Source organism: Cynocephalus volans, chromosome 2 (assembly GCF_027409185.1).
Source record: "Cynocephalus volans isolate mCynVol1 chromosome 2, mCynVol1.pri, whole genome shotgun sequence".
Lineage (NCBI taxonomy): Eukaryota > Metazoa > Chordata > Mammalia > Dermoptera > Cynocephalidae > Cynocephalus > Cynocephalus volans.
The window spans coordinates 108,017,770-108,281,836 of NC_084461.1; the positions used below are offsets into that span (position 1 = coordinate 108,017,770).

General features: G+C 39.0%; 3 protein-coding genes across 6 annotated transcripts; 2 read left to right on the forward strand and 1 right to left on the reverse strand.

The window, feature by feature from the left end:
* Positions 1–10,799: 10,799 nt before the first annotated feature.
* Positions 10,800–164,550, forward strand: SNX24 (sorting nexin 24). Of its 4 annotated transcripts, XR_010022629.1 has the most exons (8): positions 10,800–11,068; positions 92,881–92,964; positions 103,260–103,364; positions 155,154–155,248; positions 156,789–156,821; positions 157,348–157,412; positions 160,538–160,625; positions 163,071–164,550. XR_010022629.1 is itself a non-coding variant. In XM_063086291.1 (7 exons), exons 1-7 carry the CDS (start codon positions 11,009–11,011, stop codon positions 163,136–163,138), a joined length of 510 nt encoding a protein of 169 aa, XP_062942361.1. In that variant the 5' UTR covers positions 10,802–11,008; the 3' UTR covers positions 163,139–164,550. The 4 variants fall into 4 exon arrangements, 3 of the variants coding, with proteins under 3 accessions (XP_062942363.1, XP_062942361.1, XP_062942362.1); XM_063086291.1 differs by lacking the exon at positions 160,538–160,625 and having other exon boundaries at positions 10,802–11,068; XM_063086292.1 differs by lacking the exons at positions 10,800–11,068; positions 160,538–160,625 and adding an exon at positions 83,138–83,225.
* On the forward strand, positions 41,094–41,437 carry LOC134370978 (small ribosomal subunit protein eS21). Its single transcript, XM_063087932.1, has one exon. It carries the CDS (start codon positions 41,127–41,129, stop codon positions 41,376–41,378), a length of 252 nt encoding a protein of 83 aa, XP_062944002.1. The 5' UTR covers positions 41,094–41,126; the 3' UTR covers positions 41,379–41,437.
* Positions 164,551–190,756: 26,206 nt separating the features above from the next.
* Positions 190,757–202,577, reverse strand: PPIC (peptidylprolyl isomerase C). The gene is made up of 5 exons (XM_063086612.1): positions 202,426–202,577; positions 196,103–196,216; positions 195,581–195,674; positions 193,107–193,291; positions 190,757–191,342 (listed from the first exon to the last, which is right to left on the reverse strand). Exons 1-5 carry the CDS (start codon positions 202,540–202,542, stop codon positions 191,214–191,216), a joined length of 639 nt encoding a protein of 212 aa, XP_062942682.1. The 5' UTR covers positions 202,543–202,577; the 3' UTR covers positions 190,757–191,213.
* Between the last annotated feature and the right edge of the window lie 61,490 nt (positions 202,578–264,067).

Sequence of the window (264,067 nt, forward strand, 5' to 3'; positions counted from 1 at the left end):
TGTGCACTGGTCCCTTGCAATGACTCACCAGCCTCTGAGTGGCTCCTTTTTTTCAGTTTCTGTGGCTCCCTGCTCCTATGTGGGTCCACGTGAACCCTATTAGTGGTCTTGCTGCCCTGGGGGCCATCAAGGCCCTCTTCTCCCCTGCCACCTCCAAGTAACTCCATCTGAAGGGCACAGCTGTGGCTTTTTCTGTCTCCTGCTCCATACACTCAGCAGCTCCAGTCTTAAAGCAGCCACAGCATGCAATGCTCGTAGTGGTTTTTTCTTTCTTTCATTGTGGCTTCTCCCACCTTCATGCACTCTTCCCCTGTGCTCTAGAGGCCTCAGCTTGGCTGTTGTTGCTTTTTATAGCTTTAATTCAGTTGATTTGTGGAAGAGAATGACACTGGGGACTGTCTATTCTACCTTCTTGACCAGAAACCTCGAGGTTGGTGCTCTGATCTGAATTATTTTTTTCTGTCTACTACCTTTATGATTGCATTGTTGTTGTTTTTCAAGTTCTTTGAGGCATAGTGTTAGGTGGTTTATTTGAAGTCTTTCCATTCTATTGATGTGTTTATTGCAATAAATTTGCCTTTTAGTACTGCTTTTGCAGTATCCCCAGGTTTTAGTATGATGTATCTTTATTTTCATTAGTTTCAAGAAATTTTCTGATTTCCTGTTTAATTTTTTCTTGGACCCATAGGTCATTCAGGAGCCTATTGTTTAGTTTCCATGTATTTGTATAGTCTCCAGGGTTGTGCTTGTTATTGATTTCCAGTTTTAGTCCATTAAGGTCTAAAAAGTTACTTGGAAAGATTTCAATTTTTTTAAAATTTGCTGAGACTAGATTTGTGACCTAATATGTGATCTATCCTGGAGAATGTTCCATGTGCTGATGAGAAGAAAGTATATTCTTTAGTTGTTGGGTGAAATGTTCTGTACATATCTGCCAGGTCGAGCTGGTCTACATATCTGCCAGGTCAAGCTGGTTTAAATCCTGTGTCTCTTTGTTGATTTGTTACGTGGAAGATCTGTCCCGTACTGAGAGAGGGGTGTTTGGGTCACCCACTATTGATGTATTGGGGCCTATTTCTTTCTTTAGGTCTAAGTGTATGCTTTATATATCTGGGTGCTCCAGTACTGGGTTCATATATATTTATGACTTTTATGTCTTCTAGCTGGATAGATCCTTTTATCATATAGTGGTCTTCCTTGTCTATTTTTATGTTTTTTGGTTTAAAGTCTATTTTACCTGATATAAGAATAGCTACTTCTGCTCATTTTTGCTTTACATTTGCAGGGTATATCTTTTTCCATCTCTTCACTTTTTTATCTGTGTTTGTCTCTTTATGTGAGATAGGTCTCTTGAAGGCAGCATATACTTGGGTCTTGCTTTTTAATCCAATCAGTCAATCTGTGCCTTTTTTTTTTTTTTTTTCCTGACCGGTAAGGGGATCGCAACCGTTGGCATGGTGTTGCCTGCACCACGCTCAGCCAATGAGCACACTGGCTATCCCTATATAGGATCCAAACCCACGTCCTCAGCACTACCAGTGCCGCACTCTCCCGCGTGAGCCATGGGGCCAGCCCAATCTGTGCCTTTTGAATGGGGAGTTTAATCCATTCACATTTAGGGTAGTTACTGACAGATATTGTTCAATTCTTGTCATTTACTTGCTTTTTGTTTAGATGTTTTAAATATCTTTTGATCCTTACTTCCCCTTTTATTTCTCTTCTTCAATGTTAGTTGGATATTTGAGGTGGCATGATTTAGCTTCTTGCTCTTTCTCACTGGCATTTTTGTTTTAACGCCAAGTTTTACTCTTTCTTGTGTATCTGTGGTAGTGACATTCATTATTCAGATTCCAGATGCAGGACTCCCTTGAGAATTTCTTGTGGTGAACTCCCATAATTTTTGTTTGTCTGGGAAATACACTATTTCTCCCTCATTTCTAAAGAAGAGGCTTGCTGGGTAAAGAATTCTTGGCTGAGGGCCAGCCCGTGGCTCACTTGGGTGAGTGTGGGGCTGTTAACACCAAGGCCATGGGTTCAGATCCCTATATATGGATGGCTGGTTAGCTCAATTGGGAGAGCGTGGTGCCGACAACACCAAGTCAAGGGTTAAGATCTTCTTACTGGTCATCTTTTCAAATTAAAAAAAAAAAAAATTCTTGCCTGGGAGGTTTTTTCTTTTAGAGTCTTGAATATATCATTCCCCTTTCTTCTGGCCTGTAGGCTTCAGTTGAGAAGTCTGCTGTTAGTCTAACAGTGGTTCTCTTATAGGTGACTTGATGCTTTTCTCTTGCTGCTTTAAGAATTCTCTCTTTGTCTTTGAGCTTTGCAAATTTGACTACAATATGTCTTAGAGAGGATCTTTTTGGATTGAATCTGTTTGGGGACCTTTGAGCTTCCTGGATCTGAAGTCTGCATCTCTCCCTTCCCCTGGGAAGTTTTCTGTCATTATTTCCTTGAACAGGATTCCAATACCTTTTCCTTTCTCCTCCCCTTCTGGAATACCCACAATTCAGATGTTAGAGCGCTTGAGGTTGTTTGCTATCTCTCTTAGATTTTCCTCATTATTTAATTTTTTTTTTCCTTTTGTTCTGTCTGCCTGTGTTATTTAGGAAAGACCGTCTTTGAGATCTTTCTTCTACTTGCTGTAGCCTGCTGCTTAAGCTCTCTGTTGTGTTTTTTATTTCAATGAGTGAATCTTTCATTTCTAGGAGTTCTGCTACATTCTTTTTTAAGGTATTAATCTCTTTGTAAATTTCCTCCTTCATATTCTGGATATTTTTTCTTGTTTCCTTCTGTTCTGTAATTGAGTCTTCTTTTATTTCTTCAAGCTTTCTTACGATCATTGCTCAGACTTCTTTTTCAGACATTTCAAGGATTCCCTGTTCTATGGGGTCTGGAATTTGAGCATTACTGTATTCATTTGGTGTTGTCATATCTTCTTGTTTGTTTGTAGTTCTAGTATTTTTTCATTGATGTTTGGTCATCTGGTAGAGGACTTGCTTCTTCTGTTATTCTGGTGTTGGCTATGAGGATAAAGACTTCCTCCTCTATTTGCCATCTCTACTGGTGACTCTTATATCAATGTAGTCAAGTGAATTGCATGTTGCCTTTAGAGTGGCCTTGACTGCTACTGTGGTGGTGAACTGTCCTTGTGGTGACAGAAGGTGTGGAGGTATCTATTTTACACCACCTTGGCTCCTATTCTAGCTTTCCACGGCTGTAGACTGAGCTGCTGGTGCTGTGCAGGTCTCAGCTCACCTTGGTGCCTACTGGGCTGTGTGCTCTTCCCTTCCCCTCCAGGGCCTTAGACTGGACCCGGGTGCCACAAGGGTATGGTCTCAGCTTGCCTCCATGGCTGCTGGGCTGTGTGCTCTTCCCTTCCCCCCAGGGCCTTAGACTGAGCCCCGGTGCCACGTGGGTCTTGTTTCACCTTGGAGTTGCTGGGGTATGGGCACTTCCCTCTAGCCCTTAGACTGGGCCCCAGTGCCACAGGGGTCTCTGAGTAATAGGACTATTGATTAGTTTTGATTTCCAAGTGAATTTGTAAATAGTGATATTACAATGAAGCCAACCAGCATCCATTTCTTAGCCATCAGAAAGCAGGACCTAAAACAGATTGTTGGGTTTATTCAGTATTGGGGATCATTGGTGGTAATGAGAGAATGTCAAGGGGGATGGGATTTTGATTTTGAGATAATTTAAAATATTGAGGTTACATTGAGAGAAATAAAGGCAAAAGAAAGGTGTCAGGTATAAATTGGCAGATTTAGATGTGGAGATGAGGTCAAAGAGCAGATTTTTTAGTAGTGAGGGAATAGCAGAGGAGAAAGGAGAAATGGCCTGTAAAGTAAGGCAAATCATAACTAAAGCCAAAATGTTTCGTTATTTTAGTTATTATTTTAGTTATACTAAGTTTCCATTTATATTGTCAGAGCTAGGGCTCAGACCCTCCAAACCCATTGTACAGACTGGGTCCCCAGACCCCTCACACACAGGTCCGTGATAGGTAATTGGGAAAGATTCCAGGAGAACATTGGCAGATGACATGAGCTCAGTCCTCAGCTTCCTCAGTAGCAGCAGCTTACAGGCCCAGCAGTGGCAGTGGCCTTGCAGAGGGTCCCAGGGGCACTAGCAGCAGCCTCGAGCAGCAGCAGTGGCCTCCCCATGCCCCCCCCATGGGGGGTATCCCAGGGATGAGAGGCGCCATGGATCAGAGCCACCCATCCTTATACTTAAGTCCATAACCCAGGACACCTGGGTGCACATGCAAAACTACACTAGATGATAACCAAGGAACACCTGAGTGCACATGCTTATTTACATCAAATGCTCCGCAACATTCTGAACATCTGGGGGGCCCTGACCATTTTTCCTGTATTTTCCCAACATGGCCAAAGAATGAAACTTTTAGAAATGGTGACATATTGCAGTTTTTAAAAAAGAATAACTTCATTATAGCAAGCAACTGTGTAGGCCTCTTAGGAAATGCCATTAGTTTTATATCTGTGGCATTCCTATAATTTGCTTTTTGATTTGCCAATGTCTTGAAAGCTTTTGCTTGTCAGTACATAAAAATTGACTTCAGTCTTCTGATTTTTTAATGAGTGTTTATTTTATCAAGTTCATATAGGTGCATAATCTGAAAACTAAATTAGCATTGAAAAGGCTAAATAAAATACAGTGATTCTGTGCCTCACCTGTACGCAGTTTCCCCAATCCTTTTGCTCAGAGGCAATGTCTTTCTACTCTCACCTGTTTCTTCTGCCATTATATACCTTCACATTTCTAAATAACAGGCATGTACTGCTATCAATCATCAATTTCAGACCTCATCTACTTACCTGCCATCTCTTTGCACATTTGTCCCCTACCCTTCCAATACAGTTGTTATAATATGTGGTTAAATCAGTACTCAATATTTGCATTATTGTGCCTACATGAATACTATTCACACCTGAAAGTTGTAGTATATTTAATCATGATTTTCTTCCTTTTTTAAGAAATGAACTTTATTTTTTAGAACTGTTTTAGGTTTTCAGAAAAATTATGAAGGTAGTACATAGAGAATTCCCATATACTCTGCATCCAGTTTCCCCTATTAACATCTTACATTAGTATATTACATTTGTTACAATTAATGAACCAATAACGATACATTATTATTAACTAAAGACATGGTTTATACAGATTTCCTTAGATTTTTGCCTCCTGTCCTTTTTTTGCTCCAGGATCTGTTCCAGGGTATCTCATGATACATTTAGTTGTTGTATCTCCCTCTGCCCCTCTAGGTGTGACAGTTTCTCAGACGTTCTGTGTTTTCCATGGCCTTCCTATTTTTTTCCAGAGGTAAAATATGCTTATTTTTTTTCATCTGGTTGGAGCTTTTTCTTTTCAATCTACTGCTAATTTTCCCATAATTTCCCATAGTGTCTCAGTACATTTTTCCACAAGATCACTTATATCTGGTAATCCAGCCATTCCAGTTTTCTTTAGAACCCTCTCTCCTGAGGACTTCTATTCTCTCTGAGCTGTGCTCCCTGGGCAGGCTGTAGTGTTATCCTTGGACTTCCCCTGCTTTCAACTTTGGAAGTGCCTTTGCTGTTCTCCTGGGATGTATTCCCTGTATCCTGGGTCTCATGCTTTTCTCTTTCTTAGCTTATTTTCTTGTGTTGGTGAAGAAACTTCTCCAGTAGTTTCTTTAGGTTAAAAAGAAGGTAAGGAAAAAAGCATTGTGAAAACAGACCTCAAAACATCTGCTTCTTGAGTTGCTCTAGTCTGGACTGGCTACCTTTTTATACCTGTTGCACAGGTATGAAGATTCCCTTTGCTTCTTCCCTGGGTTGTATTTTCTGCTTTCTGTACCCCATGTTTTCTTTCTTGATTTATTCCCTCATTTTGGTGCATATACAGAATAGGTTCCTGAGAATGAATGCATAGAAAATATATTTTTTGAAACTTTATTTTACCCTAACCCTTGGGAGATAATTTGACTGGTAGAGGTTGGAAATAATATTCTCCCAGAATTTTGCAGACATTGCTCCAGGGTCTTCTAGTCTCCAGTGTTGCTACTGAGAATTCCAAAGCCATTCTGATTTCCATCTGGCCTCTGTATACGAGCTGTTATCCCCACTCTCTTTGGAGACTTTTAGGATATTCTTTTATTCCCAGTGTTTTGAAATCTCATAGGGATTCGATGTAGTGTATGTCTGTTTTCATCCTATGTGGGGCCGTTCAATCTGGAAACATGACATTCAGTTCTGGAAATAAGTTTCTTGAGTTATTTCACTGATGATTTCTTCCCTTCTGTGTTCTCTGTCTTCCCTTTCTGGAAGTCCTATTATTTGGATACTGGATGTCCCGGACTTATTTTTCACTCCTATTTTTCATCTCTGTCATTTTGCTCTACTTTTTGAGAGTTCTTTTTCTGTTTTCTGATTGTTCCTATTTTTTATTAGCTTCCTGTTCTTGTTTCCTAGATGCAATGTCTTGCTGTATCTTTCTGAGAATATTAGTAATAGTTCACTTTTAAGTTTTGTTTTTGTTTTTTTTCCTCTCTGTTTCTCTTTCCTCCAAATTATTTTTCTATTTTGGTCTCTCTTTCATGTTAGATGTGCTCCTCTGATATCTGTTAATCCTTGGATGTCTCCTCATGATTAACAGAAGGAATTGAAAGCTGATTGGAAGCTCTGAGTGTAGTTATGGGGCCTGTCAACTTTGAGCATCACTGAAGAATGATCTCTTTGGGTCATTTGTAGGGGACTTCCCATGTTGGTATCTCTGAGTTTTTCCTCTTTGGCTACTCAGATTCTCCAGAGAATGCTTTTCCTGTTTCCTACCTGTCAGGTAAAGGTGTGGCTGCCAGCCTGTATAGGGTTTCAGCATTCATCATTCAGTATGTATATGGTCCCTCAGCCCCAGACTTCAATTATTTTTTGGTAAGAGTATCCATGCCCTCAGCTGGGTCAACTTCTCATGCAAAGACTGCCTCTTTTATCCTCTCTAGAGAAAATATTCTCTCGAAGTAGAGGAGGCAAGAAGGGATCTTCCTGATACTTAGCTTTCCACCCAATCCTTATTTTAGCCAGATACCCTTCATTCTATAGGTACCTATTGTTGCCTATTATGGAGAGTTTTGAGTATTGTGCTATGTAAGTCAGGTTGGTTTTCAGCTTTCCCACTGCTGGTTTAAGATTTGGATTTCTCTTGTTTGCTAAAAGAGTTACTTCTCATTCATGTACTTTCTAGCTTACAAAATTCTTGCTGTTGCTCTTTCCTGTATTTTCTGTCTTTGTGGGTTAAAAAAAAAAAAGAAAAATTCCTTGTAGTTTTACTGGGGCTAGAAGAAGGGTAAACTTAGTTATGTTTGTTCAAATTGCTATTTTAGCCCAGAAATCTCTACATTAGTCTTTTAAACTACAACATAGGATTTATAGTGTATATATACCAACATGTTTTTATCCAACCCCCATTGATAGAATTTGTTTCCAAATTTTTACCATCACAAACAATGCAGTATTCTTGTACATACTTCACCTTCTCTGCACATATGGAACTGTTTCCATATGTGAAATTTATGGATTGAATATGTGCATTTAAAATGGGGGCCTGGGCCGGCCTGTGGCTCACTCGGGAGAGTGCGGTGCTGATAACACCAAGGCCACTGGTTCGGATCCCACATAGGGATGGCTGGTTAGCTCACTGGGTGAGCGTGGTGCTGACAACACCAAGTCAAGGGTTAAGATTCCCTTGCCGGTCATCTTTTAAAAAAATAAATAAAATAAAATAAAATAAAATAAAATAAAATGGTAATAGCTACTGCCAATTTGTCATTCAGAGAGGCTGTCCAGTTTACTGTCCCATCAGTAGTACCTATTTTCCCACACCCTTGCCAACACTGGAATAATCTTTGAAACTTGAAATCTTGAAATCTATGGCCACTATTAATTTTTGCCTCCTGAAACTTAGGCCATTTGCATAGTCCCCTTCCGTACTGATTAGGTTTAACCTGTATGATCAATAAGATATTGCAGAAATGATGGCATATGACTTCTGAGGCGAGGTAATAAAAGTCATCATGCTTTCTGCCCTGAGATTTTTTTGGATCTCTCAGTTTGAGGGAAGCCAACCTCCATGTCTTCAGGACATTCAAGCAGTCCTGTGGGGAGGTCCAAGTGGCCAGGAACTGAGGTCTCCTGCCAGCAACCACAATGAACCTGCCAGGCATGTGAGTAAACCACCTTAGAAGTGTATCCTGCTGCCCAGTGGAGTCTTGAGAGGGCAGCAGCCTTGGCTGACCCCTTGACAACAACTTAAGCAGCTCCCAGAATCCTGACCCACAGAAAATGTGGGAGATAATAAATATTTATTGCTTTAAGTAGCTAATTTCAGAGTAATTTATGTGTAGGTATATAGTTGTGTACAAGTAATACAGATTTTTTTTGGTCCATTTGCTTTCTTCTGCGAATCTCCTGCTCATCCTGTGTCCATTTTCCTATTGCACCATTTAAAAAAAAATTACATAGCTATTCTTTACATATAAAATATATATTTATCTATTCACCATGTCTCTGTAGAGAGTCACCTCCAAGAAAAAGGCCCTCATCAGATGCATTCCCTGGACTTTGGATTTCCCAGCCTCCAAAACTATAAGAAATAAATTCTATTTCCTTATGAATTACCCAGTTTCAGGTCCTCTGTTGTAAGCAACAGAAATGGACTAATACAGCTAGCCTGCCACAGATTGTAGATATAACAGAATAAATAGGAACAACAGGATAATACATTCACGTGTTCTCTTACTTTGGTGCTACTTTTTTGTCCCCTTCCTTAGTGACTGGAAGGCTCAACAACTTGGTTAGAAATTTAGCTCTTCCAATTATTAGCTAGTAATTTCAGTTACTTATTTTCTCTGAGCCTTAATTATGCTATCTGTAATAACTGGAATTATAACAATACCATTTATGGCTGGGGTGACAGACCCTCAAGAACACAACACCACAATGATAGCTTGTATATATTTTCAGCAAGGCAGAAGTAAATTATACACAGCTATTAGTGGAATACAGCAAATAGGTTTCATTTGAACCATGTGTCAGATCTTCATGGACTCACACATTTCTGCCTCTTAAGCCAACCAGTACATGAGTGAACTGTGCCATCACAAAAATACATATGCCAGGCTATGGCAGGCTGTAGGAGCGTATAGAAGGCATATTAAAAGCTTGATCAGCAATGTGTGGCTCAAGGATTTCGTGACTATATAATCCTGGGTTACATTACCTATTTCACCAATCTTGAAATTGTTTTGAGGGGTCGGCTGCCATCATCAAGTATTTTAAAGACAAAAAACCAGAAACACCACTCCCTAGTCCTTGAAAGTTCCATTGCCTCAGTGCACATAACACTTCCTCAGGAGTTATGAAGCTTAAATGAGACAAGGTATGTAACAGTATCTACCTGCTGCATTCCACTGGTTTTATAACGATGAGTATTTGAATGTTTATGTAAACAAGGTTTTGAAGAAAAAGGTGCAGAGTACTATACCAAGCAGAGATAACAAGAATTTTTAAAAAGATGCTGGCTGTAAAACCTAGTGGATAAGGCAGATAAATCACACCATACAGTGTGATGGTTACCAGAGGCTTAAGATAACCTACAAGCTGGACTCTGAACTCAGATGGCATAGAATCCACAGAGCTGTTTAGATACATCTGGAGGTACTGGCCGGTAGAAGAAAAGAGGAAGGGTTGCCCAGTCACAGGGCACAGCTAAAGACACGGGGTTTTGAGAGGAGGGCACATTCTGGGTTAGGAGGATGTATCTTCAGATGAGACCAATATTGAGGTGCTTGCAAGGTCCACATCAGGCACGTTTCTAAAGCAAGAAGCCCAATTATTCCTCTATCCCATGACTTAGAGTCCCATCATGAAGTCTAGAGTTTTGCAAGTTGACATGCCCCCTGCCTTCAAGGGCAAACTGAGTTAAGTGGAGCTGTTTGCCTACAGCTCAAGAATCTCACTGGCCAGTCACTTTTTTCCTGGCTGGCAGAGGTCACTTCTCAGTGACCCACAATTCTGCTCTGTGCTCTAACCTAAGGAAAAAATTCAACGTTTACTTGAGTAACTTGATAATCAAGTTCCGTCAACTGGAACACTTAATCTTTTAGTTACTTTCAGGTTATCTGGACCTGGTCTGAGGGGCAGGGTGTGGTCCTCACTTTTTTTTTTTTTCCTTTTCTTTGCATCTTCTGCTTTCTCCTGTTTAAAAAGCCCTTTAGAGTTACTTAGAGGCAACTTTTTTTTTTTTTTTTTTTTTTTTTTTTTAAGAGGCAACATTTTAGAAGTGGAGCCAGAAGTCGGAGCGTTTACCTCAGTGACGGGCGACTTTCTGGCTCCGCAGTACAATACCATTCCCAGGTTCGACGGCTAACTCAGAAGGAGATGCCAACCCTCGAATCGGAGGGAAACCCGAGAGCCTGTAAAATTAGGAGACCTCACTGCGGTCAGTGCCAGCCAAGACTAAAAACAAAGATTCAGCCCAAACAAAACACCATCAAAAAGCTCCATGCTTTTCTATTCTTTGCTGTCTTGCAATCTGTTAAGGGTGGGGTCTGGCACATTACAAACCAAGCGCCCGCCGGAGCCCTCAGGGCACAGCCGCAGGGCGCGGCCCTGTCCCCGCGCCCGGTGCGGTGGCGCGCACACCCCTTTAATGCAGACTCAGGTTCTCAGGCCCCGCCTTCCCCGGGCCCAGCTGATCTCCGCCGCCCACAAGGCCCGAAACTCAGGCGCCCGGAGCCCTACGCCCTCCATTCCAGAGTCTCCCGCTCCGGCCGGGGCACGCCCAGAGCGCGGCGGGCAGCGTGGTCGGCGCGCGGGTCTCAGGCCGGGCCGCGCAGCCTCCGGGCGCCCCGGGCGCAGGGACGGGAGGCGGGGCGGCCGGGGGCGGAGCGGCAGCCGAGGCCCTGAGCCGGGCCCCCGCTCGCCCTCCGCCGCCGGCTGGCGCGGCCATGGAGGTCTACATCCCGTCCTTTCGCTACGAGGAGAGTGATCTGGAGCGGGGATACACGGTAGGCGCGGGCCGCGGCCGGACAGGGCCCCGCAAACCGGGCCCGCGGCTGCCGCGCCCGGACCGCCGCCCCCGCCCCCGCCCCCGCCCCCGCCCCTGCCCCTGCCCCTGCGCAGGGGTCCCCTCGCTCCCTTCTCCCCTCCCCCGGCCCAGGGCGGGGGCTGCGGCCCGGTGCTGTTGCCAAGGAAACGGGAGCCCCTCCCCGGCGCGGCGGCTGCCGACGCCCCCGCCCGGCGGTGCCATCCCCTCCCCTTGGCGGCCCGCTCCCGGCCTTGGGGCTGGAGCGCCGGGACTCGAGTCCTCGGACACCGTGCTCGCCACTCTCCCCGCCGCCCGCCCTCTGGAGCCCAGGATGGGCTGCGTTCGTGTCTAGCACCGGTGTCCCCGCACTCATTCCAGGCAGAGGTGGTTTCGCGGCAGGTTCATGCTGCCTTCCAAGTTCTGTAGCATTCGTTGAGACAGAAAACATGTACCTTAAAAATAATTTTTTTGGTAGCTGTTTATTAGCGACAGTAATCACATTGTGTTGATTTTAGATGGTTTCCAAAGTTTTTGGTTTTCTTTTTTTTGCAATGTCTTGAAATGGTAAGGTCAGGGACTTATCGAGCACCTGTTCCATACCTGGGTCTGTGGTCACCAAGAAATGTGAAACAGAGCTCCCGCTCTCAGAGAGTGGAGGGGAGGGCAGGGAACAGGGCAGGGGCCCTTTCCGTAACAAGTTCAGTCAGTGAAGTGTTGGTAGTGATTGCTCAGTGAATTTGAACGTCTTTACCTAGCCAGCCTTTGCTAGTGTGAGAAATGTCTCAAGCTGGGTAGACCTTGGAAGAATTCATTTCCAGTTGTTAAGGAACAGGTCTGGGTGGGGAAAGATCGCAGAGAGTAAGTCTGAAAGGATGATTTTATTCATGGCTAATTCACCCACTTGCTAAACACCGGTTACATTCATTTGGCAGAGAAGCATTTTAACCCCTCCCCCGTCCTCTAATTTTTTTTTTTTTTCATTCATTTGGTACCCCTGTTTCTCCTCCTCTTAATATTTATCGGTATTGGGTGATAGTCTATTTGGGCCCTTGTGTTTTCATAGCGAGGAGTAAACCACCCTCTCAAAGGGCTATTTAAAATTAAGAGCGATGATTGAAAAGAACAATCTAAGAAGTATATGGGTTTTTAGAATTAAGTAGACTGCTGGGTCCAAGTGTCCCGAAACGAGTACTTAAAGTGCTTTCCATGGGGAGGAAACTGCAAGGAGAGGGACCTGTGCTCAATGGTGGCGGTTATTCACATAGATAATTCTTTCCAGTGTGTTAACATTTGGTTAGATATTCTGTAGCGTCCTTAAAAAATTTTTTTGAACTTAAACCTGAGCCTGTTCAAGGCTTTTTCCTTGAAAGTTTTATCTAATTCTCTTAAGCCTGAAACATTGGTTGTCTTTCATTCTTCCAGGTATCACCTCTCCACAAGGGCCTACCATCTTTGGGGCGTTCTTTTAGGATCTGAAGATAAAAACCCTGCTTGTTAGGGGCCTTGGTCTTCAGGGAAAAGATGAAGTTGGTCTCAGTAGTCCAATCTAAAAGTTAATTACCTGCAGAAATAAGCACTTTTAAATAGATCAAAGTTAAGCCTCATTGCCCATTATTGATTTTCTTCTGTTAGAGGATCTGTGTTTTTCTCCCCAAAGTTTTCATACATGTTTTTATTATTTGTATTTATGATCAGTCATGTGCCAGACTCCAGGTTATGAATTGAGCTGATTTGGAAGGAGTCCCTTTTTTTGGTAAACTTGGCAGAGTCTGAAGATTGCTTGTGTGCTCTTTAAAAATGTACGTTTTAGAACAGTCTTAACTCATTTAGATTGGGAGCCAAACAGTTAAGATACCTTCTGAAGTGATTTTTTTTTCCTTCGTGAGTCTGTGAAGCATCTGAGCAATGGACACAGCAGTTGATTCATTCAACAAATATTAACAGAGTGCCTGCTATTCTAGGTGCTGGAATGTAGCAGTGAATAATAATTTAGCTTAGAAAAAGCTTCCAAAATTTAAAAAATATACTCTCAGCTTTCTAAATAAGGAACTGGTAAAATAATGTATACTTTGGTATAAAAAGCACATTTTTTTCACTAAGCACTTTAGTGATTAGCTTTGTGTTTTAAATTTAAAAAACATAATATCCCATTTTAACAAATTCAGTGATAAGAAGCTTGAAGTAGAAACGGATGGTTTCTCCTCATTGCTTATCGCAGCATGTACCAGAGATAAAGCGTAGGGTGTGTTCTTAGACATTGTTTTCCCTATGCTATGGAAACAAATGTTTTTTCTTTTTAAAGATTTTTAAATGGCAAGATTTTACTAAAGCTGTTATCCTACAGCTTATGGACATCTTTCAGTGTTGATATGGATAGGTCTGCCTCCTCTTTCTAACCTCTGTTGAAGGAATCTTCCACAGCAGGTTGTACCATAATTTGTTTACTCAGGTCTGTTGATGTCCGCTGACATTTGCTTCTCATTTTTAGCAACTGTGTCTAATGTTCTTTTTTTTTTTTAAAGATGACCGGTAAGGGGATCTTAACCCTTGACTTGGTGTTGTCAGCACCATGCTCACACAGTGAGCTAACCGGCCATCCCTATATGGGATCTGAACCCATGGCCTTGGTGTTATCAGCACCACACTCTCCCGAGTGAGCCACGGGCGGCCTAACTGTGTCTAATGTTAAAATAAGACATCCTTGGACATGCTTTTTTATGCCCACTACTAGGATTTCTGTAAAATGTTAACTAGAAGTGTTGCTTCAAGGTGTTTTAAAGTTTTTATAGATATTGCTCAATTGTTACTCCAAAAGTTTATATAAATTTATACTCAATGTACAAAGTAGTTTACCTTTAAAAAGTGAATTTTTGCTCTTTAAGCATCTAAACTTGGACTGTAGGCCTGCGCTGTATTGGGTGGGCAATTACAAGATGGAAGTGTGTTGTTTCTGCCCTTAAGGCTTCTCAGCCCATCCTGGAGAGGCTCAGAGCATGGCAGACAAGGGTTAGGGTGCCATGATGTCAGCTGGAGCCCTGCACCCTGGGACTGAGGGAGGGATAGAAAGGTCAGCTCTGCTCTGTAGGATGGCATGCTGGGGTGGGGCAGGAGTACTTAGGAATGCTGACTTTGAAATCTGATTAGATTTTTGCTAGGATTGTGAATTTTAGAAAGAGGAAATGCAGAGTAAAGTGTCATCTCAGGGGAAAGGCATTTTAAAATCAGATACACCAAAACAAGGGGGTAGGGCACTTCTAAATCAGTTTAATTTACAAAGAAGTAGGAAAGGATATTGTAACAAAATGCAGATGAACTTCCTGGGGAGGTTATTCTCTTCTATACCCCCCCCCCTCATATCTTACTTGTTTAGCACCTGTTTTCCTGCTAGGCAGTAAACTCTTGGAAGCTAGGAATGGTGTCCATCTCCACTGCTGTATCCTGTAGAGAGCCTATCACATAGTAAGAATTTGATACATATCTGTTGAATAAATAATGAGTGATTCAATCTTCTAATAGGGGAAGAAAATCAGAAGAGTGATCTTGAAGCATGAAGCAGCTTAGTGGGTTAGGTGAGGGGCAGGGTACAGACGACTTTCAGGTAAGTAGGAGGGATTGTGCAAAGCAATTCCAGAAAGAGAGAGGTAGGGAGAAACGAGCTAAGTAGCTTTGAGAGCTCCTAAAGGGAGTATGGACTTTAACCTCAGACAGTATGAAGTCATTGGAGAATTTTAAGGGAGGAAGTGACATGATTAGCTTTGCATTTAAAAAGATGACTATTTTAGTCAGTTCAGGCTGCTATAACAAAATACCATAAACTGGGTAATAAACATAAATTTATGTCTTATAGTTATGGAGGCTGGAAGTGTAAGATCAAGGTGCTTGCAGATTCAGTTTCTGTTGAGGGCCCATTTCCTGGTTCATAGATGGTGCCTGCATGCTGTGTCCTCACATGGTGGAAAGGACAAAGAGCTGCTCCCATGGGGCACTTATCCCATTTATGAGGGCTCTGAAAGGGCCCCACCTCCTGATACCATTACCTTGGGGTTAGGATTTTAGCATATGCATTTGCAGGAGAAACAAACATTCCGATCATAGCAATGACATGGAGCACTCCTCATTTAATGAGACACTGCAAATGACCAGAAGGGGAGGATTAAGTCCTGAACTAAGGCTTTAGCTTTGAACATAGAAAGGAAGGGATGACTACAATGATCTCCAGTACTGGTGACCAGATATGCAGCAGCAAGGTGACTCCCGTGGATCGGTGCCAGTAACCAAAGAAGAACTGAAGCAGGAAGAATATTTCATTTGGGGATCTGCTGAGTGTTTGGTGCAGCTATTTGATTTTGGAGTTCAGGGTAGATAAAGGTCTGGGCTAGAAATATGGCTCTAAGGGGTTATTCTGCATAAAAGATGGAAAAAACACATGCAGAGTGAGGAGAAAGGGAGGGCTGAGGGTAAAGTCCTAGAACTTGCTTGGGCAAAGAAGTCCCAGCATAGCTTCCACAGGGAGAAAGAAACCACAGGTGTGAGTCTAGAGGAGAAAGGGTAATAGATACTTTATAAGAATGAAAGTGCCAGATGCTGCTGGGTGGTCTTGCAGAGGGGCAGAGGGTGAGGGTGGAGAACAATCCAGTAGACCTGAGAATGAGCAGGTTTTGGATGCCAGTTTAGGCTACTATTTTCAATTTTAAGATACATTGTTGGTAAAAACAACAAAACTTGAATTACTTCTTAGGTAACAACACAAAAGTTTGTATTAGACTTCAGTTTTCATAGCTGTAAAAATTAAAACATTGAATTAGTTTTCCAAGTCCGTTTTAACTATAAGTCTATGACTGACTGTGCTATGCTTATACAAACTTATCTTTTTCTTGGGATCTGGAATCTATCACAGATTTACTTGATAGACACTTAGAAATGTATCCTGCTGCCCAATACATAGAGCAGCTTCATAAATACATGATATTTGTGATATATGCAGGGATCAATATTGTTTTAAAGTTTTTATGGGTTAAAATACAAAAATTGAACAATATAATGAACCACCATTTACCCATTACTCAACTTCAATGTTTTATAATTTTTATTTCATTCACCATCCCTCATTCTTATTTTAAAATTCCGGAGTATTTTAAAGCAAATTCAAGACATAATTTCACCTGTAAATATTTCACTATATATGCATGACAGGTAAAGATTTTGTAAAAACATAACCAAAATGTAAATATTACTGCAAAATTAGCAGTACCTTAATATCATCCAATTCCCAGTTGTTTTTGTTGTTTTTACTGTAACTATAATTTAAATATTGCCTTAGAGTTAGGATGATTTGCACTTATTGTTATTGCCATTTTATATTTGCGAGAATGAGGCTTAGAGTTGAGTGAAGGGAGCCTGGCCACTGGAAAGAGGCCCTCCTGTCTCTAGTCTCCACCTAGGGACAAAATAGTAACGAAAGTTGCAGTGTGTGTGTGTGTGTGTGTGTGTGTGTGTGTGTGTGTACAGTATAACATCCAGAGTAAGACAGGGCATTTCTTAACACAAGGGTGCTTTTTTCCCAGAAGCCCTGAGCAAATAAATCTCTATCTCATTATCCCTAGTTGGTTTTTCAACCAGTCTTGTTTCCAAGGGAATTCTATGTGCCAGTTGGCTGAGGCTCGGGTTACCTGAACCAATCAACATGGCACGGTGGATAGGTTAACCAGATGGAGTTAAAATAGTTAGGGGACATCTCTGGAGCTGGGAGTGGGGTTAGACTATTCCTGCCACCCATCCCTGTAAGCACCACAGTGGGAGAAGGGCAGAAGGATGTCAGGGAGACCGCACTGTCCACAACAATGCCTTTCAGTCATCCATTCTAAGCATATATGATGAAGGAGGCCTTTGTGTAACAAGGACATAGCCGGCACTTTGCCTTTCATGGTAAACTCATAGCAGCAGCACAGATTAAATATTTGTTGAGTGATTAAATCCTTACCCTTAAAGAGAAGAAATACAGTTTGAAAACATTCTTTGTGAATATTAACAGGCTTGGAATGCTACATTTACTAAAAAATAAAAAATGGGTACAAAAGGATTGAATTTTGAAGTACGGTGCTTAGAAATTTGGGGACAGAAGTAAGTTTGTTTTCATTGAACTAGACATACATTTTAATCTTTTTTTAGTAATTATTATTTTCTAACTTATATATTCATTTTAAGTAAACTTTGAATTTTGAAATAAGTTTAGATTTGCAGAAGAGTTGAGAAGTTAGTACAGAGTTCTCATATACTCTTCATCTAATTACCTACATTGTTAACATAGGATTACATTACCGTGGTACATTTGTCAAAACAATGAAACTAACATTGATTGGTTCATTACTAAACTCCAGACATTATTTGGATTTCATCAAGTTTTCTACTAGACTCCTTTTTCTGTTCCAGGATCCAATCCAGGATACCACATTGCATTTACTTTAGCCTGTTTTGATCTGATACTATGTAGTCCAAATTGTAGCACTCTGTGTCTCAAAAATGAGGCAGGCATGTTATTAGAGATGAACTGTACAGATCAGATTAAATGTTGGTTGTTTCAGATGCTTCCTGAGTGATTTTGCGTTTGGCAAGAGCTTGCTTATAATATTCCATCTGTTTATGAAGGAATCTGACGTGGCCTAATGGTGAAAGAAAGGCACAGGGTGTGGACTCATGCTGTCTACATTTAAATCGTGCCTCCAGTGTTGAGCCCAAATTCTGATTTAGGACAAGCAACTTAATCTCCCTGTGCCTTATTTTCCTCATCTGTAACAGAGGATAACACTAGTACCTACTTTATAGGGCTGGTTTGAGAATTAAATGAGTTAATGCTTGCACAGTGCCAGGAATAGTGTCCTTAGCTATGTTCATGATTTGTTATTATTTCAAGTAGGTACTGCCTTGAAGTTTATATATATATATATATTTAAAGCTCTTGAATATAAATCAACACTGTAAACAAAAGTCCAGGAGAAATATTTGTGTTATAAAAAATAAACTGTTGGCGGATACTATGAAGTACTTAAGAAACAACAATTACACATAATCAATTGGTATTCTTATTACAACTTTCAAACTGTATGTTCAATTAAGGTTACATTTTCTAGCCTTATTTACTACATATGTGTTTGTTCTTCACGATCACAAAGACTAATATATTTACATAAGTGATTAGGAGACACATATATACATGTATACTAAAACAAGGTACAAAAAATATACATATATTTTGTTTTTGGTGGCTGGTGCAGGAATGAAACCCTGGATGTGTTATCAGTACCACGCTCTAACCAACTGAGATAACCCTCCAGCCCTAGGATATATTAAAGCGGTCATAGAGGTACATATTTCTGATCTTGTCCATTCTCTTTCTTCCATCTCCCACCCATTTGTCAAGCTCATACTTGCCTCCTTTTTTTTTTTTTTGGTGGCTGGCCAGTAGAGGTATGCCTTGCATTCTATGCTGGTTTTTCAGTATTCCCTCAGACTTTTAATGGAATTTTCTGTTATTTTGTTTTGTAAGTGCCTTTACTGTGTTATTTTTTGTTTTTGTCTTCTTCCCCCCCCCAACTGTTTATTATGGAAAATTTCTACATATATAGCAATAGAGAGAATAATGACGCCTTTACTCAGGTTTGAAAATGATAAATTCATGGCCAATTTTGTTTCCTATTCTTTCCCACTACTTCTTGCACATCTTCCCCCATTTCATTTTGAAGCAAATTTCAGACCTATCTGTAAATATTTTTGGATGTTTATATGTCTAAAAAACAAACATTCCCCTTTAAAATATAGCCAAAGTATCATTATCACACTCCTTAAAAATGAGCAATAATTCATCAGTATCACAAATATTGATCCATTTTTATATACAGTCATGAATTTGTGGATGTAGGGTATTTGATGTAGTTCAGTCTGTTACATTTATCATTTTTATGAACTTTTTGCCCCACCTTTGTCTGTTTTCAAGCTGGGCCGTATCAAGTGCTGTGCCCTTCACTCTACTTTAGTAGTTTCCATAGCTTCCTTGCTTTCCAGTATAAGATATTCCCAGTACGTCTTTTACATTCCCACCCCAGATCTGGAATTAGCCATTTCTCCAAAGATCCCTCATTGTTTTTCGTGGGAAATGATACTTAGAAACCATAATCTGGTCACAAGTTGTTTTGTGAAGGTTTCTAGATCTTTCCAGTGGTTAAAGTTAGGATTTCTTTTTTTTAGAAGATAAAATACATGACAAATTCAGAACAACAGGATTTTTTTCTTAATGTCTTCAGTCTTCAACTGTGTCTATTTTTTTCTCCCACACTGAGAATTTTAGTTCTTTAGTTACCAAGTCTGATAGAATATCATATGATTAATTTGCTTTATCTTATGATGCCAGTACTACCTCAACAATATGATTACTTAGTACATCTTAAAACATTTTTTTAAAAAAGTTCTTTTGCGCTTAGATCTATGCCACTAGGAATGTACAATCAAATGACTGTTTTCAAATCACTTGGATAGGTTTTTTTCTGCTTATAACACCAACTAGCTACTCAGTCTCATTTTATATTTTTAGGGATTTTTAAAAAAATTAATTTTGTTTTATGCTTGTGTAAAGTACATACATAATTCTAAATCAATTATACTTCATCAGGTTTATCCACTGAAATCCAGCTTCTGTTTATGTCTTCCTCACACTATTTCCTTCCTCTTTCAGTGATTACCATTAAAAAAAAAAGTTACATATGAGGCTGTCACCAGCACTCTACTGATATTAGGGAGTTATTTTTTCTTCTTTGTGTAGAAGGACTCATTGCTAGCAGATTTATGTGATCAAAAGATGTAATGTCAAAATAATCACTAGTGTTTCCTATGTAAGGAAAAAAAAGTTGTGATTTAGCCTTTTACTTAAAAATATATAAACAAATGCTAATATATTTGTGGCCCCACTCATTTTCTTAGATAAACAGTAGTATACCAAAAAATTTTCTTCTACTTTCTTTTTTTTTTTTTTTTTGCTTAGCAATATGTCCTGGAGACCAGCACATGGGCGTGGGGCAGGTATAAAGATGTGCCACTCTTCTATAGCTGCATTGTTGTCCATTGTTTGGCTGCATTCAGTAGCCTTGCATATATGTCTTTTTGTATTTTTGTTAGTGTATCTTTAGAATAGATTCCTAGCAGTGTGTAACTGGATCAAAAAGTAAATGCATATTTATTTTTCCAGATGTTGTCAAATTCCTGTCCACAGCAACTGTGCTACCTTAGCAGTTTATGAGAGTGTATGCTTCCTCACAAGTGTGCCAATGATTGTGTTGTTAGGCTCTTGGATTTTTGCCAATCTGATAGATGAACAGTGGTATCCCCTGTAGTTCTTAATGTTGTTCATTATTTCTTGAATTGTGAATGCAGTTGAGTATCTTTTTATATGGTTAAGAACCATTTGTATTTCTTCTTCTGTGAATAACATAGTTTATAAAATTATATTTATTATTTTAAACTTTTTACTATTTCAAATAACCTTCTAACCATCTAATTATAATTACTCAGGTTTTATTAAACCAGTATATAATGATTCATAGTAAATCAGAACATCCCATAAAAGAGAAGCAATCATTTCTTCTCTAACCACTTAAACTCAAAACAATTTCATCTTCACACATTTGTATGTGAATGGTAGATCCATAAACAAGGAAAATGGAAATAAAATGTCCTCATAAAAATGTTTTATATAAGGCTTGGCTAGTCAGCAGAGGTGGATATTTTTTCTTGTACCTAGAATATTTATCCGTAAGTTGGACTAGTGGAAGAATGCATTTCACAAGCAGAATTCCCACTATGTAGAGTTCTGTATCTGAATCCAGCTTTCACTGGGGGTCCTGAGAGAAAAGGTAAAACACAGGTCAGACCATGGGGCTGGGATAGCCTAGTGAGTTACTGATGAAGTGCCACACCCAAAATTACGTTCAGTGCTCAGGAATTCCAGCCAGCTGTGAAACATCTTGAGTCTCAGGAGTAACCTGTACGCTCACACACTCTAGCTTTGTTAGTTGGCTTGTAGTGCACAAAAAACTCTAAGAGCTGAGGGGAGACTTTTCAGAAGAGTAGTTTGTGTACTAAGCAGGTAAAAGGATCATTCTGACCCTAAAGCCTGCCTGGGGATTTTGGAGTTGTATACCTTTTGATGATAATGTCTGCAGATGAAATATAGATACGATCATATGTGACCAATAAGGTAATAATATGAGATGTACAGACTTTCACATAGTCACTAAATTTTTCAAAACATTTCTTAATTGATTGCTCTGTATTTTAGGGAAACATATGGGAAATAAAGTAATAATGAAGCAAAAATGAAGGCCAATTGTTTGTTCAGGAAAGCAAGCAAGAAAATAGGGACAAAGAGGTGTCTAACTTGTGTATAATTGTGAATTTGTGCTTTGAATGTAGGCAGTGAGGTAAATGCAGAAACAATTGGTAGTCACTGTCAGTGCCTAAATGCAGGATTATGTCTGTTTTAATACCATTTTAATACCATTGATTTCTAGGTATCATGTGCATATGGTAAACATTTGTACTTGAATAAGTGAATGAGTGCGATATCTGCTCACCTGAGTCTCACCTGAATGAGACTTAGGGGAGGGAAAAAATTAACATGAAGTGTAGACTTAACCACTTATATTCTTTACATGTGTAAGTTTCCTGAAGTACTTCCTAGCTCATTGTCCTAGTACATAGACTGTGTTTATTGTCTTTGGCATCCTCTAAATGTGGAAAGAAAAAATTTTTTAAATTATTATTTTTTTACATTCTATGATGTTGTGGAGCAGTTGGGAGGGAGGGGGAGAAGGGAGAGGGGAAGGAAATGGGATTGAAGAAGGAAGAGGGAGAAGGGGTGGGATTGAGGCCTGTGGTACCCCCCTCATTCCCACCGGAGAGACCAGGGTGGCTTGGTCATTGTCATGCTGAGAGCAGGTGTTAGAAGGGTGTGACAAAAGCCCTCGCCCCCCCACCGCCTTAGCTCAGGAACCTGGGGCACTTCTTGCTGTGGCTCAGTGGTCATTGCTGTGCTGGTTGAACATGTCAGGGAGGTGTGCCTGAGGCGCTCAGTCCCCCACCACCCCAGCTCAGGAGAGCCTGGGGCACTTCCTGTGGCAGCTAGGTGGTCGTCACTGGGGTGGTTGTGTGTGTCAGGCGGTGTGGCCGGAGGCCTTCAGCCCCCACCCTCGGGACTACTCGCAGGTGTCGGGGGGCATGGCTGAGACCCCTGGCCCTCCCCGCTTTCTGGCTTGGTAGCCCAGAGGACTTCCAGTCCTTCAAGGTGTTGTAGGTGTTCTTTGGTGAAATGAAACCTTTGCTAGTTAATATCAAACTTTGTCTCTGGTTGTGGGTACTTTGTTTTTGTTGGATTATTTGCTGTTCCCACTACTCAAACTCTGCGCTGGAACTAATTTGTTGTCCTTTGCTCCTAAAATGAGGGAACTTCCTGTGGGGACCAGCACTTGAGCTCTGTGGTTGAGCTAAATTGCTGCTTTGCTGCTCATTCCCTAGGGAAGGCTTTTTGTGCCACTCAGATTTTAATGGTTGACTTTATAGGTATTTCCATGTCTAGTGAGATCTGGTGCACCTGGGTTATGTAGAAACTCTGGTCTGGACCTGAGTCTTTTCATCAAACTGTACCCCATGCAATTCTGCATTCCTGACCAGTCTCCTCTGAGTGGCCCTATGCTGATTGAGGGCAGATCAGCTGTCCTTGCTGTGCCCAAGTGTTCTCCTGGTGGGCCCGTCTTCCCCACTGTCTGTGCTGCAAACACTTCCCCTGGGATGGGCCATGCTCCGGTCCCTTGTGATGAATCACCGGCCTCTGAGTGGCTCCTTTTTTTCAGTTGTTGTGGCTCCTTGCTTCTATGTGGGTCCACAGGAACCCTATTAGTGGTCTTGCTGGCCTGGGGGAAACCAAGGCCCTCTTCTCCCCTGCTGTGTCTGAGGAACTCCATCCGAAAGGCACAGCTGTGGCTCTTGCCAGCTCCTGCTTTTCCTTCTCTCATCGTGGCTTCTCCCACCTTCATGGACTCCGTAGGTCTCTCCTCCTCTTGCCCTGAGCTCTAGCGGCTCCAGCTTGGCTGTTGTCGCTTTTTTGTAGTTGTAAATTGGTTGATTTGTGGGAGAGAGTGACACTGGGGACCTTCTATTCTGCTGTCTTGACCGGAAGTCCCGAAAGAAATCTTACTATATGTTTTTTTCCATTCGTAGAACCAGATTAGCCCTGCAGGAGATTGAGGGGCATTATTAACTGTGAGATGTGCGTACTACATTTCCACCTTTTTAAAAAGCAAAATTATCTGTCACAGTAGGAAAAAGTTACCACATAGTAATCAGGAATTAATTTTAGTTTCACTAACGTGGGGTCTTTTTACCATTTCCCTTTATGTTGCCAATCTAATAGGTAAATGCAATTATGATTTTGGGAAACTCTGAGAGGACTTTTTTTTTGGCAGCTGGCCAGTATAGGGGACAGGATTTTTTTTTTTAATCTTTTAGAAAACTTTAGAAGGAGCAGATAACCTTCCATAAAGACAAAACATCCTCTTAGATTCCATATAATTTACTGTTACTGGCTAAATTCTGATTATCAGATTGGGCATATTTGAAACTTACTAGTGTCCTCTTGTAGTTGCTTTTTTTTCCCTTTTTTTTTCTTTTTTTCTTTTTTCTTTTTTTTTTTTTTTGGTCTTTTTCGTGACCGGCACTCAGCCAGTGAGTGCACCGGCCATTCCTATATAGGATCCGAACCCACGACGGGAGCATCGCAGCGCTCCCAGCGCCGCACTCTCCCGAGTGCGCCACGGGCTCGGCCCTTTTTTTTCTTTTTTGAGAGAGGGTGAGTAGGTATTTGAAATATGCTATTGGCCCCTTCTTGTTGATTTTTTATTCAAAGATAGATTACTCAGGTTTTCATTTTATAATTCTTGTACTAAGGAAGAACCAATACGTGACTTGAGTCTCACGAGCTGCCTTTCCCTAGTTCTTTGAATTTACTCAAATTTAGGAGTCCTGACATTGTTTTAGGAACTGTAAGCTTCTCTCTTTCTCCTACACCCTCACCCTTCTTCCCACATTGCTAATGGAAATTCATATTATTACTTAGATTACATAAGGTGGGTAGAGCAGACATTCATTTCTGTGGTTGTTTATTATGTGCCTTCTACTCCCATGTATCATATTGGTGGGTGCAGGGGTAGCTGACATGGGAGCTCATTCTGGAAGGATTGTTAACTCAGGTCCAGCTGCCTGTGTCCTTCCAAAAACAAACCACTCAAAAGTCAAATGTTGGTGACAATGGAAGTCAGCTTCTATTCAGGAATACTGGTGACCTGAGGATAGATGTTAGGCTGACCCATCTCTCCAGTAAACCTGAAGGAGAATGGTCAGACTAGAGCCATCTCAGAGATTCAGATTTACTAAAGGGCTTAATTGGGTTGAGGGAATGGAACATGAGAAAAGAAAAGCAGGAGGGAGGGGGATGTGCAAAGGGCCAGTTGCAAAGTCTCCCCAAGGCTCTGTCTGGTTTCTGCTCCCATCTTTGCTGTCATCTCAGGGTCTGGATAGTGCACGCCTCTAGGCAAGTCTGCAGCTTTAGGCTGGCTGGAAAACAACTTTACATTCATGTAAATAATGTCATCTTGCCCCATTACCAAGTTTCAAAATACCAAATAACCATAGGAAAAGAGGCAACTCAGAGAAATGAGTGCCAAAAAAAAAAAAAAAAAACCTGTGTATTTTTAAAATTCGCCTTTAGCCTGTGCAATTTTAGGTCCCAACATGGATTCAGTCCTGCTCACTCCAACAGGATGAGTGGAAGTTTGCCAGTTTGAGAAAGGGAGGGAGATCATTTCAGGTACAAGGAAGGGCATGGGGAAGGGTAAGAAGTATGGGTAGTTGGTAAGGAGAGGTAGGTAGTGGGGGTGGGATTGGGGTTTGAAGAATTAGGTTGAGTAGTGGCAGTGGGACTGTATGTACCCAGCTGAAATTATGGCCTGGAAGCAGCTGCAAGTAGGGAGTAGTTTTTTGTTTGTTTTTGATTTTTAAGACAAGAAACATCAGAGGTCCAAATAAACAAAACAAAAAAAGACAGAAAAAAAGATTGTAATTAAAGACAAAGTAAAACTCAAGAAAAGGCAAAGTAAAACAAGTTTTTGTTGTTGTTGTTGTTGTTTTTGTTTTAATAGGGAAAAAGAAAAAGATTAATAAAACCAGTAGGATGAGGATGGAGGTGAGGAGGTCCATGTTCTCTCACACACTGTTGGTGAGACTATAAATTGAGTCATCTATTTTGGAGGTCAGTTTGGCAACATTTATTAAATAAGATACATATATATATATATATATATATATATATATATATATATATACCCTTTGACTCAACCTTCCCACTTTTTGGTCTCTATCCACAAATGCTCAATGATACACACACAAAGTCGTTCATTGTAGCATTGTTTCCAATATCAAGAGAAAATGAAAACAAGTTGTTCACTTTTGTTTTTAGGTTTGCAGCCTCACATCATCTTTTCCCCTCCGTCTGTCCCTCCCTCCCTCCCTCCCTTCCTTCCTTCCTTTCTTTCTGTCATTTATTTTATTAACAAGTATTTATTTATTTATTTATTTAATTTTTTTAAAAAAGATGACTGGTAAGGGGATCTTAAACCTTGACTTGGTACTGTCAGCACCGTGCTCTCCCAAGTGAGCCACAGGCCGGCCCTAACAAATATTCATTAACTACCTGTTAAGTGGCAGGTACTAATCTGCCTGCTGGGGATACAGCAGTGAAGAAAACAATCCAGTCTCTATCCTCAAGGAGCTTGCATTCTAGTTGAGGGTGGGGGAGAGCAGAAATGAACATGATACTTAAATTAGATGTAGTATCTCATGTAGTGATAAGTGCTATGGAGAAAAATAAACAAAGGAAGGGAGATAAAGAATGTTTGATAAAGGAAAGATAAAGGAGGTGTGAGGGAGTGGGTTGTGAGGTTATCCAAGAGAAGAATGTTCTAGGTAGAGGGAACAGCTTGAGCAAAGGACATGAGGTGGGAATGAGCTCAGTGTGTTTTAGGAATAGAAAGGATTCCAGTGGGATTGGAGTTAGAGAATAGAGAACAGTAGGAGATGGGTCACAGGTAGTGGGGTGGAGGGGCATACTGTGAAGTGCAGTGGTGGGTGGGGAGGGCACAGCCAGTAGGTCTGGCAGGCAGTGATCCTCAGAGAGATGGGAAGCAGAGGGGTGATATGTTTCAGTAAGTATTTGTCAGTCACAAACTGTGTGCCAGGCACTGTTCTAGATGCTGAGGACATAATAGTGAGGAAAACAGTTGAAAATCCCTGCCCTCCTGGAGCTTACCTGTTGGTTACCTGAGTTATGTTTTAAAAGGATTGATTTCATTTTTGTGTGGAGAATAGGCTTTAGGAGCGGTGGTGTAGGCAGGAAGCTCACTTAGGAAGCTGTTGCGTTATTCCAAGTAAAAGATGGTGAGGCTTAGAATAGTTCTGTAGGTGGAAGTGATGGAAGATGGTTGGATTCTGATAACAGAGTCAATAGGATCCACTGATGGGTTGGATTTGGGGTGTGAGAAAAAGTGAGGAGTAAAGGTGACGCCAAGGTTTTTAGCCTGTGCAAACCATCTGCAGAGAACTGGAAGAAAGCGGGTAGAGCAGATTTGGAGGGAAATATCAGAAGTCTTATTTTTGGACATGCTTGATTTGAAAAGTTTGAACACATATGTGGGTACCATGTGGCCCAGTCAAGTTGACACATAACAGCAGTCATCACAAGTCCACTCCTCATCAACTTGGCACCCATACACATAACCTTAAACTGTACTTAATGTCCACATAAAGACAGTAACAAGGTCACAATTCCACCTAACATTATATGATTACCCTGTGTACAATAAAAAATGCACTAACCCCTTTTCCCAGACCAGGAGGTAGAGTCCTTGAGTGATGTTTACTCTTCTCCTTGACATCCCCTAACATAAATACTATGATGTCAAAATGAACTTAAGTACTGTGATATAAACTCAATAAAATGTGGAAGGAAAAGCACGTGCAAAGGACATGAGGTGGGAGTGAGTTCAGTGTGTTTTAGGAATAGATAGGAGTCTGGTGGGATTGTAATGAAGTTAGAGAATAGAGGACAGTGATAGGGGATAAGAGAGGGAAGAAAACAAAGATATTTGCTTAATATGTATATACACACACACAAACATTCATAACAAAATAGGGAGGAAAAACTCATGACAATTACAGTCTGCATTTCTGTGACTGCTCACATGGTTTAGCTGGTTTTTGTAACTGACTTCTTCCACTACTCAGTCAGTGTTCCCTTTGTCTTCAGTAAGCACCTCAACTGGTTGGGGTTTTTTGTTTGTTTGTTTGTTTGTTTGTTTTTTAACCTGATGAGGTGACCCAAATCTTCATTCCCAAAGGGTCTGGACCCTTAGTAGTCCTGCCTGAATTGGGTTGGTGTAGTTTTTTGTTGACTTTAATCACGGGGGGTGGTAATACTATGCCCTAACAGGTCTCCTGTGTTCCATACATACTCTTCCTTACCTCCACTGTGGAGTAGTAGTCCAATTTCCCCTTGGTAGTCAGGATCGATCACTCCAGCCAGCGCAGTTACTCGCTTCTTTGCCTGTTGGTTCAGAGACATACGGAATGTAAAGAGGCTGGGCAGCACTCTTAGCTTCCAGTTCAAGAGCATCTTTGTTGTGTCTCCTGGTGGGAGCATTTCTCCCTTTGGAATTAAGACCTCTAGGCCAGCAGAGCATAAAGTCGTGGGGACAGGAAGCAAAATCTTTGCTAGTGGGTCACTAGGGGTAATGGTGAGTGGTGCCACTCCCATTTCCACCTGTTGATTCCCAGACCTTGTAAATCCTGACCGTGGGAGAAACAGTACCATGTACTGGACTCTGATTCAGAGTGTACACAGCCTTCATGTACAGCTAATTCAGAGCATGTTCCCAGCCTTGCAAGGTATTGCCACCTAGGTAGAACTGGAACTGAATCCTCAGAGGCCGTTCTACCTTTCTATCAAGGCAAGCTGCTTGAGGATGATGGGGAACATGGTAAGAACAGTGAATTCCATGAGCATGAGTCTACTGCTGTATTTTCTCTGCTGTTGGTTGAGTACCTGGGTCAGAAGCAATGCTATGTGGAATACTATGATGGTGGAAAAGGCATCCTGTAAATCAGGATGGTAGTTTGGGCAGAAGCATTGAATACAGGGAAGGCAAATTTGTATCCAGAATAAGTATCTGTTCCAGTAAGAACAAACAATGCCGCTTTCCATGATGGAAGTTGTCTGGAGTAATTGACCTGCTTCCAGGTGGATGACTGATCACCCCAGGGAGTGGTGCCATATTGGGGGCTCAGTGTTGGTCTCTGCTACTGGTGGGCACTCAGTGGTGGTCATAGCCAGGTTGGTCTTGGTGAGTGGAAGTCCATGTTGCTGAGCACATCCATATCTCCATCTCTGCTACCATGGCCACTTTGTGCATGAGTCAATTGAGCAATGACAGGTGTGACTGAGGTAAGAGAATGACTAGTATGTATAGAACAGGTTATCCCATCCACTTGATTATTAACATCCTCCTCTGCTGAAGCCACCCTTTGGTGAACATTCACATGGGACCCAAATATCTTTACATTTTTTGGCTATTCAGAGAGGTCTTCCTCATAACTCTTCCTTAGATTTCCTTGTTACCACTTTTCAGTCATGTTCCTTCCAAGGCTCTGACCATCCAGCCAGCCCATTGGCCACAGCCCCTGAGTTGGTATGTAATCACACATCTGGCCATTTCTCCTTCCAAGCAAAGTGCACAGCCACGTACACTGCCCTAAGTTCTGCCCATTGAGATTTCCCCTTGCCACCGTCCTTCAGGGTTGTCCCAGAAAGGGGCTGCAGTGCTGCAGCTATCCACTTTCGGGTGGTGTCTGCATATTGTGCAGAACATCTGTAAAACAGGCCCAAGTCTTCCCTTCCTCTGTCAACTGATCATAGAGTGCTCCCCACGAAGCCATGGGTGCAGGGAGAGAGAAGGCAGTGTAGCTGGAGTGGGAACCATGGGCATTTGGGCCACTTCTTCATGTAACTTATTGACCTTCAGGGCCTGCTGGGGCTAATCTTATATATACCAGTTGCTTTGATGATGGAATTTTGCTGTTCATGCCCAGCTTTATGGCTTGGTAGGTCAGATGTTCATGATGGGCAGCTCTGGTCACATGGTAACTTTTTGGCCCATGGTTTAAGTATTCAGTCTCTATTGAGGCTCAGTAGCCGGCCAAGAGCTGTTTCTCAAAAGGAGAGTAGTTACTCATAGAGGATGACAGGGCTTTGCTCCAAAATTTTAAGGGCTTCCACTGCAGTTCATGTATAGCAACTTGCCTGAAGCTCCAGACAGCATCCCTATCTGCCACTGCCACTTCAGGCACCACTGTATGTGCTGGATCATATGGTCCGAGTGGCAGAGCATCTTGCATGGCAGCTAGGATCTGTTACAGAGCCTTCCCTTATTCTGGGCCCCAAGCTTTTCAGGTCACTTGGTAAGTGGGCCAGAGTAATACACCCAAATAAAGAATATAATGCCTCCAAAATTCTAAGAGACACACATTATGGAGGACATTCTGCTTTACTCAGTCTACAGATTTAAATATAAATCTCATCCAAATGCAGTCTCACAGAAACACCCAGAATAATGTTTCACCAAACATCTGAGCACTCCAAGGCCCAGTCAAGTGGACACATAAAATCAACTATCTCACCCAATTCTAAAAGTAAAATATACTCTTCATTCATAAATAAACATTGCAGTGTTTGTTTTCCTTTTGTTTTAGTTCAGAAGAACATAACATGAGAAAACAGGTTTTTATATTTTATTATCTGATATTTATTTTAAACTGTGTTTAGTCCTTGCAGTTGGAAGGTCTTTCTTCAGATGCACACCTATGGAAAGTTTGCATACCAGTTTTTCAAACATGATTATAGTGCAGGCAATAAAAGTTTCTACAAAAGGTCTGTTTTCCTTGTTTATTGTCAGTGAACAATTAGATCTCATTGTCAGTAAAAATTGATGACTGCAGCCTCCAAACTATTGAGCCTGTGCTAATAAATGCAACAGTTGTTCATAATTTGGTGGTAAATGACCTTTAAATGTGGCTGTTTATGGAGGCTGTCCTTGGGGAACAATTTAACTTCCAAATGACACCCAGGAGTACTTGTTATCATTTAAATATGCTTCCTTTTGTCAATAACAGAATAACAAATACTGGTTAGATTTCTGATGTTGATTCAGATACCAGGAAACCTGCTGAATAAATTAGTGTACATTTGATTTATATTGACCAAAATTTTTTACATTGCTGTGTTACAGGTCAAGGTGACATGCATTTAAATGCGTTGTAGAGCAGAGGTCACGCTTGACTGACATGAATGCTTATGTTGCTTTTAATTAACTTTTAAATATTATCCTAAAATTGCTTGTCAAGTACCAATTATTAGGAACAGGATTGAAATTAACTTAGGAGGTTAGTGGAGACCTTATCTTAAAAGTTAATAATCTTGATCTTTCTCATAAAAATTATTGGAGTATGTTATTGCTTCATTTTATCTCATAATTTGTATGGAAATCAGATCTGCTTTTTCTGTCATAGACTCTGTATTCATTGTTTGTGATTCTTCTATTGATAGTTTTGCAGAAATAATCTGAGATAGGATTTTTAAAAAGCTAATGAACAAAGTCTTACCCACTGTAGGAACTACTTTATCAAGCAAATGCATTTTCTTAGAGTTGTGAGCTTTTTCACTGATATTGTTGTGTGTATGAGGAAGGAGGATTATTTGCAGGGTGAGGATGTATGTTAATTTTATCAGCCATTCATTAATAGTCCAAAGTAGTATTTGTTTTAGGGAAGCTTTAATCAACACCTGCTTTGCCCTTGGGAGAATACCTTCACACTGAATGTTGCTTCTTCTGCATCTAAATATTATTAGATAAAAAGAACTTTGCTTTTCAGTGCAGAATATTTTCCATTTATGCCCCATGTAAGAATGTTTACATAATTCAGAAGATTAGAGTGGAAATATACAAAAGTTTTTATTCTTTTCAAACATGCAGATCTCCGTTGTTAATCAAAAAAGTGTGAGGGAATTCAGGATAATCACTGAGCTTTGCATTATGAGAAGCTGCACAAATCACAAGGCGGTGCAAAGCTCTGCTTTAAAACTTTTCCTTTTGAACTTTTATAGGTGTAAACACAACTACCCTCCAGAGCAAAAAAGGACAACTCTGCCCGCCTCTAGTGAATGCAGTGGTCCTGGGATGCCAGTTAAGTTCCAGCCACACTAGTGTGCCGTAGCCTTAGCTTTATGCCGAAGTTCAGTGTGTCCAGAACAGCATTAACCCTATATTGTCCATGAGGACAAAGGAAGTAAGTAATAGTGTTGAAAGTGCTAATAAGAGAGAAAGGGAAGTGGAGACAGTAAAGTTGAAAGTGGTTGGAGAATGACAGATGCTGCATGTGCACATGGGATGAGTCATTGAGTAGCAGGAATGATTCTAAAGGACAGAGGGAGAGTCATGCAGTGTTTCTGTAAGTGGACATACATATGTGTGAGGAGTTGGGGGACATGGCTGACATATGGAAAGACTTTTGGGTGTTGGCACCAACTTTTTGTGCCTCATGCTAAAGGAGAAGATGGGGAGTTTGAGAAAAAGGCTCATTGTCGATGTGATGGTGCTGCTGGTGGATGGCTCATTGGAATGACATCCAAAGGAGGGTTAGGGCTTCTAGTGCACACAACCAGCTGCTAAAACATGGTGCATGTCCTTTAACGCACATGGGAATCACCTAGAGAGCTTTACAAACTATTCGTGCCTGGGTCCCACCCTCGGAGAGTCTGATGGTTTTGCGGTATGGATTGAGCATCAGAATTTTTTTTTTTTTTTTTTTTTTTTTTTTTTTTTTAAAGATGACCGGTAAGGGGATCTTAACCCTTGACTTGGTGTCGTGAGCACCACGCTCAGCCAGTGAGCGAACCGGCCATCTGTATATGGGATCCGAACCCGGGGCCTTGGTGTTATCAGCACCGCACTCTCCCGAGTGAGCCACGGGCCGGCCCGAGCATCAGAATTTTTAAAAGTCTCTTGGTGATTCGGATAAGCAGTCAAAGGTGAGAACTGCACTGAAGATGTCCTCAAGATGCTTGTGGAGATAATGAAGGCAGGCTACTTGCCCCAACACACCTTAATAAGGTAGATCAGTGATTTGGGGGGAATGTTTAAAAATACAGATCTTCAGACTTTGTCCCCAGAGGTTCTCATGTAATTGGGGCCCCCGGTGTGGTAGTGTTTAAAAGCCCTCCAGTTGATTTTAATTTGTAGCCAAGCCTGAAAACTATGCAGTAGACAGCTTACCCTGTTGTGAAAAAGATGCCTTGTAGAGTGTATATTTAGCATGGAGATGACTTGTCAGCTTTGTTTTAAATCTTTAAAGGACTGGTCACATTCTGATTCAGCAAAAGTGCATCTAGGACTGGCTTATATACACATGACCTTAAGAAAAGCTTTTCTAACCTCAGCCTGTTTGAGGAACTTCTAAGGAGTGTCTTAACAAGCTTGGGAGCTAGACAGACTTGGTTCCACATTCTAGCATTGTGACTAGTGAGGGAACTTGTGCAAGTAAGTCATTTAACCTCCTTGGAGTCATTTCCCTAAAATGCCTGTCTCAATTTTCTCATAAGGGTCAAATGTAAGCACCAGGCACAGAGTAAGAACTTGCTCTGTGGGGTAGCTACTGTTATTTCCTACACTTCTAATTGAACTTTTGTCAGTTGGGGTTAATATATCATCATATATTTTATCTTCCTTTTGTCTAGTAGGAGAATTATTTTTCTCACCTTCAAATGATTCCATATTTAATTCATTGCTTTAAATGATTTTTTAAAAGCAATATCAAAAGATCCTTACAGTATTTTCAGATAAGAGAATGCCATCTGAAATGTCCCAGTCACTTTATGTGTAAGAACAGGTGAAGAAGGTGAAACTGTGGTTAAACAACCAGTTGTCGATAGCTACTTATTGATCACAGAATACTTAGCTAAATTTCAATTACCTTTCTTTGCTTTAGGCTCTTAAGAATATTTTCAGGTAAAACCTTGTATTGGTTTTCTACTTTCTGTAATTTTAAGATGGTCTTTTTAGAAGAGGCCAGAGAACCGATTGTAAGTGTCTTAGTATAGGCCCTAGCCTGGCTGTGGGATGGGGCCAGTTCCCATTCAAAACCATTTGTGTATGCTTTGCTCTGAGCAGAAGTAGAACTTTTGACTCCTGACTTATCAGTCTTCAGATTCCTCCAGGTTCAGAAGAGGCTAGTTCTAGTGAACATCGTTTTAACCTAGAGTTTTGTTTTTGAAGCTGTTTTTGCAGTCAGGGTTTGCTCCCTAAATGAGTTTTGGGTCTAGAAAAATTCTGTGGTGCTGAACTTTCTGTGGCCCGGAGAACTCTATATGCAGTCTGTTCAACTGGAAGTTTAGCTCAGAGTTTATATGATCTGCTGCGAGCATGTTTGCATGCTGATAGTGAGAGGCAGGCAGGAAGAAGTGCCAGGCAGGAGCCCTCAGAGGTGGCAGTGAATAAGGGCTGGGTGAAGGCACAGAGATGTGGGGTGTGAGGCACAATTTTATCAGCCCCAATATTTACTTTTATTCATTTATTCAGCCAGTGGTTCTTGAAAGTCTGTAATATATCATGCACTGTGCTGGGCTCTGGGGATGCCATCACATTGAGCAGTTTTCTTTCCAAGACACTCAAGAAATTCCAAAGGTCTCAAAGAGGTTCTTTCTTTTTGTGAACATAGTGTACCCTGGAGCAGTAGTTAAATCAGCTAAGCCTGTATTGCTCCATGGAGAGCTGAACATTTAAATAACTGTATTTAAATATGAGCAAACTAAGTTTTAATATGAGCAAACTTAAGTTTAAATATGAGCAAACTGTTGGCCTCAGTTTCTTTATCTTTAAAATGGGTTAACAATAGTACCAAACCCGAGGCTGCCACAGATTATAGCTCAGTTAGTATCAGCTGATATTACTAGGCCCATCTCTGCCTTCACAGTCCTGGCTCAATCCTTTCCTTGAAGGCCAGGTACTAAAATATGGTCAAGAAGCAATGTGCAAGATAGGAGGGTAGCTAGGTGGGATATCCTGAGAGAGAGAGGTCTCTAAGCAGATTTCCTTCTTGTCTAACCCACTGGGAAACCAGGGTGGGAGCATTAAATAGGTGAGATTGTTCAAGGAGGAAAATCGATTTGTATCCCGTGGGTGCTAACCTGTGTGCAGTATGTTTTCCTTGTTATACTTGATCTCATGGTATTGGAGCCAGCTCTTGTGGGTCAGAAAGAAGCTAGGTTTGTGTTTATTCTGTAAACTTGACCTTTTGGGGAGGCGGTTCTGTGAGAAGGGAAGTAGCCTTGCGGTTGAAGAGTGGACTTTGGAGTTGAGATCCAGTCCGACTCCTGGCCCTACCACTTCCTGACCATGTGTTGAATAGTGACAAGCTGCTTAGATGCTCTGAGCCTCGGCTCCCTTAAATGGAGACAGATGTTTCTCAACTTACGATGGGGTTACATCCCAATAAACACATCGTAAATTAAAAATGCACTTAATACCTAACCTATTGAACATCACAACTTAGTGAACCTACCTTAAATGTGCTCAGACACGTTAGCTTACCGTTGGGCAAAATCATCTACCACAGAGCCTATTTTATGATCAAGTGCTGAATGTCTCATGTAATTTATTGAATACTGTACTGAAAGTGAAAAACAGAATGGTTGTGTAAGAACTCAAGATACGGTTTCTACTGAATGCATGGCACTTTCACACTGTCATAATGTTGAACAATCCTAAGTCGAACCATTGTAAATTAGGTGCCGTCTGCAGTAGTAACTGCATAAGAACCAATAGGGATTGTTTAATCAAATGAAATAATAGATATAAAGCCCTTAACATATAATTTGTTCTATTATAACTAGTGTTTGCCCTTCTTTCTAAAAATTAAAATCTTAAAAAAAAAAAATTTTTTTTTTAAAGATGACTGGTAAGGGGATCTTAACCCTTGACTTGGTGTTATCAGCACCACGCTCTCCCAAGTGAGCCACGGGCTGGCCCTTAAAAATTAAAATCTTTATGCTGGATTTCTATAGAGAGTTTTCTGAGTTAGGCTTCTGTGGGATTTCTGATCTGAGTACAGTTAATCCCATGAACCTCTCTTCTGTTCCTTCACTTTACTACCAAAGCAAAACAAAAACATCAAAAATAATGCTTTTCAAGTTAACATTCAATAGAAATTTCAGTATGGCAAAGGGATTTGGGATTCATGAAGTTGAATTAGAATTTGATGACCTGTGTTTATTTTATACATGAACTGTTTAGAATTGTTTCTTGTATCTAGTAGAGACCCTGTATCAAAACCAATTAATGGTAAATTTCTTTCAACAAATGAAAAATATGAAGCCATGAGAAAAGATTATACAGAGCTCCACAGAGCTTGCGTAGTAAGACTTCATTTTTACAGGAAAAAAGTACATAAGTCTTATGCATAGTCTGTGCGAATATGCATTTCTTTTTTTGTTGTTTGTTTTGTTTGTGTTTTTTGGCATCTGTCTGGTAAGGGAATCCAAACTCTTGACCTTGATGATATCAGCACCACCCTCTAACCAAGTGAGCTAACCAGCCAGCAGGCAAATATGCACTTCGAAAGCAGTTGTCTTCTAATATTTTGCCCTCATTTGCCTGGGGCTTAGGCGGGTTTAGAGGGAGTGCAGCAGAGCAGAAAGTGCCTGGGCTTGAAGGGAAGCTAGATCTGGGTTCTCGCTGTGACATGCCTCCGCATCCTGCACGCTTCAAGTCTCCTCGTTTGTGTGGGGGGAGTGCTATCACTGACAGTTGTCAGAGTAAACTCATAATTGAGATAGTAAATGAAAAGCACCTAGTACAGTACAAGGCAGGTACTAAAAAATAATTATTATCCTGGGTCTAAAAAGTGGAAAGAGAGTGGTAATTTCTCTCTGTTGAAAACGGGACATGAGGAGCTCCCATTTTACCTTTTCTCTACTTCCGGCCTGGGACATCCGTTCTCCAGCTCAATGCCACCTGCTCAGGGGCCTGAAGTCTCGTGGGATTTCCAGTGCCTGGGAGGAAGGTGCAAGCAATTTAGCCTGCCAGGTAGATTACATGTGGTATACTTTCTGTTCTGGAGATTGTAAAGAAGCCTGCTGGTTTACTCATGCTGTAAGAGGACTTTCTGGCAGTTTTTCTTGACTGGACTAAGGTGCCAGCAGCCCCAGTGATTGAGATCGCACCTGAACCAGGGTCCCATGGGCTCTGGCCTTGCTGCTATCAGAGTGGTCCCAGTGGGAGGGTACTGCTAGTGTCTGATGGGGATATTCCTGAGCATGCAGGGAATTTGTAAGTCAAATTTGAAACATGCACCCAATTCATTGGGGGTTAACTCGGGCAACAAAAGTTTTCCAGTATTAGCATTAAGCACTGGAGAGGAACTTAAAACAGAAACTCAGTACTAAGGATGGTCCATGGTACAGTGAGTTTTTTATTTTTTGTTTTTTATTTTTATTTATTTTTTAAATTTTATTTTGTCGATATACATTGTGGTTGATTATTGCTCCCCATCACCAAACCTCCCTCCCTCCTCCCTCCCCCCCTCTCCCCCAACAATGTCCTTTCTGTTTGTTTGTCGTATCAATTTCAAGTAATTGTGGTTGTTATATCTTCTTCCCCCCCGCCTGGTTTTTTTTTTTTTTTTTTTTTTTTGAGTTTTGATAATTTGAGGAAGTATTTTGTAAGCTTAAATGTCCAGTAACGTGTAGAATCAGAATATAGGAAACATTTTCATGTAAAAAATGGAAACAGAACTAGAAGTGTCAGAAACTGGCTTATTAAATAATAGTATTGAAAAGTAATTTGAAATCTTGTGTGTGTTTTATGTTAGATTATCTGAAAGGTGGACTTAAATATGTTTTGTCCAGTTTTTGCATCCTTTTAGCTACCTTGGATCTATGCAAGGAGCACCTCATTGTGTAATGGAGTATTGTAGAACTGTGAAATTTCCTCCTGAGTTACTTTTGGACCATTTTGGTTTTGAGTCTTTGTAAACAGCTCTGTAGTTTTTCTTCAAGTTATATACAGACTATTCTTAAATGAATAAGGTAGGCACTAGGTTTTTGATTTGGCCACAGTACTGTCATTTTGATAATGTATATTTATTTTACAATTTTTTAGGCTTGGAGTGTTCTTTAAAAAGCAATATTTGCTTTATGAAACATATATTCATTTTCATTGACCATTTACAACATCAGTTTATAAAAGTAAGGAATATTCGTCTTTGGAAGCACCCTAACATATTTTGGACTGATCAATTGCTTAATTAATATATTTGTTAACATTGTAAGATAGTTGATTTTAAGGAATAATTTCATAAAAGATAGAAAAGGATTATTAAAGATCAGTGCCATTTAACCGCCTGTGCTCTTAGTCCCAACACGCAATGGAAGCAAAGCATTTATCTATTATAAAGTAGCATAATTAACCAACGTAACTCAGTCAGTCAAGTATTTGAGTTCCTGCTGGGTGCCAGCTACAGGCAGTTGACACCATAAGGCATAAATCTAGCTCTGAAGGAGTTTGCAGTTTAGCTCTGTACAGAATGATACCATACCCATGAAGCAATAATGAATGTTTTGTGGTAATAAATTGTCTTGAATGGAGATTTTGAGACTGAGATCAGTGAGAAGTGGAGTACCTGGAAGACTTCCTGCAAGAGATGGTGCTTAAGCTGTGTTTGGAAGGCTAGGAAGGATTTAGATAGTGGATAGAAAGGACAGGGCTTTTTGAACGAACCCACGTCCAGTAAACGTAGAAGATGTAAATGAACATTATAACACAGGGGATGGGAAGAGAGCAGTGTCCTGTGTGCAGGAGGTCAGTGGTGGGTGGAGAATGGAAATATTTGATACACGGGACAGAGCCACATTGCAGAGGACTGCCTTTGTTCTGTGTGCTCCTGGAGGGTGGGCAGTGACCAGTGTTCAAGGTGTCAGAATCCATTCCACTTTTAATGAGGGGTGGGGAGAGGAGGGTACTTTTTAGAAGGTAGAATGTATTAGTTGCTTTGGGGGAGGGGTAGAGAGGAGAGAATGTCCCATCACTGGCCCTAGTTGAGCAGTATCAGTAGGACCACCAAGCATATTTCTGAGAGCTATGCATCAGGTGAGCGTGGGACCAGAAACTCTGAAATGAGGTGGCTTTGTGCAGAAATAAACAGGGCTATTTAGAGTGTTTCTGAACAGCAAGGTGACATGAAAATGAGGAAATCACGATTAAACTTACCTTGGTGTACAGAATGTTTCCAAAGCAGGTTGCTTGGAAGCAGCTATGGGATTGGTGCTGTGGCCCAGGGTGAAGGTCTAAGCTGGGACAGTGGCATAGGATGGACATGACAGATTCTGAAGAGAATGTCAGTGGGCTTTTGAAACTGTCTGGAATTGATAGCTGAAAAAAGATAAATGAAAAATAAAATTTAGTGTCCTCTATCTCACCTCTCCTTACCTCTCCACTCAGCACTTCCTGTCCTACACTCCTGAGCTGCCCACCCCCGACTCAACCTCTGTGGCCGGAGGACTGGGGTGCTCACGCTCTGTGTCTCATGATCATCTGCCTACAGGAAGTCCGTCCCAGCCCTCACCCAAAGTTGGTTAACTTGTGTTTTCCCTTTCCAAACCAGTTCTAGTTTCAACTTCCTCCTAGTAGCCAATGGTGAAATTTTCCCTTTTGCCCCAGAGACAACTTCTTACTCCGTTGACCATGTCTTCAGGCCTCCAAGCCAATGAGTGATGATTCCCCACTGGACCCCTCTCTTGGTGGCCCTGCTCCAAGGGACAGGGACCCTCAGGCCATGCCCTGAGAGGTGGTTACTACACATGGCTGGATGCCCCCTCTGTTCACATGATGCTTGAAAGTCAACCTGATTTTGACTTTTCCTGGATAGCAAAGGCGTGAAGAGGGAGGTCAACCCACATGACAGAGTGATGGCTGACCCGGAAGGATCCATCAGTGAAGCCACATCTGTCTTGAGTGACAGAATTCCTAGATAATGAGAGAACATCCTCCTTGACACCAGGCTGGGAAAATGGGGTGGGGAGGTTGGCGCCACTTCCTTTTTCATTTACAGCACTCAATAAGTAAGTTTTTTCCTCCCTTCCAAGTGCCTGGTTGGTTCAGTTCAGTTGAGGCCCACAGTGTGGTTCTGAGGATCCAGCAGCCATCCTAGAGGGCAGGAGAACATGGTGGAGAAGGGGCCAGTGGGAGAGGAAAGTCAGATTGCAGGGGATTAAGGAAGTTGGAGAGAGAGGAGCCTACCAGATGCTTTGACTGTGAAGGGAGGGAGAGAACTCATAGCAGCAAGAAGGGAAAGCAGGGTCAGATCAAGACTTTTTCTGAATCAGACCAAAGACAGTGAGTACTTCAAGGTCAGGGGAAAGAGGCAGTGGTGAGAGTCTGTGGGTTTTGAAGGGAGAGGGAGTGTAAGTGGGAAGGAAGCTTCCCGGAAGGTGAACTGCTGTTCTTGGAGTTGCTTTTCCTGTCAGGGTTACAGATTTGTGCTGATTCAGCTGTACAAAGTGTGGGATTAAGGGATGAGTTTATAGCAGCATTTTCCAATGGCAATATAATGCCAGCCGCAAATGTGAGATACATAGGGATTTTAAATTTTCCAGGAGCCAAAAGGTAAAAGGAAATAGGTGAAATGAATTGTAATAAAAATTTTATTTAACTCAGCAAATCCAAAATGATATTTTAACATGTAATCCATATAAACACCATTAATGAGATAATTTATATTACTTTTGTAGAAATTCTTTGAAATTTGGTGGTTTTTACGTTTAACACAACATCTGCATTTGAACTAGCCATGTTTCACATGCTCAATAGCAATACGTGGTGAGTGCTACTACATTGGAAAAGGCAGATTTAGAGAATAGGAGGATGCAGTTTCCAGCAAAACATGTAGTGAGCCAGGAATAAAGGTATCCAGTTTCTGGAGCTGAAATCCCAAGCGTTAGCTTCTTTAGTTCCTGTTGAGAATGTAATCTCACTATCATTTGTCTGCCTGTCCGCGTGAGCTCTCTCCAGGCTCTTGGTTTCAGCTTAGGTGAGGTATATTGTGCTTGGGGTTGCCATGTCCTTAAGTAAATGGAGCTGTGGAACTAGGAAGCAGTATGGAAGGGGGCTCGAGTCAATGTCTTGAGGCTCAATTCCCATCTCTACCACTTACTAGCTGTCACACATGGAACAAATTACTTTACCTCTCTGTGCCTCAGTTTCCTTATCTCTAAAATGGGGATAGTCGTAATAAATTGTAATTAGATGAAATTCTACACCTGTGTTATAGGGTCATTGCAAAAATTAAATGTGGAGGGCTAAGAATAGTACCTGACCCACAGTTAAGGCTTAACAAATAAGTTAAATTTTAAAAGAAAATATTTAGACTACTTTATTTGAATCAATGTTAATCATCATTGTAGGTTGTAAAAAAGCACTTTTTTTAGTGACTAAAACTTTATGAAACGTCGAAGTCAGATTTTAAACAAAAAACTACCTCCTTCAGTCTTGCGTTTTCTTTGGAAAAATACCACAACATAGATAAAATTTTGTGTTTACTAAATTAAAATATATGCAGCAACAATCAATATATTATTCTTAGGAGGCTCATTAGAGATATACTCTTTAAAATCTTTCACAAATGGAATAGCGAACTTGATCCTGAGGCTCTGATGTTTCGGAGAAGCGTGCTACTGACGTAAGGCAGCTTTGTTCTAATTGCTTCCCAGGTTGGAAAAACTTTTTCATTAAGAATATCCGAGGGGGGTGCTCGCGCGTCGTGGTAGTAGCAGGCCCGGCCGTGACATGCAGAACGACGCCGGCGAGTTCGTGGACCTGTACGTTCCGCGGAAATGCTCCGCCAGCAACCGCATCATCGGTGCCAAGGACCACGCGTCCATCCAGATGAACGTGGCCGAGGTTGACAAGGTCACCGGCAGATTTAACGGCCAGTTTAAAACGTACGCCATCTGCGGGGCTATTCGCAGGATGGGTGAGTCAGATGACTCCATTCTGCGATTGGCGAAGGCTGATGGCATCGTTTCAAAGAACTTCTGAGTGGAGAGTCATAGATGTGGAATGTTTGTCATAAATAAAGAGTGAAACCCTAAAAAAAAAAAAAAAAAAAAAGAATATCCGAGGGGGCCGAGCCCGTGGCGCACTCGGGAGAGTGCGGCGCTGGGAGTGCGGTGACGCTCCTGCTGTGGGTTCGGATCCTATATAAGACTGGCCGCCTGCGCTCACTGGCTGAGCGTGGTGCGGGCGACACCACGCCAAGGGTTGCGGTCACAAACACACACACACACACACACACACACACACACACACACACACACACACACACACACACACACACACACACACACACACACACACACACACACACACACACACACACACACACACACACACACGAATATCCGAATGCAGAGGCTGTTAGAATGGAGCTGGGGACCACACACACACACACACACACACACACACACACACACACACACACACACACACACACACACACACACACACACACACACACACACACACACACACGAATATCCGAATGCAGAGGCTGTTAGAATGGAGCTGGGGACCAGCCTGTGGCTTACTTGGGAGAGTGTGGTGCTGATAACACCAAGGCCATGGGTTTGGAGCTCATATAGGGATGGCTAGTTGGCTCACTTGGGAGAGCGTGGTGCTGACAACACCAAGCCAAGGGTTAAGATCCCCTTACCGGTCATCTTTTAGGGTAAAAAAAAAAAATGGAGCTGGGAGTGGGGGAGAGCGGCCAAGGGAAGTAGAAGCCTTGTAAGAGCTACTGTCCATATGCCCTTTATCTGTGCATCAATGCCCTGTTTTTGCAGTGAGCTTTTACAGTAACCAGGTAGCTGGGTCACATCACAGAGTCAGGATGCATGAACCTGCCTGCCTGCTTGTGTCCAGCTCAACCGTTCTGTCTGAGCCCAGACTTGATTTTTACCTATAAAAGTGGAAAATAGACCTGATAAAAATGTTTAGTCTGCAAGGCCTCATTTTATTTATCATATCAGAAAAGAACAATGTTTTGTTGTGTTGCGGTCAAAATAGAAGCCGACCTTCCTTGTTCACAAAAGCTCAAATCCTAGAGATAAGGGGGGCAGAATAATAGAGTACAATGGAAAGAGTAGAGTGTAATTATTTGTAGCTTGTCAAGTGAAGCCCTTTCAAGCCCCAAGTGATTCAAATCTGGGAACTCTGCACAATTCCGTAAACTAACCACAACCAGCATCTGAGAAATCTCCCCTGGCCTGCAGACAGCACTGAAATTGCATCAGTTTGTCATGCACCGAGCATGCCAGCCTCACACAATACCATTTGGTTGCAAATGGGACTGCCCCCAAAGCCCTGAAACACATTCTGTGGTATCTGACTCTTGGCCTGCGATTTGTCATGTCCCTGCTGCTATCAGTGTACAGTAATTTTAATAGATTCTGATGGTTTCCTTGTAGAAACACAGGATGCATCTGCTTTGGATACAGGATATGGGAAAGACTCTTCTGGTTGAAGAAAAGAGGAGTGTGTGCCGAAAAATTGGAGATTCATTTTATTTCATTAAAAATTGATTTTAGGCTACAGAGTTGTATTTTCAGATTAAAAAAAAAATTATTGCACAGTTTAATATCTATAAAATATATTGTTTGTTTTTATCTTTAAAATAGTTGCCTTTTTAGAAATGTATTTCTGGCAGACTCAACTTTTAGAAGTCACAGCCGTAAGTATGGAGTTAGTCTAACGTAATGGCTTATTTCGGCTCCTTGCTACTCAAAATGTAGTCCCTGGTTTAGCAGCGTAGTGGGAGTGTATTAGAAATGCCGACTCCCAGGCCCCACCCCAGACCTACAGAATCAGAGTCTGTGTTTTCACCAGATACCTAGGGCATTCACGTGCACTTTTGATGTTTGGAAAGCTTGGACTTGGGCTTAGAGCACACGTTTTATAGTCATATCTGTGTTGAAATTCTTTCTTAGTATGTTTGACTTTGGGCAGTTTGGTCAGTTGTGCAAAGCTTCAGACTCCTCATCTACAGAGTGGGGATTATAATAAGCACATCGTATGGTTACTTTGAGGATTAAATAAAATTATATATACAAAGACAGATGTTATCGCTGTACCTCTGTGTTATACAGTGCCTGACATCAAGAAAGCATACAATAACTTCAAGATGTCATATAGTGGTGATTCAGTGGACTTTGCCTTAAGAGCATTAAAATTTGTCTAATTGTGAAATAACCCGAAAATAATTTTTATAATACAGAATTGTAAATTTTATAGATGAACTTTAACCACCTGAGGCTGAATTGAGTGTTAGGATCCTTCTCCTCTCTCCCACATAATCACGTCTTGTTAACCTTTGTCCTACAGCGTTGTTCTGTCATGATGTAGAGTATATGGCAGAGCTGCAGATAATGCTGGCTACCTGGAGAGGTGTAAAATGCACCTGCTGACTATTGGAGATTGGACCTGCTACCACCTCAGCATGGGCCAGGTTTAGAGCCCTGCATGGACAAAACTTCTGCCCTTGTCTCTGTGCCCTGTGTTTTGGACCCACTGTGGACATTGGGGTTTCCCCCTCTGGGTCCCTGAAAGCTCCTGATTGTCACAGGCAGGCATGCAGGCACTTCTTCCTAGTATGGACGTGTGGGAAAAAATACAGAGACAAAAATGAAGGCTAGGCATAAAATAACTCATTTTTTTTCTTGGAAAACACTATTTTTCATTCCTTTATTCTTTATCACAAGTAATCTCTCAATCTGTCTGTGTATAAATTTAAAAGTTTTTAGCTCACTGGCTTTTAAAATTATAAATATTAATGTGAAATTTAATTAGGTCACCCAAATAAATACCATTTATTTTTATATCTGGACCAGTCACAGAAATGGGAGTGGGAGAGTACAGAGGGAGAAATGGTGCTTCTCTTGCTCTCTTTTTTTTTCTTTGGCAGCTGGCCAGTATGGGGATCCGAACCCTTGACCTTGGTGTTATAACACCATGCTCTAACCAACTGAGCTAACTGGCCAGCTCTATAAAGGGAGAAACGGGAGTGGGCAGGGAATTGGGGAGAACAGGGGAGAGAGTCAGAAAAGATGGGGTATAGGAATGGATGGATCAGATCAAGGGGAAAGGGAACAAAGAAACCAAAAATGGAATACAGAACACGGGAGTGTTGAGACCAAGGGGACGAATCAATGTGGCTACAGAGTTTTGTTCAATATCAGTTGACTAGCTCATCTGTGTTTCAAAAGGTGGGAGGTAACTCTTCTTCAGCACAGGTTCCTAATCTTGAAATTGCATGCAAAATCTTGCATGTATGTGTATGTATGTATGTTTCCACAGAGATCTTCAGGTTTTCAGTCCTGTGACCCCCAAGAAAGGTTGAGAATCAGTCCACATCACTACTCCAAGTGACGTTCCTGCCAATGCCAAAACTATTCTCTATGAGTTGTACTTCTGTGTATTTAAGTACTTCCTTCTTTGTTAATCACTGTTATTAATGTAACAGTATCTTTCTGAATTTGTTCATATATGATTATATTTAGTTAAATCTCTTGATGTGTCTTGAAATGAACAAGTGGCTTATCTTTCTAAAAGTACCATCATATTTCTTTTCAAATTTTAAACTTACTTGATTAATTGGTTGTGTTAGTGATGGTTAGCTTCTGCCATAACACTGTAAACTTCTATTAATGTCTATGCATTATGTTAAGGTGTTAATACCAACTACTAAGCTTTTAAAACTGTCAGAAGTGTGTTACTCAGAATTGTGATATCATTGATTCTTGCATTAGAACTTTACATGGGTGGATTGATAAATATTTTCTGGGATAATCTTATTGGTTCCATAGAGGAAACAATTTGGTGTCAGTGTTCATGAATCCTCTTTGATTTATTTAATGGAATGCATAAATGTTCATTTTAACTTATGAATTTTGGATTTGGAAATCTCAGTTATGGAACACGTTTTCTAACTTTTCCTTGAGTTTCTGTAGGAATGAGTTGGTCTGATTTGAATTTTGGATCTTTTCTCTACTTATTGCTATATTGTATTACCCTTAGTTGTCTCTTTATCTGACAAAACATGTCAGATGATCAGTTTCTCTAAATAAAGTCTGTCCTCAATAATTATAGCCCCAACTTCAGTTGACTCACCTTGAACTTTAATAATAGAGAATAAGCAATAGAAACTGTAAAGTGTGTCAGGTGAGGATTAAGAGAAAGGTTCTGACAGAAGAGTGGGGTGTGGGTGGAATAACAGGTGTTAAGGAGAGAGGTGCTGTGTGATTGCTGAGAGTGGAGAGCACCTCTCCGTCAAGGAGTCTCTGTTCTTAGGGAAGGTGTGTAATTCCTCTGAATGGAGAGCTCAAGATTTACACACAGCTTCTCAGAAAGATGCATCCACTGCAGAAAGCAAAATACATTTGTACCAACACTTCTCCTTCTGACTATTGTAACACGTTGGCACATGTATTCTCAGAGACCCACTGGCCATTTCAGAGGCATGTTTTTGTGGAAAAGGACAAATTTGAAATGAGAGCGATATAAATAGTGTAGAAGTAAGCAGGCCAAACTTCTCAAACACAGGTAAAGGGCTGGCATTGACTGGGGGCTCCCTTACACCATGAGAATGGAAGGAAGAATGGAGGCTGGATTTGTAGGGGGTGGGCTGTGTCAGTAGCCAGTCCTGTGTTGGGGGGCTCCCCTTTTTTCTTCGATGTTGCTTCCTTCTGCTCACCTCCTTGCCTCTCTTCCTTAAGCTTATTCTTTGTGTTCCAGCTGGAGCTGGCACCTGTTGCTCCCAGCCTGGTCCGCGGTAAGTAGGGACACACTGTCCTATGCCCCAGACTCCTCCTGTTCCAGCATCTTCCCCCACTGGGTTTGGAATCCCCTGCAGCCCCTCCCACCTTCTGTGCATGCTCTGAAAACTGTGGCTTCCACCTTCACTCTCTAGTGATGCTTTATTATCCATGACAGCTTTTGGTGTACTGAGAGCACCCATTGTAATGTGGACATGAGTTTGTTGTTTAAAAATATATCTCTTATGCCATTTGTAAGAATTTGGGGCAGGAGAGAAAGCCTACAGCCAATACTCAGTCCACCAGCTTAACTCTCTACCAAGCCACCACGTCTCCTTTCCTTTACGCCCTAACTTTCATGGATTAGCAGGCAGTTAAGGAATCAGTGGGTTTTGGATAAGGACAGAAATTTGGAGGATTCTGGGTTTGGGAAGAATAAGAGCAAAGGTGCTGTAGTGGATTGAATTATGTCCCCCCAAAACTCACTGAAGCTTGAATTTTGTCCCCCAAGTTTTATGTGCTAGAAACTTAGCCCCCACTGTGACTGTTAAGAGGTTGGGAAATCCTATTATGGTAATTGAAAGGTGGAGCCTTGAAGAGGTAATTGGCTTGTAGGAACATGCAGTAGTGAATGGATTAAAAATGGTGGTCAGGGGCATGGTTCTGAGGGCTTTAAAAGGAGAGGAGAGTCTATCTTTCACTCTCCCTGCTCTTTCCGCTCTGCCATTTTGCAGTGTGATACCCTGCCATCACTGTCACCACCACCAAAGGAAGCCTTCACCAGATGTGTTCCCTGGACTTTGGACTTCCTAGCCTCTGAAACTGTAAGGAATGAATTTCATTTCCCTGTACATTACCCAGTTCCAGGTATTTTGTTGTAAACAACAGAAATGGACTAGTACGGGTGCTAAAATAGAACCATGACTTCCTAGCCTCTGAAACTGTAAGGAATGAATTTCATTTCCCTGTACATTACCCAGTTCCAGGTATTTTGTTATAAACAACAGAAATGGACTAGTACGGGTGCTAAAATAGAACCAAGTACAGTGTGTGCCAGAAGACAGGGAGGAGGTTCTGAACAACTGGTTGATCTCCGAAGTGTCAGGAGTATGGTGGCAGGTGGGGCAGAGTGTGAGGAGATGCCAGAGTTTCATGGTGATAGCTTAGACTTGACTTACAGTAGAAGACTAAAGATACCTGATTGGGTCTTGACAGAGGGGAAGCATTCATTTTTAGGAATTACTTTGCAAATACTCTACCTATGTAATATTTGCTTTATTGAAGAAAATAAATGTAAATTTTAATAAAGTCCATTTACTTTGATTACTAATTCATTTCTATCATCTTAATTTGTGTTTTCTGTTTTATGAGGCTTAATTCCTGCCTCTTTCTTTCATCTCCTGTCCTCTGTTAGATGGATAGTTTTCTCTATCTCTCCTTTCTATGTATCTCAATAGCCATTTTGGAAGCTATAAATTTTAGAATATTTCATAGTAAAATTTTAACATTTATTCTTTGCTGTGTATGTTTTTAATAACATTTGAAATTATTTATTATTTTTACCTTTTTCTGGAGTAAGGCAAGAACCTAGCACACCTCCCCTATCTCTGTCCTCCCTTATCCCATTTTCTTTTTTATGGGAGGAGTCTAGAATTTTTTGTTCAATTGTTTAAACAACAAAAAAAGTTATTTTAACAAATAATTTATCAATATCTGTACTCACTATTTTTTCCCATTTCCCATTGTTTCCCTCTGGGCTCACGTTTTATTTGCTGAAGCATAGTTTATTTAATTTAAGCAAGGATCGCTGAGTGATAAACATCAGTAAATAAAATTAATTAAATGAATAAATTAAATAAATAAGTCAGTCGTAATTTTGCCTGTACTTTTGGCTGATAGTGTAGCTCCATTCACAAGTCTGCATTGACAGTCATAATTTATCAGCACTTTGAGTGTTACTTCATCGTCCTCTGGCACCTGTTGTTGATAAGAAGTCTACGTCAGCCTAATTGTCATTTATCTGTAAGTAATCTGATTTTCTCTCTAATAGCTTTTAGGACTTTTTATCTTTGCTTTTCTGCATTTTCACTATGTCCAGGAGAGAATTTATTTTTATTTCTCCTTTTCATCACTCTGTGTGCTTTTTCAGGCAGAGGACTCATGTCTTTATTGAATTCTGGGAAATTATCAGCTCTTGAGACGCCTTTTAAATGTATGTAGAAGTTTCTCAATCTGTTCTTCATGCCCTTTTGTTACTGTTTTATATTATTTATGTCCTTATCTTTCTTGATGTATTCTGGGTAATTCTGCAAGATTTCTCTTCCACTTCACCAGTTTTCTCCTCAGTTTTGTCTAATTTGTTGTTAAACTGAACCACTGAGTTCTTGATTTCAGTGGCTATATTTTTTCATATACAAGATTTATATTTGGTTCCTTTTCATGTCTGCCTATGTGTGTTTCCTTTGACTTGCTTTTGGTTTATAATTTTTTATCCTTTCTAAGATTTTATTCTTAGGATGTTATTTCTTTCATTCTTTATCCCTTTGAGCAGATTAATTGTTCTTTAAAATTTTCAGGCTGTTCTATTATTTTTTCCTATTATTATTAGTTGACTGTTCTCATGTGGCTTAGAATTTTGGTCTGCAGGCTTGCTTTGAGTGTGAGTCTACCCTCCCTCCACCCCTTATGTCATCCTTGTCTAGTGGTTTGGTGGACTTCCAGCCCCTCTGTTCTGTCCCATCCTTCTAGTATCTAGTTCATGCCAGGCTCCTATCACTTAGAGAGAGAGAGATAGTATAGAACAGTTCTTAGGAGTGTGGGCTCTGGAACCTGACAGCCTGAGTTCAAATCCTGGTAATACTGATTACTTATGTGTTATCTGGGGCATATTATTTAACATTTTTGTGTTTCAGTTCCTCGTCTGTCAAACAAGGATAATGATTTGATGAGTTATTGCTCAGAAGTGTGTCTGGCTCATAGTAAGCATTCAATAAAATGTTTTAACATATTGAGAATATTATAGATCCACAATGAGCCAAGAGGATTTTTTGCCCAGAATCTGGTTTCTTGGCTGCATCAGCTACCTCCTGCTCTATCAGATAAGCAGCTTTAGTTAAGCCACAGTTCCAGGTTTCTGTAACAATCCCCAGTTTCAAGCAGTGGGTGATCCTGGATCCCCTAATTCTGTTCCTTCAAGTTGGACTTTTGATCCCCATTACATACCTCTGAAAATGAACTTTCAGCCCCCTCTTCCTGATAGAGGCACATGGTATCTGTTCTCCCCTAACTGGAGGTACTAATTTTGACCACTTAGTTAGGTTTTGTTGGTTTTTTCTGTTCTACATTTACTTTTTTTTTCTTTTGTAATTAATAAGTAGCATTTGGGGAGTGCTGTAGAGTGATTGAATTGTGTCCCCCAAATTTCATGTATTGAAGTTTAATCCCCACTGTAACTGTTGAGGGTGGGAAACCCTATGATAGTAATTGAAAAGTGGGGCCTTGAAGAGGCAATTGGATTGTAAGACCATGCCATAATGAATGGATTAAAAATGGTGGTCAGGAGTGTGGTTCTGAGGGCTTTAAAAGAAGAGGAGAGTCTGTCTTTCTCTCTCTGCTTTTACCATCTTGCAATGTGAGACCCCTGCGTCATTGTCGCCACCACCAGATAGACTTTGGGTTGCCCAGCCTCAGAAACTGTAAGCAATAAATTTCGTTTTTCTTTATAAATCACTCAGTTCCAGGTATTTTGTTATAAGCAACAGAAATGGAATAATAAGAGGGAGATACTCTGAGATTATATGTTCTGTTCTTCATCAGTGTTTCCTTCTTGATTCAGCAGTCATTGATGATTCTTGCCTGAATAAGTTCTTGTCTGATGTTGGCAAATGGTGACTTTCTAACTCCATCATCCCTTCTCTGTAAGGAAGTTTTCTCTTTAGAGGGGATTTTTAAAGCATGAACTTACGGTGCTGTCTCGACAATTAAGTCCCCAATATTATCCTTTCTACAACTGATTATTTTTAAGGAAGCAAACTGTAGTTGAGCAGTGCACTTAATTGTAATTCTTTTTGTACCTTTTCAGAAACATTAATTATTAATTAAAACTTTCATCCCTTCAAAGGCTTTCTACAAGGATTATAAGGTAGAAAGTAAAAGCTTCTTTTCTTCCCTGTCTCACCTCTCAGGGAGTAGTAATTTGTATATAGCCTTCCAGACAAGAGTGAAATTGTAATGTAATGGTTGTTCTGCAAATTGCTTTTTCACATTGAGGATTTACGTATCAAATATTTTTTACTTTATGAAACTTTACCTAATACTTTTTACCAAGGATTTTTTTCCCTGGTTGAGTGTTGACTTTAAAATACTTATTTCATTTATTCTGATATTAACATATTAAAAATAGGTACTTATTTTAAAAAATAAAATACAATCTATTTTTCTAAAGTATAAATTTTGTATTATTAACACAATTTTCAGTTGTCTCCTCTCACACTGCTATTGCAGCAATAGTGCATACTCTCAACGAAGGCCTCTCATTATTCTGGAGAAGAATTTCTGGATCTTCAAGTTTTATTAAAAATTAAATTGACTCTGGTCTGATTTATTTATGTATAGACTGATCTTTTTCAAACCCTTGTTGTTATGTTCAGCTGTATTATTCTTTGAGTAGACTTTTGGGGCTGGCCAAGAAAATTAATGTTTCTGTGAAGAAATGTGTTTTGATTGTTAGATATTGACTTACAAACAAACATAAAAGAAAAAAAGTGTGTGTGTAAGTTGGAGATCATCTAGTGACCAAAATAGTGCTTCTGTCACTGAAATAGGAATTATAAGTGAAAGAACATGGGAGTGTTGTAAGGTCAAAGGCTTACATCTGTAACATAGTGAGGATCTTCAAACAATTGGAGAGTTTTTGCAGCAGACTTATTTTTGTTTTTCCCACAAATGATTTAATTTTGAAAAAATTTAAACCTGTAGAAATATTGAAAGCATAATACAAGGAACACTTATAATCACTCAGATTCACCAGTTAACCTTTTGCCATGTTTGCTTTATATTCTTTTTCTCTCTTTCTATACACACACACCCTCACACACATATTCTGTTTATGTTTTTTAGATGAACTGTTTGAAAGTAAGGTGTGCTCCTACTTTCATGCCTAAATTACATTTCAACCCTTTGGCCTAACTAGAGTAATGATCATTGCCTGAATAAGCTATTACATTGGTAGTTGCAAAATTCTGATTTCGGCATTTCTTCTCCATTTATTAGATTGCATTATTCTGTAAAGAGGAGCTTCTGTCCTTTCCACTTCCCCCTTGAATATCTATAGACTAATGGCCTTTTTTTTTTTTAATGGAAAGATTTGTATTATCTTTTTTCTTTTTTAACGTATTTGCGGGGTGCAGTGTGTGGTTTCAATACATGATATACTACACAACGATTCACTTAGTGTAGATAGTGTAGTTTTGTACCTGTTAGTCCACCACTTAAAAAACTAAAAGTGGTTTCTATTATAGTCATCATTCTTTTTAATGCCCAAATTGTTCCACATTTGTCCCATGGGATCATCTTCAAGTTGACTCAGAAGTTGGTCCTTTTGACTTGACCCCATTTGTCTTTGATTACCGTTTCTTGCTTTCTGTCCAACAAGACATGCAGGTTCACCTTGCATGTTCCCAGTTTTAGATTTTCAAGGACCCATGCTTCTTTTTAGTGGGGAATGGTACATAGAAACCAAGATCTGAGTGATAGGTGTGTCATGGTTTATCATTGCTTCTAGATCCTTTCAGTAGATAGAACTCAGAAATACACTTATCTCTCATATACAAGGGTACTTGTTCGTGGAAAGGTTCGTATTATCTTTTAATTTCATTTTTCTACAAACTCTTTGAAGTACTCTTGTGTATGTATATACTATATATACATATATAATGTTCATAGTAATATATAGTTAATATAATATATGTAACTGTATGTAGTTATATATTTTAAAGTATGAACATATACACATATTTAAAATCGTGACATTTCATTTTATATTTCTTTTTTTCCTCGTACATAATAATTCCAGCATTTCAAGACCAAAACTGTTTTAACAGTAAACCTACTAAATAGAATTTAAGATTTTTATGCAGTTCTTTTTGTCTTAGAGTATATCCCACTAGGTGAGTGTAGCCAGAGTATTGTGTTCAGAAGTCACTTGAATTAATTATTTCCTCTGTATTGTTAGGTAATCAATTTAGTATACAGTTAGATTCTTTTTTAAAATTTTATATTCAATTTGTGGGTTTTCACCCCATTCTTTTATTTAAATTTATGAATATATAGAGCATTTATTTGGTTTAAAACTTTATTTGGTTTATGAATATATAGAACATTTATTTGGTTTAAAATATATAGGGCATTTGGTTTATATTAACAAGTATTTTTGGAAAAGTCTTGCTCCCCTTTCATTCTATGCCCATGTCTATAGATGACCATTTTTATTAGGTTCTATGTTTCTCTCTTTATTTTTTTTTAAAAGATGACCGCTAAGGGGATCTTAACCCTTGACTTGGTGTTGTCAGCACCACGCTCTCCCAGTGAGCAACCAGCCATCCCTATATAGGGATCTGAACCCGTGGCCTTGGTGTTATCAGCACCACACTCTCCCGAGTGAGCCACAGGCCGGCCCTATGTTTCTCTTTTGTACACACACGTGTGCACACATGCACACATACTTTATGCCTAATATGACATCTCATTATATCTGCATCCCTTATATTTCCTTTCATAAACAAATGATATCATACCATATATAATCTTTTTCCCTTATTTTTTTCAGTCAGTATATCCTAGAAAACACTCCATATGAGTTCATAAGAATCCTTCTCATTTTTGTGGCTACATGGTACTTGGTTGTGTGGCTGTACCTGGTTTATCCAACTAGTCTTCTTTGGATGGGCATTTGGGTTGTTTTCATTATTTTTCTCTTACAGATAATGTTCTCACAGCCAATTTTTTAATGAACATCTGCTATAGAAAAGGCATTGTCTTAGTACTGCTTGGTGATATAATGAAGAATGAGGCACATTTTCTGCCCCTGAAGTGCTTACAGTATAGTAGAGGGATGTTTGTAGAAGGATGTGGGCTAAGAAGAGAAGTGGCCCAGTACCTTGTGGTTAAGTATAATCTGGATATTCTCAGTAATTCTGAGTATCAACTGCACATTCTCATAAAAGCAGGATGAGGCAAATATATGGGAAGTAAACTATTATGCTGTAGTCTTGCTTCCAAGTAGAAATAAAAAGAAACCTTTTAAGTTAAAATAAATACTCTTCAGTAAATCAATGTTTAATAAATTTATTGAGCAACAAGTGCTAGGTTTTAGTAAATCACTTCCTTTTAGCTTAACAGCACTTTCTAAAGATAAAATACAGTAAGGGAAATTTTTCTCCTACTGGTATTATTTAGCAGAAATAGTAAGTCTATTTTTTATTTTATCTGTTTTCTTTTTTAAACTTCATCTCTAACTTTCATTCCTACCCAGTAAAACCAAACATGGATGCACAGCCCATTCATGGTTTTGGGTGATTCATTGCCTTCATTTTCAGGTGATTTATTTGATTTTGAAATACTGTTTTTAGGGCTACATGTTTAACACATAATACATCAAAACTCCCTTTTAGTTCCATGCATTTATTGCATAGTACTACAGAATATTTCATAGAGATATAGAAGCCCATTCTGAACATACTGACCTTACTACATTCATTGAGAATTATGTGCATTGTGTAATCCATAAATGATAATTACCGTTTTGGTTTTTGGTTTGTAGTTACACCTGGACTGTACATATTTGCTCAGGGAACTTAGACATTAGCACATGGACTCCTTATTTACAGTTCTCTAGGTTACCCTGAACAGCATTTGGCCTGTCCCTTCCTAGGTTCTCCTGTCTCACTATGTAGATTGGTTCTCCCCTTGCAGCTCTGTTCCCACCAAGACTTTCATTCTGTGATGGTAAACCCCAAAACCCTGTAGATATTAATTTCCAGAGAAAGTTTCAAGTAAGTATTCCCTGTCTCTGGACAGTCTAGTAAATCTTGTTAACTTGTTTCAAGAATAGTTTACATTTTATTGTAATTAGGCAAAAAAAAAAAAACTGAAAAGCTTAGAAATTATACAATTTTTAATAATTGTGTGCGAAATGGTGATCTTTTGTTTCATTATCTATCAATGTTTCTTCCCCCAATTGCTTTCTCATAATTCTTTTCATGTTAGTATCTTGCCTTTATGGTACTTAATTATTAATGGTTCATGTAATTGTGAATGACCTTAGCATGCTACCTGGAGGTACATACTATTTCAAAATGATGTAAATCTTATTTATTGGTTTTGAGCTTTGAGCTTTTAAATTCATTTTATGGACAATAAGTGAAAACGTGGTGGTCAAAACAATATAAACTCTAGGAATTTTTGACAGTATAAAAGTAGAGGGGCAGCTGATGGAGACGGAGCAAGGCAAGAAAAGGGACAAGAAGTTTAGAATGCTAATTAGAATTTTGCAGATAGTTGTTTAAAGTTAGAAAAGTAAGGGCTGGCCTGTGGCTCACTTGGGAAAGTGTGGTGCTGATAACACCAAGGCCACAGGTTCAGATCCCTATATAGGAATGGCCGGTTGGCTCACTTGGAAGAGCGTGGTGCTGACAACACCAAGTCAAGGGTTAAGATCCCCTTGCCAGTCATCTTTAAGAAAAAAAAAAAAGTTACAAAAGTAACCAATAGAAGAACTAGCAATAAAATAACTCTGGAACTGGGAAATTTGTAAGGAAAACAAAATCTATTGCTTATAGTTTTGGGGGCTGGGAAGTCTGAAGTCCAGAGAACAAATCTGGTGAGAGCCTTGTTGGTGAGTAGTGACTCTTCACAGCAAAGCAGGGTGTCACTGTCACATGGTGGATGGCAGAAGCAGAGAGAGAAAGAGGGAGAGAGTTTCTCACACACTCTACTTTAAAGCCATCAGAACCATATCTGTGACCACTCATCAATAGGTTAATCCATTCACGAGGACAGTCCTCACAATCTAATCATCTCTTTAAGGCCCTCCCTTTCAATTACTATGATAGGATTTCCACCCTCTTAACACTGTCAGTAGGGATTAAACCCCTAATACATGAAACTTGGGGGAGACAATTCAATATCAAGGGGTCATTAGATATTTAAGGTTGACAGATCACGAAGTAGAAAAATATGCATGTTAATCCAATTCTGGAGGTATAACTTAGAATACCAAAAAGTATAAACATTGAAAAGGAGTTGCCTTTGGGATGGGCAAGGAACTGTTGATTTAGCTTATAATGACCTGTCTACACATTTAATGTGTTGCTATGTACATGGATTACTTTAATTTAAAATAAATTTAATATGTATTTATAATAGAAAAGCTATAAGACAGAAAAATATGGAGAATATAAACCTAGGGGATAGGTTTAACCGTTCACTTATCCATGATTAACTTACCCATTTTCATTAATTTTAGGTAAAATACATCTTAATTTTAATATGATGTCAATTCTAACTAGTGGAATACATTAGAGACAGGTTTAAACGTCAAGTAATTTACTGGTGGAGAGATCATTGCTGTTCAGTTTTAGAAGTCAGCCCCCCTGAGATAATTCACACCATCTCCTATCTCAAAGCTTGGGCCAATGGAGAGGGCAACCTTGGGTCCTGGTGATCTGACACAGAGCCACACATGGGCTGTGTTCTTCTCTGGTGGAACAATGAGATTGTGTTAAAGGCCCCCAGCTTGGGGGGTCAACTGCCACGCCAGAGGAGACTTCTGCAAAGAGTGTTCCAGGAGTGCCACCAGCCACTGCCTTTGCAGGTCATCGTGCCTCACCTCAGTACTCATCCTTCCCACCCTTGCGATGTATCTCCAGCTATCCAAAGAAAATTCCCCTCCTGCTTACATGAGCCAAGGTAGGGCTGTTTTCAAAATAGATTGCACGCAGAAACAAAGGGAATGATTAAATACACAAACAAAAAATGCAGTAATATAGAAATGGGTGAGGTTTTTGTTTGTTTTTAATCTTAGGGTAATAAGGTTACAGATCTTTGGCACACATGTTGTAATTTCCTTCTTCCACACCCATGGCAGACATTGGTAATTCATCCCAGCAGTCTTTCCTGTTGACCCTGCCTTGGAAACCTCAGCAGTGCAGTGAGATTCAATCAGATTTGGCATGTGAGCCGCATATCCTAATCTTAAGGTAATTACGTTTTGCCAAGAAGCAGGCTTCACAGTCAGAACTAATGGCGCACATATTCGCGTCATTCTGTTTGTCCCAGTTTGACTGAGGCAGATTTAGTTGCTGCTGGCTAAGGCTCTCATACTGTGGTGGCTCTGTGGCAGCCACCATTCATGTCATCTTGTCTCTGGAACATTCTGTCCTGTCTAGCTACTCACCCTTCTATTTCTGTTTTAAAGTTAGACCACCTGTCGTTTGCCAGATTTCTGATGGATGCTCTACTCACTTGCCCATATTTTTTCCAGCTCCTTCATCATGAGTTTATTTTAAACCCTATGGCCCAATTCAATAATAGCATATGTACAGTCAGAAAAAGCCTTATAATCTTGCCTTGTTTCTATGATAGACCACAGCTTATTTATAATAGGCCGCAGCTTGTTTATAAGCAGCTAACTACCCCCCCAACTACTATTTTCTTGGTTTATATGATTTTTAAAAATTATCACGTTATGAGACTGCCCTCAGCCAAACCATATTGATCTTAGTGAGGTCTGAGGTTTAACCCTAACCACCAAACATAAATGCTTATGGCTTTTGGAAAATGTGAACTGAACACTGAAGTAAAGCCTCTAAACCCTCAGTGTCTCAGTCCCATGGTGCCAGTAACTTAAAATTGAGAAGCAGACGTGGGCTTTCCCCTTGCTTCTTTCTAGTATTAGATTGATACAGCATTTTAGAATATTGTACTTAAGTGTCATTCAACAGGAGACTGTGAACACACCTATTTCAGAGGCTTCTGCCTGTGCACAGATTTTCACATCTTGTCTTTATTATCTCATCAGTATACCAGTAGGTGTCACTGTGTACATTAAATGGAAATCAAAAATGTCATGAAAGTTATTTCCGAAATTAAGGGTCATTATAGTTTTTTCAAGAGCAGAGTTCCCAACAGTAACACAAATATTTATACTCCTTCCTTTTTTTTTATTTTTTAAAATTATCTTCTTAGGCTATTTTAAGAATACATGACATCATTCTTTCTCTCTTGATCCTGCTGCCTTACCACTTCATACTATTATGAGCTCTTATGTACATGTGAAAATGTTTGGGGTGCACTCATAAGAGTCAGAAGACAGGATATAGACTAACATGTTAAATTGAAGGAATGGATCATTTTGTACTTGTGTGTGTTACTCTACTGGTACAGAACTTTAATGCTCAAAACCTTTGGGCGTGGGGGATGGGTGGGGAGATTTCTTCACTCCAAATATTTGTTACAATACAAGAGTGTTTTTAAAAATCTACTTAAATGCAGTGAATAAATATGAGTGTGTGTAAGCACATGCATATTTGCCAGCTGAGGATTGTTTTAACAAGTATTTTTAGGTATTCTACATATTTATTAGGCTACTCTTCGTATTTTTTAGTTTTTTTGTAACAGAAGAAATTTCTGTCTCAGAAACTTCTGAGACAGAGGAAACCGTTTCCTATCGTATCATGTTTCATAATCCTAACTGATTGCGTTTCCTATAATATTAGTGGAACTTAATTGTTTAAATATCTGAGCTTTTTTCTTGTGGGTTCACTGTCCTGTTTACCTCTTCAAAAAAGTAAAAGTATTTGACTTCATGTTTTCTGTTGCTTTTTGGGGGGGAAATTAGGAAGATGCTCACTTATTCATTCACAAGGCTTTGATGTTAAAATCAGCAGTATTGTAGAATGCTTTCCTCAGTTTAGTAATATAAACTGAATTGTACCAGTGTTCTGGGAAACTGTGTCTGTGTGATGGTGGTGGGGTGTTGGAATTGTGATCCGTCGCCTAAATACTTATGTGTTATATTTCCATTCAGATGAATGTTGATATTACTTTCATTAAGAGTGACTTAGAGAAGGTTCATGGTGACTAAGTGTACCTGTGAGAAACGTTAGGGCATAGGTGCACTTCTACAGAGTTGGTGTTAAGTCACCTTCGGCCCTATGTTCCCTGTTGTACATAACAAAAGCAGATATGTTCTATCTGATGGCAAGAGGAATATTGGCTGCACGACATAATACAGATCACAATTAAAACACAGTGGGGCTTACTCAAAATTCCTTTCCATTCATAATTTTTAAATTAATAATACTTAGAGTAAAAACCCTTGCCCAAATCCAAGTGCCTATAGGCAGTGTGGTATAGTACAGCGAGCCATGTACTTTGGGGTCAGAGGGTCGGGGCAACAACACTATACCAGCACGCCCAGTTGTGTTGTTATGGGCAGAGCTCAGGTTTTCTCCAGCTTTGAGTTCCTTGGTCAGGCAAAGGACAGATGCTTTTGTGAAGGTTAAATATGGGGCATTAGCTGAATCAACAGTATTTTATTTCTTAAAAAGTGAAGTCAAAGTAAATGTGGAAAGATGTAAACATCCATTAAATCTTGATGGGTGAATATGGCTGTTTATATGGTTTTCTCCTCAGAGACTGAATTGGTCTGATTGAAGGCCTGAGCATTGATATTTTCAAAATATTTTGCAGGTAACTAATATACAGCCAGGATTGACAATCGTTGGTCTACAGGGCATCTTACTACTAAGCAGGCAGGCCAAATGTGGTTCATGGGGCAATTCACAAATCCGAGTTCAGGAATTGAAGTCAAAGAACCTTGTATGTGTCTCTCATCTTCTGGTGCACAGGAGGGGGCCTAGAGGCTTCCAGTGTGTATGTGTTAGTGGTGGTGGGCTGTCCTGGCCATTGTTGAAAGCTGCTTTTCCTTGATGTTGAAAGCTTTGCTCTTTGCCATTCCTGCTGGAATAGCTTTCCCCACCTGCTGACAGCTTCCACCATGAGATCTCTGCTCCAGCTGGAGGAGCCCAGTCTCCTCTCTCTGCTTGTTCACTTCTGTAGTCTTCCTCATACACCTGGCTGGGGGCAGTGGCGCCTTTGGAGCTAGAGTAGTATAGCCCTTGCTGTTGGTAAGGTTCTGGCAACAGATGTTGTAAGGGGAGGGTTGGCACTAGCAGTAACTTGAATTTATTATTTTTTCAGCTATCATGGAATCAATGGAAATTTACCATTTGCACCAGGAGAAAAAAAAAGTTTAATATATAGTCTCTCAGTAATCCTTCTGTTGAATAATATAAAGTTCCCTCAAAACTTACTTGAGCGTTGACTCTTTGCTAAGTGCTTATCCTACAATGATGAAGGAATGCAGTGAGCTCTTAATCTTCAAGGGTAGCATACGCTCTTGTGGGAATAACTCTCAAAGCAGAGTGGGGGGTAGTTTTTCTTATTAGGACTGATTAACTCACAGGTGGGAAAATCCAAGGGCCTTAGTAGAAGCAGTTTTAAAAATCTCCCCCCCCCCTTTCTATCCAGTTTTATTGAGGTATAATTGACAAATAAAAATTGTGTATATTTAAGGTGTACAATGTGATGTTTTTGATATATGTATACATTGTGTAATGAGTCCCATAATCAAGTTAGTTGACATATCCATCACCTCACATAGTTACCATTTGGGGGGGTATGTGTTTATAGAAGCAATTTTTAAAATGCAATATATAAAACCTTCTTTAACAAAATTAAAAACAGGGAATATGCAAGTCTGCATTAGAAAGTACATTCAAATTTCAGTTCTGTATGGACTTATAGAAAAACGGGTATGTTGTGGTATAGAAAACATAACTGGGAAAGGATAAAATCTTGTTCAAGATTTGACAGCTAAAATTTTATTCCTTTACCTGTAAATAATGCTCCTTTTTGAAAGAGAAAAATGATTTATTTATTTTTAAAAGGCAAAATATTGCTAGTATTTATGATGAACTATTGCATCCTACCTAAGTTTTGGATCGATTGAAATATAGCTTGTTTTCATTTAGCAAGTATTTATTGTATTCCTCCTTTGTGCTTGTACTGTGGGGGACAATAAGAAGATTTATAAAGGGCAATATCTTTCCTTTAGGAATTTACAGGCTGTTTCAAGAGATTGCAGTTAAATGACAGTGAAAACTCATATATGGCTAGGGATAATATACAAAGAGATAATAAGTGTTCTAGGAATTCAGGGACAATCAGCCTGGTCTGGAGCGGCTGGCATGTAGGAGATATTTGGGCATCCCAGCCCCATTTACTTGACCTTTTTGTTCTACTGCTGCCATCGTTCCATATTCCTGCTCGTTTCCCTGGCCTCTCACTCTTTTTTGACTGTCTCCTCTCATCACCCCTTGGACTTCACAAATCTGTCTTCCAGGATCTTAACCCTCCATCCTTTTCCTTGGATGTATCTTACACACATGTTCTTGTTCTATCTGACTTTAACCTCTGGGGGTGAATACAGTGCCCAGTAGATACCCGGTCCCAGGATCCTCCTCCATAGTAGCCCATTTGGAATCGCTCTGCCCTGTCTTGTTCTTACTGCGTGTCGGCATCTGGACATCCTGTAGATACCTAAATTCGAGATGTCTAAGAACTGATTTTGTTATCTCCATTTTATCTTTCTCCCTTTTATAAACAAACAGTATTTTTTTGTCTTCTGTATCTTTATGAGTTCAATTCTGGGGTCACCATTTACCCAGTTTCCCATCATAGAACATAAGGATGATCACTCTCTCTCCCTCATCTGGGCATTCAACTATTTACCAGAAATTTCTGTGACCTCTAGCCCCTGCTCAGAATCTCCTCCCTTGGCTGCCCACCTTCCCTGGGTATTCAAGGTGGCAGTGACACCTCAGTCTTCAGCAGTATCCCTGCTATGTCTCTCCACGCCTCTTTTGAATTTGCCTTTCTGAATATTTCTGTTGCCTCTTGGCTGCCTTACAGTCTGAAGGTTAAATTTGTATGTATGGTTAAAAAAAAGACCCTTCCCAATCTTGTCCCAACTCTACCTCTCTAACCTGCTCTTAACCAGTTCTCTTCCCTGTAACTCCCCACTCCACCCCTCCCCCACTCAACCAAGTTTCAGCTCCTACCACTTGTCAACATTGCAGAGATGAAGCATAACAATTCTGTATCTGTATCTTAGTACATATCGTTCCCTAGACCTGAAGCATCCCCAACCTCTCCGGTTTCATGTTTGTCCTATAAACAGAGAACTCAGTATCCAGCTCAGAAACTTGCTCCTCTGTGAGTCATTGCCAACTTTTGCACTTTGTTATAATGGCCAGCAAATGGGTCTGTCCCTCTACTGGTCTGCGAACTCGTACCTGCAGGTCATGCTTTATACATCCGATTATCTCCTGTGTACTGGGCACCCACCCAGTGTTCAGTTCATTTTTGTTGGATGAATGAAGGGCCATGTGGAAGAGTTTTAAAACATGGGAAGTTTTTGGCCATGTGCTTAATGTTGAGTTTTGTTTTTTAATTATCCTTAAATTTTGCTTTACCATAATGTATCTGCCCCATGCTCCTGTAATTTAAAGCATAATTACCATGTAAATCTGTTTGAGAAGGGTATGTTTCTAAATTTCTATGTTCTGATAAGCTCCTACCTTGCTACATTTATGATGTCCTTCCATTGGTGGACTATTGTTTCTAATTAAAATAATCTATTTACGGTACAGATCTAAGTTTTCTTCTTTTCCTAGGCATAGAATATTTTCTAATAACCACATTAAAAGATGTATAAATATAATGCATATTAAAATTAAAAACGTAAATTTATTAATGTTGTATCTGATTGATCCTAGAGTTAAATGGCACAGTAGGGACAGGGGACCTTATGTTTGTTTTTGCAGCCTTTGTAAATTCTTGGGTTCTATAGGTTGAATTTAACATAATTGTAAACACTAGAGCAAGAGACGATTGAGAATAATAGGTTGTGGAAGTAAAGCAGTCAACCAGTGGAATACCTAGTCTTTTAAAAAATTTATTTCTTAATTATTTTAAGTTTGTTAAATGTCTAAATGCGTTTTCTACAAATGTATAATTACATGCTCCTTGGAAAATATTAAAATATTGTCTTATAGTTACAGCTTTTTTCTGTATTTTATACATATTAGTTATTTACATAGTCATCAGATAATTTGGCTTAATGGGTTTAACCCTATTTAATGTGCTCTTTAAAATTAACTCTGTGAAGAAAAGAACATGTCAAATAAAAAAGCTAAATATTTCTCATAGATAATAAATCCAAGATTAGATTTTCTTTTGACTTTGAGTTAAACTCCATGGAGTTTAACTGGAAAAAATGCCACCGCTTCAGGTCATGTGCCCATGTGGAAGGAAGACAGGCTGGTGCTGTGGTCGTGCTGGGAGCAGCCGGCCAGTGTTTCCCCACCGTGAGACGTCACACGCAGTGAGCTTCTGGGAGGCCTGGGGTGCTGCTGGTTCCCCAGGGGTCACTTGCATAAGTGTGCAGGAGCATAGATGTTTCAGTTCAGAAAAGTCCTTCCAAGTTCTTAATGGCCTCAGTGAAAGTGTGTGTTAGAAGATATTGTGTATTTATAACCCGCACTCCAGCTGTGTAGATGTGAAACAAGAATGCAGCAGGCATATTTGACTTCAAGGGTTGTTTTTTCTTTTGGTAAGGATTTTCATTTCATCCTGAGGTTAGCAGCAAGAAGGAGACTGGGAGGTGGGAAGGGTGTGTGGGACAGTCAGTTCCTGATAGTTGGATCCAGTGCACATTGAGAAGAAGCCTGTGATTCTAGACCTTCACTGTCTTGATCTGGGTGGCTTCGCTCAGCCACCCATTCAGTAGGCTCAGTAAATACAGGCACCGCTGCTTAACTACATCCAAAAGCATATGTAATAAAGCATCATAGCCTGCTCCTAGGAACACCTGATTGGAGATCTACCCAAATTTTCTGAGCAGTAGTTTAAGGTCCTTCTCATTCTCCAACTCAGATATTACTCCTGTCTGTAAGATTGTGTTTGTAATTACCATTTTCCAATTTAGGGACATTACAGTTGTCTCCCATTATCCATGGGGGATATGTTTCAGCACCCCCAGTGAATGCCTAAAACTGTGGATAGTACCAAACCCTATATATACTATGTTTTTTCCCCATATGTACATACCTATGATAAGTTTAATTTATAAATTAGGCACAGTAAGGTTAACAAAAATAACTAACAATAAAATAGAACATTTATAAAAATATACTGTAATAAAAGTTATGTAAATGTCGTCTCTCTCTCATAATATCTTATTGTACTGTACTCACCCTTCTTCTTGTGATCTGTCCATCTGATAACCAAGATGGGCTACTAATTGACTAATAGGAGGGTAGTTTCTACAGTGTGGATGTGCTGGACAAAGGGATGATTCACATCCTGGGTGGGAAAGGGTGGGACAACACGAGATTTCATCACACTACACAGAATGGCACACAATTTAAAACTTATGAATTGTTTATTTCTGGAATTTTCCATTTAATATTTTTGGACTGCAATTAACTGCAGGTAACTGAAACTATGGAAAGTGAAACCATGGATAAGGGGAGACTGCTGTACTTAGGAATTCAAATTTAAATGAATTTCACCTGACCATTCACTACCTTCCTAGTTAAACTTAGTCTTATCAGGTATATTCTAGTCCATTGAGTTGTAAATGTCTCAGGATTAATCATTCAACCACAATTAAGTACCTACTATGTGGTAAGGTCTTAATTAGGTACTGGAGACAGAATTAGAATAACAACTAAGAGTCAGGCAGGGGATTTGTATATGAAAACAAATACATATTAGACAGTGAACCACAAACACTTCAGGTATATACAGAAAGCTCTAAAACCACAAACCTGCATGAGGTGGAGTGTTACTCTGCATTGTTAGGGTGACCATATAACTTATCATCCAAACTGACATGCTTTTGAAAGTAAAAGGTGGCCGTATTGATAATTGTCCTGGGATAACAGCGGTAAACCAGGGCTGTATGGGGACAGTTGGGGTGCACATCCCTTTTTCCACTTACCACCCCACACCTGGCTCTCCCTGGGCTCCACCACTCTGCCCTATTTTCTGTCACTGTGCACAAGATTTTATTTAATGGTTGTCATGAGTACAACCAAGTCAATTTTTTTTTTGTTTCTATATAGGCCTAGAACACAAAGTGTGTGAGGCAAAAGTATTTGGAAAATAACCTGTGGTCTGTGGTTGAGAAGCACTGTGTTTGCAAGTGCCCTAAGGCACACATTTTGGTCTGGGTGATTGAAAAATAAGACTTTATTCTAGCGATCTCAAAATATACAAAATGAAGCTGAAGCATTTTATATGGTGTGATGTATTAGTCTGTTTCTGTTGCTTATAATAAAATACCTGGAACTGGGCAATTTATAAGAAAATGAAATTTATTGCTTACAGTTTCAGAGGCTGGGAAGTCCAAAGTCCAGGGAATGCGTCTGGTGAGGGTTTTCATTGGTGGTGGCTTTACAGCAACATAGAGGAATCACATGGCGGAAAATGGTGGAGCAGAGAGAGAGAGAGAGTTCCTCGTGCACTCTCCTTTTAAAGCCGTCAGAACCACACCCATGACCACCATTATTAATCCATTCACTATGGCATGGTTCTGCAATGGTGATTACCTCTTAAAGGCCCCATCTTTCAATTACCACAATCGTATATCCTACCCTTTAATAGTTACAGTGGGAATTAAGCTTCGAACATATGAACTTTGGGGGAACACATTCAAACAACCCACAGCATGTGATTTGTGAAATGACCAAACTCATAGTATTTCTTGAACAATCTAACATGTTTGAAATAAGCACATTTATCACCTTTCTGCTTTTCTGTTACGTTTTTCATTATTCAAGCTGGTGTTGTAAGTAAAAAGTCAGAAGCCATGCCGGACAATCACTACACAGACCTCCCTGTGAGGCCTGGCCGGTGCTGGCGTGGCCTTCGGAAGGGAGAGTGATGAGGGTGTGTGTTCACATGGTCAACTCCATTCTGTGCGTGCTTGACCCGAGGACTCCGGGGGAGACATGGCCTCTGTCTTCAAGGAGCATCAGGTCTGAGCAGGAGGCTCACACATAAAGTAATTTGGAAACTGAACTTGGACAAAGGGTTGCAGGAGCCTGGAGGAGAGCTGTGATATTTATCCCAAAGAAAAGAACAGAAGTTTGGTGCAGTGCTAGACCAACAAGGAGGCTGCTGAAAGTGGGTCTGAGTTTCTTCTGTCCCTTACCTTTTCTTTTTTTTTTTTTTTAAAGAAAAACAGAAGGTCTACATAAGGAGATGGAAAGAAATGAATAATTGACTGTCATTTATTAAACATTATCTTAGTTCACATGCAAGGCTACGTACTTTACCTGCAGAATCTCATTTACTTCTTAGAGCAACTCTTTAAGGTTCATATTTCCTTTTACAGATGAGACGAAAGTGAAGCATACAGAGGTTAAATAACTTGCTGGGGATCACACAGTGAGTGGGAGGGGCAGGATTTGAACCCCAGCAGCATGACTGCAGCTCCTGCTCATTCCACGTGCTGTACCGTGTACGGTGGGCTTAGATACAGGCTACCAGTTCTACAGGAGATGATTTAAGTGGTGCCTAGACATGCAACAACATTGATTCACATGGGGGAATGTTATTCCCTTTTCCCTTACCTTTTAATTCTGTCATTTCCCCTACCCACCTAAAAAATTCGCCAAAAGCTCTAGTTGGCTTTCCTTTGCTAATCTCTCTTTCTAACGAAGACAGAGCAACTTGAGGCTCAGAACCTTCATCAAGAAACATTAATTTTAAGAAGAATATTTATTTTTATACACACCTTCTACTTAAGGCAAGTGATATTGGCTTCCCATATCTAATTGACATAAAATTTTCTTTAAATCTTATTAAAGTAAAAAGCCTATTTAAAGAAAAATATTGAGTCCAGATAGGATGCAGATGTAGCCAAGTTGTGAAGGTAATGTGGGAATTTGTAGTTTAGGGAAACGCTCCCTCCTCAGGGGAGGAATTAAGAAGTGAAGATAAAAGCCAGACAGCCGTCAGGGTAAAGTTTTAGCATTCTTTCACCTAGGAGTCAGAGGACTGGTAATTCTGTCCCATTTGCTGCCTTTTCCTTTTCTTATGTTTGAGGAGTCGCGTGGCAGAATGTTAAGAGTCTGTCTGATTTAATGATCCCTGTTCCAGATGTGTACTGATTTATAACTTACGGTCATCTATCTGCATTGGCAGTGGAAATGGGAAGTGGTTAAAATTGTTATTTTTAAAACTGAAAGGAGCAATTTATATGTAGAGGGCCTTCATCCGGTATCTTAGTTTTTAGAGACAACGAATATTTCCAGTTTATAAGTAAATTTCAGCTATGTCTCAAGTTACCAAGGTTTTGTTTTCCTGACAATGGCACAAGAAATTAAAAAAAAAAAATCCATTTAAACTTCTTTACATAGTAGTATAAAAGTTTTGAACTGAGCAGTTATAGTTCACAGAATGGTGATTCTATTTTTTTTTTTTTTAAAGGACAGCACAATTAGATTTTGGTAAGATTGAAAGTTCAGTGTCTCGGTGTATTTGTCAGGACAGATTCACAAGTAGTTTGCAAGTGTTCATGAACAAATCAGGTTAGTAATACATTGATACCAGCACAAGTAGATTGTCCTCATCACCACGTAGATAAAACAGTCAGGAGATGGGTTTGGTGCTGTAAACACAAGTGGCATGATATAATGAAGTTGTATTCCATTAAGCTCTTGTGTACGGGGAGCAAAATGTCATCACCTGAATGTGGCTGCATTTCTGTGATACAACCTCATCTGTTCCGTCAACTAGTTTTGCTCTGATCAATAAGCAGTTTTCTGTGGCCTTTCACTGCTGTCAGATGTCATTGAGTGATGTAAATGCACGTCAGAAACTAGAAACTTGACAGCTCACCCACAGTGGGAAGGGAGAGAGGAGAGGGAAATCGCTGCAAGAGACATGGTTGACAGCTGACATCTCCTCTGGGTAACTGATCCGATACTGTAGCAGCCGGCACTTTTCCCATATAAATACGAAGGAAAAAGATCCTGTTATGTGTAAAATACAGAGCAGATGTTTTAAAATAATTTAAGAGGAAAACTCTTCTGGTGAATTGTAGCGTAGTGATTGTATAGATTGTGTAATATATGCCAAAAATAGTCCCTGTTAGTTTTTGACTAAGAACAATTGAGGCAAATGAAAATATTGTGTTTCTACCCGTTTTCTCCATCACCCATGGCCAAAACTATAATTAGGAAAATTCGTCAGTGCAGAAAGAGATGTAGCCAGAAAGACCCTTATTATAACAGTGTTCATGCAATAGAATATTATGTATAATGAAATGAAGGTCTTTATGTCCTAATATGGGAATATTCTTAAGATCCACTGCTAAGTGAAAAAGTAAGAGGCAGAACAGTGTGTAATGTAGAATGCGAGGACATGAGACTCCCTCTGTTCACGTGTGCACATAGCAGGGCTGAAAGGATCTGCTATAGTGAGCACCTGAGAGGAGCAGAGCACGGGTCCTGGCTGAAGAGTGGTCAGACTTGCAAGGGAGACTTTTCACTGTATATTTTCTACCTTTTTTCTGTTGGCTTTTTAAACCATATGGATTAGAGCACAGTGTTGATAACACCAAGGTCAAGTGTTTGGATCCCCGTACTGGCCAGCTGCCAAAAAATAAATAAATAAATAAACCATATGAATGTATTATTCAAAATATGAAATTATAAAATGACGTTTGTGTATTCCACATATGGAATTGTCTTAAGTACTTGAAAAGAAATATAGTAGTTACCATATTACCAAAGGGCACATATTCTGAGAGCACTCTGGTTAGATTCTTTATTGCCAAAGCTAGAAAAGGCATTCAGATATTCTAGAATTAGGGGTTATGAAATCCCATTAAATGCCAGTTTAAATGATTTTAATGTCATTGACTAAAATTCAAGGATGCTTAGGTCATGACAATTATAATGTCTGTTATTTATTGAGTACTTACTACATGCTAGACACCATACTCTGTACTTTATAAATATTAACTTATTAAATCCCCACAGAGAAAGTATTACTATCTCTATTTAATAGATGGAAAAACTGATGCTCAGGGAGTTTAAATAACCTACTGTAGGTCATACAGCCTTGTAAGTAGGAAAGCGGGAATTCAAACCCAGGTTTTCAGTGTCAGAATAAGTCCAGGGTCTGAGTGGTCAGAGTGGAAAGAGCTGTAAACAACAGGCACAGGCACCCAAGCATGTGTACACCCCTGAGAACAGTTGCTTTTGTCTGGCCATGCTGTCCAGAGGAGAGTGCAGTGTTAAATCTCTGGGGAGGCCCTTCATTGCCAGGCTTCCCTATTAAGATGACTTTTTAGGCACCATCTGTATTTCTTCCTAGTTTCTATTTCAGTCGTAGCCATGTGCCTACAATGGGTTAATGTCTGTCTCTTCCCTGTGTTCCATGGGGGAGGTACCATGTCTCTCTTGCTGCTCGCTGTACCCCAGCGCAGAGTCTGGTCCAGAGTAGGTACTTAATAAACACAGGCTGAAGGAGTGGCTCCATTACTAGAGGCAGATCCTGAAATAATGACAAGATTACATTGCATTGGTGTGGTTATCTTCCATAAACTACCTAATGGGACAATTCTTTCTAGCACATGCTTTTCACTAATAGAGAATGCAACTTTGAGGCCAGAGTGGATTGAGAGCTTGTAGGTTCAAGGCAGAAAGATATCAGTTTATTCTATAAATAGTGAACGATCACTTTATTATCAGGAGTAACAGCTGTAAAGAGAGAAGATTAGGAAGTTAAGAAAATCATGAGAGATAAAGTTTACTTTCAGAATGGGAAACTTAATTGGAAAAAATCCAACAGAACAAAGTTGTATTACAACTTTAAACCTACCGTTGTGGTGCTCAGCGTTGGAGGCCTTGTGACTGGATGTCTTGAGACCTCCCCTCTCCTAAGCTAATCCCCTGGTCTGTAGTCCAGGCTACACAGGCTTCACTGATCACAGCCACCTCATTACTACTCTCTTGTTTTCACTTTTACTTTTAAAGTTATTTTCCTGTTCATTTCAGGACCAAGGTTATAACAATATGGGAGGGAATTCAAAACCAGGGCAATCCCTACTGCTCCTCTAAGGTGCAGCCTGAGGGAGGACAGGCTTTGATGAGCGAGTGAGTGAGTGGGGAGAAGGAATGGAGGTGGGGGTGGCTCTGTTGAGGATGGAGGCTGCAGAGTGATGGTTCCTGACCACCTTTCCTTTGATCGGGTTGATGTGGAGGTGGGAGGGAATGCTGCTAATAGATACATGGAAAACTGTGCTTTGGATATTATCAGTCTGTTCCCCACCCATCCCTCTCCTTAAGACTGGCTTTAGGTACCTTCTCTGTCCTCACACACACCTTCAAGGTGCTTCCTATAGTGCATGAGTAGGCTACAGATACATGTGCTCTTGTGTACCCTGTCTCCTTCTCCCAGTCATGTGCTGGGCTGGAAACCAGACCCCTGGTGGGTACTTCCTTCTTATACTTCAAAAATCATGTCTCCAGCTTAATCATGAGTTTTGACTGGAACCCAAAAGTTGGTCATTGTAACACATAATTGCAGTTATTAATAGAATACAATTGTTTCCTCCTGATGAACACTCACCTGGATGTTCTAGATAATGGCCCATCTTGAGGTGGACTCCTGTCGACAGGACACTTAACATGTAAAGTTAATCTGGGGACCTCAGAGTTCTTCTGCAGTATCCTTTCTTCATAGGACAACTCAAATAATCCTACTTCCCTTTCAAAATTCAATTCCCTAAGTGGTTCTAATTATTTCAGTCGTGATTCTGGTGTTCCTCTATAAGTTTACTTTTTCCATTTGACCTGAGCAGGCTGCTGACTTCACCCTTGGTCCAGCACTGGTAGGGCCCTGTGGATGCCTCTGCCTTTCACCCTTCTCCTTAGGCCCTCCTTTACAGGAGCCCCTGCCTCTCTCCTCTCCTGCCCCCCTCCCCACCCCACTCTTTCTTGATTTGTTTTGTTTCCTCTGGGAACACCTGCACACTGCTGGGGTTGCGCTGCCTCTTTGCCCTGGGGGGCTCCACTCCACAAACCACCAGTGAGGCAGAGGACCACCACCTGGCTCTCGTGCCCTCCTCGGACCAGTGCCCCACAGACCGACAGTGGTTTTCTCGCTCATCTCCCCCAGAAGAGCAGCCTTCTCTTGGTCTTGCATGGATGAGGAAGGGAGAATAGCCTTTGGTGAGAGTGTTCTTTAAAAAGGTCCTGGTGACTTCATTTTTAAAATGCAAACTATCCACTTTCTTTTTAACCTTTTAAAGGCCCAGATTTCTAACTGTTATATGCCCAAGTTCGTTTTTTAGTTGATAATGTATAATTACAAAGTGCTTAAGTGAAACATTACAAACACAAACTTTTTGAGGTGGACGGGAACTTTGGAGATGACATGAGAGAGTTCACCTCTTTGGTTTATCAGTCTTCTGTCACATGTCCCTTCTCTGTACAGCCGCCACCACACACCCAGCTTTCAAACCCCTAACTGGAGAGCCATCCTTGTCTCTTCCCATTCTGTCAACTTCCATGTCTAAATCCCAACACCAAGTCCTGTTGACTCTACCTCCTAATCATCTTTTTTTTTTTTTTTTTTTCTCGTGACCGGCGCTCAGCCAGGGAGTGCACCGGTCATTCTTATATAGGATCCGAACCCGCGGCAGGAGCATCGCTGCGCTGCTAGCGCAGCACGCTACCGAGTGCGCCACGGGCTCAGCCCCTAATCATCTTTTAATATCTGCCCACTTTCATCTCCCCCATCTCCATCATCACCCTCCCTGCCCTTTGCCCCATCATATCTCTCTGGATTACTGTAATAACCTCCAACTTGGTCTTCCCCATCCACTCTGAGCTCTCTGGAATCCAGTCCTTTGCAGTCAGAAAGATTTTTCACAGTGCACAGCTGATGTGTTGGTTCCCGCTTAGACTCGTTGCGTGGCTTCTCGTTGCACAGAAGGTAAAGGCCAGTCCTTAGTGTGGCTTGTGAGGCTCGCTGGGGTCTGGCCCCTGCCTGCCTCAGCAACTCTTCTTGACCTCTCTTCCCCCGGAGCTCCAGTCTAACAGTCTCAGTTCCTCGAGCAAATCTGTTTCTTTTAAGCTGACCTTCCTTCTTCGCCTTGTCCTGGCCTCCACCCTCAACTCTGCCTTAGGCTTCTGGCTTCTGTTTCATCACCTCCTCCTCTGACGTAGCCCTGGCGCTCCTGTTTCATGCTCTCTCTCTCTCTCTCTCTCTCTCTCTCTCAGTATCTCTTTCCCTCCATGGCACTAAGACAATTCGTTGTGCCATCAGTTCACTGTATTCCCAGCATCAACACGTTTACACATAGAAGCAATCAATAAATTTTTACTGAATAAAGTAACTAGACCCAGAGGTGAGGGTCAATGGTTTATCCAAGATAACATGCCCACGTAGTATCAGAATCAGGACAAAATCCACAGCACTTTCTGCTGTATCTGGTTTTTGTTTCTTTATTAGTAACCTGGGTCCAGACGTGTGACTTGTTTATTTGATTGCATGAGCAAAATGTGCTTCTGACCCTGTTTCCAGGGAGACCTGGCGCTCTGCTTTTTGTTTCCAGCCCCTCTGTGGAGTTGGTTCCTTCTGGTATTTTTCCTGTGCCCCTTCTGAAGGTTCATCATTGGGGGCCTGCTTTGTTCTCTTCGCATCAGAGCTAGATGTTGAATGTTTCTCACTTAATTCTTTAAAATGATTATTTCAGGCTTTGTGTTTATAATATTTCATTCTTTTATATTTTAGAAGCTTTTATTCTGTTTCTTAATCTTGGTGCATTTCTGTAAAATGGTTTATCCTTCAATAGTGGATCTGGGGCATTTATTTTTAACATTCTGTATCCCAAATTCTGTGTTAATTATTTTTATGGCTTAATAACACCACTGCTCAATTGACACACTTTAAAGAAAGAGGCTGTTTACTTAATGGTGGCATGTAGTCTATTCTCCTGAAATACAATCCCTGACCAAACACGGAGTTTAATAATAATCCTTCCTCACTTAAGCTACCTGGAAACAGTCAGTTCACCCTTATCTGGTAGGTGATTTGGGATGTGGACTCGTTAGGCTTGCATGACATCCTCTGTCATGATCTTTTTTCTCAGCTCTAGACTGTACAGAAAATTTACTAGCTGGCCTTAATTCTGTTATTGGGATCTGTAAAACCACTACAATCCCTCTACTCATTTGCTCCAAAAGTACTTGAAGACTGCTGCCTCTGTAAGCCTCTCCTTGTTGGTTTTTGGTGAGGCCTCTCTTCCTGACTTGTAGATGGTTGCCTTCTCTCTGTGTCCTCACTTGGCCTTTGTGATATATCTGCTCGGAAAGAGAGAGATCTCTGGTGTCTCTTATAAGAATAACAGTCCTATCAGATTAGGGCCCCACTCTTATGGTGTTTAACCTTTATTTAACTTTAATTACCTCCTTAAAGGTCTATCTCTAAATACATTTATATTGGGGGTTGGGGCTTCAGCATATGAGTTTTTTGGGGCACAATTCCCAGTATAGGCGAATTAGCTCCATTCACAGAGTTTGTTTGCCCAAGACCAATGTTAAATGACCATGGAATGGATACTCTCCTGTTTGCCTATAGGCAGAAAGCTAAATTATATAATTTGAATGACTGCCAAAGAATTTGCATTCCCTAAACTATTCCTTAGGAAATTTTGGAAAGATAATTTGGTTTATATTAGTAGGATAGCACTTTTATATATTATTTTATAATCAATTATATTTACTTGTCTTTTCTTTACTAAATTTTAAGCCTCTTGAAGCTGTGGATTAGAGTTTGTATAATATCTTAATCTATCCTGGTTCTAGTACAGATCCTAACATAGATTAAGAATTTGATAATATTTCATAGACTTTTAGAGCTGAAAGAGTATGTAGTGACCATCTAGTTTAATATTTTCACATTTTTATAGATAGAAGGAAAATGGAGATTTAGATGAGTTAAATAGTTTATCAAAGTCACAGAGTCCTGGAGAAAGAGCAGAGTGCGCCCTTTCTGAAATGTAGTTTCCTACTCTTTACAATGTACTGCACTGCCTTTGAATAAAGTTTAAATGAGGGTTAAAACCTGTGATTTAAGAGAGGATGCTTTATATACTGTTTTAAATATGTCTCCCCATGTACAAATTCAAGGGTGTATATGCCTAATCTATAGAAATATTTATTTTATCCTCAGTGCAATTACAACTTTTTGCTGCTTATTAAGACTTCAGAGATACAAACTGGTAGCTCAGTAATTGCTTTCTTGAATCTGCCTTTAATAATTACATTTAGTAAAGATGTATCGAAAATTAGAAAGGCAGAGACTAATGGAAAACTAGATTTTTCACTGAATTAGAAAGCAAGACAATCCATATATTGACAACATTTCAAGTTGAAACAGATCAGGAAAACTGTTTTGGACTGTTTGTGCAAAGAGGCAAACCTGGGCCTGATGGGCACTGGCATCCGCATTTTATGGAGGCAGAGAAACTCTAAGAGATTTCATGTAAATCGGCATGTTGAGAGGAGAGAGTCCAGGTCTGATTTAGATATAAGTCATTTGAATCTCTTAAAGCCTGGAATTTCTCCTTGGTACTAACAAAGAAGTAGAAAATAAAGAATTGTGTTAATGAAGTGGGAGAATATCTTTGAATAAAAAAAAAGTACAAAACTCATTTGGGGGTCATATCTTGCAATTAGAAAGAAACCTAAGAAGGAAAATGGTGGGAGGGCTTCATCTGACTTGCTTCTGTTTGGTGTAGTATTTTGACTTCATTGCCAGAAAAATTAGTCATTTTAGTTTTTCGTATTATAGAAAGCCTATTAAAGAGATCCCAATAGAGGTTAACTCAGGGTTCTTTAGATATTAGAAAAATAATTAAAACTGAGATGTAATAATTTTAATTGAAGAAACCAAAAACATTGTTATGTCTTCTTCACCTGTCAGAGGAACAGTGTATTTTTGCACATTAGCCAGGAGACAGGCCAAGCAGCCGGCTATGCATGAGCTCCTCTCCCAAACCAGACTCCAGCTGCACCATTCACAAGAATCAGGGCCCAATAAACCCTTCCCATAAGATGAGGGCACAAGGTTATAACAGCTTTAGAAAAGTGCCTTTAAAAGGTCTTGATTTAATGTGTCACATTATCACAGATATCCTGGCCAAATTTTTTTAATAGCGACATGTTGGCCAAGTTCATCCCTTCCTGAGAATGAGTGCAAGCGTTTGCTTGCAACCTTTGGCAGTGGGATGTTTTATGTGTTCCTCCAAGAGAGGAAGAAACATCTAGAAACTAGAGAACTCAGGTAGATAGTCACATGCAGGATTTATCACATTTCCTTTCAGGCCGAGGAAGAGAGAGAGGTAGGATTTTGGAAAACAAAGCCAGTGGGTTGAGAAGTGAACAGAAAGCATGCGGTCGAGCCTTTTTGAGAACCATTGTCTGGCCCAGGTTAACCTGGGGCTTATGTTTAATAGAGCTGTCTGATTTCATAACCAAAAATTGCACACAGGGTAAAGAAGTAGGCGAGGGGAGTTAGAATAGAGGATAGGGTTGTCCTGCCTTAAGAACTGAATTTGCTTTTTGGTAAGAGATACAGACTGAGACAACTCATTGAATGGAATCTGATCCTGGAAATAGCAATTTTGTACAGTAAGGTAAGCATGCATGGTTAGTTATGAATCACTTAACATTTCTTTGCTCTGTGCAGTGTGTAAAGCATGACACAGAAATGTGCATATATCACAGTGCCTGCCTTAGAACAGACATGGAAGGAAATATACATGACAAAGTAATACACAGTTGTCATACATAGGTAAAATAAGATGTTAGAAATCATTTGGTAACTCCCTTCATGTTATAGATGACAAAAAGGCATAGAGCTAAGAAGTGATTTTCCTGTCTTTATAGCTAAGTGTCAGAGAGGGACCTGGAACTCAGGATTTCTGATTTAGAGCTACTTTTTTCTCATTATAGAATGTTTTTGCACAATTAAAAAAAAAAGTTAAGTGAGATATGCATGTTCAATACAGAAAAACTAGAAGAAAACACCTAAGAAGTGGAAAGGAAAAAAAAATCCATAATCCCTCCAAAACATTTTGGCATTTTATTTCTCCCAGCTTTTTTTGGTAAATATAGTGTGTCTGTATACGCATACTCACATATGCATATATACATATACACGTACACTATTATGCACATATATTTACTAAATGAAGCAAAAGTATGCTTTTGTAGTGTGCTTTTTTAAAAACTTTTAACAAGATTAACAATATCTTTCATGTTAATAAATCTTCTGAGATATAAATGTGACATTTATTAAAATATTCATCTTTATTAAAAGATTAATAAAATATTGTTTATAATTTTTATAACTATACTTTTTCACTTTAAAAAGTCATATTTCAATTTCAGTTTGTTGCCACAATGTTAAACAAATAATTTATATCAGTACATTATATGTCCATATGTTAGTTGAGAATAATCATTCTCATATCTGTTCTTCATATGTATATTTTTCAGATAAATTTATTCTTGTGATATATCCCATGAGAAGATACATAATAAAACTGATATAACTCTTCTTTCCTACTATCAACTATATTTAAATTGAGTGTATTATTTATCCCTGAGGGCCAGGCAACTCACCTCTCTGGAAATGTTCTTGTATGCCCATATTGGACAATTATTGAGAATTTAAGTTTGAAAAAGGATAGCCTTGGCAAAGCCATGGTCAGGAGTAGAATGCTTGGACATCTAAATGTTTGGGAAATGAAGGAACTAATCATGGTTGGAGGTATTAGTTCCCTATGTTGTGAACCGTTTTTGCCTAGGAAAGGACTTCATCAAAAAGTTTCCTTTAAATCTGTGTGTCGTGGCCTTTAAGAAAATGCTTGGCAGGAGATTTACAGTTGTACTGTCTCTGTTTGTACAGAAACACTATGGAGAAAAAGAAAAAATAATTCACATCCAGGTGATATAGGTGATTTAATTGTGAATGTCTAATTCTTTAGACCTAGAGGTCAGGCTTGGAAAAAAAAGTTTATCCTTCGTACATTCAGGAGCAACATAAGAGCTTTCTGATGTTGGCTGCTTTAGATTTAGCTCAGGCTCCTGGGGGAATGGCATGAGTTAGAGCTTTGTGTTTCAGTTTCTCTTTAGAGACCACATATGTCAAATTAGTAAGGGAAAGCAACCCATACAAACAACAAAAAAACTTGCAAAATGATTATATTTTTTGCAAGTCAACACCTTTTCTTGAATCCATTGTTCTTTCTTTAGAGCAGTCAGACAAATTAAGTGATTATGATGTATCATGTAACTAGGAGAATCTCTTCGTTTGGGGTAAAAGAAATCAATACAAGAAGTTCTTGGAATGGCCTTTTTTCCCCTCTTTCTCTTTAGCAGCTTCTTATATACGGATTTAGAAATGCTGATTCTACATGAGGAACGACAGTGATTCATTTAGACACCTAACTTCTCTCTGAGAGGCTTTGACACTGTGTTGGTTATATAGGTCTGGAAGAGGTAGTAATTGGCTTAATACAGAAATCTAGTTGTACATTTTTGATTAGATAAACTTAGTATTTAAAGCTGTGTATCAGTGCATTTTTTTAAGTAGGTTAACTTAAATTTAAAATAAACAATAAATAAAGGCTATTCCTAAGTTAAGTTCTATGACACAATTTCATATTCTGCAGTTGCCATCTTCCTAATGCTTGCCTGCTCTTACCATTCTACTGAAAATTGCAACCTTTCCCCCAGCACTGCCAATTTCTTTTACCTGGCTCTGTCCCTGTCACATCCCCATCAGGTAATCACTTCCTAAAACTTTTTGTATTCTTTACTTATTTTTTATGTTTATTATTTTTTTCTCCTCTGCTAGAATATAAATCCCAAGAGGACAGAGCTCTTTGTCATCTTACTTCAGTGGTAGACTTCAGACACCTTGAAAGAGTCTAGCACATGGTAGGTGCTCAAAATATACTTGGATAAAGGAATATAATCATCATCATTTTTACAGAGCAGCAATTTTTAAACCAAGCATATCCTGGAAGAATAAAATATCTGATAAATATTTTTTCTTAAGAAGAATTAAAATTCTGAGTTTTGAAAGAAAGCAGAGTAGTCTACGATCTTTAAGAGCTTGTTCTCTTCTTGAAAGTAGGCATTTTAAAGCCATGAGTGGATGCTCTCTAGCACCTGTCTGTAGAAAAGAAGAAGCTGCTTTCCCTTTGACAGGAACAGGGTCCCTCTTCATGAGGAGGAGCCTCAATTGTGGACTTTATGGAAGGGCCTGCGTTCTTTTATGGACCCAGAATCTGGTACTGGATTGAATGGGACCATGTTGGCTGCTGTGAAATATAGATTGCTGCAGGGCAAGAGTGGAGTAGAGAGATCAGCTAGGAGGTTGTAGAGTGAGAACTTGGGCTTGGGTGAGGACACAGAAAGCAGCACTTCAGATTTGCAGGTGACACAGAGCTGGGCTCAGACACTGGCTCATGTTTTGGATGATGGAATCAATTTTCAGAAGTTTCAACAGCCTTGTATGATGAGCCAAAATTAATGATAGAATTTAACAGCAAGTTTATGCACTCTGACCTCAAGTCTGAATATCCCCTGTTCAATTTAGCTTGGAAGAAGAAGGCTTTTGAAATTAAGCAAAGGCGTCTTGTTGCTGAAATGGTAAAACCATAAACCCTAATATGATCTAAAGACCTGTAAATAAGCTTGGAGGATTTATTGACCTCAAGGGCATCATGAGTCAGCAGTGAGATATGGTTTCCAAAAACATTTGGGTGAACATAGGTTGCAGATACGGAGGCAAGTCAGGGTTCCCTTCGGCTTTGTACTGGTCAAGCTTCACCAGGAATCCAGTGTTATGAATGGGCATTGACAGAGGCAAGTGCAGAGGCCCCCTCTGTGTGTGCACTGCAGGCCCAGCCACCTCCGGAGAAAAGTACCTTCTCCCTGTAGAAGTAGATGTGTGTGGTCAGTAAGTTACTTTCATGGGATCATCTTTTTCCTTCTCCATCCACCAACAACCCTCGCACCCCACTGCTAAAGAAACAGTCATAACAATGGTTAGAAGTTAATAATGATATGAATCGGTAACATTATTTAGATTCTTGCTAAGTGCCAGAATGTGTGATAAATGATTTACATGGATAATCACATTTTGCTAGGGTCAAATGTGTTCCCCAAAAGTTCATGTGTTGGAAACTTGATCTCCAATGTGACAGTGTTAAGAAGGTAAGAAGTCCTATTATGGTAATTGAAAGGTGGGGCCTTTAAGAGGTGAATAGATTGTAAGGACTGTGCCCTTGTGAATGGGTTGATCCATTCATGGAGTAATGGGCATGGTTCTGATAGCTTTATAAGGAGAGCGAGTGAGAAGTTTAGCTCTCTCTTGCTCAGTTCATTCTCACCATGTGACACCCTGGTCAGCACAGGACCCTATAGAGAGTTCCCACCCAGAAGAAGGCCCTCACCATATGTGTTCCTTGGACCTTGGATTTCCCAGCCTCCAAACTGTAAGAAATAAATTTTGTTTCTTATAAATTACCCAGTTTCAGGTGTTCTAAGCAACAGAAACACATTTAATCCTTGCAATAAACCTATGTGATAGCTGTAAAAGCTCCATGTTACATATGACGAAGCCAAGGCTTGTAAAGGGTAACTTGCCCTAAATCATAAAGTATTAGCACTGCCCAAAGGAGAGCAATGGAAGACACAAGATTCAAACCCAGGATTTTGGATTCAAGAGCTAGAATTCTTAACTACTATGTTATACTGCAGATCTGACGAGTGAAATAATAGTATTAGTATTGTAATTTATGAATATTTTGGGCTAAATAGGATTTTTATAGGCTGGCATTAAATCTAACTATATTTTATATTGCTCGTATGAGAAAATTTTTGCTAGTTTTAAACTACCTGAAAAATGGATTTTGGGGACATGATCTGCTTATTAATTAGGGAATGCCAGTATTTCAGTGATTCTTGGATTCAATGTTTTTGGAAGAACACTGACAAACTATTTCATTCCAGAAGGTGGTCAGTAATACAAGACCTGAAAACCAGGTCATCTGAAGGACAGCTATATGAGTTACAGAAGTTTACTTTGGAAGAGGAAGGCCTTTAAAGTGAAGCAGAGGCTTCTCATTGCTGAAATGGTACAACAACCAACCCTAATATGATATAAAGGTCCCTAAGTAAATTTTTCCTTTTAGGTGACTAGATCAAGTCTTCATTCATACTCTGATGACTCCCATATTTATATCTCCAGCTAAGACCTCTCCCTTAATCCCCAGACTGGTAAATCCAGCCCTGTGCAACCTCTCCACTTATGTCTCACATGCAACTCAACCTTCACATGGCCAGACTAGACTTGAACTTCTGTCTGTCCCCACAGACTGGTTGACAGAGTCTTCCTCATCTCGGTTAATGACACTACCATCCTCCAGTTGCTCAGACCAAAAACCTCACCATTACATTTGATTCCTCTCTCTCTTTCTCTCTCATTTTATTTATTTTTACAAACCACATCTGGTCATCATCCTGTCCTGTTGGTTCTACTTTCACTCATCTCTTCCCACCTCCCCTCAGATCTTATCTCTAATTATTCTCTGTCTTGATCACTTTCAGCACAGAAACCTGCCAAGCATTCACTCTTCTCTCTGCCTGGACCACCCTCCATCCACCCCAGATAGTCTCAGGACTCACTCCCTCATGCGCTTCAGGCCTGGGGTAAATGAGATAATGGATTGCTAAGGATGTGCACACCCTAATCCCCAGAACCTGAGAATATGTTACTTTCCATGAAGAAGGGGCTTTGTAGATGTGATTAAGGTTAAAGACCTTGAGATAAGGGAGATTATTCTCCATTATCCAGGTATGCCCAACATAATCACATGAGTCCTTAAAAGTGAATGAAGAAGGCAGAAGAGTAGGTTAGAGAAATGTAATGTGAGAAGGACTTGAGCTGCTCTTGCTGGCTTTGAAGTTGGAGAAAAGGGTCCGTGAGCCAAGGAATGCAGGTGGCTGCTAGAAGCTGGGAACAGCCAGTAAGAAAACGGGGACGTCAGTCCTACACTTCAAGAATACAGGGATCTGTTCTCTCCTAGAATCCCCAGAAGAGAGCACAGGCCTATCAACACCTTGATTTTAGCCCAGTGAGACTTGAACAGGGAATACAGCCAAATGCACTGGACTTCTGATCTATAGAAGACTATGTAAGGTCTCTGCTCTAATATTACTTTGCCAGCAAGACCTTCCCTGACCACCCTGTATAATAGCCATACACTCTGTCATCCAGGCCCTCTCTATCCCCATTAACCTAGTTTATTTTTCTCTGTAACACATCAGCTAATGTGCATTAATCTGGGTGATTGTCTCTCTTCTCCCCCATTAAAATGTAAGTAAGCTTTGTTAGAGGTTTTTGTCTGTGTTCCCTGTTGTATCTCCAGTGACTTGAGCTGAGCCTGACATGTGGCAGGTAATTGATTCTTGTTGAGCAGTTGGATAAAGTTAGCCTTTGGCTCTTCCGTCCTCCTGCAGAGGGGCTCTCCTCTGCGGCTGGCTGTGCTGCACTCAGCCTGCATCCTCTCACCTGCTGCCTCTGGCCCTTGCACATGTTCTGCCTGCAGTACTTGCCCCTTCTCTGCTTTTACTGGATCCATTCTGAATCACCAGCTCTAGAGAAAACTTCTCTGATTCCTGAGAGCAAATGCTGTCCTCTCTTATGCATTCAGATAGTTTGGGTTTTTTTGTATTGTAAAATTTTTTTCTACATTTTAATTTTATTATTATTTTTATTATTTCTATTTATCATTATACATCATAGTTGATTTTTGTGGCCCTTTACCAATTCCTCCCTTACCCCTCTCCCTTTCCCACCTGCCTCAACATCATATCTGTTCTCTTAAGTTCAAAGAATTATTGTGATTGTTGTGTCTTTTTTTTTCTATTTATTTGTTTGTTTATTGATTTTTTATTAGCTCCCACATGTAAGTGAGAAAAAGGCAGTGTTTCTCTTTCTGTGCCTGGCTTATTTCATTTAACATAATTTGCTCTAAGTTCATCCATGTTGATGCAAATGGTAGTATTTCATTCTTTTCTAGTAGAGGGGTATTCCGTTGGGTAGATATACCACATTTTCCTTATCCACTCGTGCAATACTGGGCATTTAGGCTGGTTCCAATTCTTCAGATAGTTTTTAAAAAAGGAGCATTTTGGGAGTCACTTCAAACCTAGTTTGGTGCTAGTGGCTACCTGACAGAAAAATATCAAAATTAAAAATAAATAAATAAATAAATAAATAAATAAATAAATAAATAAATAAATAAACGCAAAATAAAAAGAAGCATTGTGTATGAACATAGCTCAGATAGCTTTTTATACTTCTTCTTCTAAGTAAACTCATAGTCCTTTATAGGAAACCCATAGTCTTAACCTTCATGATGCTTACAGACTAGACATTAAGAGATATTAAGATACTAATCAAAACAATCCGTAATTACACGGTGTGATGTTAGCTGCTGCTTCTGTTGTTATTAATATAGAACATAGCAGAGTGCCTGGCACATAGCTCAATAAATATCTGTGGAAATACATAAATGAATTTCACGAGAACGTGATAGTTGTAGTAAAAAATGAATAATCATCATTTATTACATTTATTCTAACTTTAGAAGGCAGAAATTTGAATCTCTTCTCCTGATTATAAGAATAACGTATACGCTATGAAAACTTTAGATTATAGAGAAAATTATAACAATTTGTAGTCTACCACTCAGGCATCATTTTGACCTATTTCCTATGTCATCTTTCTACACATATTTTATGTTGTTAACAGCATAGTGTGAATAAAATATTTTATCCTGCTTTTTCAGTTAGTACTTTATTACAAGTACTTTCTCAAAACATCATCGTAGGCTTCTCTTGATTATTTTTTTTCCTAAAAAATCCCTTCTAAAAATTACAGTTTATTTGGGGCATATACTTTAATACATATTTATATGAGATAGTCAATAGGAATATATTTGGTAATGCTGGGAATTAGAGACTGTGACTACACCTTAAATACTATGATTGTGCCATTTAGGTGCTCTGTTTAAAGGGGGGGTATAATGACTGTGATGCCTGAAGTTCCAGGAAGCTCTGGAATAGAGGTGGAATCTCACTTTAATGTGAAAGAAGGACAGGATAGGAGTCCTGCCTGTGAGCAGGAGCACTGAGGTAGGTGAGCCAGCTGTGTGCAGGTGGAGAGGACTCAGGAACTCAGGAGTTGGCTGTGCTTGGCTCCTCCAGGACAGCTGTCGAAAACATGATTGGATTGACGAGTTGGATCAGATTCTGGAGGATTTTGGTAGCAAGTGGAAGAGTTGGTCTTTTTGCAGAAGCCATGGGCTTATGATAAGGAGGTGCAATCCATAGCTAAGTAGTTTGAGAGAAGAAATATGGATTCTTTTGTTCCTCTATATGATAAGCTATTTCAACCACAAATCCTTTTCTCTAAGCAGCCTGTGAGGAAGGCTGTCCTGAAATGCCTATAAAAACCATTCTCTGCTTCCTGCTGGAGATGTTGTCAACCTCTTCATCATTAGCAACAACTATTCCTTTCATTTCAAAGCATCTTACAGAGCACCAAGACACTTGTTATCCAACAAACTTGTACAGTAGACACTGTTTTGTCATTCTTAATTTATTAATGAAGTAATTTAGAGATTTGTCCAAGTTAGTAAAGTAGTGGAGATAAATATTTATTTATCTATTTTCATTCTTTCAAAGCAGGTTGTAAAGAAGAATAATAAAGCTCCTACAGCAGCTATCTTCCAGAATGTTTCGTTGTTTAACATAATGTGTGTTTTGTTGTCACAACCACTCAGGTAAGCAAGGAACCGGCAGTATTCACATTTCATAGAAAATCCAAGTTAAAGTTAGATGATATTGAAACTAATGAAAAACTATGTAGCCAGTCAGCATGTACCACCTAATATATTTGAGTGCATTTTTTCCCCTCACGCTGAATTGATTGATTAATTGGTTTTGTGTCATATCGATGCAGCCTAAGAGGAGAAGAAAAATGAAGACTTTTCATAATCAAATAATTGGTCAAAGAACTGCAGCTAAAATTAGTCAGTACTATGGTTTAGACTGAAAACCTGGAATTCTATGCATATCTTTAACCCTGTAATCATATAACTATCAATATACTCAAGAAAATCTTTGCTTTATAACCAGAAAGACTTAAAGCATTTGGGAGGGATTACGTGATTATTAGGATGCCTCAAAGTAATATATGTGCATACAAAAATTTCTATCACTACATAAACATGTAAAGGAAAAAATAGGAACTGGTAAAGGGCCATGAAAATCAGCTACGTTGTATATTGATAAATTAGAAAATAAATAATAAATAAAGGGAAAAATGTGTCTTGAAACTTCTAGAATCAGAAGTTCATTGAAAAGTTGCTGGTCTGTTTAAAGCACCATGACAGTAAATAACATATCTATATTTTCATTTCTTGATATCTTCAAGAATCTCCATTGTCCCTCCACTCCAAAAGATGAATTTAGCTCATCCTACTCATGTATTCCCTTCCCCTCCATACTTAATTTTCACTATGTATATGATTTTAATTTCATCAATTTTTAAAAAAAAAAAATTAACATTGTAATTTTTCCTGTTGGTTATTTTGCAACTGAACTTCTTTCTTCATCCATCAACTTTTAGCAGTATCCTTTGACTACAAGTTATTTAAGATGAGAAAATTTGTATCCCGTTTACTTCCTTTCACTCAGGCCTTGCCTAGTTCATCTCCCATCTTCTGCTTGGTATGCCATTATTTTTTATACTGACAAGGTTTTAAAATATTTACAATCTGTTCTATAAAAATAATTGTCTTCTAGGCTGTATAGATTGATTTTAAAAACTGAGCACTATAATTAATGGTCTCAATATTATATATGTGTGTGTACATATATTTATAAATATTTTCACTGAGTAATCAAGTATGCTTGGAACTGTAGAGAAGGAAATGTTGCCTTAAAATTACTAAATCTGTACTGCTCAGTGAAAAATATCTTAAACATTATATCTAATGGACACCCTTCTTATTGTTCTATAAACTTCACCGAATCATGTTACATTTAGTTTGCTTTATATTTAACCTTTACACTGTATGCAGTTTTGTTTTTCTTGATATTTTTAAGCACCTTTTTCCTGAGAGAGAAAGGCAAGTGCTCGACACTATCACTAAAATCTTGTAAATTATATTTGGTATTAATCATGTCTATTTTCTCTGTGAAGACATTCTTCTTGGAGCCCTCTGGCTTCTTCTTCTAATTTAAATGCTTTTTAGGCTGCCAGACTGCCATTTTAGGATTTTTTTCCCTTCATTTTACTTCAAGGTTAGGTCCACAGTCTTGCCTTCTTTTTTGAATTCCTTTTTTTCCCCTTTTAATCTTCAAAGGAGATTCCTGAAAGTGTACATAATAAATAAAGTTTTTGTGCTCCTGCATGTCTGAAAATAGCACTTTCCTTCGCAGTTGGTGGAAGATTTGGCTGGATATGGAATTCTACGTTAAAGGTCATTCACTATCAAACTCTGAAGGCATTTGAAGCTGAAATTTTAAACCAGGTTTTCTATGGATTTCTTTTGTTTGTCTATGTGCCAAGCTCCTTCGGCCACAAATCCTTTCTTTGTAGAGAAGAGAGCAGCAGAACAGCTTGTGAGAAGACGTCTCCAAATGGCCCGCTGGGTGCTTCCTGCTGGAGACTGTCAGCCTTCTCATGATTAGCCGCCTCTTATTTTGACCCATCTTTCCACTGGCAATTCCACATCTTCAGGAATTTTCTCAAAAAGGATATGCGGGTTATTTGTTTTCTATGTTTTCCCACAAACTGAGATTGCCTTTTTGTTGTCTTTGCACATGAATAATAGTTTAGATTATTATAAAATAATAGTCTCATAAGACTCTGAAGGCATTGCTTTGCTTTTTTTGGCATTTAGTGTGGCAGAGGAAATGTTAAGGGTCATCGTGAACTTTGTTTCTGTTTTTAATCCCATCTGTGAATTGGCAGTGCTTTTAAAATTATTCTTGTAATTAAAAAAAAAATCCAGGGTAGGTAGGTGTGAATATTCTTGTCTTATTTTTCCCTAGGATATGGTAAATCCTTTTGATCTTTCCAGTTTAAGAAACTTGATTTTTTTAGTCTTGGATTTTTGCTTCTGGTCTAATTTTTTAATTCTTTCATCAGTGATTTTTCTCATTTTAGGTTGGATATCCATTCTCTGTCTCCAATCTATAATCTTCCTAATCAACATATTTTGGGGGGTCCTTTTTGGTATCATGAATTTTCTTCTGAAAGAAGAATCATATTGATACATACACAGGCATACACATATACCTAAACTTAATCATGTGCAACTTTTATGTAGATAATTCTTTTATGGCAATTATTTAGAGAATTTTTTTTTAAGCAGTGGTTTATTTTTAGCAACATGTCTTTTTCTTAAAAACATCTTAAAACTTCTGATATTGAGATATTTTTAAAAATACGAGAAAAAAGTTAGCTGCCTCTCCACCACCCAGAATAGTATAATTAAATTAATAATGTCTCTCACTTTTTAAATATGGCATATTAGAATAGAGGAAATGTGCTATAAGGTTCAGAAGAGGAACAACCAAATTTTTACACATTTTCTTTAACTGTCAATTTATGTAGTAATCAAATATCATAATACTTCTTTACAATTAGAGGGTTTCTTACCTTTGTCCCCTCATAAAAACTATGTGTATTGTGAATTAATACCTTGTTGAGAACCTGGCTCACAACAGGCACAATAATTGGCTCTTTTAGAGATTTAAAACTTTTTGGTAGTGGAATAACAACCTTCTCTTTATTTTACTTTCATTGCTGTTTCTACTCAAGAAGGAGAATGTTGATTTCTAGTCCAGACTTAATATTTGGCGCATCTTGGTCTAATTAAACAAGTATTTTATATACCCCCACCACCACACACACACACGAGTTATGTGTCACTTAACAATGGTGGTATGTTCTGGAAAATGCGTTGTTAGGCAATTTCATACTTCTGCAAACATCGTAGAGTGTACTTACACAAACCTAGATGGAGTAGCCTACTACACACCTAGGCTATATGGTATAGCCTGTGGCTCCTGGGCTACAAACATGTATCATATGTTACTGTACTGAATAGTGGAGGTAGTTGTGACATAGTGGTGTTTGTGTATTTAAACGTATCTAAACATAGAGGAAGTACAGTAAAAATGTAGCATAAAAGATAAAAAGTAGTTCACTTGTATAGGCACTTAGCATGAATGGAGCTTATAGGACTGGAAGTTGCGCTGGATGAGTCAGTGAGTGAGTGGTGAGTGAATGTGAAGGCCTAGGACATTACTGTGCACTACTGTAGACTTTATAAACACTGTACACTCAGCCTACACTAATTAAAAAAAATTGTGCTACAACGTTACAATGGCTACAACATCACTAGGTGATAGGAATTCTTTCAGCTCCATTATAATCTTATGGGACCACCATTGTGTATGCGGTCCATCATCGACTGGAACATTGTTATGCGGTGTATATGAAAGAAAAGTCATATTCTGAACAGATATTTGTCCTTCATGCCTATCTCAGATTCCCAGTATAACAGTATACCGACCTAAACTACTTGGAACACTGGACTTAAAACTTTATTTGTATATAGAACCACTGTCTATACTTGATAGGCACTTAGGTTATTTATTAGGCGCTTTTAATCTGTTATAGGGAAAACATTTTGTTTGTTTGTTTTGCTTTGATTAGAAGTGAATAATTTTGTAAGGTATAAACTTCTGAAAGAGAGAAACCATTTGACCTGTAATATAGGTTAAGTCCTTCCTCAGCTTGTTTATTTTATTTCTTAGATATGTTTCTGAAAAATTGGCTATAAACCTGTATTTTGAAATATTTTATCATTGACTTCCAGTATAATTTTAGAGATGTTATCACAAAGGAAAAAAATTGGCTCTGACATGTAATAAAAACCACACTTTTTCTTATAAAGTAGTGGTCTTTGTTTTTTCTTTCTATTTGAATTCTATTGACTTAACAATGTTTCTAGAAATGTGGCAAAATTTAGTCAGATGCACAAAACAATTTGTTTTTTAAGTGTACCTAAGTGGAAATTTTAATGTTTATTTAATTACATGCAGCTTCCCTTGCTTTATACGGTGGGATTTCTGTAACTCTCAGAAAGAAAGATGTCTCTAAGAGTAGAGAGCTAAACAGGTTGGGTGGGACTGTATGTATATTTATGTGAGATAGTTGGAATAGAAACTTATGCCACCATACGTACTTGTCAAAATATACCAAATTTATTCTCATTTAACTCATCATATTGACCAAAGTGACAATAGCCAATGTTGATCAGGATGTGCCAGATATTCCATACCCTCTTGGTGACAGTGTAACTCAATGCATTTGAAAGGGGGAATTTGGCAATATTTTTGGTAATTTATCCTATGTATGTATGTATGTATGTACATACATGCACAGATACAAGGATATTCTCTCTATAATGGCAAAAGTCTACAAATAAAATTCTAATTAAATAAATTGATACAATGATCTCATATGTGGGAATATTATGTACAGTTATACGTAGGAGTACTATGTAGCCATTAAGAACGTGGTATGTCAAAATACACTGATAAATGTAATAAATGAGGAAATAAGGTGGTGGAACTGGATGGTATAGTTCCAATTGTTTAGGAAAATAAAATAACTTCTATATGCATGTGTACATACAGAGCTTATATGTGTATAGACAATTTTTGAAAGGATATTTCCTTATACTTAAACTCAGTTTTCTGACCTGCAAAATGGGAATAACAATACCTTTCTTACAGGGTCATTGTGAGAAATAAATGCGTTGTTATCATGAGTAAAGAAGTTAGAATAGTGCCTGCATATAATAAGTGCTATAAATGTATTTGTTATTGCTTTTGTTATTATTGTTATCATTTGACTGGGAAGAATAACCTAATTACTTAAAAAATAATGATTGAAATTTTAACTGGCCTTAAATGTACATTTTTATTTTATACATGATACTTTATATAGAACATATTTCTATCAATAATTTGAAAACTAACGTAAGTACATATGTGCATTGAATTACTCTTATAAGCTTGGTTATTTATAGTAATATTAGAGAAACTTGCTATCAGACTTATCTTTGTTCTTTTTCTACACAATGTCTTTTTTTCCTCTGCCTGCTGTTCAGATTTTCTCTTTCCTACTGGTTTTAAACAATTTGACTATGATATACCTTGGAGTTTTGTTTTTTTGCAAAGTTTCGGGTGCTGGAGTCAATTGATCTTGGATCTGTGTGTTTATAGTTTCTATCAAATTGAGAAAACTTTTGGCCGTGATTTCTTCTGATACATTTATTTTTCTCTGTAACCTCTATCCCTCATCTCTCCTCTCCTTTGGGGATTCAAATTACACAGATTTTGCTTTTTAAAGTTGTCCCATCATTCAGTGATCCTTTGTTTCTTTATCTAATTTTTAGGGTTTTTTTTTTTTTTTCCTCTTTGTTTCATTATGTATAGTTTCTATTGCTGGTCTTCATCACTAATCTTTTCTTGTGCAAAGTCTAATCTGCTATTAATCTCATCCAGTATATTTTTCATCACAGACACTGATTTCATCAGTAGGACCCAGATCTGTTGTTTGGGCCTTTTTTATATCTTCCATGCCGCCACTGAACATGGTCAGCTTTTCTTCTGGGTTCTTGAATATAAGAAATTCCATCATAATAACAATTTTCATGCTTTTGTCTACTAATTTTATTGTATGTAACTTCTGAATCAGTTTCAATTGATTGTTTTTTTTTTTTTCCTCATTATGAGTTATATTTTCCTGCTTCTTTTTGACTGGATGCCATACTTTGTGAATTTTATCTTCTTAGGTGCTGGATGTTTTTATGTTCCTAAAAATATTTTCAGGTTTGTTCTGGCATGTGGTTAGGTTATTTGGAAACAGTTGTTTTTGTTTTTTTTTTGACCGGTAAGGGGATCGCAACCCTTGGCACGGTGTTGTCCCCACCACGCTCAGCCAGCGAGCGAGCGCACCGGCCATCCGCATATAGGATCTGAACCCGCGGCCTGGGCACTACCAGCGCCACACTCTCCCGAGTGAGCCACGGGCCGGCCCGGCAACAGTTTGATCTCTTCAGGTCTTGCTTTTAACTTTTGTTAAACTGGACTAAAAACAGTTTTTAGTTTACAGTTAATTTTGCCCCATTACTGAGTCAAGACCCTTCTGTGTATTCTAACTAATGCTTCATGAATTATATATGTTTTCTCTGCTGGCTTTTGGGAACAGGCATGATTGCCAGTTGTACGTGAGCTCTGAGCACTGTTCTCGCTAATCTTTTCCCTGTCCTTGGGTATTTTCCCCAATCCCATGAGCTGGTTAGTACTCACCCTGAATACTCTTGCAGCTTGCAGGAGTTCCCCAGTGTGCATCTCACTCCTTTCCAGCACCCTGCCCTGAGAACTCTAACCAGGTTGGCATCCCTTATTCCCATTCCCCTTCCTTAACTCGGGGGACTGCAGGGCTTTGCCTGGCTGGGGTCTCCTTCCCTGAGCTGAGGCCTGGAAAGTTTCTCCAGGCAGTATGCCGAGGTCATTGTAGGGCTGGCCTTGTTTGTCTCACTGTCCTTCATTTCTTGATGTCCACTGTCTTGAGAGTCATTTTTTCTCACATATTTCGTGCAGTTATTTATTTTGTCCAGTTGTTTCACATGGGAGGGTAAATCTGCTCCTTCTTACTCCATCTTGGCCAGAAGTGCCTTATGCTTTAACTTTTAAAAAAGAATTTTTTTAAAAAATAGGAGTGAAAACAGCCCTTGTCCACCTGCTGCTAGTCTGAAATTCCAGAGGCAGCCACACTCAAGCCTTGTATATACCCTTGTTCCTGGTATCCACCTCCAGGTTCTGTATCTCTTGCCACCTGCCTGCTCGGGGAGGCCTTCTGTGACCCCTCTCAAAAGATCACCCTCATCCAGCTTGGTCTCCTCACGCTGCTGTGTTGTTTTCAGAGCATTGTTATTCACAATATTTGTTCACTATATTTGTTCATTAGTATAGTCAGCCTACCTCACTGGCTAGGGTGTAAGCTCTATGAAGCCTAGGCTGTTTTGTTCTCTACGGAATCTCAGAGCCTAGAACGACCCTTGAGCACATTGTAGGCCCTCAGTGGATATCTGTTGAATAAACAAATAAATGAATGCAGGTACTGTGCTGAGTGCTTTCCAAACTCTGTCCTGTGATGCCACTACCTTATGAAATAGATAATAACTGCTAGAGCTTGCCAGGAAAGCAAAACAAGAAAAGGGTTTTCCAGGTATCAGGGACAAATAATGTCAGAAAATTGGGAAGACTTAAAAAAAAAAAAAGGTCTGCTGTGGTATTCAGGAAAATAGTGTTTATTAAATTGACTCCATTTCTTGCTTCACTTTGTCATGGAAATCTTGATTAACCAACTTCCTTTCCAAGATGTTTTCCCAGAATTTAGAAGAAAAAAATCTTGAAAGTATTAGGTATATTGTGTAATTTTCAGTGGCAACATAACAAAGTATTAGAATTGAAGTTTATCACAAACTTTCCTTTGTGTGCGTACATGCTCCATGCTCCCACCTCCCACTGTTGGATTTCGTGCTCACGAAAAGTAGCTGTGGAACTTGGTAACTGGTCAGTAGACGGGATGCGGTCCCAGGGGGCCTGTGTAAGGTGTCTTATCGCTGGCCTTCAAGAGGGGTCACTTTGAGGGGTGACCCAATAGGTGAGCCTTACTGACTCTTCACCCTTGTCCCTTTTCTATAGATTCTGCAGCAAAGGTACCAATTAAGGTGGTGGTTTTTGTGATGAAGCCTCAAGTAACGAGACTTGGAACATAACTTCATTTATTTCATACAGCTCAGCAGATGGAAACCGTTTTCATTGCTACCACATTGTCCTGATTTAAATCTGGGACCTAACACTAAAAAGGGGGTTCTGTGTTCACCAACCCACAAGTTAAACCTGTGCTTCCTGTGTTTGTGCTTCTTGGAGTGTTTTCCTGACTATTTCTGGCAGGATCTTTGAAGAAAAATTTTCTTTGGTGAATTAGTTAAACACCTTATTTTTTAGGAAAAAAAATCTATGTATATCTGAGAGTTTGAAGCAAATACATATGTTTTTGAAGAAAATATTTTTATTAATTCACCAAGGAAAAGTATATAATCAGGGGAATTTCTTTAAAAAATAAAAATTAATATAAAATATTTATTAAATTGGTAAACATTTGCCACTTATTTAATAAAAGTAGGTTTCTTAAACTGAGTCATGCAACAGAAGATTTTTTTTCTGATTCAGAGAATCAGAAAAATGCAAATAGATTTTATGTTTGATGATACAATTTCTGTATTTCTATAATAATCATATTTACATAGAAGGCAGAAATATAGAGCCATAGGGATCTATTTTCATAATGAAGATGTGTGACCTTGTAGCTCATATGCTAAATTTAAGTAGTTTGTATTTTGTGGCTCAAAGTATATGTGCTTTTAACACTCTAGTGTCATGTGACTTCAACTACAGCTTAGTTTTGTTTTTTTTTTCAGAAGGGCAATTGAAACAGAAAACTACGATTACTAAATAATTGTACAATATTCCTTCATCTTGGTGTTTACAAACTCTTACTTAGAGACCCAAATACAAACTCTTGGATTAACAGAGCACCTTCTCTTTAACGTTGTATTTTCATGAGCATTTCACAGTATTTCTCATCCCTTGTTCCCAGTCTTGACCCACTGACCCAAGAATCAAAAAATGTCATGTTAGTGCCTACTAATTAGTGCACCCAGAGAGCCTTTTCATCTGGCCTTTCAACCTTCTGGAGGTAGAAGCATAAGCTGTCACTCGCATCATGCAGGGAAAATGAGCCTTTACTGCATTTTTCCCTGTTTTGCAAACAGCAGAATAAGCCCAGCTGAGACTAGAGATGAATATGCAGGTTAGGAAGAAATTAACCTAAAATGCACTACTGTTTCCATGATTGTCTTATAGATGACACAGTGCTGCCTTCATTGAAATACCCACAACGGAGTGCTGCGTGTCTGAGATTTTTACCCGAGCATTGCTGCTGCTTCACACGTTTATTTCAATACCATCATATTCATTTGGTGAAATCATTTGGGGCAAGAAATATCCTCTGATTAAAAAATTAAGTAGCATTGTAATGCATTTAAGTTTCCCTTGTTTTTAGACATGTTTTTGGCGAATGCTGTAGTTTGTTAGTGAGCATTTGGTTTGAGTGCTCATTAATCAGTGCTGTTGGGCCAGGGTCTCCTGAGCCTTCTGGGTTTTGGGGGATCAGCTACTGTAATCAAAGGGATGAAATATATCTTGGTCACAACTTACCACATCAGACAGTTGAGGGTTTTGAACTAGTAGAATTAATCTTTTTAATTTTTTCCTTAGGTGTTTAAGATAGAAGTGCTAATGAATGGAAGAAAACATTTTGTTGAAAAAAGGTACAGCGAATTTCATGCCTTGCACAAAAAGGTAACCTTTGTTTTTTTTCCCCCTTTTCTCTATATAGCAGATGGTATAGCATTAAGTCTCCTTTCTTTGGTTCTAAGAGCATTAATATTTCTTCTGTACATACAGTTTCTTTTATCATGAAGTAAATTTCCTTTTAAAGTAGTAGGTGGGTTTTCTGTTAAGGTCATTTACGTATAAAAATCTGAGGCTGCAAACTATTTGCAATACACTGCATTGAATGTTATAGGTTCAGAAAAAATAAGACCGAGATAATATTTTATCCATGAAATATACTTAATGTTTTTTACAAAAAGGAAAAAAGCACAAATTATCAACTCAACTTATATTTACATGTACCTGGAAAAGATAATACACATGTATACGTGTTTTCAAGGACTAGGGAATGTGTGTAAATGGAGGTACTTAGCCTTCTTTTGAAATGTAAAGGTCCATTTTCTAAGACTGATATTTCAGCTCTAGGGGCCATTTCATTAAATGTTTTAGGTAAAGGAAGTAGAAATGCAAGAGGAATAGTTGAGTTTTGGGGAGAAATAATCAATAAAGAATAGAAGAGTGAATACATTTTTATTTTCTATCACATTTAATTTTTCACAGGTTATAAATTATTATTGGGGTGCTAAAATTATCTTAATAACTAGAAATAGCTCATGAAAATGCCCAGCAAAATTATCATGTATGAGTCAGTGCAATTTGACCATTTTTCCTTTCATATATATGAAATATATATGTACATGTGTATACATGCACACACATACATGACATGTGTATATGAAATATATATACAATGTATGACATAATTCAGTTTCTTCACTTTGTTAGGTGAGAAGTTAGATGGTTAGATACTATGTTAAGTATGTTACGAGAGTCTTTTCTTTTAATTTCGTTAGAGATCTCTTAAATTTTCTGAGCAATGCCAGAGTGTAAATGATGTGATAGTGTGTCAACTCCATATTAAAAGTTCCTTAACTTTTTTTTTTTTTAATTAAGTTTTCCCCCGTTTTTTAGTCAGGAGAATAGAGTAAGAACTTTAATGGGATATTACTGAGAGATTAGTGAGACTGTTTCCCTGTGTTTTCTCCTAAAGTGGAGCTCTAAGTTATCTGTGCACTTTTCTGTCAAGATGGCAAGGGATAACTCACACTTAATTTCCCATCAGAATTTTGTTAAACCCAGGTTGACTTCTGAAAGAAACAATACAGGTGAGTACAGATTCAGACCAGGTGTTGCCAGCAGAATCTCAGTCTCACTTCCTTCTCATGGAATTCTGTTTTTGTTTGCTTGGCTTTGGAGGAAACATAGGTTCTAGAGAGGTTTTTGCTGGGTATGTGATGAAATAAGTTCCTGTGGTGGTGAATTAAAACCAGAACTCCCCTCCTTCTCCCTGAGCCTCTGCTGACCGACTAGTCTGGACTAGGCAGCCTGTCATATGCAGGCCCCTTCCTAACCTCTCAGGTCAGCACCCAGCACTCCCTGGCCCTGATACAGCTCAGCTGTCCTCTCCAGATACTTGGGGACCAAGTCCACGTGAGACACAGCTGGGTGACTGCCAATTAGGCCCACCCTGAGCAAGAGGTTGTTCGTGCTTCTTGAGTGGAGGTTTGTTCGCCATGTTTTCTCTCACACGATTTATTTTCTTTTGCAGAAAAGGACCCTCTCCCCAGTGATGTAGGCAGTTCTTAGATATTCACGGTTGGAAAAAAATTCCTAGGTTTTCTAGGAATTGCTCTTCTCTCAATTTCAGCAGTTCTATTAATAATTTTAGCCAGTTTTATAATTATATAATGAAGTCTGCCAGAGATAATAGAGTAGAAATTTTCAAATCTCTCAAATTTTGCATATTTTTAGTAGCCTTGTGAAACTGTTATTTGAGACCTCCTTACAGGGACACAGAGATGAAAATAGCTTTGTGAGGCAGAGTTTTAGTTGGGATACACTATCTAATCTTATATATTATAGAGGGGATAGCAGCTGCTAGAAGTCTCTTTTACTTGCCCAATTGTGATTGTATTAGATTTGGCAAAAAAGGTAACTGTAAAAGACAATTAAATACAAGTAATGGTAGGGTGTAAAAATAAACAAATCTGAGATCTTGACTTTAAAATTGTGTGCTGAGAAGGATAAAAATTGGTAAAAAAAAAAAAAAAATTCAGAATACCCATCTTTACTAATTACTGCTGCCCCATTGTACAGCCTTATCCTTTTATTATGATTTTGGTACCCTCAATTTCCATGTTTGAATTTTGTGACATGCTTTGTTTTTTTTTTTTTTTTTTTTTTTTTTTTTTAAAAAAGATGACCGGTAAGGGGATCTTAACCCTTGACTTGGTGTTGTCAGCACCACGCTCAGGCAGTGAGCCAACCGGCCATCCCTATATAGGATCCGAACCCGTGGCCTTGGTGTTATCAGCACCGCACTCTCCCGAGTGAGCCACGAGCTGGCCCCTGTGACATGCTTTGAATGTTATATTTTTACATAAAATATTTTCCCTTTAAATGTAGTTAAGTTTATTATCATTTAATTTTCTTGAAATATTCAACTCTTTCTGCAGTGCGTGCAATTTACTGTTACCTGTTCTGATTTTTCTTACATTTTACATTATATCTGTCACTTGCTAAAAGTGTTTAGCCGGTGTCCCCAAGTTGACTCTAAAATAATATATGAGCCATTAGCAAGTGTTAGCACCTTGAGGATAATAGACATGTAGCTCCTCTTCATGTAGCAGACACACGAAAATGCCTCCTGGCTGATTGTCATGCTGATTTGGGGGCAGAAACTCAAACAAGTACCTATTTGATAATTTATCTGCTTGTCTGAAGAAAATCCTTAAAGATTATTATTAGTTCTCCCAAACTTTTGTAATTGGTAATATTAAAATATGAAAACAATATTCTAATTGTTTATACTTTTCTTATGATTTCTTTCTTTTTTTGGAAAATTCAAGAATTTTTTTCTATGTATGCATTATTTTCTTCCCCTCAAGTTGCTTTTAGATTGTAAAGCTAACTGTTGCAGAATGTTTGAGGGCAGGGGAAATAACCCGTTGTTACTCACACTATTTCCACTATCCTAATACAAATGCTATTTTCCTTTCATTTATTTTCTTGCATTTTTTAATAAAACAAATACAGCTGTGCTATGTTCCCACATTGTGGTAACTGTGGTGTAGAAGTTAAGTGTATGGGCTCTGGAAGCAGAATGTTCCTGCGCCTGCTTCTCTTCCTAGCTCTAAGTTCTTGGAGCAAGTTACATAACTTTCTGTGGCTCAGATACCTCTTTTGTAGTGTGAGAATAGAGTGCTAACTTCATAGGATTGTTTTACAGACTAAATGAGGCCATGTGCATCAAGTGATGAACTTCCAAGAATTGATAGCCTTCATGACATATAATTTTTTCTCCCATATTCAAGACTGTTTCCTTAAGTTAGATTACAAAAAGAAGCATTCCTCTGTCAAACGGTATGGCTATTTTTATACTTCTGATGTATATTGCCAAATTACTTTCCTAAATGATTATAGGAGATTAATGATGCAACCAGCATGTGTGAAAGTGTAAGGCACTCAGCATCTCATCAGCTTTGAATGTTACCCTCCAAAATTATATTTGTTTATTGAGCAAGTGTATATATTGCCTTGTTGTTTTAATTGGTATTTCTTAAGTTTCTTTTAGAGTTGTGGTTCCTCTTTTTTGAGTTGTCTGTTTATGTGCTTTCTCATTCACTTGCTGAGGCCTTGGTTGTTTTTACTTACTAGTTTGTGTGGACTGTTAATAAAATATTATGCATTTAATGAAAGTATTTTTCACCAGCGGCCTTTTGTGTGTGGGGGGTTGGGGGGGGTGAGATAGTTATGATATTTATTTTATTTCATAAATGTTTAAAATTTTTATGTTGTCTAGTGTCAATTTTTACTCTATCAGACTTTATCTAAGATTAGTCATTTCTTCCAGAGCTATGGTGTGTATTTGATTCCATTTTCTTTTAGTTTTTCTAGATTGTTATTTTATAGAGTGTGAACTTGGGATCACCTAAATGCAGACTTCTGGGCACCACCCCTGATATACTGGACTAGAATCTTTGTATGGAGCCCAGTAATCTCCATGTTATACTAGAACCATGCATCCCAAGGTTTTAAACCTTGAAGGTTATTCCTACCTTTCTCTTACCTTACATTATCCAGAATGTCACTAAGTCCTATTGATTCATTCTTTTAAATTTCTGTAATATACACCACTTAATTTTTCATTTTCTACTCCTACTGGCACAGTCCAGAGTCTTACTATTTTATGTTAGTTTTGCTTTAATTATTGTTTTTTTCTTGGCAGCTGGCCAGTATGGGGATCCAAACCCTTGACCTTGGTGTTACAACACCATGCTGACCTAACAACACCAACTGAACTAACCAGCCAGCCAAAAAAAAATTTTTTTCCCCAGGCAACTGGCCAACTGAATCCTTGACCTTCGTGTTACAAGGCAAACACTAACCAGCTGAGCTAACCGGCCAGCTGCTTTAATTACTTCAGATCCTTGTGGTCTTATCCATTCTCTGCTGCAGACCATTTTTTCTGAAGCACCTTTTTCTTCTTCATTCTCTTACCGTAATATACTGAAATGAGTCTGTATTGTCTACTTCACTGTAGACATTGTCTCTCAAGACCAACAATCTTAAACCTTATATTAATTTCCTATTGCTGTTGTAACAAATAACCAAAAACTTAGTGGTTTAAAACAATATACATTTATTATCTTACTGTAAATGGGCAGGCAGGGCTACGTTCCTCCTGGGGGCTCCAGGAGAGAACCAGTGTCCTTGCCTTTTCCAGCTTCTAGAGGCGGCCAACATCCCTTAGCTCGTGGCTCCTATGACCTTCAGAGCTAGCAATCGCATCACTCCCGTTTCTGATTCCATCCTATGAGCTCCTGTCCTCACATCTCCTCTCTCTGACTTTGACACTTCTGCCTCTGCCTTGGGATGATGTTGCACCCACCTGGATAATCCAGGATAATCTTCCTATCTCAAGATGTTTAACTTAATCACATCTGCAAAGCCCTTTTTCCCACGTAAGGGAATACATTCATAGATTCCAGGAATTAGGACTTGGACATCTTTGGGGGGACCATTATTCTGTCTACCATTAACCCCTTTACTGGCTGGCTTTATTTCTTACTGCTTCTCCTAAGAAAACTTAATGACGTCCAAGCCAGTCTTCCCCTTAACTCCAGCATGTGCCGTGAAAGCCTCCAGCTCTCTGCCTTTGCCATGCTGAGTGTCCTTCCTCTGTGTTCTGATCTGTTCAATCAGACCAAGTCACTTCAGGTTCTCCTTCATCCATGTTAGCTTCCTTTATTCCTTAATCCCTTTGTCTTGGAATTTCTGTTCCATTCAGAATAGAGATTTCAATTTAAATGTTAGAAGCATCTAACTAAAACTTATCATCTCTAAATCTTGTCTAATTAGATTTTTTTAAAGTAGGGACCATGTCTTATCTTTTGTATCTTCCACACTGTTAGAATGTCTGTTAGAGTACTGGGCATACATTAGGCATTAAAAAGTATTTGGCAAATGGGATAATTGGAGAACATTGAGCACATTTATGGATTACTGGAGGGATGTTTCAGTTGGGAAATATAGTTTCTATTGTGGAAGTTTACGTTCGCTGTAAGTTTGACCACAGATTACACTTGCCCTGATTGCTTTGTAGCTTCTATTCTGCTAGGACTAGGTAGGAAAAACACCATCACCGCACTGAAACAAAAGCATACCCCCATCCGTTCTTTCTACAGTGTGCTCCCTCTACAGCTCAGGCACAGGCTCCTGTGACAGGGTGAGTCTTTAAGCTTGTGTTTTTCCCTGTGCCACTCCTGCCCACACTCCACTATAGCCAAATAATTTACCATTTTAAATAGTGGTGCTTGAGAAAAGCTTTCCCTCCCTAAGCCCCAAATCACGTGTATGGGCCGAAAAACCTCCCCTGCATTGCAAACTGCTAAGCATATTTCACATGCCTTCCCAGCTGTTTTATGTCAGTTCCAGCCCACCCTTTTATTCACAAAGATTCAGTGAAATATGGTGCTGGCTCATTTTTAAATTAACTGTCCTCATTATTGTTATTGCCTACTTTTGCTTGAGTGAAACATCGCATTTTCTTATATTTAATTTAGTAAAGTACACATTTCAGAAGAACCAAAAAACTGCTCTAGGGGGTCACAGCAAGAATACTTCACACTATGTACTGTCTCTGAAGGGAACCCTAAGGGAATGGGGGTGACAGTAGGGGGGAAAAGATTGGATTTTACCCCCAAATGTCCCCCACTTCTTTAACTATTTTTTTTTTCTTTTTTATTCTTTTTATTCATGTGCTTGGGAAAAGTATTTCTGATCCTTTCTGTGGAAGATGGTTACTATAACCAATGTACAGGCTGGCAGGTCTGTATGGAGTAAGTTCTGTGTAAATTCTTCTAACAGTATAAAAAGGAGAAGGGAGTGATCACACCAGGAAAAGGGGATCGTGCTTGTGGTATCATGAGATCTGGTACTTTATCTGTGTGCATCAGAAAGGCTGTTTGCCTGGACGCAGCATGGCCAGGACAGTTAATCATCAGATGAGGTGGCAGAGGAGTATTTGTCTTGTAAGCAGCTGAGCCCTGCTGGAAACATATTGTCTCGGGTTTGTCTCTCATCTAAAGCAATTCATTACTCACCTACAAGTGCTGTCACAGATCCCAGCAGCTGTGATGATCGGCTTCCTCAGTACTCCTGACATAAATAAAAAGAGAAAATGTTTTCAGTGCTGTTCAAGATTTAAAAAAAAAGAAAAGGGAGAGACAGATAATAGAGTTGATTTTCTATTCTGAAATATAACATATCTTGTGATTCAGTAGTTTAAAGGAAGTTTCTTCTTGTTTAAATTGAACCTTAAAAAGCTTATTACCACAGAATAATGTAACATATTAGCCTCGTTTTTGTTGAGAAATACTTCAAATTGTGTGGAGAGGAGATACTGTTTATTCTCTTGCAGCAATCATAAATTCCTCCTCCTCCCTCTCTCTCTTTCACACTGTCAGCTTCTCCCTCAGCACCGGATCTGTCTCATCAATGAATGAACGTGTTGCAGTAGTTCTCACTTAATAAAATAAAGCCCGCCTTTGGCCCCGTGGCACCGTTGCACATCTGTCCCATTGCATTCGTCTCTTAGTAGAATTCCTTGAAAGAGGAGCCTCTACCTCCCCACTTCCCTTCTCCCTGTGCCCCGAGTCTGTGACTTCCGGTCATCACTTGGCACAGTCTGCTCGTGGCCCCTGATGGAACTGACCTTTCTCCTGCTCGTCACTGGTTGCCTGCTTCTCTTCCCTGCCTCTCTGCGTTGAATGTCTCAGGCCTTGGCCCTTGTACTCATTTTCTGTTGCAGCATAACAAACTACCACAAACCGAGCAGCTCAAAACAACACAAGTTTATTTTTCCAGAGTTTCTACAGAGCAGGAGCCTGGGCATGGGGTCTCACCTGGCAGAAAGCAAGGTGTCAGCCAAGGCTGCTTCTTTGATTGTTTCTTTTTTTATAGCAACTCGTTCTTGTTTTATAGAAGCAATATCTCCTCGAATCTCTCTGCAGATACTAAATAGAAGTTTTAAAGACCTCTGCTGTTGTCTGATATATCTGTTTCCTTTGGGATTAGTTGTTCCATTTGTTTTTCTTGTCCTTTCTCTTTCATAGTGCTAGCTTTTCTATGAAAGTGATCCTTGATTGTTCATCCAACTAGATTAATTATTCTGGCTATTTGTCATTGGTTACTCTGCCTTGAGTACATAAGTCTGGTGTCTCTATAGGGTGAGTGTAGAGGGCTTCATTATAGGGAATGAGAGGAGAGAGCCAACTATTAGGTTGGGAGCCCCATAAAAGCCAGAATGATTAGCACAGCAGGGACCCTCGTTCAACCCAGGCACTTCATTCATTCTCTTTAGGGACACTGACCCCTTTTTATGGGGCTCGGGTATGAGTGCTGGGGATATACACCAGACTGGTGGATCCTCTGCTTATGGAGGGAAGGAGTAAGGTGTCTGTTGGCACAGGGTATGTATGGCACAGGGCAGTTCCTCTTCTTGTTTCCTCCTTCTCTTATGCTAGTCCTGAGCACAAAGCCTCTGGGGTTCAGTTTGGAACCCCTTGCGATCCTCTTCCTGAGGTATTATGGGTTGGGCTTCCTCTGCTCTGTTTTCTTCATTGACATGCTCCTGCTTTCTGTCCTTTGGAAAATTGTTAATCTCTCACTTGGTGATTTCCTCCTTCCTCTCTGCCCTGTCCTTTTCATTATTCTGTGTCCTATTCTGTGTGGCTCTTTGCTTTTTTTTTTTTTTTTTAATTGTCTATCAAGACTAAATTCAAGTATATAAAACAGAAAGTCTAAATGAGAGGATTTTTTTGTTCACTAATTTAACCAAAAAAACAAGTCTAGAGATGGGCCATCCAAGGCCATTGTGGCAGCTCCAGGAGGCTGTCAGACATACTGGCTTCTTTCTTTCTGCACAGTCATTTGGAACACCTGTCTTCCATTTTCAGAACTGCCTCATGGAAGCAGATGGTTGCTGTAGCTCCAGCCATCATGGTCTTATTGTAGGCAGAAAGAAGTTAAAAGGGCAGGAGGTAGGACAGAAGGTGCAAACCAGTTGAGACTGCTGCACTTTGAAAGAGTCTTTATGGAAAGCCCTGTGCAGTAACTTCTGATTATATCTCATTGGCTTCTACTATCTGCCAGGGAGTTGGGGAAATTTAGCATTTTAGCTGAATACATTATTATTCTCAATAATATGAGAGTTCTGTTGGTGAGGAAGAAAGGAAGAATTGATTCTGGGTTTCTGCTAGTACTTTTACACTATTATTTTAATGGTACCTTAGGTCTGGAGGGAGGAGGCTAACACAGGCTCAGCCTAGTGTCTTGCACTGCAAGTGCTGTTCTTCAAAATGCACAAAGACCCTTTCTTCTAAATGATAGTAAGTTTCAGCCTAAAATGGTTAATGGCAAATATATTTTTATATATGAGAAGAACTTTTTATTATAGTTTTAGCCGCCCAGGTTTAATTGGGTACATTTTCTTATTCATTATTGTGCTGTTTCTTTATATGTCCAATGAAGGAACGACTTGGTAGGTTTTTGCAAGTTTTTAATTAGAGCATTAAGATTCTTTCCATTTTTAAAGGCAGCATATTAGTTTATTGCTGCTGTAACAAATTACCATAAACTCAGTGGCTTAAAACAGCACAAATTTATGATCTTACACTTCTTGAGATCAGAAGTCCAAAATAAGTTTCACTGGGCTAAAATCAAGGTGCCAGCAGGACTGTGTACCTTCTGGAGGTTCTAGGGAAGAATTCATTCCCCTCCCTTTCCAGCTTCTAGAGGTTGCCTGGGCTCATAGCCCCTTCTGCCATTGTCACAGTCAGCTGTGGAGTATCTTCCTGACTCTTTCTGACCCTGACCCTCCTGCCTTCCTCTTGTAAAGACCCTGTGATTACACTGAGCCTGTCCACATAATCCAGGATAATCTTACCACTTTAAGATCACTAATTTAACCAAATCTGCAAAGTCCCTTTTGCCATGTAAGGCAGCATTTACAGGTTTAGGATTTAGACGTCTTTGGGGAAGGGGGATTATTCTGCCTACCACAGGCAGCTGTAACTCGACTTCCAGTAGAATTTTCTTTATTTATATTGTCCCCTAAAACTGCTGCCCAGAAAGGCTTAGCTAAGGGCCATCATTCAGTTTTCAGGAACAGCATTTGAATTTAGTTTTTAGGAACATTGAAAAGATGAATCTCAATGTTTTTTAAGTTCATTCTTTTATAGAGTTTTCAAAAAACACTCCAAATAATGTGGTCTGGTTCATATGGCATTTCTAGGGACAGTGGTTTTAAGTAATTGTATTTTGTTTTGCTTTCTTTTGTGAAAAATATGCAGAAAGACTTTTTATCAGAAAAGTACATTGTCCAAGCAATTTTGTTGTATTAATTGATTTTTGAAACTAAATTTTTTTACCTTCTTTTTAACTCATTTATTGGACTTTTAATTTTTTAGGAAAAATAATTCCAGTATCAATAATTACCAAAACACAAAACCCTTATCATGAAATTGAACAGTTAAGACACCAAAGAAAAGAATTTTTTTTACATAATTTCAGCATAATTATATTTTCCTCTATTTTTTATTGGAGATAACAGTGGTTCATTTTCTCTTCTGGCTTTTTCCCCTGGATGGTATCATTACAATTAATAAATATCTGGTTTTTTTCTGTTTCTGTTTTCATAGCTTAAAAAATGTATAAAAACTCCAGAAATCCCTTCTAAACATGTTAGAAACTGGGTCCCAAAAGTCTTGGAACAACGACGACAAGGTTTGGAAACATATTTACAGGTAAGATATGTTTAGATCCTCAATTAATATAAGTAGCTTAAATAATCATGTGTCTATCTTTTCTCAGGACATATGGGTGTGATGCAAAAATATGTCAAGCAGCCAAAGATTTTAAAATGTTGGTTGGTTCTTTTAGCTTTGATGAGGTTCTATTTTAAATTGGTTATATGCATTGGGAAAGTGAAAATTTACTATAAAGGTAAAAATTGATATAGAGAGGACCTGTCTGTTTTTTATTCAACTCTATCAATTACTTTGTTTTTGTTTTTTGTTTTCCCCTTAAGGATTTATTGCTTCCTCATAGCAATCCCAGCCTTTAGGTTTGGTGCCGGTCGGATTAGTGAGAGACTGTATTTTCAGCAGACTTGGCTAGTATATCTGTGGAATCGAATAGAGAATGAGTATATAGAAATTGCCTGTGATGAAGTGCCAGTGTCTTTGAAAATTAGAATGTATGTGTAGAAAGCATGCATTAGGGTGCTCTTTTCTGCAGCTGAGAGGAACAAGCAAAACTACCTACATGAGATCAGACAAAGGCACTCTCTCCTCCAAGTGACAGAAAAAGCAAAAGGACAATGTAGAACAGTATCAGTTTCTCTGAGTTTTGAGACAAAAAGGTCTAGAGGCCTCAGGTGACTATTCAATGTAGTCCTCATTTAGTTCAAAGAGCACTGTGGGTGGCAGGTGCTGGGACAGACAGGCCTGTGGTCAGCGGGTATATCTGGGCCCCTGCGTTCACTTGAGAGGTGACACGTGAGAATGACTGAGGTGTACACAGCCAGGGGTGAGGAAGTCTTGGCTCTCAAGAAAGAAGAGCTGGACTTCACCTAAGTTATGAATTCATGACTGATCCACCTAAGGCAAGTTACATCAAAGAAGTCGGCAGCTGTGTCTGTGTTCTTCCTTTGATATCTTTGAGACCCCTTTAAACATTAACCCTAGGGTAGGTTCGGTTTAGGGAGGAAGCGAGGGGCTGTGTGAAGCCAGGATGCCATTTCCTCCATGAGCTTTTGTAGAGGGTTGTGCCTGAATTGCTGGAGATTAGAAGCTGAGAGGAGAGGCTGTCTCCACAGGCTTGTACTTAGTGATCAAGTCAGAGGGCTTTCTCTCAGTAGAAAGATGCCAGAGTTTGTTCCTGGCCTTCTGTAGTTTTCCTGGTCTTTGCAGTGCTAAAGTAGGAAAGCTGACCTATGGAGGCCCCGAGCATGTGTGTGGAGGGCTCTCTTTAATGTTTCTCCTCTTGTGATTTTGGGCTTGGTGGAGGGATTCTTCGCTGCCTCTCCCTGTGGTGCTTAAAGGAAACGGGGATCACAAATCACAGGAATGTGTGTGGCTGTGTTCCTTGAGACCCTTCAGAGCTATGAGACTTCCATAGCTTCAGGCAACACTGCAGAGCATAAAGCAAACCGAACAACAGAGAAAACAAGACTTAGGAAACTGTGTGCAAAGGATAAAAATGCATGCTCTCTATAATTAAATGGAATAAACAATGCATTCTTATTTGTAAGCCACATTTTCCACAGATATTGTATATCCTTAAGCTTTAGTTCTGAAGAAAGCTTTCCTCTTCCCCCACCCGCTTCGTATTTGACACATGACTTCCATTACTACTCAGTGTAAACATTTTAAGTTGTTTGTACTTGGATATAAATATGTGGATAAAATCATCTGGCACAGAGAAGAGTTTACAGTGACACTCAAATTGAGCTTAGAGTTTTCTATTCTCAGAAATAGGGCTTGAAAGATGTGGTTGAAGGGCTGAGAGGGCTTGCTTCCTGTTGTTCATTTAATATTCAATTTGTTGGCACTTAATTCCCTGAGGAGTTCAAAGGAGCTTCTCCTTCTCCCTTTTCCATCTAATTCTATTTGCAGGCAGTGGGAGCCAGAAAGAAGTTGCAAAGATGAGTGTAAACACTTTATTAATCCCAAGTGAAATGCAAACCCTAGCCTAGGCATCAGATCTTGATAATTTGGGGTGTTCAAGTCTCTTTAGAAGAAAGACAGTATCACTGTTCCTTCTGCTCGCCCATCTAACTCCATCCGCCCTCAGGCCCAGGCTGAACCCCGTAGGCATCACAGGCAAGTCTCAGCAGGCCCCATCCTGCTGCTAACCCATCTTGGCATTAGCTAGAGAGTATGGTCCTGATCTGGCCTTGAACCTAAGAAATTAGTAGTACCTCCAAGCTATAGCATCTTAAGTTCACAGAGACCCTAGACCTTGTCTAGTCCAGCTTGCCTCCTGCCCTTCAGTTGCGTTCGTGATCATTCCTCTGGCCTTAATTTCTCACCCATAAAGCAGGCAGATCAGCTCTTGAGAAGGTCAGGGAAAACAACTCTTCCTTTTATCCAAGGAGCCACTAGTACATTCTGGACCAGGAATGAGTTTAACCTTACACATTTCCTAAGGTGGCCCACAATGCTGTCTTATTTTAGAGATGGAAAAACAAAGGTCCAGTGGGATTCAGAAACTTGCTTCACCTCCTGGAGTATGTTAGGTAAAGAGCTGGGCCTGGAGTTTTAGTTGCCTAACTGCCAGTATGGGCTTTTGTCATTATGCATCATGGATTTTCTAAGTAAAGAGAACATTTTCAGCTTTGACATATAGCTTTACATAAGGATATAATAATAGGTAAAGGAAAAGAACCTTATAATCATAAAGTATTACAGTTGACTATCACCCCAAATCCCTTGATAGATTGATAGACAGATAGATAACTTTTTAAAACTATAACTTAAATGTTTAAAATCTTACGAAAAACTTATGTGTATGGGGACACTCTGAGTGTTGTGTTTAAGTAAGAGACTCTTGAAAACCAGAAAGGTCAAATCACCTATTTTCAAAATTAATTTTTTTCTGAAATTTTAAACAAAAGGAAGCACAACCTATCTTGACATCTGTGCTTTTAAAATTCTTTTTCATTTCTTTGCTATTCACCAGTGGTTTGAAAATGAGAGGCAAAGAAGGCCCACAATTATCATTTATTTGGCCATTTCTTCAATTTCAGAATAAACTCATATTAATTTTTAAGATGCAATTTATAAATAAATATTGTCTTGCTTTTATATTTTAGCATCCCTCTTCAATTAAGTAATTTAAGTTTTAAAAAAATATATTTTGGCAGAGAAGTAGGGATTAGGAACTTTTCCTAGTACATATTTTTGAGTGTAGGTTTCTTAAAAATATTTTATATTGTGTTTCAGAAAGACATTTTATTTTTAAATAGAAATTTCAGATCTTCAGGGGAGAAGAAAGAAAGTATATCAATCAATTCCAGCGTGAAATTGCCACAGTGCAAATAATAGTCTTGCAGCGTTGTGGATAATCAGTGAATTTACCTTCAAAAACTTCTGTCGGCCTAGAAATGTCCAAATGGTCATTTTCTTATATTCTAACAATGCAGCAACAGCTAATGTTATTTAGTTTTACTTGACTAGGGATTAAAAAAAAAAAAAGTAGTATGAAGGCTCCATGAGTGAGTACTTTTATGTATACATATTTCTGAACCATTATCACTTTCCTTCTTAAATTGCCAAATGATTTGGTTAGAAACAAATTCTCTTAAAAAAAAATGAAATGTCTAAGTACATACAATGTCTTAAAATCAAAATCTAGAATTAACCGAGGAGAGTTAAAAGTTACATTGACATTTGAGTAATTTGAAGTATAGCAGCCTACCTGATAAACAATGAAACTTAATTTCATTTTCTAGAATCATTTTTTATTTATTGAATAGAAAATTGAGTAGCTTTACTTGTCATTTTTTTCTTATATCTTCTCCTTAAATAATATACCCCCCAAAACTCCCTGAGGTTTAATGAATGAAGGAATCTATCGTCTGTAAAAGTAGAATTAAACAAAACAAGATATTTTTACATGAATGGAAGAAAATTAATTGGCTTTCATCCCAGCAAAAGGTCTGTGCCAAATAAAGTAAAAACCTTTTTATTTTCCATATCGACGCACAGACTAGAAATTCATCTACTTTGGGGAGTGTTTTAACTTGAAGATAAAAACAAGTTAGCTTTTGATATTAATTTACCAATTAATGTTATACACACACATGTGTGTATGTGTGTAGTTTTGCTCAATGATAAGCATTCATCAAACACCTGATGTGTTTGAGACAGAAGGATAGATCCAGCTTCAGAGAAGCCTTGAACCGTAGCGTAGCACATGTTAAGTGACTGTAGTTATATCATCCGTTTCTCTTTTCTGCTTTCCATGGTGTGAGCTTCATCTGTCCCCCCTAGTGGTACAAAAGGCTACAGCAGTTCCAGGTCTCCCCTACTCATACACCAGAGTCCAGGGGAATAGGATCTCCTCTAGTAGATATCACAGAAGAAGGAGGAAGCGTCTTTCCCTACAAATCTCTTCCCAGGTGTCATTGGCTTGTCTTTGCATACATGCCCACCTCTGAACCTCACTGTGCCCAGGGATCCCTGAGTGATTTAAGCCAGTAAAGGTCTACCCTGAAGTTGGGGGTAAGAAAGGGGTGAGTTCCCTAAGGGTATTCTTGATAAAAAGAAAGGGAATATACTGAGTGTGGGTGGAGGAGGAAAGGGCAACTAACAAATGCCCACTACAGAAAGTGATGCTGCTCAGAAAATTTGAGAGGATTGCCCAAGGTCATGAAAAGATAGGGCCATTCCTGAAACTTGAATTCAAGGCTCTTTCCTAGATAGATAAAGTTTCTAGAAAATTTAAAGTCCTGGGTATCCTTGATTTTTGATTTGAAGACCAGAGACATTCCTTCCCTTTATTAAAAAATATTTATATATAAAATAATTACCCATTATCTAATATAATTTACTTTTACATTAAGAACTTTTCTTATTACATATGAAGTTATGAGCTACAACATTAATTAATTTGGCATCTCATAGTGTTTACTCATTTCTTAGAAGAAGCAAAAAAATCTTAAATATAAGCTAATTACCGTTTCCTAAGCTGATTTGACAATCAAACACGGTTTGTGTGATAGCTTTGCCCCTGATTTGAGATGACTTCTTGACTTTCCTGAGACCCTACTGAAACAGAAGTGTAGAAACTTAAGAAGCAATAAATCTCAACACTTAAATAGTAGATGGGCAAGGAAAACAGAGGATCATCAAAGGAAGAAAAATTTTAACAGCCTTCTAGAAGGTAGGTTGTGCTGTGAGCACGTGAGTGGATGCAACAGCGAGCAAAAAGCAGCAGCCCAAACTCAGCCATGTGAGCCCGCGGTGCTGGTGAGAGGCAGCCTGTCCAAGGCAATGCTGGGGAACTCCTGGATGCAATCAGCAGGGGAGACAGAGGACAGGAGAGCAGGGAAGCTGAAAACAGGTGGATCTGTTCAGAGTGCATGCATGGAACAGGTACCCAGGCCACTTTCTCTGTATGGGATACATGCAGCCTGATGTTTATGACCAGACTTTTTTTTTAAAAGGACTTTTCTCTTAAAAATGAAACAATACAACAGCAAAACATTCAACAGAATGGAAGGGGAGAGCTAAGGCTTCTAATGTGGATATTAGGGCCTCCACATTGACAAGCTCCTCCCTACCCACTTACCACGAGGAAAAGCCACCCAGCTGTGTGCTCCCTTCACACTGTCTTTTCACTCAGGGAGGGGGCCTGTGCCCACACAGAGCCACCCAGGCTACTTTCTTCAGTGTGATCTGATAACTAGGCATTTGAAGAAAACAAGTAGCATGAAGAAAAAGACCAACGTGAACTAAAATACTGACTCTTCAGGAAAGATAATTCGGGATACAACATATATCTTAAAAATTGATTTAATAAATCCAGAGAGCTTCACAAAAGTATTGCATTTGAAAGATTACGGGAGGCGCTGTGTAAAAGGAACAATCTGAAAACACAAATTATTCTTAGAATTGGGTTGGCCGGTTAGCTCAGTTGGTTAGAGCGCAGCCTTATAACACCAAGGTCACAGGTTAGAGCACAACCTTATAACACCAAGGTCACAGGTTTGGATCCCTGTACTGCCAGCCACCAAAAAGAAAAATAAAGTTCTTAGAGTTAAATGTGTTATCCAACTGAAAACATTCAGTAGGTCCTCTCTCTAGATGGGAAACTGTTCCATAAAGTACAGATGTAAAAAGTCTCAAACAAAAGACAGAAGAGGACCAATCTAGGACTAATGTTGTACTACTTTTTGGAGTCCAAGAAGGAAGGAGGGTAAAATGCAAAAATAGGAAAGGGAATAATCAAAGAAAAAAAGAGTTGAAAATTTCCCCAAGCTGGAAATTATGAGCCTCTACGTAGGAAAGTTGCTCCAAGGCAGAGAACAAAGAGTGACAAGCTCTGTAATGCCCAGACAAGCCCAGCAAAATTTCTTTCAGTACGTTGGCAATAAGATCCATAATCTCCCAGAAAGAAAAAGAAATGGAGAGCAAGGCTGAAGTTCAGTTATATCTTTGTTTCTTCATTTGAAGCCGTTTTAATGGGCAGGTCCTTCAGTAGCAGCCTGAAATTTCAAGCTGGTGTAATTTTTAGACAAAAGCTTTTCGTGGGAGTTTTGCATATATTACTTGTTCCATTTGTCATAATAAAGTGAAATTTGTCTTTTTGAGAAAAGTACCCACATCTTACATCACTTTCTTGAGAATAACAGTTCTTTGTTTATATTTTGATCTTTTTCATAAAGAATGAACAATGAAATGTGAGTATTGGGAGCTAAACAGAAACAGATCATAGAAATCAGGACTATGAATAATCTAACAAAATATAATTTTTTGTTTTTAAAGTTTATTTGAAGAGAACAGTTTTGAAGCAGGAGTGGAGCTGGTTTGTTGCACAGTAGGAGATGCAGGTTACTGTCTTCAGAAGACCCTGTTACCTGACTGACTAGCCTGCCCTTCCTCCATTCTTTAAATTACATCATGTGGTATAATGTTGCATTGGGAAACTAGTCCACAGTGGGTCAAAGAGTATTGTATTTTTAACTTTTCCAGTAGTACATGAGCATTTACCGAAATTCACCAAATGTGCTGAAATGTTGTGTTTTCTCTAATTTTGGGGTGCAGTGAGCTATATATATAAGCAAATCAAGCTTGTTAAACATGCTGTTTAAATCTCTTCTGTCTTAACTTGGCTGCTTAATCTATAAGAAGAAAGGTGTGTTAAAAATTCCCACTTAAGTTTATTATTATCATTGGTGTAACTGGGCTTAGTTCAGCCATCTGTGCTTTCTGTCACTCCATCTTTTTCTGTGAGTTTTTTTTTTCTTGCCTGCTTTTGGACTGGTGATGGAATTTTTTTCCCTTTTTCACTTTCTATTTTTCCTGCTCTATTCTTTTAATAGTCACCTGTTATCTTTACTTTCCTCCTGAACATTACAAGGACCTTAAAATGTTTTAACTCTGGTCAACCTGGATATAGGACTCCAGGTTGACAGTTCTTTTCTTTTAGCACTTACAAAATATTGTGCCACTTCTTTCTGGCCTCCATGGTTTCAGATGAAAAAAAAAATCTACTGTCATATTAATTGTTTTTCCCCTATCTGAAAGATGTTGTTTTTAAAATGGCTGCTTTCAAGATTTTATCCTTGTTTACTAGAGGCAGGAAAAGAAAGGGGAAGGAAGATAGTGAAAGGCTGGTTAATGGACACAGAATTACAGCTAGATAGGAAAAGTAAGTTCTGTTGGTGTCCAGTCAACCCAGGAATCTATAATTAACAATGACTTACTGCACGTTATCAAATGACTAACAGAGAGGAGATCAGATGTTCACATCACAAAGAAATGATTTTTACAGTGATGAATATGCTAGTTACTCTGATTAGATCATCACACATTGTATACTGGTATTGAAATGTAACTCTGTACTTCATAAATATGTACAATCAATATGTCTCAATAAAAAAAAATTCTTTTTAAAGGTCTATCCTTGTCCTTAATTTTCAGAAGTTTAATTACAATGTGTCTTGATGCATATGTCTTTGTGTTTTTCTCCTTTGGAGTTTTCTCAGCTTGAACTCCAGAAGTTCTTGAATCTGTAGATTTTTCCCAGATGCAGAAGTTTTTAGCCATTATTTCATTGAATACACTTTCAGTCCTTCCTTCTTTCTCCTCTCCTTCCAGAACTCCAATAACAGGAATGTTAGATTTTTTTTGTTATAGTTCTACAGGGCCCTAAGGCGCTATTCATTTCTTTTCAGACTGTTTTCTCTCTGTTGGTCAGATTGGGCAATTTCTATTGTTCTGTCTTCTAGTTCACTGATTCTTTCCCCAGTTCCTTTCACTCTGTTGTTGAACCCATACACTGAGCTTTTCATATTGGTTATTGTATTTTTCAGTTCTAAAATTCCCAGGTGGGGGCTGGCTGGTTAGCTCAGTTGGTTAGAGTGCAGTATTACAACACTAACATCAAGGGTTCAGATCCCCATACCAGCTAGTGACCAAAACAAAACAAAGCAATTCCCATTTGGTTCATCTTGTATATTTTATTTATTTGCTGAGATTTTATATTTTTTCACTGAGTCGTTTTCTTTTTTCTTCTATTTCAAATGTGTTCATAATTACTAATTGAAAGATTTTTATCATGGCTGTCTCAAAATCATCATCCTGTAATTCTAACATCTCTGTCATCTTGGTGTTGGCATCTATTGGTTGTCTATTTCATTTGGTTCGATATCTTCCTGGTTCTTGTTATGATGAGTGCTTCTGATTGAATCTTACACATTTTTGTATTATAAGAGTCTGGATCTTATTTAAACCTTCTATTTGAGCTGGCTTTCTCTAGCAGCTCCATCAGGGGAAGGTGGGGCGTAGAGAATATCACCTTGTTACTGCCAAGTGGAGGTACAAGACCAGGTTCTCAACTTGGCCTTTGTTGACACCTGGGGGAGGTGGGGCATGCTACTCATTATGGCTAAGCTATAGAAAGTCCTCACTCTCCACCAGGCTGCATCTGATGCCACTGTAGCAGAGGGGGTGAAGAGTGCCTTGTGACCGCTGGGTGGACATGGAAGTCCAGGCTCTGCACATGGTCTCCACTGACACCATGGGAGGGGCACATTACCAGGTGGTGGTGGAAGTCATAGCCCTTACTTGGCTTGTCTGATACCACCCTGTCCAGTGCCTCATCACAGCCTCATGTGGGTGGCAATTCCAGTCTTCCCACAAACCTTTGCTGGCATGAATAGATGTGGACCACAGTGGTATTTGGTTGAAATGGAGTATAAAAGTTTTCTGTCTTGCTAGACTGCCCCTTTCTGGTCCTCTGGCTAGAGAGAACCGACTTCTTGTGGGGGACAGGGGGTGCTGGTGGGTGGGGGGAGGGATTTATGTGTCTGCATTGCTTGGCATTTCCTGGTTGCTGGCTTTTTCAGCTCCAGGTCTGGGATCAGTGAGGCAAAACAAAAATCCAGGAAAGGTGAAACTCACCACTGTATCATTCCTCAGTTCTTCAGGTCCTCATATCCCTGACAGACACTTCTTCTCTCAGCCTTTCATAATCTTAATGCTTGTTTTATATGTGGTGTTCAGGGTTTTTAGTTGAACCTGGAGGAATAAGGAAAGTTGTTACATGCATTTCATCTTGTTGAAAGTGGAAGTCCATCCATTGACTTTTTGTATGGTTCTTTTGTGTTTTTTCCCCAAATTTTAAAAATTGTTTATGCACATAACATTTACTACCTTAACCATTTTTAAGTGTACAGTTCAGTGATATTGAATGCATTCATACTGTTGTGTAACCATCAACGTCAATCCCCCAAATTCTTTTCATCTTATAAAACTGAAATTCTGTACCCATTAAACAATAACTTCCCATTTCCCCCTCCCCACGGCCCCTGGCAACCACCATTCTAATTTCTGTCTCTGTGATTCTGACTATTCCAGCACCTCATATAAGTGAAATCATACAGTATTTGTCTTTGTGACTGGGTTACTTCACTTAGCATAATGTCTTCAAGGTTCATCCACGTTGAGTACATGTCAGAATTTCTTTTTTCTTTAAGGCTGAATAGTGTTCCATTATTTGTATAGACCACGTTTTGCTTATCCATTAGTCCATCGATGGACACTTGGGTTGCTTCCACATTCTAGCTAATGTGAATAATGCTGCTATGAATGCGGGTGTACAGATATCTCTTTGAGACCTGTTTTCAGTTCTTTTGGTTGTATACCCAGAAGTGAAATTGCTGGATCAGGCGGTAACTCTATTTTTAATTTTTTGAGGAACCATCATATTGTTATCCACAGTGGCTATACTATTTTTAAGTTCCTGTCAACAGTACACAAGGGTTCCAGTTCCTCCACAACCTTGCCAACACTTGTTATTTTCTGGGTTTTTTTCATAGTAGACATCCTAATGGGTGTGAGGTAGTATCTCATTGTAGTTTTCATTTCCATTTCCCTAATGACGAATGAGGGTGAGTATCTTTTTGTATGCTTATGGGCTATTTTTATGTCTCTTTTTGAGAAATGTCTATTCAGTTCCTTTGCCATTTTATTAATTGGGTGTTTGTTTTTTCATTTTTGAGTTTTAAGAGCTTCCTGTATATTCTGGATATTAATCCCTTATGATGATTTTCAAATGTATTCTCCCATTATGTGTGTTGTCCCTTTTTTTTTGGCAGCTGACCAGTACAGGGTTCTGAACCCTTGACATTGGTGTCACCAACACCATGCTCTAACCAAGTGAGCTATCTGTGTTGCCCTTTTATGGTTATAATGTCTTTGTTGATGCAGAATCTTTTAAAGTTTTCATGAAGTCCCATTTATTTTTGTTTGTTTTTTCTTTTGTTGTCTCTATCTTCAGTGTCATATCAAAGAAATAATTTACAAATCCAGTGTCATGAAGCTTTTTCCCTATGTTTTCTTTTAAGAGTTTTACAGTTTTAGGTCTTGGAATTAGGACGTGGATCCATGCAGAGTTAATTTTTGTATGTGATGTTAGATAAGAGTTTATTAAGAGTGTGGTGTTTAATTTCCACAGATTTGTGAATTTTCCAGTTTTCCTTCTATTATTGATTTCTAACTTTATCCTGTTGTGGTTGGAGAAGATACTTTGTATGATATCTGTCTTTTTAAATTCATTGAAATTTAATGTGTGGCCTAACATATGGTCTGTCATGGAAAATACATTAGCAAAATGAAGTGGTCCAAGTTCTTTATGCAAAACAATTTGAGGTAAAATTTTTCCTCTTGAATGGGCAGCTGATTCTTTTAATTGAGAAAATTCATCTGTGATACCATCTGAAGTCTCATGACCTGAGATTTTGCAATTTTGCTGTGTATTATGGTATTCACTAGTCACATGTGACTTTTGAGCATTTAAAATGTGGCTGGTCTGAATCAATATGTACTGAAAATGTAAAATTCACACAGATTTCAAAACCTTAATACAAAAAAGAATGTAAAGTATCTCAATTTCTATATTGATTACATGTCAAAGTAGTATTTTGTGTATGTTGGGCTAAACAAAATACATTATTAAAATTAATTTTACTTGTGATGTCTCTTTGAAAGATGAGTACTTTGGGCAACACAATAAGAAAACCGAAGGGTTATGTGATAATTATGATTTATTTCATTATCCTTCTGGATGATTCTGTAATTCTTCAAATTTTTTATTATTTTAGCCTTTTCTTACCATAGTTGGGAATAATTAATGAGTAATGATGAAATTATACTTTGGATGATGAAGTAACAAAATGTTTCAAGGTATAAGAAAAATAAGATCACTAAGATTTGTAATTTTAGAAAGATTTCAATGAGTCTATATGGTAATTAAGATAGAATGAATTTTATTCTACTGTTTAAACATATGTAAATTTTCTCTTTGTTCTTAGAAGACAACTAAGAAAATAAAAATCACATCAATTTTTTCACAGAACTGCTTAATTGTCTGATTTTTGTTAGTAATCTGTTATTTTTTTCTGATTCTTTTAGTATCTTTTTATCTTTATAGTTTTACTGTAGAACTTTGCTATAGTTATTCTATATCTAGGTTTAGATTTCTGGACAGTCCACGAATCCTATCTTTGAATGCTTCTTCTTCCTCATTTTCTATTCTGTTTTTTCTTTTGAGTCTGTAATTAACTGATGTCTTCGCAGGTCTGACTCTTTCTCATTTCTTCTGGTTCTTGCTGACGGTGCTTTGTTTCCTCATTGTGTGTGTGTGTGTGTGTGATATTTTGTCTGTTTTGGTAGTTTTGATTGGGTGATCAAGTTCCTGGGATCTTTATGTTTAGGATTCTTTTATGGCCAGTGTTGAACTGAATTTTCACAGAGAGAATTTTTATTTGCTTTTGCCAATCACCTAGGAACACTATCAACTGAGACTTCTTAACTTAAGGTTATTTTGAGTTGTGTATGTGTGTTTAACCCCACTTATGTCATTAATTTGGATTACAAACCTGTGAAGGCACCAGCTTGTAGTTATGAGTTTTCAAAGGACATTTGTCTTCTCCCACCCCTTACCCCACAATGCCAAGCTCAGCACCATTCTTCACAGTGGATTTATTTCCCATTCTCCCATCCCCTGGAGATGTATCCTTTTGAGGCACCAGCTTTATTTGGAGACTGCCTTTTAGATCTTCTCCCCCACCCAACTCAAGCAAATATTAGACTTTATCTGCATTTCCTATGCAGCCCCAAAGTGGATGCTCAAAGCTACAAGGTTTACAACATGCCTGGAAGACAGGCCAGCTTTAGTACTTGCTTATCCATCAGGGTTGCTGTTTATATTCAGTTTAGGGGTGCTGCAGATTCGTTACATTCTTACAGGATCAGTAATGCATTTTCTTTTCTTTGTCTTTCTTTTTTTTTAATATCCACCATTTTTAGGATCCAAAGGATTCCTTTCCAAGAATATCTGTGCACTAGTGATAGTTCAAGTGCTAAGTCACTCTTCACGGTTAGCCAAATATTACCAGGATCTGCACTGCAGATTTCTATGAGCAATGACATACATACTTTCCTAGAATACATTCTTAAAAAATGGAGAGGTTTGGAAAACAAGTTGAATTAGTTTGCTGACTTTAAGATTTTATTTGACAATGTTTGTTTCCCAAATCAAAATTCCAGGAGATCCTTTGTTCCACCCCGTGAAATGGATTTTATATCCTGTTCATTCAGGAATAAGAATATAGGATGTGGGGTGATGATTGTACAGGAATCTCTGGGGGAGTCTACCTGTAGCAGTAAATGACTGGTCATACAGATAGTGTATTTCAAGGCCAAAATTGAGCATACACTTATGTAAATTGCAACCTGTTATACAGACATACCTTGGAAATATTGTGGGTTCAAAACCACCACAGTAAAGTGAATATCAGAAAACAGGCAAGTCTCATGAATTTTTTGGTTTTCTAGTGCATACATGAGTTTACACTATGCTGTAGTCTAGTAAGTGTTCAATAGCATTATATCCAAAAAACCAATGTACATACCTTAATTAAAAATACTTTATTGCAAAAAAATGTTAACAAATATCTGAGCCTTCAGTGAGTCATGGTCTTTTTTCTGATGAGGGTCTTGCCTCAGTGTTGATGGCTGTTGACTGATCAGGGTGGTGGTTGTTGAAGGCTGGGGTGGCTTTGACAATTTCTTAAAATAAGACAACAATGAAGTTTGATGCATCAATGAACTTTTCCTTTCATGAAAGATTTCTCTCTAGCATGCGACGAAGTTTGATAGTATTTTACCCACAGTAGAATTTCTTTCAAAACTAGAATCAGTCCTCTCAAACCCTACCACTGTTTTATCAGCTAAGTTTATGTAATAGTCTAACTCCTTTGTTGTCATTTCAACAGTATTCACAGCATCTTCACCAGGAGTAGATTCCATCTCAAAAAACCACTTTCTTTGCTCATCCATAAGAAACAACTCCTCATCCATTTAAGTTTTATCATGATATTGTAACAATTCAGTTACATCTTCAGGCTCCACTTCTAATTCTAGTTTTCTTGCTGTTTCCACCACATCTGCACTTACTTCCTCTACTGACGTCTTGAACCCCTCGAAGTCATCCATGAGGGTTGGAATCTACTTCTTCCAAACTCCTGTTAATGTTGATATTTTAACCTCTTCCCATGAATCACAAATGTTTTAATGGCATCTAGAATGGTGAATCCTTTCCAGAAGGTTTTCAATTTACTTTGCCCAGGCAAATCAGAGGAATCACTATCTATGGCAGCTATATCCTTACAGAATGTATTTCTTAAATAATAAGACGTGAAAGTCAAAATTACTCCTTGATCCATAGGCTGTAGAATGGATGTTGTGTTAGCAGGCATAAAAATAACATTAATTTTCTTGTACATCTTCATCAGAGCTCTTGGGTAACTAGGTGCATTGTTGATGAGCAGTCAGATTTTAGAAGGGATCTTTCTTCTCTGAGCAGTAGGTCTCAACATTGGGTTTAAAATATTCAGTAAACCATGCTGTAAACAGATGTGCCTTCATCCAGGCTTTGTTGTTCCATTTGTAGAGCACAGGCAGAATAGATTTAGCATAAGTCTTATGGGCCCTGGGATTTTTGGAATGGTAAGTGAGCATTGCTTCAGCTTAAAGTCATCACCTGCATTAGCCCTGACAAAAGAGTCAGCCTGTCCTTTGAAGCTTTGAAGCCAAACGGTGACTTCTCCTCTCTAGCTATGAAAGTCCTAGATGACATCTTTTTCCACCGTAAGGCTGTTTTGTCTACACTGGAAATCTGTTGTTTAGTGTAGCCACCATCATCAATGAGCTTAGCTTGATCTGGATAACGTGTTGCAGCTTCTACATTAGCAGTTGCTGCTGCATCTTGCTCTTTTGTGTTGTAGAAACAGCTTCTTTCCTTAAACTTTATGAAAAACCCTTTGCTTGCTTCAAACTCTTCTTCTGCAGCTTCCTCACCTCTCTCAGCATTCATAACATCGAAGAGTTAGAGCCTTGCTCTGGATTAGGCATTGGCTTAAGGGACTGTCGTGGCTGGTTTGGCCTTCCATGCAAACCGCTAAAACTTTCTCCAGGTCAACAATAAGGCTGTTTCACTTTATTATCATTTATTTGTTCACTGGAGTAGTACTTTTAATTGCCTCCAAGAACAACTTCTTTGCATTCACAACCGTGTGGCACAAGAAGTCTAACCTTCATCCTGTCTCGGTCTTCTACATGGCTTCCACACTACGCTTAAATCATTTCTATCTTTCGATTGAAAGTGCGAGACACGTGACTCTTCCTTTCACTTGAACACATAGAGGCCATTGTACAGTTACTGATTGGCCTAATTTCAGTATTATCATGTCTCAGGGAATGGGAAGGCCTGAGGAGAGGGAGGGAGTTGGGACAGTAGCTGGTCAGTGGAGCAGTCAGGACACACACGACGTCTGTCCGTTCAGTTTGTCGTCTTATACAGGTGTGGTTTGTGGTGCCCCCAAACAATTACAATAGTAACACTAAAGACTGCTGATGACCCATCACCGTAACAAATATAATAATGATGAAACGTTTTGAAATATTGTGTGAATTACCAAAATATGACACAGAGACACAAGGTGAGCATGTGCTGTTGCAAAAAATGGCGCCGACAGACTTCTTCAATGCAGGGTTGCCACAAACCTTCGATTTGTGAAAAACACAGTATCTGCAAAGCCCGATAAATCAAGATATGCCTGTACTCACACATGTGGTATAAAATAGACCTTCAATATTCCCACAAGATAGATCCAAAAGAGGCTGCATCATGACCTAAGCATTTTTTTACTACATAGCATATGTATAGGCTTATGCCTGGGGGTCACAGAACCGTGGAATCTGTGTCCACCTTTGACTCTGGTCAACCCCCCAGAGTGCTGAAGACATTTTCTTCCAAAGCGGGCTGCCTTTTTCTACATTAGACATATTTTCCACCTGCTTTCTTTCTTTTCCACAAGCTTTTCACGCTTCTAAAAAAATATTCTGTGGTAATTTGATCCCCTCTCCTATGATGCAGCAAAAACTGCTTCTAAAATGCTGGAATCGGTATTTTATTTTGAAAATTGTTGAGTCAGTAGCTGCTGCATTGCTTTTATCACCTGTTGCTTCATGAAAAGGCTTGAACAAGTCCTGTCTGCCTTCAGAGTTGTATGGTCATTAAGTGGCAGGCAGGGTGTGTCAGGTACCACATGCCGTTTTCTCTGAAGTGATAAGCAGTTTCTGTGCTCTTTGAAATATGCCCTTAATCTAACTTGTGAACCATAGGTTCTTAATTGCATGCTAGAGTGTATCTGTGGATTTATTTTTTATGACTTTAAATTACCTATAGATTTAATATCTTTTTCTTAAATTATTATGGAATGGACTCGACAAAGAAGCGGTCAGCACTCAGAGGGTTGGAGAGTCAGGTATTTTATTACACAGGCAGGCCCAGAGGAGCTAGTGCTCCAAGACCTGAGCCCTGAGCTTAGGTTTTACAGGGTTTATTAGGTAGACTCTTTCAGGTTTTTAAGTTTTGCTTTCTCAGCATTCAGGTAGCTAGTACAGTAATATGTTTCATTTCTCGGCATTCATGTAGCTATTGCGATAAGCAAGCACAGTTTATGGAAGCGGGAGTGCAGAGCAGTTGATTATCAGTAAAGCTAATACAATAAGCAGGTTCTGTTTTAAAGGCAAAACAAGCTGCTGAAAGAATTAATTTTGAATCTTCCCAACCAAATGACTTAAAATGTCTATTTTATGGCTAACAGCCAGTTTTTAGGTATATATTTTCATATTTTCTTCCCTTCTTTAAATAGTACTAGCAATTAGTGTTCTTTGGGAAGCCTTTTCTCCAAGTCCTGTGCAGATCCAAAAAGTGTGTGTTTGTTTAAATCACTTCATGAGAGTTGTAGAGTAGGCATAATTGAGCAGAGAACAACAGACTAAATTAAACTGAACTTAGACTCAGGTCTTTAATGTTTTCAAGTCCACTTACCAGAGACGGGGCTCCCTCTTGCTAATCTCAGCAAAATTGCAAACCACAGTGTGTCATAAACTGCTAGGATTTTGAGTAGTCAGAACTTCAGATGTTAAGTTTAGAACAGGCTTCTAATTAATATCTTAGGATTATTATTATTTCTAAGTTAGTTTTACCTCTTAAAGGAGTTTTAAATATATATGTCTATAAATAAAAATTTCTTATGTAAAATATTTTTATCCTTTCTTTTTCTCTACCTTCCACTTTTGTGGTCTTAAGGCAAATGTGTGTCTGTTCCTAGCTGTCCAACTCTGGTTGAGGATAACTTGAAAATTTCTCCTTTAATCCACCCCCCACCTCCCACCCTGACAAAAGCATTGATGAAACTCAGTAAAGTCTGGATGTGGCAGGGAGGGCTCATACTATCCTCGTTGCCACCCTAACCCTTACAGCTGGCGTTCTTAGAATTTTGACTTCAGTTCATAGATTAAGAGGTGATTTGTCAGATCCCCATACCAGCCAGCCTCCAAAAAAAAAGTGATTTGTAATGGCAGTTTCGGTTTGTTACTAAGGATTTCCTTTACTGCAACTGAAGTAAAAAATAAGACCTTATGTGGTTTTTTTGGTGCGGGGAGCTGGTAGTAAAAGAGGGATGTATGGTTTGAACTTCATAAAATCATCATAGAAGGAATAGTATCTATGAAGAGCCTGCTTATGAGACAAACTGTTATTTGTTCTTGTTCAAGATTGTGAACAGTGTGTTAAATAATATTAATGGCTGGATTGTCAGTACTTAACAGTACCTTCCTTGTACAAGTGATTTTATTGATCGATACAGACTCAATGTAACGGGGGCAGATTATTTTTACTGATTTTATCGAAACCTTAACCAAGTTTGTTAGTGCGCCACATATCTTTAAATAGATCTAGATGATGATGTAGATTAAGAAAAACAAACCACCATCCATCTTTTTTTGATCTGTTAATAACTTAAATCCATCATTGCTAGCAGGTGTTTCAGATTCTGTTGTGCATACATGTTTCTATTGTGCCTGGTTAAAAATCCTATAACCTTGTTTTGGTGCTTAGTTTTTCATACAGGAAAACCCTAACCACTTATCTAGAATTTAGCAGACAAGTTTGTCATCATACTTGTTGAAATGATTGACATAATATGGAAAAAAAAATTTAGAAGTCTTAGTTATCTAAATTTAGTTTTTATAGGCAGTGACGTACAGATTCATAAATTTTATGGTAGTTTTGGGTTTTTGTTTTTGTTTTTGTTTCTTGGTGGCTAGTCAGTACTGGAATCCTAACTCTCGACCTTGGTGTTGTAACACCACAGTCTAACCAATTTTGTTAACTGGCCAGACCCCCATTGTGGTAGTACTATAAGACTTTTCTGCTAAGCTGAAAACGCTTTATGAAAGCTACAAATAATTTCTCAGGACAATATGAGGATACTTCAAAAAAATTCATGGAAAAACAGAATTAAAAAATAATACAAACCTTTCCACAAACTTTTTGAAGTACCCTTATGTATGATTTTTCTTCTCATTATATATTTTTAAGGCTTGCATTTTAACTATGGAGAATGTGCTGCTCGATTTCAAATGCATTTTTTCCGCAGTGATTTGTGTGCTTTTCCCTTGATTTCAGAATGATATATACCTTATTTAAATAATTTTTAGCACAGAACAGTTTTTAAAATTTCTGAAAACATCTATATATTATTTTTTTAGAGGAAAACAATACATTCCCCTTTCAAGGAAGTGAACCAGTAGTTTAAAAATTCAGATAATGTATTCTTGCTCACCTTGCATGAACAGGTCTGGTGGAAGGCAAGCCTTCGGAGCTATGGGTGATGAGTCTTGAGATAACATAGGTCAGTAGGAGTGACATTAGTAGTGGCAATTTGAAAAGCTTTAGTGGTATCAAAACGTTGATGATGTCATGGAGAAGAATTTATGTGAGAGAAGGGAATGGAATGGAAATATGAACTCCAGGCCATTGTGGCCCCAAAGCTGTGATTGGACTTAAAACTTTGGGAGTTTTTACCCTATGAATTATTATTCCCTGATGATGCAGTGTGTACTGATTTAAAAAAAAATAAAAACAAAAAACCCTCTTGATAGTCATTAATTAAGGTTCAGTGCCCTAACCTATAGCCCTGTGTCAATAAGATGAATGTTTTGGGTTGAATTCTCCTGTAGAGGGATGTGCTGGTTGCTGGGCTCACAGCCACATGTTGGTTCCAGAAAGTGGTGGGGTATGTGGCAATGTGACACAGACCTGTGCATATTACTGGCAAGCTAGCTCAGAGCTCCTTCTACAAACAAGTAGCTGGGAACGCATTTCATGTCTATGGAGAGAAAGGCCACACCCTGCCTTTCTATTCAGAAAAGATTTTAGGAAGCCAGACATTATTCTTGAGATACTTTTGATTAGTATTTTATCAGATTCGTGTGTAATGGAATCACGAGTTTTAAAAGACCTAGCTTTTGTGAGGTTCACTTTTAACTTGGTTATTCCAGTTTCATCAAAGGACGATCACTACATATCTATTCATAGTCATTTATTTTCTGATATAAATAGTCCGTTTCTTCATAGATGTCAAGAGTTCTCTCCGTGCAGGTTAATAATAGCAGTATTTTTTGTTACTGTTCTGACTATACATATATGCAAATTCAGCAACTTTGAAAAACAAATAACAAAAGTAATTTTCTGTAATTCATTCATTTAGACCAATGGCTTTGAACCGGGGGCAATTTTTGCCTCACAGGAGACCTTTGGCAATATCTAGAGACATTTTTGGTTGTCATAGCTGAGGATGGGTGTATTACTAGCATCTAGTCGGTAGTGGTATGCTGCTAAACACCCTGCAGTGCACAGGGCAGCTCCCAACAATAGACAGGTATTCAGCCCAAAAAGTCAGTAGTTGGCATGGTCGAGAAACCTTGACTTAGACATCTCAAAATTGTGTTGTGCGTTCTTTGTCTTTTTCTTGTGTGTATTTATAATCATATTTTAAAATATTTATTATATCATCTATAGTGCTTTATAAACTCCTTTTGATTTAAAAATATGTGACAAACATTTACCATGTATTAAACATTCTCCTAAGACAAGGTTTTTAAAAATTTCTTAACTTTTTTACTATAGAAATTTTCAACATATAAAAAGTATAAAAATAATTTAATAAAATCCTATCTTCCCATTATCTAGCTTTAACAATGATCAACTCGGGGGAAATTTGATTATATCTGTCGTCCCCCCAATATTAGTTTGAAGAAACTCCTATCAGATATATTTTCATTTGTATTTCAGTGTATATCTCTAATAGATAGTTTTATTTTGTATAATTTTAATAAAGCCTTCTTATACTTATTCGAGATCGGCCAAGATCGGGCGTGTTCAGGGTGGTATGGCCATAGACCATTATACTTTATTTAACTATGAGCCTGCTGTTGAATTTTGGGGTTGTTTCTGGTTTTCTCTCTAGAATTTTTTGTTTTGTTTTGTGGGTTTTTTTTTTTTTTTTAAGTCTTCCTATGGCATAGTCCCCTTGTTCTGCAGGTGAAGTAGAAGGTGTGCAAACTAAGCAAGGTGAGAATGAGCACAAGACCCTTAATTTCATTAAACACTGTAACTGGTAAAGATTAATGTGCATATCTCTTGTTAATTCTTTCCAATTACTTAAGTTCATATAAATTCCCAAGCCTGGTTAATTATGCTGCAGTCAGGTAGTAATTTTGAATGGTGTTCCGACAACAAGGGAATTTTCCTGGTATAACCTTGCCCTCTCACACAGACTGTCTGCAGATTAGGCCCTCAGCCCAGAGTCCATTCATTTTCTGCTCAGGCCTAATTGCTGCCGACTGGCTGCCACAGGTACCTGGATAGCTTGCGTTTAAAGAGGCAGGGACTTCTGAGAACAAATAAGGAAAGATTAATTGTTTGTTTTGTTCCCTCCCAAGAGAAATGTGGGTGCTTAATCAAGAAAAATAATTTCTTCTGTTGATTTGGCTTATTTGGAGAAAAGATAATTGTGTAAAGGTAGGTGTAAAACAATGCCTTTTCTAAGAGGTATTGCTACTTACCCACACGAGAGACAAGGATACAGGAAATAAATGTAAGACACTGACTAAATGGATGGGAATGGCTCACATTTCTCATAGTAAGTAATCTGGCTGTTGGGCTTTTATTTGTACCAACAGTGCTAGCTAGTATTGTCATTTGTTTTGTCTGGGTCTTCGGAAATCTAATCAAGGAGACAATAGTGTAAAAAAAATCAACAACACTTTTCCAAACTGTTCTTAATTGCTAGAGTACAAAGTGAACTAAATGCTGTGATGTTTCCAATTAAAGAACCTGTTTCAAGCAAGCACTATTAAATCTATCTTTCCCAGTCTGATAAATAAGCTATCAAAGAGTGGAGCAGACTAATTGAGAGCAATTAATTCCAGATTTCTTATAATAGGGAATGTGAGCCAACATTATTAATGAATCTGGCCATTTTTGGCATGGTCACTGTGTCATTTGTACCTCTGGCTAATCAAAAAAGAAAGTTGATTAAATGTTATCATATTGCTTATGATTTTTAGTACCCAAAACTATTTGCTTTCCCAAATCTCCAGTTATGTGAAAAGGATATTTTAAATAGTCTAAATCAAAGTTGACCCTTCAGTTTGGAAAGGAGAAAGTGATTGAATAAAAAAAGAAGTGCGTATTGTCCCCCTGATAGGAGGAGATAGGCTCGCAAACACAAGAATATCTGGACTAGGCAGGAATCGACAAACTTTTTCTGTAAAGGATGAGATGGTAAATATTTTAGGCTGTATGAGCTGTATAGCTGTGTGGGAACTCTGCCATTGTAGTGTGAAAGCTGCCGTAGATGATATGTACACAAGAGAGAGAGGATGTGTTGCAATAAAACTTTATTTACAGAGGCAGCAGCAGGCCACATTTGGCCCTCAGACTATAGTTGGCCCCTGGTGGCAGGGAGAGTGGATGGGCAACAGCAAGGGCTGGAATGGAAGAGCATGGCCCGGCGTGAGGCGGATGTGGGTGCAAGGCCCTGAGCCTCTGCTCTGCTGTATAAACTAGAGTAGTCACTTACCCTCTCTGAGCACCAGTCACCTTTCCTGTAAAAGAGGGATAAAAAGATATACCTTGTTGGGTTGTAAATGATGACTAAATGAGCTAAAATACATGAAGATTCATTCAGTTCCAGAAATATAATAGTCATACGATAAAGGGTAGCTATCAGTTTCCCCTCAAATCTGGGCCATTTTTGGCACATATGTTTTGTACTCATTTTCCCAGAATATTCCTCATATCTCAGAATATCCCTAAGACTCCAAAGATGCACAGGAATTAATGCCAATATTAATTATTAAGCCATGAAAATTAAATTAGAAAAATGTTCTTTCAGGAACCATCTCACTGATTCAGCTAAAGCCACGACTAACTTAAAGCGCTGGTTGGAACCATATAAGGCAGAAATTTTAAAGATGATGCAGAATGTTGTGACTAGATAGTTCTGATGGAATCTTTTATCCATTCATTCATTTATTAATTCATAAAATAAACATCTTTTGTCCTAGAGCCCTGGAGTCAAGATCTCATCTTTTATAAGGAGAGTGAACATTTTGTAATAAACCTGTGTGGAACTAAATCAATCAATCAATGCTACTTTCTCTCGTTTTCCATCAGTATAATTAAAATTAAACAGAGAAAAATAAAGGAAGAGGCAAGAGAGAAACAGAGAGAAAACAAAGACATTAAGGAATATCCCCTCTAAACCCGGTGGGTTTTCAAAAAGATATGTAATCCAATAACAATATGAAATTCTAAGAGAGTATTCTACATTTTCCTTTTACCTAACAGATTTAATATATGTTAAGTATAACAGTTAGACCTAACAGTTGGGACAACATTAATTCTGTAGAGGGAAATTAAAAGCATGTTTAAGTGACCTGGGATTATGACATAATGGACATTATTTTCCTAAAATATGTCACATATTCAGCTTTTGGATAATTATTAGACTATCAATTTAAAAAAATAAAGAAAGAAAAAAAATAAAATAAAATAAAAAATTTTAAAAAAGTAAAAAAAATAAAAAATAAAAAATAAATAAAAAAATAAAATAAACATCTTTTAAGGACCTCATCTGGTCCTGACACTGCAAGGTGCTTTATGTTTATCAGCTCATAGTTCTCACCAGCGTGCTAGCTCAACAGTGTCATCTGCTATTTGCAATCAGTCTGCCTAAACACGAGCCATTTTGTTTAAGACATTGTACGTAAGCCTGTCTGTAAAGTACCTTGGTTTTCCTCAGTAAATAACATAGTAGCAACCAGCATTTAAGTTGTTTTGAACATCTTAAAGACCCTGATGGTCAAGGGAGCTGATTTGAAAAGTGCCTGTGTGGGTCTCTCATAACAGAAAGGCAGCACCTGCAGCCCTCTCACTAGTGCATCTCCATGGTGGAACGTGCACTGGGATCCAGTGGGTGCGGGAAGCAGCCAAGAAACTTGCAATGCTGTTTATTTTTTATCTGATACGGAAGTGACTTAAGCTTCATTAATATTACTGTTCAGACGGATACCAGTACTTTCACGAGTCCCGATGTCAGACCACCTGGAGTCACATGTGATATGGGCGTCGCGCATGATACGGGTATCCCTGCACCCAGGGGCCTGACTTGTTTTTCATTATAGCCTGTTGCAGTTTGTGGGCCTGATTAGGTAGATATATGGGCTGTGTTGACTGCATTCAGTTAAACCTCACAGAAGGCATATGTGGCTTAACAAGAGTCCTGCTATGAAACCACAAATTGAAGATGAAAAGGCAAGCACACGTGGACAGCAGCAGCACCGATGCCCCGCTGCTGCGACTCCTCCTGCAAGTCCTCTGCAGCCTTTGCCTCACCTGACTCTTCAGCACAAAGGTCCTTTGAACACTGAGTGGGAAAGTGCGTGGCTTTTGAAAGAATACAAGTCTTGGAGAGAACATTTTGAACATGGATGTTTGAAAAAATTTCTGTCATGATGGGATTTTGTTGCCAGAATGAATGCATGTGTATAACTTGTTCAAAAATCTTTCAGAGGAAGAGTTTCAGTGGGTCTTTGACCCCCCCAAATTTTTAAATGTCACATATTCCAGTTGTTCTATAAGACAACTGGCTGACATCAAGAAAGAAGGGAATTTCTTGGCCAATGGAATTGAAATAATTAGTATTATGATTTAGTAAGTATAGCTGTTGGATCTACTTGTCTGGGTGAGATATTGTTTTCAACAATGACAGTCATTAAAACCAAATATTTATGAAATAAACTAAATATTCAGTCACTCTTGAACATAGTGAGGAACTGTGTTCCAACCTGATACAGCACATTCAGTCACAGTGCTCACATGTTAAAATATCTGTTTGTCATTTTAAAATAAGAACAGCAAGGTTCTTTGTACTATTAATAGATATAATGAAATAAAATTTGTTTTAAATATTATGTCATCTTTATATTATTTTAAAATTTCCTTTTGTTTATGTTTTTTATACTACGTAATTGATGCGCTAGTACCTTTATATCAGGTATAATTAAATAAATGTGCATCTGTTAGGGTGAGGGCCAACCCTTTTTCATTTGAGAGGTGTATGATAAAAAGTTTTTGAGAAACACTGATATCAGACTGCTTCATCTTGAACAGAACCCCCTGCTCCATTCATGCCAGTGGGTTTTAAGTAAGTAAAATAGTGTAGTGACAGTGTGTTTAGAACTTTTTTTTAAAGACATTTGTCCTGTGGTACTTATTTATAATTTATTAAGCTCTATTTCCAAAAATCATTATTTTAGGAGCCCTTTAAAAGTTTGGCAAACGCTCGCTTGTGAGGTGTAAGTGGTGGGTTATGTTCAAGCTAAAGGAAGGGGCTCACTTCCACGTACCTGAACCCAGAGTGAATTTTGGTTGTGGCAATGGAATTAAGGTCTTAAGAAAGTCTAATGCTTTCTAAAGCATTCCCCAGCGTTGCCTTCTCTACATTTTTCTTGTCCTCATTGACAGAGTAGGTATTGGTTTTTTAAATTTTTTACTTTTTTCATGGAGGATGCTTACTTCCTCCATGAGAATTGTGGCTTGTATGCCATTTCCTGTTTGACCCTTGCCCTGGAAGCTCTTCGTGATTAGTCAAAGGCGTACTTTCCTTGTTTGTCATCACCATTGCCATTTTCATTGTTTCGCACTTTGTTCCTTTTCTCCAAGATCTTCACGGTAGTTTCCTCATTAGCTCTGTCTACTCTGGTTAACCTTCATAGCTTCTGGGCAGGTATTTCTTTTCAGTTTCGTCTCTGATCATGATACCTACTTGACAAAAAACTCTTTCATGGTTCCTTGTCAACTACCGCATTATTGTACGCTGAGGCCAGGTGTTCAGAATTCCATCCTTACTCAGAGTGGATCTTGTGTCAGCCACTCTAGCTTGCTAACTGTCCCCTTGCCTTGGCCTGTGTGCTTATCATATCCTGTACCTGGTACATCTCCTTTTCTCACCTCTATTTACCAGAGCACCCCACAAGGCTCATTTTTAGCACCTCCTCTTTCATGGGACCTTTCTTGATTCTTCACACCCAGATGTGATATTCTTAAACCCTAATGCACTTTAGCTGACTGTTATCCTATCACATTTTACCTGCTGTTTAGCTCTTCTCCACCCCAGGTTGCCAGTCTTGCATGTCATCCATCTGGGCTCCCCACAGTGTCTCTTAAGTTTAGCTGAACCTATCCTGATTGGTGTTCCATCGCTACCAGATAGGTAGTGGTTTTTTTTAATGATATTTTATGTTATTTTAACCTTTTGTTTGCCAGGAATGAATTTATGTATTTTTGTTGTTCTCCAATAGCTTAGAACAATCTTAGATTCAAATGAGTCGTGTTTATATGATTTTATTATTCAGTGTTTCATGGCATCATATTCTCTGAGTTGATAAGGTATTTCTGTATCACTTCCTATGTGCTACTTTTAAAATTTGGCTGCATTAAAATTTTTAAATTCTTACAGAAAAAAATGTCATTACAAATTCAAATCATAAAACAAATAGACTGAAAGACTGTGTGAATACATATGATAGAGGCCTAATTCCCATGAAATGTCAAGAGCTTTTACAAATCACTGGGAGGAAGGCAATCCAATGAGAAAATTGGCAGAATTTATTCATTAAAAAAAATTATAAGTGGTCCGTAAACAAGGGAAAAGATAATTATTAATCAGAAAATGGTAAATTTAAATAAGATAACATATTTACTTTTAGACCTGCAAAGATTAAAACAAAACATTTGTACCCGTCATTGGTAGGAGTACAATGAAGTAAGTATTCCCATATACCTTAAGGCAACAACCTTTTGGGAAAGCAATTTGGTAATTCCCTTTCCATTAATTTATCCTACAATTATTCTTACATAATTGGGCTATGTTACGTGTGTAAGGCATTTTCATTGCAATAATAAAAATTATTCATTAAGCAGGGACTGCTTAAAAATGTATTGGAATATCCAAACAGTGGAAAGATTTACAAAATGATCCATAGCAATTCAAAAGAATGCTGTAAATCTATGTATTCTGATAGAAAAAGATCTCTAACACCTATGGACTGATACAAAAAGAAATATGGGAAGTTCTTCAGAGACAATCTTTTTTAAAAATAATGCTTTATTTTCTGATCAGTAACATTCACAATTTGGAGCTCTGTGAAGACCAGAATGTAGGAAAACCTTGTAATCAGTAAGAGTCATAAAAAAACAGGCAAATAGGAGATCTTATCTTTTTATCTTTTTATAGCTGGAGCTTTGAACAGCCTTATTTAAGTGTGAGAAATCTGTACTGTTTATTCTCACAACCACAACTTTCTATTATTATTCTTACTGACAAGACAAGTCACATGGATTTAGTAATCCTGCTGTATTATCACTAGCCAAATAAGAGAATTTGCTGTAGAGGTACGAGGATGACCGTCACTCTTCCAGATTGATGCTATTTATTTTTCATTGGCGCACAAAAGGTTGCTGAGCATCCACTGGTCAGGTTCTGTCAGATCTTTAGACCAGTAATTGCATTGTTCCGTGTCTTTATTGAAGGATCCCTTGCCAGTGAGTTTTTGGGAGGGACAGTGTCAAGGAAGAGAAGCCACAATGAAGTACCCATGATTGAGCAAAGATTGCACTGCTCAGGTCATTCTACAAAAACTTGTCAGTTTGCTGCCCAAATAAATGCCTAGAGTGCGTAAAACACATAGCACAGTGACCCCAGGAAGAAAAATCAATTGCAATTCATATTTCATATGTCTATAATTGCTTGTGAAAGCATGCAGCGGTTTGTTTGCGGGGCAGCTTTTCCTCTCCTGTTGTTTCCTTTCTTTTCTCATTTCTAATGGTCATGTCTTTCACATGCTCTGATTTACAGAGAAGCAGAATTTGGACTTTTTTCCTTCTCCACATTACCATTCTTATTACTAGTGCCCTGTGCTGGATTTGATCAGTGAATCGAACTATAGACAGGCATAGACCATGCACTAGAAATGGCTGTTTTCTTTGAGATTCTTGAAGGTTTGGGGTGGTATACTTTGTTTTGCTTTAAAGTGAGAAGGGGGGGGGGTGTATAGGGAATCATCTTTAATTAGGAGTGTTATTAATTTATTAGGATTTTATATATCAAAAGTGAATTTTTATTTGTGGCTGTCATCTTAAATGCTTTTTCACCAAAAATCACCCAGTCTGTCCACCCCATCAACCCTCTCTTGCTCTAACACCTTCCCCCTGCCCCCACTCTCTCATAAGAAGCTGCTTTTGGATTCGTAGCTCTTCTGTGGACTGAGATGTCATAGGGATAGAGAAAATGCTGCTCACTTTATGGATTACTGTTAGGTCAACAAAACTTTGGCAGCATTGATTAACTTGACAGTGAGTACAGCAGTACATTTATCACTTATGGCCGTGCTGTAGAAAATCTAATAAGAGGCAAACAATTCCCTTTAGAGCAGTAACAGGTTCACTGTGGCTAACGGTGCATGCACTGGAAATTTCTGCCTTTAAATTATACCCTTGCTGCTGGTTGGGTCATTGACTCAAAGCTACGGCACTTCTGTAGTCATGCTGTTGTTCTTAGTTTCATCACAATTATTTGACTTAAATAAATATTTAAATTGTTATGTATTTAGCATTTTGAAAATCTGAGTAGATGAATTAGGTACAGTTCTAGACTGATGATTTTAAAATAATAGCTAGAAATAGGGCTCTATTGTTTGAGTTCTTATGAAGCTATGGATATCATAAGGAAATCACTTCCCACAATGATACAAAATTTAGCTTGTTTTGTAATGGAGAACATGGGGGGAATTTTAGTCCCAGCTACATACTTGTAAAGAAAAGTATGTGTAAGAGTCTTTGTGAAATGACTTACAAACATGTATTGATAGAAACTTGGTGGGATTTTTAATTGTTTTTTGGTTCATATTAAAGATATCTTGTCAAGACTATTAATGCTTATTTATTTTCCTTTCTGCTAAATAATAAACAGCATTATTTATCTTCAACAGTGCACTTTAGTATACCTGTAAAGAAAAAAAAAGGACAAAATATGTTTATTGAATAACGTAAATTATATATATCTAATGATTAGAAAAATGTTTACAAGTATGATGAATCAGGAGATCGGGGTAAAGACTAAAAAAATTAGCTTTTTAAACTGTATTGTAAGTAGTTACCTGGAAAACCAAAGAGTATTTGATTAATAGGTAACTTGTCACTTTTGTAGCACGCAAAAAAATCTGAAAAAAAAGCTAAAAGAAAAGGCATCTTCTTAGGGGCAGTTCTTATTTCACATGGCAGAGTTTTTTCTATCAAACTGCTTGTTAGACTTTGTAGAAAGATTTCTGATTTATCTTATTTTTTATTTCTTTGCTACACTAAAATTCACAATTCAGTTTGAGAGATTCAGTTAAAATGGAAAAATTTACAGCTTTTATAGTGCTCTGTATTTTGCTAGGAATCATGAGTTGAAGGCTTTCATACGGCAGCATCTGTGAGGTGATACAGTTTTCTTTGTTGGGAGAAAAGTATTCTGCCTGAATCAATTGTCAAGAGATTTAATATAATAAGGCAGCTTGTGGTATGACTGAAAGAAACACCGTGCACAAGAAATTCCCACAGCAGTTTGTTTTTAGAAGAAAAACTGAGTTCACCTGAAACATGAATACATTGAAAACCGAGACTTAATAAGGCAGAGCTGAGAGAGAGCCGAAAGGGTTGCTGTCCAGAGGTCCATGTCAGTGATCTCTTGCAATATTTGTCTTTGAGATTCTAAAAGGCATATAAACCAAAATTACTTTTTCTTGAGCTTTGGGAAGTACTGGCTTGAATCAGTAACATTCAAGCCTGTTGAAGTTAGTGTTTTGATTTAATTGTAGGTTCTTGTAACCTACAGGGTAAATGTAATGTATCTCCCTTCTAAAACAGTCTTTTCTGCAAGAGCTATGTCCACCACTCTGAATTTCGCAGATTGCAATAGGATACCCCCATCACTTGCCCTCGTGAACAGAGGCCAGGTATTGATTAACTATCACGCTGGCATCAGAACTACTCTTAGGATTCAATTTTTTTGTTGTTTTGCATATTTTATTGATCAAAGTGGTAAATGAGCATCAAGCGTGCAAGAAGACGATGAATTGTTTACTTGCATAAAATAACCTTTCAATAAGGGAAGATGCATGGCTTACACTTTGGTTCTGTTCTGCAGCCCGAAGCAGATGGCATTCAGCTGCTATTGATTTGCTTCCATAGTTAAGGAGCAGCCTGCAACCCGGCATGCCCACTGCATTGTGAAAAGGGGTGTAGAGTTGGAGACCAGGATGGAAGCCAAGAAGGACTGACTAGCCTGCCTCAAAATCTGAAGGAAAAATAATCTTATTTAGAAACCATGCATATCTACTTAAAAACTTGAATGAATGTAATCAGGTGTGATGGGGCCACTCTATGCACTGGTGCTTTTAAAGAAAGAACATTTGTGGTCATCACTTATGCAGATGGTCTCCAGTGAATAACAAATAGAGTAATATCATAGAATACTAATTTTAAGCATGGTATATTTAAAGAAAACGGAATAAAACCTTTCCTCCTGCCTTCGAGGTAGAATTAGGTAATCTTTGGATATACCATGTAATGTCCACTGTTGAGCCTTCTGGCCTTAAACAAAAATGAGTACATTGTGCTGACAGCCCAGCTCTTATTTACCAGTTGTGCCATCTCCATTTATACAACAGTCCACCCATATTCTTTGTCAGCAATCACATCTGATTTTGAAATGTCTTTACATAATAGGTAGTTGCAGATGTTGAATTGATAAACATTTTCCTTGAAGCTGTATCCAACAATGACTTGATACCTCAGAAACTAAAGATAGGTTAACATACCAATTGTGGGTTTTTCCCCCCTTTCAGGCTCATTAAATACTGAAAACTTCTTGTCAAAAACAGTATGAACCAAATAGTAAATATATTTACATAGTAAAATGTGTATTTGTTTTTCAGTAATATGCACATTAGTCATACTTAGCTAATGAACTTAAATTTTTTTTTGTAATGTATAATTTTAAATAGAAGTAAAACACTCTTCAAAAAAATTGTAATGAAGCTACTTGCCCACAGTAGCATAACTTTGAAGATCTATTTCACTAGGTTCTTTCTTGTAAACAAGCTTATAATAAATGATTGTTCCAGAAGCATTTCTGTGACTGTTACTCCTTACAATGGAAATATTTTATTGTATGCTATTTTGCTTGTTTGTGGGGAAAAAAAGGCAAGTTTACTTTGCTCAGTCCCAACTAAATCTTAGCTGTCTCTTCCCTACCGCCACCCCTACCCTGGTTTTGGGGGTGAAATTTAATTTCTTTGCTTCTATAACAAAAAGAAGTTGCACTTCATATTTCTTTCTCTTGTTCTTTACTAGAAAACCCAACTAATTTCTCAAACCATTCACACAAGAGACAAGCTTGGAGAGCAGAAGGGGTTGAAGGAGAAGGAGACATACTTGAAACAATGGTGTGTTGAGTTGGGGGTGGGGGACTTTACTAGCAATTATTGCAGTTTACTTATTCTGTGTCCCTTCCACTATCTAGTATGATGCAGAGAATACCCACTCTTTTCCCATGAAATACAAGGTCTCATTACCAAGATAGGCAGACGAGACTAGTTGGCTTCAGGTTTGACAGACTAAAAGGTAGCTGTGGGTGGGTGAGGGTGAGCCCGATGAGCATGAGAATGGGGTGTCAGGGCAGGGCCTCTGAAACAAGAGCTGTGTCCGTGACATCAAAAGGAGACCAGCAAGCTGAAGGTGCAGATGAGATTGTAGGGAAGTTATCTGAATGCTTCAAAACCAAGCTACCAGTACTCCACTTGCGTGCCAGTGGGTTGATTGTGAACAAATTAAAGGAAAATTATTAAGGTTAGGATTGGTTCATTTAGGCAGTTAGAGATTAAGTTATTGAAATTTACTTTAAATTCCTCATTTTGGACTCGTCCTAATTCAGGCAAAACTTATGTCATTTGAGCCAACTTAATATGTTTGGGGAGATAAGTAGTATTTCTGTTTTCATGTACAATTAGATATACAAAAAGTGGTACACTTAATTAGTCTTTCACCCATTCTCTTGGCAGCATCCGACACTAAGTATCAACTGTATTTAACAATCTTTTTGCTGACACGAGATAAACTTGGTCAGCATCTTCTAGTATTTATTAAGCCAAATCATCTGACAGTTAGACTCTTGAATATCAGCTACAGTAGAGTGAAAAGGTGAAAAGATGTACTTTTTTTTTATCAGCTTTACTAAGGTATAATTTACACACCATAAAATACACACATTATAAGTGTGTAGTTCAGTCAGTCATTTTTAGTAAATGTATGGAGTCATGTGACCATCAGCACATCCAATTTTTGAACATACACCCTCAAAATTTACATCATGCCCATAGGAGCTACTTTTTTGCCTGTACAGTTTGAACAATTTTCATTATGAAATTGAAATTTTAAAAATCAAATGTTTGTTAATAATTGGTGATGTCTCCCTTTTCATGTCCATTAGGATAAGGTTGCTCATCCATTTTGACTCTCTACTCGGATGTTTCCAGTTTGGAAGGTGACTTGTCATTGAAATATAGACCACATTGAAAGGTTATGGCTGTATCTTAAAATGTGGCTTTTGGAAATGGCACGCCCAGATGGATAGCCAAGTGAAAGAGATAGAAGGCAGGAAGTATCGAAAAGGAAAAGCAGGGAGAAAGTAATTTAACTTTCCTTCTATTTGTGCCTTAGTCATTTACTTTGGCACACACATTTGTTTTCCAGGGAAGAATGGCTGGTAGATAATAGAAACCTTTTCAGTGTTAATTTCGTCCCCGACTCCCCTCTAGTAGTAAATGCCAGGGGGAAATAGGAGGGGAACTTAAATTTGCTGAGCACCTGCTGTGTTTCAAGGGCTTGCCTGTGCTTCCTGCCTCTGGTCCAATCAGACTGAAGGAGGTTTTGTATCATGTGTCACTGCTACGTTTTCATCCTTTGTTTTTAGCAGCCGTTTAACACATATTCTAATCATATTCCATTTAACATGTCAAATGTAGGACATGGCATTTTGTGGCAAACTAAACAACTTTATGTGTTACAAAAATTTAGAATTATAGGCAACTTAATTAAGGGGACCTGTGGGTAATCTAAAGTGATAGCTAATACCAAAAGCATTTCTCATAGAATGAAATTTTATGGTTTTTTCAGAATACAAAACATGCTAGGAGAAACTAGGAGAAAGATGCCAATATTCAGTGGCTGTTTATTGAGAAATCTACTGTGGGAGCTGCCTGGCACAGAGCAAATTTGTTAATACGTAATCCTTGCCTTTGAAGGAATTTAGGTTGGCCATCCATATATCTAAATAATTTACTGCAATGTAATATGTATGTTTGAAAGAAATGTGTACAGTGATACACAAATACTAAAGGGGGATCAGTTCGGTTTGTTGTGTGCGTGGTTCAGAGAAGTCGCTTAGCTTTCATCAAAGCATTTTAGTAGAAGAAAAATTGACATGAAACTTAGAAGTAAGAAAAAAATTATTGCATTGTGTAATGTTGAACATACTAATTATTATCCTGATTTGAGTATCACATGTTACACACAGGTATTGATATTCAACGTGGTACCCCACAGACATGTACAATCATGTTTCAGTAAAAAAAAAATTAAAATGCAGAATTTAAGCAACGTTAAAAAAAAAAAGTAATAATAAAAGTTAAGTCCATCTATAGGAGATTTTCTTGTATTACACCAATAGATAATACATTAAGTATTGCCTAAACATTATATATTTCATTTGGAAGAATATTAATCCTTTTTAAAAAAAAGCTATTTCAATAATAATAGTAGTATTAGCGATAATGCTACTGTTAGTGATAATAATAATATAGTAGTGTATTCACGTATATAATAACAGTGTTATTGATAATAATAATAATACAGGATATCAGCAGTTATTGATCTGCTTTTCCAAATAAAATTTTGAATATTTACTTCTAAAACTTGCCTGTTTCACTGAGAAATTGAGGAAATTAGACTAAAGGTTCTGTTTTCAATAAGTAATCTTTGCTTCTCAATACTTACAAGAATAATTATAAAATTAGTCTCGAAGATAGAGCGAATGAGAACTCATCCATTCTCAAGTGAACTTTTCTGACATTGTTGGCAAGTACAACAATTTAGGTTGTATTTTGATTATTCTTTCACTTGCATTTCTTTCTTTTTTCTCTTAAATGGACTATTAGATTTTGCATATTCATGTTGACTTTTGCATAACTAAAGAGTGTCTTGTAGTTTCTCTTCTCTTTTGTTTTTTGTCTTCCTTAAAACAATTAGAACCTGTGGTTTTTAAGGATGTTTAAATATTTAGTGAAACCATATACCATCTGCATAAGATATAAACCATTTACCTTAGGCTCTGTTCATATCAAAATAAATCCATTGGAGTCGCTGATTAGGGCAGACTTTCAGGCCAAGACTAGGATTTAGTTTATAGTGTTAGAATGACTGGCTATTCACACCTTATCAAGACCTTTAAAATATAAGCAGCAAAGTAATGAGCAATTATTTTTAAATTATGATTATATGGCTTCTATTTATATTTAGAGTGAAGTTGGTATATTTGAAAAGTTGTCTTTTGGGGTTTGCAAAATATTCATATTAATTATGGTAGTCATTCATCAAATTAATAGAAGGCCACTGAAAAATCATTGCCATCCATTGGTTTGGTATAGCACCAGCATCAGTGTTTTTTACAGAGTGATTTCTATTTGTATTAATTAGTGAAGAATTGCCTCTTCTATCAAAACTGGATTTACTGGTAGAGAGTTCATGTCCAGACACAGATCTATTACTCTTCTCTCTGCTGCCTTTTCCCCATTTATGCATTGTGTGATCATCACAGCAATCTGTTGAAGTTGTAACTTGAATAGCAGTTTTTCCCCCTGAAAACATGATTACCTAATTTGCTTTTGGCACTTAAACATTTCAGAGTATATTCTTAGAGAAGCTACCAAAAAAATTGTATTTTATAGTTTTTTATTTCAGTTTATCAGATTGACCCTTCTTTTCTCTCTACACGAATGACACAGTTAGTGTAGTGGGTGATATCTAAGCTTAAAGAAGCTCCTAAAAAATGAGAGCATTAACCCCAAGTGCACTGAATTCCCTGAACATCTTACATTCTCCTGCTAAGACTTGAAGTGGGCACCTGCTGTTTAATGTAATTAGTTTCAAAGGGAATGTCAGATCAGTCCTCAGGAGTTTACTCTGACCCAGAAACTCTCATAAGGAAATATCAATGAGACAAAACAAGAAAAGTTATCACAGTTGGGAAGCTTCCTCTCACTGCGTTATTCGGAAGCATGTTTTAAAAGAGCCCAGGTTGCTGTCTGACTCAGTTATTTTCTAGTTGCAAAATTGTACTCAAGACAGATTACTCTAGCTAAATAGCTGTTTCCCTCTTCCAGAAATGAAGACATGGTGGGCTGCATTAAAAAATTAGAAAATATGTGAAAACTTGTCATTAGTTTCTAGCACTAATAAGTGATAAGATTTAAAAATTAAAGCTAGTTAATTTTCAACCTGCCTTTTATCGTGTGCATTAAAAAGTATACTGAACAAAACTGTTTCCAGGAGTTTCCCTTTTTATTATTAACGAAGTTAAGATTGTAATGAGCCATACTAAAGAGGTCAAAAGGTGACTTCTTTGAGTAGCAGGTAGGTTTGACACCAAATGAAAGCATCACTGTTCTGTTTGGTTTATACTTCCCAAGACTTAGATGAGCAATGGCTTATTTGTTGGTAACCTGTAAGCCACATCATCTAGTCACATGACTCTCTCTGTTTGTTTACCTCTGTCATTCTCCTTGGTCGAATCTTGCTCACACAGTTAGCCACAGTTTGGCTGTGCTCCAGAGCCCAAGAGAGGGCTGTGGGTCTACCTCTGGCCAGAGGGGTAAGGGGAAGTAGGTGACCATTGAAGGACCAGAGGTGGTGAAAGCAGGACCCTTCAGAGTACTTCCGGGAGAGAGTGCAAGACCTGGATCCTCAACTCTCCTCCCCTAAGAGGCAGACATTGTCCTCCTTGGAGGATCTGGGCTTGATTTTATCCAGAAGAACAGCAGTTGTTCAACATCTCAGAGTCATTTTTCTCATCCATAAAATGCTGTTGAGCTTGTCTACCTCAAAGGTGGTTGTGAGGATTAAGTGACCCAGTTATGTGAGGCCACTTAGCAAGCCATAAAACATTATACAGATATTAGATGTTGTTATTTTTTCTTAGCACATCTCTTGCTGATTTTCTGCCTGTCTATAAATCCTTGCTACGGCATTCCTATGACCTGGCCTCCAGCTGCTTTTAGTCAAATACTTGCTGCAGTGGTACTTGTTACATCTAAAAGCAGAGCATTCCATCAGAAGACTTCACTTATATAAAGTTTTTCCTTATATTAAGCCAAAATTTGTCTTCTCAGTATTTACTTTTGTTGGCCCTGATTCTGCCTCTGGAATAATGCTTATGCACTGAAAGCCCTGTCTTGAATGCAGAGGTACAGTAGTGAAGGAGCCACTCAGTCCTGCTGTCTTGGAGCTGGAACTGAGTGGATCAAAACCAAGTAAACATATCACTGAAATAACTGCAAGCGCTATAAGGGAAACAAATAAGGGAGTGAGAAAGTGGTTTTCAGAGAGTGAGAATAAATGCTTACGTTCCAGTGATTAGGAAAGGCATCTTTCAGGGGACATATAGCCTGAGACCTAAGAATGAAGAGTTTCAGCCATGTTAAGTGTGAGAAGAAGGCCAAAGAAACAGCGTTTGCAGAGGCTGTGGGTGGAAGGAGCATGTGCACATTTGTGGATCTGAAGATCACTGTGGCTGCAGCTTTATGAGTGAGTGGGGCAGGGAGTTCCAGACAATGCTGTTGGTAGACTAGATGTCCAAGGTGAGGGAAAGGAAGCTGGGTGGATGGTGCTATCATCTGCTGAGATGAGGAAGGTGATGGGGGATGAAGTGGCAGAGTTTGTCTAAGGAAATACTGAGTTCTTTACACATTTTGAATTGGAAATGTCTGTGAGAAATTCAGGTGGAAATGTTAAATAGATATTTAGTTCTATGAGTCTGGAACCCAGACGAGAAGTCCAGCCTAGAGATGTGAATTTGGACCTCAGCAACATGAAGGTTTTAAAATCCAGGGCATTTGGTATGCTTAGCTTGGGAGAGAGTGTGGGGAGGGAAGAGGACGCCAGCTAAGCCTTGAAAAATCCCAACATTTTGAGTTCAGGTAGAAAAGGAAGCAGCAGCAAAGGAGCGTGAGAATGTGATAGGATAAAAACCAGAAGAGTCACAGAAAAAAGTATTTCAGGAAGTGGTTGTCTAGTCAAGTGATAGCTACTTAGAAGGTGAGTAAGGTAAGGACAGAAGTGGCTGGCTTAGTCAGTTTTCTGTCACTTATAACAGAATACCTGAAACTGGCTAATTTGTAAAGAAATGGAATTTATTTCTCAGTTTTGGAGACTAGAATGTCCAAGGTTGAGGGGAACTATCTGGTGAGGCCTTCTTTGTGGGGACTCTCCCTAGGGCGCACAGGGTATATCACGTGGCGAGAAGGCAAGAGGGTGTTCACGTGCTCTTTTTCTCTCCTTATAAAGCCACCTCTCTACTCCCATGATAACCCATTAGTCCATTAACCCATTAATTCATTAATCCATGAGTAGTTTAATTTATTCATAAGGTCATAGCTCTCGTGATTCAATCACCTCTTAAAGGCTCCACCTTTTAAATACCATAGTCTGATTTCCTACTCTTAATACTGTTTGTTACAGTGGGAATTAAGTTTCAACATGAGATTTGGAGGCAACATTCAAAGCATAGCAATGGCATTGAATTTAGCAACATGAAAAGATGTGTGACCTTGACGAGCTGAGAATGGCAGAAACAGAAGCCAGTTTACAGAGGGTGGAGTAGTGAATGGGAAACAGCATCTGCAGGACACTTGAGAACTTTTGTTAAAAGTTAAAGATAAGAAAGAGAAATAAGATAAGAGATAAGAAAGGGATAAGACAAGGAAGATGAGAAAGGGAAATGGCCTCTGTAGAACACTTGAGAACTTTTGCCATGGAGAGCAGAGAAATGGGTTATAGCCTCTGAGGGATTTTTTTGTTTGTTTTGTTCTGTTGTTTTACTGTGAGATACTAGAGCATGTTTATATGCTGATAGGAATGATTCAGCAGAGATGCTAGAAAGATGGGTGGATAGACTGATAGATGGACTGATGTAATTAGATAGTGAATAGCCAGGAGAGAGAACAGTAACTAAGGAAATACATATTTGAGAAGGTGAAGGGGTGGGCGGAGAGCCATTGTGGGGCAACAGGAATTGGCTTCTGATGGAAGAAGGGCACGTCTTTCACTGCAGCGGAGGAAGGAGGAGACGGCTGGTGGCAGCGTGTAGTGAAGGCAGAACTGGTGGGGTGAAGATGAGAAAGATCAAGGCAGGTGGCTTCTGTGTTGTCACTGAAGTGTGAAGGGTAGTTGTCTGAGAGGGAGGGGGAGGAAAAAGTAGGGGAGGTAGAAGGAGAAGAGAAGGTACAAAAATGGGTGACTCTTCTAGATGCCTGGTTTCCAAAATCTGGTTCCTGAATCAGCCACATCAGCATCACCTGGAAACTTGAGAACTTTTTTGAAATGCAAATTCTTAGGCCCCACCAAAGATCAACTTCAATCAGAAACTCTCCATGCAGACCCAGCAAACTGTTCTAACAAGCCCTCTGGGTGATTCTGATGCTGGCTAAAGTTTGAGAACCACTGTTCAAGAGAAAACTAATAAGATTGCTAGACGATATTTTGAGGATAAGAGCTTGAATTTAAATGAAACCAGTTTGTTTGTAGTCATCTTGTGTGATTTTCTCACAGTGCTTGGCAGCTTGGGTTGAGGCACGGATGAGAGATTGCTGGGATTCAGCCAGAACTAGGGTGTCCTGAGGACAGCACGGAGAGAGGGGCTGTGGGATGGGGGGTGTTTCAGGAACTGATTCTGATGGTACATTGTGGAATCTTAAGCTGGATGAGGAGGGCAGAAAGGTCAGAGTGGGGTAATAGAAGTGAGAAAGTGCCAGGTCAGAGGTTGGAGGTCTCCCTGACAGAGAGCAACAGTTCTGCATAGAAGGGCTTCATGGAGCAGAACTAGGGCATCTCTGCACCTGCTGGCCCATAGACAGTGTGCTTTGAAGGTCTGACAAAATGAGTTCTGTGTAAAAAGTCTAGAGAACAAGTACTATCTTTGGCTTGTGTATGCATTAAAGGGTCAGGAAGTTACAACATAGTTGCGCTACATACAAACCACAAGCTTTTTAAAGAAAAGTTAATAATGATATACCTAAAACCACCCATGTAAGAAATTGTTCCCTTTCTTTAAATCAGCTATTTAAATGATCAAGCTTCTGTAATAGATTTTTTTGTTCATCTAATAATGCTAATAATAGCTTATATTTATTAGATGTACCAGACATGTATTCATTTATTATTTTAAATTTCCTTTATTTATAAATAATCTATATTTACTTGATTACTGCTATGTACCAGGCACGGTAGCATGGTCTGACAGGCATGAGTCCTACTTCATCATGATTACAGCCTCTGAGGTAGGACACTATTATTGACCCTTGTTACAGATGAGGAAATTGAAGCACAGAGGGCCTAACAAACTAGCCTAAGGTTAATTTCAAACAATTTAAGTAAATAAGTGTTCAAAAGTACATACAATTCTTGTGATCCATATCTACCTACCTATCACTTCTCAGTAACTGTAAAACAATAGATGGTGTTTTCACTTGATTGGCTGCCCCAGGCTGATCACACCTGGCCAAACCTTGGGGAAACTAACATAGAGAAATATGTTGGCAGGAAAAAGGAGCGGAGACTGTAAGGTGTTCCCAGGTATCTTCTTGGCCCCCTTTCCAGGGCACACTTGGGACAGGCTGAGGGTAGAGGGTGGTTGAGGAGACCGTTGCTTGGGCCGCCTAGAATGGTTAGTGTACAATTCAGGCCTGACAAGCTGTCTAGGTTGTCAAGTGCTGGTTTTACCTGGTGGTACCTTTGTGCCTCTCCTGACCCCTCTGCCTAACCCAGTGATGTCTGGCCCCAGTGGGCTCTGTACCCAGGGACATCCACGGGCAGTGAGGACAAATGAATCCAAAGAATGTTATCTTGAGACACCAGAGGCATGTCTTCCAGCTTTTTTTTTCTTTTCTTTTTTTTTTTTAGAATAAATTAGTGTTTCTCCCTCAAACTTATCTAAGATCTTTAAGATGTAAAACTCATGCTTGAAGATGTATATAGTTATTTTAACTTGCTAGAATATTAGTATAAATCCTTGCTATCTCCCTTTAATTACTCTTAATAGGAAGCTGTTAAAAGATCATAAAATTTGTGATTAAAAAGACCAATTGAAGTAGAGTTGTACTTTCTTCCACCAGCCAATGCTAAATTATTTCCTGTGGTTCATTCTACAGTGATTTGGACAATCCTTTGTAAAATAAGTTTAATGAAACACCCCATTTCCATAGGGATACTGTCTGCGATTTGTTTAACAAACCCAATTTGGGAGGATGTTTTTCTAGATAATCGGCTCACATTTTCTTTGTTTAGCCTCATCCCATTACTTCTATGCTTGGTTTCTCTGCCATCCTGTTATATGTGTTCTTGGCACCTGCTGAGTTAGGCATGAAAGTTTTTCATGTATTGGTCCTTCTCTTGCTTTTTGCTTCTTATAGACAGCGCAATGTATGTGTGAACCCAATTGCTTTTTTATTTTTCACATGCTATTCATTATGTCATGGCCTTTTTTAAAGTCATAGATTAAAAATAGGATATCAGGATTATTTTCTTTTCTCTTTTTGTAAAAAAGTTTTCTACCTGCTACTCTGCTCTGTGGGCCAAAAACAGGACTTTACAATCTACAGAGGCAAGAGGTCTCTTTTAGTCGGGGCACGAGTTCTACAACAGAAAATAACCCAAATAAAAGGACTTAACTAAGGTTGAGGTTGTTTTTCTCAAGCATTGAGAAGTACAGTTGTAGGTAATCATGGGTTTTGGTTCACTGGCTCAAGATTATCTGGGATGGGATCTCTTTGAGTCTTTTGGCCTTTCCCTCATAATCACAAGATGGCAAGTAAGATCAAAGATTATGCCCATGATCCAGGCAAGAGGAGGGAGGAAAGGGAAGGAGAGATGAGCAAAAAGATGAGGGCCCATGGAGCCTGACCACTCGCTTTAAGGAAGCTTTTTGATCTTTCCCGTCCAGTGATTTCCACTGACATTTTACTGGCCAGATGTGTGTTACATGCCAAAGGAGCTTAGGAAATGTTGGGGGGAAGGGAGGGGTTATGTTATTTCCATTGCTTTTGGTTATTGTTTGGTTTTTTTTTTTTTTAGCTTGGCACCTTGCCACTCCCTCCCTGCCCCCCCACCCCCCAGACAAGATTGGTGTTCCATTCCTAAGGAAGAAGGGAGAATGGATCTTGGGGAGATGACTAGCAGTCTGTGCCACAGCCTGCAGTGGCAGACAGCAGGCAGAGAGTTTGGGTGTTACTGCTCATGTGGACCAGCTTTTGTCCAGTCATTCTGTTCCTGCTTCCTGGGGACACCTAGGAGCCTATAGGAAAAAAGGCTGGTACAATCTGGAAAACTCCCTGAACAGGGTCTGTGTTCATTGTTAGGTATAGGTTCCTGAATAAATGTCTGTAATTTAACTGCAGGCTATGGGAGGATTTATTTCAGTGTTAAATTTGGGAGAAGTCCGAGTAGAAATGTTCTTTCCATGGAATCAGAGAACAGGCTCCAACTTGGACTTACTACGCAATTGTTACCAGCCATGTAGATTGTAGGCCTAATTTCTCATCTTTCTTGCTATTGAATTCTGTCTCCCTTGCTATTGTCCCTTTGGGCTACTATTAACCTACCCGTGTGTTTTATGTGAACAATTTCCCTGACTGCATTTTTTGTTGCAGCCAAGAGACCAAGCACCTCCTCCCACCTATCTTTATAGATTTGTTTTTAACTTTAGACCTATGAGCCATCTCCACAAGGTCCGGTTTTTATTCTTTGTATTGTTTCTCTGAGGACTTGCTATGAATCTTGAAGTAAGTCTCTTGTCACACTCTCTAGCCATTTCCCACTGTGTTTCCACTAAGTACCGTGCACTATGAGCTTTGCTCATCGAGGGTTCTTTAAATTTATGTAACACATTAGTTGCATAACTGCAGCGTTTGAACAGGTGACTCACGCAGTACTTATAACTGGGCAATTATTAAATGGTGTTGGAGGTCTTCATTTAAAAAAAGTGATGGTAGCACCATACACTGTGTATTAACCATAGTGCAGTAAGAGTGTGTGTACCTAGGAAGGCCTAATCGATCTAAACTGTACCACTAGAAACCCAGCTGTGCTAGAGCTCAAAGTGTACAGTATATAAAGAAAAAGTGCTAAAAAACCAGAAGAGTAAACTAAGTAATTGGGGGAATGTTTAAGAGACTTTAGAGAACAAATTGTTTTCAAGCACTTTACACACTTTAAAAATATTAATTCATCAACACACACAGGCTATGCTAATTGTAAATCTTTCATTAAAAACCAGTCTCCTGAGGCCATCTCCAGGCAACATCTTACATCCTAGTTCTGATTATGATTTCTTCTTTAAAATAATAAGATAGCACTTCCATAAGCATATTCTATCATTTGTACTTGAATTAATGCCGTACCACATTATTTGAATTACTAAATCAGTTTTGGTTTGTTTTGTAATATACTGTTTTATTCAAGTGCATTAGTCCCTTGATCTTAGTTTTGACTACAGGTAAGTAGCTGTTTATAATTTGTTTATTTGGGGTTTTTTGCTTTTGGATCATCCAAAAAAAAGGGGGGGTGGGGCTCATGAATTTTGATGTTATCTATAATGTGTAATTGAGGCACATTTTTACTTAACACACAAGTAATTTAAATGTATCAAATGTGTATAATATGTGACTTTAAAATAATTTTACCCAGTCATTTGCTGAAAAGAATTGAGCTGGTCAGAAGTTGTCAAACAGTTTTGAAATGAGGCCAGATCCTGTTGTTTTTGCTTCTGTTTTGTTTTCAGTTTTTTTAATATATGAGAGTGGTTAATGGAATTTATTGCCTTTCTTCTAGTGGAAGTCTTTATATATGTTTAAGAATTAATTGAGATGTTAAGATAAATTTAAAATTCAAGGGAAATTAGGAATGTATTTTAAGGGAACCAATTTCAATGGCTTCCTTAAATTTATCTGTGGAAGAAGTTCATAAATACAATAGAATGATTCTAATAAAATTCAGAAAGAAAAAACTAAACCATGTAGTATAGGGCTGTTGTGCATGCAGTAAATGTCAATAAATATTTGGGGGGATGAAGCAATGAGTGAATGAATGAATGACTCAGTGGATTGATACATAATTTGAACAGTAGTTTTGGAATTTGAGAGACTTGAGTTCTAATCCCAGCTGTCCCCTTACCTTCTGAGACACTTTGCACAGGTAATTTAGCCTTTCTGAGCTCCAAATTCTTCATATGTAGAATTTGGGTAATGATTATTCTCATAGTATTGTAAGAATTAAAAAAGATAAAGAGCCTGGCACAGAGTAGACATTAAATATTGTTGTAAACCACATGAAAATTGCTATATTTGGTAGACTAAAATTGTTCAAAGTTAATGACTCAACCCGGTATTAATCATCATATCACATAAAATGATTCTGTTATTTCAGAAAAAAAGGTAACTTAGCCAGACCTGAGGGTTTGGGGAACATTTCCTCAGGGAGATGACACTTGAACTGAGACTTGAGGGATAACTTGGAGTTGGCCAGTTGAAAAGAGGTAGGAAGGGCATTTCCAATAATAGAGCTGCACCGCACGTCACCTAGTTTGCCTTAGGGTAAACTAGGATAAGATAAACTGTTTCAAATACTGTTGTTTGGATAGATTGGGCCTTACTGGCTACTATAAACTCTTTACTACACTATAATCAGAGGCATGGTCTACTGGTCTCAGACTATGAATCAATAAATATCAATAAAAATGCCTGAGCATAACACTATAATATATGTGTATTTAATAGTAAATTTTATACATGTACTACTATAAATATATACATTAAAAATTAGAAAAGATAGATTTCTTTATTTTTAATTTAAAATAAGTAGAAATAAAAGTTCTGATTTTTTTTTTCTTGAATCAATATTAATAACCTTGCTTAACTCTCTACATGTCTGTAACGCACTTTTTGGAGACCACTACCTTATGGGACATCTGCTGAGCGTGGACAAAGGTTTTTCTAATGCTTACTAGCTATATTTCTGAGAGTTTAGGGTTTATATTTCCAGTACCTGCATGGTTTCAGAAGCCCCAATCTAGAAAATTAATGTAATGGTTGGCTCAAAGCTGATTCTATCCCTAATATCCCAGTCAGGGAACTGCCTGGAGCAGAAGCAAAACCACTTAGGTAGGGCATACCTTGAGCCTGGCCTGCCGTAGATTCCCGTAGACAAAGCCCTGCTGAAGATGAGCTCAGGAACCAAAACTACAAAACATAGAAGAAAATAAACACTCTGAGTTACAGTTAACAGACACAAAAAACAGCAGGATTAGAACCTAAGAACTTCAAGTAAAAGAATAATTTAATGGAAACCAAAAAATAAAAATGTTTAAAATAATCAAAGGCATAGAAAAAGATCAAGAATCTAAGAAAAAAAGAACAGGCAGATTTGGAAAAGAGCCAAATATGAAATGAAAAATATTGTTATTAAAATGAACACAATGGGTTGGTTAGGAAGTAGTTTAGAGACAGCCAAAAAGAGGATTTAATACATGGTCACTGGATCTGAGGAATGCTGCCACTGCTCCATTTGTAGTCAGCACACAAATCAGATCATGTTTGTATATCTAGATACCCCACCTACCACCCACCCACATAAGATCACTGATGGCCCCCCAATCCACAGAGAAGAAAAAACAAAATCCTTCACATGACCCAGAAACTTTACCCAACCTCTTCAGCTTGGGTTCTCCCATTTTGTTGCTTCATTATTTTCTCTGGCCTTCTTTCAGTTTTTCTGATGTCATGCTTCTGCCTTCCACAGGCCTTTGAATAAGTTGTGCTTTACGTTTGGAATATCCCACTCCCTTTACCCTAATTCAGTTATTCAGTTGCCAGCTCAAAGATCACTTCCCTGGGGAAACTTTCCTTCACCCCACAGGTTAATAAGGGTGCTCCATTACTAATGACCAAGGAAACTAGCTACTTCTGTTCAAGGTACTAATCCAGTTTGTAATTTCACAGTCTTTGTGATTATTTGACCACCTCCTGTCTTTCCCACCAGATGGTAAGCCACGGGAGGGCAGGACCGTGTTTATTTGGCTAACCATTGTCTCCCCAGCACCATGCTTGTACTTAGTAGGTGCTAAATAAATATTTTTATATAAATAAATATTCTGGAAGCACACAAAGCATAAGTTTTGATATTAAAATAGCTCAAAAGATAGTTGATTTTCCAGTTTCTATTGTTCTGTTAGTTTTGTCCTTTTAGCCACATTATCAGAATTGTTATTCCTTTCTTCAAATCTCCTTAAGCCACATTACGTTATTTCCTTGCACAGGTTCTTTGCTGTTTTTAGTAGGCCTTTTTCAGCATTCAGCTTTTAGTGCAGGTCCTTGGATTTCTTGTAAGACAGTTTGTAAAGCCCTATGAAATCATAGCAGATGTCTCTATTCTATCAGTGCAGTTTTTCCCAAGGCACGGGGTAGACACATCTTGGGAATGGTGACACACACAAAGAGAGGGATGCGTGGTGCTGTGGGTGCTCTAGAAGAGCATTTGATTTTTATTTTTTAGGTGATCAGGATCCTTTTTAGATCTGTTTACTGGCTGCCCCATTTTTTTTTTTTTAAGTGTTTCTTTGCTAACCTTACTGTGGCTCATTTTATGAAATTGTGACCAAGTACTGGGAAGTGGCTAAGTAGACTGAGGACTTCAAAGCTTCCATGAGCTAGTAAGTTTGTGTCCTGGGGGACAGTGACACTGCGGTCTCTTACTGCAGTGAAAAGGTATTGATTTTTCTCCCTCCTGTTCTTAGCCGTGCCTCTGAAGTAGGTATGGTATGAAGCATCTTTCCTGGTGAAAAGAGGAAAAACTGTCGTTGTGAACTTTGTCACCCAACAATTGGACATTTCAAACCAAACTAGATGAAATGTGGAAAAGGGCTTAAAGGACTCTTGTAAACCTCCTGACTTAGTTCAGTACCCTGGCTTTTATGACAGAGAGGTTCCCTACAGTTTGTAATAACCTTGATAGGCAATGGGAAGAAATGTGTGTGTGTGTATATATGCGTTTAATGTTTTGAAAAGAGAGTAAAAGGATCAAATCAGCGAAAACAACACAGCTTTGTGCAGTGATCTTAGAAGGTTAGCAAAGTGGTCTTGTCCAAGTTTTCAACGAGATGTTCCGTTCCTGTTATAATTGGCTGCTGGGTAGGTTTGAACCTAACTAGAATGCCAGCGTTCGATTTCACCGTGTCCTCAGTGGAGATGTGTCACCATTTATGCTCGCCTTAGTGACAATTTTCTAAAATGGAAACTCGTGGGAAATCATTACAGTGTTTATATGTCTCCCTTGTCGGGCAGCGTTATCCTGTGATATTTTACCAGTGTTTTCCGCTGCATGATGGCATCTTGCGAAGGTTAAGGCAGAACAAGTCCCTGTATAATATTGTGACTACATTTTACTTACTGAAGAAGAAAAGATAACTGACAATTAAGTATTTGGGATGTCATGGAAAGAACATGTGCAACTAATCAATGGTATCCTTTGGGAACATGATTTTATAAAGCTGATAAGGTAGAAAAATCGGGATTTTGTGATTTGTGTTACATGATGATAATTGCACCTTTTCAATAAAGAAGACATTTCTCCTAGAGTAAACACTGAACTTGCAGGGGCTGCTGGTAGCAATGCTATTGTTTTTCTGCCCCATTCAGGCAATTTTTTGTAAATATTCTTATAGAGTATGAGATTTTCTCCATTTATTTTTTAGAGTGGTATTTCTGAAGAAATATCTGGTCTCTTAAGGAAAGTCATTTATTCTTATGAAAGTGAATAATATTGTATAAAATTTTTTTTGCTTCTTACAAAGTACACTCAATTGCCCAGTTTTAATATGTATCAGAGTTGGGTGTAGTAATATCAAAGTATGTCACATAGTATATCACATACTTGTTACAGTTCTTTGGTTTAACCCCATTTCCTATGCGCATCTTAATAATAGCCTGATTTTTAGTCTACTGTATCCCTAAGTGATAAATTGGATGGAAATTTCTTTAGTGTATTTTTCTGCTAATTCTGTAGCATCTTCAATCTGCATGTGTTACAGAGCCCAGGATATTTAGATATTCTTCCATGCCTATTCTTCCCATACTTGTGCCCCTTTTGCTAGCTTTATTGCACAGGCGGCTTCAATTAGAGATAGATTTCTTCCCTGCTGGTTTTGACAGTACTTTCTTCTTGTTCCAGAAGCTTGGAAAATACCGGGTAGCCAGTGGCCGCCCTCCTTAACAGAGTGGTTAGTTAGATTAAAGATCACTATCCCTTTGGCCCTCCACTGCCTCATTCCATGGCTGCTACCCACTATTGGATGAGCTTTTTCTATGGAAACTATTTTGGAGTTTTTCAGTTATTTTCATTGCTTGCCTCCAGCCCTTCCTAGGCTTGTTCTTATTTCTCTTTCTTTGGGGGCTTGATATATGGCATTAAGTGGAGCAGGAGGATTGCTCAGCTCATTTGACACCTTGTAGAAGCAGCGCTTCCTGCTGACCTCCTGCTGGAGACCCACAGCACTTGGATGTAAACAGCTCCTCTCTCTGTCTTGCATCTGAGTAATTAATTCTGCCTCTTACAGTCTTTCACTCAGTTCTTATAACTGTAAAATGTAATGGGATTTATTTCTAGCTTTTTCTCCCACTTGTCAGGTTCATTTTGAATTCTGATGTCTTACTGCATAAATTGGTTGCTGTGGCATGCATGCCAACTTGCATCCAGGAATGGGATGAGCAGCATCAGGACATCAGAGTCACTAGGTAATTAGTTAGACAGCACTGGGCCTGGGACCCACCGTTGCCTGGAAGTTGAAAATGCCCCTCTCATAGCAGGTATAGCATCCTAGTGCTTCACCAGCTGGGCTGTGACCTAGCAGTAATGGAGGTGAAAATCATATTTTCCTTAATGTTTTGGTAACTTTGGAAACCCTCCGCCCACTGATTGCTGTGTTATAGAGTTATATACAGAAGACACGGAAGCCAGGAGTATGAACTACTTTCTAGAATCGGTGCGGCAGTAGATTTTGGTGTGTCAGAGAGAATCTTCTACCATGATAGTCTCACTGCCAAACAAATATTTTCAACTGCAGCCCAGAGCTGAAAGTATTAATGCATTCCAATGGTGGGGCAGCACATACTCTAGTGGGGTTCTAATTGACAAAAGGGTGGAAAACTGAAACAGGAAGACCGGCACGTCCTTTGGGGAGCAGGCATGCAGCACAGACCCACAGTGTCTCAGGCTCTAGGCCAAGTGAAAAGTGTGCCCAGCAGAGTCACTGCCACGTCTGAGCTAAGAGCAGGTGTCCTTGGCTGGGCAGTCAGGGGTCTGTGAACCTTCTGCCACTGAAAGCACAGTTAATATATATGTATGTGTATTTTTCAGCAATCAAGATACTCAGCTTTTATCTGATTTTCAAAAGGATCCATGAATCATAGTGGACTAAGAAGCTGTGTTCTCTAGTTGAACAGTAATCCAGACTTCCAAAACAGATAAAATAGGTTGTTGGGAATTGATACAACAAAAACACACAAGAGAAAGAGAATTAAAATGTACTGAATGCTCATTGTGTACCAAAGACTCTTGGAGACATCTCATTTAATCCTCACAACAACTCTTTAAGGTAGACAGGAGGAGGAGGGATTCGAACCCAGTTCCTGTTCTAAAGCCCACATATTTCCTACACCACACTACCCCTCTATATCATGAACATGACTAAACCATTGAAGATTAATCAAAAATAAAGATAAGCAATCTAAAACAATGGGGAGATATGCTTTGATACTCAAAATGTAGTTTTTTAAAATTAAGAGCTTATGTGTTGAATAGAGTTGGGTGATTTAAACCAGACTAGGGTCCCAAGCGTATGGGATGACCCAAGGTGTAGCTTTCAGAAGGGGTGGTTCCTCCTGAGCAAAAGCTTTCAAGAAACTGAAGAAGATGTAAATGAACAGTTGTAAGGCTCCACTTCACTGTTCAGTCCCTCATGAATGAGATCATATGTTTATGAACAGAAAGATTTGGTTGAACTAATTTAATTCCTTTTTTGCATCTCTGTGCTAATTAATGACAGTCATTTCACTTGTACGTAATATATTAAATTAGGTAAATTCTACTATATTACACTTTATCTCTGTTTGGAATTAAGATTTCTTTTCTTATAAGCTTAACTTTGCAGAGTTTAGGAAGTATTCCTGCCCACACAACCAAATTCTTAACTAACCCCCCCGAATGCTGCCTTCTTTATAATTGTAAATCCTAAAGTACATATTGGTCATTGTTTTATGGAAAATATTATTTGAGCATACTCAGTGAGCATTTAACAAAATAAATACTCACAAATTTCTGGAGTTTTTTGTATCCCTTTTTGCCAGTATATCTTACCTAAAACAATGTGATCATCTATTTGGAGAACTCTGTTGGGGAGGCTGAGCAGGATTAATTCCCATCCCTGTGTTGCAGTGTAAACAGCTTTTTGCCTGTCTTTTGTCATTAATGATCATGCTGTAGATGTAGCCAGTGCATTGTAAGCCAATCTGTCAAGGCAAATAAACAATTCACCTTGTTAAAATTCCCTAAATCTTGCATTAATAAAACCAAAGTAACCCCCTGAACACTCAAGAGATGTCTTCCTCCATACTGCGGTGATGGATGACATGTCTAAAGATCCTGGAAATTAAGTAGTTCAGGTCATTAAAAGTGTCCCACACTTGTTATTGATTTAATTTATTTTAAAAAGGTGGGGGTGGAGATAAGAATGTTACCCCCTCCCCCATTTTTTTTTTTTAATCTGAAAGCTACCACTTGTACAGATAATTAAAGCTATTGCCTGGTTGAATAGCTCTGTATTTGTTACAACAGTAAGCTTTTTTATTCAAATGGGTATTATATCATCCTCCAAAATATCTTGATAATCATTGTAAAAATCTCTTGGAGTTTCATATGTGTGATGAGTTCTAGGCACTGAAATAACTTCTGAGCACCCCAAAATTTTCTTGTGTAGGTAAAAATTTAGGTGAAGGTTAAATGATTGGAAGGAAATTAACTGAAATAGTAATGAAATTATGCCTCTGGGCAAAGGTTTCCCCCACCCCCTTTATTTTCTGAACTCTTCATTTTTCTGTTTTTATATCAGGAAAAGAGCAAGAATTATAAGCACACTCACGGATGGATGGATGGGTGGATGGGTGGGTGGATGGAAGGGTGGACAGGAAGACATTTAGAGAGCAGTACAGTATTTCCATTCTATATTACTACATTCAAAGGCAAGTTGAAGTGGTTATGTGTGTGTGTTTACTTGTTTACTGCTAGTCTTCTCCACCAGCCCACACTTCTCTGGACCCGTAGTATTCACTGCCCCATCCCAGTGCCCAACATAACAGATGCCCAGTAAATATTTGTTTAAATGAATAAAGTATAACACCTGAATACTTTTCTTTTCTTGAGCTTCAGTGGGTTTAGTGGGCTGTATAAGGAATAGTAACAGCCCCAGGCAGAGCTGTCCTTCCAGATGATCCTTGCAGGGACGGAACAGCAGGTGAGCGAGCACTGGTGTTTGTAGTGTAGGTCAGCCGGGTAGGGCTGGCAGCCTGTTAGTCGCTCACTCCATTTGTATATCCTCAACTGGGTAACAGTATTCCAAAGACTCATGAGAAAGGGGGCAATTCAGAATGTAAATTATGGCTAAAAACAAGATGCTATATAGAATTATGTGTATGCAAAAGACATATCATTTGACCTTACTTTTGTCATTTGTTATGTATCTTTTTTTGGGAGGGTGTGGCTGTGGCTGGCTGGTATGGGGATCCAAACCCTTGACCTTGGTGTTTGTTATAGATAAATAAGTTATGAAAAATGATTCTTAAGAACAGCTACCTTAATTTCAGAGATTCTTATACAATCTTTGATGCTTTTCTCCCACAATTTTTGGAAAAAAGGGGAGTGGAGAGTCAGCAAATATACAGTCAGTTCACACACTCTGGCAGACTTTGAAAATATGTAGATATGAAAATGCACTCTGTAGTACTCTATCAGATTTCTCCTGGAAATTGCATAATTTGGATTTCTGAGTACTGACATGGTTATGCCTTTATGCCAGCTATTTAACAGGAAGAATTCTATAGATTTTTTTCAGTATATACACAGATTTATACTTAGTGGTAAAGTTGTTACTGATCCTTTAAGTAGAGCTGTCCAAATGACTATAAATGGCAGTTGATCCTAATGCCAAAACAGGTGATAGCTGAGGGGTCTTGACTAAATCTTCAGTTAGAAAAACCATTTATAGGGCCGGTCCCGTGGCTCACTCGGGAGAGGGCGGCGCTGGTAGCGCCACGGCCGTGGGTTCGGATCCTACATAGGGATGGCCAGTGCGCTCACTGGCTGAGCGTGGTGCTGACCACACTGTGCCGAGGGCTGCGATCTCCTTACTGGTCCAAAAAAAAAAAAAGAAAAAGAAAAACCATTTATCGTATTTCTTAAACAGTAGTGGTCTCCTGTGGACATGTATATGTATTGAGACCACTTTATCACTCAGTAAGGAAAATTTGATTTATATATCTTAGCGGTATTATTGATGTTCCCAGGTTTTGAAATATTCACTGTGAATTAGAATCTCTGTGAAGGCAGGGACCATGTCTACCTAGTTCCCCACTGTCTTGTCCTTTAGTCGGCTACCGGAGTGTATAGTAGGTGCTCTGTAAATGCTGGTTGAATGAACAAATAGATAAAATGCAGCATTTGCTGATGCTGCACAGCATGTGTGTCAGCTTTAGTTCTTGGTGGGTGAAATGGGGACCACTCCTCAGGCTGATTGTAAGCGATGTTGCTGGTAAGAACTTTGATGGATGGTTATGACTTTTTGAAATAGTTCTCTTGATTGATCGTCTAGCAAACTTCACTTCAGTTTCTAATTGTTTCTTCTTTCACAGTCTGTCATTTTAGAAAATGAAGAACTTCCCAAACTGTTTCTTGATTTCCTCAATGTGCGACAGTTGCCCTCTCTACCAAAGGCAGAAAGTTGTGGGTAAGAACTGTTGTTTACGTAAAGGCTGTGTGTTTTAAGTTACTATTCAATAACAGATTGGCCTAACAAATATCCCAGAGTGGTGCCGAGGGCCTGCCTGGCCACACCCGTTCTTTTGGCTTGGGACGGCACGCTCTCGCTTGCCCTCTCTACCAAAGGCAGAAAGTTGTGGGTAAGAACTGTTGTTTACGTAAAGGCTGTGTGTTTTAAGTTACTATTCAATAACAGATTGGCCTAACAAATATCCCAGAGTGGTGCCGAGGGCCTGCCTGGCCACACCCGTTCTTTTGGCTTGGGACGGCACGCTCTCGCCCCCTGCGTGTAGTAGAAAAAATCCCTCCCAAGTCCTCATCCCCTTCTTGCAGCCAAATGGCCAAGGCTCAGTAACTTATGTTTAGATTTAAGGAACTGACCTTTTAGATTATGTTGATACATGGAGTGATGTTGCATGATGGGAATTATGAATCCAGATAGCCTGTTTGGGGATTAATTTGTTTATTTGTGGGTACTCGAGCAAGGTCCATATCTCCTTGGTGAACACGTTCATATAGTTTGAAAGGTATCAATGACCTTAGAGATGATTTGATTCAACTCCTCTCATTTTATGGTTGAGCAAACAGAGACTCAGGAATTAAGTGCCTTTACCAAGATCTCTCGCCTTGTAACTGGCAGAACCTGGGCCTTCCATCATACACCTTTTCCCACCACTCTCCCGCTGCTCTTCCTCAGGAATTTCTCATGGCCAGGTGGCCGATTCTAAGAGGAACAAGAGATTTCATATCACCAGCAAATGGAAAAAGATCTCCTAAAGAATTAATTCTTAAACAAGATACTTGCCTAGCTACAGGCACATGACTTGGACTGAGCTAGCCTCAGAAGGCAGTCAGCAGTGTCCCTGGCATAGTAAATCCATTTACGGAGAAACAAGTCATCACAAACTTTCTGTGAATACAAGCAGAGGAGAGGGTTTTACCCATTTTTTTTCTTTTTCTTTTTGCCGCCTCCAGACCTGCGTGAGGAAACCACACTAACTAAAGCCATGTTAAACCCTAGCCGTCTGTTGGGTGAGAGGCTGCCAGCACCTGTCACCTCTCCTCACTGGCACTGTTTACTCAAGGCCACTTGCCACTCACCCCAGAGCAAGAATGATACACTACACCTCCCGAATGAGCTGTGTTGTCAGTGTGTTCTGTTCCAACTTGTGTGTGTTTCCTGGGAGGTTAGGCTTTGTGTATGTTAATGTATTTTTAAGAAGAGACATTGCAATGACAGTGAGTAAAATCTTTTCTGCATTATACAAGCCCAAAAGCAGTAACAAAACCTTAGGATTTTTAAGTGATTTTCAGGAAAATTGAAATCCAAGAATGTTTCTTAGGATGAGGCATTCACCATGTTATGGCTCAGTGAAAACTTACACATCTTTTTTTAAAAGCATGTTTCCCAAGTCAGTGCTCTAAGAATACTGGCTATTTTTTCCTTGTCGGCACAAACATTGACCCAGCTTATAAAGTCTTTTTCTTTCCTTTTACAAAAATTTCAGATCTTTTGATGAGACAGAATCTGAAGAGTCAAGGTAAGAACTATTATTCGTCAATCAAGAGTTACACAGACCTAGAATAAGAGTATGATTTTGTTAAATGTTTAGTTACCCATGGTATAAGTGTTCAAGTCATGTTTTTCTTGAAAACCTCTGTTAGGAAACCGGTTTTAAGATGATAAATATTTGATAGGGAGTTACAGGAGTAAGCAGTTACAATTAGTAGTGAAGGAATGCACCTAAGAGCCCTACCTTGTTTCATACAAGTAATAAGAATACAGTTTTATCAATAATCATATTACAGGATTTCTGAGAAAGCACTTTTCAGCAATGATTTATTGTATAGATCGTATATCTGCTTCAAATTCCACAAAGCAGTGTTTAGGAGATGAGCGGGGCCTAGTTCGTTCCTTCTCACTGTGCTGCTATTCACTCACACCGTTAGATACATAAACCTGGAGATGTCCCCACACCGCAGTTTGATCCCCTCAAAGCTAGTTTGTAGTGTTTTCTGTTTACCGTCGTCCCCTGATGCTGACATGCCTGTTCTTGACCTTTCTAGCAAACTGTCCCACCAGCCAGTTCTGCTGTTCCTCAGGGATCCATACATCTTGCCTGCAGCCAGCGGTAATCAAACCTGTCATCTGCTAACAGCTCTGTACTGATCTGACCCTGCACCACATAAACCACGTTTTTAATACAGGTCTAACAGAGTGACATTGGTCCAGGGCTTAATAATCTGCCAATAAACCAGTGCTCTTGGTGTAAGAGACATTTAGAATTTTAATTGGGGCCGGCCTTTCAGGAGGAAATGTAATTTTTCTTTCTCTCTATCAGGTTATTTTGAATTAGAGTAATAAGGGAGAATGGTATTTATTGTCTTTAATACTTTTGGTGGTGTTCTTTTGACCTTTGCTTGTTTTTATCCAGAAGTCAGCATTTGAATTCAAGACTCTAGTCCTTTTTTAAAATTCTTCTTCCCAAAAGCTGTGTATATACATTGCAGGTATATATCTCCATTTCCATTTAGATTATAGCATCTTTGATGGTGGAATATATATTTTTTAAAGTTGTATGTTTTAAATGCAATTAATTGATTTAAGTATAACTATAATAAATATTTTAGTCTGAGTCCTTTCTCTGTGCCAAGAAATTAAAATTCCTCAGAGTCCCTCTCAAAGTGTTCTTATGCAGCTCTTTATGAGTACATTCTCAGACATTATCTCATTTAATTTTCTTAACAACCTTATGAAATAGGCAGGGCAGGTATTATCATGGGCTGAATGACCTCGGGGAGGTCCCTGATTTGCCCAGTCTCAGATGGCTGCTGGATGGATCCTTTGCTGCCTGCATTCTCTTTCTGTGCTCTTTGCATATAGTGAATTTTCAGCCTTTGTTTCTGAGAGTCACTAAATAGCAATAGATGAATGATCCGTTGAAACCATTCCTAGTTTCTGACAATAAAACCTTAGCAGCAGCAGAGAAAGGGGACTGTTTTCTGTAGCAAGGATGTGTGTACTCAGATCACCCACTTCACTATCGCTTGAAAGGAGGGCATCCGGGACACAGCCCTGCTCCACTAAGGCACCCTTCCTAGCACACTGATCAGAGAGCTGCCTTTGCTATATAAAAACATGGTCTCATAATGTTTTTCTATAAAATCCTTTAAGTGAGAAATAATTGCTTCTTTTAAGCTTTTGCTTCCCATGTCTAACAAATATGCGTGTTATGTTAGTTGTAGTCATGTTAAAATATTTAACAAATAGTTATAATGCAGCCTGTCAAACCTAGATTAAATAAATGATGTTTTGCAAAGTGTTCTTATTATCTTTAAAAATGGCTCCAAAAGGACTTTTTCCAGGTATTATGTTCAGATATTTAATGCATCTGACTGAAATTCCTGCAGAAGTGTAGAGTGGAATGATCACTATGGACCATAACAGCCAGGATACTTAATGGAAAGGGGAAGATATTTAATGACCCTTCAATCCAGTTCACCCAGCTCACTGAGCAGCACCTACTGTGTGCTGTGCATCTGGCTTGACAATGAAGAACAGGAAGGGCTTTCTGAGAAAGAACGTCAGGGTCAAATGTCTGGAGCTAGAATGAGTAAGAAGGATGTGTCACTGGTATCATGGTCGTGTGGATGAAGACTTGCCAAATATGGGAATTCCTAATTGAGAGTAAATGGAAATCACAGGTTTGATGGGTAGCATGAAACCAGGTATGGGAGGGCAGGTCAGCAGATCTGTTTTCTTGGGATTTTGGCTAATCCCGTTTTATAAATCAGATTCCTGTTGTCTTTGAATGATATACTAATGATATATTTTTGCAAATCTTCAGTATTTTAATTTAAAGAGAAACTTTTGTGTCAGGCCTCATAGCAAGGTGTTGAGGTTATTATTCTAGAGGATATTGAATATGGAAATATCTTTACACATATACTGACCCTCACAAAGTCAGAGGAGTGTCTGTCTTTAATGTCCTGACCATTAAACATTATCCTCTTATAAAATGCTAATAATCGAACATTATCTTCTTTGCTTTCAACATCAGAATTTGAGAGAATACCCTAACAGACTGAAAAGCAAGTGCTTTTTGGTCTTTGGTTTGATTTTTCTGGGAATTCAAAACAACTCTTGCCAAGTTCTCCAATGACTTCAGTGCAGCTAAACTCTACAGACATTTTTCAGTACTCATCTTTCTTGGCCTCTCATCAACTTCAGACATGCCAACCACTTTCTCCTCCTTCAAACACTGTCTCCACGTGGCTTTCCCACTTTTCTTCTGGTGTCTGGCAGCTCACTCGAAGGCTGTCACAGATGTCTCCTCTTCTCACAATGCTTTCTTTTGAATAATCTCCTTGCTGTTGGCCTTGACTACCTGGTGCCTGCAGCTGAGTCACAGCTCCATGTTTCCATCTGGCCCTATCCCGCAAGCTCCAGGCACTTGCATGAGGCCCTCCGTGGCCTGCCCTGGCTCGTGTGTCTGCCGGGACCCCTCACACATGCTGCTGCAGCCGCCCCGCAGTTCTGCGTGGGCCTCATGCAGGTGACCTCCCTCCCTCTCAGGGCACCTGCTGTTCCTTTCTCCGCACCTGGTGGGCTCGCTCCTCTTTCAGTCCCGTGTTCAGTGTTGCAGCATCAGAGGCCTTTGCTGACTCTGTAAAGCAGCCTCTACCCCATGCACTTTATTTTTAGCTTCACAAAAAATGTTTATTAAATTAATGAAAACCAGCAAAATTATCAACTACCCTACCCGGAGTCACATTCCTTCTCAGTACCTGTCAATGGGTAACAAAGGCAAGGACAGTTGCTGAGTAATTCATGCAATAATGGACATTGTTTTTTGTTTTTTTTGGGGGGGGGGATCTCACTCCTTTATTTATTTATTTTTATTTATTTATTATTTTTTAAATTTTATTTTGTCGATATACGTTGTGGCTGATTATTGTTCCCCATCACCAAAACCTTCCTCCCCCCCTCCCCTAATAGACATTGTTTTAAATCATGAATATGATAGAGCCACAGTGCAAAGTTTAAAGTGAAGTGGAACAGATGAGAAAAATGAAAAAACAACCTGTTTATCTTGTCATTGATCGTGAGTTGGTGGACCTTGTAAAATACCTCCAATGCATTCACTTTTTATCAGAGCAGCCTATTTGCTTCTTCCTTGTAATGCTCACACACTGTCTTGCCTTGGTTCTCTTTTTCTCTCTCTCCCTCTGTCATACTTACCCTCTAAATCTCCAGCATCCAGCATACGCTCAGCTCTTGGAGGATGATGAACACAAGGCCTCAGTACTTGCTGTGTCCCCCATCGGGAGTGCCCTGCTCCCAGGTACCCTCCCAGCTGGCAGCTTCGCCCCTTCATTCCTGTCTTGGCTCCAGTGGCGCCTACACCCAGGGTCTTCCCTCACTTTCCCATCTCCTGCCCCTCTCTAGCCCTGTGTCCTGCATGATTGTTTTCCTTGCCCTTAAACCTCTGCTTGATGTATTGACAGTGCTGTAGAATTACCCACAGTACTTAATATTACTTTCCTTTTCATTCTTTATTGCTCACCTTATTTAGTTGCGTCTATTTAAGCTAACTATGCTAATGATGTAATTCCACTAAACTCCAAATAGACTTTTATATTTTGGATAGTAAAGGATGAAGGCATACATGCTACTTTCATGTAATATTTCCTATTTAGGCATTTTGTTGAAGATTAATCAATAGCGCTATTTATGGCTATTGGTTTTAATATACTTCTATGTGGAAGAAATATATTTAGAATTAAAATTAACTTAGTTAAATCATTGATTTTGAGTGGGTTGTGGATATACAGGTGTAAGGCTCATTGCAAGCTTTTAAAGATATGTTTTATGAAAACTGTTACTTCATATCGGGCATACACTAACAAACCAGTGTTGTTAACCAAAAATAACTGGATCCTCATGTATTGGAGATATTTTTAAAACATATTTTATTTGTTCATTTGCTTGTCTTCCTGACTAACATATAAATTCCATGGCATGGACAGGGACTGTTATTTACTTCTGCTTCTGATAATTAGAACAGTACTTGGTACATAATAATAGCTGGTTCTTACTGTCTGCCAGGCTGATGTCTAAGCTTTGTTTCACTCATCAATTTTTACAATCTAGAAGGTAGGTACTGTTGTAAAATCCATTTCACAATTGAGCAAAGGAAGGCACAGAGACATAGATAACTCACCTAATGTCACACAGCTATGAAGTGACTGATCCAGGACACAGAGGCCTCTCAATAAACGTTTGTTGAGGTGAACTTGTCATTATACCCAGCTACTTACTGGACTTCCCCTTTAGAAAATCTCAAGGGTGACTCAAACTGAACGAGTCCAAAACTGAATTGATCATCTTCTATTTTGCTCCCATTCCAGGTCTTCTCTCACCACCTGTCTGGTTATGCAAGCTGAAAACTCAAGAGACATCCTCCCTTTCCCTCACTAGCCACATCTACTCCAGCACCAGGTCCCATCCCTCATTTCTCTAGGAACCCTCCACTCCTCTCCATCCCACCACGATCGTTCAGGCTCTTGAGCTGCTGCACTGAACTGAGCTCCTGTGTCCACTTTGAGATTGCTTTAGTCCATTCTCCAAATGGCAGCCAGAGTCACCTTTTCAAACACAATTTGTTCCTTTCTCACTCTGCTTAAAATCCTTCAATAGCTTCTCATCACATTTCCGATAAAACCAGAATGCCTGTCTGTTGTTCCCGGGTGTGGCTTGGCAGCTCTGCCCTACTGCCTCCTCACCCATTACTGCACTGGCCTCCGTTTAGTTCTCTGGACACTCTGGGCTCCTACTGCCATAGACTTTCCACCTGATTAGCAACCTCTGCCTAGTCCTTGCCTCTGAGAGCCTTTCTGCCTCCCCTGATGAGGCCCAATCCCTTTCTATGTGTTTCTACATAGTAGGTACTCTATAGAGGTTGGATTAATAAATGAACGTATTTATCTTAAAGTTTTGGATCACTTAATTTTCTTACATAGTAACTACTATATTTATTTTAGTAAATTACCAGGGACTCAGCGTTAGCATAGTCCCTGGTATAATTATGTATAGATTGAAGTTTAGAAATTAAACTTTTTGAACCACGAGAAGGATTGGTTCCCATTCAAATAATCCATTCATATTTTATCTACTCTGATAACTGGAATGTAGTACAACATACTGTGCCCTCTGGGTTTCCTTTGTATCTCCTATAAAAAGGTAGCTGATTTTTCATGTTTGTCAGGACAGCTCTTGTCAGAAAGTTGCCCATTTAAGTTAGGAACACAAGCTCTCATCTTACTGCTCTCTGGAAGGCAGTGTAATAGACCAAGTATACTCAAGACAACTTGGACTAAATGCTGCTGTAAACCACAATGGAAAAACTGCAGCAAAGTATTCCCTGTAGAAATCTTGGAATTCCTTCAAGTATATTGAGATTTTGTTAGAAATTGAATTGCCAGTGTAATCCATCTTCCTTGTGAGAAAACATTCAGATAAAGAGCTGGGGCCTAGCAGCATTAACCATTAGAACATCCCTTAAATCAATAAGCTACAAATCTGGCCATGCTTTCCTGCAGCGCTGGGCCGTGCACTAAAGCAGCTTTGGGCTGCAGCAGCATGACTGATAGCGTATCCTAAACAAGGGCAGACTGCGTGGTGGTACAGATTCCTGAGTTAGAGTGGGTCTTGCCTTGTTAAATTCTATGAAATGCAGTTATATTTTATTGATGCACATAAGAAAACCCGTTTTCCCTTTGTTTTTCAGATTTTCCAAATGTTGTTATTGAAGGAGTTCTCCATGGGATATTTTACCCTCATCTACTGCCCAGGTAGAAATCCTACGTGGCTAAAGGAAGCTGAAGCACGCTTCAAAGTCGTAGGAAATCAATATCTACCAAATTAACCTAAACTCTATGACATAACAGCTCTAGCTAGTGGTAAAATTCACCATCCTAGCTTTATTCGGGGCAGGGATCTTTCCATTAGAATGGTGCTTTTAAAAATAGAAACTGAACCAGGGTTGTGGTCAGGTTAATGCCAAGTGTTTTAAGAAACAGAATGCAGCTGCCAACTTCGAAACCCATGAAGAGATGGCCGCAGTGGATTCCTAGAAGCACTGAGTGTAACAGAACCAAGTTACTCTCTGCTTCAGGCGCACCATTTGCTAATTGAAAATCATATCCTGAATCAAACTGAGACTGATCGACTTTGATAGCTTTTTTCTTCAAATCTTATAATACACTACTTGTCTCCATGAGATTTTCTCAGCCAGTGATGTTACATTTTGAAGTGCTGGCACCAGGAGAGTGTCACAGAAATCCACCATGCTAAATGTGAGGAAGGACCTAAACTGGAAATTAAATTATACTGACAATGGGATGGTATTTTAATTTACATTACAGTGGAGTTGCATCATATCCAAGGGTTAGCTTCTAACATCAGCAGATAAGATAAAATGGGATATTAGGATAATCCTTGAAAGCCCTTTATAAAGTCACAATATTGGAAATCTCGACATTAACCACAACCAGTTTTTCCTCCAGTGTGGGAAGAAATGAGTGTTTCTTCATTTGACAAGCAAATTAAGCTGCTGGTGTGTGTTTGGGGGCCATTTTGTATAAAAAGCACATATCCGTAAACACTAGAAACACACGTAGCCCTGTGAGATACTTGCCCTGTAAGAGGAAGATGTGAATTGACAATGACTAAAGGAGCTGCAGATGAACAACGCCCTTTGGGTTTGCGTAAAGGCGTGCGTGCATTGAATAGGTGGTATTGCTGCAGGATTTTTCATATCACTGTCCTTATGGGTTCCTTTTCACTGACCTCATTACTGAGTTAATGTAAGTTAGATGTGTGTATGATATAACTCCACTGTATATCATATAGACAGTCATATTTTGAGTAGTAAAGTATAAAAGCATATATGCTACCTGTACATATGTGCTGTATGTGGACATTTCATTGAAAACTAATTAAAAGCTAGCCTATTTATGGTTATTAGTTTTAATAAGATTCTGTGTGGAAGAAAAATATTTAAAATCCCAACTAATAACTATATCATGGTTTTTGATTAGGATCTAAATATGCAGGGTTAAAGCCTGCTGCAAACTTTTAAAGATATGTTTTATGATAGATTATGTTACTACATGTTAGAAACAAGCAAGAACTAAATAATCAAGTGTCATAAACCAAAATTAACTGAATAGGCAAGTATTGGAGTTATTTTTTAAATGTTTTTGTGTTATTAGCTATTTTGAGTTAAATAAAAACAAAGAACAAGAAATATTTGAATTTGTCTTCTGCTCCTAGAATTTTATTGAGAATACAAATTGTGTCTGTCTCTTTACACACGCACACACAAATGCAAATCTTCTCACATATTCACATAGACATTTATTTCTAATCTGACTGGATAAGTTTTAAATTACCTCATCTATTTTTAAGCCTGTACACACATTAAATATTTGATGATTTATTAAGATAAAAAGAATTTTTAAAAAGTCCAAGCATCTACAGAGATATATTGATCAAGAAATCCTTTTTAAGAATTAAATTTTTTCTTAGTAATGACTTCCATTTTTAAAATTTATTTAAATTTTTAATATGTAATTTAATCAGTCAGGGTCATTGCAGGAACTAGAAACCACTGTAGGTCTTTTCAGCAGAAAGGGCTATAATATTGGAAGCTGAAAACGCTTATAGAATCGTTAGGAGGGTGAGAGGAGTGAATTCCTGGTGGGTGTTCAGGAACAACTTCCTGAACCTCCAGCATCCTCCAGGCTGACCTGCCAGGGGAAGTGCAGCCTGTGCCTTACACAGGGATTCAGGGAGTCAGGAGGCTGCTAGTGGAGTTGTTGAGGTAAGAACAACACTGTAGCTGCAATCCAGGAATCGGCAAGTAGGATCAGGAAGTAAATGTTATCACCAGAACTGCCTCATAGCAGCACCCAGGAAGCTGGTGACTGGGCACTAGAACAAAGTGTCCAGCTGCCACCACCTGTGCCACAATTATCTCTCAACACCCATGGCCTTGCTAGCCAGCAACCACAGCCTAAAGCAGCAGGAAGATGCTGTTCACCCACTTCCGTCTCATCAAAGTACATGGAGTTTGTGGAACCTTATTCTCCGTCCCCAGCTGCACTGGAGTCTGGGATGGAGCCAGTAGCTTTCTGTTTTCTGCCGCTCAGGAATGCACATCAGAAAGATGATGGAGTACATTCCCACAGTTGAAAATTTAATTTAAAAAACATGAAAGAGTATATAAAACTTCTTTCATCCATCTCCTGTGTACCCAATTCCCCTCCCACAGACAACTACTGTCCTTTTGTGTACACTTCAAGGGATATTTCATCCACATGCAAGCAAATATCGTACATTCAGTGTACATATACTCCATTTCCCCATCTTTTACAAAAACAGTAGCATATAATACTCATTTATCTGTTTTCATGTAGTGGTATGTCTTAGTAGTCTTTCCATTATCAGTACATAAAGTGCTTTCCTCTTCTTTTTACAGCTGTATGGATCTGCTATAATTAATTAACCAGTACTGTATTAATGGACATTTTCCATTTTACTATTATAAAAAGGCCATAGACAATAACTGTGTGTGTATATATGTTACATATATATGCGCATACACATCATCACATATTTTATTAATAATTTTCACAAAACAATTATAAAGTCAAAACAGCAAAAGCTTTCATTAAAAAAAACTCAGACTGTCAGATGTATAAATGCACATTTATAATATTTCATAATGTGTTACTATTGGGTTTCATTGGGCATGGCTGTCCTGTATTGCTGTGCAGGTTGCACTCTGCACAAGTCCAGGTAGTGTTCACGTGGACACAATGTGGATGGTATTCTTGAGTCATTCTTGGAACCCTGCGCTTGGGGAAATATCAAAAAACTAGATCATTCAAAGCATGGATTCATAGGTAAAGGATAGAGGGAAGAAACCAGAAGAAAGAAAAGGAAAAGAAATCCTATTACTATGTGATACAGTTTGAATGTGTTGTCCCCACCAAAACTTATGTGGAAATCTGATTCCCAATGTGGCAGTGTTGGGAGCTGTTTGAGTCATGGGGGCAGATCCCTCATAAATGGATTAATGCTCTCCCTGGGGGAGGAGGACCTAAGTGAGATCTCGCTCTATTAGTTCCTGCAAGAACTGGTTGTTTAAAAGACCCTGGCACCTCCTTTCTCTTTCTCTTGCTTCCTCTCACCATGTGATCTGCTTGTACCTGCCGGCTGCTCACTGTTTTCTGCCATGAGAAGAAGCAGCCTGAGGCCTGCAGCAGATGCAGCTGTCTCAGAATCATAAGCAAATAAACCTCTGTTCTTTATAAATTTCCCAGTCTCAGGTATTCTGTTACGGTAACACAAAACGGACTAATACACCATTTAAGCCAGGATATGGAGACTGCCTGCATTCCCCCATCCCCCTAGTTATTAGACTTGATGTTTTCCCTGGACCTGACCTCAGACTGTCTCCCAGTCCTGTTTTATGCAGAGCCTCTGTCATGCTTCGTCTCCATTGCCTGGCCATTCTGCATATAGGCAACCCTGGTGTCCTTTGTTTCTCTTGGTTTCCTGTCTTACCCACTCAACCCAGCCCCCATTTCAAATAGCCATATTTATGTACAACCCCAGTAACACCATGACCATCGCTACCTGGTAAATCCTACAGTTATAAGCTCATGTTGAAAAATACAAATCTCATAATCGCTTTAGAGAAATACAAGGGTACTTCAAAACATTCATGGAAAGATTTGTATTATATTTTAATTCTATTTTTTCATGAACGTTTTGAAGTTCCCTTGCATCATAATCACACTTTAGAAATAACAAATGACTTTTATCTCACTTGTCAGTTTTGATTAGTTAATAATAGTTGTCTGAGTGCTGTATTAAGAAGGATTCCGACACACCCACGAGGATGGCTACCATCAAAAAAGCAGGAAATACTATGTGGTGGAGATGATGTGGAGGAATTAGAACCCTTGTACATTGCTGGTGGGAATCTGAAATGGTTGCAGCCTCTGTGGAAGTGGTATGTATGATGATTCTTCAAAAAATTAAACAATTACCATTGATCCAGCAATTCCATTTCTGGGTATATACCCAAAAGAAGTGAAAGCAGGGACTCAAACAGGTATTTGTATGTTCATAGCAGCATTATTCACAATAGCCCCAAAATGAAAACAACCCAAGTGTCCATCAACGACAGTACAGATAAAAAGGAAGGAAATTCTGACAATGCTCAAAATAGATGAACCTTGAAGACATTAAGTGAAATAAGCCAGTCACAAAAAAAGGTCAAATAATGTTTGATTCCATTTATATGAGGTACCTAGAATAGTCAAATTCATAGAAACATGAAGTAGTTTCATCTAAAGAATAGAGACATAATCCTTGTTTTCTGGAATTTTTGGCCATTTACAAGGGAGAGTCTTTCCTTTTTACTGAATTAGATACAAAGTTCAGTGGTTAAGGCTGTCTTCTACAGTCTCTCTACTCTCCTTGGGAGTAATCATTTTCATCTTGGCTTTGTTTTGGTTTTCATCCTTGGTGGTAATTGTAGATATTGAATTCAGCAGCAGAAACCCAAGGAAGTAGCAGACACTAACGCAAGACTGAAATGTCTGCAGCATTTATGTTTTCTGTCCATGCCGGCACATAGTGACAGACTGGATGCTAACGAGGGTGAAGGGGCATTTACTTTTTGTGTGAAGAATGGAGGGTATGTTAACTATGTCAAGCCATTGGAGTATATGTAATTTACTAGAGAAAAATTTCATTTCATATCCTATGAGTGTGACTGTCAGTCTGACATAAAATTTGAGCCATTTTCTGTCTTCATTACTCTTAACAGCAGTTACAGTGACATCAGTGGTGTCCCTCACCATGAAAGTCTGTCATTTAGATACTTATGTACTGAGCTTCAACTGAGTGTCACATGTTGTTGGACTAGGGTTTTGTATATTTTATCCCATTAAGTTCTTTATGAAGTAGTTTTTAGTATCCTCATTTTATTGAAGAAGATATTGAAGATATCTTCATGAGGCTGTTTAGGGAGTAGCTAATGTGATTGAGCACCAATTTGGGGTCCAAGAGGCACTGGGCCTAATTCTGTTCACCGGTTACCCCACAGAAGCTTCACAGCATCTTAAATGAGGAATGAATGAATTCTTATTCCACTTCACAGTGAGAAAAATGAGACTTAGAGAGGTGAAATAGCTTGACGGAGACCACCAGTTTTTAAGGACATCAGTATTTGAGTCTTTCACCTACAAAGCTCAGGCTAATCCACTCCCTAAACAGCCTCATGTTAGAACTGTTAGTACTTATGTGCATTTTTTAACCAGGCATGAATATTCTAACCTGAAAACAGCTAGTATTATTAATAGCTGGTAACATTTTTATATTACATTATAAATTATAAAATACTTTCCCATCTCACTTGATTAAGCCAAGCTCCATGCTAGCAGTAGCCTCCTCCCAGGTCTCTGTGCTTCCAATTTTACTACAGTCCATTCTAGACGCAAGAGCCAGAGTGATCTTCGTAAAATGTCTGTCAGATCGTGTCATTCTTATTCTAAATCCTCCAATAGCTTCCATTGCTACTTAGAATAAAATTTAAGCTCCTACCGCCTTCTCCAAGTTCCTCTTGCCAGTACTCATCTCACTGGCAACTGTGGCATTTTAGTTCCCTGGTGTGCCACCTTGGTCTCATAAATATTTATTCTTCTTTACAAATAAATAAGTTAATTCAATGGTTACAAACCCTTGTTTCGTTACACGGTGGGGCAGTGGCTTTTGAAGTGTGGACCCTGGACCAGCAGCATCAGCATCACCCAATTACTTGTTAGAAACACAAATTCTTAGGCCCTAACCCAGACTTACTGAATCAGACAGTGAGGCCCAGAAATCTGACAAGCCCTCCAGTGATTCTGATGCACAATAAAGTCTGAGAACCACAATCTTAGGGCATTTCAAATTACTTCCATGTTGCACATTTTTGAAAGAGTTTTAAACTCTTTTTAATTAAAATGCACACGCATACACAAAACACAATAGCTCTAGGAGGAAGAGGCACAAAATCAAACAGAATGCCAGGACAGCTACTACAAAATGATGCCTTAAGAGAGCAGTCCAACGCTTCAGCAACTCAAGCGGACAATAGGATGATTGAACAAAACCAGTAAAGTGTTTTAAATGCAGTAAAAGACGAAAGATGTACACGCAGAAATGGTCATCTTTTACATAAACTTTTACACCTGGTTATCATGTTAATTTTTCCTCATCACAGAAGGCAACATGGTGTCTTTCTAAATTTGAATTTGAGTAAACTATAATCTTATCCCTTATGGAATAGTGTGATATTGGCTGGATAAATACCCGAACAATTTGTAATTATAAAGTGTGTTAAGTGTTATGAAAGAAAAATCAGGTTTACTCATATGCAGGGAAGGTACCTAATTAGATTTAGGCAGGTCAGGAAACTTTTCTGACGTAGTAACATTGAAGCTGAGATTCTACAGGATGCTGGAGGAATTAGCCAAACAAAGCATGGGGGAAGAGGAAGCATGTTGCAGAGACATCAGCAGGTTCCAAAGCCCCAAATCAGGAGAGAGATATATTCAAGGTCCGGAAGGAGTGCCAGGAAGTTCGGAGGATAGTGAGGGGCTGGGGTTAGTGAGGTGGGCAGGGACGGGATCCCACAAGGCCCTCTTCAAGAGGTGGTGGTCAAGAGGTTGGTATGCAAGGGGAAACCACTGTTAGGCTTTACACAGGAGGGATATGAACTGATTTATTTTTTACATGCATTTATTTTTATCAGGCATGAAAGTTTTTAAAAAATCCTCCAAATAGCTTACAGCCATCAGCAAAAAATTTGCAGTTCAGGATAATGTAAATAAGGTATCACACTTGATCTGATTTATTTTCAAAAGACCTCTTTGGGAGATGTCATCAAGATGGCAGAATAGACAGTCCCCAGCATCATTCTCCCTTACAGTCCATCAATTTACAACTATTGAAAAGCAAAGACTGCCAACCTGGGACCTCTGGAACTCAGGGCGAGAGGAGGAAAGGCTCAGGGAATTCGTGAAGGCAGGAGAAACACAGTAAGAGGAAGAAGAATCCACTCCCAACTGTTTTGAGCCCCAGCTGCATCAGGACCAGCCATGAGAGGTGGGAAGAAGCTGCAGCACACGGAGCAGGAGCCAACAAAAGCTGCAGCTGAGCCCTTTGCGTGAAATGGCCTGGAGTCTGCAAGGGAAAAGAGGGTCTTGGAGTGCACCCTACCAGCCCCCAGTCAGTGAGACCACTGACAGCGTTCCTGTGGACCCACAAAGGAGTGAGGGCACTAGCTGACCAAAGAAAGGAACCCTCCAGAGGCTAGTGAGTCTTCTCGGGGGACCTGTGCATAGCCTACTCCATGGGAAGTGTTTGGAGTGGAGAAGAGAGGCTGGCCTGCAGGGAGAACATTGGGGTGCAGACAGGGCAGCTGATCTGCCTTCTGATTGGCACAGGCTCACTCAGTGGGCACTGGACAGAGCAATGGAATTGCAGGGAGTGCAGTTTGCTGGAAAGATAGCCCCAGGCCAGAATTTCCACACAGTTGAGGTGTATATGACCCCACAAGATCCAGAAGTGATTAAAAGACCAAAAATTAAAATCTGATCTGCACGTAAAGCCTTCCTCAGAGAATCAGCAGCAAAACAGCAATTTAGTGCAACTACAGAGCTCAAGTGCTGGTCCCCCACAGAAAGTTCCCCAATTTTGGAATTAACCAAAACCAAAGACCAGAAACCAATCTCCGATATTAACCAATAAAAGTCACCACCAAAGAACATCTATAAAACCTAGAAGAGGTAGCAGTCTCCTCAAATGCCCAAGCATCAAAGTAAAAACACAAAGATCAAGAAGGAACAGAGAAATGTGACACCAACGAAGCAAACAAATGAAGCACCAGCAGTGGACCCAGAGAACATCATCAGATCCATAAAATGTCTGACAGAACTCAGAATAACCCTCTTAAGGATGTTCAGAGAGTCATAAGAAACTATAGAGAGAAAATTAAATGATATCTGGAAAAAATACAAGAGAACAATGAGAAACTTGACAAAGGAATAGAATCAATTAAAAAAAAAAAAGAAATTCTAGAAATAAAGAATACACTTACTTGAACTGAATGGAAAAACTCTATAGAAAGTTTCACCACCAGACTTAATCAAACAGAGGAAAGAATCAGTGAAATTGATGATAGAACATATGAAATTATCAAACAGAGAAGCAAAAAGAAAAAAGAATAAGAAAAAATGAAACAGAAATACAGCAAACATGGGACCCCTCAAGCAAAATAACCAGTGCATAATTGGCATACCCAAAGGAGAGGAAAAAGGAAGAGACCTAGAAAGCATATTCGGGGATATAATGGCTGAAAATTTCCCAATTATGGAGAAAGATGACAACATCCAGGTACAGGAAGTTCAGAGGTCACCAATAAAATTCAATCCAAAGAGGTAAATTCCAAGGCACATCAAAATCAAATTATAAAAAACCAAAGACAAAGGATACTGAAAGCAGCAAGAGAAAGGAAAAATATAACATTCAACAGAGCCCCAATATGTCTCTAGTGGATTTCTCAGTAGAAATCCTACAGGTCAGAAAAAAATGGGATGATATGATATATTTAGGGTGCTGAAGGAAAAAGACTGTCAGCCAAGAATTCCCTATCTTGCAAAGCTAACCTTCAAATAAGAAGGAGAAATAAAGTCTTTCTCAGACAAACAAAAGCCAAGGGAATTCATCAACAAGAGATCTGCATTACAAGAAATGCTAAAGAGAGTTCTTCAGTCTGAAAGAAGACAATGCTAAGAAGCAGCAAGAAAACATTTGAAGGTATGTAATTCATTAGTGGTGTAAGTTCACAGACAACCTCAGAATATTCCAATGTCATAAGCATGGTGAATAAACTGCTTACATCCTTAGTAGAAAGACTACAGGACAAACCTAACAAGACACTAACATACAACAACCATATAACAGGCAATATTAAAAGATGTAACTTGAAAAAACAAATTGTTAAAAACTGGGGGAGAATAATGCCAAAGCATAGAGTTGGCTTTGGTTTTTTCTTTTTTCATAGATATCAAAGTTTAGTTATTAGTATAAAATAATCTGTTATAATTATAACATGTTTTTTGTAAGCCTGATGGTAATCATATCACAAAAAGTTATAAGACATACTAAAAATAAGTAACAAGAAATCAAAATATACTGCTAGAGAAAACCACTCAATCACCAAGGAAGACAGTAAGATTGGAAAAAAGGAAAAAAGAATCAACAAAACAACCAGAAAAAAAGGAACAAAATGGCAGTAACAAGTCCCTGTATATCAATTATAGCTCTAAATGTAAATGGATTAAATGCCCCAATTAGAAGACAAAAAGTGGCTCAATGGATTATAAAACAAGAATAAATGATATGCCACCTACAAGAAACTCACTTAAGTGATGAAGATACACACTGTCTGAAAGTGAAGGGATGGCCAAAGATACTTCATGCAAATGGAAACCAGAAAACAGCATTAGCAGCTGTACTTAGATAAAATAGACTTCAAGCCAAGGAAAGTACAAAAAGATGAGGAAGGTCATTATTTAATGATAAAGGGATCAATTCAACAAGAGGATATGACATTTTTAAATATACACACACCCAACTCCAGAGCACCTAGTTACATAAAGCAATTACTAGTAGACCTAACAGGAGAAATAGACTCCAGCACAGTAATAGTTGGGGACATTAACACTCCATTTTTAGCAAAGGACACAGATCATCCAGAAAGAAAATTAATTGGAAACATCAGAATTAATTTCCACTGTAGTCCAACTTCACCTAATGGACATATACAGACATTTAAACCAATAGCTGTGGAATACACATTCTTCTCAGCAGCACATGGAACATTCTTTAGAATAGACCATATGTTAAGTCACAAAACAACTAGCAACAAATTTTAGAATATTGAAATCATATCAACTACCTTGTCTGACCACAATAGAATAAAACTAGAAATCAACAACAAAAGGGACACTAGAAGTTGTACAAATACATGGGAAATTAAACAACATGCTCCTTAACAAAAAATGGGCCAAAGAAGAAATCAAAAAGGAAACTTAAAAATTCCTGGAGATGAATGAAAATGAAAACACAGCATACCAGAACCTATGGAAGTCAGCAAAAGCAGATCTAAGAGGGAAGTTTATAGCAATAAATGCCTACATCAAAAACAAAAAAGAAAGACTTCAAGTAAACAACCTAACATTACACCTTATGGAGCTGGAAAAAGGAGAACAAACCAAATGCAAAATCAGTAGAAGGAGAGAAATAACAAAGATCAGAGCAGAAATAAATGAATTAGAGATTAGAAAAACAATACAAAAGATCGACAAAATAAAGAGGTGGTTTTTCAAAAAGATAAACAAAATTCATAAACTTTTAGCTAGGCAAAAAAAGAAGAAAAGAGAGATAAGTAAAATCAGAAATGAAAAAGGAGACATTACAACTGATACCACAGAAATACAAAGGATCATAAGAGGCTACTATGAACAATTATATGTGAACAAACTTAAAAACCTAGAAGATGTAGATAAGGTCCTGGACACATACAACTTGCAAAAGTTGAATCATGAAGAAATAGAAAACCTAAACAAACAAGATTGAAGTAGCAACAAAAAAAGTCTCCTAAGAAAGAAAACCCCAGGACCAAATATCTCACTGCCAAATTCTACCAAACATTTAAATAACTAATACCAATTTTTCTGAAACTTCAAAAAAATTGAATAGGAGGAAATACTTCCAAACTCATTCTGTGAGACCAATATTACACTCATACCAGCACAGCAACACACAAAAAACTGTAGATCAATATTCCTAATGAACACAGATGTGAAGATACAATACTAGCAAACAAAATCCAACAACATATTAAAAAGATCATTCACCATGATCAAGTGGGATTCATCCTAGGGATGCAAGAATAGTTCAACATATGCAAATCACATCAACAGAATGAAGGGAAAAAAACATGATCATTTCAATAGATGCAGAAAAAGCATTTAATAAAACACAACACCTCTTCCTGATAAAAACACTCAACAAGTTAGGTAGAGGAGGAATGTACCTCAACATGATAAACACCATATGCAATAAGTGCACAGCCAATATCATACTGAATGGACAAAAATTGGAGGCTTTTCCTCAGATTTGGAATAACACAAGAATACCCACTTTCCTTACTCTTATTCCACTTAGTACTAGAAGTTCTAGCCAGTGCAATAAGGCAAGAGAAAGCAAAAAAGGGCATCCAAATTGGAAAGGAGGAAGTCAAATGATTTCTATTTGCAGATGACATGATCCCGTACATAGAGAACCCTAAAGACCCCACCAAAAAATTACTAGAACTAATAAACGAATTCGGTATTCTGGCAGGATACAAAATCAACACACAAAAATCACTAGCCTCCCTATACATCAATAATGCAATAGCTGAAGAAGACATCAAGAAAGTAATCCCATTCACAATAGCTACCAAAAAAAAAAAAAAAGAAAGAAATATCGAGGAGTAAATTTAACCAAAGGGGTAAAAGACCTCTGCAATTTAAACTACACAACATTGGTGAAAAAAAATTGAAGAGGACATAAATAAATGTAAAGATATTCCATGTTCTTGAGTGGAAGAACTAACATCATCAAAATGTTCATATTATCCAAAGGAATCTACACATTCAGTGCAATCTCTATCAAAATACCTGTGATACTCTTCACAGAAATAGAAATAACTATCTTAAAATTGGTATGGAACCATAAAAGACCCCTATAACTAAAGCAGTCTTGAACAACAACAACAAAAAAAGTTGGAGGCATCACATTTCCTGACTTCAAAACATACTATAAAACTATAGTAACCAAAATGGCATGGTCCTGGCATAAAAATAGACAAACAGATCAATGGAACAGAATAGAGAGCCCAGAAATAAACCCACACATTTGCAGCCAACTGACTATCAACAAAGGTGCCAAGAATGTACAATGGGGAAAGGACAGATTCTTCAATTAATGGTGCTGGGAAAACTGGATATCCACATGCAGAAGATGGACATAAGACCCCTAGCTCTCACCATACACAAAAATCGACTCAAAATGGATTGAAGACCTAAATTTAAGACCCCAAACTATGAAATCACGAGAAGAAAACATAGGGGAAATGCTACACGAAATGGGAGTATGCAGGGCTTTTTTGAGAGAGACTATAAAGGCACAGGCAACTAAAGCAAAAATACACAAATGGGATCACACCAAACTGAAAAGCTTCAGCACAGCAAGGAACACTATCAACAAAGTAAAGAAACAACCTACAGAATGGGAGAAACTGCTTGCAAACTACACATCAGACAAGGGGCTTATATCCAGAATATATAAGAAAGTTAACTCAACAGCAAAAACCCAAATAACCCAATTAAAAAATGGGCAAAGGACTTGAACAGACATTTCTGAAAAGAAGACAGACAAATGGCCAATAAGCACATGAAATAGAGCTCAACATCACTAGTCAGGGAAATGCAAATTAAAATCACAATCAGATATCATCTCACTTTAATTAGAATGGCTATTATCAACCAGATAGAAAATAACAAATACTGATGAGGATGTGGAGAAAAAGGAACTCTCCAACATTGTTGTTGGGAGTGTAAATTTGTACAGTCACTGTGGAAAATGGTATGGAGGTTCCTCAGAAAACTAAAAATAGATCTACCTTATGACCTAGCTATCCCACTACTGGGTATATATCCAGAGGAAGTAAAATCAATATATCAAAAAGATACCAGTACTCCCATGTTCACTGCAGCATTATTCATAATTGCTAAGAGATGGAATCAACCTTAATTCCCATCAAGGAATGAGTGGTTAAAAAAAAACTGTGGTCTGTACAGCACAGCCACTAAAAAACTTAAACACACACACACACACACACACAAAACTGTGATATATATATACACAATGAAATTATTATTCAGCTATAAAAAGAAATGATATCCTATCATTTGCAGAAACATAGATGGGGCTGGGAACCATCATGTTAAGTGAAGTGAGTCAGGCACAGAAAAATAAATACCACATGATCTCACCCTTATATGGAATCTAAAAAAAAAAAAAAAAAGTGGTTCTTACAGAAATAGAGAGTAGAATAATGGTTATCAGGGGCCAGGAGGGGAAGGTGGTGGGGCAGAGGAGAAGTGATGGACTAATGGCTACAAAACCATGCTACCTACCCTAAGTGAATCATTATGCAGTATATGCATGCATTGAGACAACACACTGTATCACACAAATACATACAAGTAAATGTTAAAATTAAATAAGTACATAAATAAAAGATCACTCTGGCCACTTGTGGAAAAAGGACTGGACAGGTGAAGGATCTCAAGCAGAAAGACTGTCAGGAGGCTGCATGTACAGTTGAGGTGAGAGATGACCTTCTAGGTTAGGGTGGCAGCAGTGGAGAGGATGAGGTATAGATATTCAAGGTATTGCAGGACTGCCAATGAGCTTGCTGATGGACTTGGATGTGGAAGGTAAAGGGAAGGAAGAAAGAAAAGGACGGGCTTGGGCTTGAACAATGGGTGGATGGAAGTACCATTCATTGATGAGGGCTGGGAGTGGAGGGTTGATACCCCTGTCTTCAGGGAGCACCAAGTGGCTGGAAAAATCCTTCTCTAAGACTGTTCTCTCCTCCATTTCAGACACTTTGACTCCCCATTTGCTTGTATGTCTGAAACTGCTCAAAAGCAAAACTAGACGCAACAGTGACCCACCAGTAGCAGAAAATGAACCTAGATTTTTCCCATTGTGACAGATTTGTGCTGAACCATATCCAACTTTTTGCCATAGGGTCTGGAACATGCTCTGTAGCCAGAAACAAAGCAAAGCACAGAGATCAAACCTGTGACTTTCACCTAAGTCAAAATGCATCATATTGCTACCTGATTTTATGAGTGGTGAACGCTATGATTGTACACAATTTCCTCATGGAGCCCCAGGCAGGCCACATAAATCGCCTAACAAATGAGGATTCAAAGGTAAAGGTTTCCAGAGTGGATGCCATACTTCCATAGTACCTGACACTTTAGGGAGAGTGGTTCCTCATTACCACACCACCAACAGTCAGCAGCAGGCCACACTCACAACCAAGGCATGACACCAAAGCCAGCTGCCAACCATCACAGTGCAGCCATTAAGGAAAACAGTATGGAGGCTTCTCAAACAACTATAGATAGAACTGCTGTATGATCTAGCAATCCCACTACAGGGTTTATACCCAAAAGAATGGAAATCATCATGTCGAAGGGATACCTGCACTCCCATGTTTATCACAGCTCTATTTACAATAGCCAAGATATGGAACCAACATAGATGTCCATCGATGGAGCACTGGATGAGGAAAATGTGATATATATACACCATGGAATACTACTCAGTCACAAAAAAGAATGAAATTCTTCCATTTCGCAGCAGAAAAGATGAGCTTAGAGAAAATTATGTTAAGTGAAATAAGCCAGGCACAGAAAGAAAAATATCACATGTCCTCACTAATAAGTGGGAGGAAAGAAAGAAAGAAAATAAACAAACATAACAATAATATGTTGAACTTTCAAAAGGAGAGAACTTAACTATGGTTGAAAAGTTGAAAAGTTTGAAAGTTCAATATGTTGAACGTTCAAAAGGAGAGAACTTAACTTTTCCCCCAGGAAAGGGGGCAGGGGGATACCAAGAAATGGGTTAATGGACACAAAACAGCTAGTTAGGAAAAATAAGCTTTATTTATATACAGTCAAGCTAGTCACCTATAATTAACAATAATTTACTGCACGTTATTAAATGACTATAAGAGAAGAGACTGAATGTCCATAACACAAAGAAATGATTACATTTTGTAATGATGAATATGCTAATTATTCTGACTTGATCATCACACACTGTACACAGATATTGATACTCAACTCTGTATTCCACAAACATGTATAATCAAGTATGTTTCAATAATTAAAAAAAAAAGAAAGAGAGAGAGAGAGCTGTACTTCAAGGCTGACAAGGTTAAATCCAGTCTTGAATTTCTCTGCTTCAGGCTGACCAGGTCTTTCTCCTTTCCTCATGACATTCTGTCAGAGTGCAGCTGCTGGAGTCCAGAAGAGGCACCAGAAGCAAATCTGTCTTTCCAGAAGGGCTGGAAGAAAAAGATTCAAGTTTTCAAATACAGATGTCTATCTAAATGACAGGACATAATATTTACCGCCTAGGACAGATGGTGACCATAGTTTTTAATAGCACTTTAAAGACCCAGTGTGCTCCAAGAAGAAGTCCTTCTCACTTTCTGAAAAATTGATGGTGTGGAAAGTTACATGACTCCTAATAAAACTTCAAAAGTAGGTAATAGAAGTGGTTTTGGTATGTTGGGTCCTCCAAATCCTCCAGATTTATGACTCCCAAGTGTTCCAATCTTAACTATTTGTGGAATTGGAAAATGCATTTTGTTTTAACTCAATATTTGTCAGACCTTTTTATTTTCTGACATAACTTCTGTGACTAGTCACTACAATTCTACATTAATGCAGTTGTGTTTCCACTGCTCTATCAGTAACACTAGCAAATCTTGGAGTAGATTATGTTATATCACACCTAAAACTTACTTTTGGCCAAAATCTTAAATCCACAAGATGAATTACAGACTTAAGTAAAAGCCGTTATGTACTTTACAGCACCAACATTTTCCATTACAAATAATTTTTTATTCATCCTTAATTTGAAAAAAAAAGTGCCTTGAGGGGCTTTGAATTTCCCAGACTTCTAGATCAAAGATTTCTTCAGCTTTCTGAATTATAGGAATGTTGAAATCCAAAAACAAATTCTTTTCCTGCTACAAAATCCTTGCCATGTTTTTGTCTTTATGTAACTCAAAACGGCTGAAGCGAGAAATAAGGTTGGTGAGTTCTGCTCAAAACCTGAAAATTAATCAGAAAATGAAGTAATTGATAATCCCAAAGTGTCATTTAACTAATTTGACCCAAGAATAAATTTTGCTGAATTCTTATTTAATGATCCAGAAAATTGCTGAATAACACTTAGAATAAGATAGATTATGACTAAGGATACCAAAATGTTTTAAATTGTTTATTAAAGTGTTTCAGGGCTAAATTGTAATAATTTGGACTTGGAGGTGGTGTCCAGTGTAAATTTTCCTTCAGTTCCACTCCTGTCCACAGCTACATATATGTTCTTTTAGTAATGTGATCGCCCATAATAGTGAACTGTTTATTTCAAAAGCTTTTGCAGGAAACATACTATAAAAAAACAACAATTCCTATTTTCATAGTAATCAGTTTGCTGTTTTTGGTAGGAGGCCAGACCCTCAGTGTGTAAGAAATAAACTGCTGTTAGCAGGGGTGTGTCATGAGCTCACTGGTCATCTGCTGTAGTAGATAATGTGATAATTTACCACCTGTGCACTAGTGCTCTCAGAATTTCAGCACTTCCAAATGAACCACTTTTTTCTTTGTCACTAGAGAGATGTCATCTATGCTCACACTAATGAAAAAACTAGATGGCAAAGGTGGTGTAAATCGCATGTCCTTATGCATGGTGGACAGCCGTGGCTTATGTGCTCTGACACTGGAGACTTAAGGCACTTGTGCATGTATGAGAGGTCATTTGTTACTAATTTCCTCCTGTTACCTTTATTTAAAAATTTTTAAAAATTAAGTTTTCTTTTTCTAATTATTAGAAAGAAATGCAGGCTAGAGGAAAATTGAAAGACTGAAAAAAGTAAATAGTATAAAAAGTAAAAGTAAAAAAACCCCATTTGCATTTTCTTTGTGAAGTTACACTTTGCTGCATTTGCTTTATAAGAATGTATTTACATAATTGAGAGCATGTTGCTTACAGAATTTCTACTTTTTTCTTCAAAACAACCATTTTCTCTTATTACTTGAAGTTCTTTAACATCAGTCTTTATTTTCCTATTCAAAATATTTTAACATTTACTTGTACATATTTGTGGGGTATAGTATGTTATTTCAATACATGCATATGATGCACATGATTCACTTAGGGTAGATAGCATAGTTTTGTACCCATTAGTTGACCACTTTTCCTACCACAACCACCCTCCACCTCTGGTAAACATTACTTTACTCTCTACTTCTATGAGAAGCACTTTTATTTATTTATTTATTTTTCAGATAACACCTATGTGTGATATCGTGGTTGTCCTTCAGTGCCTGACTTATTTCACTTAACCTGGTGGTTTCCAGTTCCATCCATGTTGCTGCAAATGGTAGGATATCACTTCTTTTTTATAACTGAGTAGTATATATTGTGTATATGTACCACTTTTTTTTGTCCATTTATTCATTGATGGGCATTTAGGTTGATTCCATCTCTTGGCTGTTGTGAATAGCATTGCAATGAACATGGAAATGCAGGTGTCTTTTTCATATATTGATTTTCTTTCTTTTGGGTATATATATCAAGTAGTGGGATAGCTGGTTCATAAGGCAGATCTATTTTTAGTTCTCTGAGAAACCTCCATACTGTTTTCCACAATAGCTGTACCAATTTACATTCCCACCAGCAATGTGGGAGAGTTTCTTTTTCTCAGTATCCTTACCAACATTTGTGTTTTTTGGTTTTGCTTTGTTTTGTTTCATCTAGTTGATAATAGCCATTCCAACTGGAGTGAGATAATATCTCACTGTGGTTTTATTTTGCATTTCCCTGATAATTAGTGATGTTGAGTATTTTTTCATGTGCCTGTTGGTCATTTGTACATCTTCTTTTTTTTTTTTTTTTTTTTTTGTCGTTTTTTCGTGACCGGCACTCAGCCAGTGAGTGCACCGGTCATTCCTATATGGGATCCGAACCCGCGGCGGGAGCGTTGCCGCGCTCCCAGCGCAGCACTCTACCGAGTGCGCCACGGGCTCAGCCCTGTACATCTTCTTTTGAGAAATGTCTGTTCAGATCCTTTGCCCATTTTTAGTTATTATTTTTTTTATTTTTTGTTTTTGTTTTTGTTTTTGTTTGTTTGGTGGCTGGCTGGTACCCAGACCTGAACCCCTGATGTTATTAACTCCAACCAAGTAAGATAACTGGCCAGCTTCCTTTGCCAATTTCTAAATTTTTTTTTTTCGCTGTTGTTTTAGCTCCTTATATATTATGGATATTAGCCCCTTGTCTGATGCGTGGTTTGCAAACACTTTCTCCCATTCTGTAGGTTGTTTCTTCACTTTGTTGACAGTGTCCCTTGCTGTGCAGCTTTTTAGTTTGATGTAGTCCCATTTGTGTATTTTTGCTTTAGTTGTCTGTGCCTATGTAGTCTCACTCAAAAAAGCCCTGCCCATTTCTAGTTCATGTAGCATTTTTTCTCCTGTTTTCTTCTAGTAGTTTCATAGTTTTGGGTCTTTAATCCATTTTGAGTTAATTTTTGTGTATGGTGAGAGATAGGGGTCTAGTTTCCATCATCTGTGTATGTTAGTTGTCTGTAAATGTGTGGGTTTATGTTAGGCCTTCTATTCTATCCCATTGGTCAATTTTTCTGTTTTTATGTCAGTACCATGCTGTTTTTTTTACTATAGCTTTATAGTATATGTTGAAGTCAAGAAGTGTGATGCCTCCAATTTTGTTCTTTTTGTACAATATTATTTTAGCTATATGGGGTCTTTTGTGATTCCATACCAATTTTGAGATCATTTTTTTCTATTTCTGTGAAGAATGTCATTGGTATTTTGATAGGGATTGCATTGAATGTGTAGATTGCTTCAGATAATATGGACATTTTGATGATGTTAATTCTTCCACCCAATAACATTGGATATTTTTCCATTTATTTGTGTCCTCTTCAATTTTTTTTTTTTTTTAAAGATGACTGGTAAGGTGATCTTAACCTTTGACTTGGTGTTGTCAGCACCATGATCTCCCATGAGAGCTAACTGGCCATCGCTATATGGGGATCTGAACCCATGGCCGTGGTGTTATCACCACCACACTCTCTCAAGTGAGCCATGGGCTGCCCCTCTCTTCAATTTTTTTTCACCAATGTTGTATAGTTTAAATTGCAGAGGTCTTTACTTCCTTGGTTAATTACTCCTAGGTATTTCATTTTTTTGGTAGTTATTGTGAATGGGATTACTCTCTTGATTCCTTCTTCAGCTATTGCATTATTGGCTTATAGGAAGGCTATTGATTTTTTTGTGTGTTGATTTTGTATCCTGCCACAATACTGAATTCGTTTATTAGTTCCAATAATTTTTTGGTGGAGCCTTTAGGGTTTTCTATGTACGGGATCATGTCATCTGCAAATAGAAATCATTTGACTATCTCCTTTCCAATTTGGATGCCCTTTTTTGCTTTCTCTTGCCTTATTGCACTGGCTAGAACTTCTAGTACTATGTCGAATAAGAGTAAGGAAAGTGGGTATCCTTGTGTTATTCCAAATCTAAGGAAAAGCCTCCAGTTTTTGTCCATTCAGTATGATATTGGCTGTGAGTTTGTTGTATATGGCCTTCATTGTGTGAAGGTACATTCCTTCTCTACCTAATTTGTTGAGTGTTTTTATCACAAAGAGGTATTGGATTTTATCAAATGCTTTTTCTGCATCTATTGAAATGATCATATGTTTTTTTTCCCTCCATTCTGTTGATGTGATGTACCACATTTATTGATTTGCATATGTTGAACCATCCTTACATCACTGGGACAAATCCCACTTGATCATGGTACATGATCTTTTCAATGTGTTGTTGGATTCTGTTTGCTAGTATTTTGTTGAGGATCTTTGCATCTCTGTTCATTAGGGTTATTGGTCTGTAGTTTTCTTTTTTGTTGGTTTTTTTTCCAGTTTTGCTATGAGGGTGATATTGGCCTGGTAGAATGAGTTTGGAAGTATTCTCCCCTCTTCAATTTTTTGGAAGAGTTTGTGAAGAATTGGGGTTAGGTCTTTAAATATTGGTAGAATTCAGTAGTGAAGCCATTTGGTCTTGGTGTTTTCTTGTTGGAAGACTTTTTTATTACTACTTTAATATCATTACTCATTATTGGTCTGTTTAGGTTTTCTAGTTCTTCATGATTCAACTTTGGCAAGTTGTTACGTGTCCAGGAATTTATTCATTTCCTCTCGGTTTTCCAGTTTGTTTGTATATAGTTGTTCATAATAGTCTCTTGTGATCTGTGGTATCAGTTTCAATGTCTCCTTTTTCATTTCAGATTTTATTTGAATTGTCTTTTTTTCTTCATTAGCCTACCTAAGGGTTTATGGATTTTGTTTATCTTTTTGAAAAACCAACTCTTTGTTTCATTGATCTTTTGCATTGTTTTATAATCTCTAATTCATTTATTTCTGCTCTGCTCTTTGTTATTTCTCTCCTTCTACTGATTTTAGGTATGGTTTGTTGTTTTTCCAGCTCTTTAAGGTATAATGTTACATTGTTTATTTGGAGTCTTTCTGCTTTTTTGATGTAGACATTTATTGCTGTAAACATCTCTCTTAGAACTGCTTTTGCTGTATCCCATAGGTTCTGGTATGTTTTGTTTTCATTTCATGTGTCTGCAGGAATTTTTAATTTCCTTTTTGGTCCCTTCTTTGACCCATTTTTTGTTTAGGAGCATGTTGTTTAATTTCCCATGTATTTGTACAATTTCTACAGTCCCTTTTGTTCTTGATTTCTAGTTTTATTCCATTGTTATCAGACAAGGTAGTTGATATGATCTGTTTTTAAAAATTTGTTGCAACTTGTTCTTTGTCCTAACATATGGTCTATTCTAGAGAATGTTCCATGTGCTGCTGAGAAGAGTATGTGTTCTGCAGCTGTTGGATGAAGTGTTCTATAAATGTCCATTAAGTTGGCCTATAGTGGAAATTAATTCTGATGTTTCCAGTTAATTTTCTGTCTGAATGATCTGTCCTTTGCTGGTAGTGAGTTATTAATGTCCCCAATTATTATTGTGTTAGAATCTATCTCTCCCATTAGATCCAATAATAATTGCTTTATATAGCTGGGTGCTCTGGAGGTGGATCTGTATATATTTAGAATTCTTACATCCTCTTGTTGAGTTGATCCCTTTATCATTATATGACGTTCCTTATTTTTTTATACATTCCTTGGACTGAAGTCTATTTTATCTGATGTAAGTATAGCTACTCCTGCTATTTTTGGTTTCCATTTGAATGAAATATCTATCTTTTTCCATCCCTTCACTTTCAGATGGTATGTGTCTTTATTGCTTAAGTAAGTTTCTTGTGGGAAGCATATTGTTAGTTCTTGTTTTATAATCCATTTAGCCACTCTGTGTCTTTTAATTGGGGCATTTAATCCATTTACATTTAGAGTTATTATTGATATATAGGGATTTGTTGCTGCCACTTTTCTGGTTTTTTTGTTGATCCTTTTTTCCAGTCTTACTATCTTCCTTCCTGGTTGAGTAGTGATGGAGTTTGGATGTATTACCCCTCCAAAACTCATGTGGAATTTTGATCTCCAATGTGGCAGTGTTGGAAACTGATTGAGTCATGGGGGCCGATCCCTCATGAATGGATTAATGCTCTCCGTGGGGGAGGAGAGATTAATGAGTGAGTTCTTGCTCTATTAGTTCCTGCGAGAGCTCATTGCTTAAAAAGACCCTGGCACCTCCTCTCTCTCTCTTGCTTCCTCTCTTGCTTTCTCTCTCTTGCTTCCACTCGCCATGTGATCTGCTTGTACCCGCCGGCTGCCTGCCACTTTCTGCCATGAGGAGAAGCAGTCTGAGGCCCATGCCAGATGCAGCTGTCCCAGAATCGTAAGCCAAATAAACCTCTTTTCCTTATAAATTACCCAGTCTGAGGTATTTCTGTTATAGCAACACAAAACAGACTAAAACATGTAGTTTTCTCTAGCTTTACATTTTTATTTTTTGCTATTTATTTTTAGCATGTACCTTATAACTTTTTGTGTAATGGTTACCATGAAGTTTACCAAAAACATGTTATATAGTTATAACAGATTATTTTAGACTAATAACTGCTTAACTTTGATATCTAGGAGAAAACAAAAACAAAAACAAAAACAAAGCCAACTCTACGCTTTGGCATCATTTGTCACTGTTTTTTAAACATTTTCTTGTTCTAAGTTAAATCTGTTAATATTGCCTGTGTCTTCCATGGTTGCTGTATATGTTGTCTTGTTATGTTTGCCCTTTAGTCTTTATGCTAAGGATACAGGTGGTTTATTCACCACCTTTAGAACATTGGGGTATTCTGAGGTTGTCTGTATAATTACATTACTAGTGAGTTATTTTCTTTCAGATGTTTTCTTGCTACTCTTTAGCAATTCAGATTGAAGAGCACACTCTGCATTTCTTGCAGGGAAGGTCTAGTATCAGTGAATTCCCTTAGCTTTTGTTTGTCTGGGAAAGACTTTATTTCTCCTTCATATTTAAAGGCTAGTTTTGCCACATACAGACTTCTTGGTTGACAGTCATTTTCCTTAAGCATTTTGAATCCCATTCTCTTCTGGCCTGCAGGGTTTCTAATGAGAAATCCACTGAGAGCTATATTGGGGCTCCATTGAATGTTATGTGTTTCTTTTTTCTCGCTGCTTTCAGTATTCTTTCTTTGGCTTTGGTTTTTAATAATTTGATTATGAGATGTCTTGGGGTGGTCTTCTTTGGATTGAATTTGATTGGCAACCTCTGAGCTTCCTGTATCTGTATGCTGTCACCTTTCTCCATACTTGGGAAACATTCACTCACTATTTCTTTGAATACACTTTCTAGGTCTCTTCCTTTTTCTTCTCCTCAGGGTATGCAAATTATGTGAAGTTTGCTTCACGAGAGGGTGTCCCATACTTGCTGTATTTGTTTCATTTCTTCTTATTTTTTCTTTTTGCTCCTCTGATATTGGAAAATTTTATGTGTTTTACCTTCCAGCTCACTGATTGATTAAGACTACTGCTGGAGCTTTCTATTGAGTTTTTCAATTTAGATAATGTATTCCTTATTTCTAGAATTTTTTTGTTTTATTTTTTAACTGATTCTATTCCTTTGTCAAGTATCTGATTATGCTCCTGAATTTTTTTTTCTAGATATCATTTACTTTTCTATCTGTATTTTCTTATTACTCTCTGAACATTCTTAAGAGTAAGGTTATTCTGAATTCTCTGTCAGACATTTTGTAGATCTGTTGTTCCTCTGTGTCCATTGCTCATGCTTTGTTTACTTTGGTGGCAACATATTTCTCTGTACTTTCTTGATCTTTGTGTCTTTACATTTGATTTCTGGGCATTTGAGGGGACTGCTACCTCTTCTAGGTTCTATAGGTGATTATCAGAGCTTTGTTTCTCGTCTGGGTTTGGTTTTTTGTTTGTTTGTTTGTGTTTTTTTTTTTTTTGTCTTGTTTTCCCCTATCTGTGGTGGCTTAATACCTGCCACCACCACTTAAGACTCTGCATGGGAACTGATGTGCTGTTCTGTAGTTAGTTCCCAAGTTGGAGGAACTTCCTGTGGGGACAGACCTTGAGCTTTGTGCTTTATCTAAATTGCTGCTTTGCTGCTGATTCTCTGGGGAAGCTTGTGTCCAGATTGTTAATCACTTCTGGGTCTGGGCTGTGTGAAATTCTGGTTCAGGATTGAGTCTTTCCTGCAGAATGCTCCCCTGCAGTCCTATCACGCTGTTTTCCACTGAGACCTGTTACACTCATTGCACTCTATGTCCCCCCACGGGCCAGCCTTTTGCCTGCACTCCCACAGCTTCCTGTTGGGCAACCCATGTAAGTGTCCCTTGTGGTAACTCACCAGCCTCTGGACAGCTCCTTTCTCCAATCAGCTATAGTCATTTGCTCCTGTGTGGGCCCAAGAGTCCTGTCAGTGGTTTTTATGGCCTGTGGGCTGGTATAGTGCACTCTGAAGCCCTTCTCTTCCCTTGCAGACTCCAAGCAGGTTCATGCAAAGAGTTCTGCTGCAGCTTTTTCCAGCTTCAATCCAAGTCCCTATCCCCTACCAGGGTGGCTCAGAAGCAGCCAGTGCTCAGAACAGTAAGTGCCATCCCTACACTCTCTTGCTGTGACCTCTTGCAGCTTCATGGGCTCCATGTCTCTTGTCCTCTTCCCCTGGCTCCAGTGGCCAAAGGTTGGCAGTCTGCTTTTTAATAATTGTAAACTGGTTACTTGCAGGGAAGAGTGATGCTGGGAATTGCCTATTCTGTCTGACATCTTGATGACATCACTCTGTTTCATCAGTCTTAATGAATGCATAGTATTTTATTATGGTATGTATGACGTATAAGCATTTGGGGACAGTCAAGTTGCTTCCAGTATTTTGCTATCATAAATAATTCTGCAATTCACATCTTTTATACATAAAACTTTTTCAGTATTGCTATATTAGACAAAGACTTCAGATTGCAAGTCAAAGAAAATCAATTTGCCCCAGCTTAAGCAAAAAATGTACCTGCTTGCATAGCAAAAAGCTAGGGGTGGATTATCTTTATGCACGGCTGGACATAGGGGCGAAATGATGTCTTCAGTAATCCATCTTTCTATCTTCTGGAATAGCTTCCTTATATGCTGGGAAACATTCTTAGGCCTACTCCTTTACATCCTCTTCCAGAAAGACAGCTGCACTTTCCCAATAATTCCAGTAGAAGTCCAGGGATTGAGGCTCATTAACACGAGTGAATCAACCACCTATGCCTGAGCCAGTCACTGGGGCCAGGGCGAGGGAATGTTCTGGTTGGCCTACAGGACATTCCTGCTCCCTCTCCTACTCCACTCCCACCCCTGCACCTTCCACCCTACTCTGCACATCTGGCCTCTTTGCTATTTCTGGAACCCACCCAGCCTGCCGTTCACAAAGGGTCACTGCTCTGTCCCCTCTGCCTCCACACTCTTCCCCAGTGTCCTCATGGCATGCTGCTCCCTTACTCCCTGCAGCTCCCACTCCCACTCAGAGGCCTCCCCTGACCACCGCTCCACTCTCTAGCCTCTCTCCCTGCACTCTATTTTTCTTCATAGACTTGTTACTACCTGATGTTTTCTTATATATTCCTGTGGTATGATTAGTCTCCTCTATGAGAACCATGAGGGCTGACACTGTCTGCAGCTGTATCCCACACCCAGTACACATTTATCAAGCGAGTTAGTGGATGAGTTTGCCTGGCCAGATATGTACCCATTTGCAGGGGCAGCCCACACTAAGGACAAGAAATGATTGAGGGAATGGTGTGACTCCCAAAAGAAAAAATAAGAAATAGGGCAGCTATTGCCAGGACAAGGGCTGACTGAAACAATGATGTCCATTACAATTCCAAATCACCTTCTAAAGCAAATCCCCAGGAGTGGGAAATCAAAAGATATGAACATTTGAGTTTCCTGATGTGCACTGCTTCCACTTTAACCCCCCTGTAGAAATTCTCAGAGCAGACAAAATCATCTTTCTTAAGTGTAGATCACACCATGCCTTTCCCCAGCTTGAGACTGATAGTTCCCCATAGTGCTGTGAATAAAAAAACTCACCGGGCAGCCAGGCCAGAAATGCTCCTGACTAGCCACGCTGCTCCCACCTTGCCCCATCATGCTCCCCTTCCCACACCAGGTTCCAGTACAGTGGCTTTCTGTTCTGCCCTAGAATCCACGTATTCCTACCTCAGGATCCTTGTATTTTCTCTTCCTTCTGCCTGGAAGGCAGTGGAAATGCCCATTTCATCTCTGGTTGAGGAATTTTCTTAGAATACAACTCAGGGGGGCCGACCCCATGGCGCACTCGGGAGAGTGCGGCGCTGGGAGCGCAGCAGTGCTCCCGCTGCAGGTTCGGATCCTATATAGGGATGGCCGGTGCACTCACTGGCTGAGTGCGGTGCGGCCGGTCACAAAAATGACAAAAAAAAAAAAAAAGAATACAACTCAGGAGATGGATTCTTTTGGATCATCACTGCAGGAGTCCCAAAGGAGAGGCAATGGTACAGATATCCCTTCCCATCTGAACAGATATCAGGCACACTTCGTTATAGCCAGGTGTGGTACAGCAAGGCCCCAGTAGTATTTTACTTTCCTATCTAGTTTAAATACAGCCTGAATCTTAATCCCTATTATGTAAGTGACAAGATTCATTTCTATTGCAACTGGCTCAAGGGAACTTTCTAAAAATATTATATTGAGTAAAAATTAGTGAATAATCAGCTCAAGTATTTTGGATGTGAATAAGCAACTGGCTCAAGGGAACTTTCTAAAAATATTATATTGAGTAAAAATTAGTGAATAATCAGCTTAAGTATTTTGGATGTGGATAAGCATTCCCATCCCAAATTATTCAATTGTACTAGCATTTTGATTTCTAGCTCTCTAATCTGTTCATTGTTAACATTAGAATGTGTATATTTTGGGGTTTTAAAAAATTTTTATATTTATACATATTTATGGGGTAGAGTTGACTGTCAGTATTTGTGTACAGTATGTGATGATCAAATATTATTAGTACGTTCATCATTACAAATCATAACTACTTTTTATGTCCCTTATCCAATTAATCCCTATCCTTTCTCCCCATTTCCCACCTTTAGTAATTATAGGTCTGTTCTCTCCTTCTGAAAGTTCAACATTTTATTATGGTCTTTCTTTCTTTCTATTTCTTAGCTCCTATTTCTGAGTGAGGACATATGGTATTTCTCCTCCTGTACCTGGCTTATTTCACTTAACATAATTTTCTCCAAGCTCATCTATGTTGCTGCAAATGGGAGTATTTCATTCTTTTTTATGACTGAGTAGTATTCCATTGTGTATATATACCACATTCTCCTTATCCAGTCTTCCATCAATGGACATTTAGGTTGGTCCATATCCTGGCTATTGTAAATAGAGCTGTGATAAACATGGGAGTTCAGGTATCCCTTTGACATGATGATTTCCATTCCTTTGGATATATACCCAGAAATGGGATTGCTGGATCATTTGGTAGTTCTATCTGTAGTTGTTTGAGGAACCTCCATACTGTTTTCCATAATAGCTGCACTAATTTACAGTCCGACTAACAGTGTAGAAGAGTTCCCTTTTCTCCACATCCTCACCAGCATTTGTTATTCTCATTCTTTTTAATAATAGCCAGTCTAGCTGGGGTGAGATGATATCTCAATGTGGTTTTTATTTGCATTTCCCTGATGATTAGTGATGTTGAGCATTTTTTCATGCACATGTTGGCCATTTCTATGTCTTCCTTTGAAAAATGTCTATTCAGCTCCTTTGTCCATTTTTTCATTGGATTATCTGTATATCTATTTTTTAAAGAAACTTAAATTTTAAAAAAAGTCTTGCAAAAAGAGCCATATAAAAAGTATTTAATATAGAGAACAACAAAGCACCTTTTTATCAGGTAAAAATTCCCTATTACATGTATCTGATTATACTAATCAAATTTCCATTTACCTGATTTCTGTTTGAATTCAAAATAATAAACTTCACTTCCTCATCTTTTTCAGACAAATCTTCAGCATTGCCCAACATGGGAACCATAATAAATTCAGCAAAAAAAAAAAAAAAAAAAAAAAAAAGACTGTATTCTTTAAAAAAAAAAAAATAGCCAATACAAAGTTTTCTAGTTTAAAAATAGCACCATTGTAGGAAGGATGTCTTTTAAGTTCAAAGTCCCTAAGTAGGTGATTTACCAAAATTCATGCAAATGAAACATTGAGTGATTGATTATTACTTTCCTGTGATCTGGATAGAAAATTAAAGTAAAAAAGCAAAGCAAAACAATAACTTTGAAGAATAGGAGGACACACACACCCCCCGCCAGAGTGTGTTGTCTTCTGTCAGTTGTGTCACCAGTCAGCAACCTCAACCACAAAGGGTGTTTTCACATCTATCTTGCCACTGTTGACGATTGAGCAGTTGGTGAGTGGGCGGTCGTGCCCATCGGTAGGTTGCAACTCTATGGAGTGCACCACTGTCTGGTGAGAGAAAAGGAGACTCATGGTTCAGTTCTGACCAGCAGCTATGACAATCCAAAGGTGTAATCAACACCACTCCAAAGCCCAAGTGAGAAATAGTTGATTTATGATTACAAAAACTATGCAAGCTAACTGCAGAAAACTTAGAATATTCAGAAAATGCACATATCACAGAATAAAATTCACCCACTATCTTGTTATTCAGAGAGCATACTGGGCATATTTCCTCACTTATTTTTTAATAATCATTTTATATTCTAAAAAAAAATAATAATTTTGTAAACACCTAGCTCTAATGAAAGGTATTTCTATTCACCTGCTACAACCCAGTGTAAGAGTTAACATGGGGAGTTTGAGTCAGTTTCAGTTCCATCCTATAAGTAGGCCCAGAAATATAATAACATAGGCCAGAAAGCAGATTTAGAAGTAGTGGACCTACTTCTGGGTTTGCCCATTTTAAAGGTGACCCAATCCATTAACCTACAGTTGGAGTCTGATACTAATGTAAACCCAAACCCAGAGTGGTCCCTTTCTCTACCCCAGGCCCATGCACTACCTATGTTTCATGCTGAAAGAGGTTAGGACTGGCCAACAACCAGTACTGTAAACTTTTGATGGGTTTCCCAAACAGGGTTGGGTCCACCAGCTCAGTTCCTGACTTTTGTTGAGTAGAATCAGAAGTTCAGGCAGAAGTTGTGGAAGAATTGCAGTGAGTAAGATTAGTTTATTTATATTTTGATAGGGAAGCAAAACAACTCACATGAAAACAAAACAAAATGAAATATGAAAGAGGGCAAGGGAGTCAAGAATGGTCCAGGGCTGGGTTGGGCAGACTTTACAGTCGCCAGTTTAGGATTTGAGAGAGCTACTTCCAGCAGTTGCTAAGGAGAAATGTTGAGAATTCAAGAGAATGAGGATTTTAAGAAGTGTTCCTCTGGGCTATGAACTGGACTCTTTTGACATTCTTTGAGACGTAAAAGCATAGATTTGAATTCTCTTCAATAATTTTTGGCTGCGATACTGTGTGTCTTTGAATGTGACTTAGTGTCTGCACTGAATCACACTGGGTTCTTTTCAAAAATATTTTTAATTGTGGTAAGAAACACATAACAAAAAATTTGTCAACTTATCCATTTTTAAGTGCATAGTTCAGTAGTGTTAAGTATATTCACATTATTGTGCAACCAACCTCCAGAACTTTTTCATCTTGCAAAACAAACTCTATACCCATTAAATACAACTTCTCATTTACCCCTCCCCCCCAACCCCTGACAGCCACCATTCTACTTTCTGTTTTATGAACGTGTCCACTTTAATACCCCATATAAGTGGAATCATACAGTATTTGTCTTTTTATGACTGGCTTATTTCACTTAGCATAATGTCCTCAAGGTTCGCCAATGTTATAGTATGTGTCAGAATTTCCTTCCTTTTTAAGACTGAATTATATTCCATTGTGTGTATATATAGGAATTTGGTTTTATTTGGTTGCATTAAAAAAGGCTTTCTATTTACATGAAGTAGTAAAATACATTAGCTTAAGTACTTAACTTCTCCATGTCAAGTCCCTAGCTGCTGCTCCAATGCCCTGTTTTAACAATTAAAATGCCATACCATATATAATTTATTCACTTCTGAAGAGGCCAGTCAGTGTATAATAATGGATCTCTAACAAGCACATTTTAAGATTAAAATAAATCACTGTAGGTCCCGTCATTATAAATATAAAGATTTGAAAGAGAAAAAAATAATATATCAATTTACCATCCCATCAATGACTTTTCCAAATACCACATGTTTGCCATCCAACCAAGTGGGCTTGGTCAAGGTGATAAAGAACTGAGAGCCATTGGTGTCAGGACCAGCATTGGCCATGCTGACCCACCCTATGCCATAGTGCTTCAGCTTGAAGTTCTCATCTGGAAATGTTGCACCATAAATGCTCACACCTAGGTGAGACCAAACAAGGAGGAGAGTCAACAGACATCATGCAAGAGTAAACCCTTCAGATAGAAACCTAAGGCTTTAGTGAAATCAGTTAATAGATTCCTATAGGAGGTGGGGTGGGGGAAAAGACGGTCAAATATAAGAAGTGAAGGAGGGGATAAAATTAACCCCTGAAGGAAGCAGAGCACCAGAGCCTGAAACAAACAAAAAAGCCTTAAATATGGCACAGGATGCCAGGATACCCTCTGGCCTGAAACCAAGGGCCAAAACTTGATTGAGCAGGTCAATGATTTCACTCTGAAATGAGAAGCAACTGAAGAGCAGGATGACATCCTGAAGCCTGATAGAGAGGGAGTGAGCCATCACAGTGTTTCTATCTCTGTCCTGAGGCTCAGATTACTTGTCCTGGGTCACTCCTACTTCTGCGCCCAACCTGGGTGGCACCCAGCACTTAATATACACCCTTAGCTAATTCCCATAATTACTCTGTAGAATACATATTCTCATCCCCATTTTGCAATGGCAAACAAAGGTTACAAAACTTAATAGCAGAGCAGAATTTGAACATTTGACTTTCTGACTCTAAAGCCATTGCTTTTTCTTGCCTCAGCACCAAGAGTAATAGCAGCTAGTCTGGAAGTCATTAGGCACAATGACTTCAGGGTCCACCAGGACAACAGAGGGTGATGGTAACTGGGAACACCCAGTGATCAAACCCTGAACAGAGGAACCAAGGGGAGGCATGAGGTCTGGAGTTCTAGCAAAGCAGCAGGTAGAGCAGAATACATTTTCCCATCAAACAACAGTGCATGCCCCAACAACAGTCCAATATGGAGAGAGACTGCTGTGCTCATGTCACCTTCTGCAGGGTGCCTTATGGGTTGCCAACCTCAAAATCCTGGCTCAATTAGGAGGACTAGAAGAGGATATCAAAGGCAAGCAATTTATGGCTGGTTGGTCAGGGACATATGAAGTGGCCTGTTAGGAGAACTCTTCCCACAGAGGGGTCTATGCTAAATTTAAATGGTTCAAAACTCAGAGAATTTTAACTCGAGACATGCACACACACTGGGCAGGGAAGGTAGAGAGAGAAAAATAAATAGCAGAAAAGAGGGCAAAGTAAAACTCAGCCACCATTTCTGCTGGGCCCTATGGTGGGAAGGTGGATACCAATACTGAGGGGACAGGTAGCAGAGCTGAAGGGTTTTCCAGTCAGGTCTGACTCTGCAGTAGCTGGATTGCTTCCCCAGTGCTCTCTGCAAACCCCATTACCTGGAGTAACCTGACCGTGTTTCTCTGCTCTGTTTTATAGCCCATATCTTGTAGCATTTTTGCAAGAACTAAAAGTAATCTTCACTAAGTGCCTAGTAATAAAAGCATTTAATGGTAGCCATTTTAGGTATAAATAATTAATAAACCATTGGAATAAATGTAAAATTAGAAATAGTGCCTGAAAATGACCTAATAGTTTCACTAAAAAGTTAGCAACTTAATATCCACCAAAACCAGTATTTGCTAAATTAAAAATCTTAAACCTGAAGTAAACTTAAATTCTGTGTACTTACATATATACTGTGTTTTCAGGAAAAGAACTCACTACATTTCTGAGGGAAAACAGTCCATGGAGCTGGGTAGCTGTAATCCTCAATGAGAAACAGGCTGAGGGAGATTTGAAACTCTATAAATTTAATTATTTGTACTTTAACTCTGTTTATAAGAATGAGTTTATATTACAATTTTGAAAACACAGCTATTTAATTTTTTTTAGTAATTAAAAAAACTGACAATAAAATGAAAGACTTTTGAAAGAAGAGGAGAAATAGCATCGTGATCCTTCACCTAAATGCCAGTCTTGTCCTCTGGCATGACATCCCCATCCGTCCTCCTCCAGGAACTTCCACATCTGTGGCTACTGCCATCGCAGTGGACACACAGCTTTGTATTCTACCTTTACCTTCCTATGGCAGACATTTTTCTGTATCACTGCATACTAGTAGTCTAGCATCTTAATAACTGCAAAATATTCTGCCAAATAAATATATCTCCACTATGGAGAGACAATGAACACCAAAACAATACTGCCTAAAATTAGGAAGCCTTGCTCATTTGTATCTACCAAGATTTTGGTAGATGAGCTCCCCAAAACTCTATCTTCTTAAAGAATTTGTTAGAGTTGTCTTTATGACTTAGTTCCTTAAATCTGAGATTTCTATACACTGGGTGGAAATAGTGGCCTAATCTTAGGTTTCAGTTTGGTAAGTGGGCAAGGGGAAAGCGAAAGACAGTGTTACCGCCAGTGCCATCTCCAGCGGTGAAGTCCCCTCCTTGAATCATGAAGTCCTTGATGACGCGATGAAAATTGCTTCCTTTATATCCATATCCTTTCTAAAGAGATTATTTCAATTGAATACACAAGTAGATATAACCCATATTGAAAGATAAACCCCAGTGTTTATCTGGAAGTGACAAAATGAGAAAATTAAACAAAGTATCTACAGAACTTGAGTAGGTCCCAGCAATGATTTCCTAAGAGAAATTTATCATTAGCTGACTATAAAAATAAAGCATTAATGTAAGTAAAAAGAGCACAATCTGCAGTTTCACCCAATGATTGTTTTCCCCCAATTTCTAGAAGCCTAAAGGCACTGAGTGCCTGAATAATATAGGTTTTATAATGAAATATGAAAAGATTTCACAAGTTCATCTGACATACTAATTTAATACTTATTTTCCCAGAAGACATCTTTATATTGGGTTAAAAGAAAGAAGATCCAATTTTGTAGACAGTTAAAGGAAATAAAGCTGAGACATACCTCTCCTGTTGCTAGAGCAACAAAATTTTCAACAGTCTTGGGCACAACTTTTCCAAAGAGGCCAATCACAATTCTGCCAACATCTTTGTCTCCAATCCTTATATCAAAGAAGACCTGTGTGTGGTTGAAAGGCAGAACTGAAGATTAAAACGTGGAAAAGCCACAAATACAAAGTAAGTCAAAATTAAAATCTGAGAATTGATCCACATACAAAAGCCCTCCTCACCAGAATTTTATAAAGGAGTCGTGAAGGAGCATAATGTCAATTGAAGGTGCTCTAAAACCACTGTGTGGGTGCACTTCACTCACAAATACTCATTCAACAAACATTTATGGAGTACCCCCTATGGGCCAGGCACTGCAACAGGTACTGAGTTTAAAGTTTCATTCAGTACTGTCAGAGTCAGCCAGTAAAGTCTTCAAGAATTCTTCTCCCACTCACACCACAAACACTGCTGCTACTTCCCGTTCCCTGGCTTTGTGGATGGAGATTACAGTGGAAAATGATGCTCTTTTAAAAGGTAATGCTCTCTAATCTTGGCAGGAGAAAAAGACTGCTGAAGAGAGAAATAGGCTAACCATCCAGATTTTTTTTGTTGTAATTTCTAACAGTGCCAAATTCCCAGTGAGTTCTCCACAGATGTCTGTTGTCAAGGGGACTCTGAAAGATGATTAAAACAGCAGTCCTTCAAAAGGCCTGCCACAGATGCCCAAGCCCAGTAAGACACCAGGTTCCCAGCCTCGTCCAAAGGACAGCAAATGTTGCACTCTGGTCCTCACATAACCATTTACCCTGTAAACTCAGATACTCGATTCTGCTGTCATATGCCCAAAGTCTCCCAGGTAGAATTTGTTCTCTGTCACAGCATTTTAGAACAGGAAAAAGAAAATACATATCCAAAAGTGAGAATCTAATTTTGCACATTAGAACTTAAAAGTTCTCTTGGGTTTTTTTTCTTAACTGTTTCATCTGAAACTAAATTATATGCGTTTTGTTTCATAATCACCATGTGAAGACAATTCTGAGACAGAACACTTGAAATGGCCACTGAGTTGAAGGGCATTCTATTAGCGAGTTTAGATTATATAAACCAATTTACTGTTTGAATGGGTAAAAAAAGACATTCAAGAGATGGATTTTAAAAATATAAGAAGGACTGTCAAAGAAAAAAGATGTCTTACAGTTTAGAAAAATCACTAAGTAAAGACTGTCAAGCTTCAGTTCAAGACAAGGGCTTCTGATAATATATCAGTGCGTCTGTCATAGGGTGATGTGATATTTAGTGTTCCATGCGGCATTTTATAATTTTTACATGGCCAAAGCAGCAAAACTTCTAGTATTATTTATGTAGAAGAGCTTTACACAATGCCTAAAAGACCCTCCCTTGAGATGAGGCAATGGAGGAGAGGAGAGCAATTCAGCGTGGCTGCTTCAACACATGTGAGCGTGGTCAGTGCAGAGCTGGCATCAGACAGAAGCAGTGTCTCCAAGGTGTACAATGTCTTGGTGTCTTCCTTGCCAAGGTGTAAATTCAGTAACATGCAATAATGCAGCAGCACCAGGAAAAGACTCAGGGGCATAATCTTAAAGAAATATGTAAGATGCTAGAAAAGCCTTCCAGACTCTTCAAGTGAAGAGAAAATAAAGCCTGTGAATGTTAGAAAGCAAAGCGAGTAATATCTGGGAGAGCAGCATAAGAAGATGAAGAAAAAGTACCTGTCACACAGCATAATGCTTCAATAAAATCTTATTTTTTTACACACAGCCTAGTGCATACGTTAATATGATTATTTTCCAAACTGTAGTGTCCTTCACCCTCATTAGTGTAAGAAAATATACCAGTTTTCCCAACTCCAATGGAAACGATAAAATCAAATCTTACTTAGTCAACGAGTGTTTATTAAAGATCTATGTAAAAGGCAATGTGAGGACATGAGCTGTGCAAGAGACTCCCCATCCAAAAGTAGTTTAAAATAGATCTGTTAGTACACATATAGCCGCAGTGCAAGGCTGTGTGTGACATATGTCCCAAAGACACTGTACACCCAGGCCTGCAGGACAGGAAGGGCTGAGGGAGGGCAAGATGGGAGGCAGGCCTGGACGGAGGGGAGTGTTCTCCAGAAACAAGGATGGGCACAAGCCCTGCCTGACAGACTTCTTTCTGCAACCAAAGCACCATGGCAGGAAATGAGGTCTGTGCTCAGAGAAGCAGACAAGCCCCTCTGACCACAATGGGGGTGGAGGCAGGTAGGGGGGCTTGGAAGGGAGACGCCCACCAGTTCGAGAAGGCAGAGGAAGGAGGACAGCCTGAGATCTGAGTTTTGTTAAGCAACAGAGAGAAGGGAAAGAACAGGGCCCAAGCAAGGCTTTGGGAATATCAAATGGGGGAGAAAGAGAATCTGTAGGCTCTTACACCAGTTCAAGGATGGGGTCACAATGGCCTGCACTGGGGTGCTTGCTGGCTGAGGGGATGTAAGGTTGGGGAAGAGGGGAAAGGCATTTAACAAATGGGGAGAAACTGGAGGAGGAGGAGGAAGAGGGAAGGAAACAAACATGAAGTTGTTAGTGGTGTCTCAATGTGCTTTACCTACATTACCTTATATATTTCATCCTCAACACGGGGGGGGGGGGAGTGGGTGGGGGGGATGGGTGCAGGAACTATTATCACTAATTTACAAATGAGAAAAGTGGGGATTAGGGAGGTTAAGTGATTTACCAAGAATTTCAATCCTAGGCTGCCTCCAATTAAATCATGAGTTATCACTGATATGGCTCTTCCAGTCTAGGCAGGGAACCGCATACATGTAGAAACAGGGTTTTTAGTTCCCCAGTGCTTAGCACAATGTAGGCCCAAGCCAGCACTCAAAAATGTTAACTTGTAGGGTTAATCCAAGTGATACCAAATGAGGACCAGGGCGCATATACACCTAACAGGAGGTGAAGGTGGGCCCATGGTGGCTGCCGGGCAACCACTCTCACCATGAGGTTCATTTCTGACCTTGCTGAGGGCCTTTGGGAACAAAACCCAGTGATGGACAGGACATGGGACTACAAAGGTCCTACCCTCATGGACCTTACAGGACAACAGAAGAGAAAACATGAGGGAAATCAGTATAAGAAAAGAGGTCCAGATAAAAGTGTCATGGTAAGGAGTGGTGGTTATCTGTGGGGCTCCGGCTTCCTGGAAAAGGTGGTACTTGGATTCCACGTTGCACTTGAGGGGTGGGCACCTCAGTCACTTCTTTTTCCCCTTGAGGCTGCCCTTGAAAGTCATTTGAAAATTATGGGGCACTGGAGGTGAGAGGAGGTGGGGGAAAAGGGAAGGGGCCCTCACACAGCCTGGTCTAAATCCTTGTGGGGTTAATCCTGCTTCCATTTCCAAATAACTAGGGAAGACACTAAGTACACCAGCTGTGATGTCAAGGAAACTGTTCTCAAACTCAGCTCCACCACTAAACAGTCATGGGAACTTTGGCAAGTTAATTAAACTCTGAGATCCCATTCCTCATCTGTAAAACAGGTGATGATTCCTTTCAGGACTGTGCTGAGTTTCAGGATTAGGAGGAAGACAAATAACACTAATAAGTGACCTCTTAATTCAGGGACCCTGGACTAAGCACTTAAACTGCTTCATCACATCTAAAATGCAAAACCCTCCCAGGTAGTTATTATTTCTATCTCCATTTCACAGAAGAGGAACTTGAGCCTTGGATATTAAGATAATTTGCCCAAGGTCACCCAGCCATAACCCCTTGGCCACTCTGTGCTGTAGAAAATGCTTGCAAGCTGTAACGTGAGCGTGGCCAGAAAGACGGCAGTTATTGTGTACACTCTCAGTGCTGGATTCTTGCAGGGAACCTAGGGCACTGGCTGGAAAATGCAGGGCTGCAAATGCAATTCAGTGGATTCTGAGACCAATGAGCCAGAGCTCCCACCTGAGCCTGGATGGCTGGCCCAGCAGCAGGATCCTTGGACAAAGTTAGTGCCCCTAACAGTCCAGTGTGGGAGAACAGCACTTCACACTTCTCTTATTTAGATTCCTATTTTTAAATGAAATCAGAGGTAAATGAAAAGACTGCTGAGGAAAACAATACACTAGAGCAATGGCCAATTAATCTACTTTTCTGCACTCAGAGAAATTATTTTTAATGTCATTTTCCAATAGATTTAGTTGTTTAAAGAAGTTCACTGAAAAAGCAATTAATTCAGAGTTGAATCTGTTTGAGACTCACCTACACAATTAGCTTTTAGAACCTGATAAATTTGGTGGAAGAAGAAAAGGAGATATGTTAAGTGACAATTCTGAGAGGAGTGTACACAAAAACTCTCCATCAGTGACAGCATCCTGGACTAAGGAGGGTCGGGATGCTCTAACTCTTCCCCTCCTGCAGCCGCCAGCTTCCCGCTCTCCTGGCACCTTCTTCTAGTGGCTCCCCACCCTGGACTCTGCCCCTGGCTGCACAGCAGAATCAGGGAAAAGCTTTTAAAAGATAAGAGACAGGGCCCCACTCCAAGAGATTGTGATTGACTTACCATGGGGTGCCTCTCTTGATCAGGATGTTTTTAAAGCTTCCTGGGTGAAACTTGTTCCCAAAACATTGCAGGGGACATACACCAAAAAATTATTCATTGTTAACCTGAAATTCACATCCAACTGGGCTTTGGGTATTTTGTCTGGCAATCCTGCTCCCTTCCCTCACCATCTAAACTGTCAGCAACTCTTGTTAGTCATACCTCCACCACCTATTTCAAGTCCTTCCCTCGCTCCCCTTTGCCACAATTACCACCCTAATCCAAGCCACCATCTGGACTCTGGCATGGAGCTCTGAATGGCCTCCCATTTCACTCTCCATTGGGCAACCACAGTGATTTCCTAAAAGTATATATGAGATGATCTCATTCCCACACTTAAAACCCCTCACTCTGATGCACTTAGACCTCCAATTATAAGAATAATTGCTTTAATACCCACCCTCCTAACTGTGGCCTCTAAGGCCCTGCCTTATTTGCTCCCGCTCACCCTTGCAACCTCATCTCAAGCCACTCTCCTGTCTGCCCTGCGCTGAAGCCACACTGTCCTGTCTGCATCCTCTGAACATACCAATGGCTTTCCTGTCTGGAGACCTCCGCACATCCAATTCCCTTTGCCTCCTAAGTCTTTGCCAGGTTGGTTTTCCTCATCCTTCGGGTATTTTTAAATGTCACCCAGTCTATATTTGGGTTTATGTCCTGCAATATTTCATAATTGTATGAATTTAATGTTTATAGTTTTATCCCAAGAGACCCAAATCTGCAGACTGAAAGAACCTCTGTTCAGCTCTGTGGCCTTGCACAAGCCATTTCCCAAAGTTAGATATGCCTAAATGATTAAGGGGCTGAGATAAAACAGGTTGAGTTTATCAACCCCGCTCACGGCATGGCCCTTCTGTTCTCTTCAGCTACATCAGACGTTGGGCTGAACCTCCCCCCCACCCCCGTTGTCCTCCCCCCACCCCCATCCTCAGGTGGGGTCTGCAGTAGAGGATTTAAGCATTGGACGAGTTGAACAGTATCATTTCCACCGCCGAAAAACCCAGACTGATTGTTAAGACTACTTTCAGCTGCCTTCCTTCCAGATTCCAGTGGGCACCAAATTATCCCCTCCCTCCCTTCCTCTCTCCCTGCACCCTCCCATTATCTTCTAACCTTAAGTACGCTGAAAAAGAACTGAGGCAGCGGCCTGAAGACGCAGTTCCTGGCAGTGACCCCCCACCCCCACCCGCGTCCCCGTTACACAGGTGTCGCCTTCGCCGTGCCTAGCCCTGTCCCAAGACCATGGCTGGCCCACCAGCCGCTGAAGTTTGAAAGCCTCGCCCGGGGGAGGACGACGGGGGACGCCAGCCCGGACACACCCACAGCCCGGGCTGGAGCGGGGCTCTTCCAAGCCCGGTGACATCTGCGGCAGCGGCCCGTCCCCGAAGAATCCCTTCCGCATTCTTCCTGCTCTGTTCCCGAGTCCAGGCCCGTCTCCTTCCTGGAGAAAGGGCCCGCCGGGTCCGGAAGCCTCTCCCAGCCCCGGGCTGGTCATGTCGGACACCGACCCAGCAGACGAAGTGCGAGCAGCCGGCGGCGGCGGGGGGGGGGGCCCCAGAGTCTCCTCGGGGGCCCCGCCCCGCCCCTCCCCGCGCCTGCCGCCCCATCCCACCTGGCCCCTCGGCCGCCCCCTCTCCCCCTGCTCCGGGAAGCCCCCTTCTCGCCGGCCCTGACGCAGAGGTCCCAGTGCCCAAAGCACCCCCATCCCCCGGTCCGCAAGAGTGTTAGTTACGGCTCGCCGCTCGGTCACCTTGGCCGTCACCGAGGGGCCTCGCTTGGGGACGCCCGAGGTCCCCGAAGAAAGCACGAGCGCGCTGAGCCCCACGCAAAGCACGAGAGGTAGCAGCAGCCGGGGCCCCGGGCCCATGGTGAGCGGTGGCAGTGACTGTGACGGCTCCGGGACCGTTGGCGGGACTCCCGACCGCCTGCGCCTGCGCGTTCCCAGGCGTGTGTGGGAGGGAGCGGCGGTGGGGATCGGGCCGTCCGGGCAGGGCGGGGACCCGGGGCGCGCGCTCCTCCCGAGTTCCGCCCCGGGACCGAACTGGGTACTCGGAGAGACGCGCGCAGAGGCCGCTGCCCGGTCCGACCGCCGCACTTGCGGGAGGTGCGCCGGGAGCCTCTCCGGGAACTGACCGCATAGGCGCGGATTAAACCGGACGGAAAGTCGAGGGCTCTCGGGCCTCCGGGCCTGCCTGGGAACTTGCGCGCTACGGGCGGGGAGCCTGGGGGTTCGGTCCCGGGCTGTGACTGCCGCCGCCCTCGGAGCAATCTCCGTCGCGGTCCCCGGGTTCCGCTGTTCCCTCAGAACCTTCAGCTGACTCCGGCTCAGCTTTGGACGCTTCTCAGAACTTTGGCGGTCCCTGGACGGGTTGAGCTCTGCCTCACATGAGGAATGGCCTTTCATTGAGATGATTCACGTTTGAGGGAAATTGGAAATGGCTGGGCTCACAGTCTTTGTCCTGGAGAAACTTTCAACTTAGTTTTAAGTACTTTATTTGGGAGATGACTCTGGGATCTTACCCGCATTGTTTACAGGGCAGCACGAACTACGTAGGCCCCAAATTATGGCCAAAGAGAATTCTTTCCTGGGAAAACAAACTGACTTTTAGGTATATCTGTAGGGTGGAGTTTTAACAAATTTAAGGATTATGTTTAGGAAGATTATTTAACGACCTGGGGAAATTCCCATTATATTTTTATTATTATTTTTAATTACTTATTTTTATTTTTATTTTTTGTCTCCCTCGTAAAAGATAAGATTTTTTTTTTTTTAGCTCTTATTTTGTCGATATACATTGCGGTTGATTATTGTTGCTCCTTACCAAAACCTGCCTCCCTCCTCCCTCTCCTCCCTCCCCCCCAACAATGTCCTTTCTGTTTGCTTGTCGTATCAACATCAAGTAATTGTGGTTGTTCTATCTTCTTCTCCCCCCCCCGTTTTTTTCTTTTGTGTGTGTGTGTGAATTTATATATTAATTTTTAGCTCCCACCAATAAGTGAGAGCATGTGGTATTTCTCTTTCTGTGCCTGACTCGTTTCACTTAATATAATTCTCTCAAGGTCCATCCATGTTGTTGCAAATGGCAGTATTTCATTCGTTTTTATAGCTGAGTAGTATTCCATTGTGTAGATGTACCACATTTTCCGTATCCACTCATACGATGATGGACATTTGGGCTGGTTCCAACTCTTGGCTATTGTAAAGAGTGCTGCGATGAACATTGGGGAACAGGTATACCTTCGACTTGATGATTTCCATTCCTCTGGGTATATTCCCAGCAGTAGGATAGCTGGGTCATATGGTAGATCTATCTGCAATTGTTTGAGGAACCTCCATACCATTTTCCATAGAGGCTGCACCATTTTGCAGTCCCACCAACAATGTATGAGAGTTCCTTTTTCTCCACAACCTCGCCAGCATTTATCGTTCAGAGTCTTTTGGATTTTAGCCATCCTAACTGGGGTTAGATGGTATCTCAGTGTGGTTTTGATTTGCATTTCCCGGATGCTGAGTGATGTTGAGCATTTTTTCAAATGTCTGTTGGCCATTTGTATATCTTCCTTAGAGAAATGCCTGCTTAGCTCTTTTGCCCATTTTTTAATTGGGTTGCTTGTTTTCTTCTTGTAAAGTTGTTTGAGTTCCTCATATATTCTGGATATTAATCCTTTGTCAGATGTATATTTTGCAAATATTTTCTCCCACTCTGTTGGTTGTCTTTTAACTCTTTTAATTGTTTCTTTTGCTGTGCAGAAGCTTTTTAGTTTGATATAATCCCATTTGTTTATTTTTCCTTTGGTTGCCCGTGCTTTTGGGGTCGTATTCATGAAGTCTGTGTCCAGTCCTATTTCCTGAAGTGTTTCTCCTATGTTTTCTTTAAGAAGTTTGATTGTTTCAGGGTGTATGTTTAAATCCTTAATCCATTTTGAGTTGATTTTAGTATATGGTGAGAGGTATGGATCTAGTTTCATTCTCCTGCATGTGTATATCCAGTTATCCCCAGTGAATAGGCTTGGTGCCTTTGTCAAAGATCAGATGGCAGTAAGTGTGTGGGTTGATTTCTGGATTTTCTATTCTATTCCATTGGTCAGTGTGTCTGTTTTTATGCCAGTACCATACTGTTTTGGTTATTATAGCTTTGTAGTATAGCTTAAAGTCAGGTAGTGTTATGCCTCCAGCTTTATTTTTTTTGCTCAGCATTGCTTTGGCTATGCGTGGTCTTTTATTATTCCATATAAATGTCTGGATAGTTCTTTCCATTTCTGAGAAAAATGTCTTTGGAATTTTGATGGGGATTGCATTGAATTTGTATATCACTTTGGGTAGTATGGACATTTTCACTATGTTGATTCTTCCAATCCAAGAGCATGGGATATCTTTCCATCTTCTTGTATCCTCTCTAATTTCTCTCAGCAGTGGTTTGTAGTTCTCATTATAGAGATTTTTCACCTCCTTGGTTAACTCAATTCCTAAGTATTTTATTTTTTTGGTGGCTATTGTAAATGGGCAGGCTTTCTTGATTTCTCGTTCTGCATGTTCACTATTGGAGAAAAGAAATGCTACTGATTTTTGTGTGTTGATTTTATATCCTGCTACTGTGCTGAAATCATTTATCAATTCCAAGAGTTTTTTTGTGGAGGTTTTAGGCTGTTCAATATATAGGATCATGTCATCTGCAAACAGGGACAGTTTGACTTCATCTTTTCCAATATGGGTGCCCTTTATTTCCTTCTCTTCTCTGATTGCTCTGGCTAGTACTTCCAACACTATGTTGAATAGGAGTGGTGAGAGTGGGCATCCTTGTCTAGTTCCTGTTCTTAAAGGAAAAGCTTTCAGCTTTTCCCCATTCAGGATGATATTGGCAGTGGGTTTGTCATATATGGCTTTAATTATGTTGAGATACTTTCCCTCTATACCTAACTTATAGAAGGTCTTTGTCATGAATGAGTGCTGAACTTTATCAAATGCTTTTTCAGCATCTATAGAGATGATCATATGGTCCTTGTGTTTGAGTTTATTAATATGGTGTATCACATTTATTGATTTGCGTATGTTGAACCAACCTTGCATCCCTGGGATGAATCCCACTTGATCGTGGTGAATAATTTTACGTATGTGTTGCTGTATTCTGTTTGCTAGTATTTTGGTGAGGATTTTTGCATCTATATTCATCAAGGATATCGGCCTGTAGTTTTCTTTTTTGGTTATATCTTTACCTGGTTTTGGTATCAGGATGATGTTTGCTTCATAGAATGAGTTTGAGAGATTTGCGTCCGTTTCAGTCTTTTGGAATAGTTTGTAAAGAATCGGTGTCAATTCCTCTTTGAATGTTTGGTAAAATTCTGCTGTGAATCCATCTGGTCCTGGGTTTTTCTTTGTTGGGAGCCTTCTGATAACAGCTTCAATCTCCTTTATTGTTATTGGTCTGTTCAAATTTTCTACGTCTTCATGGCTCAGTTTTGGGAGCTTATGTGTGTCCAGAAATTTATCCATTTCCTCCAGATTTTCAAATTTGTTGGCGTATAGTTGTTTATAGTAGTCTCGAATGATTCCTTGTATTTCAGATGAATCAGTTGTAATATCGCCTTTTTCATTTCTAATTTTTGTTATTTGAGTCTTCTCTCTTCTTTTTTTTGTTAGCCATGCTAATGGTTTGTCAATTTTATTTATCTTTTCAAAAACCCAACTTTTTGATTCATTGATCTTTTGAATTGTTTTTTGGGTTTCAATTTCATTCAGTTCTGCTCTGATCTTAATGATTTCTTTCCATCTGCTAACTTTAGGTTTGGATTGTTCTTGTTTTTCTAGTTCTTTAAGGTGAAGTGCTAGGTTGTTCACTTGCCATCTTTCCATTCTTCTGAGGTGAGCATTTAATGCAATAAATTTCCTCCTTAATACTGCTTTTGCAGTATCCCACAAGTTTTGGTATGATGTATCATTATTTTCATTAGTTTCAATAAATTTTTTGATTTCCTGCTTGATTTCTTCTTGGACCCATATGTCATTAAGTAGAATGCTGTTTAATTTCCATGTGTTTGTATAGTTTCCAGAGTTTCGTTTGTTATTAATTTCTAGTTTTAATCCATTGTGGTCTGAGAAAATACATGGGATAATTCCAATGTTTTTGAATTTATTGAGACTTGATTTGTGACCTAATATGTGATCTATACTGGAGAATGATCCATGTGCTGATGAGAAGAATGAATATTCTGAGGTTGTTGGATGGAATGTTCTGTAGATATCTGCCAATTCCAATTGTTCTAGAGTCTTGTTTAGATCTTGTGTTTCTCTACTGATTCTTTACCTAGATGATCTGTCTAATATTGACAGTGGCCCATTATATTTTTAAATGGAAAACTCAGATTGCAAAATCACATAGAAATTCTGATTTCAACTGTGAAAAATATACAAAGGCTTTTTAAAAATTGAAGGAGATGCCCCAAAACATGTATAATAGCTATGATGATAGAATTATGGGGTTTTGTTTGTAATTTTCAGGTTTCTCAGATGTTCTTCAATGGGCATGTAAGTATTTTATAACCCAGGAAAAGTTATCTTAAAACTCATTGCTTTTTGCATTAGAATTTTAAAAGAACTTTTTAATATTAGAATAATAGCTCTAAAATTAACTAAAAATTAATAGTATTCTCTTAGGTGTTTTTAGGAGCTAGTGCTATGACTTTCAAGCCAGGATTTTTGGGATAAGCCAGTGGGATTCCTAAGTGTCGCGGGGAACCATTTATTACAGATAAAAGGAATAACTGCTACTTTTTAGGGGTGGGCAGAACACTTCTGAACTTGTTTTATGATTCAGTTCAGTGAAGGACCTTTTCTCCTCACTCCCCCTCCCCCACACCTAAAAAGAGTCCCCCTTGCATAGCAAGCTAAGGGTATTATCTCTCAGAGCACTTACTCCACTGGGTGATTGTATATATTTATCTGTGTTCATTAGTGTAATTGTTTTTGTCTGTCTTTGCTATCAGAGGTAAACCCCACTAGGGCAGAGATCATGCCTATATTTATTCCTTTTGATGACCCAGATCTAGTATAATGCCTGGTATACAGTGATTTCTCAAGTATTTGTTGAATGAATGTGTCTAATTACTTTTTATACCATCACACACACACCCCCGCAAAGAAATGAACTATATTCACCAGCTCTCTAGAAACTCATTATACCTCTTCCCAATTGCTAATGCTTTTTTCTCCCCAAATCAACTGCAATCCTGACTTTTTGCAGTATTATTTACGTTTGTTTCAACTTTGTATGAATGGAATCTTATAGTATGTATTCTTTTGCTTAAATTTATGTTTGTGAAATTCATCCATGTTTTTGCATGTAGCCATTTTGTTGCATAGCACACTGTAGGGGGCAAATTCATTTTTCTCCGTATAAGTATTCACTTGTTCCAGCAAGATTTATTGAAAGGTCACTCCTTTACTCACTGCTCTGTAGTGCTGCTTCTGTCATGGAGCAAGTGTTCATATATACATGGGTCTGTTTATGGGTACTCTGTTTTTTTACATTGGCCTATTTGTCTATCTTTGTGCCAATACCACACTGTCTTAAATAAAATAGCTTTATTATGTTTTCACATTCAGTAGTAGGTGTTCTCTCAACTTTAACAAATTCTTGATTGTTCTGTACCTTTTCCATGTCCTTATAAACTTGAGAATCAGCTTATCAGTTTCCACATACTGGGATTTTGATTGGGATTGTGTTGCATCTGTAGATCATTTGAGAACGACTTGACAGTCTTACAATATTTAGTCTTCCAATTCATAATCATAGATATTTAGGTCTTCTTTAATTTCTCTCCACAGGATTTTTTAGTTTTCTGCCCAGAGGTCTTACACATATTTTATTAGATTGATTTCCAAGTGTTTGGTTTTTTATGCTATGGTAAATTGAACCTTTGTAAACATTTATTTTCCTATTCATTGTTATTATATTGTAGTAAAATTAATTTTATATATTAACCATGTATATACCAACCTTGTTAAACTTATTTATTAATCTAATAATTTGTGAATTATTTAGAATTTTCTCCATATACAATTATATCATTAATGCATGAATAATAACATTTCTTCCTTTCTAATCTTTATGCCTTTTATTTCTTTTTCTTGCCTTATTGCACTGGCTAGGACCTGCAGTACAAAAGGAAGTGGCAACAGTGGGACTCCTTGTGTTGTGGGACAAATTGTCCCCACAAAAGATATATTGAAGTGAAACCCCAGTATTTGTGAACGTGACCTTATTTGAAAATGAGTCTTTGCAGATATAGTCAAGTTAAAGTACGGTTATACTGAAGTAGGAGTGTGCCCTACTCTAAAATGACTGGGTCCTTATAAAAAGAGGAGAAGAGACCAAAACACACAGAGGAGAGCTCCACGTGAAGATGGAGGCAGGGACAGCCAAAGAATGCCAAACATTGCTGGCAACCACCAGAAACTAGAGAATTCTACCACTGAACCACCAATACGTGGTCAACCACCAGAAACTAGAAAGAGGCAAGGAAGGATTCTCCTCTAGAGCCATCAAGGAGATCATGGAGCTACCAATACCCTGATTTTCAAACTGCTAGCCTCCAGAACTGTGAGACAATAAATATCTGCTGTTGTATTAAGTGACCCAGTTTGTGATATTTTGTTATGGCAGCCCCAGGAAACACGTATGATATTTGCTGAAGATTCTTTTGGGGGATATCCTTTTCTAGATTAAGAAAATTTCTTTCTTATTTATTTACTTTCACCTCCCCCCCCCCCAGGATAATTAGTATGTTCAACATTACACAATGTAATCATTTTTGTGGCCCTTTACCAATTTCTCACTAACCCTCTACCCCATCCCCCTTTCCCATATCCAGTAGCCTCAGTTGAAAATTTGTTTGCTAGTTCTAGTTTACTAAGGGTTTTTATAATGAATTTGATTTGAATTTTATCAACATCCTCTATTAAAATCAACTGAAATAATTATATGATTTTTCATTATTCAGTTAATGTGATGAATTACATTAGTTTTCAACTCTTAACCCAAGTTTGCATTCTGGAATATGTCCAACATGTATTGGCCTTTTTATATATTACTAGATGTGGTTTGCTAATATGTTTTTTTAACAAACTTAACCAAAAACCAAAAAAAAAAAAAAAAAAAAAGAAAGGCATTTCTCCTGAAGTTCAGGAAAAAACCATAGATAAAGTGTGTCCCTGGCTTTCCAGTTTATACCAAGTTGATCACCCATATTGCATTTTGGTGTTCGTAGGTAAATTTGCTAATCTTGTTTTCAGTATATTTGCATTTAAATTCATGAATTGACACAAGCATGAAATTTTTTTTTCCCTGGAATTACCTGTTAGATTTCATATTGGGGTTATTTTAGTCCCTTAACATTAATTGGCAAATGGTAGCTGATTTTCCTATGATCTTAAAGGGTTTGTGTAAGATTGCCATTTCTTCCTTGAATGTTTGTTAGAAGCCATCTGGGCTTCGATTTTATTTTTTGTTTATTTTTTATTGTTTATTATTTTTAGCATTTTCATTATTACAAATCATGATTTTTCTTTATGCCCTGTACCCAACCTATCCCTCCTCAAAACCGCTCCCTCCCTCCCCACCATCTCTAGTAACCTTAAGTTTGTTCTTGATGGTTCCATAAGTCATTTCACTATTGCCCTGTGAGTTGTCAAAATTTTTTTGCTATTCTGATGAACATTCTTTTTGTTTTTTGAATTTTTAAATTTTTAATTTCTTTATTGAATCATAATTGATTATACATATTTTTGGGACTCAATTTTGACATATGTTGATCAAATCAATATTACTAGTACATATATTGTTACAAGTTGTACTTATTCTTTATGCCCTTTGTCCAATCTCTCCCTATACCCCTCTCTCTACTCCTCCCCCCTCTAATTGCCCTAGATTTCTTCTTTCCTTCTGAAAGAGTAATGGTTACTCTGTTGATTTGCTGCCTAGATGATCTGTCCAATGCTGAAAGGTGTGTTCAGATCCCCCGATATTATCAGAACAGATGCTTCTTCTGTCACTCTGGAATGGGCTTTGTGGACAGAGACATCCTATTCTTTTCTTTGGTCCCTGCTGGTGGCTGTCCTTGTGTCAATGCACTCCAGTGGCTGGTGGACCATCTGCATGGTGGTTGTGACGTCTAGCCACTTTCGTGGCAGCCGTGGTTACTGTGGTGGGCGCCCCACATGTAGGCGATGTTTTTGGCATGCTCCTTGGTGCTTGGTTGTGGGTGGGTGATCCTGTCCCTGGCTCTATGCCCTGGGTCCCCAGGAGGGCCCCGAGGTGCTGGCAGTGTGCCTGGTTGTGGGTGGGGGGGTGTCTGGATTTTCTTTATTGTAGAGTTCTAAATTATATATTTAATTTCTTAAATAATTAAAAGATTATTTAAATTTTCTATTCTGTTAATTTTTATTGTTTATTTATTTTTTCTTTATTTTTATTTTTTTTAAATGTTAGGTTCCATAAATTCTTTTTTTTTTTTAAATTTTATTATGTCGATATACATTGTAGCTGATTATTGCTCCCCATCACCAAAACCTCCCTCCCTTCTCCCTCCCCCCTCCCCCCCAACAATGTCCTTTCTGTTTGCTTGTTGTATCAACTTCAAATAATTGTGGTTGTTATATCTTCTTCCCCCCCCACCCGGTTTGTGTGTGTGTGTGTGTGTGTATGTGTGTGTGTGAATTTATATATTAATTTTTAGCTCCCTCCAATAAGTGAGAACATGTGGTATTTCTCTTTCTGTGCCTGACTTGTTTCACTTAATATAATTCTCTCAAGGTCCATCCATGTTGTTGCAAATGGCAGTATTTCATTCGTTTTTATAGCTGAGTAGTATTCCATTGTGTAGATGTACCACATTTTCCGTATCCACTCATCTGATGATGGGCATTTGGGCTGGTTCCAACTCTTGGCTATTGTAAAGAGTGCTGCGATGAACATTGGGGAACAGGTATACCTTCGACTTGATGATTTCCATTCCTCTGGGTATATTCCCAACAGTGGGATGGCTGGGTCGTATGGTAGATCTATTTGCAATTGTTTAAGGAACCTCCATACCATTTTCCATAGAGGCTGCACCATTTTGCAGTCCCACCAACAATGTATGAGAGTTCCTTTTTCTCCGCAGCCTCGCCAGCATTTATCATTCATAGTCTTTTGGATTTTAGCCATCCTAACTGGGGTTAGATGGTATCTCAATGTGGTTTTGATTTGCATTTCCCGGATGCTGAGTGATGTTGAGCATTTTTTCATATGTCTGTTGGCCATTTGGATATCTTCCTTAGAGAAATGCCTACTTAGCTCTTTTGCCCATTTTTTAATTGGGTTGCTTGTTTTCTTCTTGTAAAGTTGTTTGAGTTCCTTATATATTCTGGATATTAATCCTTTGTCAGATGTATATTTTGCAAATATTTTCTCCCACTCTGTTGGTTGTCTTTTAACTCTTTTAATTGTTTCTTTTGCTGTGCAGAAGCTTTTTAGTTTGATATAATCCCATTTGTTTATTTTTCCTTTGGTTGCCCGTGCTTTTGGGGTCGTATTCATGAAGTCTGTGCCCAGTCCTATTTCCTGAAGTGTTTCTCCTATGTTTTCTTTAAGAAGTTTTATTGTCTCAGGGTGTATATTTAAATCCTTAATCCATTTTGAGTTGATTTTAGTATACGGTGAGAGGTATGGATCTAGTTTCATTCTCCTGCATATCGATATCCAGTTATCCCAGCACCACTTGCTGAAGAGGCAATCCCTTCCCCAGTGAATAGGCTTGGTGCCTTTGTCAAAGATCAGATGGCAGTAAGTGTGTGGGTTGATTTCTGGATTCTCTATTCTATTCCATTGGTCAGTGTGTCTGTTTTTATGCCAGTACCATACTGTTTTGGTTATTATAGCTTTGTAGTATAGCTTAAAGTCAGGTAGTGTTATGCCTCCAGCTTTATTTTTTTTGCTCAGCATTGCTTTGGCTATGCGTGGTCTTTTATTGTTCCATATAAATGTCTGAATAGTTTTTTCCATTTCTGAGAAAAATGTCTTTGGAATTTTGATGGGGATTGCATTGAATTTGTATATCACTTTGGGTAGTATGGACATTTTCACTATGTTGATTCTTCCAATCCAAGAGCATGGAATATCTTTCCATCTTCTTGTATCCTCTCTAATTTCTCTCAGCAGTGGTTTGTAGTTCTCATTATAGAGATTTTTCACCTCCTTGGTTAACTCAATTCCTAAGTATTTTATTTTTTTGGTGGCTATTGTAAATGGGCAGGCTTTCTTGATTTCTCGTTCTGCATGTTCACTATTGGAGAAAAGAAATGCTACTGATTTTTGTGTGTTGATTTTGTATCCTGCTACTGTGCTGAAATCATTTATCAATTCCAACAGTTTTTTTGTAGAGGTTTTAGGCTGTTCGGTATATAGGATCATGTCATCTGCAAACAGGGACAGTTTGACTTCATCTTTTCCAATCTGGATGCCCTTTATTTCCTTCTCTTCTCTGATTGCTCTGGCTAGTACTTCCAACACTATGTTGAATAGGAGTGGTGAGAGTGGGCATCCTTGTCTAGTGCCTGTTCTTAAAGGAAAAGCTTTCAGCTTTTCCCCATTCAGGATGATATTGGCAGTGGGTTTGGCATATATGGCTTTAATTATGTTGAGATCTGAGGTTGTTGGGTGGAATGTTCTGTAGATATCTGCCAATTCCAATTGGTCTAGAGTCTTGTTTAGATCTTGTGTTTCTCTACTGATTCTTTGCCTAGATGATCTGTCTAATATTGACAGTGGAGTGTTCAGGTCCCCTGCTATTATGGTATTAGTGTCTATTTCCTTCTTTAGGTCTAATAGAGTTTGTTTTATAAATCTGGCTGCTCCAACATTGGGTGCGTACATATTTATGATTGTTATGTCTTCTTGATGGATCAGTCCTTTTATCATTAAGTAGTGTCCCTCATTGTCTCTTTTTATGGTTTTTAGTTTAAAGTCTATTTTGTCAGATATAAGGATAGCCACTCCAGCTCGTTTTTCTTTTCTGTTTGCATGGTAAATCTTTTTCCATCCTTTCACTCTTAGTCTGTGTGAATCTTTATGGGTGAGGTGGGTCTCTTGTAGGCAGCATATAGTTGGGTCCTGCTTTTTGATCCAGTCAGCCAGTCTGTGTCTTTTAATTGGGGAATTTAAGCCTTTAACATGAAGAGTTGTTATTGAAAGGTGTTGATTTATTCCTAGCATTTTATTGGTTGTTTGGTTGTCTTAGGTGTCTTTTGTTCCTTGCTTTCTGATTTACTGTTTGGTTTCTTTGTTTGTTGGTTCCTTAGGTTGTAGATAGTGTTTTTGTTAGCTTGTTTTCTCTTCATGAATGCCATTTTTATTGTACTAGCGGGTTTAGATTTTTCTTAGGTTTTTATGGCAGTGGTAGTTATTTTTCAGGAACCAAACCCAGTACTCCCTTGAGGATTTCTTGTAAGGGTGGTCGTGTGGTAGTGAACTCCCGCAGTTTTTGTTTGTCTGAGAAATATACTATTTGCCCCTCATTTCGGAAGGATAGCCTTGCAGGGTAGAGTATTCTTGGCTGGCAATCTTTGTCTTTTAGTATTTTGAAAATATCATCCCATTCCTTTCTAGCTTTTAGGGTTTGTGATGAAAAGTCTGATGTTAACCTGATTGGGGCTCCCTTATAGGTGATTTGACGCTTCTCTCTTGCAGCTTTTAAGATTCTCTCTTTGTCTCTGAGTTTTGCCAATTTGACTATGACATGTCTTGGAGAAGGCCTTTTTGGGTTGAATACGTTTGGAGATCGTTGAGCTTCCTGGATCTGAAGATCTGTGATTTTTCCTATACCTGGGAAGTTTTCTGCCACTATTTTATTGAATATGTTTTCAATGGAATCTCCATTTTCCTCCCCTTCTGGAATACCCATGACTCAGATATTTGAACGCTTGAGGTTGTCTGATATCTCTCTCAGATTTTCTTCCATGTCCTTGATTCTTTTTTCTTTCTTTTTGTCTGCTTGTGTTATTTCAAACAGCCCATCTTCAAGTTCAGAGGTTCTCTCTTCAACTTCAACAAGCCTGCTGTTTAAACTCTCCGTTGTGTTTTTTATTTCGCTGAATAACTTCTTCAGTTCAGCAAGTTCTGCTACATTTTTTTTCAGGACAATGATTTCCTTGTATATTTCCTCTTTCAGATCCTGTATACTTTTCCTCATTTCATCATGATGTCTAGCTGAGTTTTCTTGTATCTCATTCAGTTTCCTTAGAATTATCACTCGAAATTCCTTGTCAGTTATTTCCAGGGCTTCTTGTTCTATAGGATCTAGAGTATGAGATTTATTAACTTTTGGTGGTGTACTTTCTTGATTTTTTGTATTTCTGGTGTCTTTTTTTTGGTGTTTATTCATTGTGGCAGGGGGTTTCACAGTCCATCGGTTTGAGACTAATGACTAACTAGGATGTTGCTGTGGTTGCCAATTTGGTATGGCTCCCGCCGTGACTGCTCAGTTGGCCTCTAGTGTCTTGTGTGTGTGGTTGCCTCGGGTCTTGGGCTTCTCCGGGGATCCACCTTTCTGGTCAGCTTGTACTCTGCTGGGCTGGTGGATCACGTACCACAGGGTGTGTGATCTCTGTTGAGCTTTCACTTTCTGTACAGGACTTCTCCCCGTTCCGTGTGCTCTGGCCCAGGCTGTTAGATCGTGCAGTGGCGACCCCACCGGGTTTGTGGTTTCTGTCGAGTCTCCGCCTCCCTGGCCGCACGTCTCCCCCCTCTGTGCACACTGTGCTGGGCTGGGGTGTGTCTTCTGCACCCCTCGTCTATCAGCTGGGCCTTCAAGACCCTGCTCAGCACCGCCTCGCCCAGGAAGTCTACCAGGTTTCTGCTAGGCACAGACGACCGGTCTCTCTGGGTGCCTTTGTAGCACTGTGTAGATCTTTCTCGGGTCTTGTTCACCTTTGTATCCCCCCGGTATAAACCGAGTCTAGTGCCCGCCTGCAGCCTGCTCTCCGGCAGGTTCAAGCGGACCTGGGAACTCTCCTGCCACACTATTCCCAACCAGAAATTCGTTAGGCTTTTTTCCAAACTGGTGGTCGCAGAGATGGTATCTGCCTCCCAGTAACAGGAAGTTTACCGGGCTGGAGTCCAGGGTATGGTGGAGTGACAGTCGGCCCGCCTGTACTTCCTAGCCCTCCCAACACTGGTCGGGACGCCCCACACCCCCAGCCCCGCCAGAGAACCGCGGAGGGAGTGGGAGAGGAGGCCGGCCCGCAGGGTCCGGAAAGCCCCACGCCAGGCCAAGCAAATGGGCTCAGTGATGGCCGAGCAGGGCGGAGCTGCCCGCACCTGGGAAAATGGAGGCAGCACCGGGGCAGTGAGTGGCCTGGTGGTGCAGGCGGGAGCCGCGTGGGCATCCACCCCCCGAACAGAGCTGTGCCAGGGATCACTCACAGTGCTGTGCCAGGTCGGGCGCTCGCTCTGTCTCTGGTTTGTTGCCTTCCGTGTTCTCGGCGCTGCCGCCTCAGGCTGTTCAGTCGCGGCGCCGCTCGGGCGCTCCCAGGAATCTTCTTTAATGCCGGCCTGAAACCTCGAATCCTGAATAGGGCAGCTGGCCGCCTTCAGTGCGGCCCCAGCCTCCGGGATCCTGGCTGCATCCACAGCAGCCCTGGCGCCGTGTTCCCTGTTTCAAGACTCGCTTTTGCAGCTAAGAATCAGTTCTTTTCCTGCTCCACACTTCAAAGCTGTTGCCTGTAAATGAGGCAGCCTCTCCTGCCGGGGGCAAAGTGGCGTTGAGCCCCCACGACCGGCCAGCAGCAGCAGTCCTCCCTTAAGAGATGGCCAGAGGAAGGTCCACAAGTTTCCCGACTGCCTGAGGCCCAGTGGCCACCTTTTCCACCTCAGCTACTCCGCGCCAGCCGCCGCAGCCGCCGCCATCTTGAAACCCTCTGTTAATTTTTACATGTAGTATTTTTCAAGGAATATATTTCATTTATATTTAAAAATTTATAGAAAGTTGTTTAAAAAATCTTTTTATGATTTTATAGGTCTTTAGGACATATGTATATGTCTTTCTCTCTCTCTCTATATATATATATCTTTTTTTTCATTCCTGACATTGGTTATTTGTTTCTTTTCTCATTTTTCTTGAACAGCTCCACCGAGGAAGCTGGGGAATACAATATATTTTATTTTATTAATTTATGTTCTTAACTTTATTATTTCCTTTCTCTTATTTTCTTTGAGTTTAATTTACTATTACTCTTCTATCTTCCTAAGATAGACTAAAAAAATTCATCAATTTTTTTAGCCTTTCTTTTTTTATAATACACTATATGCAATTAAAATGATAAAGTTCCCCTTAATAAACATAGCTTTAGCCACTTCCCATAAGTTTGGATATGTAGTATTTTCAGTATACCTCAGTTGAAACATTTTCTAATTTACATTTTTTTTGACCCATGGAAATATAGTACTTTATTTTAAAAATGACTTTTAAAAAATATTTTTTGTTAATGATTCCTAGCTTAATTGTATTGTGGTCGGAAACCATACTCTGTATTATTTCACTAAAATATGTAGATATTTGCTTTATCACATAGGAACTGAATTTTTGAAATTCTGCTCTTGTTGGGTTCAGTATTCTACCTATTGTTCATTAGGTCACATTTGTCAGCACTGCGTTCATATCTTTATCCTCACTGACTTTTCATCAGCTTATGAAGATGCCCTCAAGGAGTTTCAAAGGGAGGGTATATACATGAAAAGGGTTTAAAACTATGTAAAGGAACATTGTTACATGCTAAGTGAATGGCTCAGAGAACATGGGGCTGGAGATTTCAGCCCATGGAGAAAGATGGCAGAAGGGAAATCTAACCTTCATTGTGTACCTACTATGTACAAGGTGCTTTATATGCAGTATACCCTTTAACCCTGAGAAGTGGGTCTTGTTAAAAACTAATAAAACTGAGGAATTCAAGTTCATAAGGGAATTGAAGTTCATAAGAAACTTTCATATGCTTGCTTCTATGATGTTCAAGTGTGATGGAGATTTCACAAATATCTAACTTAATCAAAGTCAGTGGTCAAAAATGGTTAATTTAAGGAACATGGAAGCACAGTTGGCTTCAAGCATGACAAGTGGGAAGTGATGAGAAGTGGAGAGCAGGTAAATATGGTTCTTGCAACTTAAAGTGAAGTAGGAGAATGATTAAACATTGATTATATTCCAAAAATTAAGGAAAACTTATTTATGCGAGGGAACTATAATCTAATGCTATGAAACCCTGATGATTCCTACTTCATGCTTCATTGATCTGAATGCTGGATGTGTCTTCCTTGACAGTTCAGGCAACCCTGTTTTTAATTCTTTGGAGACAATCTGTTATTAAATTGAACTGTGTATTTATGTTCTGTCCTATTCACTGTTATTTACTATTCACCAAGGCTGCCAACTTTTAAACAGTCTTGGTATAAATGTTTGTTCCTAAACCTTTGCTGATAGATGTGTTTTATGTAACAGTTATGGAGTCCATTAACATGAAGTACTAAAACACAAAAAGAAACTAAAGAGATTTATAAGCATATGAAATGCCCTCACCAGAGACAGTTGAAATAATAAATCCAAAGTCCAAGGAACATTTGTGAAGGTACTGTGAGCAGATTTATCTACTTTAAAACATGTTCTGTGGGACTGAATTATACTATATATTATGTTTAACTTAAAAGGTAAAATACAAATTGACTCTCATTTATTGGTAATGACTTATTGTGTTTGCAAAAACTCTACTATTTCAGAGGAAGAGAGAAATTCCACTTTAAACACTTCTATGTCGTTTGCTGTTAAGAGAAATTGCCTGAATGATTTTTCTCTAAAAGCTGGAAATGTAGGAAAGCCCAAATTATTAGTACATTTAAGTGACATTAAAATACTTCCAGCATTATTGTTTTGTAAAAATACCCAATTCTAAGCCCAATAGCAATTTCTATTGAAAAATTTCTCCTGAAATTTTTTCTTGACTGCAACTTGAGATATAATTAGTATCCTCAGAAACAAACATCCCCCCCCCACACCCCCCAAAAGTTGGCAAAGTAAAATGGTGGCATCTATCTCCTCGTTAAAACATCAGATTGACAAAGTCCATGTACTCCTCTGTTTCAAAAAGTTCTAGCTCTTTTAAACATTGACATTCTTATCATTTTGTGTGTTCAATGCTGGCCACTGGCTAAGAACGTCTGTGTGGATTTCTCCTTGAATATCTTTCCTCCATCAACTGATAAGCAAGTTGCTCCTAGGATTTCTGGTCAAGAGCACTACTCAAGAAGGAAAGCTGATAGCACATATTTGAAATTGTTACTGAAAATGTTCCTTCTCTTCTTTTTGTTTGCTTGTTTGTTTTTTCCTATTTGGAGGTTGGTCTAAAGGCTACTGACCTTTCAGGTTGAGATGGCCTGGGTATTAGAGGGGTGGTTTAATGTGCTTTCCTTGGAGAAAGAAGACACTTGTAAATGTAGCCTGTATTTCCCTGTCATAAGGCTAATTGGTCGCCATAAAATGAGTTAGGTATAACATAAGCTGCAAGCCACTGTTTTCATATCAATGTATACAAACAAACTTAAATGTTATTTTAGGAGTGAAAACAAAATTCTTAATTGTTCCTTAAACATGTAGCTCTTGGTATAGAACTATTATAACAAATGTTTTTGAGCAAATTCATTTTTCCTGTATACATATAGGGGTGTGTGTGTGCGTGTGCGTGTGCACGCGCGCGTGTGTGTGTGTTTAAAGAGTATTAAGATTTAGGAAAATAAAAAGAAAAAACATTCAAAGTCGTAATCCTCCAAAGTAAATATTATAAATGTTTTGGTGTTTTTCCTTCCAATCTTCCACTTAATCTGCTTATCCAATTTTGTATTTTGTTTTTTTAATGAATCCAATTAGTATAACGTTCTGGGATATCTTTTATGATGATGTGTAAATTGAGTTTAAAACGTTAATGTAAGACGTAAGAAAATTTAAAGAAATGAAAAAATCTTAAGTATCATTTCTCCTGCAACAAAAATAAACATAATTGTTCAAAAGAAAAGATTTTCAAATCTAGTAAACACCACACAGTAGTTTTCAAGTGTAGGAACTAAACATTGAATTTGAAAGGTTAGCAGGGAGAAGTCTGAAGAATCCCAGCCTTGGCGGGGGAAAGGTTTGGAGACTCACACACTTCTTGGGTGAGCACCAGTGCCTCTGCCTGCTCTCAGGGCCACACCAGCTCCTTGTGAACCTCTGCAGGCCACTGCCACCTCAGCGCTGCTTTGCACAGGGCACTGCTGCAGCCAGCCAGGCCTGGAGAGGAATGTGGCGCCAGGGATGCCCTGCTTCTAGTTTTAGGATATCAGAACAGGAAGGGCTTCAGTGCAGCGCCTCTCACATAACAGATAAGAATGCTGGGGTCCAGGGGAGTGAAGTGGCTCACTGCAGGGCTGGATCTGTCACAGGCAGCAGTCTCCCTTCCCTGGGAGCCTTCAGGGTCCAGGAGAACTTCTCCACCTCTCTTCACACTGGCTCTGCTGCCTACAGCTGCCTGCAGAGTACTGCCCAGCAAGCATAAGCCGAGAAGAAAGTTTTTAAATAAGGGAGTAGGAGGATTTCTACTTTCCTTTCTACCAAGGACACATCCTAAACTCGTTTGAGTGATTCTGAAAACCGCTAAGTTTTCCATTCAATAAGGGAACATGCCAGAAAAACTTGAAAACTATAAAGTTCTCAATGACAGGACCCAATAAAGTCCTGACACATCTTCAATGATGGACATAAATATTGGAATTCTAGATTCTTGGGGCTGGAAGGGACTTTATATAAAGGTGATATTTTGCTATGAATTTTAGATAGAATTAAAAAAAAGGAGGTTATTAACTCCATCACCAAAAGGTTACTAAAAATTTCTGCCTTCAACTGTAGTTATTGCAGAAGTAGTTTTTCAGTTTTTTTGAATTGAATTCGAAAATAACAGTGAGTAATTATTGGTCACAATGATTGTGTTTGCCTTGTTGAGAAGATGGGTATTGAACACAGGATTTCTTTATCCCTGCTATCTTAGTTTGTTCCTGCTGCTCTAACAAAATACCTTAAACTGGGTAATTTATAAGTAATAGAAATTTATTCTGGAGGCTGGAAAGTCCAAGATCAAGATGCCAGCAAATCTGGTATCTCCTGAGGGCTTGTGCCTTCTTCCTGAATCCTTACATGGCAGAAGGAGCAAAAGGGTGAGCAGCTCCCTCACACCTTTTTTGTGAGTCCTCATGACTCAATCACCCCCTAAATGCCCCACCCCTTTTAAAAAAAATTCAAACTATCTTAACATTCACTAGTACGTATTTGTGGGGTACAGTATGTTGTTTCAATACATGCATACACTGCACAAAGATTCTCTTAGGGTAGATAGAATAGTTTTGTACCCATTAGTCTACCACTTTTCCGACCCCCACCCCCCTACCTCCAGCCTCTCGTAACCATTATTTTACTCTCTACTTCTACGAGAACCACTTTTTTTTTTTAGATTCCACATATGAGTGATATGCAGCATTTGTCTTTTTGTGCCTGATTCACTTCACTTAATATGATGGTTTCCAGTTCCATCCATGTTGCTGCCAATGATAGGATATCACTTTTTTAAAACAGCTGAGTAGCAGTCCATTGTGTATATATCACTCCCATTTCAGATAGCATTTCCCCTCTGTTTTCTTCTAGTAGTTTCATAGTTTCAGATCTTAAATGTAGGTCTTTGATCTATTTTGAGTTGATTTTTGTGTATGGTGAGAGATAGAAATATGGTTTTGATCTTCTGTGTGTGGATATCCCGTTTTCCCAGCATTATTTATTAAAGAGGCTGTCCTTTCTCCATCATATATTTTTGGCACTTTTGTCAAAAATCAGTTGATGGTAAATATGTGGGGTTATTTTGGGGCTCTCTATTCTATTCTATTCCATTGTTCAATTTGTCTGTTTTTATGCCATGCCATTTGGGTTTTGAAGTCAGGGAGTTTTGATGCCACGTGCTTTGTTCTCTGCATTCAAAATTGTTTTAGCTATACAGGGTCTTTTGTGGTTTCATATAAATTTTAAGATTGTTTTATCTATTTCTGTGAAGAATGTTATTGGTATTTTGATAGGGATTGCATTGAATGTGTAGATTGCTTTGGGTAATATGGACATTTTGGTGATAATTTTTTTAACCCAAGAACTTTGAAATATCTTTCCATTTATTCGTGTCCTCTTCAATTTTTTTTTTGCCAGTGTTTCATAGTTTTCATTGTAGAGGTCTTTCACCTCCTTGATTAAATTTATTCCTCGGTAGAGCTAGGACTGGGTCTGGAGCTCACAGACCCTTCGAGCCCGTTCACAAACCCTTTACACGCAGGTCTACAAGCAGGAAAAAAGGTCCTTGGAGCCTTGGTTGAAGGAATAATAGTCTTTATTCAGCACACACACATCTAAGAAGTAGGCAGTCCAAAGAGAAACTCAGAAATTCAAGGGCTACTGGCAAAGTCCAAAGAAAAATTGAGCAGCTGCCAGCAAAGTAAACATGCTCTGTTTTTAGACAAGAGCTCTGCCAAGCCAGCTGCTGATTCACAAACTCAAGAACACATAAGAATAGCAACAAAATTTAAAAAGATACATGGGCATGCATGCGACACTAACTCCACCCCCACACAACTTGTTTACAAAGAATGTGCTGCACCACCCCCAACTGGACCTGAGGCAGGGGGCCTGACTAAAATATTCTATTTTCCCCACACTAGGTATTTCATTTTTTTTGGTAGCTATTTTGAAAGGGATTATTCTCTTGATTCCTTCTTCAGCTATTGTGTTATTGGTGTATAAGGAGGCTACTGATTTTTGTGTGTTGATTTTGTATCCTGCCACTGTACTGAATTCATTTATTAGTTCTAGTAATTTTTTGGTGGTGTCTTTAGGGTTTTCTGTATATAGGATCACATCATCTGCAAATAGGGATAGTTTGACTTCTTCTTTCCTGATTTGAGTGCCCTTTATTGCTTTTTCTTGCCTTTTCGCATTAGCTAGGACTTCCAGTACTATGTTGAATAAGAGTAAGAAAAGTGGGCATCCTTGTTTTGTTCCAGATCTCATAGGAAAAGCCTTCAATTGTTGTCCATTCAGTATGATATTGGCTGTGGGTTTGTTGTATATGGCATTTATTGTGTTGAGGTGCATTCCTTCTCTACCTAATTTATTGAGTGTTTTTGTCATGAAGGATTGTTGGATTTTATCAAATGCTTTTTTCTCTGCCCATTGAAATGATCATATGGGTTTTTTTTCTTTCATTCTATTGATGTGATGTATCACATTTATTGATTTGTGTATGTTGAACCATCCTTACATCCCTAGGATGAATCCCACTTGCTCATGGTGAATGATCTTTTTAATATGTTGTTGGATTCAGTTTGCTGGTATTTTGCTGAGAATCTTCACATCTGTGTTCATTTGGGATATTGGTCTGTAGTTTTCTTTTATTGTTGGGTCTTTTTCTGATTTTGGTATAAGGGTATTGTTGGCCTTTTAGAATAAGTTTGGAGGTATTCCCTCCTCTTCAGTTTTTTGGAAGAGTTTGAGAAGAATTGATATTCTTTAAATTTTTGGTAGAATTTGGCAGGGAGCCATCTGGTCCTGGGTTTTCTTTGTTGGAAGACTTTTTATTACTGCTTCAATCACACTACTCATTATTGGTCTGTTTAGGTTTTCCAGTTCTTCATGATTCAACTTTGGTAAGTTGTATGTGTCCAGGAATTTATCCATTTCTTCTAAGTTTTCCAGTTTGTTTGCATGTAGTTGTTCATAGTAGTCTCTTAATTATTCTTTGTATTTCTGTGTTATCAGTTGTAATGTCTACTTTTTCATTTCTGATATTATTTGAATCTTCTTTTTTCTTCATTAGTCCAGCTAAAGGTTTATCAGTTTTGTTTATCTTTTAAAAAACCCAATTATTTGTTTCATCAACATTCTGTATTTTTAAAAAATTTCTAGTTTATTTATTTATACTCTGATCTTTGTTGTGTCTCTTCTACCAATTTTTGGTTTGGTTTGTTCTTCCTTTTCCACCTCCTTGAGGTGTTATTGTAGGTTGTTTATTTCGAGTCCTTCTTTTTTGATGTAGGCATTTATTGCTGTAAACTTCCCTCTTAGAACTGCTTTTGCTGTATCCCTTAGGTTCTGATATGTTGTGATTTCATTTTCACTTATTTCCAGGAATTTAATTTCCTTCTTGATTTCTTCTCTGACCCATTAATTTTTTAAGAGCATATTGTTTAATTTCCATGTATTCATATGGTTGCTAGTGTCCCTTTTGTTGTTGATTTCTAGTTTTATTCCATTGTTGTCAGACAAGGTAGATGATATGATTTTAATTTTTAAATATTTATTGCAGCTTGTTTTATGACCTAACAGATGGTCTATTCCAGAGTATGTTCCATGTGCTAATGAGAAGAATGCATATTCTTCAGCTGTTGGATGAAACATTCTATAAATGTCCATTAGGTCATTGGCCTATAGTAGAGACTAATTCTGATGATTCTTTGTTAATTTTCTGGCTGGATGATCTATCTTTTATTGAAAGTAGGATATTAAAGTTCCCAACTATTACTGCATTGGAGTCTGTCTCTCCCACTAGGTCCAATAGTAATTGCTTTATATAACTGGGTGCTCCAGAGTTGGTGCATATATATTTAGAATTCTTATATTCTCTTGTTGAATTGATCCCTTTATCATTATATAATGACCTTCCTCATCTTTTTATACTTTTCTTGAAGTCTATTTTATCTTTATACTTTTCTTGAAGTCTAGTTTATCAACTATTTTTTGGTTTCCATTTGTGTGAAATTTTTTTTCCATCCCTTCACTTTTAGCCAGTGTGTCATCATCACTTAAGTGAGTTTCTTATAGGCAGTATATTGTTATAATCCATTCAGCCACTTTGTGTCTTTTAAGGGGCATTTAATCCATTCACATTTAGGGTTATTATTGATATATAGGGATTTGTTATTGCCATTTTTCTCTTTTCTTTCTGGTTGTTTTGTAGATCCTTTTAAAATTTTTTCTGGTCTTCCTGTCTTCCTTTGTGGTTGAGTGGTTTTCTCTAGCTTTACACTTTGACTTCTTGCTATTTTCAGTATGTCTCATAAGTTTTTGTTTTATGGTCACCATGAGGCTTACAATAAACAAGTTATTGTTATAACAAACAATTTTAGACAAATAACTTTGATAACTAAGAAAAAAGAAAAAACCATGCCAACTCTACACTTTGGTGTCATTCCTGCCCACTTTGTGATATTTTGTTTTTCCAAGTTACATCTGTTAATATTGTCTATCCTCTTACATGGCTGTTGTATATGTTATTGTATTGTTAGGTTTGTTCTTTAGGTTTCATACTAAGGATATAAGTGGTTTATTCAGCACTCTTACAACATTGGAGTATTCTGAGATTGTGTATTTACTCTTCTAATGAGTTATGTACTTCTGATGTTTTCTTGCTACTCTTTAGCGTCTATTTCTCTCAAATTGAAGATCTCCCTTTTGCATTTCATGTAGGGCAAGTCTAGTGTTGATGAATTCCCTTGGTTTTTGTTTTTCTGGGTAAGACTTCATTTCTCCTTCATATTTGAAGGTTAGTATTGCTGCATACAGAATTCTTGGCTGACAATCATTTTCCTTCAACACTTTGAAAATATCATCCTATTCTATTCTGACCTGTTTCAGATACATCTGCTGAGAGACATATTGGGGCACTGTTAAATGTTTCATATTTCTTTTCTCTTGCTTCTTTCAGTATTTTCTCTTTGTCCTTGGTTTTTAATAATTTGATTATGATGTGTCTTGGGGTGTTCTTCTTTGGATTGAATTTGATTGGTGAACTCTGAGCTTTCTGTACCTGATGCTGTCACCTTTCTCCACACTTGAGAAATTTTCAGTCATTATTTACTTAAATATGCTTTCTAGGTCTCTTCCTTTTTCTTCTCCTTTGGGTGTGCCAATTACACAGAGCTTATTTTGCTTCAGGGAGTTCCATATTTGCTGTATGTCTGTCTCATTTTTTCTTTTTGTGCTTCTGATTGGAAAATTTTATGTGTTTTATCTTCAAGTTCACTGATTCTTTCCTCTGTTTAAGCATGCTGTTGGGGCCGAGCTCGTGGTGCACTTGGGAGAGTGCGGCGCTGGGAGCTCAGCGACGCTCCCGCCGTGGGTTCGGATCCTACATAGGAATGGCCGGTGCACTCACTGGCTGAGTGCCGGTCACGAAAAAGACACACACACAAAAAAAAAAAAAAAGCATGCTGTTGAAGCTTTCTATTGAGTTTTTCAATTCAGTTCAGATAATTTATTCTTTATTTCTAGAATTTCTATTTGTTTTTTTAAAATTGATTCTATTCCTTTGTCAAGTTTCTCATTCTACTCCTGAATTTTTTTCCAGATATCATTTAATTTTCTATGTGTATCTTTCTTGGGACTCCCTGAACATCCTTAAGAGGGTTATTCTGCATTCTCTGTCAGACATTCCACTGATTTGCTGTTCCTCTGCATCCATTGCTCATGCTTTGTTTGTTTCCTTTGTTGGCAACATATTTCTCTGTTTTTTTCTTGAACTTCATACTTTTACATTGATTCCTGGGCATTTGAGGAGACTACTACCACTTCTAGGTTGTATGGGTGGCCATCAGAGCTTTGCCTCTGTTCTGTGGGTTGTTTTTTTGTTTGTTTGTTCATTTGTCTCCTGTTCTGTGGTGGTTTAATAGCTACCACTACCACTTCGACTCTTCACCTGAACTAATGTGCTGTTCTGTGGTTAGTTCCCAAGTTGGGGGAACTTCTTGTGGGGACTATACCTTGAGCTCTGTGCTTGAGCTAAATTGCTGCTTTGCTGCTGATTCTCTGGGGAAGCCTTTATGTGCTGATTGTTAACCACTTCCAGGTCTGGACTGTCTGGAAATTCCAGTCCAGGACTAAGTCTTTCCTGCTGATTGTCACCCCCACTGCAGTTCTAACATCCTTACCATTTTCCACTGAGACCTGCTGGCCCTCACTGTGCCTAATGTTCCCCCAGCAGGCCAGCCTATCCCCTACACTCCAACTGCTTCCCATGGACAGGCCATGTATACATTGCCTGTGATAACTCACCAGCCTCTGGGTGGCTCCTTTGTCCAGTTGGCTGCAGTTGGTTGCTCCTATGTCGGTCTAGGGAAGTCCTGCCAGTGGTCTTTATCATCCATGGGCTGGTATGGTATGCTCCGAAGCCCTCCTCTCCCCTGCAGACTTCAAGCAGGTTTATGTGAAGGGTGCCACTGTGTCTTTGTCCAGTTTTGATCCATGTGCAGTAGCCACTCCCTGCCCCCTACCAGGGTGGCTCAGAAGTAATCAGGACTCAGAACGATAGGCACCGTCCCTACACCCTCTCACTATGGCCTCTCATACCTTCACAAACTCTGTGGGTTTCCCCTCCTCTTCCCTCAGCTCCTGTGGTCCCAGATTGGTAGTCTTTGCTTTTTAATAGTTATAAATTGGTTACTTGTGGGGAGGAGCGATGCTGGGGATCATCTATTCTGCCATCCTGATGATGTGACTCTTGCCCTACCTCTTGATACTATCACACTGCTGATTAAGTTTCAACATGAGAATTTTGGAGGACACATATAGATCACAGCAATCACTGAATGCTTGAGTGTATGAGCTCTGAACCTACCCACCCCCTCACCCCCACTTCCCCAAATCCAGTGTGCACCTCCTTTTGCAAAGTGGCATTGCCTCTCATCTCATCCAGAGGTGGTGTCCACTTCTCCACCACCCCCCTTAGGTGTAGGCTGGCCTTGTTTGTTTTGACCAATAGAATGTGGTTGAAGTGAAGTTGAGTTCCTGAGCCTAGGCCTCAAGTAGCCCCTGAAGCTCTGACTTCATCTCTTGGAGCACTGCTCTGGAACTGCCAGGTATGGCAGAAGGTCTAGCATATGGGAGATCAAGAGGCCACATGGAGAATTGAGGCACTCCAGCCAGCACCGACTGCCAGACATGTGAGTGAGACGATCTTAGACTTCCAGCCAGCCAGCCAGCCAGCCAGCCAGCCAGCCAGCCAGTGGCAGACAGCTGCATGAGTAAGCCTGGGCAAAACCAGCAGAGAAACTGCCCAGCCAGCCAACTCACAGAAGTGTGAGAAATAATACACTGCTGCTGCTTTAAGAGACTAAGTTTTGGAGTGATTTGTTGCACAGTAGTAGATATCTGATATACCCTGCCATAATCTTTTAATCTGTAATTATGTTATGGGATTTTATTTGCTTAAGGGAGCCCTTTACAATTCCTCTGCATTGTTAGGGCCAGCCTGTGGCTCACTTGGGAGAGTAACACCAAGGCCATGGGTTTGGATCCTATATAGGGATGGCCGGTTAGCTCACTTGGGAGAGTGTGGTGCTGACAACACCAAGTCAAGGGTTAAGATCCTCAGAAAAATAAATAAATAAAATAAAATAAAATAAACAATTCCTCTGCATTGTTCCATTGTTCTCCATGCAGAGACAGACTTGCTGAAAGGAAAGTTGCTCACTTTCTTAATAAAAGAATGCCCTGAACTTCCAAGGTTAGTGTGGAGGGAGGGTTGTTTTCTCCCATTCTTCTCATCGTCATCCCCATCCTGGCATAGATAGAGACCCATCTGCAGGAGAAGTTGGACCTACCAGAGATGTGGGAGTAAGTGAAAGGGAGGAGAATATACACAAACACAAACACACATGTATTGTATTAAGGTTTATCAGAGAAACAGACCCAATAGAAGATTATATATACAAGTGTGTACATGTATCCACATATATATGTGCGTGTGTGTGTGTGTGTGTGTGTGTGTGTGTGTGTGTGTACATGAAAGGATTTTTTAAAGTTTGTGGAAAAATGGAATTAAAAGATAAAAATACAAAATATAAACTTTATTTCTCAACATAAGCTCTATCAAGTTCAAGACACTTTTGTAAGGAATGATACCGGCCATTTAGTCCATCCCTAAAGAATGGAGAGTCCTGGAAAATTAATCATGTTGATGCAGTCTTTTTTACATTATTAACTGAAGAAAAATGGATGCCCTTTAAAGATTTTTTAAGATTAGGAAACAAAAGGAAGTCAGAAAGAGCCAGATCAGGACTGTAAGGTGGATGCCTAATGATCTCCCATCATTACTCTCATGAAACTGCCCTTGTTTGATAAGTAGATTGAGCAGGAGCATTGTCGTGGTGGAGACTTCTCTGGTAAAGATTTTCCAGGTGTTTTTCTGCTAAAGTTTTGGCTTTCTCCAAACAGTCTCATCATAAGCAGATGTTATTGCTCTTTGGTCCTCCAGAAAGTCAACAAGAAAAATGCCTTGAGCATCCCCCAAATCTGATGCCATGATCTTTGCTTTCAACTGGTCCACTTTTGCTTTGACTGGACCTCCTCCCGCTCTTGGTAGCCATGGCTTTGATTGTGCTTTGTCTTTGGGATAATACCAAAAAAGCCATGCTTCATCTCTTGTTATGATTCTTCAAAGAAATGCTTCAAGACCTTGATCCCATTTGTTTAAAATTTCCATTGAAAGCTCTGCTCTTGTCTGCAGCTGATCTAGGTGCAACAATTTTGGCACTTATTGAGCAGAAACTTTGCTTTTTCTGTCAGAATTGTGTAAGCTGAACCAATTGAGGTGTCTACAGTGTTGGCTATTGTTTCTGTTGTGAATCATTGGTCCTCTCTAATCACGGTATGAACAATATTAATTTTTTTCCTTACAAATTGATGTGGGTGATCTGCTGCTGCAGACTTCGTATTCAACACTGTCTTCTCCCTTCTTAGAATGAGTTATCCATTTGTAAACTGCTAATTTCTTTGGGGCAGGGTCCCCATAAACTTTTCATAAAGGATTGATAATTTTTCCATTTTTCTACTCAAGCCGCACCATCAATTTGATGTTTGTTCTTGCTTCAGTTTTAGTAGAATTCATGTTGCTCTGATAGGAGCTGTTTTCAAACTGATGTCTTATCCTTCTTAGTGCCTCAAACTAGATCCTGTTCAGACATTTTATAGCAAGTTAGTATGAGTTTATTTCAGTGCAAAAATTTTAGAAATCTATGCAGTTTTTGCATAATATCCATTTTCCATCAACTTTTTGAGGACTCCTCATGTATATACACATATGCACACACACACATTTTGAAAGAGAGATAAGGAGAGAGGGAGAGAGGAAGAGAGAGAGAGAGATGGAGAGAGAGAGATTTACTATGAGAAATTGACTCCCATGATAACAGAGGCTGAAAAGTCCCGTGATCCACCATCTGCAAGCTGGAGACCCAGGAAAGCTGGTGGTGTAATTCAGTCCAAGTCTGAAGGCCTGAGACAGGGAAGATGATGATGTAAATCCCAATCCAAGGGCAGAAGATGAAATGTTCCTGCTCAAGCAGTAAGGAAGGCAGGAAAAAAAGGGGCAAACTTATCCTTCCTCTACCTCTTGTTCTATTCAGGGCCTCAACAGATTGGATGATGCCCACCCATATTGGGGGGGGCAATGTACTGAGTCCACCAATTAAAATGCTATCCTCATTTGGAAATACCCTCATAGACCTTTCCAGAAAAAATGTTTAATCTGGATACTCCATGACCCATTCAAGTTGACATATAAATTTACCATTATATATATAACCATTATATAGTAACCATTATATGTAATAGTTAATATACAATATAAAGTCATGTATATCATACATACATACATACATCTATAAAACCCAGGGTCACATAGCTAGTAAAGAGGAACTAAGATTCAAACCCAGCAGTCTGGCTCCAGAGTCTGTACTGTTAACATCTACATTCCACTGCCACGAGGCGTCATGTGCAGTGACTCCTAGGCATGGCTATCTTAGGAGCCCTCAGTTACCAACCCATTCTAATGGGGTTTCCTGCTACACTGGCTCCTTATCTAACTCCCAGCCTGTTTCCCTGGCAGACACTGTTCTTCCTTCACCATCTAGGAGCACCCTCCTGTCTAGACTCTTAGAGACCAGGCCTAAGGGTGGTAGCTTCTTCATCCCAGATAAGTAATGTGGGGGATTCCCATTTCCTTTAGGATGTGGCACATACTGTAAATTGCTTCTCTCAACACTCTTTCTGATTTCCTTTCAATTTGCTTCTTGTACTGTGGAAGATGAAATGCTACAACCACATTCTCCAAGACTCCCTCGTATCTAGTCTCCACATGTGACCTAGATGTCCCCAAGAAGACGTATTGCTTGAAATTAGGAGGGAGAGATGCTAAATGTGATTAAGTGACTCTGCATAGAGAGATCAGACCTGGCAAGTACAGTGAGCAGGCAACTGGATTTATGGGGGCAGCTGCTCTGCAGATTTTGGAGTCCAAAGCCCAGAAGTTCTACAAGGCACCTATTACCTTTTAATGAACTCTTCTCTGCTTAAACTAGCTAACATGGATTCTGCTGTCCACAATCAAAAATCCTGACCAATACAGGGAGATACTGCACCCCTAGTAATAGGAATGGCCCTTACCGACAAAGCACATTGGAACATAGTAGCCCAACTTCCATGAATAGCTGCAAGGTCATTTCCCCTTTGATTCCAGTCTTCACCTGTCAGCTCCAATGTAAGAGGGGAAAAGCAGAGGTCACACTGGAGGGAACAGGAGTGAGTCCATAAAATCTGGTTCACAGAGCAAAGGTTGAGCCAGGAATATGTTGAGCCAGCAACAGAATCAACCCACAGAGACATCAGGCCTCAGCAGAAATGAGCAGAGAGTCCACATTTGAAGAGCAAGGTCAAGTTGGTTGGAGAAGTAAAGCCAGGACATCAGGTTCAAATTGAGTTTGAGGAACAGCATTTGGCCAAGTCAGGAACCCTTTATGAAGAACCCTAGCCCCTACCTTAGGCTTGCATGTTCTAATCTTAGTGAAGCAATGTCTTAAAATTTAATTGGCGACCTTTTCCCCCTGGGGTGTGAGGAAGTGAAGAAGTGGTATCTCCTACTCAGCTATTAGAGAGATTTTTTAGAGATAATTATTTGTGTCTCTCACCTTGAGAATAAAGTTACATTCATACTGAATAAGCTAATATTGGATTATTAAAATATTTTGGTCTAAAATATAAAATGAACCAGAGATAATTTGTCTCAGCCAATATATCATCAAAATATTTTAATTCCAAGTATTGCTTTAGTTTATAAGTAAGATGAAGTAGAGCCAATGAGAAGAAGCAAAAGCAAACCAAAGTCAAGTTATTGCTTCTAATGAGGCAAACCCTGTCCGGAACATGAGGACCAGGCCTTCTCTGACACGTGGGAGTGGTATTTCTTAGAGGGGGCTAAGCCTTATGCGGTGAGGGAGGTCCTGCTGCAAAGCACAGCTTGCTTGTCTGGGTGAGACATTGAACCCCAACTCAATCCCCATGGCATCCGCCATGGGACAAATCCAGGCAGTTCACCATTGGAGAGACATCTCCATGTCCTGCCTGTCATCAGCTGCATTTCCCTGAAGGGAAAATGCCCAAACTTTGAAAATTTCATTCCTTGGGGCTTCCCTTTTTTCTTCTTTGTGCATAACGATGCAATGAGTAGGCTTTTTAATAAATTTTTAAGTGTTTAAGAACAATCTATTTGACTTAAGATTTTTTATAAGCTCTTCCCCCTTGTCCAGATTCTTCTAGATAATTCAGAAATGCTATCTGCAATGACCAGTGGCCTGGGTGTCTGACACTAACTCTTTAGCAAGTATCGGTGAAACTTAGAGGAGGGAAACCTAAGAGGAAATGCAGTTGTTACAAGAGCTATCCATTGTTTGGCACTTTCAACATTTTAATTAGTACTTCTTTAATGAACAGGCACTGAAAAAAATCACTTCAAGTGATCATCTTGCTTTCAGCTGTCCACATGAGAAGACATACATGCTAACTGCATGCCTACAGATGTCAGCAGCTTTCAGCCATCCTACAGAAATCCCCACATTAATGTTCATCTAAAATATCATAATAAAGACTTTGGTGATTTTACCGAAAATACATAAGAGGACGGAACAAGGTTTGTTTATAGCGAATACTCAATAAAGTATTATTAATTGATTGTTTCCAACTTTCATTACTACACACACTAATGTCAGTTTTTGGGTTTTTTTTTTTTTTTTTTTTTTTTTCCTGGAGCTTTCTATATCCTTAATTATTTGGCTATGATTTAAGGGAGATTTAATCTGTATTTACCTTATTTTCCTTCCTAGTAATTTATATTCTCTGTGAAAGCTACTCTGTTTTTTCTGTGGTATCATTCTTGTGGTGAAATGTCCTTACTAATTTTTCTAAGTGATTCTTTGAATGTCAATACTGTAGCATAGATTTTGTGGCCCTCAACAAAACAAAACAAAACAAACCCCCTTCATCAAGGATTCCGTGATTATTCTTAAATAGACAAAGAATCGCTGTGGCCTCCACAACCCCCTCTCAACTCCACACAAAGCAGTGCCTTCTTGGGTGGGGTCAGCATAATCACAGGATGGAGAAGGAGGCCACCAGCAGGGCCCTCTATCTGCTCTGACACTGATGCACTCTTGCATATTCCACTCTGTTTCAGCAGGACAGAACCGCTTGGAGAGTCAGGTCTTCATAGTTGATGGACTAATGAGCCAGTGGCCGCATGCATGCATGGAGATTTCAATTTCTAGGGGTCAATGTGTTCCCTGTTCAAAGAACAGGCAGAGAGTCTCTTGATTGTCAAAACCGTTTCCCAGTTCAGCCAGAGAGCCATCAAAATGTCTCTTTCCCGTCTCTTCATTGGCAGAGGCTGGGTCAGATTCCCCTTAGCACCTTCAGCGCCTAGTTCCATGCCTCGATAAGGAAATGAAAGACCATCTCAGCAGAGAGTGTAGCAGTTGGACTTCTAAAGTAACTTTAACTGCAAGGCTGGGTGACATATTCTGTGTCAGATGTCATAGATCAGAGCCCTCCAAACAGAGAACTCCTTGTAATTTGCCACTAGGACCAGGAATTTCCTCTCCAAAATCCACCACCAAAGACTTGGGTTCTAATCCTCCACTGTATGGCACAGCCTTCAATGCTTGTATAGAATTCAAAATATTTTAAGGAATAGAGAGAGACCTCAGGAAGGTGATTTATGGGCACACAAAATATTTATTATATTCAGCTCGAAATGAACTAATGTATTACTCAGACCTGTATATTTAATCTATTTCACTTTCCAGGTGACTGTATTAATTATTTTTCCAATCCGAGCTGAAATCCTGTTTCTTTTTCTCTCCCTAGTTCTCTTCATTCTCATTTTCATCCTATTTTGAGCATTGGTTCCTCCAGTTGGGATCTTTGAGTTCTGGAAGCCCTGTGGCTTCCTGAGCTTCAGAGATCCCTTATCCTCCCACTCACAGGAATCTTCTTTAACTTCTCTCTGTTATTGGCACATTAACCCCCAGGCTGTGAGCTGCTCCTTCCTTCCATTTCTCAATCTTGGTCAAAGCATTCTAGCTCCTGCTCCTGAGTCCCCTCTTTGGCTTCCTGATATCTTGGACCACTTACCTGCATGGATAGTAAATGTCAAGTACCTGCCCATCCATGAATCAATAATATGCTTCTGAAGCCTGCTCTTACATTAGATAACCATTTGTATTCTGCAAAGAAGTTGGAGCTTACAACATCATCCACAATAAATTAAAATTCTTTTTCTTCCTTCTCCATTTCTTCAACATTTTTTTCCTTTTAAAATTCAGAACATCTGGTCATTACTTCATGGTTTTATCTGATATGGTTACTTTAGCTAATTAAGGTGGTTATTTATATAAGTACCATAATTAACTTTATCATATATTCTTGAATTATATACTTCATACAATTAGCCAAATATTTATAATGGAGTAGAAAAACACAAAAGAGATTCCTAGATATTATGGGAAGTTGAATACATTTGTCTAATTTTGCTCCTTCTTAAAACCTACAAAAATTATAATAAGGAGATTTAAAATCAAAGGTAAACTCACCAGGGCACTGTGTACACAACAGGAGATGAGAACAACAGCATTTTGAACATTAGAAAGCAGATGGACAGGAGGCATCTTAGCAGATGCAGGAAACCAAATTCTAAACCTGCAGTGGGAAAAGCTGGAAACCAGCCTGATTTACGTGCATGGTCCTCAAGGGGCTCTGGAAGTGGCAGTATCATGGGTTTCTGGAACAGGAGGAGGAGGGTTGGGTAGTGAAGAGCAAAATAAGGATGCCCAAGTGAGAGTGGTTTGGAAGTGGGTAAACCCCTCTGCTGGCTGAACCTCCACTGTGGGAGCTGGGCCCTCAGCTCAGGAGGTTTATTGCCTGCAGAGAGTAAACTGATGCCTGGACTGGGGCATGCCAGTCAGGGCTTAAGGGTGGGGCTACCATATTAAAACAGAGATTAAGTGAATGTGTGTGCTCTGAATGCTGAGTTCTCCTGGATTTTTCTCCCACTTGACTCTCAGAATACAGGAAGCCAGGCTTTTTCCTTCTAGGCAGGAGAAAGAGAAAAGTATTTCAGCTGGAAACTGACCAGCCCTAGAAGAAAGAACTAAATATACGGATACCAAAACCTGCCTAAAAAACAACCTAGCCAGATCATTCTGCAATGAAATTCAACATGGATAAATCCAAACCAAACATCTCAAAACTTAAAATCAGCTTGCTGGTTCCTATATTGCAGACAGCCAAGGATTGCCAGGTATGTGAGGGATGTCACCAACTCAGAAGATAGAGGCCAACATGAACCACAGGAAAAAAGCAAGTCAGAGAAATCAGAAGCAATGTGGCGGGAAGAAAATAAAACAAAAAACTGGAAAGATCATTAATATCCACAGAGTAGTAAGAAAAGATACTATATTTAGGTAACAAGTGTTATTAACCAAAACAAACAAACAAACAAACAAACAAAAAAGAACTCAAGAACTTTCAAAAAACAAAAAACAATTTTTAGAAATTAAAAGCACAATAGCAAAAATGGTACTAGGGTTGAAATTAGAGATACTGAAAAAGAATGTTGAATAAATCTTTCAGAAAATAGAAGAAAAAGACAAAAAATGGAAACTAGAAGATAAAAGATAATAAAATTAGATAGCTAGGACCAAAGTTTCCATAACAGTAGGTTTTTTTAAAGGAAACATTGAAAAAAGAGGGAAAGAAAACATCAAAAAAGTATTTCGAGAAAAAAATTCCCAGAAGAGAAGAGCATAAATTTTGACTGAATGGACCTACTAGGTGTCAAGTGTCATGAATCAAAAGTGACTCACACCAAAACACATCACTTCAAAATTTCAAAATAAAAAAATTCTACAATTTAAGGGTTTCCAGTCAAGATGGCAGAATAGATGGTCCCCAGCATCACTCTTACCCACAAATCAACCAATTTATGACTATAAAATAGCAATGGCAGACAAGCTGGGACCACTATAGCTCAGGGGAAGAGGAAAAGAGACCTACAGAGTTCATGAAGGCAGGAGAAGCCACGATGAGAGAAAGAAAGGATCGCTCCCACTATTTCAAGCCCCTACTGCTTCCAGTCAAGGGCTGCGGAGCATACAGAGCAGGAGCTGGCAAAAGCCACAGCTGTGCCCTTTGGATGAATTTGCTTGGAGGTGGCAGGGGAGAAGAGGGCTTTGGTGGCCCCGAGGGCAGCAAGACCACTAACAGGGTTCCCGTGGACCCACATAAGAGTGACGAGCCACAGACAACTGAAAAAAAGGAGCCACTCAGAGGCCAGTGAGTCATTGCAAGGGACTGGAGCACAGCCCATCCTGTGAGAAGTGTTTGGACTATGGGAGGTGGGGGAGACAGGCCAGTGGTGGGAACACTGGGGCACAGCAAGGACAGCTGATCTGCCCTTCAATTAGCACAGGCCCACTCAGTGGAGACTGGTCAGGAATATAAAACTGCAGGGCGTGCAGTTTGCTGAAAAGTCTCAGGCCCAGATCAGAGTTTCCACACAACCCAGGTGCACCAGACCTCACACGACCTGGAAGTGCTTACAAGGTCAACAATTAAAACCTAAACTGCACAAAAAGCCTTTCCCAGAGAATCAGCAGCAAAGCAGCAATTTAGCTCAACCACAGGGCTCAAGTGCTGGTTCCCACAGGAAGTTCCCCCATTTTAGATGTAACCAAAGGACACCAAATTAGTTCCAGTGCAGAGTTTAAGTGGTGGGAACAGCGAATAATCCAACACAGAACTGAAAGAAAAAACAAAATACCTATAACCAGAGAAAAAGTTTGATGTTAACCAGTAAAGGTCTAACTAACACCATCAAAGAGCACCTGTAAAACCTGGCAGAACCAGAAGCCCCCTGGGGTCCCAAGCCAGGGAGTAGGGAAGGCTGTGGGCCTCAGCCATGGCCCCCTGACATCTGCTGCCATCCCAGTGAGGGCCACCAAGCCATCACCGGAAACACCCTGGGCTCCTGAGCCAGCGCCATGGGGGCCAAGGGCTTCAGCCACAGCCCCCTGACATCTGCATCCAGCCCAGCAATGACCAAGCCACCGCTGGAAGCCCCCTGGTCCCCCCTGCTGCAATGAGGGGGGTGCCACTGGCCTTCACCACACCCTCCCTATTTCCCTCTTTCCCCCTCTCCCACAACTGCTCTGCAACAACATCTTAGAATGTAAAAAAAAAAAAATATTAATAAATAATTAAACTGAAAAAAATTCTACAATTTAAAAGAAAGGGAAAAACAAAACAGGTCACATACAAAGGATCGGGAGTCAGAATGCTTTTAGACTTCTCCACTGAATCATTGGAAACTAAGAGACAAAGGAGGAATGACTCCAAATTCTAAAGGAAAATCATTCCTATCATTCCAGACCCAGAAAATATTACCAACCAAGATATTGATCAAGTATAGAATAAAGTCATGATCAGACATGAAATTTCTAAAAATTTTTGCCTTCAGTGGTCCCTTTGAGGAAGCTCCTGGAGGCTAAGTTCCACCAAAGCAAGGGAATAAATAAACAAAGAAAGAGGAAGACATGGCATATGGTACCAGGGAGTGTGGTGACAGGAGTCCTCAGGATGATTAGGAACGGGGTGCCAGGGTGACCACCGCACACCAGGGGAGGAGGGAGACCACTGCTGACTGGAGAAGTGGGCCTCTGTCACAGGCTCTGCCCACAGAACAAGGGAATGCACCGAGCAAGGGGAGGACACGAGACCCACGAGACAGGGAACCTAGACCTGGAACTGGGTGACGGCAGTTAAAGGATGACAGCCGAGGGAGGTCTCAAGATGGCAGCCTCCGGTAGCCTGGTAGTAATGAGCCTAGATAGGAGAGTGGAGTTCTGTAGGAGAAGGTCTTTACAGAACATGTGTATAGATCAGCTGGACGGGAACTGTGAGGGAAATGTTTTAGAAGGCTTTGGGAAGGAAAAATTAATAAGAAAGTAAGCAAATGAAAAATCAAGGCAAATATTAATTTTAGGAAAAACAAAGTATACCATGTTGAGTATATTTAATCTAAAATTGTACTATAACTATACTGGGAGGACAGGGGATGTGAAGCAAGTGGATGGCGATATAAAAAGAACTAAATCCTCAACTCGCACAATAGAAATCGAGTGATAATGTCGAAATCAGAGGAAGAAAAGATAGCATCATTTTATATTTAGTATTACTATATAGGAGTGAAGTGTCATGATGTTTGCAACTTACTTTTTAAAGGATTCATCAAAGATGCATGTACAATAATAAACGAAATATCTTCCAAAAGTTCATGGAAAATACATATTATGAAAAAACTGTAACATGGATTTCAAAATTTTTTTAGCAGCAAAATAAACTTGTTCTAACTTGTTAGAACCTGTCTGAATAGGATCTAGTTTGACACAGTAAGGATAAAGAATCCATTTGAAAAGAGCCCCTTATCAGGGCAACAGGAGATCTGGTAAAACTGAAGCAAGAACAAACATCAAATCGATGGCGAGGCTTGGGCGGAAGAATGGTGAAATCAATGATACTTTACAAAAAGTTTATTTGGACAATGCCCCAAAGAAATCAGCAATTTACAAATGGATAACTCGTTCTAAGAAGGGACACTGAAGCCCACAGTGGCAGATCATCCACACTGATTTGTGAAGAAAAAATTAATGTTGTTCATGCCCTAATTAGAGAAGACCAATGATTGGCCAAAGAAACAAGAGCCAACACCACAGGCATCTCAGTTGGTTCAGCTTACACAATTCTGACTGAGAAATTACAGTTGAGCAATTTCTACTCAATGGGTGCCAACACTGTTGTGCCCAGATCAGCTGCAGACATGAGCAGAAAGCTTCTGATGGAAATTTTAAACAACTGGGATCAAGATCCTGAAGCATTTCCTCAAAGAAGTATAACAGGAGATGAAGCATGGCTTTGCCAGACAGCACAGTCAGAGCCATGGCTACCAAGAGGTGGCCAAGTGGCCCAGTCAAAGCAAAAGCAGACTGGCCAAGAGCAACGGTGACGGCAACAGTTTTTTGAGATGCTCAGGGGATTTTTCTTGTTGACCTTCTGGAGGGCCAAAAAATGATAACCTCTGCTTCTTATGAGAGTGTTTGGAGAAAGCCAAAACTTTAGCAGAAAAACACCCGGAAAATCTTCATCGGAGAGCCCTTCACCACGACAATGCTCCTGCTCATTCCTCTCATCAAACAAGGGCAGTTTCGTGAGAATTTGGATTGGACATCCTTAGCCTCTTCGCAATCCTGATTTGGCTCTTTCTCACTTCTTTTTATTTCCTAATCTTAACACATCCTTAAAGGGCACCTATATTTCTTTAGATAATGTAAAAAGTACAGCATCAACATGATTAAATTCCCAGGACCCTCAATTCTTTAGGGAGGAACTAAATGGCAGGTATCATCATTACTAAAGTATCTTAAACTTGGTGGAGCTTATGTTAAGAAATAAAGTTTGTATTTTGTATTTTTATCTTTTAATTGCATTTTTCCACAAACTTTTTAAAGTCCCCTTGGTTGTATATACAAGTTTAAAATTTTTTCATAATAAAAATTATGCATAAAAACTTATGATTAAGAAAGATTAAGGTGTGTAAATGCTGGAAAGAACAGCTCAGAAGTGGTACTCTCGGAAGACAGAGTAGGCGTGTAGCAAAGGGTGGGTCAGGGACTGGTGTTTTTTGGGAAAAAGCTCTTTAATTGTTACTTTTTTACTATAAATATGCCTTACTTAGATTAAAAATAAAATTTTATTTAAAAATTTAAAGAAAGGGGAAAAAAGAACTCCTGGTCCAGTTATATTCTACCCCTAACTAGTTACATAATCCTGGGCAAATCCTTAACCATAGAAGACAGCAAAGTTCTGGACTGTTGTATGAAGAAAGTTCGATTAGATCCCCTATTTCAAGTCAAAATTACCCATTCTCTGATCAGATACAGACTTATTTATTTGTTTAAACTTTGTTTTTCTTCATTACACATAATTTTGCGTGTCTAAAGGTCCAAAGTTATTTTCAGATTATCAAATTTCACTGACCAGAATAGCAATTCTTAATGAGGATGACTGTGGCTGTTTTGTCACAAAAATTTGCACGTGTATCAGGTTTATGCTCCTCACCAATCAACAAGAAAACCTGGTCTTCTAGGTTCATGTCTCTAAAATGGAAGAAAATATGGAGCACGTGGAACAAAAATAGCTCAAGCGTAGAACCACTTGGGGAGTAATTTGGACTTACATAGTTAAATGAAAAATCTCCAAAGTCATATTTGCCAGAATTACATCCAAGAACAACATTTTATTTAGCAACTAACTGAGATGAATAGCAGCTTCAGTAGCTCAAAGCAAAGGCTCTATTCATCAAATTTAAGGACGCAGGCAAAGGAAATTGATTCATTTCTGGACCCGATTGAGTTTTCACAGTTAGATGCATTGGAGGAATACACGACGTGAATGCTCCAATTCTGTGGTCGTTGCCTGCATGTAATCTGGTCTGGAATACCCCACCCTTGTGTCCTCAAGTCCAGCCAGCCTTCCCACATGGAAGAGACTCTTATCTCCATACAGCTTTTTAGAGTAATCACTGAAATTTTTGGCTAACACGTGTGATTTTTCAGTGGAAAGACAGCTTTCTCTTAGGAGATGCTTGTATGTATAAAATAGGAGATGCGTGAAATATTGGGATGTTTTATGAAAAGGAAGACTCAGCCTGGTACCTTGCACTTAGCTGGGGCCCTGTCAATGCTTGTTGACTCAATCAAAGGCCTCTTGTTAAACTCATTCTGTTTGCCACTGTTATGAAATTTATTTTCACCTTCTTCCCCATCACCTTGAGAGTTTGCTTGGGAGCCAGATGTCTCTTCTCCTGTGGTATGTTCTCACCACCACTTCCATAGTTCTTCACAGCCACTTGATCACTGGAGCGATGTCTTAATCAACCTCTACAGTGTAAGCTCTGTGAAGACAGGGACCAAGTCTGTTTCATTCACATCTCATGAGGCAAGGCACACAGAAGATGCTTACTTGTTAAAGGAGCATACACCTCTAACAGGCATTTCCTAAGCATCTGGATTCACCCTGAAATCCAGGAATGGTTTTGATCTTCTGTTCTCAACATTCAAGAGGTTTGTTTGATGTTCAGATGCTGGGTTCCTTAGTTAACTTATTAACTTGGGTTTTTAAGCCTTGCTCTTGAAGTCAAAAGGCCTGGGTTCATATATGTGAGGGGTCTCCAAAAAGTTCGTGTATATATTTGTAGTTTCTCTTAATTCTATTTTCCATGAACCTTTTGAAGTACCCTTGTACGTAGATATGCCAAAATCATATATCTGCAGTGTCTAGGACAGGATCTAGCACATGATGAGTTCTCAATAATGTTATGTTTATAACCCAAGTTACTGATACACAGAGAGTTCTTTGGATATAGTAATAAAGGGCTGCAGACTACTTTCAATCGTTCAAAAAGACTAATATAATTATTATATTTACATATAGCATTAACTAAAATATTAAGATTTTTTGAAATGTAGCAACTTATTCCACGCTCGTCAGCCATGTTTCTTGGTACATGCACATCTTAGATTAATTAAAAATGGGTAAATGAACTAACTACTTGTGTATGCAAATGGACATATAAAAACTCAAAATATGGAGTTTATGAGGGGTTCTGGGTTACTTGGAACTCCAAAGTCCTTGGTTATTCCAAACTACCTACTCTGGCTCCTAACTCCAAAATCGTGATGGGCTTACAGAATTTTGGGGACTGAAGTGTTTGTTGCTGGACACTTGGAGTATGTTTAGTAATAAAATTGAACCAGTATCACAATGATAATGGCACATGTTTTGGGTAGACTGAGCTATTACAATTTTGCCAGAAATTCATAACAATTGTGTATGTATAATTCGTGATAGAAGATTTTATTGTTAGTTACTAAATAGTGCAAAACAAATCATTTTACCACAGGCTTTTATTATTAGATGGCCAGAATCTCACAGTGGCAAGAAATGACTATGGAATTCTAAAGAAAAATAGTTATATTTAAATAGTCTAGATTATTTATGAAATTCTATAAAACGCTCAACTTTGTTGTATTTTACTTTTAAAAATGTTTCAAGAAATAATCAGCTAGCGTGCCTTGGGGAGATAGTGTAGAGATATAAAATCAGAGAAGGATAACTACTTACCAGCCTCATAAATATGCTATAAAAATTATTTCATCAGACTTCACTTGTTTACCACCAAATTCCTTTGGGACTGCTTATGGTATTCAAGAAAGAAAGAGAGAAAAACAGAAACAGAAAGAGAGAGAAATTTGATCTTTTGATAATATTTCCTAACTCCTTTAATATGTGGATAATTTTTATGTTCTTTTGTATTTTTTAAGTCAAATTTCCCATTATCTTGATTGAACTAAACTGAAACCAGATTAAAATTCAGGGAAGAACATTTTTTTTACTAATAGGGCAACTAAACATTAAGCCATTCAACCACGAAGTAAATCCCCTTTATGTTTTCTTAAACTAAAGATGACTTTATATCCTCACCCTCATATTTTTATCATTACTCTGTTGAAAGTGTTGTGAAAACCTGCTTCAAGGAAGACTGATACACCACAAATGCCCATGTGTCACTTGTGCCTGCTGGGCATATAAAATGACTCATTTCTGTCTCCTGTCCATAAAGAATTTGTGATGTGTTTTATCTTCCTTTCCTTAGGTCACTTCCATAATGAGCCTTGATATACTAGTGTAAATTTTTAAAATGCTGCCCACTTATTTGAATAAAAGTGATTTATTATAATTATTTGTTTACAATACATAAATTAAAAACAGAAATTTGTGAGTACATTTATTACAACTTGGATCTTATAATGGTATAAAAGGAGGTTCTCATTTTTCTTACTGAGTGTACATTTTAACAACTATTATCCCAATAATAATATCTAGCAGTTTATACCACTTTAACATGATACATGAATTAATATCTCATTTTGTTCCTACAATAGTCTTATGACGTGGCTGGTGCAAATATTATTAGTCTTGCTTTACAGATGAGGAAACTGAGGTTTAGAGGGAAATTAAGTTGCTTGTCCATAGTGAAATGGCTAAAAAGTACTAAAATCAGGACTTGATCTCTGCTTCTCTTACCCCTAGTTCTGAATTTTTTTAAAATTGAGGTGAATTCATTTGCATAACACAAAATTAAACATTTTGAAGTGTACAATCCAGTGGCATTTAGTACCTTCCCAAAATTGTGCAACCACCACCTCTATCTAGTTCCAGAACATTTTCATCACCCCAAAAGAAAACTTGATTAGACAGTCACTCTCCACCCCACATCCCCAGACCCTGGTAACCACAAATCTGCTTTCTGTTTCTATGGGCTTACCTATTATGAATATCTTATATAAATGGAATAATACAATATGTGAACTGTGTCTGGATTCTTTCACTTAGCATAGTGTTTTCAAGGTTCATCCACATTGTAGCATGTATCAGAACTTCATTCCTTTTTACAGGTAATATTCCATTTTATGCATATGTCATAATTTCTTTATCTATTGATGGACATTTGAATTGTTTCCACTTTTGGGTTATTGTCAACAGTGCTGCTAAGAATATTCATGTACGATTATTTGTTTGAGTACCTGTTTTCAGTTCTTCTAGGTTTAGACCTAGGAGTAGAGTTTCTGGGTCATGTAATAATTTTATGCTTAACTTTAAAAAAAATATTTATTTATTTTAATTGAGACATTGTAATTGTACATATTTTTGGGGCACAGTCTGATGTTTTCATACATTTATGTTGTTTAATGATTGGGTGAGGGTGGTTAATGTATCCATCATCTCATGCACTTATATTTTTGTGGTGAAAATATTCAAAAGCCTCTCCTCTAGCTACTATGTAATATATAAAACTTAACTGTTAACTGTAGTCACCCTACTGTGCAACAGAACATCAGAATTTATTTCCCATATCTAATTGCAATTTTGTACCCATTGGCCAACCTCTCCCTGTTTTCCCTTCCCCACTCCCTTGTCTAGTCTCTAGTAACCACTGTTCTATTCTGTCTCTATAATATCAACTTTTTCTTTTTTGATTCCACATATGAGTGAGATCATGTGGTATTTGCCTTTCTGTGCCTGGTTTACTTCACTTAACATAATGACCTCCAAGTCCATTCATGTTGCTTCAAATGACAGGATTTCATTCTTTTTTGTGGCTGAATAGTATTCCATTGTGTGTATGTACCACATGTTTTAATTCATTCGTCCATTCTTGGGCACTTAGATTGATTCCATATCTTGGCTATAGTAAATCATGCTGCACTAAACATGGGAGTTTATCTCTTCAACATACTGACTTCATTTCCTTTGGGTATATACCCAGTAGTGGGATTACTGGATCATATGGTAGTTCTGCTTTTAACTTTTTGAGGAAACTCCTTACTGTTTTCCATAATGGCTGCACTAGTTTGTACTCCCACCAACAGTATTCAAGCATTCCCTTTTCTCCATATCCTCTCCAATACTTGTTTGTTTGTTTTTTGTCTTTTTGGTAATGGCCTTTCTAACTGGAGTGAGATGGTATCTCATTGTTGTTTTGATTTGCATTTCCCTGATCATTAGTGATGTTGAGCATTTTTTTCATATGCTTGTTGAACATTTGTGTGTCTTCTTTTGAGAAACATCTATTAAGATCCTTTGCCGGTTTCTCAATTGGGTTATTTGATTTTTTGCTGTTGAGTTGTTTAAGTTCCTTATATATTCTTGATATTAACCCCTTGTCAGATGTAGAGTTTGCAAATATTTTCTCCCATTCTATAGTTTGTCTCTTCACTCTAACAGTTTCTTTTGATGTGCAAAAGCTTTTTAGTTTGATGTAATCCCACTTGTCTATTTTTGCTTTCATTGCTTGTGCTTTTGAAGTCTTATTTAAAAAATCTTTGCTCAGTCCCATTAAGTTTAACTTTTTGAGGAACCACCAAACTGTATTCAACAGTGGCTACACCATTTTATATTCCCACCAAAATCGTATAGGGATTCCAATTTCTCCACATCCTCAACAACACTTGTTAACTTCAATTTTGTGTGGTTTTAAAAAAAGTGTATAACCATCCTAGTAGGTGTGAAGTTGTATCTTGTAGTTTTGATTTTCATTTCCCTAATTACTAATGTTGAGCATCTTTTCGTGGGTTTATTGGCCATATGTATATCTTCTTTGGAGACACGTTTATTCAAGTCCTTTGCCCACTTTTAAATTACATTGTTTCTGTGTTTCCTTTTAAAAATAAAGTGTATTTTTTCCCTTAAAATTCCACATTGTGTCTTTGGAAAATTTACCTTCTTGCTCTGTAACTGTGTTGTTATGTAGGGAAAATATAGTTGTCACAATCTTGAGGTAATTTTATATTATAGAGATGTGTGTGTGTATGTGGTTGGGAGTAGTTTTACCCATGAATAAGAAATAAAATTTTACACAGGTGGTGGAGTTCCATGGCTGAGGATGATAACCTAAGGCACAAAGGGTGAGCTCATCCATTTGTCCGACACGGTGGTGCTGTCCTTGGGTTGGGGGAGTCTCTCCGATGGGAAGCCAGGGTTGAATGTCAGGGTAGATGGTAGATTTGGGAATGTGGGCTCTATTTAACTTGGGCCAGAAAAAGGAGGAGTTGCCTGGTTTGCTGCCCTGGGTCAGAGAGTAATGTGGCACCTGCTCTGGAGTAAACGGTAAAGATGGAGGTGACAGCAGTGGTGGAAGTGGAGGGAGAAAGCCAGGCACACTTCTTGCCTCTGTAACAGCCTCTCTCTTGGTCAGAAGGTACTATCTTGGGTCAGAAAGTTGTCCAAGGGAGTTGTATTAGACTGTTTCTGTTGCTTACAACAGAATACCTGAAAACATGGAAGCAGCTTTGGAACTGGGTGATGGGCACAGGCCGGAAGAATTTGGAGGAGAAGCTAAGAGAAAGCCTAGATTCCAGTGAGATCTTAGAAGATAAGAAAACCAAGGAAAGTTTGGAGCCTCTTAGAGACCAGTTAAATGGTCATGACCAGAATGCTTATAGAAATATGGACAGAAAAGGCCATTCTGAGGAGGTCTCAGATGAAAATGAGGAAGAGCTTATTGGAAACTGGACCAAGAATCACCCTTGTTACAGGGTCGCAAGGAATTTGGCTGCATTTTGTTCATGCCCAAAAGTTTTATGGAATGTGTAACTTAAAATTGATGAACTAGGGCATTTGGTGGAAGAAACTTCTAAGTAGCAAAGCATTCAGGCAGCTGCGTAGCTAGTTGTAACAGCCTATGCTCAATTACAGCAGAAAAGGCATGACGTCAAGAAGAAATTTATAATTAAAAAGGAAGCAGAGGATAAAAAATTGGAAAACTTTCAGTGTGGCCACACAAAGAGTAAAAAAGCATGTTCATTAGAGAAAACCAAGGGTATAGGCCAGCAACCCTTTGCTAAGGAGATCAGGAAAGAAAAAATGAATCATCAAGAGAATGGAAAAAAGACCCCAATTTCAGGTATTTTATTATAAGCAACAGAAATGGACTAATACAGGAGGCTTAATAATTTTTATGCTGTTTGTATTTTGTGTAACTATATCCTTTTTGTCCATCTTGGTACTGAGTACAGCTCATCATGAAAATGCTGCCCTGTCTCAGGTATGCTGAGTAGAACAAGAGTCTTGTGCAGGTTTGGGGACAATATTTTGAAGTGGAAGCATATGGATCATTAAAACCAGCACACTTCAATCTAAGCTTTCAGCACTCACAACTTTGGAATCACAAATATTAGATTGCTATCATTTCTGAGCAGGCACACTCCGAGCACTTCAAATTCTAGTTGCTCAGGGGAATTGTTCATAGAAAACTCCCTCCTAACTTTGCTAGGTGTGTAGTCTAGAGAAACACTAATTCTCCTTTCTCAAATCTCTCATTTTGCCCACCATTAATTTAATTCTTATGGTAGAGATATGCCCTGAACATTATATAACATGTATTACACCTCAATTCAGACAAAGAGGTGAGAATAGAGAATTTCAGTCCACTTTTTCATCTGCGGCTGAAATAAGTGCAAGAAAATGTTGGATGAACCATTAAAGACTTTCTGTCAAGCTTGCAGATGCTTGTATGGCCTCTGTGCACCTTAAAAACCCTAGTGGGGAATAATTATGTAGTAAGCTTGTTGGTACTTTGGGTAGAAGAAAAGAAGGACACTCACTCAGGATGCCTTGGTTGAAGAGCCCAGCCCCACTGAGGCTGCTGTGTTCTTTTAGAGAATGGGCCATGTTATTGTTTCTTCAACAGCTCACATCTTTCCATTCCTTGCCTCTCTACTATGTTCCTATGAGGTGACTCAGTTTCTCATTCTCTTCTTCCAAAGAACCTGCTCTTACAGACCCAAAGACTCTATCCCCAAATCACACTACCCAAGAGAAAAGATTTGATTGATCAGTCAACCCCCGTCCAGTACAGAGTTTGCCTCTGGGCAAAGATCTTGCACAAGGCCACCTGGTTATGTATAGATGGCTGTGATTGAGTCAGGCTCCCATTCCTGGTCAAATCAGCTGGGACCAGTAGGCTGGCTTCACATGGTACACCTGTATGTTACATTTACTGGTAACAAACCCCCCGCAAGGGAGGCCATGGAAATGGCAGGCACAATGAAATTTCCCGGCCCCTGGCATTCTGTTCCTTCAGAGAGTAAAAGGAATTCGCTATTCTTTGTCACCACTCTCTTCTTTGTAATTTAGCCTCTATCTGTCCTGGCCCTCCACATTCCCAACTTCACCCCAATACCATAACATCCAGCTGTGAAGGGTTTCCCTTCTGAGTGTGTATATTTGTTCACTCTTGACTCAGAAATCTAGAAATTGAGTGTATTTAATAAAGGAAGGTTTCCTTCCATTTGTCCAGGAGCTATTGTAGCTTATATTATTTCCAATCTCTGTATTTCATGTAGAATTCATAAAAGCCATGTAGTAAAAAAATCAATTTAATTGCTCTCGGATTATTTGGGGCTTTGCTAGGACTGGGCAAGTTCCTGGTTCTTTCCTCTGTGTCGATTAGATCACCTCATGTTCTATACTTAGATTTCTTGGCCCCATGATTACAGTCCATGGAGCTCATTTAGAATGTCTCAGCATTGCTCCCGTGTGAGATACGAGTGCGTTCTGCCAGTCCACAGATGTGTGCCGGCATTTCCTATTAAAGAGAAAATGGACCACACACTTCTGGATTGTGCTTACAAGATCTTAATGGGAATTATTAGACCATAGGGAAGGCTTGTAAGAGATAATGGTAATGTGGTCATTTTATCAGGTCATTCCGTTTGAGAGGAGAAATCTCTTAATTGTCCTTCCTTCATTCGAAGAACTGTTTATGAAGGTATCATTCAACACATCCAGAGGGCTGCATGAGGACTATGTGGGGATCCCAGGGGCAGAGGCCTTCAGCTTCAGGAAGGATTTAGGAGTCTACAGAGGCACTAATGGGGAAATAGTTCAGTTTGTAGCTATTTATCACTGGCATCATGAACGAGGGTGAGTTCTGTCAACACAGGCAGGACACAGAAAGTACTCTCCTGAAAGAGAGAGGGCAGGTGGACTCAAATTCTTTAGGTTCCAGCCCATCCTCTACCCCTGCTATGGTCTCTGAGCCTCATGAGCCACCTTTTGGCTTTGACTCTATGGGATTTGTCTCTGACAAGGCTCCATGTGGTTTTGGCTTGGGACCAATTCATTCATTCATTTGTACATATATTTATGCATACCTTCATTCATTCACTCACGAACACACTCTTTCATTCATTCAACAATGATTCAACAAGTATTTGATAAGAGCCTCTCTGTGCCTAGTGGCATGTCAGGTAGTGAGTGGTATATGGAAATAAAAGTAAGTCACAATCCCTGTTCTCCAGAAATTCATGATTTTATTTGAGAGACAAATCTAGCACATATTTTAGGGCTTTTTTAGTACAATACACGGCAGTTCAGAATGTCAGTGCCAACAAAGACACCCAGAGAGTATGAGCTATAGGAGTTCCTGGAACGATGGGTATGACCAGTGGAGGGCACCTGGAGGAAGTGGGACTTGGGGAGGGTCCTGAAAGATGGGGGCCTTCAGCAGGTATGGAATGGGGAGAATAGACCTCAAAACAGAAAACACAGAATAAGCAAAGGCAGAAGGTCATAAAATGTGAATGATGTTTATAGAAGACAGTTGGGAGACCATTCTGGAAAGAGGAAAGGTGCCATATTTGGAGTTATGGGAGATGAATGTCAAATTACATCAGGACCAGAATATCGAAAAAAATTTGAATGGGAGAAGCAGCCATGTTTTGACTTTATTTGATACAGGTCTTGAGAACCTCTGGCGTTCTTGAATAGAAACGAGATGCTGTTTCAAAGAGCATAAGAAAGTTCAGGGGTTCCACCATTATCCAAATAGCCAAGTGTTGTGCCTGGAAGTGCAGGGGGTGGGTGAGCCCTGACATAGGCAACCCCCTTAATAAGTAGTGGGAAGGGAAAAGAAAAGGGTGCCAAGAGGGGTATTGTCTAATTTCTCTAACCCTCTGTGAAATGCTGGAGGACTTTCTGATGTAAGTTTGCAGGGGTAAACTTGAATCAGACGGGGCTTTCCAGTGAGAGGAATCCTTGTGTGTGGTGGCTTATTTAGAAAGTGGAATGTATTGGCTCACATAGCTAAACTGTGGAAAGAGCTAAGGGTGTAGCTCACTGCAAGAGGGGGGATTTTATTTACAGCTCAAGAAATTTTACATAACAATGAAAGACAATCACTTTTATTTGTTCTTCGATTAAGGTTTGAATAATGCATATGTTTAACAAATTATATCTTCCTTAAACATTTAACACCACTTACAATAACCAAATTCCCAGAGACAACTTGAAACAACAAAAACAAACTTACTGTATATAGATATAATTATGCCACAACACTTATATAGTGCTATATGCTAGGCACTGTTACAAGCACTTTATATATATTATTCATATAATTATCACAACAACATTATCTTATAGGTCCTGTTATTATCAACCCAGTTTTAGTAATGAGAAAACTTAGACCCAGAGGGTTTTTATAATCAAATAAATTGTACAGCTTGGATTCAAGTCCAGTTATTCAGACTCCAGAGTTCATGTTCTTAACAACTACACTTCTATCTTTCAATCTATAAAGAACTTTTTTAAAAAGTATATTCTAAAGCAAGCATCATGTTTAATGGGGAATCACTACTAATATTATTATTTAACAATACTCTGGTGATACTAGACAATGCAAATACATATGAAAAAGAAATTGGAAACATGAAACATTGAAAAGCAGGAGGTAAAATAATAATTATTTGTAGATGGTATGATTACACAGCTGGAAAACAGCAAAGAGAATCAATAGAAAAACTATTGCAAATAATCAATGAGCGAATTCAGTTTATCAACGCATTATAAAATTAAACATAAAATTTAATAATCTTCATATATAAAACCTACATAGAAAGAAGATATAATGAAAGAAAAGCTCCATTTACAATAGTAAGAAGAGAGCTAAAACTCTTCAAGATAAACTAAGCAAAATTTTTGTAATACACCTAATGAAAAATTTAAACCACTGAGGGACAGACAAAAAGACATGAGGAAATCAAAAGGCATACCATGTTCCTAGATAGGTTGTCTCAATATCATAAAATTGTCAATTCACTTAAAGACTATTTTGAACTTAGTAAAATTATAACAACTAATTCTAATCTTCATACAGAAAAAATATGCAAATAAATATAGCTAGAAAAATTCTTCAAAGGAAGAGTAATGAGCTTTAACAGACATAAGAATATCTTATAATACCACAATAATGAAGGCAACATACTTCTATGTTGTCATATAGTCAGACATGATTATGGAACAGAATGTAAAGTCTAGAAACAGACCCAAATATGGAAACAGACCCAGGATGTGATAAAGCCTACATTTGATTATTTAATAAATGATGTTAGGACACTGGCATAGCCATCCGAAAGAGAAATTATATCCCCACCTTACAATTTGTACCAAAATAAACTCCAGATGTATTAAATATGTAAGTGTGTAAAATGAAGACATAAAAACACTAAAAGAAAAAAAATGAAAGAATTTTTAGTTATCTTAGAGTAAGGAAGACTTTCATAATACAGAGCCATAAAACAGCATTACTACTAATCTTACAGGAATAAAAAGGATTATAAGAGAATGTACAACTATATTTCAAAAAATTAGCTTACCTAGATAAAATAAAAATTTTCTAGAAAGTCACAAACTACCAAAATTGACTCAAGAAGCAATAGAAAATCTGAATATTGCATCATTAATTTTAGAACTTCCCACAAAAAAGCACCCAAGTTCAAATGGCTTTTCTGATGAATTCTGTACACATTCAGAGAAGAATTAATACCAATCCATTATAGACTCTTACAAAAATAGATGAGGAGGGAATACTTTTCAATTCATTCTGTGAGGCCAGTATTATACTGATATAAAAACTTGACAGATGTCACAAGAAAAAAAAAAAAACTACAGACTAATATCCCTCAAGTAAATAGATGTAAAAATCCTCAAAATACTTGCCAACCAAATTTAGGAACATATAAGAAGAATTATTCATCATGACCAAGTGGGATTTATCCCAGGAATGCAAGGTTGACTTAAAATCTGAAACTCAACCAACATAATACGCTGTGTTATTAGAATAAAGGACAAAATCACATGATCATCTCAAAAGACCAGAATATGCATTTGACAAAATGCAACAGCCTTTCCTGGGTGGGGGAAGGGGGGGAAGGGGAGAACATTCACAAAGCTAAAAAGAAGGGAACTTCATCAAATTGATAAAAGGCCATCTATGAAAAATTTGCAGCTAACCTGGTGGAAGACTGATTGCTTTTTCCCTAAGATTAAGAAAAAAGACAAGAATGTCCACTTGTGCTACTTGTCTTCAATATTGTACTGGTTTTAGCCAATGCAAGTAGACAAGAAAAATAAATAAAAGGTATGAAGATCAGAAAACAAGAAATAAAACTGTCTCTATTCACAAATGATTTGATCTTAGATGGAAAATCCTAAGGAATCCACAAAATAACTATTGAAACCAATACAATGTGTAAAATTGATTAGAATTAACAAAGTTCAGTAAGGTTGCAGGGTACAAGATCAATATACAAAAATCACTTGTATTCCTAGACACAGCAATGGACAATACAAAAATGAAATTAAGAGAACAACTCCATTTATAATAGTATCAAAAGAAAAAAGTACTTAGGAATAAATTTAATAAAAGAAGTGAAAGACTGGTAACTGAAAACTAAAAAACATTGTTGAAAAAAATTAAAGAAGACTTATGTGGAAAAGACTATCTTATGTTCAAGCATCACTAGACTTACTGTTGTTAAGATCACAATACTCCCCAAATTGATCTACAGATTCAACACAATCCTTATCAAAATCCCAGCTGGCTTCTTAGCAGAATTTGACAAGCTGATTCTAAAGCTCATAGGGAAATAAATTCAAGGAACTCAGAATAGCAAAGAAAAATGAATCTTTAAAAAGACGAGCAAAATTGGAGAACTCATATACTTCCTGATTTCAAAGCCAACTACATAGCTATGATAATCAAGAAAGTGTGGTGCTAGCATAAAAACAGACATATAAGTCACTGTAATAAAATTGAGATTCCAGAAATAAGTCCTGACATTTATGGTAAATCGATTTTCCACAAGGTTGCTAAAACCATTCATTTCAACAAATGGTGCTGGGACAAGTGGATTTCCACATGCAAAAGAGTGAAGTTGCATTCCAACCTCACATCATATGCAAAAATCAACTCAAAATAGCTCATAGATCTAAATGTAAGAATGAAAACTATAAAACTCTTAGAAGAAAATATAGGAATAAATCTTCATGGCCTTGGTCATGATATAACACCAAAAGCCCAGTGACAAAAGAAAAAGTAGGTAAATTGGACTTTATAAAAATTTAAAAATTCTGTGCTTCAAAGGACACTGTCAAGAAAGTGAAAAGACAAGCCACAAATTGGAAGAAAATATTTGCACATTATATATCTAATAGGGGATATATCCAGAATATACAAAGAACTCTTAGAACTCAACAACAACAAAATAAATAACCTAATTTTAAAATGGGCAAAAGATTTAAATAGACATTTCTCCAAAGAAGATATATAAATGACCCATAAGCACAGAAAAAGATGCTTAACATCATTAGCTATCAGGGAAATGCAAATCAAAACCACCCCATACCAAAAAGAATTGGTTTCTTTTCGGGGTGATGAAAGTATTCTGTAATCATATAGCGGTAATTGTTGCACAGCTCTGTGAATATACTACAAATCATTGAATTGTACACGGACGAAAGAGAATTTCATAATATGTAACTTATAATATACAATGAAACTGTTATTTAAAAAGCCATAAAAGAAAATATTGATTAATTTATATTATAAGATGTTTTAAATAATCTGTACTGCAAAATCCACAACAAATTTAAATAGCAAACAAAATTCTGGAGGAAAAAAAAAGGGCAACTCATATCCTAGAACAAAGGCTAATCTCCTAAACATATAAGGAGCTTTTACAAATAAATACCACAATCTTGGAAGAAATAGGCAAAGGATATGAATAGAGATTTTTGATAAAAGAAAATAAAATAGTCCACTTATAAAAAGTTGTTCATTTTCAATAACAAGTGAAATAAGTATACAACTTCACCGAGAAATCAATTTCATCCAGCAGATTGGCAAAGATCAACAATTTTGATAATACTGTGTTGGTGAGAATTCAGGAATAACCTTCATACATTGCTGGTAGAAATGAATCAAGGGCAATTTGGCTATCTATATCGACATTACAAATGTCTATACCCTCTGACCTAGCAATTCCAGTACTGGAAAGGTATTCAGTAGGAGCTGAACCAATTCTCCCCTCAGAAATAAGGAAATGAGTATTTTTTATTTTGTAGACTTTGCCAATTTTAATGGTGTAAATACTCACACAATGACCAATTTCAAGCTACTGCCCTTACATCAACCAGCTCTCAAAATTCTTGAAATTTTCACACATGGCTCTCACAAGTCCATATGAGCCTGCTCCAGCACACCACTGAATATTCATCAGAAAATGTAAAAGGATTAGGTACCAAATTGCACCACTGTGTGTAACAGCAAGAATTTTGCCATCATCTAAACGGCTGTCTATAGAGAACTGCTTAAATAATGATTAGACCATAAAGTCATTTTAAAAATTGAGAAAGCTCTTTATTCACAGATAAGGAACAATCTGTAAGCTATATTATTAAATTAAAAAAACTAAGGTACAGAGTAGTGTGTATAACATAACATTTGAGGAAGAGGGGGAAATATATGTGCATAAAATGTATCTGGAAGGATATTTAAGAAACGAATTGTTGATTTCCACGAGAGAGGAGAAATGGATGACTCACACGTATCTGATCAGCACTGTGCTGAATCCTCTCGGGGACTCCACAGATCTCTGGAGTTCTCTTTTTATGTAGCTCTCTCCTCTTGAGTCCTCTTTTCTGCACGTTCTAGCTGCCTTGGCTAGAATCTTGGCTCTGTATCCTCCACTCAAAGTGTCTGTGGTCTCCACCTGGTTTCCTTCTCCTGTGCCATTTCCTCCTCCTGTGCCATGTCCTGGAGGCTGTCTCAAGGCAGGAGGCAACTGTAGAGCTCATTTCATTTGCTTTCCAGCTCTCAGGGATCACTGTCCTTCACTGGTATTAAATGTTTTGGTAACCATTATTTTATATATTTTGTTCCTTTTCTTAGTTGTTTTGGACAGGAGGGTAAATCCGGTCCATGTTATTTCACCTTGGCTGGAAAAGAAGTCCAGTAAAGTTTTTAGAAAAAATATGTAGGAGAATATATTCATCACCTCAGGAGAGGAAAAGATTTCTTAATGAAGCAATAACACTAATCATACAAAAACAATGAACATTTTATATCAAGACCAGAGGGCTGGCTGGTTAGCTCAGTTGGTTAGAGCATGGTGTTGTTAAATCCAAGGTCAAGGGTTTGGATATGCATACTGGCCAGCTGACAAAGGGAAAAATAAAGAAAGGCTATATTGAGACCTCATATAGAGAGTGAAAACATATACCACAGAAAAAAAGAAGATATCTGCAATGCATGTAATTGATAAATGACCCATAAAAGGCTATATTAAGAGAAGAAAAAAGGCCCTGCAAATCAAGATCTAAAAAACAGACAACCAAACATAAAACTGTATAGAAGGCTTTAATAGGCACCATATAAAAGAGTAACTCTAAATATCCAATGACCATATAAACTAACTCATTAGTAACCAGAGAAATGCATGCATAGTAGTATCAAAATGACAAAATGTGCCACTAGATAGGAAAAAAATTTTTGAACCAACAATTCCAAGAGTTAAATTATGGTATAGTAAAAACTCTCTTCCATTGCTTGTGGTAGTACAAACTAATATAACTATTCTGGAAAACAGTTTGGCACTTTCTAGCAAAGTTTAGGATATACAAACCCTTTGATCCAAAAAATCCATACAGAACCTCATGCATACATGTAACAGGGTACAGGTTTGGGAATGTCAATAGCAGCATTTTTCATAATAATCAAATAATGAAAATAATTCAAATGTCCATCAGCAATAGAATGGATAAATTATGATGTATTTTTATCATATGTACTCTAAAAATGAATGAGCTTGAGTTATACACAACAATGTAGATAAACCTTATAAACATCATTTTGAACAAAACAAGCAAAATTCTAAAGAAGGTAATTGGTATGATTCTAATCATAAAGTTCAAAAACAGGTGAAGTGAAATATATTATTCAGAGATGTACTCTTAGATAGTAAAATTATAAAGAAGAAAACCTAAATGTTTACCTTAAAGGGCAATATCAACGTGAGTATTTCATGAAATAATACATGAAAAACACTTACCACATTATTTGGCACAGTATATACTCAATAAATTTTAGCTAGAAGTGTTTATCCTGACACCCAGTCCTTTCTCTGGCAAACAATATTTGCTTGGGTTGGGGGTGAGGGTGCATTAAGTTTAACCAAGTAGCTGAAAGATGAGTGTGTCCTAATGGTCAAGACAGTGATCTGCTACTTAGCTTACTCATTATGAACTCTAAATGGAATATATTTCTCCTGAGGCATTTCTTTTTGTGTAAAATGTATATGTCCTCAATCATAATTATTGATTTAATATCCAGTTTTTTCTTATAAGGAGAAAATATATTCAGCCAAAATAAATAAATGTGCAGTTAAGAGATCAACCCAAACATCAGAATGAATGTCTTGAATGTGACTGAAATTAAGTTGCAAGGCCAAGGGTGAGAGTATATGGCCAACGCAAACTTGGAATTGGCACACTAATTGTCCCAACAGCACAGTCTGTATATGGACAGGATTGTGATTTACAGGCATTTCGAGGTAAAAATCTAATCAACCTAGGTTTTCAGCTAGAGTTGAATAAGGTAACTAGTGGCATAATTTTGGAAATGCCAACTATCCTTGGAGGCAATTGTCTCCACTCTGTGTAAGTGGGAGGGGAAAATAAGAAGACAGGTTACTGGAACAATTAAGCATGTGTCAACGTGTCATTTGTTCCTTGCTGTGCCATATGTATTAACTGGACTTTCTTCAGAATACTAAAATATAGGGGGCATGAAATCTTAAACAATTTTAAAAAATGTAATGTACATAATAATACATAACATATATAGAAAATTTTCTATGTTCTAAATATTTTTTCAGGACCAACAAATTGAATGCTTGGAACAGTCCTAGGGATTTATAGCTGAGGTTCTTGGAGTACAGAAATGTTAAGTAACTTACCTAAGGTCACACAGCTACTAATGTAAGTGTTGGAGCCAGGTTTGAACCAAAATGCTCTGACTTAGAGTTGTATCTACTAACTACATTGTGTGTCTATCTATACTGTCTATGTTGACAGTATATGCCTCCCTAAAGAATACAAACATGACATTTCTCAAAGGAAGATATACAGATGGCCAATAGACACATGAAAAAATGCTCAACATCACTCAGCATCAGGGAAATGCAAATCAAAACCACATTGAGATATCATTTTGCCCTAGTTAGACTGGCTATTATCAAAAAGCCAGAGGACAACAAATGCTGGCAAGGATGTGGAGAAAGGGTAACCTCCTACATTGTTGGTGGGACTGTCAATTGGTGAAGCCATTATGGAAAATGGTATGGAGGTTCCTCAAACAACTACAGATAGAACTGCCTTATAATCCAGCAATCCCACTACTGAGTATATACCCAAAGGAATGGAAATCATCATGTCGAAGGAATACCTGCACCTCCATGTTTATCACAGCTCTGTTTACAATAGCCAAGAGCTGGAACCAACCTAAATGTCCATCGATACGTGACTGGATAAAGAAAATGTGGTATGTATGCACAATGGGATACTACTCTCATAAAAATGAATGAAATACTTCCATTCACAGCAACATGGATGAACTTAGAGAAAATTATATTAAGTGAAATAAGCCAGGCACAGAAAGAGAAATACATGTCCTCACTCATAAGTGGGAGCTAAAAAATAAATAAAAGAAAGAAAGAAAGATACAATAATCACAATAATACATTGAACTTTCAAAAGGAGAGAACAGAACTGAGGCCACCAGACGTGGAAAGGGGGAGGGGGAGGGGAGGTAAGGGAGGAATTGGTAAAGGGCCATGAAAAGTGATTACACTGTGTAATGTTGAATATACTAATCATCCTGATTTGAGCATCACATATTGCAGACAAGTATTGATATTCAACTCTGTACCCCGCAGATATGTACAATCAACTATGTTACAATAAAAAAGGGGAGAGGGAATAAAAGGCTTGGTTACAAAAATAATTAAAATAATATAAAGAAAAAAAAAGAATAGAAACCACGAGCTCAGTACTTGTTAGCAAGAATAATTAATAAAATAGGGAGCCATCAAGTGTTGTGCCTAGTTAATAAAAAACCTCCTGTAAACCACATCATGAATTACATAGGTGTCCTGAAGGTTTGCATATTGGTTAAAATTGCATTTGGCTGCAAGAAAAGGGTTATTTGTCTTGCCCCACAAGAAATCTCAGTATAGGCAGTCCAAGGCTAGGATTGTAGCTCAGTGATTCCAGAAGGGACCTGGGCTCCTTCCTTTATTCTGGTTCTTCCATCTTTATCCTGCAGCCTTCTTTCTCAGCATTGCAAGATGACTTTCGTACCTTTGATCATCAAGTTTGTGTTCCAGGATGGACAAAGTGGGGATGGCAAAGGATAAAAGTCAAATGTCTAAAGGGCATGGCAGCTGCAGCTCTTTCTTCTTAAAAGCTTTCTTGGAAGTTTCACCCAAGGACTTCTACTTATATCTCATTGTATACTTGTAAATCAATCCTAGAAAGTGAATAGGGTAAAGAAGTTTATAGATGGGAGCTGGGTCAGTGAACTGTCAGTGTATGCCACAAGATGATTTGCCAAAGGAGCCAAAATTGTTAGTTAAGGCTCTGCTCCTAGGGGACACCTGTGGCTTCAGAAGGGAGGAGCAAGCACTGTTGCCTATTATCCAAGAAATGAATACAGATTCTCTGTGACCAACCTGGGGCTTGTCAATGACAATAATCTCTACAAAAAGTGACCTGTAGCTATTTGCATGCAAACCCTTCCTAGGGAAAGGAGCATCTGCTATTTACTTGTCTCACTCTTCTAGTAATAGCACCTTGGTTTTCCTTTGGAAAACTATTCCTGTCCCAATCTCACTCTATGTGGTTTGCTTAGAGCTAAGGTCCAGGTCTGGCCAGTCAATATAGTGGTTATAGTGATTAGTTCAGGGATAGCTGGGTAACCCATAATAGTTTGTTAAGAATCAATTCCAGAACTTTTGTTGGAATGATTGGGAAACAAGTGATCTTTTCCCTGGGACTGCTATCTAGAAGAATATGGTGAGGGCAACCATACGGAAGATTCTTCCTGAGATTAAATTCAGAACAGAGGAAGCAGAATCAAGAGATGAAGAGAAAGACTGAGACCTCATGATGCTGTTTGAACCCCTGGATCCATCTATACCTGAAACCCATAACCTGGATTTTTCATATGTGAGCCATCAACCCTTTCCCCTTTTTAAAATATAGTTGATACCAGTTTAATTTCTGTCACCTGCAGTTGAAAGAGTTCTCAGTAATATAGCTAGACTACATCAGTCCTGATCCTTCTTAACACCCTCCTCAGACTTTGGGGACAAATCACAGTGGTCCTCCATCTTTACACACACACACACACACACACACACACACACACACACACACACACACACACACACTCACAGACTCGCACCAAACTGATCCTCTCTCCTGTTTGTCAGGGAGGAGGAAGAGAAGGGGCTCGTACCACCCACTTTCACAACTCTGTATCTAGAAATGAAAAGAAAAATAGTGCCAACAATCCTATCACAAGTAAGATGGCATCCACACAAATGAAATGCAACATTGCTAAACATGCATATACTTCCAATTCATTTTTACCTAGAAAAAAGTCATTTTGAAAATGCTTGCATTCATCTTACAAAAGCATTTTTGGGGCTAACTCTGTAAAGAAACCCATGGAAATCTGTAAGAGAATGTGACCAATAGAAAATCTTGAAGGTGACAGAATAGTAGTGACAGTCCTATGGAAGAAGTTTACTGAAATGCTTGGCCTGCTCTGCTGGCTCCAAACAAACATTTATTTTGAGGAAACAATTGTGAGAAATGCTTCTGTTTGAAAACATTTTCTTATGGAGCAAACATTTGATTTTGAAATCTATACTTAAACTATTAGGTTGCTGCCAGATAAAATACTTGTCCACCCAAACATATGTTTCAATTGAAAATGCTTGCCAATGTAGACAGACAAGAAAGAAATGTCCAAAATATGGTCAAATTTAGTAATAATACTTTAAAAAGTCAAATTGTTAATCATTGAACTTTCAAAATGTTAATTTTCCAATCAATGTTCTAGTGTCACTTGTCAATTACTGTATTATAAAAATGGAGGAAGATTATATTATATGATTATTTATCACCTTTTTTTAGTTCTATTTAAGAATCTAGCAGTGCTGTCAATGCAAAAGTTGTCTATTTGAGTCTCAAAAATTTTAAGTCACTTTTCTTTAATTTCTTTTTCTTTCTTTCTTTTTTTTTGGGGGGGGGTAGCTGGCCAGGGTGGAGATCTGAACCCCTGATCTTTCTGTTACAAGCTTTTTTTTTTTTTTTTGGAAGGGAGAATAACCATAGTCAGTCTGTAAGGATCTTTGGGAAATGTATTTATTTATTCTACAACATTTCTCTACATGGTTTCTACTTCAGAAGGATCTGAACCACTATTTTTTAAAACCTGTCAGCTTTATTCTTTTTTTCCCTTCCCCCATAGTTCTTTAACAGTTTAAAAAGAGCAGGCCAGAGAATCATTGCTTGCAACACCCAGAGCCAGGAAATGGCATTGCCAAGCTCACCAAATCACAGTCCAGTGCAGTTTCTGCTGTGCTGATGGCTTCGTCCTGGAGCCCTCAATTGGTTTTCAATGATCTTAATTGTGAGTTGATTTTCAGACTTTACCTTGAGCATATTTTAGGTCGGGACATTCTCATAAAAGTTTCTTTCTGAATCTATGGAATATGTCTTCAGGGCCCCCAAGGAGACAGAGTCCTGGCTTTCAGAGAGGACAGCCATCCATCCAATTGTTATTCTCATGAATGGAGGAAGAAAAGTCATATATCCCTGGGCCTCCTGGAATATATGCACAGGGTCCTGTCTTTGGGCCTTTATTCAGGCAATTCCCCTGTCCCAGAATGCCTTTCCTCTGCTCCTCTCCACCCACCTGAATGCAGAAAGTCCTACGGCCCATCTTGTTTGTAAAGCTTTGCTTGATCATCTCCTAGACTGAAGTGATTGCTTCCTCTTCTGAACTCTTATGCCACTTACTGACTCCAGAGCCTGGGAGCTGGAGAGGGAAAGCTGGGTCTCTCAAAGATATCCACAGTATGGGCCGGCCCGTGGCTCACTCGGGAGAGTGCGGTGCTGATAACACCAAGGCCCCGGGTTCGGATCCCATATACAGATGGCCGGTTCGCTCACTGGCTGAGCGTGGTGCTGACGACACCAAGTCAAGGGTTAAGATCCCCTTACCGGTCTTTAAAAAAAAAAAAAAAAAAAAAAAGATATCCACAGTATAAGACCACTAAAGGCAGGAGCACCACAGTTTACACTCTTTTTGTTTTTCCCACAGCAATCTGTATGGTGTCTTTATTTTGATCTAAAGACAAGTTTTCCAGTTTCAAAAAGGAAGCTGAGAATAGGTTCTTTTTTTTTTTTTTTTTTTTAACTGAGAGGCTCTTACACAGAGAACATAGAACACCATAAATAATCTAATAAAAACAAGCCTTAGTGTCACCTTCTGACACTCTGACTCAGAGGAGGGTAAGGGCACCAATCCAACCAGGAGATTGTGTGGTGAGGGGGGCAGACAGGCCTCCCAAGGTTCCTGCAGGTGTATGTAAGAGCCCCTGCGAGAGTGTGGGTCCTGTTTCCTTAGTCTGCCCTGTGGGAAGGGGCGGTTCAGGGCCCCCTCATCTATAGGGGTAACTGAAAGCTGTCTTGGCTCCTAGAAACCGTTTCCAGGGACTCAGGAGAACCAACCACACACTAGGAACCACCAACTCTCAGAACATGAATGAACCATAGCATATGTTCCTCATTTCAAACAGATGAACTGTAGCATGTTTGCTTCATCCTGATTATAACTGAAGGCCTACAGGCTTCGACTAATTTAGGCAACAATCTGGTGACCAAAAGACGATTGTGTTAGGACCAGGTAGCATTTGTTAAAAGAACTTCAAAGGAGATTGTCCCAAAGCTCCCTACCAATAGTCTCTTGCACACAGGAGGTGCTCAGTAGATATTATGCATAGCTGTTAATTTGTAGATAAGTTTGGTTGAGTTTGTCTATGCTTACAGACTCTTAGAAAAATGGAAGATTAAGTTCCTGGGGGAAGTGTGGATGAGAAGGAGATAGTGAAGGAAATCCATGTGTTTCTGAAGGGATAGTTCTCCTTGTCTAATTATCTCTCTTTTCTTGACTTGTCAAGACTTAAAAAAAAGAGCAGCTGCTTTTCACCCAGTGGCTATTCATTAAATCTTCATAGGACCAAAGCGTTGCTGATATGTTCTAAACTCAGGAGACCTTTGCAAATTATAATAGCTGATTTCCCAGCAAACGGAAAGGATATATTTAGGGGTTTTCCTGGTAGAATGAACTGGCCCTGGGGATTGGTAATGGGCTGTAGAGCCTTTCACCTTGAGGTCAGTAGGTCAAATCCAAATCAGGCCTGGGGTGGCTGAGAGGCATTGTTTGAGTGGCAGCTGCTGGGTGACCCGGTGAAAGGAGCTGAAGGGTTTTGCTGCATTTCAAGTGAAGTGAACAGGTGCTGTTGGCCGCGGTCCTGGCGGAGGGTGATTGGTCACAAATCGGCTGGGCTTGGTCTCTCAGCCCCAGAAGCCATGTTTGACCCTGCAAAGTGAGGAGCTTGCCTTCCAAGCACTGTGGTGACAGGAGGAAAGCTGAGAGAAGGACGTGTATAAACTGCCAAGGCCTCCAGACGGACTTGCGGGAGGTGTGTCAGCTGAGCAGCAGGCCTGCTGCGTCGTCTGAGGAAAGAAGTGACTTCCGCAGGCGAGCTTTTCAGTGCCTTGTACCTCATCACCTTGCTCCTCACCCTTTCTTCCCCACGGTAGCTGGCACTGTTTCTATCCCTGAGGAGGGACAAACAAGTGAAAATGCAAAGGGTGGGAAGACTGAAGTGATTAAAATAAAAGGTGTGGGTTTTCTTGCTTTTGGCTTTTCAATACATTTTATGCACCATGCATCTTAGACTCACAGCACCCAGGAGGTGGGGTATAACGTGTGTAGGAGAGAGGAAGGTCAGAATTTGGTTGCTGCTTCATAAAAAGCTCAGGATAGAAAGCCACATTAGTCCCACCCCTTGGTTTGACCATTGCAGAAGCTGAGGTCCAGTTTGAGGTGGGTCACTGCGTCAGGATCCAAGTCATCAGCAACAAAGCCGACTCCAACTAATGTGACCAGTGAATGGATGTATTGAAAGGACATTGAGTAGCTCACAGCATCTGTGTGAGCTAGTAACACACAGCAAGTGTGGCCAGTGGCTGAGGAAGCAGAGACCATACCCAGGGCCATGACGGCTCCCCAGGGAAGGCCCCTTTTATTGCTTTAGCCCCTGGGCCATAGGTTTGGCAGGGAATGCCTCCCTCTGGGTACAAAACTGGCATTCTCTTGCTTTAAGTCTATATTCAAATTTTACCTAAGAGGAGCCTTCCCTGACCGCTGTATGTAAAATAGGAATACCCTCCACCTACCTGCATTCTCTTTTCTTCTTATTCTTTCTTTGTTGCTTTCCATAGCATTTATTACCATCTGACAATGACTCATTTATTGTTTACTTTCAGTCTTTATCACCCTAGAATGTAAACGTGAGGATCTGAACCTTTTAGTTTAGTTTAGTTTTGTAATGCCCCTACGGTCCCATTCTGAGGAGTGGAGTGCCTACCAGAAGTTGCCTGTGCCCTTAGGAGAGGAAGTTCCTTTAGATTCCAGGTCTGAGCAAGTTTCGAAGCTCTTCCTTTGGGAACCTCATAGGGATGGGGAGTGCTGTGCTCTCTTTACAGAGTTTTTCCCACTTTGCTGCCTTTCCAAGATGCTCAGTTAGTTGGCCTCCTAAATCATGGAGGAAAGGAGCTTT

Coding starts and splice junctions, on each gene's coding strand:
- LOC134370978 (XM_063087932.1), top strand. CDS start 41,127: ATGCAGAACGACGCCGGCGAGTTCGTGGACCTGTACGTTCCGCGGAAA.
- PPIC (XM_063086612.1), bottom strand. CDS start 202,542: ATGGGCCCGGGGCCCCGGCTGCTGCTACCTCTCGTGCTTTGCGTGGGG. Junction 195,675..196,102: donor TTGCTCTAGCAACAGGAGAG/GTATGTCTCAGC, acceptor TAATCTCTTTAG/AAAGGATATGGATATAAAGG. Junction 191,343..193,106: donor GAAAAGTCATTGATGGGATG/GTAAATTGATAT, acceptor TTCTCTCACCAG/ACAGTGGTGCACTCCATAGA.
- SNX24 (XM_063086291.1), top strand. CDS start 11,009: ATGGAGGTCTACATCCCGTCCTTTCGCTACGAGGAGAGTGATCTGGAG. Junction 156,822..157,347: donor ACAGAATCTGAAGAGTCAAG/GTAAGAACTATT, acceptor TGACCTTTCTAG/CAAACTGTCCCACCAGCCAG. Junction 157,413..163,070: donor CATCTTGCCTGCAGCCAGCG/GTAATCAAACCT, acceptor TTTGTTTTTCAG/ATTTTCCAAATGTTGTTATT.